This window comes from Cryptomeria japonica, chromosome 9 (genome assembly GCF_030272615.1).
Source record: "Cryptomeria japonica chromosome 9, Sugi_1.0, whole genome shotgun sequence".
NCBI lineage: Eukaryota > Viridiplantae > Streptophyta > Pinopsida > Cupressales > Cupressaceae > Cryptomeria > Cryptomeria japonica.
The window spans coordinates 54631481-54889957 of NC_081413.1; the positions used below are offsets into that span (position 1 = coordinate 54631481).

At 38.1% G+C, this 258477-nt stretch overlaps 1 protein-coding gene across 1 annotated transcript; it reads left to right on the top strand.

Annotated features, from left to right (window-relative positions):
• The first annotated feature begins 100484 nt into the window (after positions 1-100484).
• LOC131046860 (replication factor C subunit 3) lies at positions 100485-226120 on the top strand. Its single transcript, XM_057980658.2, has 9 exons — positions 100485-100934; positions 101704-101920; positions 105219-105298; positions 105450-105609; positions 113815-113896; positions 151313-151442; positions 151537-151600; positions 151711-151779; positions 225364-226120. Exons 1-9 carry the CDS (start codon positions 100760-100762, stop codon positions 225461-225463), a joined length of 1077 nt encoding a protein of 358 aa, XP_057836641.1. The 5' UTR covers positions 100485-100759; the 3' UTR covers positions 225464-226120.
• Positions 226121-258477: the final 32357 nt, after the last annotated feature.

Below are 258477 nucleotides of genomic sequence, written 5' to 3' on the forward strand. Positions count from 1 at the left end.
GGGAATTAATGGTACATATAACCAATTCCTTCTCCAAAAAAAATTTCAGCGTATCAACTATTTTATCTTGAAGTAATTCCTTGTTTTCATCCATTAAGGCGGCGAACTCATCTAGATATACTTTTGTCTTGCCCCATTCTTATACAGTTTTCATGCCTTTGCCATCTTGGTTTTCTTCCCTTCAACGTTCAGAAAAAAAAAAAAAAAAAATCCAGCTGTGTGGGGGAAAAAAGCGAGACTAGGTTAACATGCCTTAATCCTACCTCTTGACACACATTACAGAATACGAAAGAGCCTAGAGATATCGCACAATTGGCTACTTCTTTTGGTGAAAGAGAGAGCCACGGGATATCTATTAGGATTTCTATTCCCTTGTTGAAATTGTAAGATTAAGTAATGCAAGTTCAAACCCTGATCCCAAAATGCAAGTATGAACCAATAACAAGATTGCAAAATTGAGATTAAACAATGAACAGCTGTAAATGTAAGGATAAAATAAGAATGCAGATGTGTACCCGGAGTCAAAATCGGACTGAAAATGTTCGGGACGGGGGCGCGGGCGCCATTGTCCTGAAAACTGCACCGGAAACCACTGTTCTGCACTCTGAAACACTGTCTGGAAACTATCTGCAAACTGTCTGTCCGGAGGACCAGGGCACCCAGCGCCTCTGTCCCAGGGACCAGGGCGCCCAGCGCCCCTGTCCCAGTCTTCTGCTCTGCAACTTCACACAGAGTGCTGTCTCGACCTTCTCTCTCCGGATCTGTATCCCGCGGCGTCGTCTGAATCCCAAAACCTGCAATAATATCTGAAAAGGGGGAGGGGCGGCTATATAGGGTTTTGCCTTAGTCAAACCCCCGCTTCGGTGATTTCCACCTCCACGAATAGCCAAGTTGTTTTGTAAAATGTATTGTGTGTGCAGACCTAGTGTGTGTGCAAGGTCCAAAATGCAAGAAAGCAAACTAGAGCAACCTAGAAAGTAAACCCTAATTGCTTGCAAATGATAATGTAAATGCTCTAAATCAAGATGCAATGTGATTTAAAGCATGAATAGATGATGTATCAAAGCTTATGCAAAGACATGAAAACAATACGAAATCATACCCAACCCTCAAGGGAGGAGTACAAGCCAATCTTCAGTCGGTAATCTCCTATTGTTCTTCAATGTCTTCCAAGCCCTAAGTGGATGAATGAATTTGATAGATGCTTAATAGAAAGATGTTGTAAGATGTTGAAGTCCTCAAAGATCTTCTCTTTCGCTGCATATAAAGTTCCTAGAAACCAAAATCCGATCCCTTCAAATGAGGAAAGAGAGCTTTTATGTATGAAACCCTAGGTCGTAAATTCGTATTTTGGCCGACCTAGAGATTGAATATCCCACCAATTTCTTGGGGTTAAGCTTTATTTTATGATTGGATCGCGCTCCTAAAATTTCGGGAAAAATGTCCGGGACCATGTGCACCGGGCGCCACGGTCCCGACAACTTTTCACCAAATTTTCAGGGTCGTCGGATATGATGATTTTAGAGAGAATCCCGAAGTTACAGGTGATTTCGAGATGTTTTGACCCCGAAACCAAGCCCCCAAGTTCGGAATAGGACTTAATTAGGGTTTCTGATTGAGTGATGTATTGAAGGAATAAAATGCGAAGGGCGCGCTTTAGTGAAAGGGCCCAACTTTGTGATGTAGAGAATGATGAAATAGGACCTTAGACCTAATTAATTTGATTAATTAAGTGCTTAAGGAGAAATGCAATGCAAAATGCAAAATGCACTAAGGCGGGTGCTAAACTAGGTGTGAAATTGTACCACCCTAGCGAGTGCATACAATTTACGACGCTACATTTAGCCCCCACTTTAGCGGTCATATGAGTACTACGTGCATATGCAAGCTAAAGTACAGAAAAGTAAACATTATTTGAAAAAGGATATATCCATAAGATGTCGGACGAAGCCCCCAGCGGTATCTGCAGTACACAGTTAGGAACCGCACCCTACAAAACAAACGTTAGATCACAAAATCACCTAATGCTTACTAGGGAAAGTGATGAAATCTGTGAGTAGCTATATGCCCCCCCTGTTTCGACTTGCTTATTAGGGAGGTGAAACAGGGTAGCATGTTTACTTGCGACAAATTGTGTAATATAGTATTGATGAGGGGTGTTCACTAAATAGGCTTCAGCATAGCACTTTTTGGAACATCCTGAAAGTAGGAGAAGGAAAATACGATTCTAACGCAACAAACGGTTCGAAAATCGCATCTCCCAAACTCAAGTTATGATAAAATGAATGATAGAGGAGAATTAAGGTTTCAAAAAGTAAGAATAAACAAACAAGAGTATATACTTCGAAAGTGACACTTGTATTCGTCACTTTGTCGATTTCAGAATACTATTCAGTGCAGCGGAGCCCACCTAGCCATCACCATGCCTTCACGACGACCGGAGCGTCCCACGAGGATCGAGATCCTGCGTCAGGCCGTGATCGACGACGAGCCACTGGACGAGGTGAGTTGACTGAACGTTTGACTTTTGATTTTTCACATGTTTGACTTTTCCGTGATCGTATGCGGGCCTCGAAGGCTGACCGGGGCCCACCCAGGGCGCCATGGTCCCTGAGGGGCGCCCTGGTCCCCCCAGGGCGCCATGGTCCCTGACAGGGGTGCCATGGTCCCTGCAGGGCGCCATGGTCCCCTCAGGGCGCCATGGTCCCTGACAAGGCGCCATGGTCCCCATCAGGGCGCCATGGTCCCCAATCAGGGCCTGGCGAGAGGTTACAAGGCTAGCATACAATGTACAACAGTTTGCATTTGCGATTTCGATGATCGAGTACTAATTATCATCATGTTTTCGTTTGCAGGGTCTCCCATACATGAGAGAGCACACAGCGGGACATATTCTTCGCACTTTGCGAGATCAGATTTCGCGGCTGACTCAGTCAGAGAGAGACACATTGTCGATTGTGGGATTGTGGTACGCGATTCTCATGCCGGCCATTCAATTTCATCCTGCGATGCTGATGGCCTTGATGGAGCGATGGGATCCTGACACATGCACCTTTCACCTTCCAGTAGGAGAGCTGACGGTCACACTCGAGGATGTGTACCGTATACTTCGTCTTCCTATCAGAGGAGCGACAGTTACATACGCGACCGATCGGTCAGCGGAGGATCATCAGAGAGAGCAGGTGTATTGCATAGGGAGAGTCATGCCGAGCGAGACGAGAGGTCGCATCATGGTCAGCTGGCTCTTACATCCTACAAGGGAGGTACCACTTCTGAGACGCCTTATGATAGCCATCATAGCACTAGCCGTCTGCCCTAATGGGCGAGGCACGCACATGCATGGGGGTCTCACATGGTGTATCAGAGCGATGGAGAGACACAGGAGAGTTTATGCATGGGGTCAGAGTATGCTTGCACATCTCTATCACGACCTTGAGGAGTATGTATTCAGACAGGGGTTCAGTTTGATGACATGCACACTTCTGCAGGTGTGGATTTTAGAGCACTTCACATGCACCAGGCCCGTCGGCTTTCCACTGAGTATAGCGAGCGAGCGACCTAGGGTGTTTGCTTATCCACTTACCAGCGAGTGGAGATTTGGAGATTTATTATATTGGAGAGTGGTTGTTGACAGACTGACATCCGAGGTGATAGTGTGGAGACCTTACCTACTGATGCACAGATGGGATGGGATGGAGAGACAGTTAGCATGTCTACAGAGGAACCACCTATTGCGAGGACGATATGCACACATCATAGTCCCTTTCTACTTTGACCGAGTACGGAGGTAGTTTGGACTAGAGCAGTGTGTTCCAGCCGATGTGCCCATCTATACTCGACACTCACGGGTCCTTCCCAGACCTGGAGCAGTAGCGAGACCGATGGTAGATGATATTGAGATGACAGACTTAGAGGGATCTGATCAGGATGTAGTCACCGACTATTCTGCAGAGCCTGGAGCACAGCGTAGATATGTTTCATGGTTTATGAGATCATATCCAGGTCCTATCTTTCCACCAGATCATCCGACGGGCTATCCAGGCCCATGGAGACATGGAGACCGAGACGAGGACGAGGGATCCAGGTCAGAGGAGCCAGAGGAGGGAGAGGGTCATGAGGAGGCGGGAGATCCTAATCCACCTACAGGCGATCAACCCAGTGACGAGGAGGAGGAGGATGGAGATGCAGATAGAGAGGAGGACGAGGAGGATGCAGGTGATGATGCGAATGAGGACGAGGAGGATGACGAGGAGGAGGATAGAGATGATGAGGAGGAGTCGGATGCATCTCCCCACCATTCAGGAGACGATACCATAGCTCTGGATCCACCTCTTATTCCCCAACAGGGGGAACAGGAGGCGATACGGAGACCTGTCACCAGTACCGTCCAGCCTACACCCATCGTGGATAGAGTATACGAGCGAGGGGAGCCTAGCGGTTCTCAGTCACAGATACTACCATATCATGATCCCTACTGGCGCAAGGGAGATCCAGGTATAGTAGGTTTATATTGATTGATTAATGTTTTGATGATATAGAATGGTACTAACAAAAATCTATTCTACTGCCACAGCTAATGTGCAGGAATGGCGTTCCTTGATTCAGCAGGCAATGACAGACATTTCCATGATAGCACAGATCCCCAGTTCCTCACAGATTGCCTATAGGCCTCAGGGGAACGCGGGTCGGCATGAGGATTTGTTTTTCCCATTCCGAGTACAGGTAGATATATGGAGGGAGAGAGAGAGAGTCCTATCAAAGGACCTCCAGCAGGCGCGGCAAAGAGAGAGAGTCCTATCAGAGGACCTCCAGCAGGCGCGGCGAGATCTAGCAGCGGCTCAGACCGAGGCTACCACCTATCGTGCGATCCTTATGGATAGGGATCGTAGGAGTTCCTCTCGGAGTCACTCACGATCTGTATCGCGCTACACACCCATGGGTCCACCTTCACGGCCAGACCAGGAGGGAGCATCCAGTCGACACTCTCCAGCCACTAGCCCTAGGGATAGGAGATGATTTTATGATGTAAAAGAGAGGTCACATTTTGGATATACAGTGACCTAGATTTGTATACGATCCACACATATATATGTATATATACATGCTTCTCTTTTGTCTCAAATGTGTTATCTTTAATGCTTAAAACAATGTATATTTTGTTTTGATTAAATCTAATACATTTGGTAAATGTACATGTATGTTCATAATTTTAATTTCCATGTGATTGATTTCTCAATGCTCCATGATTAAATTGATACATGTGTGACTTAATTAAAATATTTAATCAAGTGCTACATTGATGATAAGGAAGAAATATGCATTAAGTCTAAGAATCATATAACTAATGTGATTTAATTTTGAACTTAAACACAACATGATACGATCCTACTTAATACATAAAGACAATGTATAATATGCTAGCATAATAGGAATGTAAATCTTTTACAATTTACATAAATGAATTCAAGACAAACTATAAAGTAAGAAGACACGCTTGTCAAGAACGAAGCAATATAGATTAAACAACATAACATTTAATTCTATTTTGCTTTAATTAAGAAATACTAACATATTATCCAATGTTGAAGAATTGAAAAAGAAGATATAAATGAAAAATGAAGAATTAAACATAATATCTACGCAAGTGCATAGCATTAATAGGTTCTTTAAGAGGTGTACCGTCTACATCCGCTATTTTGTAAGCACCTGATCCATAATCCTCAATAACGATATATGGTCCAAGCCAATTAGGACTAAATTTTCCCTTTTCGGCAGGCAAGGCATTCACATTGCGTTGGTTCTCATAAAGGACTAAGTCACCTACTGAGAAGGAACGTTGAATAACCTTGTCATTATAGCTTCGTTGTAGAGTTTTGTGATACGCTTGAATATGCTCAAGAGCATTTATGCGCTGTTCATCAAGCATCTCAAGCTGTTGAAGTCGTTGTTCCCTATAAGAGTCATCATCTACTATACCTTTGAGAGAAACCCTAAGTGATGGAATCTCTAATTCTAAGGGCATAATAGCATCAGCACCATAAACAAGATTATAAGGAGTAGTTCCCGTAGCAATTCGTACACTCGTTCGGTAAGCCCAAAGAGCATAGATTAGCTGGTTACTCCAATCCTTACCATGCTTATTTACGGTTTTAAGAAGAATTTGTTCAATTATCTTATTGGATGATTCAGCTTGGCCATTTGATTGAGGATAATATGGTGTAGAAAATCGATGTTTGATATGATACTTCTCGAGGAATTTCTTCACATCCTTGTTTTTAAACGATGTCCCATTATCTGAGATAATAGTGGAAGGTATCCCAAATCGAGAAATGATGTTTTCTAAGAGAAATTGACAAATCACTTCAGCAGTAGTAGAGCGAAGAGGAATAGCTTCTACCCACTTCGTAAAGTAATCTATTGCAGTTATAATGAAGGTGTGTCCTTGAGATGAAGGAGGAGAAATTTTTCCAATAAGATCCAAACCCCATGCGGAGAAAGGCCAAGAAGCTACTTGAGAACGAAGTTCTTGAGCAGGAGCATGAATCAGATTATTGTGTTGTTGACATTGATGAAATTTCTTAACAAATGAAAAGGAATCCTTCTGCATAGTTTGCCAATAGTATCCCATACGAAGCAACCTATGAACTAGGGATTTGCCCCCAAAATGCCCCCCACAGGCACCTGAATGTGCCTCTTCAAGAGCAACGGGGATTTCCGACTTGTTAAGACAACGAAGGAGAAGACCATCATAACCCCTTCGATAAAAGACATTAGAAAGGATGATATATCTAACAGACAGCTTGCGGATTCTAGCCCTAGTGTTCCTATTAGCGGAATCAGGAAAGGTACCATCGGTCAAATATCTTACGATATGCGAGAACCATTCATCTGAGTCTACAAAGTCACAACATGTTATCAAGCTAGAATCATCTTCAATAGCCGGAGAAATAAGATTGTGAATAACGAAATTAAGATCGACCATAGGGTCCTCTAAAGATACTAGAGAAGCCACACATGCCATTGCATCCGCATGTCAATTATCTTTTCGAGGAACGGGTTCCATGGTATAAGAATCGAAATTTTGTAATAAAGAGATAGCAAGGTCTTTATATTGTGATAATTTGTCTTGTTTTGCTTGATATATTCCTGTTACTTGTCTTATAATCAATTGCGAATCTCCATAGATATGTATGTGTTTTATGTTCAGAGCTAAGGCTGCTTTTATTCCCGCTATAAGAGCCTCATACTCAGCAATGTTATTGGTACATAGGAAATTTAGACGATATGATAAGGGAATAGGTTTCTTTGTAGGAGAAACTAGAACGACACCTGCCCCCGATCCCGTACGACACTTAGAGCCATCAAAGTATAACTCCCAAGTTTCCTCTTTCTCTATAGAAAGAATGAAGTCGTCAGGAAAGGACTCAGGGTTAGGGAAGGAGAAAGGCGAAGGGGCCTCAACTAAGTGATCGGTCAACGCTTGTCCTTTAATTGCTCTTTGGGAAACAAACTTAAGGTCAAATTCAGTTAACATCATAACCCACTTAGCTAGACGTCCTGATAAATCAGTTTTAGAGAAAAGATGCTTCAAAGGATCAAACTTTACCGTGACATGGACTTCTGAATTCAAAAGATAATGTCTCAATTTCTGAGTCGCAAACACCACGGCCAAGCATTGTCTTTCTATCGCAGAATATCGGGTCTCATAATCGAGTAAGGTACGACTTATGTAATAAACCGGACATTCCTTACCATCTTTATCATGTTGTGCTAACAATGCTGCGAGAGCATGAGAAGAAGCAGCTGTATACAGAAGGAAGGGTTTAGAAGATTCGGCAGGTTGAAGAATAGGAGGACTAGCCAAATACACTTTTAAATCTTCAAATGCTTGCTGACAGTCTTCATTCCATTGAAAAGTGATATCCTTTTTAAGAAGTTGAGTAAAAGGAAAGGTACGATCCGCAAGTTGAGACACGAACCTACGAATAGCTTGAATCTTTCCTTGTAAGCTTTTAAGTTGAGACACATTTCGAGGAGATGGCATGTTAACGATAGCATCTATTTTCTTAGTGTCCACCTCAATCCCACGATGCGAAACTATGAATCCTAATAGTTTTCCACTATCCACACCAAAAACACATTTTCGGGGATTCAAGCGCATGTGATATTTATGAATTCTTTCAAAGATTTGACGAAGGATTTTAACATGATCCATGCGAAGAAAGGATTTAGCTAAGATATCATCAACATAATCCTCTAAAATCTTATGCATATAATCATGAAAGATAAGGGTCATCGCTCGTTGATAAGTTGCACCGGCATTTTTAAGTCCAAAAGGCATCATTATCCAACAAAACGTACCCCAAGGAGTGGTGAAAGCGGTTTTGAATTGATCTTGAGGGTTAATAAAAATTTGATTGTAACCTGAAAAACCATCCATGAAGGATAACAAGGCATGTCCTGCCGTAGAATCAACTATCATGTCAATGTTTGGAAGAGGGAAATCATCTTTTAAAGAAGCCTTATTTAGATCCCGAAAGTCAATACACATTCTTATTTTGTTATCTGGTTTAGCCACAGCGACAATATTTGAAATCCATGGGGAATAGTCAATAGGGCGGATAAATCTAGCCTCTAATAATTTTTCAATCTCAGCCTTAACAAGCAGAGCCACCTTAGGATTCATTTTTCGAATCTTTTGTTTCACGGGCTTAGCGTCAGGAACTAGACAATATTATGAGTAACGATCTTAGGATCTATACCAGGCATGTCAGAATATGCCCAAGCAAAGATCTCAGGGAATTCATGCAATAGTTCTTCATATTGTTTATGTTCCTCTTCATCCAAACATTTCCCAATTTTAATAACTTTCTCTTTGTTGCAAGGATCCATCTTAACATCAAGGGTATCACTTATGAGAAGATTACTTTGTTGAGGAGTGTCCTTTAACTGAGGGAATTCTTTCACAATCTTATCGTTATCAATCTCTTTTCCAAAATAGGCTTCAGTGTTCAAACAATAAGGGAGTCCCCTATTGTGATGATAACGAGGAAGAGTGTCATAGGCTTCCAAGAACTCAGCTAAAGCATCGTCGATAGGGAAGATATCCAAAGCACAGGCACATGAAGGATCCCCATCAATATACTCAGGATGTTGTATTGATAGAGATGTAGAGATAGCATTAACACTAATGCATGGTCTTCTAGAAGCTTTAGTACGTCTGCAGGGATTAAAGCCAAGTCCAAAGGCATAATTGTGAAAATTAGTCTCTAGAGGAACTCTTATCCCTTGTTCATTAGCACCACAACCTTTTCCATGATACCCATGCTTAGCGAAAATGCGAAAACCACGACCATAACGATCAGCCATTTCAGGAAGAGAGGGTGGTTTTTCATAAGACAAAGAATCAAACTCTTCATAATTAGAGATGTGAGAAGAAGAAGTTTAAGAAGCGGCCACAAAATTATTACTCATAGATTCAAGTAAGGTTGATTGATTTTTAGCTTTTTCAACTTTATGATTTTCAGCTTCTTCCTTCTTTTCAATTTTAATTTCTCTAGAAGGAACCTTATATTCACCTACAAAGGTAGGGTTAAAATCAAGAGATCCCCAATCATCCTCTGCAAGAACCTTCTCAGGATCCAAATCCTTTTTATGTGTAGTTTCAAGTCGAGAAGGATCTTCTTCAGGAGTTCCAGACTCATCCAAAGGATTTTGATCATCGGAGAGCGAAGACTCAGCGATAGGTTTCTTGTTTAAAGAGTCATTACTAGACGAGGATGGCTTAGAAGACTCTCCTTTGGAATTAGATGTTTGTAGACAAGCTTGAAAATTAGTATCACCCATCAAAGTGTATGTCTTATTGTTATAAACGAATTTAACTTGTATATGCAATGTAGAGGGGACAGCTTGCATGCTGTGAATCCAAGGCCTCCCTAATAACAAGTTGTATGTTAAATTTCCCGGCATAACATGGATAGGAGTAGGCAAAGTAACAGGTCCCACAGTGAGAGGTAAGGTGATGATACCTAATGAAGTCTTAGCCACATTGTCAAAACCACGAATGGGACGAGAGTCAGGCTCAATAAGAGATGTATCCACATTCATCTTATGCAATAGATTAATGCTACACACATTAAGACCAGAGCCATTATCTACTAGTGTTCGTCTTATAGCAGTGTCTTTCATGACAACCACAATCATCAAGGGATCATATTGTTGTTGAATTTCATTTGTAGGCAACTCATCTTGGGTAAACACAATTTGAGCTTTAGGATTCATCACAGAGTTAACAAAAGATGCTATATTACTAGACGTATTCGGTGGAGGAACATTCAAATCTTTCAAAGCATCTTGTAACATTCCATGGTGAGCGGAAGAAGTTTGAATCAAATCCCAAAGGGATATCTTAGCAGGGGTAGCTTTAAGTTGTTCTATGAGATCATATTCCTTACCCATAACTTGCGAAATACGGGGAGCTTGAGGAAGAATTGGTTGAGGATTAGGAAGGGAAACTGGAATAACAGGAGGAGGATTAGGTTGCCTATTATTTCTGGTATGATAAGTATGGGCAACCGCATGATAACTCTCTCTAGTTATTTGTTTAGCATAATTGTAAGGACTTATAGGTTGTCTTCCTTGTACAGTGATGATTGGTTTATTCGGGGCGCGAAAAGAATCATGATCATACCTTCCTTGAACAGTAAGGAGAGGTGATTTAAGAACTTGAAAGGTGGGAGAAGGATAAGCACCTTGGACTTCAAAAAGAGGCTTGTTATGTTCATTCAAGTTTATCATGTTAACTAATTTAGAGGTCTTGTTTTTGTTTATAGGTTTCGACAAAGCCACAAAGTCATCAAGAGCATCATCCAACAAGGCATGATCATATCAGTTAAAAGGTTTGTCTTTTGATTCAAAAGGAGACATCTCCTCATAGAGGGGATTATTGAAAACAACCATGTTACTAGATTCAGGGGAACAGTTGATAGGAATGTATCCTTGAGATGAATCATTCAACTTATCTTTCTCATCACACCTAAATGGCATAGTAACAAGGTTTATGAGTTTTTGGTAGAATGAAGGTTTAGCATCCTTAGGGTTTAAAAACTCATCTAAAGCTTCATCTAATTCATCTTGGCTATACTCATAATAATCATCAAAAGCATGAACATTTTGCAAATAAAAATCTGACATTTTGAAAAGATTGCATAAAATTTAAACACACAATGCAAAGAAACACACTCCCTTTTTTTTTTCTCTTTTAATGAAAATGAAAACACACTAAATCTAGATCTAGATCTAATAAATGCAATGCAAGAGGAAGCAATGATAGATTCACGTCGAGTTCACCAAAATGTGTGGGGGAAAAAAGCGACACTAGGTTAACATGCCCTAATCCTACCTCTTGACACACATTACGGAATACGAAAGAGCCTAGAGATATCACACAATTGGCTACTTCTTTTGGTGAAAGAGAGAGCCACGGGATATCTATTAGGATTTGTATTCCCTTGTTGAAATTGTAAGATTAAGTAATGCAAGTTCAAACCCTAATCCCAAAATGCAAGTATGAACCAATAACAAGATTGCAGAATTGAGATTAAACAATGAACAGCTGTAAATGTAAGGATAAAATAAGAATGCAGATGTGTACCCGGAGTCAAAATCGGACTGAAAATGTTCGGGACGGGGGCGCGGGCGCCACTGTCCTGAAAACTGCACCGGAAACCACTGTTCTGCACTCTGAAACACTGTCTGGAAACTATCTGCAAACTGTCTGTCCGGAGGACCAGGGCGCCCAGCGCCTCTGTCCCAGGGACCAGGGCGCCCAGCGCCCCTGTCCCAATCTTCTGCTCTGCAACTTCACACAGAGTGCTGTTTTGACCTTCTCTCTCCGGATCTGTATCCCGCGGCGTCGTCCGAATCCCAAAACCTGCAATAATATCTGAAAAGGGGGAGGGGCGGTTATATAGGGTTTTGCCTTAGTCAAACCCCCGCTTCGGTGATTTCCACCTCCACGAATAGCCAAGTTGTTTTGTAAAATGTATTGTGTGTGCAGACCTAGTGTGTGTGCAAGGTCCAAAATGCAAGAAAGCAAACTAGAGCAACCTAGAAAGTAAACCCTAATTGCTTGCAAATGATAATGTAAATGCTCTAAATCAAGATGCAATGTGATTTAAAGCATGAATAGATGATGTATCAAAGCTTATGCAAAGACATGAAAACAATACGAAATCATACCCAACCCTCAAGGGAGGAGTACAAGCCAATCTTCAGTCGGTAATCTCCTATTGTTCTTCAATGTCTTCCAAGCCCTAAGTGGATGAATGAATTTGATAGATGCTTAATAGAAAGATGTTGTAAGATGTTGAAGTCCTCAAAGATCTGCTCTTTCGCTGCATATAAAGTTCCTGGAAACCAAAATCCGATCCCTTCAAATGAGGAAAGAGAGCTTTTATGTATGAAACCCTAGGTCGTAAATTCGTATTTTGGCCAACCTAGAGATTGAATATCCCGCCAATTTCTTGGGGTTAAGCTTTATTTTATGATTGGATCGCACTCCTAAAATTTCGGGAAAAATGTCCGGGACCATGTGCACCGGGCGCCACGGTCCCGACAACTTTTCACCAAATTTTCAGGGCCGTCGGATATGATGATTTTAGAGAGAATCCCAAAGTTACAGGTGATTTCGAGATGTTTTGACCCCGAAACCAAGCCCCCAAGTTCGGAATAGGACTTAATTAGGGTTTTTGATTGAGTGATGTATTGAAGGAATAAAATGCGAAGGGCGCGCTTTAGTGAAAGGGCCCAACTTTGTGATGTAGAGAATGATGAAATAGGACCTTAGACCTAATTAATTTGATTAATTAAGTGCTTAAGGAGAAATGCAATGCAGAATGCAAAATGCACTAAGGCGGGTGCTAAACTAGGTGTGAAATTGTACCACCCTAGCGAGTGCGTACAATTTACGACGCTACACCAGCATAACATTTGAAGCAAGAACAATCTCTAGCTAGTCCAGAGCACTTATGTTTGTCGTTGTATTCTCCTCTCTGACCGTGCGGCTAACAATCCCATAGGCCTTGATGGCATATCCCAAAATTTGCATGAATGGAGCAAACAAATTCTCATAAATGTCACCATCGTGGGCGTGCCCTCCAGCCTAAAAGTCTAGTCCTAGAACTTTGATAACAATCATCTTTTTTTCCTCGTTCCCTTTTTGGAATAGGTGGACAACATGTTCCTCAAGGATTCAGCAACCACATTAGATTGAGTGCATTTTCACTTAATACCAAATATCTTTGCCATCGTTCCTTACTCTGAGAAGCCTTAGCCTTCAATTTATAACCCTCCAACCATTCTAGTCAGAGGTACATCTTCTTGAAACTCCCAATCCTACTTTGTTTTGATCTTCACATACATCCTTTGGGATTTATTCCTTGTTTATTGCCTTCCATTTTGAATTTTGAATCGTCAATCTCTCCTAAATCTCTAGTCAAGGAAGGCATTGTATGATTTACAAGCATATCTTTTAATCCTTATAGATCCCTTCTTGTGCCAAGTAAGTTCCTTCCCAACAGAGTCAACGTTGTTTCAAATACATTCAATGTCACTTATGCTTTCGAGGTGAGTCCAACCTAATAGACAACTTGCAGATATCTTTTCAATTCTCATCCTTTTTGTGACATTCTGCCCAAAAGATATTTTATTATTTTTAGGATGATCCAATGTGTAGATAGTGAATATTCTTGTCCTATCTCTTTTCTACTCAATCATATCATCCTTCTTACCCGACCACGAACCGAGGATGGGAGGCCACTCTCCTAGAGTCCTCATCTAGAAACATCCTTAGCCTCAGCCATCTCTCTACATCCCCTAATCACATAATCTTTGTGTGTCATCTCACTTCCCCTATTAACTAAAAAATCAAATGGTTTATTCGATTCCCAATAAATATGGGTCATTTGAATGTTCCCCAAATTTCCAATACATTCCTTAATCTGTGACACTCAAGATTTAAAATTTTAATTATGGATGTTACCATTATAAACAACATTAATACTTAGTTGGGAGTCCCTTCCACATCAAGCTCTTTGATTCCAAGCTTCGAACAGAGCCTCAAACCTCAAAGAAAGTCCTCCAACTTAGTTTTGTTATTTGTTTCAAGATCGATGTCCATTGTCAATGCTTTAATATATTACCCATTGCTATCTCTTACAATGCAACCAATCCCAATTCTCCTCGAATTCCACTTGGTAGCGACATCAAAATTAAGTTTGTACCTTCCACATTCTAGCACGAAACACCTGACATTCTCCCTAACCTTTACCTTACTAAGCGATATATTATTCCATGGTGCCTTTAGTCTATCCCAAATTTTCAGAATGTTATTTTACCATGCAAAGTAGAACATTATCTTTTTACTTTTAACCAAAGTGTTAACTATTTCGCATATGCCTTCCTCAATTTTCTTAATTACATCTTCAACCTCCATCACCTTATCACTAAAAATTCTCTTATTCCTCTTGAAGCAATCATTGGTGAGGAGGGACCTCAAAGAGATCAATCTGGACCGGTCAGCAAGAGTAAACACAACGGAAACACAAAGATATGATGGAGGCAATGCAAGATAGATTGTTTTATTTCATGAAAATTGATTACATCCAACCGATAACAACCAGGTTACAGCATACCGGCTCACAAGCCAATTAAAACATACATAATAGGTCACAATCGGGACCTTGAATCTTGAGATCTATCTTCTTCACACAGTCTAGCTACTTGATTCTCTCCTTGATTACATTCTAATGCGCAATTATAACTATATATATCGATCCAAAGGATCTAGTCGGCCCAAAAGGGATCAAAAACCCGAAGAATAAGACCTAACGTGCAAAATAACAAGGTCGACCTCCACCAAGGGATTCCTCCGAAAAATCCAAAGAATGAAACGTAGATCACAAGAAAAGGTCGGCCACACGCCAAGGAACATCAGAATCAACGCCCAAGGCTCTGCAAGCTTCGGAAGGGGTTTTGGTAGATCACCAAAATAGGTCCAGACAACCGGTAACAAGAACCTGTCAAGGAAACCGATAGCAATATCTTGCCAAAAAATGATCCAAATGCGATACGGTCTGGAAGCAAGAAAGATGATCGAGTCTTCGAGTAGAATCCAACTCCATGGGATCTAGTAAGCCAAAATGGGGACACATGAAAAGGAAAACTGAAACTGCAAACAAAAAGCAAAACAAAAGGAAAATATTTTTGGTTGATGCAAGATTGCTATGAACCGAGGATTCTCCTGCATCAGACATCCGGAGTTATTGAAAAAGTGAACCTCTCACTTTGTCGGGGTCAAAGGGAAACCAAGACGATCTACCTCTGCCTGAGAAATCCAAGATAAGTCTTCAACTGGTCTGTACTTCCACTTCAGAAGATATTCCTTATATTGATTGCTCTGGGTACTATGCCCAATCCTATTGTCCAAAATCCCTTCGATCTAATCTAGTTCCTTTCGAGGCCACTATTTCTCCAAGTTTGCAACATTGTTCTCACTGAATTATGGTTCATGATACTCATGAAGATATGCAATGTTAAACACGGGTGAAATACTTAGACTATCTGGTAACTCCACTTCATATGCATTTCCAGAACTGAACTTCCTTGAAATCCTGCAAGGGCCAAACTTCTTCATCTGCAGCTTGTTATAAGTTCCAACCGAGAATCTCTTTTTTCTCAGATATACCATCAGTTCATCTTCAAATTCAAATTCCTTATGTCTCCTCTTCTCATCTTGCTTCTCTTTATATTTGTTGTTCATGTCTTCCAAATGTTACTTAACCTAAATATGCAATGATGTCATGTGATCTGCAAAGTCTTTTGCTTCTGAACTCCTCTAGTCTTCACTACCAATGTCTCTTAATTCTGATATAACTCTAGGATGCACTCTGGTAACAATCTCAAAAGGTTTTCTTTCGGTACTTCTATTCACTGAATTGTTGTAGGCAAACTCTACTTGTGAAAGGATCAAATCCCAACTTCCGGTTTTATCTCCCACTAAACATCTCAACAAATTTCCCAAACTCCGGTTAACAACTTTTGTCTATCCATCAGTATGTGGATGAAAAGTAGAACTAAACTTAAAATTTGTCTTCATCTTCTTCGAAAGTGTTCTCAAAAAATAGCCAACAAACTTAATGTCTATGTCTGAAACTATGCTCTTAGGTAATTCATTCAATCTCACTTCCTTGAAAAATAGGTCTGCTACGTGAAATGCATTTGATGTCTTCTTACAAGGTATGAAATGAGCCATCTTTGAGAATCTATCCACTACCACAAATATAGAATCATTTCCTCTCGGTGTCTTAGGTAATCCAAGTACAAAATCCATGCTTATATCCTCCCAAGGTCTTACTGGTACTGTCAAAGGTTTATACAATCCCACATTCTGACTACTACCCTTTGCAACTTGAAAAACTCTACAACTCTGCACATATCTCTTAACATCCTTATGAATCTGGGGCCAAAAGTACTACTCACTCACCAATGCTACTATTTTGTCGATGCCAAAATGGCCAACTAATCCTCTACTTGCTACTATTTTGTCGATGCCAAAATGGCCAACTAATCCTCTACTATGTTTCTCCTTTATCAGATTCTCCCTCGTAGAACTCTTACGTATGCACAACTAAACTCCTCTAATTAACATCCCATCCTGAATGAAGTAATCCAATCACTTGCTTCTATCTATCATAACCGGGTCTTTACATGCTTTCCAAGGTTCTAAAAAATTTGGGTCATCGTCATATAAGGTCTTCAAATCTTCAAATCCTAATACTATCACTCTCATCTCTATTAGCAAATTCCTTCTCCTACTCAATGCATCAGCAACTTTGTTAGATTTCCCACTTCTATGCTTCAACACAAAGGTGTAACTCTGCAAAAATTCTACCCATCTCATATGTCTTTGATTCAACTTACTCTGAGTGTTCAAATATTGAAAAGCTTGATGATTTGTAGACAACACAGACTCCTTAGGGAACAAGTAATGTATCCACTTCTTCAAGACTTGAATTATGACATAAAACTCCTGATCATACACTGAATATCTCCTCTAGGCATCATTCAATTTCTCACTAAAATAAGTTGTTGATCTCCCTTCCTGACTCAAGCCTGCTCCTATTGTTGTTCCACTTGCATCACAATCCACTTGAAATACTTTATTGAAATCCGGTAAAGCTAACATAGGTTGCTCAGTCACTTTCTGCTTCAAAAGTTCAAAACTTTTGTTTTCTCCAGTGGTCCACTTGAATTCCTTCCGATCTCTTCTCATGGTCTTAGTCATAGGGTTACAAACTGAACTGAAATTTTTGATAAACTTCCGGTAAAAACTAGACAATCCATGAAATGATCTTACCTCTCCAATGTTTTTCGGTGTAGGCCATTCAACAATTGCTTTCACTTTCACAAGGTCCATCTTCAAACCATCCTCAGATATCACAAATCCCAAATAGACTAACTCATCCCTCGTGAAAGTACACTTCTTGATATTGATCAACAACTTCTCTTCTCTCAAACTCTACAAAACTTGTCTTAATTGCAACAAATGCTCCTCTTTTGTCCTACTGAAAATCAGAATGTCATCCAAATACACAATAACAAACTTACCCAAGAATTTCTTCAATACCTCATTCATCAACCTCATGAAAGTACTTGGTGCATTAGTCAATACAAAAGGCATCACCAACCATTCATATAGTCCTTCATTTGTCTTAAATGTTGTCTTCCACTCATCACCTTCTCTGATCCTGATCTGATGATATCCACTCTTCAAATCTATCTTTGTAAAGTATTTTGCTCCACTCATACAATCTGTTATATCATCCATCATAGGCAAAGGAAACCAATATTTCACTGTGATCTTGTTTATTGCTCTAGAATCCGTACACATTCTCCACTCTCCATTCTTCTTAGGTGCTAATATTGTTGGTATTGCACAAGGGCTCGGACTCTCCCTGATCAAACCTTTCTTCAACAGCTCATGCACTTGTCTATTCAGTTCTTCATCCTCTGTCGGTGTCAACCGGTGTTCATCTTTGTTTTTCCAGCTTCGGGAACCAAGTCCATGCAATGACTAATACTTCTCACAGGTGGCAATCCATCTGGTACATTATCTAAAATGATGTCCTCATATTCTATCTACAAATCTTTTATCTCTTCTAGGTGTTCTCCTTTCAGTTCTGATTTCTGAGTCTCCTCAGGAATTAACACAAAACACACATTCTCATGACTCAATCCATCCATGAATTTCCTTCCATCTACCAAACTGATTCTAGCATTCATACATACTTCATTCTTCAAAGGTTCCTCCAAGGGTAACAAGGTTCGTTTCATCCGATTGGCCACAATAGTGTATGTATTCTTTCTCCCATCATGTACTGCATGTCTATCAAACTGCCAAGGTCTACCCAACAAAAGGTGACAAATATCCATAGGCATAATATCACACAAGACTTCATCATGTCAATTCCCAATTTTTAATTTCACCAAACGTTGTTCACTTACTAACAACTTATGTTCATCTTGAATCCATGCTATCTGATAAGGCTTAGGATGTTTCAATCTCTCCAAATTCAACTTATTCACCATTTCTCTTGAAACAAGGTTATTTGAACTACCACTATCAATAACAACTTTACAACACATACTAGATACCTTACATCCAGTCTTGAACAGATTCTTCCTATGCAAGGGCTCTTCATCTCCTCCGGTATGACACAAAGCTCTCCTCATCACCAATAGTTCTCCATCTTTTGGTTTATTGTCTGATCCGATGGGGTTTTCTTCCACCATTGTTGCTCTTTCGATAGTTTTTGTCTTCTTACACTCAAATGCACGATGTCTTTCTCCTCCACACTTAAAGCATGTTCCTTTGAATGTCCTCTTGTCTTGTCTTCCAAAATTCTCATTCTGGTAACCATCTGGTTCTCTCCTTCGATAAAATTTTCTATCATCCTTCTGGTATGAATTACCTTCCTTGTTCACTTTCTTGTCCTTGTTTTGATCTGTACTAGTTACTCTTCCTCCAATATATCCTCTTCCTTGAAATCTTCCTCCGATAAACCTTCCACCTCTGCCTTTCTATCTCTGCTCATGTCTTTTGTTTAACTTCTCTTCTGCCTTTAGGGCATACTAGTAAGCCTCTTCAACACTCTCCAATTTGATTAAACTTAGTTCATCTTGTATAGATATCCGCAATCCATTCAAATATATTGCAACTTGTTCAACTTCATCATCAACATGTCTAGATCTGATATTCAATTTGTAAAATGCTTCAGTGTACTCCTTCACACTAGATTCCTTATGTCTCAAATTATGCTACTTCTGGAACATATCCACTTCATAATTTGTCGACACAAACTTCGATTTCAACTTAGCAATCATCTGATCCCATGTCTTAATCTTCTCTCTACCTCTTCTCTGTCTATCAACTTGTAAATGCTCCCACCAAAGAGATGCATGACCTTTCAACTGGGGGGGTACCTGCAATAAGTTGTGTCCACTTTTTGGCCAAAAAGTGGAAGTTTTTTCCCTTTTTTTTCAATTTCATCTTGTTTGACCTAAAGATTTGAGGCACTTAAAGAATGAATCTTGGAAAATTTCATTAATAGAAAATGTAGTGCTCAAAGTCTACTTTCCAAATATGTAATTTATTTTAATACCTAGATCTTAAAAATGAAGTTTGAATAGGCATTACTAAAACCTATAGTTTAAAAGTCACTTTTCAAGACCATACCATGCCCGTGTACGACAAGCATAATTTGACCTAAATTAAATTATTTTTATAAAGCCTTTTGGGAAAAGATCTGTAACTCACTCACCTTTGATGAGAATATTTTTTTGTAATTTTTTTCTGCATATTTTTTGTTGTTAATTTTTTATTGGGCATAATCATTGTTTTGAACAATTCTTGTGTACGGCAAGCATAATTTGACCTAAACTTAACATTTTGGGGGGTTTTTTTTTTTAAATTGTATAGAATTGTCTCTAGTTTGATGCCATATAATTTTTTCTCCAAAAAACTTAGAGACAAAAAAGTTATTTAAAAACCATGTTATTTCAAGTTTATGGACCTCTTTCATTAGTAATTATTTTAAAAATAAAAACATTAATGAATTTTCTAAAAAAAATACATATTTTGAATCTAGACAGTCTCTACTATAATGGGTTTTCATTGTTTAAAAAAAATCTAAAAATTTGGTGTTTAGATATATTTTTGAAGTCATTATTTTATATGAAGATCGATTTGGCCTTCAAGTTGCAGGTCAAACCAGGTCCAAGCCCAAGGGTCAACTCTCCAAGCCATTTCCCAAGACAAAACCGAAGCTACAACTGAACCAAAGTTTGATTTTTTTAGAAACAGGGTCTCGTTTACGAAATAGGGTCTCGTTTACGAAATGGGATCTCGTTTCGTTTTTTAAAATAATTAAAAACACATTTAACAAATGGGATCCCGCTTTCAAAAACAAAACCGGATCCCATTTCCCTTTTTTATTTTATTTATTTTATTTTATTTACAAACAAACTATATATACATGAAATATAACATTTAAGTTTAAGTCACATTTCCCTTTGTCTTTTTCCTTTCTTAAACTTAAAGTTATATTTCATGTATATATTGGTAGGATGTTTGAGAGTGGTTTCAGATCTCTAGGAGTTTTAAAAATTCTAGATTTTAGAAGATCTTATAAATTGTGACGTAATAGGACCTATAATGTCATAATAGGTCCCATTGTAACATAATAGGTCATAATATTTCATAACAGGTTCTATTGTAACATAACAGGTTCTATTGTGTCATAATAGGTCCTATTATGACATAATATGACTTATTAAGTCGTATAGGTCCTATTATGACATAATATGACCTATTAAGTCATAATAGATCCCATTATGTCATAAGACCCCTTAAAAGAACCTATTATGACATTATACCTCTTACTAGGACCTATTATGACTTAAGACCCCTTAGCAGGACCTATTATGACATATTAGGACCTATTATGTTACAATGGGACTTATTATGACATTATAGGTCCTATAATGTCATAAGACCCCTTAAGAGGACCTGTCATGTCATAATAGGTTCTATTATGTCATAAGACCCCTTAAAAGGACCTATTATGACATTATACCCCTTAGTAGGACATGTTAAAGGGTATTATGTCATAATAGGACTAATAATGACATAATAGGATCTATGATGATGTAATAGGTCCTATTATGACATCATAGGTCATATTATGTCATAAAACCCCTTAAGAGGACCTATCATGACTTTATACCCCTTACTAGGACTTGTTAAGGGGTATTAAGTCATAATAGGACCTATAATGTCATAATGTGACCTATTGTGTCATAATAGGTCCCATTGTGACATAATAAGTCCTATTATGACATAATACGACCTATCATGTCATAATACATCATATTATGTCATGAGACCCCTTAAGAGGACCCATTATGACATTATACCTCTTACTAGGATCTATTATGACATAAGACCCCTTAATAGGACCTATTATAACATATGTAGAGAAAGATAAGTCAGTTGGGAGAGAGAGAGATGGTACGTTAAGAGAGAGGTAGAGATGTATATATAGAGAAATATAGGTGGGTAGGGGGTAAGGGGAGGTGTATAGAGAGAGCGGAGATAAAGAGTAAAGAGTTAAGGATGTGAGAGAGAGGTAGAGACATAGTTTTAGATTTTGGGAGAGACGAGACAAAGTGAGATAGAGAGGTAGAGAGGGGATAGAAGGGACATACAATTAGAGAGGGAATGAGGGAAGGGTGGAGAGAGAGAGAGAGAGAGAGAGAGAGAGAGAGAGAGAGAGAGAGAGAGAGAGAGGTATGTAGAGATAGATAGATAGTATACGTAGAGAAATAAAGGTAGTAGGGAGTATGGGGAAGTGTAGAGAGAGATGAGATAGATAGTAGAGAGATAAGTATGTGTGTGTGTGTGTGTGTGTGTGTGTGAGAGAGAGAGAGAGAGAGAGAGAGAGAGAGAGATAAGTCTATATTTTGGGAGAGAAAGGAGAGAGTGAAATAGAGAGGTAGAGAAGAGATAGAGGGGAGATAAAAGTAGAGAGGGAAGGAGGGAGGGTTAGAGAGAGAGAGAGAGAGAGAGATCTCAAGTAGAAGAGAGATGTATGTATAAAAAGATAAGTTGGTAGGGAGAGTAGCAAAGGTACGTAGAGAGAGAGAGAGAGAGAGAGAGAGAGAGAGAGAGAGAGAGAGAGAGAGAGAGAGAGAGAGAGAGAGAGAGAGAGAGAGAGAGAGAGAGAGAGAGAAGGGTATATATGTAGAAAAATAGAGATAGGTAGGGAGTGAGGGGAGTTGTAGAGAGAGAGGAGATAGATAGTAGAGAGTCAGGGATGTGAGAGAGAAAAAAGAAAGATATATATAGGTAGAGGGGATAGAAGAAGAGTGATATGGAGAGAGATGAGTCTAGAGCTCAAGAAAGATAAAGAGAGCTAGAAAATGTTGATAGAAGCCTGTTGATTACTGAATTTTGACTAAGTATAAAAATTTATAAGATCTTCTAAAATCTACAATTTACAAAAAACACTCCTGGAGATTTGAAATCACTTTCAAACATCTTGCTAATATAGATATCGAGGGAGATGAGTCTAGAGCTCAAGGAAGATTAAGAGATTGAGATAAAAAGAGCAAATATTGAATAGTTGATTACTGAAATTTGACTAAGTCTACAAAATTTTAAGATCTTCTAAAATCTAGAATTTGCACAACAACTCCTAGAGATCTGAAACCACTCTCAAACATTCTGCCAATATATACTTGAAATATAACTTAAAGTATAAGAAAGGAAAAAAAAGACAAAGAGAAATGTAACTTATAATTAAATTTTATATTTCATGTATATATGGCTTGTATTTTTAATTAAAAATAAATAAAAATTAAAAAGGAAACATGATCCTGTTCTATTTTTGAAACGGGATCCCATTTCTTAATCTAGTCTCGGGATCCGGATGCTAAACGGGATCCCGTTTCAAATTTTGGCTAGGGATCCCGATGTGAAACGAGACCCTGTTTCGTTTCTCATGCACTCTGTGTGATTTGCCATTTTATTCTAAGTGTAAAACTTGCACACTGAGTGGACTTACCCTGGGTACATGCATATTTCACCTTCCTCTCTTCTGTAATGTTTTCAAAATCAAAATATTTCTCCATTTTCGAGATCCAATCCATCAATTCATCTGAATATAACTTCCCATCATATTCTGGTGGGGTAAAATGAGGTTTAGTATTCGCCCTACTCAAAACCCTTTCCTCATCCGGATCAACCGCTGGTAGGTTTGCTTGTTCTGTCAGGGCTTCTTCTCCTTCATCTTCACTTACATCTTCAATATGCTGGCCTCTTCTCTAGGTTGTCTTCATGGCTTCCAATCGGGTTGCTACACCTCACAACATCTCCATCACAACAGGTTCTGCATTCCCAATCTCTCCACCATTCCTAGCTCCTCTTCATGCCATCATTCACGCTAGTCCTCTGCAGCTACAGGTCGGATCCGCAATCTGCCACCCTACAACAAAATTTTAGGACACGCAACCTCCAGAATGAAACTTCGCTCTGATACCACTTGAAGCAGTCATCGGTGAAGAGGGACCTCAAAGAGATCAATTTGGACCTATTAGCAAGAGTAAACACAACAGAAACACAAAGATATGATGGAGGCAATGCATAACATATTGTTTTATTATTGTAGTGTCATAAAATTATAACCCTAACAATTTTAGCCATATTTGAGGCCCTCACCTTGGCGACAACATCTTCTTTCCCAAACTGAAATCTCTCTCTGCATCTTTCCCCATGAACCCTTCCTGTTTGAGCCCTAAGATAGTCTCAGGACCTTGTTTGAGCCCCAAGATAGGGAAGGATAGGGGCGCTATGCCCCTGTCCCCACCTCTTAGAGCGGCCCTAAGATGGGTTTGCCCGGTCCCTTTTGCATAATTTGTTCTTCGGGGTTTGCATTCTTCTTTGTCGGCCTTCAGTGAATGAAAATTAATCCTCTAGGCATGTATAAAAGGAGATTCAATTCCCTCATTCGACAACAACAGGGGGATATTGGAACATAATACATGAATTCAAGTAGAAGGTCTTCATTATTATCATCAAGCATTCAAGCATTCGAGTCTCCTTCATTGATCCCTTGGGGCAACATTACAACATTCATTTGCAAGCATGTGTTTGTGTTAGGGTTTTGTCATGTTGCATGTCATTTCATGTAGCACTTGTGATTTCATTCAAGAAGCAAAGCAATCATCATCAACAAATTGTAGATCTACAAGGTATACATTTTCATTTTTTACATTCAAGCATTTGCAATTACTTTCTTTCAAGGTTGATTCCTCAACTGGGGTTTGACTAAGACAAACCCCTATCCACAACCCTTCTTCCCTTCTTTTCTATGTGTAGGTTGTAGGTGTGCAGCTGTATTTTTAGATGTGGACTCCATTTACAGAGGTGGAAAAACCCTTTTCGTTTCACGGATTTTTTGGAGAACCGTGTGCACTTTCAACACGGTCACGATAACTTTTCTCCAAATTTGCAGGGCAAATCCATATCAGTCTAAATATCTCAGATCCAAAGTTACAACGCAATCCAAAACCAGTAGCTCCTCATTTCACTCATTTTATCTCTCTTTCCTACATAATCAACAAGTCAACTTTCCCATTTACAAAAGAGGGCAAATCACACTTCAACCCTTGCAATCCACTTAGAATTCACATCCTTGTTTCCCTTGGATTTGGATCTAGTGGATTCAAGCCGCTCTTTTGAATGTAAAGTTCCTCCAAGTGAAAATCATCCTAGTGACTTCCTTTCTCTCTCCTAGGTGGGGAGTCACTAGGGTTCCATTTTCCACTATACATTTTGGTGAACTCAACGTCTTACACATTAATCTTGAATTCTCGTTATTAGATTTGATTAAGTGCAATTTGAATTTCAAATTTTCATTTCCAAGGTTGATCTATTTGCAAACTTTGGAGGTTAATTGCATCGAACCCCTGATTTTTTATTTTGAGGAAATTACGCTTGTGAAGTGCAAAATTTTTAATTGCTTGTTTCAGATCTGGATTTTATTTCAAAATTGCAATTCAAATCTTCCTTTTTATTTTGAAAATTTAGTGGTTAAACAACAAAACCCTAATTTTTAAGATCCTTTTATTTTTGACCTTTGACTGCCAATTTGCCCGATCTAGACATCTCCAAATCAGCTGTTTTTTTGGATTTTGCAATAAAATCATAATCTATCATCCCTAAAAAATTTGAAAAAAGTTGGTCGGACCGTGTGCACTTTCAACATGGTCCCTAGCTTTTTTCTCAAAATTTTGTGAGACTGAATTGACTTTATTTTTCTACTTAAATCCATAAAATTGGCATACTTTATTAATTTTAACACCTCCTAAGGTCGAAAACAAATTCAAATTTCACCACTTTCAAATTTTAAATTAGTTTTCATAAAAGGTCCTAATTTTAGATCTTCTTTTCCAGCAAACTAAAGATTTTAATTAAGAGACTTTCAATGGCAATTGATAAGTTGGATTTACTTGCTCTTTCACATACAATTACATTGTTTTTCACATATATTTTCTATAATCACGTGTCGGATAAGGGTTTCTTTCATTTCATGTTACTTCTCTTCATTCATAACACTTGGTCATATTGTGTTGTTAGGATTTTAAAATTATTTCCTTTTCAATTAAATCTCAAAGCTTTCATGTATCATTTATGTTGCATTATGGTGATGTTGTTAACAAAATGTCTTTCCTATGTTAATCACCACAAAGCTTTTGTAGACCCTAAACCTAGAGATATTAACCCTTGTACCTCTCCTAGGCTATCTTGTGTGGATGAGATGAGACCTAATGATTTTACTAATGATATCTTTAAAAAAGAGCAAGCATTGGAAAGTAACATGGATCCATCTTCTTTTCATACACATACCCTTGAGCAGGGGGGGAATCAAAACATTAACATTCTTACATCTTTAGATTCTCCTTGTTCTCCTGAGACCTATCTTCAACGTCAAAGTATATGTAGGGAGGATGATGTCATGCATTTTATTCATGATCTTTCTCCTTGCATAGAAATAACTAAAAATGAGCTTCTAGATGATGAAGATGTTCATCCCTATTCCCCCACAAAGGATAAGTTTGATAAAGGAAAGGAGATTGCCATTTCACATGATACTCCTTCTTCATCTACAAATCCTTTTCTTCCCCCTTACACATCAGATTTCAAATAAATTCATGATCCTATTCCTCCAGCTAGTCAATTGCAACATTCTTATAGTCGTGGCTTTCATATAATAACAAAACAAGGTTTTAAAGGACAAAGAATTGGGAAATTTGAGCAAGGAATTTGTGTCCCTATAAATCCTCCTACACAGATTACTACAAAAGGCCTAGGAAATGATTCTCCTCTTTCTATGGATGAATTCCTTAAGCTCTAAAATTTTAAAAATTATCTTCAAAGACTACAAATCAAAAGAGCCTGCAAGAATGCTTCTTCTTCAAAACGTCCTTTTTGTTCATTTCATCAAACCCATGACCATAATGTTGATGCTTGCCTTGATTTTCAAAAATCTATTCAAGATGGCATATATAGTGGAAAAATTAGAGTTGTGGATAATAATCCTTCTTCTTCTAACAATCCTTTTCCTTCATGTCAAGAAGATATCTATCATCCTGAAAGACTGGTTGTAAGAATTTATTTGAAATTGAAATATGATAGGAACATTTCCTTTCCTCCTCAAAAGAAGAACAAGAATCTTAAGCAAGTGAAGGGTATTGAATATTGCATTTTTCATGATGTATATTCACATTCTATAGGGAAATGTTCTGCATTTAAGAAATTTGTTCAAAAGCAATATAATATTGCACGAATTTCTCTTACAATAGATCTAGTTGTCTTCCTTGACATAAAAATAGTGCCTTAGCACTTCTTTTCTCTTCATGTTGCTCCTCACCCTTATCACATAAATAGTCAACTTAGTTGGGGGCTTTTTATCATTTGTGGTGGTGTTGTTTCAACTTTACATACTTTGGGGAAACAACATGAAATTCATTTTTTCTCATTCTTTATATATATTCATCTCTATCTTCGTGCATTATACATTATTAGATCTCTTTTCTTGCATAAGAATCATTCCTATGTGAGCATATAATTGTTCTTGGGTTTTCCACTTTGCTTGAGAGCAGTTTCTTTAATGAGTAGTGCACTTCTTCTCTTCCTTTCATTATCTTGAAAAACTTACCTCTTCTATGGTCTCGACTATTCGCAAGTATGATATGCCCCTCAACATAGAATTATCTCTTGAGAAGTATGTACCCCTTCCTTGGGAGGATTTGTTCCAGTAGGAAGGCATATCACTTGCCAATAATCACCATCAGAATATGTGTAATGTTTCTCCTTGTCCTCCTCACTAGGGGGGAAAGGATTTTCACTCCTTCTTTTCTTCTTTTTATCTCATGTATCACCATTTCCTTTAGGGGCTGCATTTTTCATATGTGATTATCATTTCTTACAATGGTATGCTTTTATGATTAATCCCCCTTGGGGAATATGTGATGCTCTTTCTCTCTTCTCTTCGAAGATTACCACTTCTTGAGACATGCCTTTTATATATACTAATGTCTTTTCTTCCATGCATTCATGAAAGTGCATTGTGCATTTGATTATGTTTAATCTATCTCTAGAAGATTGTGTAAGTTCTTCTCATTGTCCCTTCGCTTTGGGGAAATGATCCCTCTCTCTCTCTCTCTTTCTCTAGGGATCCACTTTGCTCTATTTTGTGAATGGTGTGAGTTATATTACTTGATGTCATTCCTTGTACAAAATTGTTGGTGGTTTGCTCAAGGGTTCTCTCTCATATAAGAGGTGTAAGTACTTGACTACAGCCTCTTTCACACTTGGTAATGTACATTTGTGATAAATTCACCCATCATTCTTGGGGCTAAAATTGAGTCATCCTTCATCAAGAATCCCTTTTACCTAGGAATAGGAGGAAGGATTGTATTCTTGTTCTCTCCTTTGCTTTGTTCTAGAAGATGTTATATTTGTCTATGACAACTCCCCTTGGAGGGAGATGTCTTTTGAATAAAGAACTCTTCTCCTCCAAGGATCCCCTTTACACTTACAACAAGATATCTATTTTCAACTATCTTATCCTCGCTTGAAGAGTATTCCCTCTCTTGCTTCGATTTATGACATTGTTGCATAATGGATATCTTCTTTGTGATGAAGGTAGGTATCCTTGTTCTACTTTCCTTAAGATATAAACATCAACCTATGTTGACATCTTAAGGGGGGAACCCACACCACTCCTTTGTGCTATACTTATCTCCTGCATTGTACAGTGGGACATTCTTGGAACCAAAGGGCAGCCTCTTAGAGCAAGATTTCATTACTTTTCTCATGTATAGTGGGACATTCTTAGAGCCAGAGGGTAGCCTGTTAGAGCAAGATGTCATCATTCTTCTCTTGTTTAGTGGGTCATTCTCAGAACCAGAGCATAGAATCTTAGAGCGATTTTACGTTGCATTTTCCTTGTATAGTGGGCAGATCATAGACTCTTAGAGCGAGATGATGTCACTTTTCTCTTATGCAGGGTGATTATTATTGGAACTAGAGCACAAACTCTTAGAGCGAGATGTCACACCTTTCTTAACACTTGTACTATACATTCCATACAGGTTGTAACACACTCAGGCATAGACTCCTATGAGGTGCTTCAAACCTCACTTGTATACACACGCATGAGATTGGGTGGAACTAATGATGTTCTAACTCTCCTTCCTTACATGGATCACCTAGATAGACTCTAGGAGCTAGATTTCCATGTCCTTCTCTCCATGGATCACCTATTTTTAGGGGCAAGATGTCCATGGTTTCTCTCTTGTTCTCCTTTCTTCACATAGATCACCAAGGTGTGTATTCACGTCCTCTCTCTTCTTCCTCTCATGAACCCATAGTTTTACTATTGATAGTTCATGGATGCTGCCAACTTTGCTCTTTTATGTGATCACTTGTGTTTATGTAGTGGCTTTGGTCCTTGTGTTTCAATTAGTTGTTGAGACATTTGGGTGTCGAGGTCTCTTTGGCTAGTTGGTTTGTCGTATTGTGTCTTGTTTTTGTCGTGTGTCTTTTGCACTTTGTTTTGTTTGTGTGTCTTGTTCCTTTTTGTTTTGTGTGCTCTTGCATATGTCTGAGTCAGTTAAGATCCTAAGATTGGGGCCTTTTGTTCCTCAAGATTAGTGATGTCTTATACTCCTTGTGGTATTGCTTTGTATCTCTCGTCTTCATCTCTCTCTTCTACTTTACTGACAGTATTGGCGTGAGCCATACTCCTATTGAAGTGGGGGCTAAATGTAGTGTCATAAAATTGCAACTCTAGCAATTTTAAACATATTCGAGGCCCTCACCTTGGCGACAACATCTTCTTTCTTAAACTGAGATCTCTCTTTGCATCTTTCCCCATGAACCCTTCCTGTTTGAGCCCTGAGATAGTCTCAAGACCCTGTCCGGGCCCCAAGATCGACATGGAATGTTTTTTATTTCAAGTTTGATGATTTTAAATGCAAATGATGATTATGAAGTGCAATTTATGGATTTTTATATGTAATGCTTATGATTATAATGAATCTAAGTGCAAAGATGCAACTAAATGGCCTTAACGGATAAAAAGAACGACAATGATAATGATCCTAATGCAAATAATAATGATGATATACTACATGATTAATGAAATGCACTTAAGGGAATGCACACTAATGCAATGATTGAAATGCAACTAAATGAAATGAATGATGATAATTTAAATGATTCTAAAGATGAATGCACCTATAATTATCAAATGCACATTGTTTTTATTTGTCCAAGTATACTCAATCTTTATTTATAACCATTGATCTGTGAATGAAATGAAATTCTTATGATGCAACTGATAGTGAATGCTTATAATGCAGATGAATAATGAGCTAATCTAAGAATGATCTAACTAAAATGATACTTTCATTCTTCATATGTTGTCTTGTAACAGTGCTTGATTTCATCATTGATCTTTAAAATATTGTAAGAAAATACAAGCAACTCAACATAATGATTCAAGTTGACCTGAGTATTTCTTACATGGATTTTGATATAGCAAGTTAATACGGGCAACTTGATATAATGAACCAAGTTGACCTGAGTATTTCTTCCAGAACAAACAAGGAATATCCCCTTTCATGCATGACTCGGAATGTCCTCCTTAATCTTTTGTCGATCATATCCTTAGACAAGTACATACCTTAATAAGAGATAAACCACAGACAACAATCAAAAGGAAATAATCATGCCCCATCATAGCTTCTCTAGTCATGGACATCCTTGAGTCACATAGAGTACATGATTAGCAATAAAACAAAGATATAAACATTGAATCTTGTATGGCATTCACATGTTCTCATGGTCATTAACTGATATAATCATCTTGATGAATGATCATTGATAATATTTCATTACTTGTTGGTTCAAGCCCCATGGTGGGCACCAAAATGTGTAGACTTGAATTTCATCATCAGAATACTACCTACAACATGTTAGTTTCACAAAATACAAAGGAAATGCTACAGGAAATCCAAACTCAACCAATGAAACTACATGAAGTGAGTATTAAAATAAAAACATTATTTTTACCTTCATGATTTAAATCTCATTGCGTCCTAACTCCACTATTCTTGGTTGCAGATGATTTGCTCTCAGACAAGCACTGGTAGCTTCCAAGATGGCATATAGAGAATGGACTGATAACTGATAGTTAATTGATACTATGGTATGCAATACAAATGATTTAAAGCTAAATGATAAATGAGAAAATGCTAAATTACTAATTGCTTTGAGATAAAAACTCATAGATGCATAAGTTTATTCAAATTTTTAACTTGAAGACTAACTCTTTCTCAACTCAAACTCCTACTTTTATAGACTTTGAGAGGGTAAGATGATGTGTCCTAGACCAGCGGTCATAATCAGATTTGCAAATTTGGATGGTTGTGAGCAAAGGTGAAGGTTGAGAGAAAGGGGGAAGCAGAAGACAAGTGTCACTCATCTCACCTTGATTGAGTTGTTGACTGAGGGAATCTAGGGATGGTTGGACAAGATTTAGGCATGAGAGGACAAGTGGACTCAAGTCCTTCCTAAGATGTAGGGATGTTGGAGAGAATATAGAAGAAGGTTAAGAAATACGTGTACGTACACAATATTTCTTTTATTTTGGAAGTTGGAGATAAGTGGCTAATAAATGTTTTATTTATTTTAATTTTGTTGAATTAATTTAGCCACACGATGGATGAGTTGGCAAAGGAAAGATGAAGTGGAGATGGAAGGTGAGTTGGAAATGAAATTAAATAATTTAGAAATCATTTAATATTTGAGACTATAGGATAGAAGATTAACCATTAAATATTAGATATTTAATTAATTGAAGGAATAATTAAATATTAGATATTTAATTAATTGATTAGAGGAATATAATTAATTAATTAATTAATTAAATATATCAATTAAATTAATTAATAGAAAGACATGAAATGAATTAAATAAATTAATCTTTTCAAATTAAATATTTAATAGAAGAATAATTATTAAATAAATATAAAATATTTATTTAATTGATCATAGCCATTTTTATGTGTACATAGCAGAGATCAATGATCATGATTAGATCTTGCAATTTTGGATGGCTATGAGTAAGAGGTTGAGTTGTGAGAGAGAAAGGTGGAAGATGTTCCTCCCACTCCTACAGGATGGAGGAAAAGGTGGAAGGAGAAAGCAAGTGACATTCATCTCACCTTGACTGAGGATGAAGACTGGGAGAATATAGAATAGTTGGAGAAAATTTAAAGATAAGAGGACAAGTGGACTCAACTTCCTCCAAAGATGTAGGAAAGATGGAGAGAATATAGGGAGGTTGAGGAATGTGTGTATGTACACGTTATTTGGAGAATGAAATGAATTTGAAGATAATGATATATTAATATCTTTAGCCACATGATGGATGAGTTGGCAAAGAAGAAGTTATGTGGAGATGAGGGAGAGTCGGAAAAGGGAGATTAAATTAAGAAATTGTTTAATTAAGAAGACTATAGGATAGAGGATAGAAGAATAATCATTAAATATTAGATATTTATTGTCAGGGATCCCACAGATACTGAGAGGGGGGGAGTGAATCAGTATCTAATCGGTTAATGGAATTTCTTAACTTAAAACATGCAGAACATAATATAATAGTGTACCGGTATGCAAGAAATAATGTAATAAACAGAATCAAGAACATCCACATGAAAAGCACACCATAACACAAGATTTTTATGAGGAAACCCGGTGTGGGAAAAACCTCGGTGGGATTTGTGACCCACAATATTCACTCACTGGCCAATAAGAGAATATTACTTACAATAGGGGCCTGCACATGCAGGAAGGCCAACTGCCTAGAGCTCACTGCTCAATGGGAAGTCTCACTGACTTACAATAAGGATTATACAAATCCAATATCTTGTACTGCTTTATAATAGCATCTTCAATGCCAGATTCAGTACCGGTTCCTGCTCTATTCTTTACATATACCTCTTGACCTATATTTCGCACAATAGGTCTGCCTAATATTTTCTTCTTTTTTTTGCTTCTACACATCATTCCAAATGTCTACAATGATCTCTTTTATATATAAGAGTCATTTTACATTTTGCCAAGTCGGCTTACACATTTTTACAATAATAAACAAAATATAGTATAACAAAATCCTGTCGGCCTCTATGCCGGTATACTTCCTTTCTTCTGTGTCGGTGCCGCTGTCCTGAGTGCCGGTATAATGCTTTTGCCGGTGCCATAGGATTGCAAGGTTTCCATCAATGACAAAAACTTCAATCACATACAATGTCTCATTGGAGTGTGCATATGCCAACAATCTCCCCCTTTGGCATTGATGGCAACACTCATGAGAAATTTCAAAAATGATCCAAAAATGTGAAGTCCAAAAATGTTACCAAAAATGTGTGTGCTCCCCCTGAGCGTATGGTTCTTGTCCTGTGATTTGAATTTTCTCATTCCACTACTCCCCCTTTGGCATCAATGACAAAGGTTGTCAAGATGTCAGTAGAGTTTGTAGTTTCAACCTTGTAACTGGGTGGTTACAATTTGAAAAAGATCTCCCAAAATCATGTTTATATTGTCCATAAACTTTTTGCTATCCTTTATTGCTGTCCATGTTCTCTTCACTATACTGGTGAGATGCTGCAAATGCTCTGTCGGTGTTTTTCTTCCCTATATTAGTGCCTCGTATACTTCCTTCTGCATAGATGCTAGATAGTCCAATCTTGGACTTAGTTTTGATCTCAAATGTTTTGCCTTATTTATTACCCTTTCTTTCTCTCTTTCCAATTTAAGTAGTTCTTCCTCAAAATTTGTTATCTTCTCCTAAAAAACTGATAGTGTATCAGGTGAGTTGACAAAACTATCTACAAGTTTATTGATCTCATCCTGTACCTTGCTCATTTTCTTGTCTATATCTACAGTCAAAAAGTTTGTTTTACAGGTATCTTTGTACAAATGTTTGTACTCTTTCAACAAATTACATAATTCCGATAGAAGTGTGTCAAAATCTCTATTACACTTCTTTATTTGCTCATCAAAGAATTTCTATTTTTCAACTTCTACTTTATCCTTCACTGACTCTTCTTTTATTTTCTCAATATTTTCTGAGATATATTTACCCAGTGTATCTAGTTGTCCCAAAGAATATTTATTGTCTATATTACAGTTGGGAGCAATTACCTTCAAAATTGGTATGGAATCATCAATTGCTTTGTAAGCTTGTGAGCTGCAGTCAATTATTTTCTTGATTGAATCTAATAGTACCTCAGTCACATTGGTTGATTTGAAGCTTAATGATGAATCAACAATTTGAGTACCGGTGGAAGTAACCAAGCTTGTATTGACCTCTGGTAGGTCTGTTTGTGTCTGCATTTCTTTAAGCAATGGTTTTTCACTAGTTTCCAGTGGTACTATTTCCTTATGTACCTGTTCCTGTTCTGGAGCCTTTTGCTCTGTTTGTTCCTCTGTTTGGTGTGTTGTCTTAGTCTGTTTCTGAGTCTCTATCTTTTGCTCTTTATTTTTTGTTGGTTTCTCCTGTGAGTTATCAGTTTCCTCAGTCACCAGAAGCTTACTAGCCATATCAGTCTTATTTGTTGTATCTTTGTCTACCACTATGTCGGTCTTCTGAGTATCAATACCCACAGTATATAGGACTTCAGGATTAGGATTATTATCCTCTACATCCATACTCTCAGCTGTCAGTTAATCATCTGTAGTTGTTGTTTTTACTGGTGGAGTATTTAAAGGAGGTGGGGGTAAGTTGTCTCTAACCTTGATACTAGGTGGTCCACCAACTTTTCCTTTCCCCTTGTCTCTCTCTTTTTAATAAACTTTTATGGGTTTGGGGTTCCTGTACTCTTCTTGTTTTTCTTTCTCAACCAAGAATATATCCCATCCATCTTTAGTTTCTTCAGTCACCTCATTTACTCTTCCAACCATTAAAGCAATGTGCCTGTGTGTAGTAGAAAATACTGTCCTGTTGGCTTGAATAATTAGGTCATCAATTTCTTGGGGAGAGTTTACCAGATATACAGCAAGTAGCTTTTCAATCTTTATTTTCTTATCCAGTTCTATCACTGCTTGTCTTCTTACTTCTAGTCTTTTGAATAGTTCATCTGGAACTTCATTGACTACTTCCATTAAAAACTTCTTATACATATCCATGTGTAATATAACACTATTTTCAACTTGCTCTTTTTCATCAGCTGTTAGACTGTCATATATTTTCTCTATGTTCTTCAATTTACCTTCCTCTGTGATTTCATTCAGTAGTATATCAAGAGGGGCCAAGTCTTTGTTTGTCCTCTTCTTCTTCTTGGGTGTCAGTTTCTTCTTTGGTGTGGCCTTTCTTACCGGAGATCTCACTGCTTATTGCTTTTGCCTTGTCCTCCTGGGTGAGGGTGTGGTTTTCGGTGAGGGATCTCTTTTTCTTATAACTCTTTTGAAAGTTGCAGGCATGTCACTTCCTCAAGAAGTACCTACCGGTGATAGGTGAGTTTCAGGTTGTGGCGCTGCTAACTCATCCTCTGTTATACTGGTTTTCTTTAATACATCTTCTTTGATGGCTTTTGCTTGTCTGGAACCTTTCCTTACAACTACCTCAACCTTTTTCACTCTCTTCTTAGATTGTATTTGACTTTCTATGGTTTCAGCACTACCAAATACTTCTTCTTTAGGTTCTCCGGGGGCTTCCATAAGTGCTTTAGCATATGTTTCAACTATGTGATCATCTGTTTCATAGCCCATCTCGGTTACCCAAATTATCCTTGGGATGACCGCTTCCATCCAGATTTCATCTTTCTTGATTACAAAGCATATTTCATCTTTGTATTTGTCTACAATCTTCTGTGATAACCTTATACTTTTCTTCATTTTGGTCTTTAATGCTTGAAAAAAGTCATGAATATTGTTTTCCTTGTTCTCACCCATATTATTGAATAGTTATGTTAATTGTTTGCCTACCGGTATATCATATCCAAGTTCTTTGTAACCTATACCAAGAACCTGTTTTGTTATGTGTAGCATCAGACATACTAACAGATTTCCAAACCCAAAAGTTCCTTTCTTGTCCTTCTTGATCTTTCCAAGGTTGTCAATTAATTCATCTTTTAACCATTCACATATATCAATTTTTACATTGTTTGTGACCATGTCATAAGCACTCTTAATGCATAAGCTTGAAACTGAATTAAGTCTATTTGCATGAGTAGCTTTATATCCTAATATCATGCTGATGAATCTCACATTGATATCTGTTACATCATTAACTCTTAGGGACCTCTTGTCGAATGTTGCACCAATTAGGTTTATAACTAGGTCATTGGAAACCTTCTTGGTTTTATCTGGTCTTCTACCAGTGGCCGACAACCCTATGACAGCTTTCACAGCTTCCTTGGTGATCTTGTAGACTGTATCTAACCAGAAAAATTCACCATGTACCCTGCTTAAGACTATCCTAATCACATCCTTGGGGAATTCAGGAATGCTAAGGATCTCTGTAAATCCTAGGGTCTCAATGATCTTGTGTTCATTTTTTACATTGCCGGTATTATCACATATCATAGTTTTAAACATGGTTTTAATTTCTTCATCTCCTAACTCTTCAATGTTGAAGTGGATGTACATTTTGGGGTCTTCAGTAGAAACAACTCCCTTAGGAATTTGAGAAAAAGCACCTAAGGTATCATCTTTCTTTGCTATCTCGGGAACTAACTGAAATACGGGCCTAGGTCTTTTTATCACTTCAACAACAGTAGGGTTTGCTATATATTCAATTGCAGAGGTGGATGCCATGATTAAATACCTTTTACTGCCTTTAGGATGGATGATTGCTTGGAGTGTTCTTGCTTCTTGCTCGAAATGCCTTAGCTCGGAATCTTCGCGCTCTTCGTAAATTTGAAATCTCGGTGAAATGAAATGGAGCCAAAACCTTAATTTTATAGTGTCTATTTGCCATCTACCACATTAATTGCATGCCAGTTAAGTATTCACTTAACATTGTTTGCCAGTAATAAGTAATTTTCAACTTCTTATCTCTAACCAAGGGAATAATAATACGTGTGTCATTAGATTGCCAAACCCTCAAAGAAACTTTCTTCAATTGGATGAAGAACTTCCTGCCGGTGGAGCACTGCTTTGTCCTTCCGGTGAAGTATCACTCTATCCTATCGGTGAAGCATCACTCTGTCCTTCCGGTGAAGCATTGGTTGGTTCTACCGATGGAGGAGTATTCCCAATATTTAGATCAACTTTTCTAATCCATTGTTTTGAGAATTCTTTCTTAACCTCTTCAACTTTTTCTTTACCTTTCAAGCTAGAACTTTTGTTGTCTACCAGTGTTCCTTTACTTCTACAGAATTGAGCAATATGCCCAATCTTGTTACATGCATAACAAGTTACATTATTTTTCTGAATAGCTTTTCCATAACCTATGTCGGTTTGTGTTCTGCACTGATTAGATAAATGTCCAAATCTTCCACAAACATAACATCTCACATTCATTCTGCAATTTTCAGAATTGTGACCTACTTTGTTGCATTTAGAACATTGATCGCTGGGTGTGTTGATATTCTAATAATTTCTAGATCTACATTCATTTGCTCTATGACCATACTTATTACAGTTAAAGCACTTTCCATTGAATTTATAAGCATTAGATTGTCTTACCAGTTTGCTGTGATCCTGAGTATTTGCAGTATCGGAGCTTTCACCAATTTCAAAGCCAATTCCAGAAGTATCACCTTTAGGTTTTTGATTCTTCAACAAGGTGCCAAGTTCTTTTGAGCTTTTCTTGAGTTTTTCTTTATGTTGATTTGCAGTTTCTAGTTCTCTTTCTAAGACTTCCTTTTGTCTCATCAGTTCATTTGAGTCATTCTGAGTATGCATAAGATATGTCTTCAACATGTCATTTTCATAGCTAAGTCTTGTGTTCTCATTTGCTGCATCACTTAGTCTTCTGGTCAATTCTTCTTCATTCTTCTTCCTATCCTCAATCTCTTTGCAAAATCTCATAGTCATATCCTGCATTTCATTTTTTGTTGTCATGATCTCTTGTTTCAACTTGCTTATCATATCATTAAGTGATTCCTTTTCATCATTCTCATTTTGCAATTTTTCACAAAGTTCTCTTCTCTTATTTCTCGCAACAGTAAAATTTTCTTGAAGTGCGTGAATGATGTCTTGAGCTGCCCTTAAATCATCTTCTAGTTTGATATTTTTCAATTTTTCTGCATCATAGTCTGTAAGAGCTCCTTCAAGTTGCTTCATTAGATTTTCCATCTTTACTGGTGTCAAGATCTTCCTCAAGTTGTTAGGCTTCTGAAAATAGAGGACCAGGCTCTGATACCAATTGTTAGGGATCCCACAAATACTTGGGGGGGGGGGTGAATCAGTATCTAACCGGTTAATGGAATTTCTTAACTTAAAACATGCAGAACATAATATAACAATGTACCGGTATGCAAGAAATAATGCAATAAACAGAATCAAGAACATCCACATGAAAAGCACACCATAACACAAGATTTTAATGAGGAAACCCGGTGTGGGAAAAACCTTGGTGGGATTTGTGACCCACGATATTCACTCACTGGCCAATAAGAGAATATTACTTACAATAGGGGCCTGCACATGCAGGAAGGCCAACTGCCTAGAGCTCACTGCTCAATGGGAAGTCTCACTGACTTACAATAAGGATTATATAAATCCAATATCTTGTATTGCTTTATAATAGCATCTTCAATGCCAGATTCAGTACTGGTTCCTACTTTGTTCTTTACATATACTCCTTGACCTATATTTCGCACAATAGGTCTGCCTAATATTTTCTTCTTCTTTTTGCTTCTACACATCATTCCAAATGTCTACAATGATCTCTTTTATATATAAGAGTCATTTTACAATTTGCCAAGTCGGCTTACACATTTTTACAATAATAAACAAAATATAGTATAACAAAATCTTGTCGGCCTCTGTGCCGGTATACTTCCTTTCTTCTGTGCCAGTGTCGGTGTCCTGAGTACCGGTGTAGAGTGTGATCTGCTGATGCCGGTATAATGCTTTTGCCGGTGCCATAGGATTGCAAGGTTGCCATCAATGACAAAACCTTCAATCACATACAATGTCTCATTGGAGTGTGCATATGCCAACATTTATTTGATTAGAAGAAAGGCTAAATGAACTAATTAATAAAATGTTTTAATTAATTAATAGAAGAATGAATTAAATTAATTAATCTTTTCAAATTAACTATTTAATAAAAGAATAATTATTAAATAAGTATAAAATATTTATTTAATTGCCCATAGCCAATTTTAGGTGTATACAGTTGGCACTCTTAACCAACCGTCTGACACTATTTATATTTGGAGTATTGTATTGAGAAGGAGTTCATGTGGATAGTTGTACACACATTACAACTAATAATGCAAGAATATATTTTGTCATATATTGTGTTGAATATTGATTGCTATCATTTTTTTTTAATCGGTAATTTTGTAGTATATTGATTTAGAAAAAGATATACAATCATTTAAGGCCATAAAAGATTTAAACATCAACCCAAAATCTAATAGTACTGACCTGCTATGGAGGACATCCAAAGCTAAAAACAAGGAAATAAGAAACCAATTTTGTACATCTTTGCACCAAAATATTACATCCATCCGTAAAAGTATAGTTTTTTTTTTAAACCAGTAGTGGAAGTAAAAGCAAAACAAATACTAAAGACTTGTGGCCGCTTAGTCGCTATCGCTCGGGTTCACTTGCTCCTCATCCGCAATATCTGCCAATGCTTTTCCCTTTGCTGCTTCACTCTTCATTTTCAGGATGCAATCCAAACTCCTGAAATTAGGGTCACCTTCTAGACTGGCTAACAGTTGGATGGCTCGCCCTTCCTCAAATTGGTCTCGCAACTCTCTCCCAACCTTCATATGCACCACCACCTTGAGAGCATTCAAAACTTCATCTATTCTAATTAGCTTGACGCAGAGCTTCATGGCTTCCCAACCTATGTGAGCTCGCTCATGACATTGCTCCTTAATACGGTTTTCCAGCCCTCGGACAAAGGGCAATATCTCCTCCTCAACATCTCCCTCCTTAATGTGGATTCCTATCTAAGGGACAACCCACTCCAAAATGGAGTCGAGATGGATCAGATATTCCCCGTCTATCAACTTTGTTAGTGTGAGCTTTATTTTTGTACCTCTGGTTTAAATTTGCATGCCCAGACCATTATCAGGGAGTACACCTCCATATTTGTCCTATAACGAAAGTGAATATGCGACAACTCTTCTCCCAACATTAGGCGTGCCGCACCCCATAATTTCTCTTCTTTGTAATTGAAGAGTCCTTGCATTCTTTTATCCGACACCGTCCCCAGAAATGGAACCAATTTCTTCTCGGTTCTCAGAGTAAAATTTGCCTCCATTGAACCTGCACAAACTGTTAACTCCAAACTCTACAATGCAAATGAGATAAAAAAACATTTATCAATCAATTTGTTGCCCACTCAATATTTCGCTCACAAACCGAAGTGGTTACTTCCTTTGTCGTCATTTGCGACAGATCATAAATGCAGAATCAATGTTATAAAAGGAATGAGATTTCGCAGCAGATTTGCTGCCCTCCGCCATCATTGCTAATCGGTACTCTGCACTCGACAACTTCCTCATTAATTGCAGTGTCTTTGAGAGGTCGTACTTGTCATTATTGGTTGCCTTGCATGCATGTTAATTATTCCATGCTTCTAGGATTGCGTTAAATCCACTTCCACACTCTGTCGTCTCCCTTCCACCACTTGGCCATTTGGCTTGTCATGTCACATCTGATGTTGGAGAGTAGGTCTGCCACTGCATTGGCACCTCGCCTGATGTGGGAGACCCGAAACTCCTCAAAGAGGTTGAGTTTCTCTCAGATGATCTCCACCCAACGGGATAATTTTCATGATGGGGTATTGCCCTTAGCAATTGCGTTGATGACCACCTGGGAATCTCCTTCCAAGTGCAACCTTGGGATTTTCATGTTTAAAGCCAATTCAGTTGCCATAAGTGCCGCTTGTATCTCTGCTTCATTGTTTGTTCCATCCTGCAGTCAACGTGCTCCCTTGAAAAGGATGACCCCTTTATCATTTCTCGCAACTACTCCCACTCCTGAGGTTCTCGGGCTTCCCTTAGATGCCCCATCAAAGTTTATTTTTACCCATTCCTTGCTCGATAGTTTCCATGTCACCTCCTCTTTTTCTAAAGGGGGATTAACACTCAGGGACCCATTAACGGGTTGATTGCTATCATTTTTATTATGTTTGTGTATTTCAGTTACTCTGTGTAAATTGAAACTATTCCATTCGAGAGTAAACATTTTGGCATTGTTGCTGATTCAAACTTGGAGATCTGAGAGTACCCATGAGTGGAAATAGGCATGGCAAAGTAATGGGGCAATCGTTTGAACAACAAGTTTTAGTAACAAAAAGTGACAACGAGGAAAAACACCAGAAGATCAATTAATGCAAGACCCGATAAACCTATGGGAAGTTTTGGTCGATCAGTACATGTAGAGGGAATCTTAAGAGAGAGTGATCCCTTAAAGCACAATATACGATGAACTCATAGTAAACCATGTGGTCTTTGATCTTCTTGGGATAAATTGAAGTTTGTTGGAATGGATTTTGATTGAATTGCGACACCAGTGGGAGGAAAGTAATAAAAGCAACATCGTTAATAAATATTGCAACGATACGAAGAAAGGACCCCTAGGGAAGAAGAAGAGCGGGATACTGGCATATGTCATACCCCGACAATTAATTCCCCTATGACGAAATAAGGATCGACATACCAGAGACACTTGAGAGGAGGGAGAGAGATTAGTAAGAAGATCTCTTCGCTTGAGAGAGCAAACTGAGAGGAGACGACAACCACAAAGAATCATTGAAGGTTCAAGGAATCCAGTGAGAAGTAGGAGTTGGGGTGTCAACTGAAGTTGTAGTCGAGAGAGAGAAAGACCGTGTACGTGGAGTTGGAAGAGGTTGCCAAAAACCTGCCACTCCTAAAAAACAAAGTAAGAAAAGATCTCGTCGACCGAGCAAGTAACCAAGCTGCACACTCTGCTTCAAGCGAAAACTCCAAGTCTACAAATAGTACTAGCAGCTCGTCCATACAATCAATATGCGACGAAGGGGAAGAAAGGAACCTCAAGACTGAATTTGCCAAAAAAAATTAAACCAATTTGCACCGTATTAGGAACCTGTCCCTTGCTCAGGAACCAATAATAGGGGGTCTAAGTCAAAAACTCCTAGGGGGAGAGAGTATAGAAACAAAGAAGGTGGATGTGTAGAGAGCTCATGCATGGCTAAGAGTGCAAGAGAGGTAGAGGAACGCGGACAAGAGTGAGACAATCCAATTTGATCAAATACACACGAACCTTCTGTGTAAGGGAAAAAGCGAGACTAGGACAATGTACCCTAATCCTAACTTTTGACACACATTGCGGAATACGAAAGAGCCTAGAGATATCGCACGGTTGGCTACTTCTTTTGGTGAAAGAGAGAGCCACGGGATATCTATTAGGATTTCTATTCCCTTGTTGAAATTGAAAGCTAAAATGATACAAGTTCAAACCCTAACCTCGAAATGTAAGTATGAACTAGTAACAAGTTTGCAGAATTGAGATTAAACAATAGACAGTTGTAAATGTAAGGATAAAATAAGAATGCAGATATGTACCCGGAGTCGAAATTGGACTGAAAATGTTCGGGACGGGGGCGCGGGCGCCACTGTCCTGAAAACTGCACCGAAAACCACTGTTTTGCACCCTGAAACACTGTCTGGAAACTGTCGGAGAGCTGTCTGTCCGGAGGACCAGGGCGCCCAGCGCCTCTGTCCCAGGGACCAGGGCGCCCAACGCCCCTGTCCTGGCAGGACCAGGGTGCCCAGCGCCCCTGTCCTGGTCTTCTAAGCTACAATTTTACACAGGGTTCTGTCTCAGTCTCCTCTTTCCGGATCTGTGTCCTGCGGCGTCGTTCGAATCCCGAAACCTGCAATAATATCTGAAAAGGGGGAAGGGCGGCTATATAGGGTTTTGCCTTAGTCAAACCCCCGCTTTGGTGATTTCCACCTCCACGAATAGCCAAGTTGTTTTGTAAAATGTATTGTGTGTGCAGACCTAGTGTGTGTGCAAGGTCCAAAATGCAAGAAAGCAAACTAGAGCAACCTAGAAAGTAAACCCTAATTGCTTGTAAATGATAATGCAAATGCTCTAAATCAAGATGCAATGTGATCTAAAGCATGAATAAATGATATATCAAAGCTTATGTAAGGACATGAAAACAATATGAAATCATACCCAACCCTTAGGGGAGGAGTACAAGCCAATCTTCAGTCGGTAATCTCCTATTGTTCTTCAATGTCTTCCAAGCCCTAATTGGATGAATGAATGGATTTGATAGATGCTTGATAGAATGAAGTTGAGTGTTGTTGAAGTCTTCAAAGATCTGCTCTTTCGCTGCATATCCAGTTCCTGGAAACAAAAATCCGATCCCTTCCAATGAGGAAAGAGAGCTTTTATGTATGAAACCCTAGGTCGTAAATTCGTATTTTGGCCGACCTAGAGATTGAATATCCCGCCAATTTCTTGGGGTTAAGCTTTATTTTATGATTAGATCATGCTCCCAAAATTTCGGGAAAAATGTTCGGGACCATGTTGCACGGGCGCCATGGTCCCGACAACTTTTCACCAAATTTTCAAGGCCGTCGGATATGATGATTTTAGAGAGAATCCCGAAGTTACAGGTGATTTCGAGATGTTTAGACCCCGAAACCAAGCCCCCAAGTTCGAAATAGGACTTAATTAGGGTTTTTGATTAAGTGATGTATTGGAGGAATAAAATGCGAAGGGCACGCTTTAGTGAAAGGGCCCAACTTTATGATGTAGAGAATGATGAAATAGGGACCTTAGACCTAATTAATTTGATTAATTAAGTGCTTAAGGAGAAATACAATGCAGAATGCAAAATGCACTAAGGCGGGTGCTAAACTAGGTGTGAAATTGTACCACCCTAGCGAGTGCGTACAATTTACGACGCTACACCTTCCAAGCAAAAATAATGATGAACACCCAGGAGAAGCAGAAACTCCCTAAATTCACAGGGGATGAATTGGAGGATCCCATACACCATTGCAATACTTGCATAACAATATGAGAGGCAAATGGTTAGGACAACCATGATTACTTGTTGAAAGCATTTTTTTGCCACCCTATGGGGAATTGCTATCAACTGGTATACAAACCTAGTAATTCAATACAAAGCATCATGGAATGAACTGAAGAAGGCATTTTAGGAAGAGTTTAAATTGTTGAGAGATAACAATGAAATTGCTGCAGAGATCTACAACACCAGGCAAAGAAAAATGAGAATGTACGAGCATATAATCGTAGACTTAAATAATTGTTAAACAAGATGGAGAACCAATTGGTTGATGGGCCGAAGAAATAGTGGTTTGTCAACTGATTGATTCACTCCTTGAGGAAAAAAATGAAAGTAGAACCCCGTCTTCGTACACTAACACTTACAATTAGGCCATGGACATAGAAAGCAAGAATGAGACATCACAGGGAAAGAAGGTCACTGATGATGATAGTACAAGAGAAAGAAATGATGAAGAATATAAAATTGTACAGGCCCTATGAAAAGATATGTTGCAAATGATGGAGTTAAAGGCAAAAAAAGATGGAGGTAAAGATAGTAAAGTATTGTGGTGCACTGACTACAAAGTAGAAGGTCACATGAGGGCTACTTGTCCGAAGAAGTCATTCTATGATATTTGTCAGGTACTGGGACATTCCATCAGGGAATGACCATACAAACTAAAGACAAGAAGCATCGGGAACAAGTAACCCCTCCAGCCACACCTTTGAAACCATCAGCTAACTCTAATGCATCTCCTTGAGGGTACCAAAATAATAGGTGGGGGAATAATAACAACGATAGTAACAACACCACACGAAGGAGAATATAGTATGATGCAAAGGGTAGAATCATGATGCAATGCTAGAATTGCAATGAATGGGGCCACTTCGTATGGGATTGCCATAGTGGCCAAATTAACAATGCAGGTTTACTATGCAAATGGTGTTAACCCCAAAACCATGAAGACACCGATTGCCCAAAATAGAAAGGGGTAAACATGCTAGTCGTAGAAGAGCCAGTTGAGGGACTACTGGTGATCACTAAACTTCAAACAAGAAGATTGTATACATTGAACCTCATGCGAAAAAGGGAGAGACTTTGGGAAGTGAAGGTTGATGTAGAATGGGCGATAGCAAAGGAGAGACAAGCCTCAAATGAAGTCACCAGCACTCCACTTCAATCAAAGTTAGAAAAGAACATCACAAGATAGGTGTTGCAAACCACAATACCCACACAAGTATTAGACCTTCTACATACCATGCCATAGTTGAAAGTGGTCATCACCAATACAGTTAGTGATGACATAGTCAGTCAAGCATAGTGCAAGCCACCAAAGGAACCAATGATGAAGCCACCCGACAACCATGCCAATGACCTTATGTTGTTGATAGTAGGTATTGGGAGGAATTTGGTCATCGTCAAAATGGAGATAATGGGAATGAAGCTCACAAACACCATCATGGACGAAGGCTCAGGTGTAAACGTGTTGTCAAAGGAGACATGAAAGGGAATGGGTAAGCCTACACTCTGGCCACTGGCCTTCCATCTGGTAGGGGTCGACCAACATGGCATCAAACTGCTTGGGACACTAATGGAACAAAAGTTCACGATTGACACACAACATTTTTCTTAGACTTTGTCATCATTTTGCTAGAAAAGAAGGCAAACGATGCCCTCCTTGGAAGGGGTTGGTTGATCACTGCCAAGGCAAACCACAATTGGAAGAAAAATTCACTCTCCATTGAGAGTGATGGAAGGAAATACATCATCAACCTTAGGAACCAAGAGATGAGCCAAGAGTTAGCTTCAAACTAATAATCTGAAGGTGAAGATTTCAGGATGGAGGAACTACAATGAAGCCCAATGACAAAGGGGTGCTAGAACTCAAAAGTTTCTTGGAGGATGAGACGAGTTCTCTCAACATGTTATTTCATTGATAGATGGAGGACCATGAAATTTTTCACCGTGAGGGCAACATGCTACAAATTAGAGAGATTGAAGAAGTTGGTATGGAGAATGCCACCTTCCCCCAAAATAAGAAGAGTACGAGGAGGGAGTGGTGAGAGTAGATGATAAACTTTCTCAATGGTTTGAGAGGGATAAAATGATAAAGTATGAGGAACTAAACATAAAGAAGGTCAACCCAGGGAAATCAAACAACCCAAAGGTGATACTGGTAGGAAATGATTGGAACCCCATACTTAAGATAGCATCAACATTTAGAATCTCCATGGAGTACATAGATATCTTTGCCTAGACGTACAAGGATCTTAAAGGGATACCTATGAAGATGTGCATATATAGGATCCATCTCATACCAAATACACAACTTGTAAGGAAGAGATTGTACAAAATGAACAAAAACTACATGACGAAAGTGCAGGAGGAGATTGAGAAGATGTTAGAAGTCGATATCATTTTTAAAGTAGAGACAAGTGAGTGAGTCTCACCGATTGTGATGTCCCTAAAAAAGAAAGAAAACCAAATTCAGATCTATACCGACAATGTATCCTTGGGGGCATTAGTGTAATTGGAAATTACAATGAGGATGACAATGTTGAAGCAATCTAGACAAATAGTGACGAGGTGGCCATAGTTGGAGTAATAGTGGTCAGGTCAAGTATGCCCACACCATTGGCTCTGATTATGCCCATACCATTGGTGGTGAGTGTGCCCACACCATCAACTTGTAGAGGTGGGTTTGAGTGTGCCAACACCCTCGGTAGTGGCACCCTCGACAATGACACCCTGGCATGTGACACCCTCGATAGTAGCACCCTCAATGGTTGTGATACCCTCAACAGTGACACCCTCGGTAGTGGCACCATCACTAGTGACACCATCAATAGGAGAGCCAAATCTACCACCCTTGATAATGGCAGTGACACCCTTGATAGTGGCATCATCATGAGTGACACCATCAATAGGAAAGCCAACTCCGCTACCACTTGTACCTTTCAAGGAAGGCACTAGTTAAATTGATTCATGTTTGCACCTATTAGGGATTACACCCAAGATTCCACATGTGTATTTTCTCTCGAATACTACTCAAGGGACGCACTTCAATACCCTCATAGTTGGGGTAGAGTAGGCCCAACTGTCAAGAAAGAAAAGAAAGTAGGATAACGTTAGGCTGAGTGTAAATGACGAGGGCAGCTTGGAGGAAGAGGACATAATAGAGGAATCATCCTCCTTGAGTGAGAGTGGAGACAACACATTTAGAATGGTGCTTCATGGTAGCAAGAAAGATGACACGAAGGAGGAAGAACATTAGCCATGGAAGAGACATTGACAGAGGGTATGTAGAAAGAACCATTAGCCATAGAGGTAACAATGGTCGAGGAAACCGTACCTTTCTCGAAGGTGATAATTGTCAAAGGGGTTACCAAGAGGACAATGGCCAAGAAAAATGTACCTTCGTCAAAGCTGACAAGTGTAGAAGGGGTTACCGAGAGCACAATGGTCAAGAGAACCATACCTTTGTCGAAGGTGACAACTATCAAAGGGGTTACCGAGAGGACATTGGTTGAGATAACCATACCTTCGTCAAAGGTGACAACTATCGAAGGGGTTATCGAGAGGACAATGGTCAAGAGAACCGTACCAATTTTTTAGAGGATAGTGGCCAAGAGTACCACACCATCTATTAAGAAAATCATACTAGATGTTGAGAGAATCATACCAATTGCTGAGAGAATCGCACCAGCCGCCGAGAGGACAGTGAACGAGAGTACCACACCAATTGTCAAGAGAATCATACCACCCGCCGAGATAACCATACCAACCATTGAGAGAATCATACTAGTCATCTAGAGGACAATGACCAAGAGTACCACACTAGCTGTCAAGAGGGTGGCGACATCAAAGGTAGATGTTAGGCTTGATAGCTTCTTGATCATATTTGAATGGCAGGATCAACTTGAGGGTGCATTGGAGGACATACCGACCGTGAGGGATGATGTTGTTGTGAGGGATGATTCAAACGAAGGATTTGTACAACCAAGGGTTACTGTAGTATAGCTGAGGTTTATTACAACGTTGATAACTTCCATGGGTCGTAGCATTACCTTCACACCAACCAAGCTATCCTTGACAACACATTTACTCTCGTCTAGTATGATTCTACAAATTGTAATGCCAAAGGGGCTATAAGAGGTTACCTTTGTAGCTATCACGTGGTAAACAAAGCTTCTTCATACCATAGTGGTTGAGAGCACCGTACTAGTTTCCAACATTGTAATAGTTGGGAGTACCGTACCAAAAAATAGTACCTTTGCACCTACTAAGGATACCGAGGTAGATGCTTATTGGACATTTGGCTGGGTAAGTTTGATGTGGCATCGAGTCCGCCTCCACTACCATCACCATGCATATTAGAAGGCACTCACTTGGCAGATGAGTTAAATAAGGTGGGAGGAAGGGTAGAGAATATAGAGATGGAACCACATTAAGAAATCGATGGAGCACAACAGGAAGGAAGAATCACTAGTTGAGAAGAAAAAAGTGTTTATAAAAATTAAGGAGAGTAAATATCTTAGGGAGATTGGGATGATGACTAAGGAATCTAGGAGGGAGTATAGCTACATTTTGGTTTCAAAACTTGACCCACGGGGCGCTTTTGAGTCCATACAAATATTTCTCACAGAGTTGGATGGCATTACTTCAATCACCCTAGGGGTCGTAGTCGTAACAGAGGCCGAGAGGCTTCTTTCCTTCAAGAGGGGTGGTTGTGAGGAGGAGTTTGCATGAAACTTCATGCACCATGGGTAGCCAACCATAGAGACATCGGACATGATTGAGACTTGGCATCAATCTCACATGGAGGAGGATTAGTGTGACATATTATCCACCCCGTATAGTACGGAGAACTAATTCAAGGAGATATTTAATCAGTTGTAGAGGGAAAGACACTTAGCGAGTGAGGTTGAGGTAGGGAGAGTAGTTATACTAGAGGAGGTAGTAGTTGTATGGGAGGAGTTGGTACTACAAGAGAAACTTACCATTATAGAGAAAAAGTCGAGAGTGACTCTCGAGGAAGAAGTGGAGGATCAGAAAGCAATCGTGGTAGGCGAGGAAACCAAGATAACTGAGTTGGATGAACATCTTGTAGTAGTAACTGCATAGTTGGAGCAAAATAAGTGGCATGTCATGGAGGTTGTGTATATGGTGAAGACAACACAAGAGCGTTAGCTTGTGGTGGAGCAAGATCTGCGACTATGAACAAAGCAAGTGCAACACCTGCACAACAACTCTTGACATCCTCGACCACTCTAGGGACATCTTCTCACCCTTCTAGTTCTCAATGATTCTGTAGAGTTGAGCCCCATTTTGTTTTCATTGTCTAGAAGATGACTTCTTTTTGGGAGGGGTTGATGTAGATGGAAAACTTGTCTCTAATAAATAAATAATGTTTTGTTAGTATTGGTAGTGTTATTAGTTGTTCCTGAGGGGTTGTGTCGGTTGTCGACTGTTGGCAGTTTTAACCAACCGTCTAACACTATTTATATTTGGAGTATTGAGTCGGGAAAGAGTTCATATGGATAATTGTACACACATTACACTTGATAATAAAAATAACAACATTTTGTCATATACTATGTTGAATATTGATTGCTATCATTTATGTTATGTTTGTGTATTTTGTTTACTCTATGTAAATTGAAGCTATTCCATTCAGGAGTGAACACATTATTGGCTCAAAATATTTGATCGTTGAAATCCCTTTCCAAATTCTACCATCCTGTAGTTTCCCAATCAACCTTCTTGTTACCTTAGCCATAATTAAAAACATGAAAGTGAAAATTGGATCCCTTGTCTTAATCTGTTTGAAGGGGGAAAGAAAACACACATGGAGCCATTCACCAAGATAAATTAATGAGGAGTAGATATACATGGCCTTATTAACTCAACCCATTTTGAAAAAAAAAGCCATACTGTTCTAAAACTTTCAATAGAAATTACTATTGAACCCTATCACAAGCTTTGCTGACATCTAATTTAATCAACATACCTCTCCTTTTCTTGTATGGATTGTCTCAGTCACCAGTAGGATGTTGTCTATAATCTCCATGCCTAAAGTGAAGTTGTTTTATTCTTTAGCAATCAATTTACCCAACACAGTCTTCAATCAGTTAGCCACAACTTTAGAAATAATGTTATAGATGGCATTATAGAGAGAAATCGGGCAATAATATGACATTGAAGTACATTCTTTTTTCCTTGGAATGAGGGAAATTGTTGTGTTATTAATATCCCGAATAAATTTTTCACTTTTCCTAAAGTCCTCAGCAACTTCCCACACATCCTGACAAATGAATTCCCAATGGGTGTGGTAGAATTTAACAAGCATGCCATTGAGCCTAGGTGTTTTCTCTAGGTGTAATTGAAACGCTTCTATTTTGATTTCCTTTATTGTGAACTTTTCAGCTAACATCTTATTATTTGCCTCACTTACCCACTTTGGTATTACTAAAAGGATATCATCATTCTGATCGAGGCTCCTATTATATCTATTATCTAAAAGTTCTTGGAAAAATCAACTTCTTCCCCTTCAATTTTTGATGGATCAAAGTTGCACTCACCACTAGACAGTTTGATCTCTTCAATTCTATTCCTTTCCCTCTTGGCTCTCACTAAAGCATGAAAAAAAAATTGTATTTTAATCACCAACAAAACGCCAATTTTCTTAGGCATTATCTTACCAATATAATTCTTCTCTAGCAATCAACTTTGAAAGCCTCTCCTTAAGCTCAGGTTCTATTTAAAAAAATCGTCAATAAATATACCGTTCATAATTACTTTCTAATTTAGCTCCTCTGGTTGCTTTCCTACCAATTCTCTATTGGAATATATTTTTGAAGCATTCACGATTCCATTGTTTTATTTATTTTTTATAACCCCTGTAGTCACATAAATCTGTCCATTTAATTAAATGAATATTTCCTATTTATTCGATTAAAAATCCACTAGCCATCAATTAATTAAATTAACATTTAATTAATTCATCTTCAAACATTCTCCTATTAATTAAATAAATTATTCAATTTATTTTAATTAATTAATTCAACCAAATTCACAATCAATTAAATGAATAAATCATATTTATTTCATTTAATCCCATATTCCTCTTTTAAATAAATTAAATAAAACATTTATTTAAATCATTTACCCCCCCCCCCCCCGCCACTTGCATTTTCCTACAAATGCAACTTGCACACATTTATTGAAATAAATTAATTTTATTTTAATTAAATCCTATTTTCCCTCACCCACCAAATCCACTTGCACTCCTAAACTCCCTTTTAGATTCTTCTAATCCTAATCAATTAGTCTAATCCATTCCCTAATTATTGTCACATTCCTAAGCAACTTGGAGTCACTTCTCAAAGACTTCAAAGTCTTTGAAAACCATTAAATGCTTTGTGTGTTCAACAATTTAACCTCTAAAGTTTTCCAAAACCACTAATGGCTCTAACATGACCATCAATGGCTCTTACATAACCATTTATGGTTATTTCAACTTGTACTCATGTGTCTCTTCAAGCATTTATTGTTTTGACCATGGTTATCCCTTTTTCCTTTGCACAAGAGTTTATCCATTGGATAAAAGCTTTATTTTTTGAATAAATAGTTTATTCATTCAACTAACCTTGACCTTAACTTCCAAGTTAACTCTCAGGTCATGTCAAGCATTTAATGCTTATTCTCTCTCCTCTCAACCTATCTCACATTGACACTTGTCATCCTGGGATTGGGTTGAAAGCCCTCACATGGATCTCAAATCATTCAATCCTAACCCTTGTTGAGATTACTCAATCTCGACCATCCATTGCTCCATTTTATCTATAAATAGAGCTCACATTCCTCATTTTCAAATCTTCAAACATTTAGCATTCATAGTCATAATCTTGAAAACTTGTATGCATTTAAGCTATAGTGAATTCTAGAGAGCATTTAGCATAAATCATTAATCATCTTGTCATTTTGGTTTAAAATAAATCATCTTAGTATCTATAGCATCTAGTATTAGTTTTTCATTCACATTTAGAGCAAATACTTTAATCTCAAACCTCCATAAGCATCCATAGTGCAAAAAGCTACTGAGAGCTACACTAGTTTGGAACTTGGAGAGGAGAGGAACAAGGAAGGAGAAGCTACCAGCATGGTAGAGAGCATTTGGAGGAGCTTAGTTGCTTTTTGTAGATTCCTTAAGCTTTCTTTTTGCTTAGTAGTGTCTTCCTTGATATGCTTGTTTAGGATAATTTTTAATTTATGATTTTCTAACATCTAACAATCGACTTCTTTTGTTTCTTGTTCGATGTTTGTTTATCCTAACCTTGTCCTTTTTGCAAAGCATCATTTGGTGAACCCAACGTGAATCCAAGCACATAAAACTTAAAAAAAAAAAACCAACACGTTTGAATGTTGAAATTGACACACAGATCGTGCTTTAACGCTTTTGATCGCGTTGTAGCGCTATTGCAACTTGTTATTCTAGCGCTATTGTCTCAAGTTTGGCGCTATTGTGCTTGTTTTAGCGCTTTTGTGCTTGTTTTAGCGCTTTTGTGCTTGTTTTAGCGCTTTTGTGCTTGTTCTAGCGCTTTTGTATTTACTGTCAAATTCTCCTTTTAGCGCTTTTGTTTCTGTAAAAACGTGTTTTTGGTTAACTAGCGCTTTTGTTTTCACACAGACTAGCGCTATTGTAACAGAACATTGTAAGGAAGGCCTCGTAACTGAAAAATTGATTTATTTTAGGCTTGTGGAAGCCCCCCTTAGATGTGGATTTTACTAACTGTTTGCTTTTTGTGCAGGTCTAGAACTCACTTCCTTAAAATCAAAATTTTGTTTTTGGTGTTTTAAAAATAGAACAAAAAAAACTTTTCTTTTCTTTCCAGTTAGGATCATTTGTTTTTGGTGCCTTAAAACTGAACAAAACAAACTTTGTTTATTGAAAGTTTACGCTTAATTTTTCATTTGGTGCTTAAAATCAACAAAACAAATTTATTTATTGCATCTAACTTAAGCAAAAATTTACAATCCACACTTCAATTTTTGGTGCAAATAAAATTCACAATCAACATTTCTCAATTTTGCAAAAGCAATTTACTTCAAGCAAACGTGCCTTTTATTAAGTTGACCAGGATTTCATTTTCCTAGTTACTTAAACATATTGCCTTTGAAGTTAAAAAGAACATCGTGGTTGTTGGAGCAACATCTCCAAATTAGATAGAAAATCATTGCAATACAAGTTAAAAAGAACCAGTGCTTTTCGTGATTGGCACACTTGTGCAAAAAGTTGGACGAGTTGTCCTAGTTCTAACACACACTATCTTCTCCCTTGGCTTTCGTGGTCCCAAGTGCAAGAGAAAAGTGTTAGTAACACTCAATCTTTTTCTTTTTAAGAGAGGCCTGCTAAGAGACACATCACTCTTGCGAACGACCTCGCGCTGTAAATCCTTTCGAGCCGCTATAGAAATCAGGTGAGAGCAAAAGTTGTAGCCTTGGGTATAGTTGTTCCTACAGTGTAACTTGCCGAAAGGACAAATGGGCCCCACCACAAGTTACAAGGCTCTTAAGTGAGTCACTATAGAATGAACTTATGTCCAGAGATATCAAAAATGACTAAACACCTTTAAGTAGTAGCCCACCCATTCTATTGATTGAGGATATTTGTGATATAATTCAGTGCAAGAGCATAGATGGTTTTGCTCCCAAGATACTCACCATACATATTTCCTTGAGTAGAAACATAGCTTTTTGAAAAGTCACTTGTGGCTTGATGAAAGTGGTGACTCCCCCATCATAGGGATCATCTATTTGTTATGCTCATGCAAGACTTAGTATATCACATCCTTACCTGCCACGACGGGATTCATAAGGTATGTAGTACCAAAGTTGAAGAAATATCAAGATATGGGCTGAATTTATCGCAACTGGCCATTTGACCTTAGGGATACAAAGTGTTTGAAGTGTTTTCATTTTAGTCAAAGACCAAAGTACAAATTGAGCCGACTTCAAGCTTTGGAAATAAAAAACACCTAAAATACACTTGAAGGAAAGGGTCATAAAAAGTCCAAGGATTGGGTTGATCTAGACCCATACTCATTTGTGCCTTTAAGGCAACATTCTTGTGTTTGTGTGCTTGCTTTATTTTCTTGTCAAAGAAACATCATAGAATCCAAAAATCAGAACAAGTATTCATCCAACCAAACATTTTTCAAAACAACCAAAAAGATCAAAAACAAAGAAGAAGAGTATCAAATTTTATGACCATTCTTCACATCTTGAGAAAGAAGAATCTTCATCAAAACATCAACTTGAAAACAAGACCATTGAGCTCAAAGGCTTTGATCTACAGGAGGAAATTCTTCTATCTAAATAGACAAATCTTTGTCTCTCATAGAGCTTTTCTACGTCACATGCGTCTCTACCTTCAAGACAAATCAAACGAATTTGATCCAGAGTCATTAAACCACAGAGCTTTTATGCAATATAGAGCTTCGAGTTATCACAAAAACCAAGGAGGCAAGATCAATCCCAACTTCTTCCCAGACATTTGTATCACATACAACGTAGCTCGAGAAATGCCACCAATGCCCGAAAGGGAAGAGATAGAATTTGTTCCATTTGTGACACAAAGCTTTTATTGAAGTTAAAACATTTCATCCATTATCTCATTTACACACCATCTCATTCATTTTCAACTCTCAAAACATTAAAGAGGTTCTTGTCCTAAGTTCTCTTTTAGATATTGCTTGAATCAAACACAAAATATCACTTTTAGATTGTTTCTACATCTAGGATAAGCTCATCCTAAGAGACATATCTACGCAGGTTAAAACTAGTTTATGAGTGAATCCTCTCATTACTCGGTAGTTAAGTCTGTAACACATCTCAGATTTCTCTAAAGCTTATCACATCAAAACCTTATCAAACACAACAAGCAATTCAAAGAGAAAACTTTGGTAACATCCACCTTTAAGTGCTAGAGATCCACATGCAAAACAACACACCAACCATCGATCTTTCATTTCATCAAAAACTCATCATCATTTTCACCTAACTTCAACAAAAACTCATAAACAAAATGGCTCATACCCAATCACAGTCAAGGCAACGAGAAATAGAAATTGAAGAAGAAGAGGAGGAAAATATCAATGAATTTCAAGAAGCACTTGGAGGAAATGCTAATGACGAAAACCCAAGTACTCCTACTTCCGCAATAATAGAAAGGGCTCAACACAACCCTCTCTTTAACAAACTTTTTGACAAAATACTCTGGAGCAATGCAGATGCTCACTTTTTAAAGATTGCTCAATAAGGAGCCAAACTCCCCTCTGACTTTGATCTTGCACAACTAAGACAAGCATCAAAATGACAAAGTCGCCATGAGGAAGAAAGAGGTAGAGATCCCATCAGATATAACATTCCTCGAGGTAACCCACCTCCTCCTCCTTCAAATGACATAGAGATGTTATGACAACAAGTTGAAAATCTCGCCCAACAACTTCGTAGTGGCGTAAAGATTAATCAATTTTCACTCAATGACATTTGTCCCTATCCCTTTGATAGGAATCTTTATATGCCACCTTTTCCATGAGGGTTCGAAACACCCAAGTTTGAAAAGTATCGAGGAAAAGGAGATCCTCGCGATCATGTTAGAGAATTCCACTCAGCTTGCCTCGAAGTGGCATACGAAGATACGTACCTCATGCGCCTTTTTCCCCAAAACTTGGGAGGAACAACCACATCATGGTTTTCTCGACTACCAAGTGGCATTAGGACCTTTGAAGAGCTAGTTCAGAAGTTCTTGGCACATTACTCTCATAACATTGAACATGATATCACCATGGCTTATCTATGTAACACTAAACAAAAACCAGGTGAACTATTCTCAGTATTCTTGCAACGATGGCGTCAAATGTCTAACAGACATTCTCTTCAGTTACCTGAATAAGAACTAGTGGAAATATTTATTTCCAACTTAAATGAAGAAATGGAATTTCACCTGGATGTCAAAGACATAGACTCTTTCAATGACATGATCACCAAAGGTTTAAAATGCGAGCAGGCTCTCATCAAGAGAGGACTTATCAAAATCTATAATGAACTAAAGGATCATCCTCATCCACGCTTCAATAGTGACAAACCAAGCTTCTGGAACAAAAAAAAAATGTTGTCAACAATGGGGTTGTGGATGCCAGAACTATCAAAAGTGCGCAACCTGTAGTTCAATTTGCAGGACAAAATCCCCCACCTCAGACTAACACAATTGCTCCTCCAAATCAAGGCCACATTACATCTCACGATAAACCCAAACGTCATCAACAAAAACAAAAGTGAACATACACTCCCTCAAGGGAACCCATCGAAACAATGTTACGACAATTGGTTTCTCAAAATCTGGTAACCCTACCCAAAACATCAAACTATGAACCTCAAGTCAAACCTGCATGGTGGAGGGATACCGAACATTGTGATTTCCATCAAGGGAGAGGACACAAGACAAGAAATTGTCACAGATTGAAAGATCTTATTCAGGATCTTATTGACTGAGGTGAAATCGAAATTGAAGGACATGACCCAAAGACAACAAACAATGATCATCTTATGTTTAAAAATCCACTTCCATCACCAGATCAAAGGGGTCCTTCTACTTCCAGGAGAGGCACTGATACCACTGACTATATGCAAGCCGCGTATAATTACACTGTAAATCACCTATACGATGCCAGCGAACAAATTGCAACTATAACCATCAAAAATCCTAGCTCCACTTGCAATTTTGTTACACATCGCAGCAAGATTACTATAAAAGCAGCTCCACAAGGCACCCCATCTATCCCAAAGAAATACAATCTTGTGGAACAATTAGACAAAATGCCTGTGCTTATATCCATTTTAGAGCTACTGCGTCTATCTCCGTCTCAGAAAATAATCTTGGATCAAGCTCTCCAAGAGGTGTCAACCCCTGCTAACTTAAATACAGATCAATTCCAAGCCATGGTTGGAAGTCTAAAGTCATCTCCTTGTCTCACTTTTTCCGAAAGTGACAATACATCTTTCCAGCAACCACATAACGCCTCACTACACATTGAAGGATTTATCAACCAGCATAGGATCAAGCGAGTCTTGATCGATAATGGAGCAGGCTTGAATATTTGTACACTGCAATTGGTCACAACTTTGGGATATGCCATTGAATCTGTGGATCCTCACAAGAAGATTACAATCAAAGCTTATGATGATGCAGAGCGCTCATCCAAAGGAGTTGTTGTACTACCAATCCGAGTGGGCCCTGTGGTAAAGCACATCATATGTCAAGTTCTGGACCTTCCTCTACCATACAATTTGTTGTTGGGAAGACCTTGGATACATGCCATGCAAGTCGTTCCATCCACCTACCATCAGTGTATCAAATTCCCACATAAAGGTGTAGAGATCACAATCCTGGGCGATGCAAACCCCTATGCATATTGTCATAATATCAGTCATCAACCAGAGATTACCGTTCCTAACAATAGAGAAGCCATCTCCTCCACATCATACATAAGTCCAACCTCTCTTACCAGTTCAGACACCACTATACTTAAGCAAGAAAAGCTCAAGATGAAAGTAGCAGAGGAAGGCTCGGGAGAATACAATTTGAGTCAACTCTTTTGTGTGGGACAAATGCCCACTTCTCCTAGAACACATGGTAAACCTCAACAGTTACTTCAAAAACCACTAATCACGCCAGCATGTACTTTGACACCTTTTATCCTTGGGAAGAGTCAAGAAGAAGAAACCAGAGATGAGGACTTAGCGGAATGGATCTATAAAGATCCCATCACCACCGATATGCTGCAAGCTAAGCTTCTCACAGATTAGTATGGCAATGGCCTCCTTATTATGCAAAGAATGGGTTATGATGGTCAGAGTACTTTGGGACCTTGCAAACAAGGAAGACATGAACCACTGCTACCGAAATTAAAGCCCGAGGATAATACAGGCCTAGGCTTTCAAAAGGAGATCTTTCCTAAGCTTGGATTCAAAGGAAAACCCAACAAACCACTATATCAGCCTATAGCAAAGAGGACACCTTTTATTATCAAAGAAGCATCAAACACCATCGCAACTCCCCCACCGAGGCTCAAAATCCCAACACAACCATCTACAATGCCAATCATCCCACCAATCAAACCAATGATCCCATCGGTAGTAGCAATAACATCAATAGCACCATTAGCAACAACAACTATATTAGAACCCATAGCAATATCTACGACACCAGCGGTTCCAGCAAAAGCAGTAGAGTCAACACTACCAATACTTCCCATGTCGGATTCATTGATCCCTATCATCCTTCCTACAACTCCGATCATTTCATCTACAAAGGTACATCAACCGATCACACCTGCAGTGTTTAACTCAAAGGACATCCCAGTATGGTATAGTAATCGGATACTGGAAAGTGACTCAGAGACCGACTCACATGAATGGGAATTTAATTCCATCTAGCTTAATACTTCAGATGAGGAAGACACATCACTACCTCCACCTCACAAAGACATCCTTGTTTACGGAGAAGCACAAATAAAGACCTCTGGGGTTCCTGAGCTGGAAATTTCTTCCACAGACCCTACGTCACATCCTACGCCTGATTCTGATAGGGAGAGTACCATCAACGACCTTCACCACAACATCTTAACCCTCACTAACACATCTAACTAACTTAACCTAATCGATGAAGTAATGCCCATTATCCATCCTGAACTCATCGAATGGAACCAACCTAATCCCCCATGTCTTGACCATTTCCAAAATGATGAGGCGATCATTGACTTTTTGGAACTACGGGATAACATACCAAGCAGGGATCACAAAGTTGGATTCGCCATAGAACTTAATAGCATAGCGTACTTTAGGGTGGATGCCAAGCCTTTCAGCTGCAAAAATATAACAATAAAACATGGATCTTCCAATGAAAACCATAGTGTGGCACTGTTTGATTCAACAAAAGTAAAAAGAAAGAGCGCATCCAACGGTGAAAACCTCTTTGAGGCACCTGAGGATGAAAGGTTTGACATTCTCCTTGCTAGTACACAATAGGAACAATCAATGATTCTCATCGAGGAAACAAAAGAATACAACGTGGGGACTCCTGAAATTCCTCACCGCATACATCTGGCATCTCTTCTAACTCCAAAGGAACAACCTAAGTTTGTAGAGTTCTTTCAAAATCGACATATCAACTTTGCATGGTCATATGCAGACATGCCTGGACTTGATCCTTATTTAGTCATGCATCACCTCACTGTAGCAGAAGGAGCCAAGCCTGTCAAACAGAAGCTTCGTAAGATGCATCCTCAAATTGCAATACTAGTTGTAGACACCTAAAATTGTCATGTCTAATTAAATAAATATTTTATTTATTTAATTACTTTAGCCTAATTCTTCTATTAATTAAATAAATCTTTATTGATTTAATTAATTCATTTATCCTCTTCTAGCCTTATTTCTCATTTAAATAAATACATTTATTTATTTAAATTATCCTTTTCTTAAATTAAATAAATATCTTATTTATTTAATTATTCCACTTCTTCTATTAATTAAATAAATCTTTATTTATTTAATTAATTCAAATGTATTTAATTATTTCATTGACCTTTTCCACCTATGACACATGTCATTCATCTCTTAATTCATACACTACCCACCCCTATCATTATTTTATTATTTCTTTTACCTACCCTCTAATCATAGCCAACCTCCTTTTACACCTCTCAATCTTATCCCTCCATCTCATATAGTGTCTTCTATATAAGGAGATGCTTCCTTCATTATCAAACCCTAATAATCTTTTATGCACTTGACTACATTACGATCCCACTTGCAACCACATTCTACTCTTTGTTGAGCTCTTGTGCACATGAAATCTGAGAGCAAATATATCAAGCAAGATCAATGAAGATAGGAAGAATGGAGATCAAAACCTTATTGGACATATGATGGTATAATCTTTGTGATTTCGTTTGATTTGCATTGTCTTAGGTAATCTTCATATGTTATGGTGGATCTTTGTTGTTGTTAGGCTAGGGTTTTTGTGGTTGAATTCATTTAGTCTTTCAATATCATTATTATTGTTATCCATTTTCACCATATACATTTTGGCATGCCCGGTGGGACTCTTGTCCCTTTTGCATTTAACATCCTTGTTGCAGATTTTGTGTTTTGAAGTTGCAGATCTGACATTTTTGGCAGCATTTTGATATTTTCGCGTCTGCGTACTTTCGGATCGTGTTTTTGATTTTCTAGCGCGTCTGCGACATCTAGAATCGCGTCCGTGTTATCAGCAATATTTTATTTTTGCAGATTCCGAAAATTGCGTTTGCGTTCCTCAGTCGCGTCTGCGGTGTTTTTAGCCGCGTCTGTGTCCAGAAGTCGCGTCTGCATTCTGGAGCCACGTCTGTGTCTCACAGAACCACGACTGCGTCACAAAGTCACGTCTGTGTCGAGGGTAATCGTGTCTGTGTTCACCGGTTTCAAATTTTGGGTTTATTGATTTCGTTTTGGATTTTGCATTCAGGGTTTCAGATCTGGTTTATTTTGCGCTAACATTTTCAGATCTAGCTAACGAAATTGGTGCAGCTTGTCTTGAAAGCAAAATCATTTGATTAAAGGCCCCTATTTTCACAAAGTCTTTTGGATTTAAAATTTACCTAACTTGTGTGCTTGCAGGAAGGGGTGATTATTTGAAACAATCCAAACTACTAACAACTCTTTGTTGCAGGTCCTTGGCAAGGGTTTTTGGATTTTTATTGTGTGCCTTGTTTTCATAGACTAGCAAACACTTCAATTGGTGCACTAAAATTGAATCATTGTCTTTTGTGTCTTGAGCAATAGGCTCTTTTTGTTTAATCTTTAGAGGGTCTGTCTTCTTGTGTGGTCATTAGGACTACTAGTGAGAAGAGAACGACCCAAGTGGTAGCGAGGAAAACCCACCTCTTCCGAACCACTATAAACAACTATATTCATGGTGAAAACTATGGATAACGTGTGTTGATTAGTTCATACCGACACTATGTCTCCCCATAAACCCGTTTGATCAAATTTATTTGATCAGTTGTAGGGCATAACCCCTACCGGCTGGGAGCCTTCTGTATTTACAAAGTTGAAAGTGTCGCATGTATGGCCACACGAGCGGATGCCCTTACTAGCACCTTTTTGTTTTAGATGCCCAAATCCTTCTAGTTGTTGGGGCAGGAGGTTGGACCTTTGGTAGCAGCCCACACACATACGGTTCTTAGTAGAGATACAAAGTTCGCCACGGGGAGTTTTTATGGGGACTAATGCTTGGCTGACCCGAAAAGTGAGTGCCGAGGGTGGAGTCAGTGAGGTCAAGCATCTAAGTATCCGCTCTGAATAGCGTAGCCTCGGGGGTAAAACCCCATGTGGGATCAACAACTATCATCTTGGCCAGCCATAAGAATTGTGCTTGACTTATTTTAAACATTCAAAACATTCAAGACCAAACAACAAAACATCGTGTCTTTTGTGTCTTCAAGTGTATGCAAAACATTTTTTTACATCAAACAACACACTTTTTATTGGAGTCATTTTGGAGTCTAAACACTTGCAAACATTGAGTCCTCATCAACACTGTGTCCTCTTGTCACGAAAAACAGTCAAACAGTCAGATTTGGTCACAACAAAACGACTTCACAGATTGGAAAAAATTGCACAAATTTTGCAGAAACGCGTATGTGTTGGACATAATAGCGTTTGTGTTGTATAACCACATCTGTGAAGGGCAGAAACGCGTCTGTGTTTACAGAATCAACATTACACTTTACAAAAAATCTCAGAAACACGTCTATGTTGAACAGAGCCACGTCTGTGTCAGGAAACTGCGTCTGTGAAGTATACAGGCGCGCCTGTGTTCAGAATTGAAAAACTTTATAGTCTAGCAAACAAACACAGTCAATTTCAGAATTCTTGAGCTTCCTAGGTCATTTCTCCAGGGTTTCATTTAGCATTCAACCTGTCTTTGAGTTTCTCAAAGTCCATCATTGCTTCACATCTCACTTTACATCCACAATTGTCTAAACTTGAGTCAAAAGGTCACTTGCTTGTCCTCATCATACTTTGTCAACACACTACATACAACAACACTTTGCTAAGTGGTCCCTCATCAAGGTTTCTTACCTTTGGGTCTCATTTGGTCTTACTTAGAGTCAAGGTCAACTTACCTCATCAAGAGAAACTATCCTCTCTTTGGAAGTCACACCTACTCTACTACATACATACTTGGTCTTACACTCTGGACATTGCAAGTACACTTTAGATTCATTTACATTCCATCCAACCCTTGGTCTTCCATACTTTTTCCATTTTCATCTAGTCTCACACATCTCGATCAATATCTAGTTCATGGTTGAAACCCGTCTTCAAAAATCTAGGAGAGAAACTAAAGAGGCTCAAGAGTCCGCAAACACGAGTTCTTATGAGTATGACAATGATGTCTTTTTCAATACTGATCATAACACATTACCTGACATGGATGCCTATAGAAACATTCCAAATGTTGAGAACATGGACACTACAAACAACAATGCTGCACATAATGACAATATGGACAACTTTTCTGTACATTCAGCAGATGTGGAAGAATCCATTATGAATCCCCATTTCAATCGATTGGTTGAGGAAATAATGAAGAGGGATAGACAATACTTCTTACAAATGATGGCACAAAGTGGAGCCAAGATACCTCATGATTTTGACATGTCTCAAATAATGGAACATAGGCCTTTGCAACAACCTCATTCTAACATGGATCAAAGAAGGCCTAATGGTGGAGGCAATAGAGGACCACATATGGTACCTGAATCACCATCATCTTTGTTTCAAAAACCAGAGGTCCCACATACACATGGTCAAGCATATGATACTCACCTTCACAGACCATTATGGAAATCTTATGCATAAAGATATGCTCAATCACATACCAATGCTAAGGATCAACCACCAAAGCAATTAGATATTCAAAGGCATGCTCAAAATTTGGACACAAGAAAACCCCATGTCAAATTTGGGGGCAACACATTAGAACATGACATGCCTATAGAGTATGGTATACATGGACAAAATAGATATGACATTCCTCAACATGAATCTATACCAAGTGGTCCATATATGCAACATCAGTATAGACCTCCTCCATATGAACATGTGTATGATCAATATCATCCATATATGCAACATGCTCCTCCTCCAATTGGTGCCTCAAGCATGGGGTATGGTCCAAGAAGTCGATCTCCACCTAAGAGCAATTTGGAGCAACAAATCAGGGACTTACAAAAGAAAATGGAGGACATAAATACACCGAAGCCAACATACACAATGAGAGACGTATATCCCTATCCATTTGACAAAAGCATTCCAATGCCTCTATTTCCTACACACTTTGTGACGCCTAAGTTTGATAAGTATAGAGGAAAAGGGGATCCTAAGGCACACATAAGACAATTTTTCACAACTTGCATTGAGGTAGCAGCAGAAGAGACATATTTGATGAGATTATTCCCACAAAGCCTAGGTGATCAAGCTATGGAATGGTTCTCCCAACTTCCACCTGGTATTAAGTCATGGGGTGACTTAGCAGAGGCATTTATTCAACATTTCTCCTACAACATAGAGACAGACATATCAGTCACTACTTTGTGCAACACCAAGCAAAAAGATGGAGAGTCTTTTGCATCATTTTTACAGAGATGGAGAAATCTAGCCAACAGATGCTCTTGTGAAATTCCACAAAAACAAATGGTAGAAATGTTCACCCAAAATGTTAACAAAGAGATTGGTTATGATCTAAGGAAAGCTTGTTTGTCCACCTTCAAGGGCGTCATTGAAAAAGGCTTAGCGACAGAAAAGGTCCTAATTAAACAAGGAGTCATTAAGATATTCAAGGAAAACAAAGATGACTATAAAGGAAAAGACAAGTCGAGATTTTGGAACAAAAACAAGAACATAGTCAACGATGGTGTTGTTGACGCCAACACAGTGTGACCCAAATTCATCTTTTCGGGATCAAGTTCTACAAACAATCAAGTGAATACTCAAACAACTTCCAGATCGCGAAGGAAATACACACCCTTGGGAGAACCACTTGAATCAGTTTTTAAGAAGCTAGTGGCAAACAAGGTAATCACAGTTCTAGATTTTCCTCCATATGAACCAAAGGTCAAACCAAATTGGTGGAATGATGATGAGTATTGCGAATTTCATAAGAGCAAGGGTCATAAGACAGGAAATTGTCATCGACTGAAGAACATCATACAAGATCTCATTGATAGGGGTGACATTGAGATTGAGGGACATTCGTCTAATCAAGAACATGAGATGTTTAAGGAACCATTCCCAAAACATGACAAGGGAAAAGCTAAAGCCACAAATGACCAAACCAACTATACCAGAGCAACCTATAACTATGATTCAACTATCAATCACATCTTAATGGACAACTATGTCTCTACCATTATCATCAAGGACAAAACGTCTGAGAATTCTACCCGGAGACCCAGGATTGTCCTAAAAGGTGTTGGATCTTCTTCCGAACCTACCTCTGAATGTCATGTTACAACCCGCCGAGGTAAATTCACTTTGCAAGGTGCTCCAGCCAAAAACACTACTTCCTCATCAACCAAACCTGAGTATGACCTTGTAGAACAGTTAGGGAAGACACCTGCACTCATCTCCATCCTTGAGCTCTTACGCATATCCCCCGCTCATAAAGCCATTCTTGACAAAATCTTAAGAGATACTACCATTCCTACTGATCTGAACGTGGACCAGTTTCAAGCCATGGTGGGATACCTTTATGTTCCACATTCACTTACATTCACAGAAGCCAATGACGCCTCCGTAAGTCAGCCATATAATGCACTGCTACACATTGAAGCCTTCATACACAAACATTGAATAAAACGAGTCCTGATAGATGGAGGAGCTAGTCTAAACATCTGTACATTGAGCACTATTAAACAATTGGGATATTCTGATAAAGCTGTGAATTTTACAAATCAAATCACCATCAAGGCATATGATGATGAAGAACGTTCATCCAAGGGCACAGTCACCTTACCTCTTAGAGTTGGGCCAGTTACAAAGGATGTGGTTTGTCAAGTCTTGGATCTAGATCTCACTTATAACATATTGCAAGGACGTCCTTGGATTCATGAAATGAGAGCAGTCCCATCTACATCTCACCAATGCATTAAGTTTCCTCACAATGGAGTGGAGGTAACCGTTAACGGTGATCCTAATCCATTCATATACTGCAATAACCTGAGATCAAAGATTGAGACCATCATTCCCAATAATCGCGAAGTTGTTCCTTCTTCGACATACATTGATCCTGAGTCATTAAAACCTTCGACATCAAAACAAGGTGAGCTTAAAGGCAAGTTTCAAGACAAGGGCATGGGGGAATACACTTTAAATCAGACCATGTACTTACAGCAAGTCATGAGTTCCCCAAAAGAACATGGAAGACCACGTCCTGACAAGCAAGTATCCATCATGATACTCAAATGGGACCCTACTACCTTTCAAAGATGGGGCGAACTAGAAGAGGAAGATCTATACAAAATGCTTTACAAAGACATTGAAGATTACACACAAGATCACGTCAGTCTACCATGTGAGAAATATGGCAAAGGCTTCAAAATTCTACAAAAATTTGGGTACGATGGAAAAAGCCCTCTTGGGTTACGAAAGGAAGGCATCATTGAACCTTTACAACCTGAATTGACTTTCAAAAAGGAACGCTCAAAAGGACTTGGTTTCTTAACTTCCAAGGTCCACACCCAAAGGACAGAAGAAGCCTTACAAATAAAAGCTGCCAAAATTCAACAAGAGGATCGCTATTCCACAGACTCTAACTAATGGGAATGGGGTTCAGACAAGTCCTCCAGTGACTACGAGCTCACCGAGATATTTAGAGAGCCAGATGAACCCACAGAAGAAGAGGAATTTTATAAAAGATTCAAGTTGGTTAAGAAATAATTCATGAGGATTCCACACAGTCCTTGTCTCAAGGTTCTAGGTTGAAATCACATAAGATGAGAACACCTATCCCAGAATGCACTACTAGTGATGACAATTTGGATTTGCTCGCGATCAAGACTAATGAGGAGAGTGCCATCGATGACCTCGATAATTACCTTGACATACCCGAATATAACTGCATCTTCACTCTTAGCCCCGCTAACTTCGAAGACATTAAAGGCCTTCCCCTTGTTCACCACCAACTCATTGACTGGGATCATGAAGGACATGCACAGTTTGACACATTCCAAAATGATGAAGCTTTTATTGACTATATGGACATACGAGATGATCTTCCTCCTGGGGGCCATAAAGCGGGATACACTATAGAACTCAATAGCGTGGCATATTTTGGTGAGGGCGTCAGACCTTCCAGTTGCAAAAATGTGAAAATAAGAACAAATCAAGGGTCTTATGGCGAAAACCACACTGTGGCGCTGTCTGACCCCAAAAAAGTAAAAAGAAAGGACGTATCTAAGGGCGAAAACCTCTCTGAGGCACCTGAAGATGGAAGGCTCGACATTCTCCTAGCATCATATGAGGAAAAGTCATCCATGTTGGTAGAGGAGACTATCAAAACAAACATTGGTACAGAAGAGGTTCCACACAACATATTCCCGGCTCAATCGTTGACAAAGTCAGAAAGGTCAAAATTCATAAGTTTCTTCAAAGAACGACAAATCAACTTTGCCTGGTCATACGCTGATATGCCTGGATTAGATTCGGATTTGGTAATGCATCATTTGATAGTTAAACCGGGGGCAAAGCCAGTGAAACAGAAATTAAGAAAAATGCATCCACAAGTGGCATTACTAGTCAAAGCAGAACTTGAGAAATTATTGGATGTCGGATTCATACACCCAATTGATTATCCTGAATGGATTTCCAATTTGGTGCCTGTCAGTAAACCAGATCGCAGCATCAGAATATGTACAGATTTCAGAGACATCAACAAAGCTTGTCCAAAGGATGACTTCCCATTACCAAATATTGACTTGATTGTTGATCTTACAGCAGGCATGAAATGTTATCATTAATGGATGGATTCTCTGGTTATAATCAAATAAGGATCGTGTCCGAGGATCAACACAAAACATCATTCACTTGTCCTTGGGGAACTTTCTGCTGGAATGTCATGCCCTTCGGGCTAAAGAATGCAGGTACTACCTATCAAAGACCCATGACTACTATCTTTCATGATCTCATGCACGTAACCGTGGAAGATTATGTCAACGACCTCTTAGGAAAATCAATTGACAGAAATATACATTTGGACATACTTTCAGTCATCTTTGATCAATTGGAAAAATACAAAGTAAGATTAAACCCCAAGAAATGTGTCTTTGGAGTAACCTTCAGGAAGCTCCTAGGATTCATTGTATCCAAAAGAGGAATCGAAGCTGATCCAGCAAAAGTTAAGGCCATCTTGGAGATGCAACCACCAAGAAATATCATTCAACTTCGATCCTTACAAGGCAGACTCCAGTCCATACTAAGATTCATAGCACAACTTGCAGATAAGTGTAATCCTTTTCAGCACCTGCTACATAAAAACATCAAATTCAAATGGGATGATAACTTTCAATAGGCTTTCTAGACGCTCAAAGACTATCTTCTAAATCCGCCAGTTCTAATGCCACCAATTCCAAATCAACCTCTGTTACTATACATATCAGCTACTCCAACAGCACTGGGGGCACTCTTAGCACAACAAATTGCTGAGGGAAAAGAAAAAGCAATATACTATATCAGTCGCACATTGGTGGGATATGAGCTAAACTACACACCAATTGAGCGTGCATGTCTCACCGTGGTCTTTGCTTCGCAGAAATTACGACATTACATGCTCGCTCATAAGACCAAGTTGGTTGGAAGGATAGACCCATTGAAATACCTTCTCAATAAAGCAACACTTACTGGGCGACTGGCCAAATGGGTAATGATCTTGAGTGAATTCGACAACGAGTATGTGGACAGAAAAGCAATAAAAGGACAAGCCATCGCAGATCAATTAGCATATGCCACCATGATAAATGATGTTCCTCTAAGTTCAGAATTTCCAGATGAATCCATTTTAACAATGTCACATGCAAAGCCATGGCAACTGTACTTCAACGGCTCATACACACAGCATGGGGTAGGAGCCAGCATCCTCTTTATAACTCCTCAAGGGGATTCTATGCCAAAATCATACCGCTTATCATTTCCTTGCATTAACAATATAGCGGAATATGAGGCATTAACAACTGGATTACGGATTGCAGTTCAGTGGAAGATCTAGGAACTTCGTGTTTTTGGGGACTCTCAACTTGTAATCCGTCAAGTAACTGATGATTACCAAACAAAAGATGAAAAATTAATGCCTTACAAACAAATGGTGGATGACCTGAAACAACACTTCACAAAGATAGACTTTGAGCAGATACCAAGATAACAGAATTGTGCCGCAGATGCCATGGCTACAATTGCTTCACTGATTGATCTACCTCCAAATGAGACCCGCTATGAGTTCTTGGTGGATAACCTATTGGTTCCTTCATATGAAATCATTCCTACTGAGATGATATGTGTCGTCAGTCCTGAGTCCCAGTTATATGGTTCCATTTTCACATACCTTCGTGACAATACCCTACCTCCTGATTTATCAAATAACCAACGTCACACTTTCATTCGCCAATCCTCTCGATATGTCATTTTAGCTAATATCCTATACCGACGAGGTCTAGATGGCACTCTTCTTCGATGTTTAGAAAGCGACGAAGCTCAGATTGCGTTACGTGAAGTGCATGAAGGGATATGTGGTCCACATGCTAGTGGTCCTACCTTGGCCAAGAAACTCATCAAGACTAGATATTACTGGCCCAATATGGAAAAGGACTCATACCAGTTTGTCAAGAAATGTAAGCAATGTCAAATTCACAGAGATCTCTTACATGCGCCAGCACAAGAACTTCAACCACTTGCGTCTCCTTGGCCCTTTTGTCAGTGGGGACTCGATCTCATAGGCAAGATTCACCCTCCTTCTTCCAATAGTCATAAATTCATTAACACTGCCACAGAGTATTTCACAAAATGGATTGAAGCCGTGCCTCTCACACAAGTCACAGGAAAACAAGTTGCCACATTCATCCTCAATTATATCATTTGCCGATACGACATTCTTGTTTCCATTATCACTGATAACGGGTGTCCCTTCAAAAATCAGGATGTTCATGAACTCTGTGACCGCTTCCATATTTCCCATCGCTTCTCCACGCCATATTACCCCCAAGGTAACGGTCAATATGAGGTGTCTAATAAAACAATCCTTAAAATCCTAAAGAAGACAATCGATGAGGCTGGCCGTAATTGACATATCCAACTTAATCCTGCACTTTGGGCTTACCGCACAAGTGTCCGCACACCTACAGGAGCTACACCCTATTCACTTGTCTATGGCGCTGAAGCCATCTTGCCTATTGAGGTTGAGCTAACCTCTTTACGGGTCTCTTTGCAAAACATCATCAGTGATGAAGACTATAGGGTCTCTCGCTTACAAGAACTGGAACTACTGGATGAACGAAGACAAACTACTTTTAATCATTTCAAGGCTTACCAACAACGAATGAGTCGCATCTACAATCACAAGGTCAAGCCTCGCACATTTGAGGTAGGTGATTTGGTTCTCAGAGAAAATCCCAAAAATCGGCAAGATAGAGAGAAGAAGGGCAAGTTCGAACCAAATTGGCTTGGTCCTTACATCATTACAGCAGCATATGGATCTGGGGCATATCAGCTCTCAACTACAGAAGGTGAACCTCTGGAGGATCCTATCAACAACATGCACCTTCGCAGGTTCTACACATAGCTCTTCAGAATATCCTAATTCAAAAATACAAAAAAAAATCAAAATATTAAAAAATACAAAAAAATTATAAAACAAAAAAATCATTACTTGGTGAAAACTTGGCCAACAGGAGCCTTGTGACACAAAAAACATTGAAAAATCGAAAAAAGTAAAAAGAAATAATTTCGTCCAATGGTGAAAACCACTTCGGTGGTGCCTTGGGCAAGTACCATGGTGAAAACTGGGTCACCAGCGCCATGCGTAGAGACATTGCTCCTCCCTCGTTCAAGATTCACTTTCATCCCTTCACTTTGCACACACTCACAACCTATTCGTTCATAATAAACTTACCCATTCCCATCATGGCTTGTTATTGATCTACCCAAGATTGGTTAGCCATTTTCACCTCCTTTTCCATCCATAATAAATCAGATCCTATCTTTGGCTAAGGCAAATCCTATGTCTAGTGCTGGGTGTGGAACTAAGAATATCACATGTTTTGAGGAGTACAGTTTCTTACAGCTTTCTTCAGTCTATCCGCACATAATCCGCAATAAAGCAACATTTGCATCATAGATCCACAATAATGTTTCATCTTCTCTACAGTAAAGTATCAATTTCATGGATTCAGTCAGTTTCAGATGAGACAGCAGCAACAATGGGCTTCAACAAAATCAAATCTTTCAACAGACTCAGACAACATATGGTTCAGTGCTATCTATCCTTTCTGTGAAAGTGAACATTGTGACCACAATCAAATAAGACTTATACAAGTGACAAGAGACACTAAACTTGAGGACTACAGTGGATGTTGGTGTCGAGTCTTGGTTTTCTTTTGATTTCATCTTTTTTGGTGACATGTCTTTTAGCTTTTCTGGGATGTCTCTGACTAGAGATTCTATCTCTAGGATGTCTTTGACTAGAAAGGCAAGGATGGGGTATCGTCACCTATTTGTATTTGCTGTCTGTGGATTGTCTCTTAGTAATGCTCTGACTTGTCCAAGGATATGAGGACACTGTGAGTCTGGTATGAATTGGGGCATTCTTTGTTTGTGACTGTCTTATCTCCATGCAAACAGGTACAATGACTTTTTGGGTCGAACATATGTCTCGATTGTCATAACCTATTTTGCCTTAATAAAGCTCAATGATGATAACGCACAAGAAGCTCTTTCACTTTCATATCTTTTGTCTTTCATCCCCCTTTCTTGATTGACTTCCATCGTCCTTCTTGAGTCCGCGTAGCCTACTATCACATGATTGAGTATAATGACACACCAAAAACATTTGCATTTCATGAAGTTGCACCTGCATTACCACATATAAGCATTTCATACATACATATAGATATCACAACTACATCACATCCTACACACAATACCTGCTAGCATAATTTACATTTTCATTATCATATTCATCTGCATTACATACATTCACATTTACATTTGCATACACATATAAAACATAAAAGAACAAAAATATTGCATTGCATCATGTACATATTTGCATCCATATCATAAGCATCACATAAGAACATCTCATCACATAGGTACACATGCATATAGCTGCCGCAAAGATGAATCATCTCATATATATATATATATATATATATATATATATATATATATATATATATATATATATATATATATATATATATATATATATATATAAAGTGTCATGATACAATGATGTCAAAAAAAAATCATATTGCTACAATCACCCGAAGGTGTCTACATCATCATATAAAAATGGTACAATACTGATACATAGGGAGCCCTCTATGGCAATGATGAACTCCCTCCCTCGGAGCCACCTGGCCTCGATGGAATCTGAGCCCCTGAAGGACCTGCCCTAGGATCATCCCTTCTGTCCCCTCTATCTGGTGGTGGTGGAGGACCCATAACCCCACCACTAGATGTTTGTCTCTTCCGGCTCCCTCCCATAGCTGTTGCTATCCGCGATGGTCTATGGAAGTTCCTTGCTCGCTGATCCGCTAGCACTACACCATAATAGAGATCCCACTAGTAGGCAATCTCCTCCCCTGCCCACAGGACGTAGGCATATCCGGCCCCTGTGTCCTCTACTGCCTATCTCCCAGCCCTCAGTGTTGTCTCGACCTCTGTGTAGCGCTGAATGGCCTGGTCTCGCTCCCGCTCAGTATCTCGGAGTTGCCTCCTAAGCCTATCCCTCTTCCTCTCCAACTTCTAAATCTCATCTGCCTGTCCCTGGCAGATCTCCCTCAACTCCATCAGCTCATCCTCCTCTGCATTAGCCCCCTGTGCCTCTGCTTGTGGCTCCCCTTGTACGGGTGCCTACCCCTGTGCCTGTGCCTGTACTGGTACCTGTCCCTGTATTTGTCCTTGTCCCTGTACCTGTACCTGTACCTGCACCTGTCTGGGACCCTGTGCTATTGGCACCTGTAGCGGCAATCCACTGCGACCCCTCACCACTCGAGCCTGCCTCTCCTCTCCACCCTCCCTTCGCGGTGCAACCCTCCTCTCTCCAACTGCTCCCCTCCTCCTCCATCGGCCTCTGCCCCCATCAGCTCCATCATCATCATCCCCACCACCATCTCCATCTAATGGCTCTCTCGGATTCGTCAGGCATGGGAATGGATGCTCGACCCAGTATGATGTGTACTCGGCATCCATGCTGGCATCCTCAATCTCTGGCCACATGTCCCAGGGTAGCGGCACCATCTCTACCAGCTGCATAACAGCCTGATCATATGATAATAGGGGTCCAAACTGTGCCTGATCTCTCACAGTCCGTGCATACATGCCTAAACCCCGTGGCATCCACTGAATCCTGCCAAACTGCCTGCCAACCCTGTCCACTAGCTGCCTCTCTAGCACATAGGGCGTCCGCCCAATCAGGCACCTGCTCCGGAAGGTGTTGGGAAGCTCAACCGCATCGTCCTCCCACTGCTCACATCCCAGGTATGGCCTCCATATGACCATGTCAATGTCATCTATCACCCACCGCTAATGCTCCAACTTGTCAATCTGTGGCTGCGATGTGATCATGTCATACAAGTGAACAAAACTGCGTCCGTGACCTCTGCCTCTAAAGTGTATCAGTCTCATCACTGACAGATGCTCATAAGCCCACACCTGCAACAATGTCACCTCGCAGCCCAATCCCACTGATCTGTGGTATACAAACTGATGCAGCTCATAGTAAAGGTGTGCTAGCACACATGGTCCCTAGACATATCTGGTGTGCTGTGTCACCAGTGTCTCCAATGCTCCTCCCCAGCCTACAGCCAACCCTCATGTCGCCCTATCCAGACACAAGAACCCACTGATCGCTCCTCCTATCACTACTGGTAGCGCTAGCCCTGTAGCTGTCATAGTATCCCAAGCCACATGTCCAGCCCTCATCTCCAGTCCTGGGTCCTGGAACACTTGTCTCAGGGCCTCCCCGTCTCCATCTCGATCACATGGGATCAGCTCCCCATCGATCGATATCCTCAAGATCCTATATACATCCTTGAGGGTGACTGTCATCTCCCCCATCGGCAAATGGAAAGTACAAGTCTCGGAGTGCCATCTCTCTGCCAGCGCAGTCAACAGTCCCATGTTCAGCTGAAACTCAGGCACATACAGCACATGTTTCAGACCCATAGCCTCGATAATAGCTCGCTCCTCGACTGTCAGCTCAGGTCGCAATCTCTGAGTTGATAAGAATCTCTCCCGTGACTCTAGCATAGGCAAATACTCTTACAGTCAAACAAATCAATCATGTCAGTCATCATGGCATTCTCTGTTTATCGCAAAATGCTACTTTTTATCTAAATGCATATGACATTCTATTCTAGTGACACTCACTATTCATCACAAAGTGTTGCTTCTAACCTAGTGGCACTCCCTATTCATCACAAAGTGTTACTCACATTTGCACTCACTATTCATCACAAAGTGCTGCTCATGTTTTAGTACTCCATGTTCATCACAAAGTACTATATCTTGGTACTAACTGTTCATCACAAAGTGCCTTTATCTATCCTAGTCTTCCCTAGAGGACCTGCTTGAGTGTATCCTCTCAACAGTTTATCCAATCGACAGCGTATGTTCATCACAGAACTGCCGATTTGACTTAGAAGACACAGATTCACATTTTTTGGACACAAACGCACTTACCTGACATAAACACACTTGAAGACTGCACAGACGTGCCTGAAAAACACAGACGCGCTTGAAAAACATAGACGTGCCTATGCTCTACACAGATGCGCCTGAAAAACACAGACGTGTCTTCTTGGTACAGACGCGCCTACACATCACAAATGCAGCCACATTTGGCACAGACGCGGTTTCCATCACAGACGCGCCTGGCACAAACACAGACGCGCCTCACGAGCATAGATGCGCCTGGACGTTTTTGGACTTTTTTTTTGACCCTATTCTAAGCGCATTTATTGCACTATCTACCATGCATTAATGACAATAATAAATGCATCGAAGTACGAGGAGGTTTGGTGGTACTTACCGACTCTCCTGCCTCTGTTGGCCTCTGGAATCGGCGAACGCGATCGAATCTGTGAACGAAGGCCATCGCTGCTGACTGCTGCTGCTCTGTTTTCACTCTGCACTCTGCTCTCGTGGATGTGTAGATGACAATGAGGATGTATTTTTCCTCGTGGTCTATCTTATAGACTACCCTAGCCCTAGCCCTCGCCTCCCGGGTCAGTCTTCGTTATCCCATGACTTTGTCACTTTATCCGGTCAGTCCATTCTAGCCTTTCTTTCTTATCGAGAGATTGTCTGTGATCTTTTCACACATTTTCATACAATCTCTCGAGGAGGCATATCATTCCCATCTTGGGGCAACTCTGTATCAGTTCATATTATCTTCTTTGAAACAACGCGACAAGCCACGTTGTCTCAAAGAGGGGCAAAATGTAGACACTTAAAATTGTCATGTCTAATTAAATAAATAATTTATTTATTTAATTACTTTAGCCCGATTCTTCTATTAATTAAATAAATCTTTATTGATTTAATTAATTCATTTATCCTCTTCTAGCCTTATTTCTCATTTAAATAAATACATTTATTTATTTAAATTATCCTTTTCTTAAATTAAATAAATATCTTATTTATTTATTTATTCCACTTCTTCTATTAATTAAATAAATATTTATTTATTTAATTAATTCATTAACCTTTTCCACTTATGACACATGTCATTCATCTCTTAATTCATACACTACCTACCCCTTTCATTATTTTATTATTTCTTTTACCTACCCTCTAATCATAGTCGACCTCCTTTTACACCTCTCAATCTTATCCCTCCATCTCATATAGTGTCTTCTATATAAGGAGATGCTTCCTTCATTATCAAACCCTAATCATCTTTTATGCACTTGACTACATTACGATCCTACTTGCAACCACATTCCGTTCTTTGTTGAGCTCTTGTGCACATGAAATCTGAGAGCAAATATATCAAGCAAGATCAATGAAGATAGGAAGAATGGAGATTAAAGCCCTATTGGACATGTGATGGTATAATCTTTGTGATTTCATTTGATTTGCATTGTCTTAAGTAATCTTCATATGTTATGGTGGATCTTTATTGTTGTTAGGCTAGGGTTTTTGTGGTTGAATTCATTTAGCCTTTCAATATCATTATTAGTGTTATCCATTTTCACCATATACACTAGTCAAAGCAGAACTTAAGAAACTCCTAGATGTTGGTTTCATTAGACCCATTGATTATGCAGATTGGATCTCCAATATTGTTCCTGTCGGCAAACCAAAAGGGGGCATCCACATTTGTATTGACTTCAGAGATCTAAACAAGGCATGTCCTAAGGATGACTTCCCCCTCCCAAATATTGACATCATAGTAGATCTAATAGCAGGACATGTCATGCTTTCACTCATGGATGGTTTTTCAGGATACAATCAGATAAAGAACGCACCAGAGGATCAACATAAGATAGCCTTCACATGTCCATGGGGCACATACTGCTAGAATGTAATGCCTTTTGGTCTAAAGAATGCAGGAGCGACCTATCAATGAACAATGACTACTATCTTTCATGATATGATGCATACTATAATGGAAGATTATGTTGATGACTTACTAGCAAAATCCCTCACTGGAGAAGGTCATCTCAACATATTAGATAAAATCTTTGATAGACTGGAACAATATCATGTTCGACTCAACCCAAAGAAATGTGTCTTTGGAGTAACCTCAAGGAAGCTTCTAGGATACATTGTCTCAAGCAAAGGTATTGAGGTTGATCCAGCAAAGGTCAAAGCAATGATGGACATGCCACCACCAAAGAACGTCGGTTAATTAAGGATATTACAAGGATGGCTACAATCCATCCGAAGATTCATTACACAACTGGCAGATAAGTGTCACCCCTTTACACATCTACTACACAAAAACATCCGCTTTCAATGGGATTCCAGATGCCAACAAGCATTCCAGATGCTTAAAGACTATCTAATGAATACACCGTTGCTGATTCCACCAGATCCAAGCAGACCTCTGTTACTCTATATCTCAGCAACAAGTACAACATTGGGTGTACTACTAGCACAACATAATGCAGAAGGGAAAGAGTGTGTTGTTTACTACATCTCTCACACACTGGTTGGCTATGAACTCAATTATACCCCTATTAAGCGAGCTTGCCTAGCAGTAATCTTGGTAGCCACTAAACTGAGGCACTATCTCTTGACACGCAAGGTACAACTTATTGCGAAGATTGATCCACTCAAATACTTACTCAGCAAAGCAGCATTGACAGGCCGCTTGGCCAAATGGGTGATGATTCTTAATGAATTTGACATTGAGTATGTGGACTGTAAGGCTATCAAATGACAAGTTATTGCATATCAGTTGGCCGATGCACCACTCATAGGCGAGCATCCTCTCATTTCCAACTTTCCAGATGAAGAGATATTCATGATCACTACAACACAACCATGGAAACTATACTTTGATGGTTCGTAAACTAGGCATGGCTCGGGGGCAGGCATTCTGTTTATCACACCTCAAGGTGACAGCATCCCGAAGTCTTACAGGCTCACATTTCCATGCACAAATAACATAGCAGAGTATGAGGCCTTGATCACAGGACTCGGGCTAGCCATACAATGGAAGTTACAAGAACTACAAGTCTATGGCGACTCCCAATTGGTCATTCGACGAGCAACAAATGAATATCAAACCAAGGATGACAAACTCATGTCGTACAAACAAATGGTGGACAAATTAAAGGCATCATTTACTACTATCACCTTTGAGCAAATACCAAGAGATCAGAATCGCATTGCTGACACTATGGCTACCATTGCTTCTCTCCTAGATCTTCCACAAAATTCAACACGCTACGAGTTCTTGGTAGAACAACTTTAGATCCCTGCTTATGATATCCTCGAATTTGAGATGATATGTCGCCTAATCGGTTCTGACTCCCCATGGTATGGTGAGTTCTACACTTATCTCTGCGATCACACCCTTCCTCCTAACCAATCGAATAACCAACGTAAAACCTTCATTCGCTAAACTACTCGATACACCATCATTGCCGAAACCCTATACCGACGCAGTCTTGACGGTACTCTCCTTTGATGTCTAGAACAGGATGAGATAACAAAGGCCTTGGAAGAGGTACATGAAGGAATTTGTGGCACTCATGTAAGCGGTCTATCACTAGCCAAGAAACTCCTGCGCACTAGATACTATTGGCCATCCATAGAAAAAGACTCCTACTACTTTGTCAGAAAGTGCAAGAAATGCAAAGTTCATGGAGACCTGATACATGCACCAGCATAGGAACTACAACCAATCACAACACCATGGCCCTTTTGTCAACGGAGTCTTGACCTTGTGGGTAAAATCCATCCATCTTCATCCAATGGCCATAAATTCATTATTACTCCCACCGAATATTTCACAAAGTGAATCGAAGTTGTTCCACTTACCCAAGTTACCGGCAAGCAGATCGTCTCATTCATCCTCAATTACATCATTTGTTGGTATGGTGTACCCATGTCCATCATCACAGATAATGGTCTTCCTTTAAAAAATCAGGATGTTCGTGAACTCTGTGAGAAATTTCACATCCAACACCACTTTTGCACTCCCTATTACCCACAAGGCAATGGTCAGGCCGAAGCGTCAAACAAGAACATATTAAGAATCCTAAAGAAGATAGTTAATGATGCCGGTCGTGATTGGCACATTCAATTGAATCCAGCACCATGGGCATATCGAACTAGCATTCAAACCCCTATAGGCGCAACTCCCTACTCATTGGTCTATGGTGTGAAAACTATTTTACCTATTGAGGTCGAGATACCATCACTACGGGTTTCCTTGCACAATCTCATCGATGATGAAGCATACAGAGTATCCCGTCTCCAAGACTTAGCGCTACTTGATGAGAAACGACAAGCTGCATACAATCACCTCAAAGCCTATCAGCAGCGCATGAGCAGAAGCTATAATCATCGAGTTAGACCTCGTACATTCGAGATAGGTGATCTTATTCTTCGAGAAAATCCTCATAACCAACCCAACCGAGAACATCAAGGAAAGTTTGAATCAAATTGGCTGGGTCCATATGTTGGCACTGTTGTATTTGGGTCCGGGGCATATTAGTTGGCTACTTCAAAAGGAGAACCGCTAGCAGATCCGATCAACAACATGCACCTCAAACGGTTTTATACATAAGCTGCACAGAGCATCAGGGTCCCATATATACTGGCAAAAATACCAAAAAACATCCAGATAAATGACTTGAGGAAACATATAAAAACATCAAAATAGTAAAGAAAAATCATGCATCCAAATGGTGAACAACCACTTCGGTGGCACCTTGGGTAAGTGCGATGGTGAAAACCTGGCAAATAGGCACCACTCGTAAAGGTTATGGCTCCATTGTCTTTCAGACTTGTTGCGATCACATCTGTTAGAGTATTTAGGTATTTACTTGATTAATTAAACATTATTTGTTTAATTATTTAAGTTCCCTTTATCTCTTTTACACTTAACCTAACTTTAGGTGCATATAATTAATTATTATGTGCAAACCTAGGTTTTCCCTCTTAGGGTTTCTTGGCCTATTAAAGATTGAGTTCTTTCTTTTCATTGTATGAAGAAGGATTATTATTGACAATACATTTTGGAGATTATTGAGCTCTCATCTTTTAGAGCATATTTTTCCTGTGTATTCTTTCCTTCTGTGATTTGCTTCTCCTTGTAATAGGTTTTTCAGCTTGCAGAGATTATTTGGGCTCCTGTGGTGTTGTATTTTCTCAACTCCTATATGGTATCAGAGCTTTAGATCTGCAGCTACTTGTTCTTGTTTTGAGAATTTTTGCTTTGGAAGCAGATCTGGGGTTTGAGGAATTTTTTTATGTACCTAAGGTTTGACCTTTTTTCTGAGCACTTTGGGCCTAAACGGATCTCACCATCATGCTCAGAAGGCCCGAAAACCCCCATGGTCATATAAAATTTGATTTTTTGAAAAAAAATTTAAAAAATATATCAAAAAGGCGATTGTTGAGTTTTGGGGTTTCTGCATTACACAGGGTACCGGGCTAACAGTCCGGCCCCCTGTCAGCCTTGGCCCCCGGCCCCTGCCGCCCTTGACTTTCGCTCCCACCGGCCACCAACAGCTCTCTACCGTCGGCCGCCGCCTGCAGCATAGCCCCCGCCAGTTGCTTCGCCCGGGACCGCCTGCCTGCACCGCCTGCCAGCCGCCTCCTCCGCAGCTACCGGCCCCCCCTAGGTTGCCAGCCTGGCCTCTTTTTCCAGCCGACCACCTCCGACAGCCAACTGTGCCCGACCCCTTTTTCCGGCCAACCACCGCCCTGCCACCGGGGTGCCATTCGGCCACCACCCACTAGCCACCAGACAACCAAAGAGCCACCAGATCTCCTTTTTTGGCCTTTTTCAAGGGGGGTTTGGTTTTTTGGCTCTATCTTAGGCATACGGAGTCATTTTTTAAAAAACGAATAGGCGTCGGAAAGATTGTTCCGAGTTGGACCTCGTCATATTGGTAATTTTTTCAAATTTTGTTGTTTGACTATGTTTTTTTCCAGTCAAAGTGAGGTCTTCTTTTTGCACTCCAGGAGACGTAGAATGAGCATCCGACCTCCGTTTTTCGAAAAGTTTATATTTTTGGAAAGCGTGTTTTATGTACTTTCTAGATATATAGGTTTTATTTCCATATTTTTCTCCATGCATATTTTATTTAGTTGTTTTCTTTTCAGCACTCTAGTGGATATCTTGGTTGTTTCAGGTCCTGAGATCTCTTCTCTGGGTCGGATGTCTCTATTTTTTGTTCTCGTTTCTATTTCTAGTCTTCTTATCATTGTATCTTGTATTTATGCAAACGCACTGAGATAAAGTCCCATCATGTATTGTTTACTTGGAATCTTGCACATCTTGTGCCTTATTATACATGCACTATTGATAAAGTGCCATGAGGGGGTTGATGTTTGCTTGTTGTTTGCCATCTTCCTTTGTCCAGTGAGTGTTCCTTCCATGACATTTGTCTCATGATGTGTGTCAAGTGAGTGTTCCTTCCATGACACCATGTACTTTTCTTAGCACCTTTGATGTTCCTGGTTCTTCGTCATGCAGTTTTTCTTGGTCGTTCTTTTCAGTGTTCCTGTCCCTCTCCCTCTTCCGCATTATGGGGAGGTTTGTCTTGTTGGTTTTAATGCTTCCATGGTTCGATTGATCAGCTCTTCAGGCTTTGGTTTTTTCATGCCATCTGTATCTTCGATTTTAGTTATTTGCCTTGTTTGCCTTTTGATTCGAGTAGTGTCATTTGAGGGCACTCATACAGATTACAATCTTCTCTACTTGGTCATGTTCTATTTCAGTGGAGGCTCTTCAAATCAGCATATTCTTCGACATAGTTTGCAGGTTCTTCATGCTTCAGTGGTGTTCTTTTCCATCTCTTTTTGGAGTAGAGTTTTTTCCCATGTGGTTTTCTCTATTTCTTCGTTTCATAGAGATTTGGTTGTATTTGGGTACCTGATCAGGCCTTGTTGCCAGGACCCATCTTTTCTGCTTTCAGTAGTTGTTCTAGGTTTTAGCTTCTCCCTAAGTATAGCATAAGGGAGGGTGTTATATTATTCGGGTATTTACTTGATTAATTAAACATTGTTTGTTTAATTATTTAAGTTCTCTTTATCTCTTTTACACTTAAGCTAACTTTAGGTGCATATAATTAATTATTTTAATTGATTATTATGTGCAAACCTAGGTTTTCCCTTTTAGGGTTTCTTGACCTATTAAAGGTTGAGTTCTTTCTTTTCATTGTATGAAGAAGGATTATTATTGACAATACATTTTGGAGATTATTGTGCTCTCATCTTTTGGAGCATATTTTTCTTGTGTATTCTTTCTTTCTATGATTTGCTTCATTGCTTCTCCTTGTAACAGGTTTTTCAGCTTGCAGAGATTATTTGGGCTCCCGTGGTGTTGTATTTTCTCAACTCCTATAACATCCACTACATACACACATCCATCTGTCCAAAACATGGCTTGTTATTAATTTGCAATCAAGAAAGTACTTCATGCGTCTTGCATCCCGCTTTTTCATAGTCATGTCTAAACAAGGGGCAATGCCCTTAACCTATTGATGGAAGTGGATTCTACATTGTTTTGTGATTCATTAATTTCTTCTTTCAAAACTATCTCGCAAAATCTAAAAACATTCAAAACAATCATCAAAATACCCAAAACATTCAAAAATATCTCACAAAATCCCAAAACATCAGAAAATGTCGAAAACCACACAAAAGCATGGCAACACATTGTACATACTCATCCGAGCAGATACCAAACAAAGCATTGAAAAATACTCGCACAATGATCACTTCTCCAAATTGACCAAACAATCAACATCAACAATCAAACTGTCTTCAACAAGGATGCATCCTTCCTTACCAAAACAAAGACAAAATGATGTTTTCTTTGACAAGAAAATTCTGTGTTAAGTTATCAAATACTTGGTTGATTTGTGAGTAATTCATTCGTTTATATATAATCAGGTTCCTACAACATTGTTTGTGTATCTTCTGCGAATTATTCCGATAAAGTTTTGGGGCATGTACTAATGGTGTCTACGTGGGAAGTTCACTAAGCTACATGATCTTATGCAAAATGCAATCATAGGTCACCACGGCTTGCTGACTACAACGTATACCTCGACCATATGAGCATGAACCATTACCAAGGATCCATATTCTTTATTCTTTATGTATATACTGCCTGCTTGCAAGCACAATGCTCCTTCTTTGGTTCCTCCTCATCCAATTTGGATAAAGGTTTTTGTCTCTTATTAAGGTGTGAACTTGTCTCAAGATATGATCAGCCCAAGATCAAGGAGGATGATCCAAGTCATGCATGAACGGAGATGATCCTTGTCTGTTCCGTAAGCAATACTCTGGTCAACTTGACCCATTATATCAAGTTGTTTGAATTAACTTGCTAAATCAAATCCATGTAAGAAATACTCTGGTCATCTTGAATCATTATGTTAAGATGCTTGTATTTTCTTACAACATTTTAAAGCTCGATGATGAAAAATAAAGCACTATGGATCGTCATTTCATCTCATCTATTTATATGTTGCATTTTGTTGCATATCACCCATCCATTCACTCATTCATATGTATGATTTTTGTATGCCAAAATGAACAAAGTTAAAATGAGCAAGTTCTACGACAATTGAGCTGGTCTTGGATGCAATCGCGACCGAGTACTCTGATACATTATCATTGCATCATGCAAAGCCTAAAATACCTTGCATTCATCATGATCATATCATCATCATTACATTTAGTTGCATTTTGCATCAAGAACATTTCATATCATTTTAGTTGTTTAAAATGCATATAGTTCATTATCATTTATTAAACATTAGTCTTCTTATATCATTTTATCATTACATAATGTTTAGATTCATTCATATAAACCAATTGTCCCTGATTGTATTTGCCATTTACTATGCATTCATTTAGTGTCAGTTATCAATTATCATTTTATCATCCTTTATTATCTTTTATCATTTAATCCTTGCATACATTCATTTATCTATTCATTAGTTAACAAGTGCATTTGTTCATCCATTATTAAGCATCTTATTATGCTCATTTTAGGATTCATTTACATTGCATTCATTATCCCTTTTTAATTGCATTACGGTGTAGTTATTAAACCATAGGTTGCATTATCATCACATTATCATTTTACTTAAATCATATTTTAGCCATTTAGAATCATAAAAACCATTTGTCTCAAACATTGGTTCATACCATTTTATATATACATTATACGTATGCATTCATTTAGAAATCATCATATAAACATTTGTACTTTACATTTGTTTATCCATATTACATTCATCTAAAACCATCTAGATGCATTTACATACATAGAATCATTCATTCAAAACTTTGCATTAACATCATTGCATATCATTATCTCGTCATTATATCAAACATGAAGCACAAGATCCTGTCTATATCATCCTAAGCATACATCATCATCATAGCATTACATCAAACAAAATATGCACACATGTATAAACCTGCATTCATATGTCAATATCCAACATCAAAATCCATCATAAAAAATGCATATAGGAATCATCTCATAAATGCATACATATAAACGTATCCATCTAAACATAAACTCATAAAATCACCATTTTGCATATCATCCATACATATCAAATGCATGTCATCAAAATATGAGATCTCCTCATATATATCATCTCATGTATCAAAGTACAATGAAGTCTACAAAATCGGCTACCAAGAGCCATCCAAGACATAGTCCAAAATAACAATATAAATACATACATGCCAAATGCTCTCTCAGATGCCACTTTGACCAGATGCTGCACCACCATCACCACCTGCTCCCCCGCTAGTCCTTGCACCATCTGATCTATCTCCCCGTGGAGGCCCCATCAAACCCCCACTAGCTCCTGCACCACCTGACACCTCTCTCCGTCATGGACCCACCACACCCCCGCTGCTCTGCATCCTTTGCGACCGCTTTGACCTGGTCTGTTGCATTTGTGTATAGCTCAGTGCTCGCTGACTAGATAGCACCACCTGCTCATATAATCCTCGCCAATACTCTATCTCAGCCTGTGCCCATCCAAATTGTCTCATCACCTCCCCAGTAGGACCCTGTGCTCCTACTCCAACCCGAGCTCTCTCCACTGCACCATCCCTCTTCCACAACACTATAGTCAGCTCCGCCTCTCGTGCAAATAGTTGCACATCTCTCGCTGCAACCTCTGCCTCCAGATCCTCCACGTATGTCTTAGCTGCTGTCAATCGAGTATGCAAATGTGCTAGCATATGATCCCGAAGATCAACACCCCCTGTCGCTCCCTCCCCTATCTCCATAAGTGCCTCTCCAGTGGCTCCCTCCCCTCTATCCATCGGTATCTCCCTCTCCATACCTCGGCCACCTAATCTGACTCCTCCCGGCACCAACGGTCCCTGTGATATCCGCAGTGGTCCACCTCTCCCTCTCCACTGGACCCGACCACCTAAGCCACCTCCTCCACCACCTCCACCATCTCCTCCCCCACCACCTCCACCATCTCCTCCTCCTCCATCACCACCATCCCCCCTCCCTCGTCCCCCTATCATCGGTCCTCAACCTCCTCCCCCCCTCCGTCTTCGTCCCCTCTCCTCCTCAAATCAGGAATTGACTCAACTAGATCTAATATCCAAGGAATCGGATGAGCCGCCATATACTGTGTATACTCCTTCGATACCCTTGCATCTACCACCCTCAATCGTATATCTCATGGCCTCGCCTGAAGCATCCGAAACTCCGCCAATGCTTGATCATAAGGAAGTACTGGCCCCCATGCATATCTCACACCTGTCTCTCTACATCATAACATGTCCACCCAATGAGGAATCGGGTCATGAATACATATGGCAATGCCTCTAGATCATCCTCCTAGGGATCACACTCAATGTAGGGTCTCCAAATCACTGCATCCATATCATCTAACGCCCGCCGCCACCACTCTAACTTCCCTAGGTGGGGCTGACTCATCATATCGTTGTACATGAACATATAGGGCTGATCAACTGCCCCGAAATCTCAGACTCACTAGTCGAGTCACCGATAAGTGCTCCTACGCCCAAATGTGTAGCAACGTCACTCCCACTGCCAAGGAGCCTCTCCCACGGTACACAACCTCATGCAACTCATGATACATGTGCGCTAACACACACGGTCCCCAGGCAAATCAGCTCCCCTCTGTCATCATCTGCTCTATAACCTATCCCCATGCAACAGCCAGACCATGCGATCGCCTATCAGGACTCAGTAGCCCTCTCACGATCCCAGACAAAACTGTTGGTAATGGCTCGTACAACGTCGCAATATCCTCCCAAACTATGGAGTCGTCATCAATGAACATGTCCTCATCGAAGAATCTCTGCACCGCTAGAGTCCCCCATGATCTATCATATGTAACTAGCTCACCTCGAATGGGAATATGTAGGATACACCACACATCCTCTAATGTCACCGTCATCTCCCCCTGCGCTAAGTGAAACGTGTAGGTCTCACTGTGCCAGTGCTCTGCCAAGGTTGTAATCAAACCGTGATTCATCTGAATCACGGGCATATGCATCACATCATACAGCCCAATCGCTGCAATACAATCAATCTCGGCCTCTGTCAGTCGATCGCGTAACCCCTGTGTAGCCAGATGTCTCTCGCGCAACTGTAACACGCGTAGATCCTCCTGCACATGGGCATCAATCAATCATCATCAGTTGTTTCATTTTCAAACTTTCTTAAGTTTAAACCTAGACTTTCAACAAATACTTTGATCAAGTATCTTCGAGTCTCAACAGGTAAGCAATCATGGCACACCTAGACTTCAACATGCATTTATCCTAATGACCTAAGTCTCATCATGGCTGCTATGGTTCAAAAAAACTCTCACTTCACATCCCTATCCATCCATCATTGGCATCGAGAGATTTTTGTTCACACAAACTGGGGCATCTATTTTCCTAAACAAAAGCGCTATCTTGCAAACAACAATGCTACTTTCTACACAATAGCGCTAAACCCCTAACAAAAGCGCTTAATAAACCCTACAAAAGTGCTCAAATTGCAAAAGCGCTACAAAAGCTACACAAAAGCACTCAATTGACCCAACAACAACGCTAAACACACAATAGTGCTAATCTTTTCAATAGTGCTCAAACAACAGCACAATAGTGCCATTGCAGCACAAAAGTGCTAATTAATTAGACAACAACGCCAAAACACAGTTTTAGTGCTATTGTCCTGACTCAACTTGGACTCAGCAAAAAACATGTCAAAAATGCGTAAAATTCAAAATTTCAAATTTGTGTACTGTTGGGCCGTAGTCCTCTGGTCGCTGGAATCGACGAACTCGCTCAAAACGGTTCTCTACAATGGGTACCGGCATCCTAATTGCTGCTCGCTCCTCCAAAATGTCAATCTCAAAGCTCTGAATTCACTATGGTCGCGGTAACAAATGACCCTATTTTCACCCCTTTCTCCCCATATAAACCCTTTGCCGTCACCGTAACTTTCCCCCTCTCACCACCGTGGTCCTCGTGAACTTCCCGAGCCTCTCATTTCTCCATTTTACCTCCAATTTCTTCTGTTTTTCACTCGTATTGCTAAAATCTTTTCTTCTATCACCTTGCTAATTTTCATTCTTTTTCGAGAGATCGCCCGATTTTTCAAAAAAATTTGGCCCATCTCTCGAGGGGGCATACCACCCATTAAATTAACATTTATGGAGCATATTTCTTCACACCTTTTTTTCTTTCTTTGAAACAATGTGATAAACCGCATTGTCTCAAAGAGAGGCAAATGTAGTCATATAAATCTGTCCATTTAATTAAATGAATATTTCCTATTTATTTGATTAAAAATCCACTAGCCATCAATTAATTAAATTAACATTTAATTAATTCATCTTCAAACATTCTCCTATTAATTAAATAAATTATTCAATTTATTTTAATTGATTCATTCAACCAAATTCACAATCAATTAAATGAATAAATCATATTTATTTCATTTAATCCCCTATTCCTTTTTTAAATAAATTAAATAAAACATTTATTTAAATCATTTATCCCCCCCACTTGCATTTTCCTATAAATGCAACTTGCACACATTTATTGAAATAAATTAATTTAATTTTAATTAAATCCTATTTTCCCTCACCCACCAAATCCACTTGCACTTCTAAACCCCCTTCTAGATTCTTCTAATCCTAATCAATTAGCCTAATCCATTCCCTGATTATTGTCACATTCCTAAGCAACTCAGAGTCACTTTTCAAAGACTTCAAAGTCTATGAAAAGCATTAAATGTTTTGTGTGTTCAACAATTTAACCTCTAAAGTCTTCTAAAACCACTAATGACTCTTACATGACCATAAATAGCTCCTACATAACCATTTATGGTTATTTCAACTTGCACTCATGTGTCTCTTCAAGCATTTATTGCTTTGACCATGGTTATCCCTTTTTCCTTTGCACAAGAGTTTATCCATTGGATAAAAGCTTTATTCTTTGAATAAATAATTTATTCATTCAACTAACCTTGACCTCAACTTCCAAGTTAACTCTCAGGTCATGTCAAACATTTAATGTTTATTCTCTCTCCTCTCAACCTATCTCACATTGACACTTGTCATCCTGGGATTGGGTTGAAAGCCCTCACATGGATCTCAAATCATTCAATCCTGACCCTTGTTGAGATTACTCAATCTCGACCATCCATTGCTCCATTTTACTTATAAATAGAGCTCACATTCCTCATTTTCAAATCCTCAAGCATTTAGCATTCATAGTCATAATCCTGAAAACTTGTATGCATTTAAGCTATAGTGAATTATAGAGAGCATTTAGCATAAATCATTAATCATCTTGTCATTTTGGTTTAAAATAAACCATCTTAGTATCTATAACATCTAGTATTAGTTTTTCATTCACATTTAGAGCAAATACTTTAATCTCAAACCTCCATAAGCATCCATAGTGCAAAAAGCTACTGAGAGCTACACTAGTTTGGAACTTGGAGAGGAGAGGAACAAGGAAGGAGAAGCTACCAGCATGGTAGAGAGCATTTGGAGGAGCTTAGTTGCTTTTTGTAGATTTCTTAAGCTTTCTTTTTGCTTAGTAGTGTCTTCCTTGATATGCTTGCTTAGGATAGTTTTTAATTTATGATTTTCTAACATCTAACAATCGACTTCTTTTGTTTCTTGTTCGATGTTTGTTTATCCTAACCTTGTCCTTTTTGCAGAGCATCAACCCCTAACCAATTTAGGAAGCAAAAACTAACAATGCCTTGAAAGATGTCACTTTCCTTCTACCAGTTCTCCAGTCTACCCTTTAGTGTAGAATCTTACCACCAGGTATTTTTGAATTTGAAGTACCATTTCTTTGGTATTCTACTTTCTTTTAGTTCTAATTGCACCGAAAAATGATTAGATATTGATAATGGAAGGATATATGAAGCCCGAGCTATATCATTTTTTACCCAATAACCTCCAATAAAAAACTTGTTTGGCCTTTTGGATATGCTAGTGAACCCTGCTCTTCTATTTATCCATGTATAACTATCATTTTTAGGGATGCATTCAACAATATCCACTTTCTCAATAAATGTTCTAAAATCCACCATCATTAAATTTATCTTTTTTAGTCTTCCACTTTTCTCACTTAAATCAAAGATGGAGTTGAAGTCCCCATCATGTATCATTTTATCTTTATTTTGATCCTTAATGTCGCGTAGGATAGATTCCCACAACAATACTTTTTCCTCTATTTTAGTGGGACCATAGACATTAATCAAAGGAAATTCCTCATTTGAATTTCAACTCCTGACTTTACACATCATCCATAACTTATCTTTCACTACCTCCACATTAACCATCGTTTTATCTGGATTCCACAAAATCCCCATACCTTTGGAATTGCCTCGTGCATTCACAAATGAAACTTCCCATCTATGAAAATATTTAACAAATTTAATTCATTCCTCTGAGTAAATCTTAGTTCCTTAGAGAATCACTATATTTACCACAACCTTATCCAAGTGGAGCTTGAGTAAGTTCCATTTGTCAGGGGCCAATAGGGCCTTGATATTCCATGTGAGGAGCCTCATTTCTTGCCAAGGGAGGCCTTCACACCCTTGGAATTTTTCAAGAATGCTTTAATGCTTACCAACCCTTTCTCCGCTACTTCATCCTCTCTCCTTTGCTTATTTGATTTCCCACCTCTACCTTTCTTGGCTTCCCCAATAATTATGATGTCATTTGACTAATGCATCTTGGATGCACGATTACCAATTCGTCACATTTTTCACATTCATTATTTGTTTCCCATTCTTCCTCACTGTTGTTATCCTTCCTCTCTGGTAAATTTGTAATGATTTTTCCTTGATCAATGATATTCTCCTTTGATCCCTTAGGAGAATATGTCAATTCTTGTCTACTACCCCAACCATCCCTTCATTTTTCTCCATACGACCAACACCTGTTTGTAACAAGTCTGTTTTTTTCTTACATACTTCTCTTTTCTTTTTTGCATTCCTTCCAGGGGTATCCTTTTTTTTTTTAATCCATTTCTTTGTTGTCTTTGGGGAATTTTTGTAAGTATTTACTATATGATCTCTTTGCCTACATCGTAGGCAATTTCTTTTTTCCTCTTTAATTTTTTATTTTTAAATCCAATGTCTACCATTAACACAAAATCTAACATCACTTGGTATTCGCCTAATTGTCACCACCTTGATCCTTACGTAGATATATGAGTTACCATTAGCTAGGTATACGTCAATGTCAATTATTGTCCCTAATGATCTATTGATCTTTTCCAAAAAGATGAGCGATTTCACATAAAGAAGTTTATGATAGGTCTTAATGCTCAAATCGAAGCAGAGGAAGACATACATGGTCCTACCACAATGGAATTAATATATGAGAAATCTATTAAGCAAGACAAAAGGCTTAGGTCTATCTCAAATACTAAGAAAGGAGTCAAAAAAGTTTAAGTGGTCACAAGATAATCAGTTTTTCAAGAAGCTAAGCGGAGGTCAAGATTTTCCAAAAGAAAGGAAACAAAGGATATCACAACAATAAGAATGAAACAACAAAGGAGACAAGGGATATCATTTCACCTATAACAGCTAGTAAGATTTCTAGAAAAGCTGGTTTAAGGCAAAATCTTGGATTGTAGAGTATGAAAACTAGACAAGAGACTAAGGTGGACCAATGTCTATTGAAGCTAGGGTTGAACTTCCAAGTTATCATACGGAAGTGAACTTGTATGCAGTCTTAGGTTCTTATGAAGCTATTTTAGGGATGAATTGGCTATGGAACCATAGAGCCAAAGTGGATTATAATGCTAAATCTATAGAATGTCTAGATGATCTAGGAAATTGGGTATATATTAAAGGAGACCCTAGAGAAGTTAAGTTATGAGAGATCTATATCATACAAATGCATAAGAGCCAAGAAGAAAGGTTGTCAACTTTTCGCTATCAATATGAAAAAACTTGAGGAAAACAAAGAGTCTACAACTCAACATGATGTAAAGTATTATGGATCCTAAGACCATCAAGAAGCTAAGGATGGTGGGAAAAGGGAATTAGAAAAGATAGACATGAAGAAGAATACTATAGTTAAGGATTACGTGGATGTATTTCTAGAATAATTACTTAGATTGCCTCCCGAGAGAGTATTTGATTTATCCATTGACATTATCAGAACTAATATAAAAGATTCCTTATAGGATTAGACCCAGTATTTCACCTGGGGAGCGTTAGTGATCTTTGAGAAGAAGAAAGATGGCGCACTGCACTTATGCATAGATTATCTGTTTCTCAATAAAGAAATGATAAAGAACAAGTACATGTTACCATGTATTGATGATTTGAGAGCCACCATACCATAGAGAAGAGAAGAATAATGGAAGCCATGATGCAGAATAGAGAGATTTATATTGTTTAATTGATTCAATTATGCATCTATTTCAATGATTATGTTTAGGATTGCTTAAGTAGTTAATGAATTTGTGATTCTCCTTATTTCCTATTTATCTTTGATGATTTTAAAAGCGTGTGGGCACACACACACATATACATATATATGTATACATGTAATGCATCTATTTCATTGATTATGTTTAGGATTGCTTAAATAGTTAAGGAATTCATGATTTTCCTTGTTTCCTTTTTAGCTTTGATGAATTTTAAGCACACACACACACACACACACACACACACACACACACACACACACACATATGTATATGTGTGTGTGTGTGTGTGTGCGTGCGTGTATATGTATGTATGTATATATGTATATATGTACATGTATATATACATGTATGTATATACATATATATATATATGTATATACATACATATATATATATGTATATACATACATATATATATGTATATACATACATATATATATGTATGTATGTATATACATACACATATGTATGTATATACATACATGTATGTATGTATGTATGTATATACATACATACATATATATATACATATATACATACATACATACATACATATACATATATATATGTGTATGTATATATATATATATACATATATACATATATATATACATATATATGTATATGTATGTATGTATATATATATATACATACACATATATATATGTATATGTATGTATGTATGTATGTATATATGTATGTATATATATATATATATGCATATATGTATGCATATATATAAAAGTATCAGACTGCCTTTTATTTAATGCATGTCAACCTGCATTTTTTCCACAAATGCCATGTTGGAATTGGTCAATACCATGCAGAAGTAATAAGCATGGTTGCCACAATGTTATGTGGAAGATGGGAGGGGGCACCCACCATAATAGGTGGCACACCCTGCTCCAAAGGAGGGGCGGGGATTATTAAACCCGCCACCCTCTATAACCAAGCATGGGGGAGCCAATTCCAAAAGGCATTTGGTCTTTGACTTTGTCGACCCCATGTTATAGTGGGAGTAAAGTGTTAGTGTTGTCAATAGGGAAGCACATAATAATTGTTGTATTCCAACTATAGTTATCGACCCCCCTATTTAAAGGGATGAATAATATTAAGAGAAAATCGCTAGACCCATTCAAATGGGAAGCGAACCAAGTAATACTAGTACCCTATATTAAGGGAATATGAATGTGAGATAGTTAACTAGGTAACAACCTAGTTATTAATACTTATTATATTAATAGGTATTTTGAGATATAGTTCTATTTGTATAGGTAAGTGTTGAGATTGATTAATCATCATATTTGACTTAGTAAAGGATGACTCGTAGTATTATTTTAATGGACTATTATGTGTCGACCATGGAGTTAAAGAGTGGCCACATAGTCTTAGTGGTGTTAATGAGTAAGAGAGATGCGACAAATTAGAGAGCTTAATTATAGCATTAAGTCTCTCAAAATTTTATGTATAAATAAAGGAGCATATCTCAACTTTTGGAGATCATATCATCTCATCTTGCATCTCTCACATTTCGCTCTCTTCTCATCATTTATCTCCATAATCTCTTTTTGCTTATTGTTCATTGTTCCATAGTTCTTCATCGGGAGAGAAGGAAATAATGCAATTGTTGTGAAGGAATAGGCTAGATGCTTTTGTTGCAGGCTTGGGAATTTCTGTGTTAGAGGATATGTTGTGAAGCTGGCGTCATTGGAGGAAGGAATCCATATTGCATGGTAGCTATAGTCCAAGCATGATGATTCTACTCTCTCTTTTATATTGATATGTTATATATAGATTATGATGTTGCATAGGCTCAGTTGAATCTATGATAGGAATTGGGTTACTTGGAGTACATGTATTCTTGAATGATGGAAATTTGTAATCCTATGAATAGATTCATGTACGTGATTGATAATTTAGAATTATGCTTTATTGAAGTAATGATTGGAATTGAGTTATTCATAGGATATGTATTCTTGAGTTGATAGAAACTCGATAATCCTTATGATTAGATTTACATTTATGTATGTAATAGCTAAGACAAAGCTATGCTATGATATGTATCTATAGTACATAGGAATGATTGATTTGGTTAAATCCTGGGGTTAGGATAATTCGTGGATGGGAATAACCTAGATATTCATTCTACTATTAAACCTTATGGGAAATGTATGGGAACATAATTAGTGGTCAGTTTAAAAAATAGAGCAATGAAGTGGGTGGACACATGACTCTCACTCAAAGCATGGGGTGATGAATTCTTTGGCCAAAGTAGTGTAGGTTGCCACTGTCTACATTATCGGTTCACTGTGACCTAGGTTTACATAATAGACGGGGAACACCATACATGTAGGTTGTAGCCTATGTATGGTAGCTCTAGTTATGTAGGACACAATACTGTACTCAGAAGGCTATATTATATTGTGAGGTTACCAAACCAAACTCTTCGTCAAAGGGTCAGGCCGCTTCATTTGTAAGAGGCATGGGGGACTGCTAAGTCTTGGTTGGGTGGAAAAGCACTTGAGTGATGCTCTTCCTCATGCAGTTGGGGATCGATATTTGAGGACGTATGCTAAGAAGGACATCTAGATTACTATGTTTTACCTTTGTACTCTATAAGCTCAGTAGAAGGCTTATTTGTATTCAAATATTCCTAAAGAAAATGGAAGTTTGAAAAGGATAATGTAAATGCATTCATATGTTTACGAATATGATATTGTATATGTTTCATGATGAATGAAAATGAAAAGAGATTTATTTCAATTACACATGTATCTCGAATTGAAAAGGAAACTTAGAAAAAAATTATTACTTGTATTTTGTCAATGTATTTCTTTCACTTGTGGGTTACAACTTGGTGTATTGAAAGGGTAGAACAATGGGGATGTTACAAGACAAAACAAAAGGACCAACTATGGGTCACCCAAAAGATTGAGGCCTATAATAACCTACCACTATTTGTTTAAAAACTCCACCTTGTCTTCAAAGGAAACCTCTTTGGGAACCTTATTAGCTATAACCACTAGGGTGGAAATGTTGTCGATATAGGTGTTAGCTTTATCCTTTCCTTTCTTGTTGGTGCTAGAGGGGAAAATGACAACAACCTCCTCTAGCTTTCATTTGGCTTTTCTTTTCTCCAAGTCATGTTGAAACACCTATAAGTTTATAGTCATATTCTTCACAGTCTCCTTGTAGTAGGCTATGGTTTCCTACATATTGTTGTAGATTTTATCCTGGTTTTCTTCGATTCTACCAACAACGAGTTTCGACTTATAATGATTCTCTTCCAAGCTAATTTCCTTCTTGATAATATCCTCCAAGCTAATTTATATTTATAATGAATATAAATAAAAATATGATGATGATGATGATGATGATGATGATGATGATGATGATGATGATGATGATGGTGATGATGAGGATGATGATGAGGATGATGATGAGGATGAGGATGATGATGATGATGATGATGATGATGATGATGATGATGATGATGATGATGATGATGATGATGATGATGATGATGATGATGAGGATGATGATGAGGATGATGATGATGACGACGACGACGATGATGATGATGATGATGACGACGACGACGACGACGAAGATGATGATGATGATGATGATGATGATGATGATGATGATGATGATGATGATGAAAATATAATAACAAGAATATACTAAAACATAATAATACAATCATATATTAATAATAGTTTAATATTAATTACAATATTATAATATAATATTAATTTAATATTAATTATAATATAATAGTATAATGATTTTTAATGTAGAACAATAAATAAATAGTATATTCTATATTTTTTTAAATATAGATATGTTAGTGACTCGTTCATGGGTTTCCAAGGGTACATCCTTCAGGCGAGGAGTAGAGGATGGAAGGGGAATCTTGGAGTAAGCCAGATTAGGGGTGGATTAAAATAAATTTTGATGGGGCATCTAAGGGCAACCTTGGAGTCTCAGGGGCGGGATGTGTTGCTCAAGATGAGAGTGGGATGATCCTCTTTAAGGGTGTGTAGAGACTACAAGACGACATCAATAATGAGTAGAGGTGTAGGCTGCGTTATTAGTTGTCAACATGAAGATTTCAAAGATGCACCTTGAAGGAGACTCTAAGGTTGTTCTGAGCACAATTATGAACAGAGTAACCCCGAGTTGGAGACTAAATAAGCTCATTGCCTTGATTATTTCAAAATTAAGTTTTTTTCAGGATTTCCATATTTACCACATCAGAGGAGGAGGTAATGATTTAGCTGATGCTTTATCGAACGCGACATGTGAGCTGGACATAGGAGTGACGAAGTGGTGGGATATGAATGATGACATATTCCATTGGCATGCTATGAATGTTGATTTTCATTTAGTACAACCGCCCGTTTGATGTGTGTGAAATAATTTTCTCCCCTTGTGCGTGAGCCTAGATGATTTTCACTGATAGTGGCAATTAATGTTGTTCAATTATGCAAAGGTAGTGGAGGTTGTATTTATGATTTATAAAAATTCAAGCGAAGCCCTCGCATAACCTAGCATTGCCATCTCTTGCTTCAATCTTCCGCTTTCTTGGTCGTAGCTTATGTCCCACCTCCTGCCTGGCCTCCTTCATTGCTCCTCTCAGGTCCGCTTCCATGTACATCAACTTCACAAAGGTTTTCAAAGCTTGCCAACCACGCTAGGCCAATGCCCGAAACCTCTCTTTCAAGTCTCTTTCCTGCCATCTTACAAACGACACTTTCCCATAAAAAACATCATCATTGACTCCATCACACACATCAAACGCATCACCCAACACCACCCATTCAAAAGTGGTGTCCATCTTTCCCAGGTACTCCTCCAATACCAAAGTCTGCATAACCCCTTTTACAACATTCACAAAGCTTACAAATTCCAGACCCCATGCTGCCATTAACGAATAAATATCCATGTTTGTTCGGTATTGGTGGTTGATATGGTTAATTTCCTCCCCCAATAGCAGCTTCACTGCATCAATTAACCTCTTATCCTTAAATGAAAGAGTCCTTTTAGTCTTCTAGTTTGAAACTCGCCCGATAAAATAAACCAACCGCCTCTCAATTTTAAAACTAAAAATAGCCTCCATATCCTTCACAACTATAGTACCACCACCTTTATACTCGCACTCACTCCGCTTCTCTATTAGTCTCTGTATCAATACAATTGAAATGCTCAAAGAGAACACTTTGCAAAACACAACGAAGCCATATAAACGAAGCAAAGGCACTCAACACTTCGTCGCTGTTTCAAAGGCTGCCCGCCAATCCAAAGCTTAGCTCATAAATGCATATACAGTAAAGCATTGTCCTTTTCAGTCAAAAACATTCTATTCCTATTGAACCGACATTCAATCCACCCCACACCATGTCAGTAGGCACGTCTGTCACCTTCTTACTTTGTACCTGCCATTTTCTAGGGTGTACAACTGCATTAAAAACTTGCCTCCGCATCATCCTCATTTACAAGATTTCAAAAATCTTTGAGATGAATAGCCTTTTCCACCTCAAAAGATATGACCCATTTCGACAACACATCCGCCACGTTATTCCCTATTCTTCGAACATGATAAACTTTGAAATCATTAAGAAAATTTAAATCATTTTTAATCTTTTTGACATACTTATCTAACTTCCAAGCTTGAGTCTCCCCTTTGATTACTGCATTGATTATAATGAGGGAGTCACCTTCTAGGTGGAAATTTGAGAAACCAAACTTTAGACCCCATTCAATCGCCAATAGGGCTGCATGTACTTCCGCTCGATTGTTTGTACCCTTGTCCAACCTTTGGGTAACCATAGCTAAAATATTTCCTTTCCAATCTCTACAAACCACCCCTGCCCCTAAGTCACCTGGATTACCTTTTGATGTTCCATCAAAATTTGCCTTAATCCATCCTTTTCCTGGGGGTTCCCACTTTACCACCTTTTGTACCTCAGAAGGGATTGAAGACAGATCATCCCATCTAGGCCCATGAATAGGCCCTAAGCTTAAGTAATTTAGTAAGATAAATATTTAGACTCTTTAAAATCACTTTAGAAAAGACAAATTTCATTCAACTAGAAATAGAAGGCCAAACACGAAATATACTTCTATTTCGTATGATAATAAAATTTAATTATGCCGAAGGCGTACCCTGTATGAGAAAGATGAGTTAACTTTGCAGATCGACAACTCACAATGTGTAACAAGCATGCAAGACAATTGGAAAGTAGCTAGTCATTAGATTTCTCGTCCGTTTTTTTCGCTCCGTTGTCGTTTTTCCTTTCTCGACATTCTCCATTCACCGTCAACGGAGCATGCATGAAGTTACATTACTTTGGGGAAGCCAAACTTTTCCGCTAATCGAGGAACGTGCTTGAGCATGTACATAAAGAAGAAAAGTACACATGTAAAGAAGCTTTTTCACTTGCACAAACAATAATCATTTTTCCGATTAAATTATTAGCCAAATTAAGTTCCTCACACCGGTAAATATTTTTGTCGCTCACATCTGAAAATTGTTTTGACACGAAAATTAATATACTCCCAAACGAGTAGGTTAAGTGTGAAGTGTGTGTTGTACAATGGTTTGGATCGCTTATCAGAACAAGTCATTCTTGAGATCCATGATTTTATCCTCGGTATTTGGAAGCTACCTACTTAGAACGTGAAATGCTATATAAGCCGACTGAAAATAATTTAAGGCTGAAGTGGGATGCTCCCGTATTCTAATACATGCCTTATTAGCAAGGATTGAAATAGTTTTGTTTTATTTTGGGTGAGTCGGTGGAGTTTAATAAGACCCAGGCATGTCTATGTATGTATCTTTAGGAATCTCTTAATCCTATGGGAAATACCTATTAAATTAAACAAAAGGAAGCCTCCACGTGAGTAAGTTCTAAAAGGCTCATCATTTTTAACTTATCATCTTAACATTTTCGAAGGTAATCTACTTCTTTGGCCAAAGAAATAAATTAAAGTATGGTTTATATTTCTATAGTAAAACGAGGAATACAAAACAAGCTTATAACGAGATAGATTCAATTAGAGTTTATAATTATAATTTAAATGGATATAAGCAATGATAATAGGGGATTTCTTTTAAATGGTTGAAATATTATAATGTGTATGAATTAAAGGAGATTTATATGATTATATATATATATATATATATATATATATATATATATATATATGGTTTATTTATCAATTGATTGAATTAATGTGGTTTTATATTTAATTTATTTGTATTTGTTGATCACTATAATTTAATTAACAATTTTTCAACAACTATATATATAAATAAATAATTTTAGAAGAGATGATTTACATTCAAAAATTAAAAAGAAAAAGAAAAGGCTGATTGTATATATTCAACTTTATTCTTTAATTTATTCTAAAACTATAATTGATAACTGTTGAATAATTTGGATAATTCACTCTCCAATTGTGTACACTTTATTTTAATAATAATTTGGATAATTCACTCTCCAATTGTTGGACTTACTTAGGCTCTTTCTTGCATTTCATTTTTTGTTTATATTTTCAATTTTTAATGCACCCCCTTTATCTCTCATTCTTGTCCCCTCCATCCTTGTCTTCCCATCTCTTCTCTCCCTCCTTATTTATGAATCCCTCAAGCACCGCATGTCTATAAATCAAGCTAAGTTCTAAACTATAAATCTTGTGAGTACAAACCTAAATTTATAGGCATTTTATGGATCATTTCTACCTCTATCTATTTAGCTATCTCTCACTCTCTCCCCCTCCCCATCTTCCTCTCTCAATCACTCTATTTTTCCTCCACCTCTCATACTCTATATCTCTATATCTCTAATTCTATCTATCTTCCTCTCACTCCTCTCTATATCTTTCTATCTATATCCTTATGTATGATCTCTATCTCCCTATCTCTCTGTCTCTTTTTCTATCCCTGCCTATCTCTGTATATTTCCATATATCTACATCTTTGCATCTATTCCTTTCCAACTTCCTCTCCCCCTCCCTCTCTATATATTGAGTTATCTCTCCCCTCCCCTCTTCTCTCTCAGTCTCTCTTTCTCTACCTCTCTCTCCTCTCTCCCTCATCTTCTCTCTCTCTCTCTCTCCCTCTTTTACATGTCTCTCTCTGTGCATCTCTCTATCTATCCCCATATCTCCCTTATTCACTCCCTCCCTAACCTCTTATCTATTTCTTTATCTCTACATCCCTCTCCCTCCCTCTCTTCCTCAATCATCACTCCATTTCTCTGTCCATCTCTAATATCTATATATCTCAATTTCTCTCTATCTCCTTCTCACTACACTATATATGTTTCTATCCATATGATTTGCTCTCTCTCTCTCTCTCTCTCTCTCTCTCTCTCTCTCTCTCTCTCTCTCCCCTACATATCACTCTCCTTTTATCTCTTTATCTCTCCTCACATCTCTTCTCTTCCTCTCTATCCCCTACCTATCTCTTTGTCTCTCTCATTTTCTCTTCCCATATATCTATCTCTTTATCCTCCCATTTATCTCTCCCTCTCCCTTTTTCTCACTCCTTTCTATTTCCCACAATTTCTCTTGTTCTCTCTCTTCTTGCTAGACCTGTACATCTATATCTCTTTTCTCTCCAACTCTATATCTCCATATTTCTTCGTCCATGTCTCCTTCTATCTCTATCACATTATCTCTCCATCTATCTCTACTTACATATCTCTCCCTCTCTCCACCTTTCCTAATTTATAAGTTTTGTTTCAATCAGCTTTGGATCCCTATCTCCATTTATCTCTCACACACTCTTGCACACACACTCCCTACTTATTCCTCCCTACCTCTATCTCTATATGTATCTCACTCACACATATGCATGAGCACTCCCTATTTCCCCTTCCTTATCTCTATCTCCTGCTCCATCTACCCCTCCACACTCTATTTGTTTGTCTCTCTATTTGTCTCTTTTCCTCCATCTCCCCCCTCTACATCTCCCTATATCTTGATCTCTAAATCAATCTATCTCATCATAGATATATCTATCAACATATCTACCTCTCCCTCTTACTCTAATTCTCTTTAGCTCACCCTCTCTATTTCCCTATAATGTCTATCTTTATCTCTCCCTCCAACCCTCTCTATCTCTCTATTTATTTCTCTCCCTCTTCATCTCTACCTCTATCTTCCTCTCCCCCCTCTATCTCTAGACATGTCTCCCTCTATCTATAAATCCATCTCCCTATATATATTTGCCCTTCTATCTCCATCTCTCCATATTTTCTCTCTCTCTCTCTCTCCACACACACACACACACATCTTATCTGTATCTTTATCTTTTTATATCCCCCTCACTAAACCCCTGTATAGCCATGTCTCCCCTTTCTCTTTATCCCCTATCTTTATCTCTATCTCCCCCATTATCTTTATCCCCAATCTATATCACCTCACCTCCCCTCCCCCCTCTCTCCAAATGCTTCCCCTCTTAGTATCTAAAAAATAGACCAAAATTTTAATGATTAGCTTTCCACACCCTTTTGGCATACCCATTGCACACTAAGGTGCAATTGCTAGTTATTGTGAAAGCATTTTTTGTTTTTTCATTCAACAACAATCCAAAGCATTTTTTTTCTTTTCATTCAACATAAATCCAAAAAGAATAGAAAATAGTTTAGTCTGCGGGCTAACGTGCATAAAATTTGGATTACCTGACATTAATGAGAAGATTTAGCAGCATTCGTATTTGGACGTTATTGTTTAATAGCTGCACTATTTATATTTTGGCGCCATTTTTCATCGTTTGCTCTTGTGCTGGAGCATTCTGTTATTGTTTTACTCACAGCAGCACCTTTTCATACAGGGTTTGATAATCGGGAGTTATGGAGGATACGGCATTTATGGAAATCGATGAGCAATTTTCTCTCCCCAATTTGAACAGAGGCAAAGAAAAAATCGTGAACGATGCTCCCGATAAAAAGAATGCTCCCTGGGTTGAAAAATACCGCCCCCAATCCCTCGCAGACGTTGCCGCTCACAAAGATATCATCGAAACAAGTAAGAAGGATATCCACGCGGTGGATGTTTACGGTTTTAAAAAATAAAATAAAAATGGTTTTGGGTTTGAAAGGGTTTTTGTGTTAAGTAAGGGTTTTTATTGTTCAGGGCCTAATGACGCTGAAAACCATTTGATTGCTGTCTTGAATTTGTGTTTTTCTTTTTATTTTAGTGTTTCAGAATGCTCACAGCGATTACTTTTGTGATTTAGAGGTTGACCTTTTGTTTAAGAGGTTTTGACATTCATTTATTTACTGTGGTGGTTTAGTTTTTTTTTTCCTCGTATTTTAGGGTTTTTAACTGTTTAAGAACGTTGATATTAATAGAGTACTGTGGTGATTTAGGATTTTGGTTGTGCCTTTTACAATTTTTGCTGTTTAACAATTGCTGACATTAATTTGATTATTGTGGTGGTTTAGGGGCTGGTTTTGTATTTTAGGATTTAGAGAGTTTAATGATGCTTGCTTTATTTATATTATTGCATTGTTAATGAAGATGATTGGTAGTATGAGTTTTTAGCGAGTGAGAAAAACTTTCAGGAAAAAACTGATTGTGTTTTGTTTGCAGAATCTTTTCTCACTCAGTGGATGGAATGTGAAAGCACTATGTTCTTAATATTTATTATTGTGGTGATATAGGCTTTGGTCTTATTAATAAAGTACTGTGACATTAATTTTACTTACTGTGGTGATAAGGTAGTCAGTATTCTACCTTAGAGTTTTAGAATGCTGGCATTGTTTTAATTTCTGCATGGGCAATGATGATGAAGTTGATAGGTTGACGAGTGAGAATAGGCTGCCTCATCTTCTACTTTATGGTCCGCCTGGAACTGGGAAGACGTCTACTGTGCTGGCCATGGCACGGAAGCTTTATGGGAGTCAGTACCAGAACATGATACTTGAATTGAATGCCTCTGATGACAGAGGAATTGATGTTGTTCGAATGCAAATTCAAGATTTTGCAAGCACCCAGAGCTTCAGTTTTAGGTAGATAATTTCTCCCTCTTGTGCAGCCTCTTTAATTAGTAGATCACAAAGACAATTGGTACACCAGGGTTCTGACTTTACATTTGAGAAATTAATTAGCAGGTAAGCTTGCTGTAAAAACTAACACACCAAAAGTTCAGCTAGATCAAAATCAAAGAAGGACTATGAATTGATTAAACAAGAAGTTGAAAGGGAAAACTTCCTTCTTAAACTATCAGGGCCTAAGGCCGAATTTTACATCAAAATAACAATTATATAATTCATAATTTCATCCAATTAGCATAGCAGTTTTTTTCTGTAAAGTTAATTTTTTTTCCAAAATAGGCAGTAAAGCACAATAATGAACAACAAACTAGATTAACAAAGGACAAAGCAGGGTTTGAAACATCCTAAATTTTTCAAAAACAAACCTCCATCATTATAAACTTAGAGAATTGAACAAAAAATCTAGTCAGCTCGGCTCTGGAGTAGACACCCAGAGAATTAAATTTACTTTTGTAGGGTAATAAATCATTGTGATTTTATTTTAAATTTATTGGTGCTTCGAAGTGAACTCTGGTAAAGCTGAAGGCTGTAGCTTTTCAACAGTATCATTTACTCTTTAATTGCATTTAATTTTGGAGTGTGAACAGGCATCGGATTCATCCATGTTTTTACCTATTACCTATTTGCTGGAAAAAATATCTTTCTCTTTTTTTTTGATAGGTAATAGTGTATTTTATTAATTTAAAGAAAGTTTACATAATTACTGTCAAAGTGTTCTGAAATCATCTGCAAAAACTCAAACCACCCTGCATTTCCAAACCACTAACCCCACCTAACCATGCAAACCCACCTCCAAAATTTCTTCGAGCACTCAAAATTGGCTCGCTACAGTAGCTGAAAAGTACAGAAAGTAATCATTTTAATAACAGTTTTTGAAAGGAAACGACAAGACAAAACAGGGATTAACCCCATGACCAACAAAAACAGAGAAAACACCATAAACACAGAGACTGGACGCTACCCGGAGGAACTAGGGCACTCTCGCCTTCTCTTCCTCGCCCTCGTTCGCGGACCTGCCTCTTCCTTTGCTCCAGCTTCTTCCAATGCTCTGGCCTCCTCAATGGCTCGCTGCAACTCCTCCTCAACCCCCATTAAGTCTAGGAAAATCTTTAAAGCCTCCCACCCAATATGAGCCTCCGCACTGATGCTTGCCCTTGATCGATTATCTTGCCCCCTCAAGAAAGGGATGTACTTCTCCTGTGCATAATGATGGTAATTCAAAATCCTTTTGCACAAATCAAACCCTTTGCCAGGAACTGCCCACTCAAAAATTGAATCCATTCCCAACCGATACTCCTCCGGGACAATGGCATGCATCACCTTCTTCACCGGCTCTGTAGAATGCTCCAATTGCAATCCCCATGCCAGAGTAAGCGAGTACACACCCATGTTCGTCTTGTAACGATGCTCCACCGCCCCAATGGATTTGCCCAACAATCTCTGAACGCACAAAACCAACCTTTCATCTCGATACATAAACATACCATTTAATCTCCTCTCTGAGATTGGCCCGAGGAAAGGACAAAGTTGTTTCTTTGTCTTCAGTGTAAAATTCGCTTCCATTTCTGGCTAAACTGGCTGTCTTCACCTCCACCAAACTCACGCAAAGTTTTAATTATCCAACTCGACAGAAACAGAATAAAAATGGAAACCTCACAAAAGCAGTAAGTTTAAACTCATTTAATTGCCATTAATGACTTGTCCTCAGACCGCCACCTTTCAACCACGATGAGAGGGCTCGCATGCTTCCCAAGGTGGTGAAATAAGTCTGCATTTAAGACTCATACTTACGTAGAGAATTTAAACATTCCAGCGGTTAACATCTCGTTCCCACCATTAATGCATCTTCCCTGACAAGTCATTGTTCACACTTCCCTACACAAAACTCAGTATCCTGTACTCTCGATGTCACCTCAGCACATTAAACCAACTCCATTGGATGCCAACTAGGCAGTCCAATGTACCTCCTCACCTGCATTACCCCACCACCTGGTTGCAAAGGGGTCCAACTCACACGCCACATTAGACAGATAATCCGCCACCCCATTACTTGCCCTTCTAATGTGTGAAATTCTTAAATCTTGAAAGGATTGTAATTTTGAGCAGATGATTGAAATAAACTTTCTGATACACCAACTTGGAGAAAAACCTTGAGAAATTGCATCCACAACCACTTTTGAATCTCCTTCTAAGTGGACCTAAATTACTAGCCAGTTTGACTGCAAGCAAAGCTGCTTGAGCTTCCGCTTCATTATTCATTCCATCCTGCAAACATTGCGCCCCTTTGAATAAGACTTTGCCATCCTCATCATGAGCAACACATCCTGCACCTGATATTCCCGTATTGCCTCTCGAAGCTCCATCAAAGTTAACTTTGATCCACCCTTGCTCTGGTCTAGTCCAAACACAATCCAAGCCCCCACCAACACTAAGATTAACCTTAGACTGCCCATGAACGGGCCGGAAAAAATATCTTTCTCCCTTGCAGCATTTGGCATGTAATGGTACCTCAAATATGCCATGCTCACTGCACTGCCATTTGGTTTGTTATGATATTTGATGCTTTTATCTTCTTTGGGTTCATCTCCTGTCAAATAATAGTTGTATGTTCCTGTTACTATGCCAGTAGTGATCTTGCTTTGTACTTAGATGTGTTCATACTTCATATTCATTTTTGCAACTATAAGACTAACAAGGTCATTTAGACAGATATATCAACTTGAGGAGCTTTTTAGCTCCTTCAATTCCCTTGCAAAGAACTAAGATGCTGAAGCTTTTTTAATATTTTGAGTTCTTCGTTGCTGCTTAACATTACCAGTTTCTTAGGCCATGGTTCATCTCAAAGCTACAATATATTGTCTGGATGTGGACCATAATGGTTAAATTTTTATTGAATAACTATAGGATGTTTCACGAGATCTGCACTGGAGCTAGCCATTATATTTCTTCAGTTCAACATATCTGTAATCTGCACTTCTACTACCAGCTGCAATACTATTGCTACAACTTTGTTGGTTATTCAGTCTTCAGATGATTATTCAATAGATTGAATACTTGGTATTGTATTAGCCCAAATATGTATGATATTGTCTGCTTAATTGATTTGTGTTAATTGTCCACAAGCACAAATAGTCTTATTACTTCAAAGTGGGAATGTCAATTGATTGGCACATCTATGATTGTTAAGGGCTCTGTGTGTGATCAAAACATTGCAATTAATTGTGGTCTCATTATTGTGACTTCTTGTTTGTAGTGGAAAGTCAAATGTGAAGCTAGTATTATTGGATGAGGCAGATGCCATGACAAAAGATGCTCAGTTTTCCTTGCGTAGGAGTAAGTGTTTGCTTGTGTAATAAGACCTTTGTTTATTTCTTTGTCTGAGCAAAGTGGCAGATAGACTCAGTGGAGTGTGCCATGGATTAGTTTTTCTGGATAGAATATGATTTGATATTAATCTTATTGAATTTGTTGTGTCCTAGTACAGTTATAGAGAAATACACCAAGAGCACAAGATTTGCTCTCATATGTAATTATGTGCATAAGATCATTCCAGCATTACAATCGAGGTGTACAAGATTTCGTTTTGCTCCCCTTGATGCTGCAAATGTTACACAACGGCTCCGACATATCATAAATGCAGAACAGTGAGTTCTCTTTTCATTGTTTTATTCCAAATGGTAGTTCTTATTACGTTCGAGGACAATCTTGTTCTATCTTAAGCAGATCAAATTATCTTTAAGCAAATGTTTTAGAAAGTTATTCTATATGTGTAATCACTTACAAGATTTATTTTATTTATAATTTATTTCAGAAAAAAAACTTCTAAAAATCTCAGAAACTGTGCATGTATAAAGCCTTGATAAATGTATCTGGATACAAGTACGCTGTAATTTTTCTTCCCAATGTTTCAAGTCTCTTTTGAGACCCAGCTTCTGATTTAATGAGCTTCTCATGGGGTTGCTGTTTTGTCTCAGAGAAGATATACTCTAGAATTCACTTTGTAAAGGTAGGAGATAAAGTGTTCCACGGGCGTTGGGGACGGGGGGATGCGTTTCCGGGACGGGGGGACCAAGGGAAGTTTGGGGACAGCGGGGGGGACGGCGGCGGCGGGGGGGGGGGGGGGCGGTGGTGGGGTGGTGGTGCTCATATAGCTATACATATACATATGGTACTTGAAAAACTGAAAGGATCTATGACAGTATAACAGTATAAGAATTAGATTTCAAATGAAACTATAGGAAATACCAAGATTACTTAGATTAGTAATACTAATTGCTAAATGCTAAATAAAATTTGACAAATGAAATTGTCAAATTGGAGATTTCTCATTTCTATTATATCGAAAAAGGAAAACGAAAATATGAATATCTGATGCCATTGCAAAGTCTATAATAATAAAGATGATTGCATGATTCATCATTACAATGAGTAACCAAATACAAATACGTGTAGCAATAGCATTACAAAAGAGACTAGAGTCAAAGACAAAATGACAAAACTCAAAATGTAGCTAATGGAGGCCTCTAATTATCTGCGAACTCCTCCTCACTGGAACTGTTGGACTCCTGAAGATCAAGGTCCCTCAAGCTCACACCAACTATCCCTGCATCTGAAGTGGTAGGATCATCCTCATCAATCTGTGAAGGCTCCTTTGGCTCTACATCCCATCGTGTCGTTGGACTCTCCTTGTACACAAGTGTCTTGCTGTCCATGAGACGCAAAGCACTGTGTACAGCCACAAGCTTCTCTGCTCTCTTAGAGGTAAGTCTGTTCCTCTTAAGAGAGTGGATGAAGCAATATGTAGAACAGTTCCTCTCAGTAGCTGAAGAACTGGAAACCTGGGATAGCAGACGGATGGCTAGAGTGGTGGTCAAAGATTTCGGGCCAGGACAATTCCACCACAAAAGTGGGTTCTCTTGTGCCGTAGTGTCTATATCCATCTTTGCCGCATTTGAATAACCTCTAAGAGTGGCAAATCTTCCCCACTCAGTGCGCATTGTGCTGGCATCTTTGGAATCAAACATCTTCTCTATGCACCTAAAGAAACCCGCCTTCACCTCATCATCCTAAATCGGTGTCAGTCTACTCGGTCTAGCCTTGTACCACTTAGGATTCAAGGCAAAGGCAGCCATATGCAAAGGAGTGTTCAACTTGTCCCATCTACGTTGAATGATAGGCCGGATTTGCTCATTGTAGAATGCTAGAGAGGGGTCCTTCACTTGCACAGCAGCCCTCATCTGGTCAAGCATAGAGTCAATGCACTCATACACCTCTCCAAGGTTAGGTGCATCCCCATCCCCATATCTGATCACCTGGAATACTGGAGAAATGATGGAGACAATGTATTTCGCATCAGTCCAAAACACATCACTCTTCATTATCTCCTTCACCCTTCTCCTATGCTCTGTCTTGGACTCAACCCACCTATTCCACTCATTAGTCATAACCATGAGTTGCAATGACTCTTGCAACTCAATCATTCTCTCCAAGAGAATGAAATAGGATGCATATCTAGTCTCAACTGGTTTCAAGAACTCCTTCTTCGTGAAGGCCCTGAAGAGTGCATGTGAAGTGTGGTGGTTGCAGATAAACATCTGCACATCTCTCGCATCGGTGACCACTCCTCTAATCCAGTCTATCTTCCCCATGTCGTTGAGTGCATTGTTCATGGCATGCACACAACATGGGGTCCACCAAATGTGTCTATAGGCTGCCTCAATGAGTCTCCCTGCTGCTCTACACACATGAGCTGCATCTGTCACTTCTTGGACCACATTTTGTGGCCCAACCTCCTCAATAGCCTCCCCGAGGACCTGAAACTAGAAATCAACATCTTTACGATGCCCTGTACAATCAACTGCTCTAGCCTCTAAGGAAGTATGGGCCCTCTGCACATGTGACCATGACATTGATGAGTGGACGATGGCTAATGTCCGTCCACCCATCCATAACTATGCTGCACCCCGATGCCACCCAACATGCCTTCATCTTCTCCATCAAAATATTGATCTTGGAATAGCATTTATCCAAGATCGAGGTCCTCATTTTCGTCTCCCTTGGTGGCATATAAGATGGTCCTCCCTTGGCCACCATAGCCATCATCTCCCTATAATAAGGAGACCGTGTAGCATGAAATGGAATGCCACCGTGTAGCATGAAATGGAATGCCATTGGCAAAGAAGAACTTGCCAATGGATTCATCTATCTCATCTCTTAGCTGCACATTAAACATATCAGCAATGGGGTTGCTCTGTGGTGTCTGCAACCTACGTTTCCCAGCCCTGGCGGTAGTAGAAGTGGAAGTGGATGGAGATTCAAACATCATTCCTCCCCTCAGCGAAGCATGAGAAGTATGTGGCACATTCTGGTTGCCCTGAAGTGCTGCCCTAGAAGACAAAGTAGTAGGCATTGAAATATTTGTGTCATCTGGAACCCCCCAAAGCATGTTAAACTCAATTCTGTACTGTATATTTTTAGCTTCCTCTAAAAACTTACATTGTTTCATGCCTTTTCCTCTCTAAAATAGAAAGTGTGCATTTACCGTACTAATGCCACCGAACCATTCAGTGTCACAAATGTTGCACTTCCACTTCCTTGTTCCCCCACTTGAATGTGATGCGCCTTGTATTGATATTCGTGAAGCAAACTGTTTTAGAGGAGACTTGGGATCAAAATGACCCCTAGCATATGGTGCCAACAACTCTGAAGGGCAACCTGTACTAGCTGGTGCACTCGCCATAGAACTAGATTGGGCTCCAGGATCAGCCCCATGGTCACCCCCCTCATTTTCAGGTTCATATTCTGAATCATTCTCACTATGAGAATGGATTTCCATGTCATCTTTACTCATGCCTTGGAAGCTCATTGTGAAATTGACACTGCATTTCACAAAATAAAAATAAAAATAAAATCAGCCTAGTTTAACAATATATTTTTTTCCTATTCATCTCAAAATGAGATTTGATGTTGAATCTTGAGGGCAAAATGATGAATGATTCAACATCAAATTTCATTTTGAGATGAATAGGGGAAAAAAATCCAAAAATGACATAGAACAATGAAAATCAGAAAATAAAACAAAAAAAAAAACAAGAAAAAGTTGAAAAACCCTACCTTGTGCTTGAAAAATCTCTCCATAATGTAGAAGAATCTTCTTCTTCCTCTTCTTCTTGCTTCTTCTAGCTCCTATCACGCTTGCAATCACTTTTCTCACCCCTTCAATCAGTCTTCTTCAAGTTTTTCCTCCTCTTCAGCTTGCTGGAAAAAAAAATCAGTTTTCCAAAATGAGAGTGAAATCTGAAAAAAACATGCTTTTGTGTTGTTTTGGGGGATAGGGTGGGGCCCACGTCCAATTAGGGTTACCCCTTACCCCCCCCCAAAGTCACATGTTTATTAAAAAACGCTTTTTTTGTTTGCTTTTGATGCGGGTGATTCGGGAGATGTCTAGGCGTCTCCCCGTCCCTTGAGAGACGTCTGCAAGTCTCTCGAGAGACGGGGAGACGCCCAGACGTCTCCATGTCTCCACGTCTCCTTGGGAGACACAGAGACGTCTCGACGTCCCAACGGCGCTTGGGTGGGGGTGGCGGGACGGCGGGGGACGTCATGTCCCTGTCCCTGAGACGTTTCTTATGGGGGGACGCGGCCAAAAAGGGGGGGGGGGACGCGTCCTCGTGGAACACTAAGATAAACCCAAATTCGGACTCTGTTTGGAAGGTCATTTGTTAGGTTTAAATTATCCAAGGTTTCATCAAAAGTTTGGATTTGTTCATGAACCAATGGTCTCCTTGGAAGATGGCTTTCTTTTCAATGTTGATGGCAAAAATTGCTGTTAACTACCCTTTAGGTACCATGAGGATATTAACAGATCCATAGGAATTCCAGTATTATGGCTCCATGCCTCTGGTGTTTTAAAACTCTGATATACTCTCCTGAACCACATGTAAAGGCATTCTTAGTGAAGTTTTTATCTTTTAATGTTTATCTTTGTGTTTTCAGTTTCTTAGTTTGTATTTAGAGTTAGAGGTTCCAGTTTCATTGGTTAGGGTTGTAGTCCAAATGAGTTGGCTGTGGCATTCTCATTGCCACAAGTAGACAATGGTTTTGGAACAAAATTTTCTCCTGCCAAACAATATGAATCTTGTAGCACTGGCCTGATTTTTTTTGCCACCAAAAAGTTGCCTCCTATCTCATCACAATTGGAAGTTGGAACTTCACGACTGTTCATTCGGAGGCAGGATAAAATTACGATCCCTTGCTTATCATCTACATTCATCCACGAGGAACACTCCTGTGCAAGGACTTGTTTGATCGGATGATTCCTTTATTTCAAATTTCAGCGAGAATGATTGAATGCGCAAACACGTGTCTTCAGCTTATTTTTTGACGGGCCTTTCTTTAAAGGCACGCTATGTTGACACGGGTCATGAGGTCAACAGTCAAGTAGATTCCTTAGATCTCAGATGTTAACGTATGCCTTCCCATGGTTGGTGGATCCAGTATCTATGCCATGCATGCATGGTCCAATCAGAACGTGGATGAGATAACCATCACTTACTTCAAAAATGTGGGAAAATGTATCATGAAGACAGTGTCTGGAGTAATCTTCTGCATTGGTCAGATAAGCTGGCATTTAATGTGAAGCACTGCATTTGGAAAATTGCATCAATTCCTTGCGATCTATAACAGATTATGCCTGTAGTCTGTTGTGTATAAATATGTATCATTTTCTGTATTTTGGCAGCACATCTCAGTTAGAAATAACTTGGTGCAGATTTGTTTAGCTCAGTTTTAGTTGAGATTAGTTGAATAGAGCTCATTCCCTTGGTGTTGTGCCCATTCTTAATTTTGTAAATACTGTAATTCAGATCTTCCATCCAATATTTGTGCATTTTCACCATTGCAAGTGTTTGTTTGAATTGCTGCTCAGTTTGACAGCCTTTCTTTAGGCTCTCAGATCCTGACCCAGCACCAACACACATGTTGATTTCCCCCTCGTAAAAAGTTAAGTTTATTTTAAGAGGAGTATCCATTTTCAGGTATCATTCATTTTCCTATTTGGGAGGGAAGGTGGGGTTGACAATTGTTGTGTGGGGGCGAACATGTGGGGGCTTGAACAAGCTCTCCCTTGTTGGCATATGCTAATCTTGTGTGATTGCAGCCTTGAAAGACATAGGTGAAGGTGGAGTTTGTTTTCTAATTGATCGTAGTAATTTGTATGGTGATAAAACATAAGATGAACTCTAAATTTAACCAACATTATGGTTTATTCCTTTTGGGAGGAATGTCAACAGCCATGGGAAGTTTATCTCAGATGAAATCTTATACACCTATACTGTTGCTTCCATCAAAATTTCTAACCCTCGGAAGGATGATAATATGAGGGAACAAACATTTTCTAATTTTGAAGAAGAGGAAATAAAAAATTCCAAAATGTCATTGTCTAAGGCTCATTTAAAGGCTTTCTCTATCTTCACATCCTATCAGTTAGACCCTACTCATGAATATATGCAAATCAACTCACATAGGCGATTTATTGTGACGTGGGAGTTACAATTAATAGAGAATTCCTTATTGAGAGTACAATGCTTTTTACGCAGAAAGTTTAAAGGGTTTGGAGGACCCTTGGAGCTTGGTTAAAAGCAATAAAATTACTTAAAATGACACGTGCCTTGAAGGTCTATGTGGTCTTGAGGGCTTTAATTTGGCCCTCGGCCTTTGTGAGGAGTGTTGCCTCTTGTCTTTGTTGGGGATTATTTCCCCTAAAACCCCACTCTAGTCTTAAAAAGCAAAAAAATTAATCATTTAGGCCATGTTAGATGAAAAACTAATGTTTTTTTATACATACACATACAACCACATCCTTTGGGCATTTTGTTGTAATTTTCATATAATATGCATGTACATTGACATTGAAAGCAATGGAATTTTGATGGTAGATAATTTGTGTGTTGACTCTCATGTGAAATCTCAATTCAACCCTAATGTCATGTTTGATCAATGTTATCATTATGAATATTTGAAATTTCCTGTATATTTAAATTTTCCTTATTTTTAAATAGCCATCCCTTGTTGTCCCCCCAAAAATGCTCCTTCGAAAAAATCTATCTCAGAAATGTGTCCCCTCATCCCTTGCTGTCCACATCCTAGAAACTTGGTGTAACATAGGTTTATTCCTATTTCATTGATCATTGTTGTGATCAAATAGCTTAAACGTTCGTCGATGATAAATATATATCTTGAATTAAGTTACTTGAAACACGATATTTATGTCAATGTAAAAATAAGAAATGGGACTATTCAAAAACTAAAATAATATAAATAAAATTTAATCATAGATAAAACAAAAATAGTAAATTTCCAAGAAAAGCTACACTAGATGGCAAATTAACGAAATTAATGTTGAACTTGTGTTCCTAGGAGGCATGCCCTTGGGATTTTTTTAGGTGTTTTAGGAAAGGAGATGTCATAAAGATGGTGGGATGGGGTTGAAACATCCCTTTTCTATCACTACAAGTGCTGCTTGCAAGGATGGTCATCCCAAGAACAATATTGTATTGTAGGGATCCTCTTAGAGAGACATCCATTTTCCATCCTTGAGAGTCTGAGACAACCAACTATCCTTGGAGGGCCAAAAAAATTGACACATTTTTTAAAATTACAGTTCAGCTCTATAAATTTAATTTTCATGTATGCTTGTAAGCTTCTAAATTGCCTTTAGTATTTGCTTGGAAGTAGGCGAAATGAAAACAAAGAAGAAAATAAATATAAAGACTGGTGATTGTTGATATTCCACTTCTTTAATTAGGTGACCTTCATCTTTGAGTCTCATGTTGCATTTAAATTGCTACTCTTAAACTTTACACAATTTTTTCATTCAGTTTTAATTAAAAAAAGCAAGTCTTTAACTAAAAGAAATGATTTATTATAATTTATATCAATATAACATGTAATATTAATTATATAAGTATACAATTAATTGAATATATACATAAATATACTAAGTTATCAAGTTCTCCTATACACCTTGTTGCATATAGGTGTTGCTGTGCAGTACCTACAATGATATAAGAAACATGAATAATATGTTATAATGCAAAAAAGGCAGCAAATAAATAGAGAATAGTAATAGCTGGATAACCAGGCAAGAGACAAGAAACTGTAGCAAGAAACATTTATAGGAGATCAGGATGATGAGACACTAGAAATACATGATAAATAACATGGAGTAAAGAAACATAAATTATGGTTGCGGAGTGAACTGGGTAGAAGTTGAAATGCAGAGAACTTTCAGAGCAGAAGGATTTTGGTTACAAGAAAAATGTATAGACAGAGATGGAAGAAACAATGAATGTTGTTTATGCTCTGATGGGAGAATGCATCAGTGAATAGACAGGTAAGTGGAAGATATAAATTGGGGGAGGTCAAGAATGATCAGTAAATATCGTTTTTCCAAACAAGTGGGGTTCTTTTTCATGACATTATTTTGTAATTATATGATTGGTATACATTAGTAGTTATTTACTTTTCATATTTAATATTATCTATTCAGGTTTTAATACTAATAATATGTTTGGCATACACTCACACACATATACACTTTTTGTAAGTTAAATCGAAGCAGCATTTAATGCCAAACTATGCATATGGAAAAGTGTTCTATAGCAATTCCAATGTGTTTGCAAATTTATGGTTAAATTAAAGTTTTATGGATGCATTGCTTTTAATTACTAGACTTAAAAGAGTTGAACACTTCTCACAAATTTCAAGTGTAAAGAGATGTCAATTCTTCTTTCTTTTCATTTTACTCATCTATAATTATTGTTTTGCTTTTTTGTTTGATGTTTCTCTAGGCTTGACGTCACAGAGGGTGGATTGTCAGCAATAGTTAGACTCAGTAGTGGTGACATGAGAAAAGCTCTGAACATTTTACAGGTTCTAGTTGCTAACTTTTTCTGGTTTCTTAGAAGTTTTTTAATTTACTAAAACATTCGGTTTGAATTTGGTTGCAATTCTAAAGAAACATTTAGTTTCAATTATTAGCATTTCAGATTTTTCTTATCTGCTTTAAAAATTCTCTTCCAATTAAATTTCATGTACATGTACTTAAAGACAACCATGGTTCCCATTGACTATGCCTGGGAAAGTTATTGTATCTCATACTTGCATATTCAAACGGTTATTGTCCCCAACATGACTCGTATATGTTTGGAAATAGTATGGTTTATTCAGGTATGACACTACCATGAGCAGGTTGTATGCATTGGATATGTCATGTAGTGTTTGGATTTCTCATGGTTTGGTCAGACTGTTTCTGGATAGATGTAATCATATATATATATGTACAGTATTTTTATACATACCTGCACCACCTGGTGTTCTGTAGTCTCCCAAATTTGTAGTTCTGCATATACATATCGATATCCTATCAATCTAGACATGTTCTTACTGTTCTGTCTTCCAATTCTAATTTTTTACCTGGAATATTAGTCCATATTGCCTATCCATTGGTGTATTGATTTGAGGTTTCTTTTGTGATGTCCCCATCAACTGCAGACAAAACTTGTAAAAGAATAGATAGTCCAAATATGGTATTGGCCGAAGGGGGTGAATGAGATATCACAAATCTTACCCTTGTTACAGTTAAGCATCATCGATAATAATCAGTGATCCCGATTAAGGACATATCGGATCTTATATGTAATCGTTGTGTAAGGAAGGTGCTATCTCATGGGTCGGGCACTTTAAGGATCACAGAGTCGCTTCCTATTGAAACATCGTTTAGAAGGATTGTCATGAACGGGTCAAAGAAGAATATTGCAGAATTTCACGGAGATGAGAATGATCATTTAAAAGCATCATTTGATCATGTAATGGATATTAAGGTTAAGGCATCAAGTTGCTTAACAAATCGTAATGACCATATGGCAAAAAAATTAGCAATCGGACCCTAATTAAAGAAGACTAAGATATTACTTACCATGTCGGGAATTATATGTTGACCAATCAGACTTACGTATATATGTTAGAAACAAATCGTATACAAGGCTACAACAATTAGGTATATAATAAGCAGTGCTTAATAAATGAAAGACAGTGTAATATTAATAGACATGTCCACTGAGAAGTGTTGATGTGTTTTTTATGCACATGTGAACACATAATAAAATACCCAAAAGTATTTTATCCTCTTGAACAAAATCTCTCAAATGCTGAAGATTAGCTTAAGGATCACTTGAGAAGACTCCAAGGTTCACGAATGTCGGGTCACGATGTGTGGATAAGCTCCGTTGGTTGATGTGATTATGCTGGAATCACAAGAGGATTTACATTTGAATGCCTGAATGCTTGATTTGCTGGAATTTGATCATCTGATATTTCAATATGGTGATGCTTTGTTTCCTAAACTAACCTGAGTTTGAAAAAAAGACAAAAGGTAAAGGGTTGAGAGAGTTTATACTAAGGCCTAGAATGTAAGAAGATGGATGAATGATTAGATGGAATCCTACTAAGCGACGTCTCACCATCAAACTAAACAATTTGACACAAGCTCAATACAATCTTCTAAGGATATTTCAAAGATATTCGAATCAATACCATCAAACATCGATCACCATTCAAGTTAATGTATAAGCAATGAATGTAGAATGATTCGAAGTTAAGCTCATATTATTCCAGTTGACCACACAAGGCACACTTACAATCAGCAAGAGGCTAGTGGCCTGGACAAAACGGATTCCACACAAATACATTCAACAAATTCCTTCACTCAATCTAATAAACATGAAAGCAAATTGAGAAGCAAAGACCATGCGAGTTGTTGAAGTAACGAATCAAATTCACCATAACTTCAATGAAATCAATTGTTCTTTACAACAAGGTTTGGCAACAATCTTCGCCTTCTCCTACTCTAACTTATATTCTAATTGCTATTCTATTCTTCTTCTACTAACTATTTTCTACCCACTATTAACCTTTACAAATGAGAGATTTGAGCCTTTTATAGTGCTCTCAATACAATTCAATGGCTCAGATCAATGGCCAAGATTTTACAATGAAACCCTAATTAGGGTTTGTTACAACCAACTCTTCTTAGCCAATGAGATAATTACATTCAGAGAATGTGGACCAATAGATATTGAGGGTAGTAACATTGGAGTTTGTGACTTCATATATGAGCTTGATTCATTGAATCAGGACGCGCTGATGTGGACCTCTCTGATTGGTGGAAGGGATGACTGGGCTGCCACCTCAATCTTGCACTTTGTAGACTTGATTTGATTCATCATCATGAAGGGATGTTGAGATATATCTCTTGATACTCAACATTATTCAGTTGCTCAATGTGATGATGATGATGAGAGCCAAACTTGGTTAACTCTTTTGAACTATCTGCTTCTTCAATCATGTTCGATGTAGGTCTAGAGATGACTTTGGTTGATCCTCCTTCGTTTTTTTGACATACTTGATGAATGATGCAGTAGGTTAAATGTAACTCCTCATTGTACTGACTTCGATTCTTGGATTCCCGAAGGGAATTCAAGATTGTAAAACATCTTTCCATCATGTAGGTTGTCCTTCCTTGATGGTCTAGTGCCTTGAGGTAGCTAGATAATTTCTCCTTTGCACTCGTGTGATATTTCCATGTCAATGTGATAGAACGAGAACCTTGAAGATATCTCGCTTTATTGCTTGCAGCTCCTTGTTCCTTGCTTCATCTCCTGCAAAACAAACAAGCGAGTATCAAATATACTTGATATATAGATTTACTAAGAACATATAAAGAGAATTCGCCCTCATGAAGCAACACTTGAAGTTGTTTTTGCGCTCGTAGGGAGGAGCTCTTGAAGTTTATTCCACCCTTGATGTTCATTAAGTTGCCCTCGTGTTGCCTTTGAATTTACTTTCATTCTTGAAATTCAGTTTTGCAGCTCAGAACATGAAGTTCACTCTCCTCTGTCCATTCATGAAGTTCACACTTGCATGTTGAGTTTGTGAAATTCAATATGAAATTCGCTCATGCATGCTAATTCATGAGGTTGAGATTTGCTCATGTAGGTTTGAACATGAAGTTGAGATTCACTTATGTATATTTGAAGATGAAGATTACTCTAGATAGTGTGCACGTGAATCTTGTTTCAATCACCTTGCTTATTCATGAAATTCGCTCCAATCTTCTAAGTCATGAAGTTTACCTTTGTAGAAATTCGCTCCAAATCCTCAACTCCTAAAGTTCGCTCTTAACCTCTAATTCATGAAGTGCATTTTGTATAAAGTTTGCTTCATTTCATTGATTCATGAAGTTCATTTTGTAAAGTTCGCTCCAAACCTTGTACCTATGAAGTTCGCTCCAAACTTGCACCTCACGAAGTTCGCTCTAAATGTTGAATTCATGCAGTTCATGTTCTCAAATTTGCTTCATTCCTTTATCTTCCATTTCGCTTGTGAAGCCTTGGATGTGAAATTCGCTCCAATACCCCCCCAACTCATGAAGTTCACTCCAAAAATGCAACTCATGAAGTTGGAAATTTCGCTCCAAGAAGGTAACTCATGAAGTTGGAGAATTTACTCCAAGAAGGCAACTCATGAAGTTGTAAATTTCGCTCCAAGAAGGCAACTCATGAAGTTGGAAATTTCGCTCCAAGAAGGCAACTCATGAAGTGCATTTGAAATCTGCTCTAAGGGGTGTACACATGATGTCTTATTTCAATCACATTGCTTGCTAAGCTTGCTTGTCTCTTCCAAACATAAAGTTCGCTCCAAAAGGTGAAGTCATGAATTTCGCTCCTAAACATGAAGTCGTGAAGTTCGCTCCAAAACATGAAGTCATGAAGTTCGCTCCAGATTTGCAACTCATGAAGTTCAATCTAAATGTTGAATTCATGAAGTTCGATCTAAATGTTGAATTCATGAAGTTCATGTTCTCAAACTTGCTTCATTCCTTTATTCCTAACTTCGCTCATGAAGGCTTGAAGATGTAATTCGCTCCAATCTCTTTATTCATAAATTTCGCTCCAAAAGTCCAACTCATGAAGTTCAAGTTCGCTCCAAGGGGTGAAGTCATGAAGTTCGCTCCAAAAGTCTAACTCATGAAGTTCAAGTTTGCTCCAAGGGGTGAAATCACAAAGTTCGCTCCAAAAGTCTAACTCATGAAGTTGGAAATTCGCTCCAATTGCTCAACTCATGAAGTAGAAAATTTCGCTCCAAGATGTGAACTCATGAAGTATAAATTTCGCTCCAAGATGTGAACTCATGAAGTATAAATTTCACTCCAAAAGCTCAACTCATGAAGTTCACTTGGAATTGAATCTATTCAAGGCGATTACTATCAAACATCCTTCTTCTCTCTTTCAAGTTTTCAACTTTACTCATGTAGGCTTGCTCATGTATGCTCATTGATGAAATTCGCTCCAAGGTGGCAAGTCATGAAGTTCGCTTCAATTCTTGAACTCGTGAATTTCGCTCCAAAACATGAAGTCATGAAGTTGAAATTCACCCCTGAGGCTTTGAAGATGAAGTTTGCTCCAAACTTGCTCAAATCATGATTAAATTCTCCTTTGCTCACTTTCACTTACATCCTTGACTTCGATATATAATGACATGGACATCATGAAGTTTTAGAGCAAATTTTAGTTCTTTACACGAGGAGTGTTCATGAAGTGAAATTTGTTCCCCAAAAGTAGCACTTGAAGTGACCTTCTAATCCTTCTTCATTCATGTAATCTAGACTTTGCGAACCGACTTCACACTCATGCAAGACTATCCACCTGACTCCTAGCCATTTGAGAACCTATATCTCTCTAATGCAAAGGCTAATAGCGAGGACACAACTAACAACTAATCTAAGATGACTAACCCAGAAAGCGAAAAAGTGGGGGTCCCCATTTGCAATGGGGCGATGTGTGAATACCTCACTACAAGAAGGAATGCCTCCTTTCACTGAATCGCCACCCCTCTTGAGTGACTTAAAGATATAAAAGATGAATAAGAAATGTAGAAGGGATTATTACGCAGAAAAAGATAATTCTGGCACGATAATCAGTGAACAAATCGGATACCTTACTCATTATTTCATCCTTAAGCGTTTAGCCCCTGGTTTTGCTTGTATAGTTTCCAGCAATACGTATCAGTGATAGCGCCTTGAGTACCCTAATAAACAAGATAATCCCGGCAAGCATTCATTTTAGAAGATCATAAACAATTGCTACTGCTACATAATCATACATCATCAGCAAGCATTTATATATAGATTGAAAGTCTTGATTGACCAACACAAGTTTGTTACATACTGATATTGCCTCATTTGATATAGTAATCACAGCATTACTATACGTAATACTGAGGAGATGATTGCATACATTTAAGTATTAGTAGTGATATTGATTCTCATTCCATTTCAGTATAAGTAATACCAATTGCGTATCGTGATCTGTCATTTTTAAGCAGCATCAATTATTATTATTCTAAGGGTTATTAGAGCCTGCTTTCGAAGAAATCTTTTGTAATTGAACTTGAACAGAAAGAAAGTCTTTTGCAATTACTGTGATAGATAATTGTTCCCTAACTTCATAAAGAATTCTATAAGGGGACATTACATCTTTATATGTTTCTTTAATTGTTTATTATTATTTTTAAGCAAGTTATTTCTTTCACCATATTTGAGATGTAAGGTTCTTTTTCCTTTCCATTAAACTTCTTGCCTATCAATGGTGAACATGAAGATGGTTCTTTTGTCGTGAGTTTTGGTTGTGACATGGTTGTACCCATTTTTTATATCTTACAGAACAATTGTCATTACTAGTTTACTGCTATTATTCTATTATTATTCTCTTTTATTGTGGTGGCATTTTTATTTTCTCCTATTCATGAAAAAGGTAAGGTGCACACATCGTGAAATTCAACTGTTTTCTTTCATTGTTTTAAAATCTATATGCTTCCCCAAAGCTGTCGGATGGATCTCATAATTTGAGATTGGTATTTCATGGGTATTCTGATAGGGATAATTTAGTTGTTTTTGGATTTAGATGAGCTTGAATCTAGGTTTATGACCGGATTGAATTAATTGCATTTATTTTCTAGAGCAGTTTCTTGTATTAGATAACTATTGCTATTAAAAGGCAAGAATTAATGCCAGAAGGAGTAGATTTTTTTCTACAACCTTGTGTATATATGAAACTAGAGAACAGTCTCTTGTTTTTTATTGATTAGATCGTTCATTTCATATAAATTAATAGGTTTGTTCAAAGTATCATAAAGTCTTTATCAACCGTTTTGTGAAGGTTAATAATTTCATTCAAAATGTTGATAGACTTGATTGACGAGCTTATGTTGGTTAATAACTTCTCTCCTAACGTCAATCTAAACAAAATTAAATGATGAACAATGCAACCTTACCTACCAGAAAGGAAAGAAGTAACTTGGTGCATTGTTTCATTTTCTTGCATTTAGTGTATTTCTTTGTAAATACTATGCTAGGATAAACTTGCTAAGGTATGTTGTTCTTGCACTTGTGATTTGTACTTTCTTAATTTTTGGGTGTGCCACTTGGTGTATCATTTATTTGCTTTTGTTCTTAGTCATAATTTGCTATGAGATTTGTGTTGCTCTACATGAGTTTTCAGCCATTGTTTATTTGTCATCCTGATTCCTATAAAAATAGGCGTTTCTAAAATTTTCTTTAAAGTTTAAACTAAACCATCTCGTATTGTAAACATTCCATCTCTTCATATTGTTTACTAATGTCCTAGAGCATGTTGATACACTTCATGGTTTAACAAATCCTTCTTCTAATTATCTTATGCAAATTTGATCAAATATAATTGAGATGTTTCTCAAGCTAGAACTTTTGTATCCTAGGCGATGCTCATCATCCTAGAACACAATTCCATCCTTGCTTAACACAGTACAGCCTCTTCTATTAAGATATAATTGAATACTGCCAAATAATAGTGTAATTGATATTACACTTGTCTTTTTCTTTATGCTCTCTTGTAGCTATTGTCTATTATTAGATGTTCCTTGATAACGTAAGGCTGCCATCTGCTCCTAAGATGGTCAAACTTCTTCTCTCATCTCATTCTTCTATTTTTGCCAACATTGCTACCAGGGGCAAGTTTGGTTTCAAAGAAAGAAATCGGGAAGAGGAGGTTGAGGGCTTGAAAAGTTGCATGAAACATCAAGAGGGTTGCAGTCAATATTAGATTGGGGGCACAAATCCTTGTTGTGGGTTTGTGAAACAAATCATGAGCTGGAGGTTGCATTTTGCATCAATCTTGCTGCACTACCAGAAGTCACCAAGGGAAACATCCTGGGTATTTATTGGTCCTAATCTATAGGAGAGGGAGGAAGAACATGGCTGGAAAAACCTAGACACAATTGTCTTAGGTAGAAAGTTGCATCAAACATTACAGTTGTGTGGGTGTTAGTTGTGATTCCAGGCACAAAAGTTTTTAGTTGCAGATTGGTTTGAAAATTGCATGATGTGCAAAGTTACAGCCATTTTTTAATTTTTCAGCTGTGGGAGGATTTGCAAAGACATTGCAGAGGGTCAAGGTTGTAGTTGCGTAGTTGCGGACACAAAGAGCACTGTAAATGGAGACAAATTTCAAGATGACTAATGGCCTAATATTAGATAAACAAAATTATACTCTTAATATTCCATTAATCGCACAACAATCAAAACTTCAAAATATGGAAGCATGCACAGACAATTACATCTTCAAGTTAGTCTTTCATTCCTTAAAAAAAAATTACAAGGAAACCTCTGCAACTGATACAACTCACAACTGCACGGAAATTCACTGTACTTAGTATATTACAATCAATCATCTTACTCCCATTTTAGACTAATTTAGCTAAAATTCTAATCTTCCAAAAATCAGAAAGGATCTTTATCGCTTATAAGGACAAGATGGAAGATAATTCTAAATGTTTATATGCACTTTAGACTTATTTAGCTAAACAAAAGACATTCACTTTTACACCAAAAATGAAATGCAAAATAGCATAGAATAACTCTATCCACTGTGAACTCTTTCCACTTGTTCACATTGAACCTGTGTGGAAGTTCCTATTTGATTTAAAAATAGGATGTTGCTCATCAACGGTATGTAGTTAAGAAGCTTCCTTTGGAGACCTGCTCTTCCTCAACATGTTTCTAGGAGCTTCAACATTCTCTTTGTTGAGAAATATACAGGGTCAATACCAAAGGTTGAAAATTCAGTCTCTATCCAAATAATGAATCAAAGGATGAGATACAAGGCTTGGATTACTACCACCTTAAATCTGAAAATTAAGTTGCTTTGATGTGGAAATACCACACTTAGATCTTTCTTTTTTATGATGCCAAAAATCAGCCTACATATCATGCTTATTAATAGTACCTTATGTGAACTTATAACAACAATAAATCATGTATAAGATCAGCATAAGATAGCAACAAAGAGGCACCAATCAGTAACAAAAGAGTATCACATAACATAGTATTTGCATGGAGAAACCCTTGCAGGAAAAAAATTCCACCAAGAAGAGATGTCAAGTATGCATTATCAACAAATAAATGTGATTACAAAACATTCACATCCATTCTCCTCTTTGTCTCCAACATGACAGCACTTGTTTACTTGTGAACAACCTTCTTATGCCTCCATTTGTCTTTATTCTTGCAGAGTAACTACATACAACTGTTCCTCTCACTATGCACATCCAAAGGCTGTTTATGTAGACATGGCAAGAGCTCTAAAACACCAAACAAGGCATCCAAAGAAGACTTTTCATTCCAAACATCTCAACCCCTTGGATTACCTCCATGGAATGTGAAAGGACACAAATTTTGGCTCCAATACTTTCCCTCCAAGTTGGGTGCCCAAACATTGCATTCAATGCAATAAATGACAAAATACCAAGAGACACTTCTTGCCTCTTTCAAGTGCCCACTTGGAGAAGCCCAAAGGTTATCAGTTCATTTTTCATGTCATTAATTATCCCATTCTAGGCATCCATATGTGGGGAAAATAATATTAAATAATTGTGTTCACAACCCCCCTTTACTGCTGCTAGTGGAACCCATCGTCCCTTACGAATGTATTACAAACAATAGTGAGTATATATTACAAATTATTTTTCCAATGCACCTCAAGTGCCTTAGGACATTTTCCAAGGATGTTGGAGCCATCATAGATGGAAGACTCATAGAGTACTCGTCAAGCCTTGAAAAGCTTGCGAGTTTTTCTGCTTAGTGAGTATTTACACCAAAAACTTGCGCAAAGAGTTTTTTGGAAAAATTTGCCAAGATTTTGGCGAGTTTCTCACAAAAACACGTCGTGTCTTCGGAAAAAATCGGCTGCATTGCATCAAAAAATTATCTAATTTTTTTTTTGAAGTCAGCCTCATTCCCTTCATTAGAATTTATACATGGAATATAACATTTAAGTATATATACATTAAATATAACATCTAAGTATAAGTCTTTTTCCTTTCTTATACTTAGAGTTATATTTTATGTATATATTGGCAAGATATTTGAGAGTGGTTTCAAATCTCTAGGAGTTATAATGCAAATTTTAGGTTTTAGAAGATCCTATAAATTTTCAGACAGTCAAATTTTAGTAATCAGCAAGCTCCTATCGGCATTCTCTCACTCTCTCTATCTCACTCACTTTATCTACCCTGAAGTCCAGACCTATCTATCTCCATATCAGTCTTCTTCTATTCCCTCTCTCTACCACTCTCCTCTCCCCCCCAAGATCTAGACCTATCTCTCTACCTCTCTCTCTCTCACCCTTAGATCCTCGCAAGGGGTGCTACCCTCAACTTCATTTTGGTGAGGTGGAGGAGCCACATCAAACTCGTAGGACTAGACCCTCGAGTTCTACCTCTCCTCTAGTTTTTACTAGAACCCGAAAGAGGAAGATGTAAAATGTTTTGATGTTTATTTACTTATAGTTTAACAAAAACAATTTGCTATTTTCATTTTGTTTCAGACTATCAGCCATCAACATTCCACATGAGGATGCCATTTTGTACCCAATTTGCATTTAAATCAGTCAAATATAACTAGATTTATCTTGTTTCTTCTATTTACTCATTTATTGACCCATTGGATGCATCTCCTCATTGAATTTTGCAAAAAAAAAACATGTTTCTAATGAAATTTAAGTAATTTTTAAGTTGTCAAGTTTTTTGTTGAGTCACATTTTTGGGCCCTTGCTGAGTCCTATTTTTTGAACTATGGGAGCCATGCCATAAAATTTACAAGATAAATGACACCTTAACCCTAACAATTTCCCACTTCACATCATATATTGTAAATACACCCATAGGAATCACAAACAAGGGAAAAACATTTCTTAGCCAATCATGTATCACTGGAATTCTTGCTATGCTCTCATGCTCTAACAAGATACTTGCAAAAGCAACCATGATAACCACCACGAAGCAAAAAATTCCTATTCCTCCAAAATGCCACATATGAAAGAAAAAGGAACATGCCAAGGTGAACCAGATCGACTATCATTGAATATTGTATCAATCTTTACATGAACACAAGCATGAAATTCAAATAATGACAAAATCCCTGAGTGGTTGCCTTACTCATACCACCTAGAATAGCAACCACAACAAATCGTAACTCATTCAAGCTAACCATACCTCAAACTAGAGTATACCAAAATAGATAGAACTTCATGCCATCAACATATCAACTCTAAACTGCACTCATGTCTTTGTATATCTATCTTTCTATCTCACTGCAATATACCAATGCACAAATGACCACAAACAAGGCCAAATAATGAAATTTGCATTAACATTTAAACAATCTCATGGACATAGACAGTTCACATCTGAATCATCCTACTGCAAGAAAATGAGTAGGCAATCCATAATTTGTATAGCTTGTGGATCCAAATCCAATGAAAAGTGCAAACTGATCATTGCAACAATAATCAACAAACCAAGATATCAAAGAGGATAATCAAACATATATCTAGAAACGCCCATTGCATGAGACTTGAGTAATGCCAAATCTGAAAATAGATCAAAACATACAAAGTTTATCTATAGTACTTAACATAGAGGATGTGGCTAACTCCTCTACTACATAGTGTCAAAGAAATAATGATCTACAAATCTTTTAAATAAATATATGCCGCAATATCTCTCTTATCACTAGTCTCCATAGCTCCCCCAAGTTCTTCATACACAACAATGTGAATAGAAACATCTAGTAAGAGCAAGATCAAAGAGAGAATTAGCAAATCAAACCATATTTGTGTTTCTCACTAACATGTACCAAGTTATGTAATGTAAGATCTTCAACATACTCAAACTGAAAGGATGTCAACTTCTAACATTCATATCAAATGAAACATGACAAAAATAGATGTAAACCTCTCATATCGAAGGTGGATCAAACAAAGCAATCATTCTCACAACAAAGGTAGTATGCCCAAAGCCACAAAGCATTTCTTGTACCTCTCCATATAAGTCTTTAGAACTAGATCCATAGCTTACGACCAACAACAAGAAGAACATAAATCCATATAACCATGCGTCTTTTTTTCAACAAGTCCTCAAAATTGCTATATTCAATACTAATTCATATGAGAAGACAAGATACAAAATAAAGAATGCATTTGATAATCATGTGAGTAATACCTCTTAGATCATTCATCCACCTAGTTGGCCTAGAGTGGGATACAAGATTGTCATATGCACACAACACCAAGCAATAAAAACTTACAATAAATGACAATCTTCTCTTCAAGTGCACAATGGATTGACATCCATAACTAGGTGTAGGCTCCTTGGTTTTTCTATTAAAATCCTCATCAAAGAGTAACTATCTCAAGTTTCAACACACGATCCCCAAAAGTAAGAGATCTCTTAGTGTCATCCGAGTCTCTTTAGTTTCGATAAGCATCCACCAATCATTCCATGCTAACTTTCGATGTAGCCCTACAAAATCATGAAGCTCTAAACAAATGATAAATACTCAAAACCAAAGAGAACAAACAAGACAACTATCAAAGTTCCAAATGTAGAAATAGGAACATTATCATGACATCATGATCATATGCTCCAAATGAACATACCATAAACGGACACCTCATTAAAGACTCAAAAGTCCTCAATAGCAAACCAAGATGTCAACATGTCCAAATCACATGAAGATAACCATTCATCATCAAATGATGAATCAACATCAATGCTGAGGCTCCCTTTGAACTTTGTAACCAAACTCTCTAGGCATCATGATAAACATCTCCTAATTGACATCCTTTGTGGCCCCAACATTATCAAAGAACTCAACACCAAGAGCTCGCAAAAGGAAGAGTCAACCACAATCTCCAAACCAAGAAGATACAATACCACACATCCTTTGTCGATAAAACCAAAGATTTTAAACTCTTTGGTGCAGAGCACCTAGCTCAAAGTTGTCTTTTCTTGCATTTTACAGTTTTTGTGTGATTTCAAGTTATTTTATGTTGTAATAAGGTTGAAGAAATCCTATGATGCTTTTTGAAGCCATAGTTTGGTTGTCCACACTTTTGTTGTGCTCAGGATCCAAAATTGTCATTATCCTGAAATGTTGTCAAAATGTCAATTTTTGGTTTGTACCAGGTGGATGCCTGGAAACTTGCTAGAATGTTTGGAAATGGTTTAAATCCATTGGGGGATGCCATTTGAGTGATGTTTTAGGCCTTGAGAGCCTTGGAGTGTGTTTTTGCACTCATAGGTAAAAGTTGTCAAAAATTGGTCATGACAACTTTTGCATTTTTAGGCAAAAGCTGTCCATGAAGGAAATGGCGTTGAAAGTTGGTTGGAACCAACTTAAAATGGTGTATAAAAGCTTCTAAGCATCTCCAATAACAAGTTAATCAACTTTTGGTTTGCATTCAATTCATTTGCCAAGGGTTTCCTATGCTTTTCCTCACGTTTGGACTGTTTTTGCTTTGATTTTCTGCTTTTGTACGACCTATACGGTCTAGTACAGTGCTCATAATAGTAGAGGAAGTTAGGAATTTGTTTTATCTTTCCAACAAGTATAATATGAAGGTCTAAAGTGCCTTGGATCAAAAGTTATCACTATTTTGGTAAAATTTGCTCACAAACCCTTGAAACTTGGGGTTTTGATTGTAAAAATGCATTTTACCTGAGCATCCATGAATGACACAAGTTGCAATCCAGTGGATGGCTTGTGTAGGCTCTGTAAGTAGTTTTAGAGTAGGTGTTTTGTGTTTTTGCAAGCCACAAGGAGGAGAATGGGTGAGATGAATAACACACAAGCTTGTAGCTAGTGTGTGGGGGCAGTAGAGATTGATCATTTTTAGTGCCATGGAGAAGTGACACCCCAACAACCCATAGTGTTTTGGAAAGGTCTATGAGTGTACTAAAAGAATCCAAGTTTGTTTGGGTTGGTGATTGTGACCAGTGAGGAGTTTGGAGCACATCTTCCAAAACTGTCTGGAAGCCCTAATCCCCTTAAAAATAGCTCTTTTTCAGTAACCCTAGTTGTATGACAAACCCAGATGGGAAATTGAGTGATCTTGTTTAACTTCCAAATCGGTATCTGAATATGTAAAAATATTTGGGGGTTGTTAGGAAAGTTTGGGGAAAAAGACCAAAAAACAGTCAAAGGAGGGCTAGTCAATTAGGCCTAATAGCAGCCGGTAGAAGCAAGTTGAAAGCTTAGGGCTTGGGAGGAAGGTGCAGACCTTGTCAATGCATAAAATGACCTTGAACATACCTGCACAACATAACCACAATCTTTAAACATGCTGTTAGAGTGAAGATCCTTGGTGGAGGTCTTTGGAGCCTAGTTGGAGCTTTGGGAACCTAGTAGGAGACCATCTCAAAATCAGAGATTTGGGTTAGAACCAACAAGAAACCTCAAGAGGCTATACCTAGGAGGCAAGCCAATAGAGTTTAGGCCTTGGAGGTCTAAGGAGTGTACCCTAACAAGTTACCTTGGAGGAGCTTGAGTAGAAGGGTGAGTTGAGGAGTTGGGGTGATTAAGGGTGAATTGGAGAGCTAGGCACAAGACCTCTGCATCACTCTCACTACTATCTAAAGGCACAATCCGAGAGCTCCACATGACACCAACAACCATTCCAAAAGACCATCCATCTTCTAGCCAAAGATTATCCATGGCTTACTACACACTGCAACACCTTAGAATCGAAATCTTGAAGCAAAGAAGGTAGAACACATTATATGTAATTGCATAAAGTTCCCATTGAAAATGATACTGAGCTATCCATGCCATCATGAACAATGTCATTACCAAAACTCTATTGAAAGTTAACAGAGTCATTCATGCGCCATAATCTACTGCTAAAGATACTCCCAAAAAATCATTTACTCACTACAATCAACATACCAATGTAATAATGGTTACAAAGAATAAGGCCTATTTAACATAATCTTCATTAGACAATTTTTACAAAATCTGCATATATGCAACATCTTAAAAGAGAAAAACATTGTGCTCCAATCTCAACTAATTGAAAAAAGATTCAACCCCACATTAGTATCATGTAGAACAGAGATAATCAAACATAACATGTGGATTTCCAAGACTCAAACATCAAGATCAAAGGTAGACAACCTGTTACCAAACCTTGTTGCTTTTGGTGTAAGTTTTGCAAGGCTTTGCAAGGACTGTGATTTAGGATATAAATTGTTGTGTTCACAACTTTACCCTAGTGCTAGTAGGGCACACTCTTGTTTTGTGTCTTGTTATGCTTTAAAACCACTCCATTCTACCGTGGAGAGTATGGTCTAGTTAATTGGCATTTTAATCCCTTCTTTGTCACATAATTCTTTGAATTGAGTAGCGTAGGTAGCAAAGTCAGCATATACAGTGAGTTGAAATCGCTCCTTTAGTGGACCAAACAGTTTTGATTTGATGCCATGCGAATGTTTTGACCAATGCCTTGGATTTTAGGAAGGCATCGTGTAATGTCCCCTTTATTGGACTTTAGAAATTAATTAAATAACTAAAATTCAAGTTGTCGAAAAAAATAAATTTAATGACAACTTAATTTAATTATTTAATAAAGTAATTAAAGTGACTTTAATGGTGGAGTAAGTGAAAAATTAATAAATCACTTTATTATTATTAATTTATTTCACTCAAATTTAAAATAAGTTATAAAGGACAGAAAGGGAAGACCAAGGGCTGTCTCCAGTAAGTTATAAAGGAGCATTGAGTAGCTATTTTCTATCATGCATGGTTTTGTTATTTTCTAGAGAGCTTGAGAGCGTTTGGCTTTCAATTCAGAAACCTGAGGATGAAAACCCTTAGGATATGAGGTTTCATCCATTAATCTCACAGAGGTTTTAATAGTTATGTTTTACAAATTCTTGAAGTCTCTTTCAAAGACGAATTTGTAGAGTTGTTGATTTATTGATATTTAGCAATTCACTGCACTCAAGGAGTGGTGGAGACAGAATGGCATTACATCATGGAGTGTCCAGCCTACAAGGATATTCGGATCAACTATGTTGAGACACTAAATGTAAGCACCTTGAGTAACCTATTTGAAGAAGAAAATATAACAAGAGTTGCAGACTTCCTAATCAAGATACACGGTAGAAGATCCAAGATGCAGAAGGAAAAAGAGGTTTAGCAGTTACAGTGTTTTTGGGCTTTGCATGCTTTCTTTGTTGGCTATTCGTGTGTCCCATAGGCTGTCTGGCCTTGTGGACGTTTTTCAAAACACTCATTCATTCATTGAATGAATATTTATTGGGTTCTATGAAGATTTATTATTTAATCCGTTGAAGCAATTAATGAAGTTTTGTTGCTGTGAGATCAGCTTCAGTTAATAAACTATGAATGAAAGGATAAATAATGGATGACATTTACTTGTAAGGAAATTATAAGGAGTCGATTTATGTTGTCGTGGCTTCTAAAGTAATGTTGGGCATTTGAAATAAAATGTCTCTTAAAAGTCATGGGTTTTCTTCTCCAAGCCGGGAAGATTATTTTTGATGAATAAAACAAAGTTTGTGTATTAAATTGAAGGCACTTCATTAGCTAAGATTGAAAGTTTTCAAAACAAAATCATTTCTTTATGATTTATAGCGTTATCACAGGATTATGGTAAATTAAGAATTACAAGCATTCATGACAACTCCTGACATGAGTTCTTTTCAGATACATCATGGGAGTTTGGAGAATCAGTTTGTGTGAATATTTGAGTCAAATCCATGGCTTGCTTAAGGCGCGATGATTTGGTATGATGTGAGATTACTTAATACCTACATGAGTTTCATATGTGTGCACAAGAGTTGTTTCTTTGAGCTGTTTCTTTCATTCTGGTGCTAGTAATCAAGATGCAACTTATGTCTTAAAATCTTCCTTTGAAATTGTGGATCATCCCTGGACCTGTGGTTGTTGTTAATTGTTGAGTGACTGTGAATACTCTGGAGTTCGTGAGTTTGTCCTAGCTGATCGAAGACATCTTATTTTTGCGTTAAAACAAGTAACCTGGCTGTGGACGCTTGGAGATTGAATGTTTATCAGTAAGTTAGAGAAATAGGAGGTAGTGGCATATACTGAGAGAAATAGGAGGTAGTGGCATATACTGAGCGAGTTTGGTAGAAGTTTCTCTAGTGCTAGATGCCTGGACTGATGTATTTTTTTATAAGAATACAACAATAATAATATTCCAGTCTGATTTGGAGCATGGTAGTTCTTCCTTTGTCTCTCTTTCAATAGATAGAAACTGCAGTTCTGTGCATCAATATTGAAAAACAATTAGAAGATTTGGCTGATTGTGGCAATACTGGAATGAATGGAAGTGGTTTGAACATCATTCTATCCTGTTCATAAAGGAAATGTTAAAGATTAAAGTACCTCATGGTAGCTGCTGTGTGTCTCTCAAGAAATTGCTTTCTATTGCTGTTGTCAAGAACATTGGGATCATTGAAAGAGACTGAGCACCTGAATATGAGATTGTAGCTGTTATCTTCTGTTATGAATATTTTGGTTACTGTTATTGTGATGTCCCCATCAATTTCAGATAAACAAGAATATCTGATTACTTTTTGCGATACATGAACAAGGACAGGAAGCCCCTGATACATGATGTCTAATAATGACTACAAGTGAAACCAGATCTTTGAACCACTGATTCTAATACTTATTTGCTAAATCACGTGAGAAGGGCATATGATTAAACAATTGCGCTATTCATGAGTCTTGACACTATAAACGTTAGAGTATATTGTCAAACTAGTTCATATAGGCAAAGACGTGAATTAATTATTGATCGGGGCTTTAATTTAATAGCTAAGGCAATTACTATCTGTTGAAAATAATATAACTCTATAGCTGAGAACATCGGATACATTGTTATATAATTATTGGGCATGATTCATGATTCGGACTATCAACTAATATAATTGAAGGAATTATATACTGGAAGACTGCCATTGTGTCTTTGAAGACCATCACAAGCATGTATAATTGTTGATCAATATCTTCCTACACGAGTTGTGATTATCAATAGCAAGTTAAGAAGCGGTAACGTTAATACCACCGATCACTATTAAGAATTATTAGCGACTAGACATGAATAATTAGATAGTGATCGGGCGGCTAAGAAGATATGCATCTATAATGAAGAGAGGACTTATTGAAGAGGTGTGACTTTTGATAGGGGTATAAAGGAAGTCTCCGAACTTCAGCAATGGGGGATTAGGGAATTTAGGAAACACAACAATCATTGGATCATCCACACCTAACAGGATACTCATTGATAAGGTATCAGATTGATCAACAATAGATAATTCACATATCTACATAAAGAAGAGATATCAGGAACAGTGATCATCCTCCTACCTTCAGATCAATATAAAGTTTATATTTAAACAATAGCATATAGCGATAATACTTGCTACTCATTCATTGTTATCACTACTTGAAGATAAAATTACAGGAATTAAATACCAAGTCAATATCATAACAACTTGTTTACGTCAGCACTTTATCTCATTAGTATATCCACATATCTATAAGTTCGATATCTATCTATATTTGCAAACTGATATCGACTACATCGTGGTGTAGATGCATTATTCCACATAGACGTTATTGTGGATCTAAAATAATATCCATTTTATATCAGAATTATTGTTGGGTAATATACTCCTTATAAAATTGTCATCACTGATCACTAAAATAGAAAGACGTCTCATTGCAATTTAGGAATTTAGGCAAAAATCTTAGGAACTCGTACAAGGGGGCATTACAGTTATTTTCTGTTATTTTTCTTTTGTTATTTTGTGTTATGAATATTGAGGATAAAGAACTGGATAGGATATTTTTCAGCTCCAAAACATAATTGAAATTTTGTCAATTTCAACACCTAATATAATTACGAATAGCCACATTATGGTGTGAAGGTTCCACTCAGCCACTTGTTGAAACTACCTTTATATTTAAAATGTCTGTTGATCCAAATGAAAGCATATGATTGCAAAATAACTCCCTTGGTAGGCATGTACATGGAAGAATATAACTCATTTATGCTTATAATGGAGTTTAGATTGCATGTTAAAACTTCAAAGTGGAGGGTTACAAAGAGTTCTAATTTTTTTATTGTCATCCTCTTTTTCAATATTTAATGATAATAGTTGATAAAAAAATATTGTAATTGGGAGCATACTATATTGAAATCACATTATATTGCAAACTACAATATTAAACTCACATTGTATTACAAACTTTTCTTATTATTATTTGTAATGGTTTGTAATGTCCCCTTTTTTAATTACCCTAGTTTTTGCCTTAGATTACTATTCTTAGTCAATAAGGGAGGGTTAGAGAGAGGGTACCTTTATCTTCTAAAAGGAAAATCCTGCAATAAGTTAGAAAACAGCATACAGTCATAATATAAAAGTAAATAACATTTACAAATTAAACTATACATGCAGAAATCATGAGCACAAATCACAACTTGCTATTTGATTGTAAGATTCTCTATGCTAACCTCTAATCATAGTAAGCTAGGATGGGTAAAATGATAGGGTGTCCTTGTGACTCTCTACCCTAGGCCGAAAGGCAGTGCAGCTATGCCCCCCTTTGGCCTTGTGGCCCATGCCATACATATGAGGTGGCATACCTAGTGAGGCATCCTTATAACCGTTCCCACTCAATCATGTCACCTTATCTCACTCACATGATTCCATCCATCACCATGGTAGAGAGGGTAAGGATTTACCCCAATAGGGTGCCCTAAGTCTAACCCTCCTAAGCCCAAAGGCAGAGCACCTTCGCCCCCCTTTGGCCTCATGTGGACCTGGCCATACATATGAGGTGGCATGCTTAGGGGTGACCCCAATAACTTTCCCCCTATTTAGGATTCCGCTCTTCTCTTACCATGATTGAATACATATATAAATTATAGAAGGTCTTCTATCTTTATTCATTACAATTACTGGCAGCCATGTTCTAATAATTACAGAAATGTATTATTGATCTTTAATATTAATGCACTGCTTAACCATTATTCAGTCATTAATTATCTAACTATAGTTGATTTCTCTAAAGATCAGATGCTCTGCATAACAAGGAATTGTACCTGATTGGCCTATGTCTGTTAAAGCAGATAATGGAAAGTTCTTACAGTTTTTGCCGGTCCCTGATCTGCTGAAGTATTCCGCCTTTGATTCTATTCTTTTATTCAAACCTGAGTGTAAATTCTCCTAGCCTATTTCCTCTTCAAAATCTGGAGGCTATTTATATCCCCTCCACCTGTGGTGGAAGGCCACAAACAACAGTCGCAACCTTTAGTGGCAGCAACCTTTAGTGGCAGCGACCCCTTTGAAAGGTCGCTACCCTTCCTCTATCTTTTTTCTTACTATCGGCAGCAATCATTATTGGTTGCTTACAATTAAACATGAATATCATACAAATTGCATTCTATAATAATATCTGCAAAAGAACATTATCAGGCTTCATATATTAAGCATACATATTAAGTACATCCCCATGCATACCACCAAGAACAAGGATATCACTGCCTGTAAATAACAGTTCTGATCTGATCTGATCGATGATGATCTCACTAGAGGCGTTTGATTCCTTTCCTTTATATCTCTCAATGTGAGGGAGAGATCACACCTCTTCATCATGTATGCCCTTTGGCAAGAGACACACCGTTTCACCATTAGCACCCTTTGAAAGAGTGCAGCTCTTCATTATTTCTGTTGTTTGAAAGGGACACAACCTTTCACAATCAGATCTGCACTTCTTATTTAAGTCAGATCTGCACTTCTGATTCCCCATATTATCTTCTCTCAAATGAGGTTCTCTTCTCCCTTTTATATCTCATGTTTGAGGGAGTTACAACTTTTCATTCCATGTCTTTTGACAATTCATTAACTAAATTAAATTTTAATTATATTTAATTATATCCTTTTATATTTGAATTTGAATTTGAATTTTATTCTTTCGAACTTTAATTTTATTATTATTATTTACCATTAAATTCTACTTCAAAGTGGGGACATTACAGAGAATTGTAAAAGGCATAGTGTTCCTCCAATTTTCTTTTTTTTAATGTGGAGATAACATTTTTTTTTCCAAAATTTTGGTGACAATAGGGAGACACACATGCACATGCACACACACACAAAGCTATCAATATAAAGTTGTACTTTATTTAAATTAATCTAAGTTGTCGGTTTCGATATAGATCTTGTTTTGAGTTCATGTATCCGGCAAGTTTTTTCTTGGGTCGGGTTTGTTTAAACTTTGTACAAAAAACCTGTAACAATCACACACATGCACACACATGCACACACAATTATAAGCTATCAATACAAAGTTGTACTTTATAAAAATTAACTATAGGTCTTGTTTTGGGTTCATGGATCTGGCAAGTTTTTTCTTGGGTCGGGTTTGTTTAAACTTCGTACAAAAAACCTATAACAATCACACACACACACATGTATATATTTGTAGCCTAAAAGCATGAATTAAGTATAAAATACCACATCGCCTGATATATTGATCAAAACCACCATAAACTCTAATGTCTCTTAAAACATAAATGATAAATATTATAAATTATTCAATGTTCAAACTCCAAGTTCAATATTAAAATAATATTATCAAGTTCAACAATCAATTTTCTATGTGATATGGATCTTTTAAATCATCAACATCAACATCGTCATTTTCAGTGGATGATGTAGGAACATTTGAAGAACTAGAAGCAGTGCCATTGCCACTCACACTAAAAGTGTGCTTGCTTTCAACTCCTCAAGTGCAAGTTTCTGGAAAGTGGAAGCATCAAAGTTAGTTTGCTCTAGCTCCATATCCCACAACTTCATAGGGTTTTGGGGTAAGTGTCCCTAGAAGGGCTGAGCGGTAGTGCCCCATGTGGGGGTTTGGGGGCACTATAACCAAGCCCAAATGAAGACCTTAAAAAACATAGGTCTTCGTGGCGTACACCATTTTCACAAATTTTTAAAGGCAAAGTCAAAGGTGCAAAAATTAGGAAAAAAATCTAGAAAAGTGGACAGGTTCGTGTTGGGTTTGCTTGGATCCTACTTGGGTTCGCTAGGATGAACCCACCTTCATAGACTTGCATTCTGTGTGCATCTTAAGGTGGACCAAACTAGATTGTGGATCTGGTAACATAGAAATGAATTTTTACATGTTAAATAATAAATATTAATTATAATTGAATCCATAAAAAAAAAAACCTTTTATCTTAGTTTCAAGATAGAAGAATTGTGAAAAATACAATGTTTTTCCAAGTTTCTGTTTTTTGGATGTTTTGCAATTTGTTTTTAGAAAATTCTAGTGATGTTAGGGGGATATGTACACACATCTATATACATACATACTAAAATATACCTTAAATTCATATTTAAACTTTAATCATAAACTAAACTTTAAATTTCATTATAGAGTTGTACTATATTCAATTTAATTTTTATGTTAAATATTAATATTAAATATCAAATAATTAAACCTATAAAACTAAAACTTTAATTTTAGTTTGGAGAGACTATTGTTCTTTAAACAAACAAATGATACAATGAAAAATTACTAAGTTACCAGTTCGGGTTAGGGCACCGGTTTGGGTTCGAAGAACCCGGTACGGCAAAATTTTGAAAAGTGGTTTGGGTTCGTTAGTACAAAAACATGTAATTTTTTTTATATTTATTTATATTTTGATATTTGTGAAGCCTATAAGCATGAATTAAAATTTGCATTTCACATACAAAACAAACATAAGCTTGTAATCATAACATCATGATGATACCATAATAGCATCATATACATCAAGTTTAATATCAAAATGACAAAATATTCAAGTATCATTGTTTCAACTTTCAACAATATAAAGTTTAATCATCAAATGGATCATCTAATTCATCCTCCTCCTCCTCCTCCTCATTGACATTGACATTAGATGAGCCAATGCCACTTGCACTTGCACTATAAGTTGGCTCGATTTCTGAGTCATCAAGTGTCAATGCAAGAAGTTGAGAAGTAGGAGCATCCAAATCAGTATGCTCTTGCTGTGGCTCTATATCCCACATCTTCGTTTCCCCTTGTGTGTAGTCACGTTGTTTGTGTGAAAGAAGACGTAGGTTGGAATGCACATATACTAAATTCTCCACTCTTTTTGATAGGAGCCTATTGCGCTTTATTGAGTGGATGAAAGAGTATGTGCTCCAATTTCTTTCTGAAGTAGATGAACTAGCAAACTATGAAGACAAAGTAAACAATTAAAGTTATACATTAATAAAAATAAAATTACTAGCAACCTATGAAAACAAGGTAAACTATAAATAAACTAAAACTTGTAAATTTAAAATTTTTGTTGAGACATGGACCAGCTAGGACTCGAACCTAGGACCTTCCATACGCTGCTGGAGTGCTCTACCACTGAGTTACTGGCCCCTCTTGGACCAGTCCATCGTCGGTCCAGGTGTGGCTTATTTCCAACACCAACACCCCCCCTTAAGCCACACCTCTCGTGTGCTTGGGGCTCCTAGCTTGAACCTGCTCTAATACCATGCTGAGACATGGACCAGCTAGGACTCGAACCTAGGACCTTCCATCGCTGTTGGAGTGCTCTACCACCAACAATTTTAATTAATTAAACTTACTTGTGATGAAACTTTTATAGCGAGGGGTTGTAGGTGTTGGAAGCATGTGCCATGGAAGTACCACCAGCTATGAGCATGCTTCTTGGATCTATGGCGAAGTGCATCAACACTTAGACCATTCCCATCTGCGAATTCTATGAACTCATTTGTAACAACATTTCGCAAATCATCATCAGGATATAGTCTAAGAAGTGCTGCCTTGTACCCATTAGATACTTCTAGATCTCTCCATGGTGGAATCCTTCCTGGTTTATCAAGAAACTGATTGCTATAGTACTTAGGTGTCAAAGGCATAGGTAAGAAGATGGAAAGGAGTGGTCATCTTACTCCACCTTTCTACAATAATTTCTTCCAGTTCTTTGAAGAATTTCTCCTGGGGGTCATTCTCTTTTTCATTTATAGTAACCTTTATTTTTTCAAGCATTGAATCAATGCCATCATAAATCTCACCTATGCAAGGCCTATCCATGTCTGTATAACGAATTATGCTCATGATGGGCTCAGTGATACTTAGGAGATATGTAACAAGATCCCACCATTTCTCATTCAATATTCTCTCCCTATTTTTTTCTGCCCTCTTAGTGCTACTCTGCTTCCATACAATCCAATTGGTGCCGATCACCATATTGCATAGTGCCACTATAACTTTCACAAGTCATTTTAAGACGATTGTGTTTGATGAAAAACGGGTCTCAACAACCTATAACACTAATTAATGCCAAATGATTAAAAAATAAAGCCAAACTTTAAAGAAGAATACACAATATAGCTTACACAATGATATTATGAAGATTGAAAATTAAAAAAATCAGAAAATGTAAAATTAAACTACTATTTCACTTACCTTCAATAGCTCCAAATTCGAATAGGTTCTAAAAATCCCTTGAGACATGTGGTGGTTTGTGATTAATGTCTGGATGTCCTTCACCTCTGCATACACATCTCTGATCCATTTTATTTTTTGCCCAATCCTTTGTAGCATAAGATTAAGTGAATGTACCGCACAAGGTGTCGAAAAGATGTGATCATAGCATTGTTCAACCAACAAACCAGCAGCTCTACAATTTTTTGCATTGTCCGTTATGACTTGGACAACATTGTGGGGTCCCACTAATTTAATGGCGGAGATGAGAATTTCTGCAATAAATTGGCTATCTTTTATTTGGCCCTCACAATCCACAACTTTAAAAAACAATGCCCCTTTAGGGGACACCGCTATGACATTGATCAAGGGATTGTTTTTAGCATCTTTCCACCCATCTAAAACAATTGTTACACCTGTCTCAACCCATGAATCCCTTATGGGTTTCAATGCATCTTCAACCCTCTTCACCTCTTTCTCCAATAATGTTCCATGTACCTTCTCATAATTGGGGCCCTTATACGCTCTTGGAGCTTCATTAACACTTTTTATCATTTGCTTCCAATATGGGGAGCGAACAACACTTAAAGACAACCCATTTGCATAAATGCACCTTACTATATCTTCATCAGCATTGTCTCTACTCTCATTTTGGAATGCGGTTTCTAAAGGCCCCTTTGTTCGTTTACATGTCAAGGGTGGTTCACTTTGAGGTTCATTTGTGGCAAAGAAGGGGTAGTCTTCTACTACAATATTGGGATTAGAAGGGGCTTGCATTCCCCTTGTTTTCTTTGATGTGGTTTGGTTCAGTCTACGAGCTTTTCTCTCTTCTGCCGCCTCATGCTCCTTAATATATTTCATCACCGTCTCATCTGGTATAGGTTTACCATCTTTTCCAGGGCATTTTTTGATGCCTCTTCCTTTTATTCCACACAAATGGCCTAACACCCAATAATATGAACTATTACGTTCAATACCACATCCTTGGCATCTCCAACGAAATCCCCCACCTCCTGGATGTTGTTTTATAATGTCAACATACTTCCATAAGGGAGAATTTGGATCATTTCTTTGTTTTGCAATTATTTGTTCATTGCCAATGGAGGAAGATGTAGATGCCATTCTTGTTCCTATGACAAGAAATAATATAAACATATTCAAAAACAAAAACTAAATAATGAAAAAAAATTCAAGTTTCATGTTTGACAATTTGTGAAACAAAAATAGTTGGAAAAAAATGTTAAAAAACCAACCTCTTGCACCCAATGGAAACTTGAAAATGATGCTGCAACACTTGTTGAAGCTTCAAAAATCAGTCTTCAACTCCTCTTTGATCTTGGAAGCCAAATTTTGTTCACCTTTTCTTCAACCTGCTCTCATAAAACTTTTGTTTGCAACACAAATGAGGTGAAATGAGTGAATATAATGCTTTAGAAGTCACTTTTAGGGTATGAGTTTCACTTTTTAGAAGGCAGAATTCATAAAAAAAGTAAAACTTTGCATATATGTTGCTTTTTTGGGCCGCCCAGCCGCCCGGGTTCGACCAGGTTCAAACCACCTCTGGGTTTTTCGAACCCTGGTTGAACCTAGTTCGATTCGGACCCGAACCAGGAACCTGTTTGAACCAGGACCAGTACTAGGGGGGTTCAAGGGCGAACCCGGTAACTTAGAAAATTAAAACCACTGCAAAGTTGGTGTATCAATATGAATATCAACATTGAAAAGGGTTCTAAATGACAAATATGAAAGTTAAAAAGGTTAATCTATGAAATTTGTAACACAACCGACTTGAAACAGAACATTGTTTGATGCAGAATCATTGAGAACGAGATTAATATGCAATGGAACAACAATACAACAAAACGATTGAACGACATAATAGTAGAATGAGATCTTTTTTCCAAAAGAAAAATTATATGCATTTGTGCATCTCAATTTATAGATGAATTAGAATGATTTTTAGGGTAGTGTTGTGACCTATTTCACACATCATCCCATTGCAGATGGGGACCCCCTTTTTCTTTTTATTTTTTAGGGTTTTGTCCTTGCTCTACAGTTTCATAAATCCATTTTCTCTAAGAGTTTTGAATTAGAGTTTTGAAGTCATTCTGAGCCAAATAGAGAAATCATGCTCAGAATCATGTTTGAACGTTGTCAAAGTGCTTAGAAGGTCTGAAGGACGAGGATCGCAATTGCTTTGGGTCATTTCTGACAACTTTCTATTTTTAGGAATTTTTTCTTTTTTTCTTTTTTCTAAATTTAGAAAGTTTTGGTTTTGGGACTTTGGGCACAATCTGGGAAGCAACTTTTTTGGCTTGCTTTTTGCTTTTTTTTGCTTTTTCAAAAGTAGAACTTTGGTTTTGTTCCTCAGGTCATTTGGTCAATGCCCATGTCTTTAGATTCAAAATTTTTTGCTTCTAAGTATAAAAAGCAGGGTTATGTTTTTTCTGCTTTTTGTGTGGAATTAGGGTTTTGATTCTCAAGCCATATCATTAGTACACATGTCCTCAGAATTGAAAAAATATGTCTTTAAGTGCAAAAAGTGAGGTAAAACCCTAATTAGGGTTTTGCACCAGATAGTCTAGGTATAAACATGACAAGTCATAAATGGACATGGTAGTTTGGATGAGTGTGAAGAAGTGGCATAAAGGTTAAAATTCGCTCATGACAAGAAAAGAAGGTTTGATCAACTTGGAATCATGTCCAAGCATAAGCACATTCAAGAATGGCGTGAAGTAAGCCAAGTCCGCCTTGGCATGAGGCTCTCAAACTCCGCCTTGGACATGTCCAACAAACTTCAAAGTCCTCCTTGGTATAAGGTCTTCCAAGTTGGCATGGCAAAGAAAAGATGAACTCTGCTCAAGCATTCATGTCCAAGCATCTTCCAACTCCACCTAGCCAAGGAAAGAAGTTGGCAAGCAATCATCAAACTCCTACCTTCGGTTAGCTAACTCATGGCAGAGGTCAAGCTAACTCCTGTAAATGTTATTCAATTTTCAATTCAAGATGCAAGTTATATTCAAGGTTATCTTTTCTTTCAAGTATGTGTTATTTCTTAATATAATAAATCTGATTATTATCTGGTATGTTGCAGATGGAGAAAGAGCATTTATGAATTTCGATATTCTTCCTACATTTCACCGATCGATATATATATATATATATATAAACATAGGAGATCAAGCAATGCCTTAACTGGTCATGTCTATTAGACATGACCGATCAAGATATTACTTGATCGTGCCTCTTCAAACTGATAATCGATGTGTATGCATTTAATCATTAAACCCGATACTAATCGGTATGTAAGCATTTAACATCAAACCCGATACCAATTAGTGTGTTAGCATTAACAATACAGCCGATACCAATCGGTGTGTTAGCATTAACAATAAACTCGATACCAATCGATGTCCTGTGCATTATGATTAGTAACCGATGTTAATCGGTATTAGTTAAGAACCTGATTGGTAATGCAAGGTTATATATATGAATCGAAGGATATGATCACAGTTAGATCGTGTATCATGCACATAGTATATAATAACTGAATCATGATCATAATCTCATGTGTATATATAAGATAACTGGAGTCTTATCATAGTCTATCGATGAGATAGATGATTGAACGAGAGACTTCATTTATCTCTCATTCAATCATTTATCTTACCGAGGCTATCATGTATCAACAACTCCTACATGCAGTTAAAGAGGAAACCAAAGAATGTCCAATGATCTTCCAAGTCTATCTCATGTCCAAATGAACTTGGCAGGCACATGTCAAACTCCTACTTTCAGTTAACTAACTCATGGAAAAGGTTAAGCTGACCTATACTAACATGTTGAAAGGATGATAAGATCAACTTCAAGTAAAGCAAGCACACAAGGGAGCATGGCAAGGTGTCTTCAAAATCTGCCTAAGACATGACATACAAAATGTCCAAGCAACCTCAAACTCCGCCTTGTCTAGAGGAAAGCAAAGTCCGCCTATGCTAGATGTAAGCTGGCATTAGACAGTTAAACTCCGCCCTACCTTGGCTAACACAATCTCAACTCCGCCCAAGGCACAATAAAGCTTAGTCTTGAAAAAGCAAGGATGGTGTGAGATAAAAGATAAAAGCAAAGCATTGTCCTAAAGCAATGTCAAGACATGAAGATCACTAGGTCTAGCAAAAGCCTTGTCCAAAGGGAAAACAAACAGCGAATAAAGCAAAGTGAACATTGGCATGAGACTACCTAAGTCCGCCCATGATGGAAGAAAGCATAAAACATGTCTAAAGCATATCAAAGTTCGCCATCTCTTGTCCGCCAAGGCACAAAGAAAGCATGTCCAAAGATTGACCAAGTTCGCCCCAGAGACATGCCAAACTATATGCCAAGTCCGCCTTGGCAAGGTGGACTCAAAGTCCTCCCAACTTGGAAAATATGGGAAGAATAAAAGCAAAACAAAAAGGACATAATTTCTTGGCCAGGGATTATCCAAGTCCGCCCTTAAGAAGACGATTAAAGCAAGCATGAAAGTTTAACTTTAGTCCAAACACCTTGGAGGTCTGCCTAAGACATTAAAACGTGGCCAAACAATAAGTAAAGTCCGCTTAGCATGTTGTAAAGCATGGCACATGATAGATGAAGTCCGCTCAAGGAGAAAGTAAGGTATGGAAAGTAAAATCCAAACCAACCTCTAAGTCCGCCTTCTCTAGCAAGACATTAACGATGAAAACATGAAAAGTTCTCCTAAGGAAATAAAAAATAGATTGTCCAAGCACCTTGAAAGTTTGATCAAATACAAGTTGGTGAAATGAATTACACGAAGATGAGTAGACACTGACCAAGTTTGCCTAGGCATAAAATGGAATATGTGAAGATGCCTAAGCCAGACATGGAAATTCGCCCAAGATTTGAAGATCAAACATGAAGATCGACTTGTCATGGCCAAAAGAGAAAAGTGGCCAAAGGAAAAATAATCTTGACAAAAAATAAGCACATGGAATCAAGGGTCAATCAACGAACGGGTTGAAAAATAAAACTTGACACATGAATATTTACAATTATTTTCCAACACTAAGAATTATTTTTGAAGGAAAAAAATTTCAACACTTAGGAAGATTTTCGAAAATTCAAGAATTTTGGAATTTGGAAGAAAGTTCTAGAAGATTCTTTGCTATGGATGAATTTTGGAGAGAAAATAAAACTTTCCATTTTGGAAAGATTTAAAACATAAAAACACAAAAAAATAAAAAAAAATTAGAAAAAACAAAAAAAACAAAACACAAAGATGAAGCTTCTAAGTTTAAAATCTTTAGACTCTATATATTATCAACCGGTCACTTTCAAAATTTTGAACTTTGGAGAGCAATTGAGAAAAAGTTCTCTCTTAGATTTTTGTGAAAGTTGATTTTTGAAGAGGAATTTTGAAGGAGTAAAATTTCCTAAGTGTTGAAACATGAACAAAGTGCTTTTTTTTATTTTAAGACAAAATTATCAGAATTAAAGGTGAATTTCAGTCACAACGAGCAATTTCAATGATCCAAAATCTGAATTTAACTGAATTCTTCTACCTTTCTGTCTTATTTTTCATCAAATTTATCAATTTCTTGGACAAATTCCTCACTTTCAGTCTGCTTTTTTGCAGAAATTTAGCTTTTGACAAGTTGAAAGTGAAAATTTTCAAGTAAAAGGGTCTGAAAATCAAAATTAAAATCAGCAAGTTGTCTTGAAAATAATATTGAATTTTCAGGTGTTATGCAGGTTAATGACCACCAAAGGAGCACCTTCCAAAAAAGCACCAATGAAGTTTGCTAGTAAAGGAGTACAGCCGGAATCCAAGATGAAGAATGTCACAGACACTGACCTTGGGCATGTGGACTTGGAAGAATTCAAAAAGAGAATGTACGGGCATGATGGATACCTACTGACACCCATTGCTTGTCGAATGATGAGAAATGGCACCGTCCAAGCAACTTGATTTCCACCAGCTAAAGGATGTGCTGAGCTGATAGTTGAGTGTGCTATACACTACAACGCACAATCAAGAGAGATCATTGCACCTGATGGAAGGGTTTTAGCTAATCTTTCAGAGTTAGCCATTCAAGAGACATTTGGAATACCAAACTACAATAAAACCTCCTACAAGACCAAAGAGGATATCAAGAGAATCTATGATAACCAGTTTGAACTCTGTGCGGCAAATATTAACAAGTCGTGGTTGGAAAAGAAAAGACCCCAAGGGAAAGTGGCAAAGAATCTATTGTGCCCATACTTCAAAGAGGAATATGGTGATATCATCCTACTGTTGAATAGAGTAATGGGCAGCCCTCAAGGAGCGCCATTTGAGACATGGATGTACTATTTCATAGATGAAATTACCTCAGGAGTCAAGATGTTCAATTGGTCCTACATGATCAGCAACAATCTTCATGAACAATTGGTAAATTTGGAGAAGACAGTCATTCTACATGAGCTCCTACATAATCTACTGATTGGCCAGAAATTTTAGATATTCCAGACTGATCTGCAAAGACGTAGTTGGCAATGGAGAAAATGAATTCAAGTCTTATGACTGTTATCCTAATCTGAGACAAGAACAAAAAACAAAAAATCTGAGACAAAAGAACAAAAAACAAAAAAATCTGAGACAAATTGTTTCTCGGTGAATGCATGGTTTGATGAGGAATGCAAAATGGCTAGAAGGAGTTTAAGAGAGTCAAATAAAAAAGAGACAAACATCAAAGTTTACAAGCAGATTTTAAAGAAAAAGAAAGCTGATTTTATGATCACAAGGAGAGAGGAGCTAATTTTTCTCGGCAAAAATGATCCCAAACTTTTTTGGAAAGAGCTTCAACCAAGAAAGAAGCAGATTGAAAATAATATCACGTCTACACAATGGTTTGATTATGCAAGACTGCTTTATGAGCATGGTATGGAGGTGTCATCTTCACCCTTGGTCAACATTTCCATAAATCTTTTCACTGTGCAAGAGATTGAATTGGGTATTAAGAAGTCGAGTGTTGGTAAAGCTAAAGATTTAGATGAGCTTCAAGCAGATATCTCAAGTGGGCCATGTATGTCCTTGCTCCTCATATTACAAAAATATTCAATAACATCATCCTCCATGGGTTTCCTAAAGATAGGACAACAAGTCTTGCTGTCCCTCTTTTCAAAAGCGGCAATGTTAATAACCCTTCCAACTATAGGACCATAATGAACAATCCTTTGTTTGCTAAACTCTTTGGTAGCATGATAGAAAATAGAATCAGCAGATGGGCGGAAGAAAATCATAAACGTGCAAACGGTCAAGCTGGTTTCAGACCTAAGCATTCCACAGTTGACCATGGTATTACTCTGAGACACATCATTGAAAAAGCCTGGGAGAAGAAGGAAGAAGTCTTTTGTTGCTTTGTTGATTTCAAGAAGGCTTTTGACACGGTCCCTAGAGATAAGCTTTGGAATAGTATGGAAGAACTTGGTATTCCGGTTCATCTTAGAGCTGCTGTTCATAGGTTTTATGAAGATGTTAAAGTGAAAATCAGAATTTCAGATGGCATTTCAAATAGTTTTAGAAGTGATATTGGGGTCAAACAAGGGTGTCTTCTTTCTCCTACTTTGTTTGGCTTATTCATTGACAAGCTTGAAGAATGGCTAAACATGCAAAGTGGCGAAGGTATTCAATTGGGTGAATTTGTTATAAGGCTGCTTCTTTATGTGGATGACCTCATTTTGGTTGCCAAGTCTGCCCTTGGTTTGCTAGAGCATTTATTTGCCCTTGAGCGCTTTTGTAATACAGTGGGAATGCAAGTAGACATTGGCAAGACGAAAGTCGTGGTTTTTTCAAATAAAAGGAAACAAAAGCAGCATAAATTTTACTTTGAACCCAACACTCTTGAAGAAGTTACAGATTACAAATACCTTGGGATTGATTTTTATAAAAATCTTAGTTGGGAAGGTTGCAGGCGGAAAAGAACTTTAGGAGGTTGGAAAGCATTGTATGCTCTTCAAAATAAGTGTAGGGAGGCAGAGCTATGGGATTGGAGCACCATCCAAACTCTTTTTGGGCTTTTGGTGTTGCCGGTCGTTCTTTATGGATGTGAAATTTGGGCCAGTAGTACCTCGGTCTCTCAATGGAAGCAAATAGAGAGAATTCAAAAACGTTTAATCACAAGCAAGTTCAAAATGAAAAGTACAGTTCCATATGATATCATGTTAGGTGAAGTGGGAGCTGCCCCTATTGAAGCAATTGCTATGGTGTGTCTCATTAGCTATTTAAAAAGAACCGAGCAATTAGGAGGAGATAGATGGCCTAAGGTTGTTGTCAATGATGTATTGTGCAAAAGGAAGAAGTCATGGATGCAGTAAAACATTAAATGGTTGAAAAAGTGGAACATCTATTTGAGTGCGTGACCCACGAACAACTAGGAGTTAAAGGTATTCGTTATGGATAAGTTCTACAAAAAAATCCGGGGTATTGGGTTAGGTAGAAAGAAACAGTACGATATCAACAAGTTCAACCCCACTTATGATCATCTCCAAAAAGTCTATATAGGGGCTAATATATCCTGGAGAGCTAAAATTCTCATTGCTCAGCTTAGAACCAACTCTCACCAACTTCGATGTGAGATCAGGCGGTGGAAAAGACCAAAAGAAACTTGGGAAGAAAGAGTTTGCTTGTTTTGCAACATCGGGAGGGTGGAAACTGAAAAACATTTTATGTTGGAGTGTGAAGCACTTAAAGACAACAGGGATAAGCTTGTCAATATCTTAGCTGATAACACATGGTATAATTTATTCAGCAAGGAACATATAGAGAAGTTGGGAGCACTCATCATCGACTTGCATAGGCAAAGATCTGCTCTTCAGAAGTTGTTTCAGATTGGAGAGGCTGCCTCGTAGGCTATTCTTGGCCTTGTGGACGTTAAAATTCATTCATTCTTTCTTCTTTCTTCCTCAGCTACAACTTAAGGAGAAGAGCCATTTCAAGCGAGTGAATGATGCATTCCTAATGTATATCACAAGGACATTACAAGGAGGAACTCACCAAAGGTTTTCTCTTGAAGCCAAAAGTTTTTTACATATATAAGAGTTCAAGGTTTTGACAGTTGTCCTTATCGACTTCCGATCTATCCAACCAACAAAATGGTCCTACTTGAAGTTCTCAGACAACTGGAAACATATCAAGGCTTCAAAAGAATAAGACAGAAGGACAGAAGGCAACAATTACCTTTCCATTCTTTATTGGAAATATGGAGGAATCTTGTCCGACAACACATGCAACTGAAAGTGCCAGGCTAGAGATGCAATGGTATCCCTTCACATTCTACTGATCTAGAGCTAATTATGATCGTCACAACAATATTGGATCAATGAATGGAGAAAGATTCAGGGATAGAGTGGACATAGAGGATTTTTGGGCAAATGCTGTTGATGAGTTTGACATCAGAAAGAGATTGGTCCAGACTGCCAATAAGCTTGATCAGAATGACTGAACCTTTCCTTGTGTCGGATTAGCTGGAAGATAATGCAGAATATACTCAGCCTAGCTTTGATGAGCATGCACCTCTTTCTCCTATCAAATGGTCAGAACCAGAGCATGCAGACTTGACCACCTTGATGCGGTCAGTTGTGAAATATTCTAGGTGGTGGGTTGATCAACAAAGTCATAGATTAAGACGGAGAAATATAACCTTGACTTATGACCTGATGGGTGAAGCAGAAGAATGTTCTTCAAATGCAGAGGCATCTCAAAGTGCCAAGCTGATCGAAAGTGCTAAAAAGAAAGGGAAGGTAGTTGTGAATGAAGGACCTGCTCAAAAGAGACAAAAGCTAGAACCATCTCGTTTTGCTGCATCAGCAAACATAAATGACATATTGGCCATGTCATTGGCAGAGGTGGAAATTCCTTCCCCAGTTCATGGAGAAAACTTAGAGTCAATCCATCAAGAAGATGAGCAACCTCCGTCTCCTACCGACACAAAAGTATTGGAGTCAGACAATGAAATGGATGTTGAGGAAGGTGAATTTCAAGAAGGAACGATTTCCGCCCTTTGGGGTATCACATGTGAAGAAGGCAATCAGGAAGTGGAAGGCATTGAGCAGCCTACTGTTCCTGATTGGTTGAAGGAAAGATTGAAAGTAAAAACACAAGAAACAGAAGTTCAAGAAGAGGATGATATGGCAGATTTCTTGGCCAGATTAGAACAGGTTGCCACAAAGAAGCCAACCAAAAGGTTTTCCATCATCCAGAGAGATGAAGCCGGTTGTAGGATAGTGCAAATTGTTGTGCCAAAAGTAGACAAGGCAAAGGGAGATATTGGTCTCCATGAATATGAAATCACTACAATCAGTTTAGGACCAACTACCAAGAAGCAGAAAGCTAAAGATTTGGATAATTCAGTTGCTTCCATGAAGGCAAGACTGGGCAAGGAAGTAGAAAAGAAGAAGGAATATAAGAAAGAAGTTGAGTGCCTAAGGGATTATATTCAGCATTTGACTAAGCCGCTTGATCAAGCAAATCCAAAAGCTCCTCCACTCTTGAATTCACAGGAAAGAGTTAGAAATTCTGAGGAAGTAGTGACGGTCAGGGAAACTAGAGAATGGATGGAAAGTGTTGAAATTATAGCTAGCTCGGATTATGTTTCAAATTTAAATATTGCATAAATGCAATTCAAATTTTATGTGTAACTTGTACAATAAAATTACGATTGGGCTGGGCCCAAAACACACCATGTAACTTGTAATTTACCTAGGCCCCAAGTTGGGCGGTAAACACATTGATATCAATATATTGTTTTTGGCACCAAGTAAATATATCTCACAAGTCGGCTGACTTGTGGTCTCTCTTGCATATATAACAAGGCTCAATCTCTCACCTATCATCAACACATCATGCAAATTACTTTATGTGATCTCTCTTCATGCGAATTCTGAGTGAAGACATTTGATGCGGAGTACTCTTACAGCTATCATTCAAATTGTATCATGCAAACTACTGCTGCCTTGCTAATTACACCTTCTGTCATGCGAATTCTGCCAGCAGATCCTGATCATTGGTTGTGAAGTAAAGGTAGAAAGGCAGAGGGCAAACTCAAGCAAATCTGACATTCTGATCAGCAAACCAGTCTGTGTGTGAAGCCTGTCTAGCAGAAGGTTAATCTCAATCTGCACTTCAATCATGACTGTTGACAGTCATTAATCAGATAAGTATATCTGGTAAACTCACATGTAATCTGCACCTAACATTAAAAGCTTTGATCTGATCATTAATGCTAGGTTTTTCCTCCAAGAGGGAGGTTTTCCCAAGGTAAACTGTGTGTTATCTGTGTTATGTGTTCTTGCATCTCTTTATTTCTGAGTTTTTCTATTTCTGATCACTAAAATTAACAGAAAGCATTAGTAAAGAAGCAGCCACATTTGTGGAAAGGTTAGCATTGACATATGGGCAAACCTCCTCTTTACTCTCAAGGATTGCAAGCATGGCAGAAGCATGGGCTGATCTCCAGGATATTCAAGATAGAATTGTCCCATGCCTTAGAGAATTGAAAGGAGTTTCGAAGCAAGAACTAATTGATGGAAATATAATTGAAGCAGGAGCTGTATATGACTTCAACAGTTGGCACTGGACACTGGTTGTATGCGGTGAAGTCTTGGAGAAAGTGATAAAAGAAATTCAAGACAAGGTTTACCTTGTAGCTGCAGAGGTACTTGAAAAGGAAACTATCTATGAGAAGGATATGAAGTTGGAAAATCTAAAGAACAAGACACAAGAGATCTTCACCACTGGACCAGTTCTGAAGCAGAATTTGGCTAAGGCATTGAACCTCCTGTCCATCAGAGATGCTTTCCAAAAACAAGAACTAGATTGGGAAATTACATTTGCTGTATGTGCAGATGATTTGGAAGGATTAGAATTTAGAGTCAGTGTGCTGCCACATGTCACTATGGAAGAGGTTGATCTGATTGTGTCCAAGCTCATTGAACATTCTGCCTCTCAACAGGAGAAGGGAGCGCAATCCTAAAAATTAGCACTTTGTGCCATTTGTCACTAGATATTAATTTTATTTTTGGAAACCCTAATTAGGGCTGGGTTGTCTTAATCTCGACTGTTGATCTTAGATTGATCTTGGCCTTTCATTTGTTTTCAAAAACTCTATATAAACTCATTCTCTCATTTTGTTCAGTGTGGAGAGATTTATGAAATTGTTGCGTAGAGCTACTTGAGTAATAAAAAGTTCATTATCAGTATTGTTTTGAAACCTTATTGTTATCAAGTGGTTGCATGGTTGCATATTTTCTTCAATACTTAGAATAGATTTACTTTGAGTAATTTGCTTTGAAGTTGTTAGATGAATGAAAGATTGATAGTTTAGATTGCTGAAATTCTACTCATACTTTTTTTGGATGGATGATTTTCATTCAATGTGTAAAGTTTGCCCGAGCTTTTGATGTGGATGCTTAACTTCTACTTTGAGTAATATTGTTCAATTGTTGGTATTATTCATAAGTGTGAAAATCTTGAGCACAACCTTAGAAGATTGGACATGCTTTGCGTAGCTGTCCTAAGTGTGGCGAAACAAAGTGTCGTTTATTGGTTTCACCCAGTTTACACCGTCTCTTGAGTTCTTAGCAATAGTTAGAATTCCTAAACCCTTATCCTTCTTATCTTTTTTTTTTTGAAATCCTAAATCAGAAAATCCAAAAACAAAGAGCATTTATTGATAAATTCGCTTAAGTCCATCTTGTGAATGATACTAGTTGTCAAGCGTAAGTCCCCCTTGTATTTCAGCACACACTACCCAAGAAGCTATCCACATAAAGTCACTCGTTTGCACATATAGACCTTGGAGTCGCCTTGTGGTCTTTCACGCAATCTTGGCACAAGTAGTGATTTTGTTCAGGAGAGGATAGAGTATCCTTGGATATTTTATTCTAATGTTCGGTATATAATAAAACGTAAACCAACAGGTAGCTCCATCAAAATTTAAGTTCAAGAAGTCACTAGGGTTCTTTACTCCAATGAGCTTTCACTATAGCTGATATTTTATCTATTTTGCCTTTAATGGGGTGTATGAAAGCATTTGTTAATGTCTATGAAAATAATAAAAGCAGGTATTGTTACATTTATATGCTAGAAAAAATTAATTTCACTGTTTATTCTTCGAGTAAATCTTGTCTGGAATAAATTTTAGAAATAAGCATATTTTTCTATCTTTGGGATTCTGTAGTACTGGGGTTTCCATACGCACTTGCTTTCTTGTAGGTGTCTAAATATTCAGTCTCATTGAACTTATCTGAAATTATGTATTACCATTTTTTGTCAAAGTATTTAAAGCTGACAACCTTTTTTTTGTATATAGTCTACACAGATGGCTTCTCCTCAAATAACTGAAGAAGCAGTCTACCTTTGCACAGGAAATCCGATGCCTAAAGATATTGAACGAATATCGTTCTGGTTACTAAATGAGTCATTTTCAAATGCTTATCTTTGTATCCACCTTTACACCCCTTGAATGGAATTTTTTTGTTACGTTTTAAAAATCTTCTAAACACTTTTTCAATGTTTATGCTTAACAAGTATAAGACATCTCTGAGATGAAGACTGCCAAGGGTCTGGCTCTTGTTGATATTATAAGGGAGATTCCCATGTGAGTAAAATTTCTAGTATTCTTTGATCTGTAAAATAATTTTTGATGTCGTGGTCATTCAGTGAAGTCTTTTCGCCTACCTATACTCACTCTAATTTTTGGGGTATCAGGTTTATCTTCAATATCAAAATGCCAGAAACTATTCGTGTTCAGCTTATTAATGCTTTGGCTGATATTGAGTATGCTTCTCTACTCATGACACTTTATCCTGTTTAGGATCTTATTAGCTCTATTTACGTTGTAATACACTGTTACAGTTCATTGGACAAGCTCTTTAGCATTCCTTTTGGTCTTGTAATCGTTAGATACTGTGCAAGAGATTAAATGTAATTGCTATCTTAGTTGGCAGCTAGGTTAATTTCTTGATGAGTAGATATTATGTGTATATTAAGTAAAATGTAGGAGGCAGCTTCATGTGGATCAAGTAATTGATGTTTTGGTAGATATTATGCTTTTTATTACAATAGTTTATCCAGTCTAGAAGCTTTTTCTGTAATAAACACATGTAAAGGAAATGGACAAGTGAAGTTTTAATAATTAGTTAAAAAAATGGGAAGGTAAGTTTTTGAAGGTCAGCTTTCTTCGAAGTTTTTAACAAATTTCTGCACTGCAAAAGCATATCGTAAGTCTCTTAAGTGTAGCATTTTGATGTTTTTGGGTGGCCATGTAGGATACAAAATTAGCACCTTTGGCAACCATACCAGACATTAAAGATCATAAGGAAATAAAACAGTTGTCACAGCAATGGAAATGTGTATGTAACAGAAAGGTTTTCTTGACATATTAGATAAATATTCTATGTTGGCTCATGTATTGTAGACAAATCATGTGAATGGAGATGCTTCTGGTATACAGCAATTATAATTGTAGGGTTTAAATGCTAATGAATATAATATGATACTGTAACAGAGTGCACATCAGTGGAGAGCAGATTATCGAACTGTAAAATGCATAATATGAAACATAAACTCTGTATGTGAATAGATCATGTAAGAATACCAATGTTACATTAAGTATTAAGAATGTGGGGATGAGTGGATGTGCCTTTGGAATGTACAGAATATTTCTGGGAACTTTGGTGAGGAATGTTGGGGCAGTGAGATTTAGATATCAGGAAAAAATCATAAACAATTGAACAGAAATTCTTAATTTCATCATGTAGAATTAATTGGTAGTTGTGTCAGTGACACTATATGAGATTCTTTGACAGTGTTTTGCATAAATGAAAATGATTATATGTGTATATTTTTGCTTCAGATACATGCACTGGATTGTTAACCGCTAGGCCTTGGAAACAAGATTTTCTGATATTAAGTATGAAACAACTAATTTAAACACGCAAATGACACTTTCCAGTTGGCTAAATCAGAGACCATCTATTCAGTGCAAACAAGCATTGAAGGGATACAATATACAATTTCAAAAAATAAATAGCTAAGTTGTATTCAGAGGCACAACTCATGTAAATGGATGTTGTCAATACAAAGCTTGATTCAACACTATAAATAACCATTGTTGGAATTAGCCATTGCTAAAAGTATCAATTTGCACATGAGAACCTTTTGAGATTTTTTGAACATTTTTTGCAATGAAACATGATGAACTCCTTGATGATGATTTCACTGAACCCTTACCATCACAAATTTTTAGACAAATTGAGAAATACTTCCTATGGTTTTGCCAACATTTAAAATTGTTGATGAAAACCGTAGAATGATTGTTCTAATCAACAAAATACCAAACCTGCCTAGGGTTTGAAAAGGCAGAAAACATGAAGTTGAAACCCTAGCAATATGAAAGCATGTCAAAACTTCAGCACAAGGACTTGGTGAAATTTGGCAACAAGGAAATGAAATGTATCATGAAAGCCTGCGATGAACAATGCATGAAGAACTGCTGAAGTTGTTCTGAAAATCCTAGATGACCTTCATTCCTGACTGTTCAATCATCTGATATATGTATGAAAATTAGGATATGGCAAATATTTTGAATAGTTTGTCATCATAATTCCATAAAGATCTGTTGGTATAGGTGATTGCAACACTACGTTTGCTGTTGTCAAAAGCTGTTAAAACAGACCCAAACACCTAGTACTTGTACTGGCTGCTAATGAGATAGTTATTCATCCTTCAGGAGCTTGATTTGGAGTTCAACACTAAAACACACCCATTTCAACCCAGGTGCACCTATATGAAGACCTTGCCTTTTAAAACACTTCATGCATGTCTTTGAAAGATCCCTGATGGATCTCTTTTGCTGATCTGCTGTAATTTTTATTATTTTAAATTGATTTTTCCTGTTTATTAATATTTTCTTTCAGAAATAGACAGAAGTTGCAGAAGGGTTGGATTCTTTTTGTGTTTTGATGATTTTTCAACAAGTAATAAATGAAGTACAAGTACATGAACAAGGTACTGAAAATGAAGTTCATATACAGCCAAAACAAATTCGATTCAAGGCAGATTTCTAAATATAAAATCAAATATTTGACCAGATGAAGATTTCCAATAATTTCAGGAAGATTACAATCAGGAATGAACCCAACCTGGATGCTGAAAGAGTAATATAACCAGGAATGAAGCTGCGGCAAGATTCCAGCCCTCCAAGTGCTGCACGTGGGAAGGAAAGTGGCTGCTAGGTACAGCCGTACGGCTGCCAAGTACACCCAACTGGATAGAAACCCCCAAACCCCACGCTGAACTCTGTTAGAATCATTGAAACCTCTAGAAAGTGTGCCGTACAATCTCCAAGATGCTAAAAATTGCAAGCAAATCCAAACCACTGTATTGGGGGCTACGTCCCAAATAGGCAAGGCATTGGGGTTGGCGTCCCAGATATTGAAAAGCTCTTCCAGAGCCAAAATCTCAAATCCAAGATGTAAAATGTGTAGAAGATACCCAAGAATTAGGTCTCAACTTCCTTATAACACCTTCCCACTTAGCTCGAACCCTAAAAGTGACTCAATGTGGCGTTTAGGGTTAAAATGTTATATTTCTCATTTTAAGTTGCCAAGTGCATAGAAAACGACCTTTTTCCAAATATAAAGAAATCCGTTCACCAAAAGGATCTGAGTCGAGAGAGAAATATTTAGAAAAGTCCAAGACCTTTCCAACAAGCTATTACACCAAGGGATACGCATCCAGATGAGGCCAAAAACCCCTTATTACTCCAAAATGGCTATAAACATAGCCTTATTTAAATAATAAACGCTAACTCAGGAAATATTAAAAATATAACCCAAATAGTTGCAAAATGCTCAAATGACACCACAAACTGGAAATTCAACCTGCCACCTGTCTATGACTGAAGTCGGAAATCAAGGATCCACTGGCAATCTCATCCCTAAAATCTAGGGATGCTCCTAGAAACTAGGAAACAAACCCAAATCCTCTGAAACTGAACCCAAGGAATAATCTCAAGGAGACCCAACCCTGGGTATGGTCATAACCTCCTAAATAGTAGGGATATCCTCCATAAACATAGGAACTGCCTCCTAAAAATAAGGAACTGCTCCAAACTGATCAACTACTGCCAGAACACCAAGTCCCAAACACTATATAACCACACCGAGTCTCTATCCATCATTGTCAGCCTACAAGACCCCATAATAATCTGACTCACATGTCTCTGCTAGACAGAGCTAAAGAGGGGACATGACAGTCTTCCAAGTGGTAGGGGAAGAATCAAGGTGCTCTCACCAATTTTCAAATGAAGCCGAGTTTTATAACTGTTGAGCTGTCATTGGTAGGTGCCCTAAGCAATTGAACCATGTTTTAGATGCTGTTAAGAAGAGCCATGAAGAAAATGTGCCTAGAGGAAATATTTACTAACCTTGCCACTATCTCATAGTTTTGTGTGGACCTTTTTGGTAGCCTAACCCTTGTAGATATGTACCCATGACTTCTTAACCATATTGTTTGATATTGAGGTTGAACTTCTACTCTCTTTTGCCACATTAATTAGTTGCGTAGTGGAATTGTTCGATACTTAAGCCACTCTTTTTCTTAAGCCAGGTGCAGGTTCTTGTTGACCTGATTATGTTTTATGTTAGGTGGAGTTTAACCATGGCAGAGCTAGGTTAGGTGTGTGCCAATCTCACTTAAATCCACATTGTAACATGCCGAGCAGAGATTTTCAGTGGCTGAACTACTCATAAAGTGTCACTTACATGATTTTTTTCAATACCGTAACAGAGATGGAGGTTTTGTTTACATATGCCACTTTTCCCTTGTCTAAAAACATTCAAAAAGGGCTGAAACTTGTAGGGCACACACTTCTTATGACTTTTAGCTTTTTTCCAAGTTGAAAGTGAAAATTTACTTGGATCAGCCATGCTTGGCAAGTGCCCTTGGTGTTGTTGCCACCTTTACGCTTGTGCGAAATTATCAAGTGGCTTTGTAACCTTGCATATGCACCCAAGTTGGTTAATTGAAGGGGCGGAAGTTTAAGTGGAGTTTGTCTTCAATGTTGCCACTTCTTATCACTTAAAACCCAAGGAGAGTTTTTATATGGTTGAGCCACTATTAAAGTGAACTTAGGTTGTGTTGACGTGTATTTTGTACACTATCAAACACAGAATAAAATACCCAAGGGTACCTTATCCTCTCTTGAATAAAGCCTCCGAATGCTGAAGATGTCGCGAAAAGGATCAATTGGGATGACTTCAAGGTTCTTCGTTGTAGGATCTCTACGTGTGGATAAGCTCTCTGTGGTATGATGTGATTTGCTGGAATCACAAGGGGACTTACACTTGATGACTGAACTTCTGATTTGCTTTGAATATTGCTGGAACACAGGATTTTATTGCCTTAGATTTGAAAAAAAGGAAAAAAGATGAGGGCGAGAAAAGAATCTAATCCTAACACTAAGAATGTAAGAGCAATGAATGATCTTTGATGAAATTCTAACTAAGTCTTGTTTTGACATCCCAGGACCAACTCCACAAGGTTAGTGCGATCTTCGAAGGAAAGCTTTATGATGTTCAAATCATCACTGCAGACATAGACACCATCAGGTTGATGCATATCAATGAAGAAGCGACAATTGAAGTTAAGCTTAAGCTGAATGATTCCAGTTGACTACACAAGGCAAGTCTGCAATCAACAAACTGATATACGAATTCCACCATCAATCAAGCACATTTCTTCCACTCATCTAATAACATGAAATCAAATATGAGAAGTATAGAGACCATGCAAATTGTCGAATCGACCCATAAATTTCACCATTTCTTCAATGAAGTTACGAGTCTTTTACAACAACATCTTGGCAACAATCTTTGCCTTCTCTCTCTACTCTACTCGAATTGCTATTCTATCAACTAGCTAATCACCTTCTAACTACTCTCTATCTGTCTTCCTTTCTAACTCTCTAACTTACTGCCTCCAACTGCCTTTACAAAATGAAGAGTCGGGGCTTATATAGTGCCCACAATACAATTCGATGACTAAGATCAATTTGAGATCAATGGCCAAGATTCGATAATAAAAACCCTAATTAGGGTTTGTTACAACCATTACATAACATTTAATGCTTGACCAATGATAAAATTGTATTAATTGGACACATGTCTTCTCTGGAAAATTCGACTAATAGATAGCTGGGGTAGGTACATCGGAGTTTGTGCCATCTCCCATGAGTTAGGTACATTGAATCTGGACATGCTGAGGTGGACCACACTGACTGTAGGAGTGATGATTGGGATGCCACCTCATTTGACACTTGGTTGATACTCAATTTGGTAACGTTGAGAAGTTAGCCTTAATTAATTCTTCTGGAACTATCTGCTTCTTCAATGAACCCTTTGCTCTGACTTCTTGTGTCCTTGATTTGCAGGATGATGATGTACCTCGCCTTGGAATACTGGACTAGAAGAGGTTGCCCTTATCCTGATGATGCTGGATCGAAGAAGGTCGTCCCTGTCGATGCTAGACTGGAGGAGGTCGCCCTTATCCTTGCTTGATCGCCCTTGATGAGAACCTGTCGACTTGTATATCCTTCGAGCTTGGGAGTCGCCATCTTGATACCTACACAACATTTCACAATTAATAATATATCTTGAAGTGTAGAAATTAGGATTCAAAAGGAAGATTTAAGATTTTAATTAGGAAACTTCATGATAAATCTTGAGTTATCATTTCCTAATTAACTATGCCAAACTTAGAATTTTCAAAATAAAAGTTCAAAATTCAAATCTTCAATAATGGTGTCAAGATGATTTCGCCATACCTTTCCTTGAGTATTAAACTCTAAGAAATGATGCAAAAATAGATGAAATTCGCTAGGCAAAATGTAGATCAAAGCCTTCTCTTGAACAAATTGCGCCTCCTCTTGCTTGGAAAAGAATAAACTCCACTAGCCTCTTCAAAAATCTGGAAATTCGCCTTCAAATACCTTCAAAACATCTGGAAATTATCCTCCAATCTAGCAAGAAATTCGCCTCTCCAATAGCCTTCAAGATGAATTTCGCCCTTAAAAGGATGATTGAATGATTTGAATTGTGAAAAAACACCTCCAATATATAGAGCGCTCACCTTCCACTTACCCATGATGCCAACCTTGCAAATAAAAGGTGAAATAATAAATAAAACCTCAAAAGGAGTAGGCCGACTTGTCAAATAAAGGCAAAATATTGCCTTGTGCGCTCCACATTTAATTTTAATTTAATAAAAATTAATTTTAAATGCCTCCAAGGGAATTTTTATTAATTTCAAGGCTTAAAAATTAATTTATTAAATTAAAAATGCCTTAATTTAATGCGAATTTGATTCAATATCTCCAAAGGCCTCAAAGTTAAAATATCAACGGTCAAATGATGTGAAAATGAAGGACATCACCAATTTCGCCCTGGACCCTTGGTGAGGGACAGGAGCGACTTTTCACTTTTGCTCTCAATCCTTCGTCCTTTTAATTGCCAACTCTCAATGTGGGGAAAGTGATGATCTCTTTCATCCATTCCATACATGTTTAACTTGTTTTTGCAAGGCAAAATAGGTGTTCCAAAGCTTTTCGCCCTGGTCCTTCAGTGAGGGATAGGAGCGCTTTTCCCCATTGTCATCAAAATTTGTAATCTTTGCATCTCAATTCCACCTCAAGGCATTTTAAACCTCATTTCAAACTTATGTCAAGGCTTAGATTTGTCCAAACTTGAAGAGAAAGGGTGGATATTAGGTTTTTCGCCTTGGTCCCTTGGAGAGGGATAGGAGCGATTTTGCAAATCCAAGCTTATCCGTCCTTTGTTAGCCTTCCAAATTATCTTCAACGGGCAAAACATGCCTTCTTCCATTCATTTCAATCACAAAACTTGCTTTGTCCTTGCAAGAAAATTGCACTTTTTAGAAAATCGCTCTGGACCTTCAGCAAGGGACAGGAACGCCTTTTGTCCTCTAGGCCAAAATGCTTCACCTTTCATCATGAAATGTCCTTGCTAGGGAAGATTTCACCTTGTTACACGCCATGAATAAGAGTTCAAGTCCAAGAAAGGTCTAAAAATGTGTATATAAAGAAAATCGCTCTAGTCCCTTGGTGAGGGACAGGAGTGAAATTACCCTTCTAGGCGAAATTCCATCATTTCATTGTCTTTAATCAAGTCTGGATGCTCTATCACGTTCATTTCGTCCTCCACCACGCCTTTGATATCTTAATTTGACCAAACAAGGTCAGGAATGACCCAAATAGGCCTTTTCGCCCTGGACCCTTGGTGAGGGACAGGAGCGATTCGCCTTGGTCCTCCTGAGAGGGTCAGGAGCGAAATTCGCTCTGGATCCTCAGTGAAGGATAGGAGCGAAATTTGACTTTTGAACTCTCCGACAGGATAATTTTATGGAATATAACATTTAAGTATAAGTCTTTCTTATACTTTAAGTTATATTCCATATATACTTTTAGGATGTTTGAGAGTGGTTTTAGACCTCCAGGAGTTATATTGCAAAATCTAGTTTTTGGAGGTTTTTCAGTTTCCAAACTTAGTCAAATTTCAGGATCAGGACATTCCAGACTTAGCCAATTTCAGGATCAAGACTCTCAGACTTAGCCAAATTTCAGGATCAAGACTTTCAGACTTAGCCAAATTTCAGGATCAGGACTTTCCAGACTTAGCCAAATTTCAGGATCAGGACATCACTCAAGCCGGACCTGCTATCCATGTGATCCCCTTGGCGACACTCAAAATGCAAAGGCTAACGGACAAAACCCTAAAAGACCTTAAAAAAAAAAAAAAACCCCAAAAAGCAAAAAGCAGGGGTCCCCATTTGCAATGGGGCGATGTGTGAAAACGTCACAATAGGTTGTAAAGCATGTTAATTTTGCCACCTCGAATGCATGCCTCTTATGCCTTAAGCCATTTTTATACTCTTCCTTCTTCACGAGAGTCATCAACAATCTTGAACATAATCACTAATTTAATTTTAGAACAGCTGCAATGTTGATCAACACGTGAAAGCTGTTAGTCAAAAAATAGGACCATGACACAACTTTGTAACTTCGCAATTTAAATTTCTTAATTTTTAATATATTTACAATATTTAAATAAAAATTTAAAACTTATTATAATGTTTATTTTGTATAAAACTTACAAATTTATATTAGTTGAACTTAATCATAAACTTGATCGTCCAATTTTATCTTTGCTGAACTTATCTGAATTTTATCTTTGCTAAACTTGAAACAAACATGAACCTTGTGACATAGTCTGTATGAGAATAGGGATATGGTGAATTTTTTCAATAGACTGCAATCATATTTCCATTAATATCTCCTAGTATAGGTGATTGAAAATTTGTAATATTGTCTTTGCTGCTGTCAAAAGCTAGATACCTTGTCAAAATAGACCCAAGCACCTAGTACATGTGTTGGCCCTGCACAAGACAGATATGCATCCTTTAGGCATCTGCTTTTGCCACTAGAAGTCTAGCAACACACTCATTTCAGCCTAGGTGCACCTATAAGTAGAACTTGCGACTTAAAACACTTCATCCATGCCTTCTTAAGTGCTTGGCAGAGAACTGATGTGCTCTGACCAACTTTTAAATGGATTTTTATAATCGTTGAGTCATCACTCATGAACGTCCTAAGCACTTGAACCATGTTTTAGATGCTGGGGAGAACTATTTTGGTGGCCTAACCATTGCAGATGTAGCCCCATGTCTTGTTAACCAACCTGTTTGACACTTAGGTTGAACTTCTAATTACCTTTGCCATGTTTTTTCAGTTGCCAAGCAAAATTCTTTGACATTTAAGCCACTCCTTGTCTTATGCTAAGTGAAGTTTTCCATTGGCTTAACCATGTTTCATGCTGGGCAGAGTTCTAGTTCTACCATGGCATAGTGAGATCAGGTGTGCACTGGTCTCATCTAAACCCACTTTGTTAAATGCTGGGCAGAGATTTGCAGGTGCTGAACCACATTCTTTCTATATCTTAACAAGTTCACATAGGTGGGATTTTTTGTTTTCTTATGCTACTTTTTCCTTGTCCAAAAACATCTAAAAAAGAATTAACTTCTAGGGTTTTTCAAATTGAAAGTGGAACTTTCAGCTGGTTAAACTGTTCCTAGCAGGTGCCTGTTGTGACCATTTCACACATCATCCCATCACAAATGGGGATCCCCTCTTTTGCTTTCCGTTTTTGGTCTTAGATTAGTTTGGTAGCAGTCGGATCCCTTAGAGTGGAGTTGAGTTAGTTAGCTCTCAGGGTTTGGAAGATGAGCAATTTGAGATGATCATTTCATTTGATCATCAGTGTCATATGCCTTCAAAATCAGGGATGAGAAATTGAGTCTAAGTATGGAGGGCTGTTAGAGAGAATCCAAGGATGCTTGAGAAGAGCATAGTCAAAGCTTAGGCAATCAAGATGAGATTGTGTTGATGACAATGGACCCTCAGATTGATGAAGCGAGGTCACCGTGAGTGACCCCCAAAAACGCGAACTTACCTCATCACCACTGCCAGTTGGTGACAAGATTTTCAACCTGCCTTGAAATCATTTCCTGTGGCCGATCAAGGTGTGCAAGTCTTTGCACTTGGTGAAGTGAAGATTTCTTGAAGTAGATGCTTGATGTTTTAAGAGATAGTGATGATTGACATGAATGAAATCTTCTAGCAATAACTTGAAATGCTTTAAACAAGGTGACTGAGCAAGCAAGGTTGACATCTTTAAGTTATTGCCAGAACACCCTAAGATCCATGACCACTGTCAGTGCAACCACAAATCCATGACCTTATAGCATGATTTCCAGTTCAGGGTGAAATCCGCGACCAGTCAGTGAAGGCTTGAATCCATGACCTATCATTTCCACTGTCAGTTGAGGTCAAAAAGTCTGACCATACTAAATATACTTCTAGTTAGGCTTGAGAATCCTGATCTAACATGAAAGAGAGGGCGATTTGTTAAGGTTGATCAAGTGAACGACCAAAAGGCGATAATTAAAGCATGTAGAAGGCAAGAAGAAGGTGAATTCTGTGTGTCAAACAAGATAGAAAGAGGGATTAAATGAATAACCAACCAAGTTTGAAGGTATACATATGATGGAAATTGGAAGTCTTTGCTCTCACTTAAATGCTTAAACCTCAATCAAGGCATTGTCAATGCCTACCTAAAAGCCTGGCCATCGTAAGTGCCACTGCCGATGCAAGGTGAAAAGATCGACCATTTTTTATGATAGCAAGTGCCCCCCTAAAAATGTGAACTTCCTGTGAATCTCTAAAAGCCCAACCACTGCCAGTGAGGCTCCAAAAACTGGACCACTTCCTATACCTCCCAAAATGAGCGAACTTCCACTCGAGGGTGAAAATCGTGACCTATGAAATGCATTTCCAGTTCACCTTATACTCCACGACCAAGGGATAGGTATATGTTTGAGCACTAATGTTAAAGGAGGGGCCCACTTAGGATAGACGTTTTATTTAAATTTCAAAGGCAAAACAAGTCGGCCTTTTGAAAACCAAAAATTTATAGCATTTAAATTCAAGTCGGCCTTGGGATGAAAAGATGCACCCCCTCTCTATAAAGAGATAGATTGATCATTTCATTTGATCAATCAACGATATTGTCTTCCAAGTGCAGCGATTCCATTCAATTCACTATAGTTGAGTTAAAGTGAAGTTATCAAACCAGAAGTGAGTCTGCCCTCCCAAGATCAGCGAATTCACCCTCAAGACAGTGATCTTCACCATTGCAAACAGCGAAATCGCCAATGCCAGCGATCATCAAAGATTACAAGATTGAAAAGGCGGCCAATTCTGTGCTTTCAGTCATCAGCAGACCTCTGCGTCAGCAAGTTTAACAGTGCCACAGCGATATATATATATATATATATATACACTATTGAAGTGAATTTTACAAAATTGAAGGGCTGATTTTAATACTAGCATCATTTAGGCATTTATCAACTGTAATGTTCCCTCTTTCTAGTTAGGATCAGTGATCAAAAGTTAGTCTATCAACGAGTCCTCGTGGACTAACGAGATGGCTAGAGGACATTTATGATGGTGTTTTCCTCGGGATTCAATTGCTATTTCAGAGTATTTTAGGATTGAGCCAGTTCTTGATTGTGTGACCTTCAGGATGCCAGCTTGAAACAACAATAAACATCACCAGAAAGTGAAAAATCTTAGAGAGAGAGTGAGGTGCTTCCTTGCCAGGTATCCATGAGGAGAGAGAAAAGAGCAAATTAAAAGAGCAAATTAAAAGAGATATCAAAGTTGATACATAGAACTTCATAATTTCCTCTTTGGGTCAAAATCAGTTAAAAGTTTAAAACACATTTATATTATAAACTTTTCACCTTTCTTAAGTACCTATTCCTAGTGAGAGAGTGAAAGGGGAAGTGAGAGATAAAAGGTTGGTTTAAGTGAAAAAAGCATATAACATAAGGTGAGCGCTCCTTAGTGGAAGAATTGCTATGAAGAAAAAGCAACCATTAATTAATTCATTAAATCTGATTGAGGTGTTAGGGTTCAGCCCTAGTTAGGGAGTAGCTTTGGAGACGGAAACCTCTATTATTGTTGCACATCTGCAGCTGTGAGAAACTAGCTACGGGTGTGAGGAGGAACTCTAATATCAGGGGTTTCCATTGAGCTTCAAAGAAAATAAGTTTTGGTTTGGAAATCCAAAGCCACCTACTTGCTAGTGTGTGTGGCTGTACTTTCTTGTTTTGGAAGGTTTGGTACTATGTTTTGAATCATCCTTGCACAAGGATATATTGGCAGCATATGAGAATGAGCTGTGTGAAGACTTGGCAGCAGTTTGAAGAACCTTTGGATCAGCTGAAGAAGTTTGCATTAGTGGCTGAGTGAGGTGGCTGCCTGGCAGGCCAACCCCCTCTACAGCACTTTGGGAGATCATCTTTATCATAAACTTCATTCAAATCAGTCCATTTCTGTCAAACAATCATCTCCGACAACAGCAAACATGTTTAGGAAGGTTGCAGCAGTTGAAAAGGGCATCAAAATCCTTAAAATCATCCTTATCATGCCGTATTGACTAAGTATTTTGGAGTGTACAACAAACTCCTACTCACGGGGAAACTTCAGCCTACGTACCCCATCATTATCGCCTTTAGCAAGCCTTCTTGTGACAGCCATTTAGAGAGAAAGGAAGCAGATTTCAGATCTCTGTGAAACATTTTCTGAGTGTGCACCTTGGTTGTGTGCTACCTTCAAAGTCCAACTTTGTAGCTATTCAAGCTACCGGGTATGTTGGTAGTGGTCTTAAGGATTTCATTTGCTTTGTAGTAGCACTCTTATCTAAAGATTTGTATACTCAACTTCAATAGAAATCTGATAAAAATATTTAGTTGAATGTAATTTTCCAATCAGTTTCAGTTTACTCCTTGTTATTAGTAGGAAGCATTTATCTGTTCAAAACTTCAAATACAAAAAAACACAGCTTTTGCAACTTCTGTATAGCTCTGAAAGATCACATTCAAAATACATATAGTATTATTAATTTAATTAAAGAACAAGCAGGTGTTCTACTTCTACCGTTCAAATATTCAGTGTCCCAGAGAGGGTGGGAGTCGTGGGACATTACATCAACAACCACACCAGGTCTGAGTTTGAAATTTTTAAAGCATCTTCTATCAGAATCCGACTTGATTTTGTGCTAATGCAGTTACAAATCAGGGTTTGAAGGGTTTCATTCATAAAATGTCTTTCAATATTTCGTTTTCAAATCCTTGATTTGCTAAGTTCTCTTATGAAATTCTAATGATTTTCAAGTTTTTAAGGATGAATTGCTACCCTAGTTGACAAATTTTCAATCTCATGTGCTTTAAGGTCATATTGAAACCCAAACTTAAACAACTCTTTTAGGTAGAGCATGGCAGCCCCAAAGGCAACAACAGTCACAAGACAAACTCTCATCAAGGAGGATTTGAAGGGAGTGATGTTCGAATCGAAGATCACATCGTTATGGAGCAATTTAGGAGATACCAACCTAGGTCAAATCGATATGAAGAAGTTCCAAGGTACCCTATACACAAGCAAGCCCTTCGAATTTTGAAAGAAGATGATCAAAAGTGGGATAATATAAGCAGCAGGCTTCCTTCCGACCATCTAATGCAATGAGTTAATAGTTGAGTGTGCCAAACACTATGATGCCGAAACTAGAACAATAGTAGCACCTGATGGCAAAATACTTGCCTACCTATCCGAGACAGTCATCGACGAAGCCTTCCACATATCAGATCACAAAGGCATGGTCTACAAGAGCAAAGAAGCAGTGCAAGAATTTTATGAAGATGATCTCGACAAATGCCTTGGCATAATCACCAAGTATTGGTTGTTGAAGAGCAGACCCGACATATCCAAGATACCCAACAAGCTTCACAAGATTTATTTTAAGGAAAAATTTGGTAATTTGATCACTTTTATCAACCGAGTTATGGGAATCTCTCAAGCATCTCAGTTTGAGAATTGGATGTTCTATTTCATGGAAGTAGTATCTACTGGTAAAGAAAAGATCAATTGGGCGAGAATCATAAGCAACAACATTGATTTACAGTTGAAGAGGCTTGGGTGCACTAAGACATTCTACATGGGTTCATACCTCGTATATTCACTTGCAAGAGCTCATGAATATACGGGATTGATGTATAGAGGCCCAGTTGGAATTGGAGCCAGAGAGATATGTGAATCCTATACACAACTGCATTACTCGAGCAAGACACATTTGAGGAGGATGACCGATGCTTTCACCATGCATTTGACAAGAACATTGCAAGGCGGCATTCATCAAAGGTTATGCTCGCAGGCGAAAGAATTAGTGATGAAATATGGTGCTTGGTATATCCCATTTCCAAAGTTCACCTATATAAGGGTTCAAGGATGTTCTTGTCTGCCATACATGCTTCCATGCTATCTTTCTAACAAGATGGTGTTGCTAGAGTTAGTAAGGTAGTCGATCACCTATGACAAAGTCCAAAAGAACAAACACAAGATAGGAATTGTTTTTCCCATCTCAATTGGGCAATCAATAGAAGTGTGCCCATCGCTACAGGCAACTGAGAAGTCGGAAGAAGAATTGAGATTCTATTCCCTTATTCCATATTCTTCCAAAGAAAACTTTGATCCTTATGGCAACATGAGAAGAGCTAATGGAAGAAGGCACAAGCATAAGTTGCAATTGGAAGATTATTGAAAAAATGCCCAAGATGATTTAGAGATAAGAAGGAAAATGTGTTCAAGGCTGCCAATTGACATCGTTAGGATGTGTAAAGTTTTCAATGTTCCAGATCAAGCACAAGATAGTGGAGAACGCTTCCAGCCTATATATGAACGAGAGAAAGACAATAAGGTAGAGGTTAATTGGATTGATGTTGAGATCACTTATTTGAAAGAACTGATGAAACTAAACTTGGCATACAGACGACGATGGGTAGACATTCAAACTTAGAAGTTGAAAGGCCAGAATGCACAATTGACATTTGATTTGATAGGAGATTCAAACTCATCCAGTGAAGATATAGAAAGTACGAACGTGAGTGAAAGTGCCACCCAATCAACTCACTCTAGAGGTGCAAAGAGGAGAGAAAGTCATTAGGAAGGATCATCACACAAGAGTCACAAATCAAATTTATGTCGTCCTCGTACTAGTACTTAATCCATACATGAAGTAGAGATGAATCAGGCAACCGACAAGGAGAGTCAACCACCCAGAGGAAGCATAGATCACGCTATGAACGAATCCATCGAGTCTACAATTCAAGACAACATATTTGAAAAAGATAGATAGAGGGAAGCAATCCCAAATATGAGACAATTCAACACCACAGGAGCAAGCTAGCAGTAAGGCAACCGAAGATGAGTATGTTGAAATAGAGAAAGACAATGATGAAGTAACCTCTCCATCCTGAGAAGATCAACAACTCAAGGAGGTGCAAGTGAGAGAAGAAAGATCCATTATCCCAACATGGCTTAAGGAGAGATTAGCAAAGGAAGTCATAGTGGTAGAAGAAGAGCCTATAGATGATTTGGATAGCTTCCTAAATAAAGCTCAAGAGACAATTGGAAAGAAGGCCACTAAGATATCAAAGATTACAAAGGATAGCATAGGATCTTGAGTGATACAAATTGCCACTCCAAAGAGTAGACAAGTTTGAAGATAAGATCACGACAAGGGAATATGATTTGGAGACTATTGACTTAGGTCCTCCCACCACTGAGCAGATAATGGAAGACTTGAATGACAAAGTAAAAACAGTTCATGATATGTTGAAGCTTAAGGTAGAAAAAACAAGAATTTCGAGAAAGAAGTGTGTGAATTGAGGAACTACCTACAACAGTTCAAAGAATCGATAAGGCAACATGATCCTTCAAACACACCTCCGTGTTGGAAGCTTGGTGAGATTGTTGGAAGAATGCTGCAAATATGTGCTTAAGAGATATTTGAGAGATGTGTTGTCATAGATGTCAACATATTTCTTTGTCTGTGATAGTGATGCAGTAAAGTTCAGTGAGTTAGTTTGTTCAGTATGTTGGAGCTCGTAATTGATGATTTTCTTTCTATATTGGTGTTCTTCATGTTCTTGGCCTGACTAGATGCTTGTAGCGTGTTGCGGATGTTCGAGGCGTAATTCTTGGAGGTGTTTCGTGTTCGAGGTGGTGATTTAGGTCCATGCTATGTCTTAGCTAACATTGTTTTGGTCCGCATGTGATAATTTGTATCCGATCAACAACTATATCATTGTAATTGCTTTATGTGTGTTGAGCCGATCTTGTTGATCTTTCCAAGGTTGATATTATGTATAAATAAATGTATTAATCTTGTGTGAGGTATGTAGAGTGAGCGAATAATGTATTGATCTTCCGGAAGTAGAGACATGTGAAAAAGAAGATGAAAGTTGTTATGTCTTTAACCGGAACTGTAACTGGGCATTGGGGGGTGCGATTTCTTAGTTCATGATTTTCAGAAGTAATCTGTGATTGTTTGTAAGGTAGTGAGCCTTCCTTGGGTTGTAGCCCTTGTTGTTTTTGAGCAGTGAGCTCTAGGCAGTGTGCCTGAATGCATGTGCATTCCCCATTGTAAAGCTTCTAACATAGTATATCTTTTGTGGGTTCATCTCCCATCGTGGTTTTTCCCCTAACAGGATTTCCACATTAAAAATTTTGGTGTTATGTGTGTTTATGATTTATGCTTTCATGCTTAATTATTTGATCTGAAAACAAATTCAAGTTGTGTAGGTTTGTGGTAATAAGTAATTCACCCCCCCTCTTAGTTGTGTGCCCCATTTCATCAATTGGTATCAAAGCAGGTTCCTTCGAAGAAGCTTGACCGCTTGAGGTGATCCGGGATGGCAACCTACAAGAATAATAGTCCGAGATTTGATGACACTAACTACTCTCTTTGGAAGAATTACATGGAGTGTCACTTGAGATGCATTGGTGAATCTTATTGGACAATTACCAAAGACAAGTATACTATTCCTGCAAATGGTCCTTCAACTCCATATGAGATAAAGGAAGCTGAATACAATATTAGGGCTAAGGAAGCATTGTTGAGTGATCTAATTGATTCGGAGATGACATATGTAATATTGATTCAGATTGCATTGTAATATTGAATTATGCATAGTAATATATATGAAACAAAATTTCCTTTAAAGCTGATTACACTATATATATCGAACTATTCACAGTTCGAATTATATTATTTATGTAACTGTAGATCACACAATATTCTGCACAATATCACAAACTTAGTGTATTGTAGATCGCTCACTTTTGCCACAATGATGTCGACTGTACTCTTAATAATAACGATTGCATACTTTATAATATCAACCTCGTATATTACAATTGAATGGAATAGAGTCGCTGATATATGCACTCTATGGTCAACATAGAGTCGCGGCTCTATGTGGAACCGACATGGCTCCACATAGAGTCGTGACTGCTATGTGGAGCAATGACCATTGAATACCATCGATAATAATAAGCAACGTTTAATCAAATAATTTGTAATAGGTATAATTAGTGTGACCGATCCGATTGTCATATAGATGATTATGGAGCAAATTGATCATCATATAATATTGTGATTTGTGATCAAAATACGGATATTCATATTTGATGTTGAAGATGAGTGAAGATGAGAATATCACTTTGTTCATGCAAAAAGTGAATGAACTTGTGTGTAATATCAGATGTGTTGGTGGAACATTGGAAGAATCAGAGATTGTTGCTAAAGTGCTCAGATCCTTACCTACATCATACAAACACAAAGTTGTTGCTATTGAGGAGATCAAGGTGGATATCCAGATATGAGAAGGATACGAAGGAAATTGAAGAAGAAGACCGAGAGCTTGAGGAGCTTGAAGTTCGTATTGCCAAGAGATTACCCAAAGGAGCAGGTAAGTATGAAGGAAAATTGTCTCTTAAATGTTTTTCTTGCAATAAGATAGGTCATTTTGCCTCAAGGTGTTCGGAAGGAGTTCCTAGAAAACCTTACAAGCCTAAATTTCAAAATAGATGTTATTATTGTTGTTGATGAAGGTGTGATAGATGATGAATTTGATAAAGGAGGTTCAAGTGATAATGAATGGGTGTTTATTGCTATCAAGGAAGATGATCCTAAGCCTACTGATTCTGCTAGCTGGATGAATGTGGAAAGTGCATTGGCTGCACAAGTTGAAGAGAAAGATGAATGGGTGATTGACAACGGATGCTCTCACCATATGATAGGTGATAAGAATAAGTTTGTGAGTTTGGAAATGATAAAGCTGGCATAATCCGTGAGTTTGGAAATGATAAAGTCGGCATAATCCGTGGTAGAGGATCCATTTCTCTTGATGGTAAGCACAATACTGAAGATGTTTTGTATCTAGAAGGTCTAAAGCATAATCTTTTGAGTGTTGGACAGATGGTTGACAAGGGGCATGATCTTCAATTCAAGAATGGCAAGTGTAGAATCTTGGTTAGTTCCGGAATTGAGATTGCATCAGGTGCAAAGACAAAAGGTAATATCTTTCACTTAAATGCCGTTGGTAAAAGTTGTTTGATTGCTCAGATTGATGAAAGTTGGTTGTGGCATAGAAGGATGTGTCATGTGAATTTTGATAGCATTATCAAGATAAGTTCTACTCAGGTAGTGAGAGATCTTCCGAAGTTGATGAAACCTACTAACCTATATGCAAGGAATGTCAGTTAGGGAAACAAACCAAAATTACTTTCAAGAGTAAGAAGCATTGTTCAAATGGATTATTGGATCTCATGCATAATGATTTATGTGGTCCTTCTAGAGTCAGAAGCTTGTAGGGAGATAGATATTTCATGTTGCTTATTGATGATTATTCTAGAATGATGTGGGTTACTTTCTTAAGGGAGAAGTCTGAAGCTCTAGATAAGTTCAAGATTTTAAAAGCTATGGCTGAGACAAAAACAAGTTTGAAGCTGAAGTGTCTGAGATCTGACACAGGTGATGAACTCATTTCCAGTGAGTTTAATGCATTTTGTGAAGAGCATGGGGTAAAGAGATAGTTGTCTGCTCCTAGAACTCCTCAACAGAATGGAGTTGTGGAGAGGAAGAATATAACCATTCAAGAAGCTACTAGAACCATGATGTTGGAGGAAAATGTTTTGCATGCCTACTGGAGAGAAGCCGTCATTACTAATGTTTACGCTCTTAACCGGGTGCATATCAAAGGTGATATTGGTAAGTCTCCTTATGAACTATGGTTTGGTCATGCTCGTACTATTAAATATTTCAGAATTTTTGGAAGTAAATGTTATATCAAGAGGGATGAAGATCTAGGGAAGTTTGATGCTAGATATGATGAAGGAATGATTCTTGGTTATTGTTGACGTGTATTTTGTACACGATCATACACAGAATAAAATACCCAAGGGTACCTTATCCTCTCTTGAATAAAGTTTCCGAATGCTGAAGATATCGCGAAAAGGATCAATCGGAGAAACTTCAAGGTTCTTTGATGTAGGGTCTCTACGTGTGGATAAGCTCGCCGTGGTATGATGTGATTTGCTGGAATCACAAGGGGACTTACATTTGATGATTGAACTTCCAATCTGCTTTGCTGGAACACAGGCTCTGACTAACTTAGATTTGAAAAAATGGAAAAAGGATAAGGGCGAAGAGAAGATCTAATCCTAATACTAAGAATGTAGGAGCAATGATTTGATTTTTGATGAAACTCTAACTAGGTCTTGTTTTGACATCAATGGAACAGCTACACAAGACTAGTGCGATCTTCTAAGGGAAGCTTTATGATGTTCAAATCATCACCGCAGGCATAGATACCATCCAAGTTGATGCATATCAATGAAGAGGCAACAAATTGAAATTGAGCTTAAGCTGAACGATTCCAGTTGACTACACAAGGCAAGTCTGCAATCAACAAACTGCTAGTAGTATGGATATACGAATTCCACCATCAATCAATCACATTTCCTCCATTCATCTAATCATCTACCATCTAAGATTGAAGACTCAACAAGAAACCATGCAAATTGCAAGAAAACGACATATTTTACCATTACTTCAATGAAAATGGAGTTTGTTTACAATCAATGGCAACAATTTCTTGCCTTGTCCTCCTATTCTACTCTAATTGCTATTCTATCAACTTCTAACTACTCTCTATCTTCTAACTCTCTAGCTATATGCTCATTAGCCTTTACAAATGAAATGCCTGGGCTTATATAGTGCCCACAATACAATTTGATGGCTTAGACCAATTCAAGATCAATGGCCAAGATTTTATAATGAAAACCCTAATTAGGGTTTGTTACAACCATTACATAACATTTAATGCTTGACCAATGATAAAATTGTATTGCTTGGACACATGTCCTCTCTAGAAAAATCGACCAATGGATAGCCAGGGTAGGTACATCGGAGTTTGTGCCACCTTCCATGAGTTAAGTACATTGAATCTGGACATGCTGAGATGGACCTCACTGATTGGAGACGTGATGACTAGGATGCCACCTCATCTGACACTTGTAACTTTGGTAAATATTCAACTTGATGTTGTTGAGAAGCTTGCTTTAATTAATTCATCTGGAATTATTTGCTTCTTCAACGAGCCCTTGTTCTAACTCCTTGTGTCCTTGATGTGCAGGATGATGATGTACCTCGCCTTGGAACGTTGGATTGAAAGAGGTTGCCCATGTCCTTACTTGATCGTCCTGGCGAAGACCGTCCTGGATCCGGCTTGATTTTCCTTGAAGAGATCTCCATTTGATGCCTACACAACATTTCAAAATTAGTACCATGATTTTGCAATACATAACATAAATTAGAGAGCAAATTTTAGGAAACTTAATGATAAGTCCTTTATTAATCATTTCCTAAAAACGACTATTGAGCTATGAATTCAAAATTTCAAAATTTGAATGCTATGACGATCAAAATTCGAAATTAAAACAAGAGATCTTGCCATACCTTACTTGAGAGCTAGCTCTAAAATGCAAAACAAAGGAATTCGCCTAGGCACAAATCAAAATTTGATGGCTTCAACGTGATCTCTCTCCAAATGAACGTCCACTTTAGCAATTCGCCACCTTGGGGGATATCTTTGACGTGGTCTTTGGCAAGTTTGCCCAACTTGAGACTAAGCTCGCACTCCTTTTTGATGATAATTTCGCACCTTGTCTTCTCCAAAATCGCATATGAAAGAGGATAAAATGATGATTTAAAAATGAAATAAACACCTCCCTTTATAGGCGCTCACCTCTCACAATTACCTCTAGGCCGACTTTGCCAAAATGAAGCAATTAAAATGATTTTTAAATAAATAACAAGGGCCGACCTTCATAAAATAAACTCAAGCGCTCAACTTATTTTTATAATTAATTAACTTTATGCCTTTAAAAGGCAAAATTAATTAATAAATGCTATGCGTTATTTTTAAATGCCACTTAATTAAATTTTCAAAACCTATCGGATTTAGCATTTAAAATAAATTCAAAAACTTGTTTGAACGCCAAAATTGGAGAATTGGGAAGAGTACAAACCTCATCGCCCTGGTCCCTGACTGAGGGACAGGAGCGATCCATCATCTTGGTCTTGATTCTTGCAATTTTAACGTTCAAAGTCCTCATCTCCACGTTGAATTTGCCACTTTCGTTGGGTCCTTCGAGCTTGATTGACTTGTTCTTGCAAATGAATGTCCTTTAGATATGATATCGCCCTGGTCCCTTGGGGAGGGACAGGAGCGATCTTCATGCTTTCTCCTTGATCTTGCATTCTTTGACCTCCAATCTCTATCATAGGCGAAAAATAACATTGTTTCTTTACTCCACGCTTGCTCCACTTGATTTTTACAAGGCATATTTGATGTTAAGAGGAATATCGCCCTGGTCCCTTGGAGAGGGACAGGAGCGATCCTTGTCTTCTAGCTTGAAATTCATCGTTTTTGATTCTAACTCCTCGTTCATTGCCTTCCAAATGGCGTTTTAGACCCTTTGCAACTTTGTTTTGTCATAATCTTTGAAGAATAACAAGTGACTTAGCAAATATCGCCCTGGTCCCTTGGAGAGGGACAGGAGCGATCCTGGTGTCCTGGCTCAAATTTGCTAACTTTTGATCTTTGTTCTTCGTTCATTGTCTTCCAAAGGACATCCTTGACCATGCCTATCTTTGCCTTGTCTTGGTTTTGACGGAACATAAGTGTTTTAATGAAAATTGCTTTGGTCCTTGTCCAAAGGACAGGAGCGATATAATCTCTTTAGCTCAAATAATAACCTTTTGACGTTCAAAACCCTTGTATATCATCTTCAAAAGACACCTTAGACCTTGTATGACCTTGCAAAACATTGGCTTAACGTGATTTTTGCATGAATTGGCCAATATATTTAATATCGCTCTGGTCCCTGCCTGAGGGACAGGAGCGAACTTGGGCATTTGGGTCCCTTGTTGACGTTTGATAATCCTCAATTTGTCTTCAATGGGTTCAATTCATCTCCTTTCTTGCCTTCAAACATAAAACTTGCTTGATCTTTGCCCAGATCGTACCTTATGAAGAATTTCGCTCTGGTCCTTCAGTGAGGGACAGGAGCGAATTTGACCCTGTAGGGAAAAACTTCATCATTTCATTGTTTTTGATCAAGTCTGGATGCTCTATCATGCTCATTTCGTCCTTCACCATGCCTTTGATGTCTCAATTCGTCCAAACACGGTCAGGAATAGCTCAAATAAGTATTTTCGCTCTGGATCCTCAGTGAAGGACATGAGCGAAATTTGACTTTTCGCACTCTCTATCAGGATAATTTTTATGGAATATAACATTTAAGTATAAGTCTTATACTTTAAGTTATATTCCATATATACTTTCAGGATGTTTGAGAGTGGTTTCAGACCTCCAGGAGTTATATTGCAAAATCTAGTTTTTGGAGGTTTTTTTTTTTTAGTTTCCAGACTTAGTCAAATTTCAGGATCAGGACATTCCAGACTTAGCCAAATTTCAGGATCAGGACCTCACTCAAGCCGGACTTGCTTATCCATGTGATCCCCTAGGCGACGTTCAAAATGCAAAGGCTAGCAAACAAAACCCTAAAAAACCTAAAGAACAAACCCTAAAAAGCAAAAAACATGGGTCCCCATTTGCAATGGGGCGATGTGTGAAAACGTCACAACAGTTATTCTACCAAAAAAAAGGCCTACCGGTGCTATAATAAGAGATTGAAAAAGATAGTTGAGAGTGCAAATGTCAAAGTTGATGAAGGCAAGGCAAGGAAAGACAATCCAGATCCTCTGGATATGATCCAAATGATCAAAATGACAGCTCAGATAAAGGGAAGCAACCTCAAACTCAGAACCAAGTGCAGATTATTCTGGTGAATCTAGTGAATGAAGAAGGAGCGAGTGTAGTTGTTGAAGAAAGAACACAAGAAGTTGAAGTTCAAGAAAATCCTAAATTTCCCAGGTATGTAAGGTTGTATCATTCAGAAAATCAGATCATAGGAGATAGAAATAAAGGTGTTCAAACAAGAAGAAGAGTTGCTGAAGATCAAGTTGAGTATTGTTTGATTTCAAAGATTGAACCTAAGGATGTGAATGAAGCATGTAAAGATGAACATTGGGTAAAAACAATGGAAGAAGAATTGATGCAGATTGAAAAGAACAATACATGGGATCTTGTTTCCAGATTTGAGGACAAAAATGTAATTGGAACCAAATGGGTCTTTCGGAACAAATTGAATGAGCAAGGTGAAGTTGTTAGAAACAAAGCAAGACTTATTTGTAAAGGATATTCAGAAATAGAAAGAATTGATTTTGAAGAGACTTTTGCTCCTGTGGCAAGAATTGAAGTTGTAAGATTGTTTCTTGCTTATGCTGCTTACAAAAATTTCAAAGTCTATTAGACGGATGTCAAGTCAGCATTCCTAAATGGTGAATTGGAAGAAGAGGTGTACATTGAGCAATTCGATGGATTTTAGTTGACTGATCAAGGTGATATGGTTTGCCGGTTGAAGAAAGCATTGTATGGACTTGTTGTGACCTTTTTCACACATCGTCCCATTGCAAATGGGGACCCTCCTTGCTTTTGCTTTTTAGGGTTTTGTTAGAGTCTCGCAACCTTCTCGACGCCCAATTTTGTCAGTTTTGAATGGTTCGCGTTTTGGAAGTCATAAGTCAATTTGTGCAAGCCATGGTCAGAATCGGTGTGCCTAGAAAGTCCAAGGGACGAAGATTGCAATTGATTTGGGTCAATTTGGACAACTTTCTATTTTTGGAAAGTTTTGCTTTTATGCTTTTTCCTATTTTTTAGGAAGTTTTGTTTTTTGGCATTTTAAGCATGATCCCCGAAATGGCTATTTTAGAAAGTTTTTCTTATTTTTTAGGGATGCTTGCTTTTTCCATTTTTGGAAAGTGATCTAGGGTTTGCACTGTTGGCTTTGAGTTACATTGAAAATGATCAAGAATTCCACTCAAATTTCTAAGTTTTGTCCTTAAAAGCTAATTTCCTAGATTTTAGGGACCCATAGGAATTCGATGGATAAATGGAGTATGAATTCCAAATTTCAAGAAGATCCGAGTTATGCATAAGTTATGGAGATTTCAAATCTGGTTATCATAGGGATCAACTCTCTCCAAGTCCGCTTAGCAAGGATGTTCACATGGTCAGGGTCTATTGAAGTCCGCCCTCATGATGTAAGAAAGTGGAAGACATCTCATGAAGTCTGCCCTCAATGGTGCATATCTTCTTCCAAGTCCGCCTACCCATGGTGCACAACTTTGATGAACTCCGCCATGTATGAGGTGCATAAGTGTGGTGAAGTCCGCCCTTCTATAGGGAAGACAACAAGTGAAGTCCGCCCCATGATGGAGAAAGAGAACAAATGAAGTCTGCCTTAGAAGGGGAACAAGTCTAATCAAGTCCGCTTAGCAACAAAGGTGCACAATTCCCCTCAAGTCTGCCCTCATGGTGTATAAGATCGATCAAGTCTGCTCACACTTGGTGCATAAATGTCGTGATGTCCGCTTTGGAAGGGACTTAGCTTGGTCATGGAAGCAAGGAGGTCCGTCCATGCTGTGGTGCGCAAGTCCTATGAACTCCGCCCTTGATTGGATGTGGTGCACAAGTCTCTTGAAGTCCGCCATGTGGCAAGGGCGAAGACACAACTAAGTCCGCCTTGAAGAAAATTGAATATGGTGCAAAGGATTGATCAAGTCTGCCTAGGACTAGTTTGATAAGATGGAAGACATTTCATGAAGTCCGCCATGTAGATGGAGAAGAAGTTCTTCCAAGTCGGCTTGCCTATGGTGCACAAGTTCCATGAAGTTTGCCCACATGTGAAATACATTTCAAGTAAGAGGTGCAAAGGTTTCATAAAGTTTGCCTAGCAATAGTAGAAGGACTCTTGCCAAGTTCGCCATGTAGATGGAGAAGAGGTTCTTCCAGGTCCGCCCTCATTTCTTGATAAGATGAAAGACATTTCATAAGTCCGCCCCTAGAAGAAGAAAAACATTTGCCAAAGGGGAATGAAGGAGACGAAGTCCACCATGTAGATGGAGAAGTTCTTCCAAGTCCGCCTTGCCTTGAAAATCTGATCAACAAGCAAGGAAAATATTTTACCAACTCCACCATGGTGAAGGAAAGAAAGTTTCAAAATTCGATCTATGTAATGTCCCCTTTTGGGAGCACACTAAATTTTGCCCAATATACTTGTAGAATTATTGCAGGTTGTCTATTTTCAATCTATTGTGCTAATTTGGACAGATTTAGTTTGATGTTGTTTCCCTCTTTAAATGCACAGGCCTGTTGTTTATATCAATCTGATCTGCTGCCTATACTCAGATGTATATGTGTGTGTGTGTGTGAAAATCCTTTCTATTCCATCAAGTCTCATTCTTTGGTTATTGATTTAATATTTCCTCTTCTTTTCCTTCAATGCCTGCTTTATTACTATTCGCAGATTTGTATTTGTGTTCTGATCTCTTTGATAAATGTTCATATCATTCTTCCAGATTTCCTTATAATTCTGATTTAGGTCTTCTTCTAAATCTGCTTCTGATGCTTGATATATTTTTTTCTATTCCATGGATCCCTACTTCTCAAATGAAAACTTCTCCACTTTATATCCTCCAATGTGAGGGAGAGTCACACCTCTTCATCATGCATGCCCTTTGGCAAGAGACACACCCTTCACCCTTAGCACCCTTTAAAAGAGTGTGACTCTTTATTATTTCTGTCCTTTGAAAGGGACACAACCTTTCACAATCAGTTCTGCACTTCTTATTTAAACCGTATCTGCACTTTCGATTCCCAAATTATCCCCCTCAAATGAGGTTATCTTCTCCCTTTTATATCTCATGTTTGAGGGAGTCACAACTTTTCATTTCATGTCTTTTGACCATTCATTAACTTAATTAAATTTTAATTATATTTAACTATATTATTTTATATTTTAATTTAAATTATATTTTTATTCTTTTGTATTTTAATATTATTATCATTATTTATTGTTAAATTATATTTCGAAGTGGGGGCATTACAATCTAGGGGAAAGAAGAAAGTTTTAGAAAGTTTCAAAATTTGGAAGAAGAAAGAAAGATGGAGTTCGATTTATGAACTCAACCTGAAAATAGAAACTTTCTTAAGAGATTTTACTCAACAAAGAAACAAGACATGTCTAGGTTCGATGAACGGAAGAAAAATACAGACAAATCTAGTTTGAATTTGGAAGGACTGACTGGGTTTCTAATTGCAAGGATCGAACTCTTTAAGAATGAGTCGTTCATTCATTTCTCTCATTCAGACACTTGAAGAAAGATTATTTCAGGTTTTCTAAAGCATTTTCAGAGCCTCAAGAATAGTTCGAAAATTTAAAGGCATTGAGGAAAAGAAAAACAAGGGTTTTCATGTATTTCTCAAGGTGACATGGGTATTCTAGTTTGTTTCCTTACCTTTTGATGAAGATTCAAGACATCTTCAGTGATTTTCATCTACTTTTCAAAATTTTGGAGGAGATTTTCAGGGACTTAGTCCGATTTTCACATATTTTCCAGAATTTGAATCTGATTTCAACGTTTATTTCGCAGTTTTGGGACTAAGTTATTCATTTTCAGATTAATCAAAGACAAATTTCACTTTCAAACCTTCAAATCAGATTGAGTTTTCAAGGGTTTCTAAAATTTTTAAGTGTTTGCAGCTTGTTAAAGGCTAAAATAGTTGAGGAATTGGAGTAGAAGGGACCAAAATCAGAGCACTATGCCATCAAACCTTCAAAGTTTGCACTCAAATTTAGAATCTTTAACTTAATTTCTTTTTGGTTTTGCAGATCATAGATGACAGCTGAGTCGGGATCATCACGGAAAACACAAATGGAGTTTCAAGCTAAATTCAGAATTGAAGACAAGTCCACGAGCAAGGTTCGTCCAAGCATAGAGATGGCCAAATTTTGGCTAAGTATGAGAAATATTTCACAAAGGGATTCTTCTCCAAATTCGAGGCACTTGAAAGAATCTCAAGGTATCAAGAAAGAAAAGTCCTCGGACTTGATGAAAAGAATTTCAGACTTGTTGAGGAATTTCATCCATAATACCAGACTTATGGAAGCAATCATGACATCTTCTTGAAGGATTTCATCTCCTGAAGTATTAAAGACAAGCTCCCAATCAGAATCAGATGGTGACAAGAAGAATCAAATTTCCATACTTAGACAATTTCTTCACACAAATTGGAGAATTCAGGGAAGACATCCAACACGTTGAGGTGGGGCCTTGTCATCTTCCAATCATTTAGATTGTTCCAGGTCAACATGTCCAGGGTAATGAACCTGACTTATCCACAAAAGCTTCTAGAGGGCACACTTCACAATGCAACAACCTTCTATTTTTATTGTTGGTTCATATTTAGCAACAAGGACAAGTGTCACCAAATGTAATTTTCTCGTTGGTCGATGGGTAGTTAGTTGTAACAAACCCTAATTAGAGTTTTGATCTTTCAATCTGGTTCCTTGATCAATGTTCAATCTTGGCCATTCAAAACTTTTGTGTGCCTATATAAGGTTTCCTCCTCTCATTTGGAGAGTGAAGTTTTTGAAATACTGTTGCGAGAGGTCATTTTGGATAGTACATTGCTTGTGTGCTTCTAGGCCTTGTAATCTCTTTTATTAGAATGATTAGCAAGGTTTTCAATTTCTTCAACATAGTAGTTTAGATTTTATTTCATGTATGTTAGATGAATGCAAGATTTGATAAGTATTGATTTATAGTGTATCTTCACTCATACTTTTGATGAACAGATAATTTTTGTTCATTGTGTAAAGTTAGTCTAAGCTTTCCTTTGTGTATGCTTAACTTCCGATCATAAGCACATCCCTTGAAGGTTGCATTCGCTTTATGTAGTTGTCCTAAGCGAGGCGAAGCAAAGTGTGGTTATTGAGTTCACCTAGTCAACACCGTCTCTTGAATTTGTAGGAATAGATTAGAACTTCTAAACCCTTGTCTCCTTTTTAGGTTTTCATGATCCAAGTCCCAAACGATAGAGCTTCATTGTCTAAACCTTCATTGTGAATTGAACGAGCCAAGCGTAAGTCCCTTTGTGTATTACCAGCATATCACAACGCCCGTTGAGCTTATCCACACGTCAAGACTTGACAAAAGAAGCCTTGGAATCGCCATATGATCTTCTCGCAATCTTAGCATAAGCGGTGAGTTTTCAAGAGAGGATAGATTGTCTTTGGGCATTTTATTCTGAGTTTGGTGAATGATAAAACAAACATCAACAGGACTCAAGCAATCCCCAAGAGCATGGTATGCCAGATTGGATAAGTATTTGCTGAAGCTAGGATTTAGCAAAGGTACTGCTGATAGTAATTTGTACTTTAAGATTGATAATAATAACATTCTGATTGTTGAAGTTTTTGTGGATGATATTTTTTTTGGTGGAATTGAGAACCTATGTAAAAAGTTTGCTGATGAGATGCAGAATGAATTGGAGATGTCTATGATTGGTGAGATGATTTTTTTGGGGGGTTTGCAAATTACTCAGTTAAATAAAGACATTTTTGTATCTCAGTCCAGGTATGTGAAAGAGTTGTTGAAGAAGTTTGGTTTGGATGATTCAAAGCCAGTTGGTGCTCATATGGTGACCGGATGTAAGTTGACTAAAGATGATGATTCTCCTAAGGCAAATCAGACTAGATACAGATCTATGATTGGTGGATTGCTCTATTTGACTCGGAGCAGACCTAGTATCATGAATGTCATTTGTCTTGTTGCTAGATTTCAAGCTAATCCTAAGGAACCTCATGTTGTAGCTATCAAAAGAATTTTTAGATATTTGGAAGGAACAATTGATTTTGGTCTATGGTATCCTAAAGATGATGATTTCACTTTGAGTGCTTTTACTAATGCTGATTGGGCAGGAGATGTTGATGACCAGAAGAATGCTAGTGGTGTTGCATTTGGGAAAGAGATTGGTTTCATGGTTGAGCAAAAAGTAGAATTCTATTTCTCTTTCTATTGCAGAGGTAGAATATATTGCTGCTACAAACAATTGTACTCAGGTAATATGGATGAAACAAATGTTGAAGGATATCATAGTTCAGTATGATGAGCCTATTGCTATCTATTGTGATAATTCAAGTGCAATTATTTCTAAGAATCCGGTGTTGCATTCAAAGACTAAACATATATCCATCAAGTTTCACTTTTTGAGAGACAAGGTGAATGAAAAGGAAGTCAGATTGTGTTGTCGGATAATTATGTCATATTGTAATTAGAACGTTACGAGTGTTAAGGGTCGGTGGTTACGTGATGGTTGTCGGTAGTTGGCACTAGACAACCTACACCGACACCTATATATATATGTACTTGGTTTCCTATTTCAGAGTGAAGTTATTGTGAACAATGTGATGTTTTGAATGTACTGGCATTTGACATTAATGAATACATACATCTGAGTTCATCTGTTTACTTGCATTGTTGTATACAGTCATATTTCCTACATTTTTGTACTGTTATGCACTGTATAAACACACACCCCTCGGGGGAAAACATCTGGCATCGTTGCCAAATTGAACTTGGAATGATGGGAACATACTACATGGCACGAGAGGAGGAACGTGACAAATGATGGGAACATACTACTTGCCAAGCTTGCTGGCACAAGCGTTCCTTGCTCTCCAAACTTGTCGAGAAGAAACCTACCGCGAGACGCGTCGACAACAAATTTTGTAGCAATTTGAAGAAAGGAGTCGACGAGAGGAGGAGCGTGACGAAAGCTGTCGACAAACTTTCAACCCTACGGAAAGAAGGAATTGATGCCAGTGACGCTAAATAAGGATAGAAATCGTGTGCCGAGGGAGGAAGAAGACGCGCACGAGGCAGCAACGAGGACGCTAAGGTTAGATCAACAAGCAGAACGTCGGCAACGATTGAAGAAACCTGTGGAAGAAAGCACAACTGGCAATGATGGCTCGGGTGCTGAGGGCCAAGTTTCCGTACTAATAGAAACCACCAAGAAGCGGTTGGGGGACCTTTCCCTGACATTGAAAGAGATTGGTGATTGGAGTACGGTAGAGTCGTACACGCCACACAGAGGTGTCGAGACCAGGAGGGAGGAGGAGATAGAGACCGCGAACAAAGAGGCGGAGGATACCAATGCGATCGAAAGTGTCGGGAGGACACAAGGTCACGGTAGTAGAAGCAATCTATTCGGTGCAGGCTCATCACACGCTGGTAGCTAGAGCAACATGGTGGGACCCAACAGACCAAATCTCGGCAGAGTATCTTCAGGAGGACCAGTGTCTAGAGGAGGAGTTGTTGGAGGGTCAAGTTCGAGTTTCAAAAGACAGATTGGGCTGCCGCCAAGGAATGTGATGGCGAATCGGCAAAAATTGCCCAAGTTCAACAGGATGGGAAAGAAGACCTGGTACAACATTGTCGTACATGTGAAACAATCTGGTCGGCCAATGGCGTGCCCGACAGGGTGGAATGGGTGGTGCAATTCCCCGCCACCCTACGAGGAGTAGCCATCGATTGATACTCAGATGCTGATAAACCCAAGCTGACAACTTGGGATGAATTGCACAAAGCCTTCAAAACAGAGTTTCGACTCCTTAGAGACAATAATGAAATCGTGAAAGAAATCCTGAGCACCAAGCAAGGGAAAAGTGAGACCATCCGAGCATATAGTTGACGATTGAAGTAATTGCTGGGAAAAATGGACAACCAGCCCGACAATGGATTGAAGAAAAGGTGGTTTGTGGAGGGTTTAAAGTCATCACTCAAATGGAAAATGAAAATTGTACCCATCACATCCTACAAAGATGCCTATAACTGGGCAATGGACTTGGAAATTGAAGGGAAGATAGATCCTCTGGAGACGAGGACTCCTCCGACAGAAGTAGTAGCGACAAGGGGTTTTGTAAAAAGGTGCAAGCCCTCAGAAGGATATGCATCGCATGATGAAGGAATTCAAAAGCATGAAGGGAAGCACAAGCAAAAATGAGGAAGTGTGGTGCGCGAATTGTAAGGAGGAAGGTCACACAAAAGGCTCCTGTCCTAAAAAGGCCTTTTGCGATATTTGCCAAGTGTTGGGACACTCCACCAAAGAATGTCCCTACAACATGAAGACATGGGGAAATCAAGGGCTCTTCACCCAGGAGCAATCGTCACCCTCCGCGACAGTGGGCACATCGCAGCCTCAAGCCAACACCACGACATCATTTGGCGGTTACAGAGGTAACCGAAGGGGAGGAAGAGGAAACAATAATAATAGCAATAACCGAAGTCGAATGCAATATGATGCCAAAGGACGGCCAATGATTTAGTGTCGAGCATGCAACCAGTGGTGACACTTTGCGCGGGATTGCCAGAAAGAGGAGACACCACAGAACTTGTGCAGATTGTGTGGTCCTGGAGACCATGATGAGACAAATTGTCCCAAGCCAGGGGTTAATCTTCTCAATATTGAGAAAACTGGTGATAAAGAAGTACTGGCAATCGCTTGTGCTCAGACCAAAAAGGCCACTTATCCCGACCCCCATACGGAGAAGGAGAGATTACGAGAGGCAAAAGCCAACATTGAGCGCGAGAAGACGGCAGAACGACGAAACAATGCAGAGGTGGTGAGTACATCATCTCATATTGAAGCCGAAAGGAACATAATTGGGCAAGTCTTGCAGATGGAGTTGTCGATAGGGGTGAAGGACCTTCTAGACACAATGCCACAGCTGAGAACCGCCATTTTCAGTTTCGTACAAACCACTGCACACGCTTATTCGGGTGTGACCCAAGCGGAAGTGCCGATCAGCCCCTCGATTGACCCAATTTTGTTGGGCCTTAAATAGTGGTCTGCATCCTGCGGTAGTGGAAATGAGAATCCTCAGGGCTATCCTCAAGGACACCATTGTGGACGGAGGTTCGAGGGTGAATGTGCTGCCGGAGGATACATGGAAGAAGCTCGAGAAGCCAACACTATGGCCACCCACATTCAACTTGTTGGGAGCAGACCAACACGGAATCAAGCCACTCGACACCCTGATGGCCCAGCCCGTGACCATTGGCACACAACCCTTCCTACTAGATATTGTGGTAATCCCACTTAAGAAGAAGGGGCATGACGCCATCTTAGGGAGAGGGTGGTTGGTTACAACAAAGGTGAACCACAACTTGAAGAAGAACACCCTTTCCATGGAGAAAGGGGGGCGAAAGTACATCATTGACCTGAGGACCCAGATTGTCAGCGAGGAGCTTGCATCATCCGACTCTGATTCAGAGGACTCAAATAGATGGGAGTGGGATTCCTATGAAGGCAAAGACGAGATGGAACCAAACAATTGATGGCTGCTTGAAAGATGACATCTGCTCATTGAATGGACTCTTCCACTGGCAAATGGAAGATTATGAAGTGTTTCACGCTGCTTGTCACATGCTGCAAATTGAAGAAGAGCTTGGCGAAAAGGAGGAGTTCTCGCCATAATACAGGGAATATAAGGAGGGAGTCGCCAAAGTAAATGATATTTCGGCATACAAATTTTCAAAGGACAGACCAATGAGGTACGAAGACCCCACCGTGAAGGAGACGAACTTAGGAGACACTGCCACCCCTCGAAATATCTGGGTAGGAGACGATTGGAGCTCGGTGTTGTTGGTCGTAGCATTCAAAATCCTTCATGGAATATAAGGACGTGTTCGCTTGGTCCTACAAGGATCTAAAAGGCGTCCCGCCAGAATTGTGCGTCCATCGAATACCATTGGTCTCGTGAGCCCAGCCAGTACGGAAGAGGCCGTACCGAATGAATAAGAACTATGCGGCCAAGGTGAACGAAGAGATTGAACGGATGCTCAAGGCCGACATCATATTTCGGGTGGAGACAAGTGAGTGGGTCTCTCCGATTGTGATCTCACTGAAGAAGGAGGCCAACCAGATCCATATTTGTGTGGATTTTCGATGCCTCAACGTAGTCACCATCAAGGACTCGTTCCCTATACCCTTTCACAGACAACATCTTGGAGGAGGTGGTTGGCCATGAAATGTACTCATTTCTAGACGACTTTTCTAGATACAATCAAATTTCGATAGCTAAGGAGGACAAGTTGAAGACCACCTTTGTGGTGGAGGATGGAGTTTGTGCGTACAATCGGATGTCATTCGGGTTGTGCAATGCTCTGGTAACCTTCCAGAGGATAGTCCTTCACATCTTTGATAAGATGTTTGTGGAAATTTTAAAGCCTTTTTGGATGACTGGTCGATTTTTAGTAGCGAAGATGCTCACTTGGTGGCATTGAGGGAGTGCATGGAGAGATGCCAAAGGGCTAGTCTGGCCTTGAATCTGCGGAAATGCAGATTTATAGTACCACAAGGAAAGTTGTTGGGCCATAACGTTTGTAAAGTTGGACTGAAAACTGACCCGGATAAGGTACGGGTAATTGTAGAGGTGGGGTCGCCCATTCATGTGACGAGAGTCAAGACCTCCTTGGGACATATAGGATACTATCGGAAGCTCATCAAGAACTTTGCCCAACTTTCATTCCCACTGGACAAACTGACAAGAAAGGGCGAACCGTACATATGGGGACCGGCACAAGGGGAGGCATTCGAGGAACTCGAGAGGAGATTTGTGGCAGCACCCATTCTAGCCTATCCAAACCGGGACCGAGAATTCCACGCACATGTGGATGCCTCGAACTATGCCATTGGGGCTACACTAGCACAAGAAAAGGGACATGGGTTGGATCATCCCATCTATTTGGCCAGTCGGTTGATGTCGAAAGCCGAGAAGAATTGTAGTACCACCGAGAGGGAAGCCATCGGAATGGTCTTTGTTGTACAAAAATTTCGGCGCTACTTGCTCATGACACCCTTCACTTTCTATGTGGATCACTAGGCGTTGATGTACCTGGTAAATAAACCCATTATCCAAGGTAGGATAAGCAGGTGGCTACTGCTCTTTCAGGAGTTCACTTTCACAATAATTGTACGGCCAGGCAAGAGCCATGTGATCGTTGATCAATTGTCTTGGATTAGGTCGAGAGAGCCGCCGAAGGGAGTCAATGACGATTTTCCTAACGCACATCTGTTCCAAATCGTGGCACTACCATGGTGGTATTCGAACATTGGGGAATAATCGTCTACCTCTCGGTTCCCATCCAAAATGCTACCGAGTGAAAGAAGGAAGTTGGTCTTGAGAAGCAGGGCCTTTCAGCTAATTAATGGGCTACTGTATAAAATGGGACTTGACGAAGTCCTCAGAAGTTGTGTGATGGAAGAAGAGATTTCAGGATTGCTCCGAGAAGCACACGAAGGGCCCGCAGGAGGTCACATGGGTCCATACACCACCGCACGCAAGGTATTGCTGGCAAGACTATGGTGGCCCACTCTGTATAATGATGCACGGGAATGGGTGGTGGGTTGTGATACGTGCCAGAGGGCAGGGAAATCATCAAAGCGAGACTTTATGTCCCTCAATCCATCCCATGCCCAAGAGTTGTTTGGACGCTAGGGTTTGGATTTCATTGGACCTCTGAAGGTCAGCCAAACACGGAGATGTCGTTACATTGTGGTGGCGACAGAATACCTTACGAAGTGGGTTGAGGCGCGAGCACTATTGGACAACTCAACTTTGAGTACAACCAAGTTCATTTATGAGCAAATTATTACAAGGTACGACATCTCAATCCAACTGACGAGTGATCGCGGTGGGCACTTTGTGAATCATGTCGTCAAGCTACTCACGACAGAATTCAAGATTTTTCATTCCTTGTCAAGCTCGTACTACTCGAGGGCCAACGGGCCGACGGAGGCGACTAACAAAATACTAGTGTCAGTGATCTATAAGTCCTGCGGAGTTGAACAGGAAGGCTCGGAGAAGTTGTCGTCGATACTATGGGCATATAGGACCACTTTCAAAGTCACCACAAGCTAGACACCCTTTCAGCTAATGTACGGCCAGGAGGCTATTGTGCCGGCAGAATTCATGGTTCCAAGTTTAAGGATCGCGATCGAGAATCGCCTTGGAGATATGGAAAGCTTGCGGGAACAACTGTAAGTGTTAGGCAAGTTGGGTGAACGTAGAATGATGGCTTAATGGGCCACTAAAGCCGCCCAACAAGGACAAAATTCTTGGCATGACAAGCAAATCCGACACATGGAATTTCGGCCAGGACAGTGGGTGTTGAAGTATAATGGGCGGAACGAGATTAAGCCTGGGAAATTTGAAGTCCGATGGTTGGGGCCATTTAAAATCTGTGAAGTAGCTGCAAATGGAGCAATTAAGTTGTCAACATTGGTCGACCAACCGATAAAGGAGACGGTAAACGGGTCGAAGTTGAAGATTTACCACCATAGGCTGCAGCGGAATGATCCAGTTCGTCTGGAGGTGGGGCCTAGTCGGACAAATTGAAGAGGTCATTATTTAACCTTATGTTTAAAAAAATAAAAAACGATCGTAGGACGTACGGAAAAAAGTGCATGTACATCCGTACAGAAAAGAGTCGTACAGACCTTTTTTTAATTATAAAAAAACCGTACTGTCATATGGAAAAGGGAAAAGAACTATTCAAATTAAAATCCGCACGGTTAAGAGCATACGAATCCGTACGATCATAGAGGGAGATTTCCATACAACAGTTGCAGAGTGAAATAACATTTTTGTATGACACAACAAAACACAAAAGGATTCCATATATTTGGCAGGACGAGTACGATAAGGAATCCGTACGATTGTAGAGCACAAGGGGTTGTACGGTCAAACAAAGAAATCTGTACACCATAATCAGTGGAAGACAAATAGATAACATCTGTACGACAGCACAAGAGAAGAGACCACTCCTAATCCGTACAGCCAGGTAACAAGCAAAAGCATTCATCCAAAGAAATAATCCGTACAATCAACAGGAAGGGTCTGTACAGCCAAGAAGGTGACGAAGGACTGAAACCGTACAAAGGTATTAAACTGGGCCGTACATTATTATTAGTGCCAAAGAGGAATTCTGTACAGTCAAACAAACATCCATACATGTGGTCAGTGAAGGGTATCGAATATGAAGGCAAGGGTTCCGTACAGTCCATGAGGAAGTAGTGCCAGAGAGGAATTTTGTACAGTCAAACAAACATCCATACATGTGGTCAGTGAAGGGTATCGAATATGAAGGCAAGGGTTCCGTACAGTCCATGAGGAAGTACAACGTCGTACGCTACAGTCGGATAGAAAAAAAAAGGGGGGGGGGGAAGTAACGGTATTTGAAAATATTAAAGTATTGGCGTCAGCACTTAAATCATTCAAATGGAATTAGGAAAACAAAAATTAGGAAAGCTGGATTGGAGAAAATAGTTGCAGTAGTTAGACCAACCGTCGCAATCAAGGAAAATGGCAGAGGGAAGCATGGCAGCCAAGGACAGGGGGAAGCGAGTGTTGCAGTCGGTAGTGAAAATTGTAGGGTCAGCAGATGCAGGAAAGGCCAAGAAGAAGACAATGTTGAAGAAAATCACACCTGACACTATTACATTCGAAGGATTGAGTGGAAATGTGTGCAGGACGTGGTGACTGGAAACCCCAGATAATTATGCAATTAAAGAATCTCTCAGCAAGGCACGGGTGCATTTGGCAATTCAAATGCCCATCTTCGCCATTAGAGATTTCGAATCGTGTCTGCAGATGATGGTGGCTACATATGACAGTGTGACCAGGGCATTACTTTCTCGTACCAGCAGAGCACTGTGACCATCTCCTTTGCACCAACGATTTTTCTAGGGTATTTGGCATCCCAGACGAGGGCAAGAAAATAGACAAGAATGCCACGAAGATGTCGCCAGAAAGGAAAGAACAATTGTTGCGGTTAATTTGCCGAAGTGATCTCTCAGGAAGGCATATGTACATTGGGCAATTCAAATGCCCATCTTCGCCATTAGAGATTTCGAATCGTGTTTGCAGATGATGGTGGCTACATATGACAGTGCGACCAAGGCATCTACTTTCTCATACTAGCAGAGCACTGTGACCGTCTCCTTTGTACTCGATGATTTTGCTAGGGTATTTGGCATCCCAAACGAGGGCAAGAAAATAGACAAGAATGCCACGAAGATGTCACCAGAAAGGAAAAAACAATTGTTGCGGTTAATTTGCCGAAGTGATCTCTCAGATCGTGAATGGGCTGCGATCAAGGCACCCAAGGGCAGAGGGTTGAAGAAGTCCTACACTGTTCCAAGAGATTGGCAGTATCTGTTGGATATTATGAAGAGCAGACTTATGGGAGCCAGCAGGGCGTCCGACACGACGGTACCCATGATTGCACTAATGAACGGTTTGAGGAACGGGACGGTGTATAACTGGACAACAGTTTTGTCTAACAGAATCCACAAATTCTTGATCCTCCGACACAAGGTTTTTTACATGCCATTTCACGCCATAGGGTTGTTCCTCGACGTCATATGCACACAGGTGGCACCGGAGAAGCACATGTGGAAACCGAGGGAAACGAGGGGCCCTTCACAACCCTTCATTTTTTCTTGGACCCACCTGGATACCATGGCAGGTGGCGGGGAAACCCATTCTAGCAGGAAGTGACGGAGACCCACACAGGTGGACACGGAACAGGAGACGGACAGTTGATGAGGACGTAGATGAAGAGGCTACAGAAGAGGCAGATAGTAGTGTAGAGGAATGGGACGATTTTGAGGACACTTCTTCTCGGAGCAGCCAGAGTCATGACACATTCTGCCTTGCCAATAGGAAGGAAGCAGAGAAAGCTCCAAGTACGGAGGAGAGTAGTGACCATGTAGTGTCTTTTGGGCACATGACAAGAGGAATCGGTGGATTACTGGCAGGTGGAGTGCGACCTGCGGGAGTAGGCGAGTTGATGTATGCACCAGTCGTATTGACTCAAGGTGGAGGATTGACACCTCCCTAGACTTCAGGGGTGACGGTAGGAGCCATACCAGCCGTACCCATCCCAGGATTTGGGCAATTGAGACCCCGACCTTCAATGCCTAAACCTTCTAGGGTTGCCACAATGGTTCCAGCAGTTCTCGCGGAGGACGTTCCAGCAGTGTTGTTGGTTCCCAGCGAACCTCCTTGCATTGGATCTACCGTACAAAAGGAACCCGTACATACTAAGGTCTCGACAGTAGAGGGTACGGTGATCGGAGATGATGGTGCCACCATGGATGCGTGGCTGGGTCGCTATGAGATGCCTCCCATGACACCACTGGGACCCTCGAGTACGTCATCCCAGCCACGTCTTTTTCTGGAGATTGTGGACCTCGATGAGGGTAGTTCTCATCAAGAGGCTGGACAACAAGAATTGGTGATGGATTTCCTGCAGGACACCATTGGGTTTGAGGAAGAGATGGCGGAGATGCAGCAGCAACAGCAGTAGGCCACTAGGGAGAGCCAACCGGAGGGCATAGAGGTATTTTTGGCAGAGATGGGAGCCAGTGCGCGGAGGACGGCAGCAAAGGTTGAGGCTAGCGCACGAAGATTGGCAGTCTCTCTCCAGGAGCGGACCGTCAGATAGTCTGTCGTCGAGGGACTCCTTGCCTTTGCCACCGGTGGGTGTGCTGAGGAGTTTGGGCGATGTTTTGAGGCCAGGGGTTGGCTTGCTGTGGAAACTTCTGAGATGTTGGCAGATTGGAGGGGTGAGGAGACGGCTGAGGTTGGTGGAGTACACTTGCTGCTACAGCAGGTAAGGCAAGCTTTCAGGGACGAGTACTACCAGCTCAGACGTACCCAACATGGTGCCTCGACAGTAGAGATAGAGCGGGTGGCGGCCATCACAGCTCGGGAGGAGCTAGCCACTCGTTTGCATACAATGAAGATGGAGTTGGCACAACAGAGAGCCCAAGCGACCAGCCTAGAGGAGGAGTTGGCTCGTGCCAGGATAGACTTGGCCCAGGAGATGGCAGGGCATGCACATGAGGTAGCAGAACGGGCAGCCCTTGAGACCCGTCTCACATCTACTTTGGAGGTGTTGGATGGGAAACAAAAGGAGCTGGTGGAAGCAGTTTTTATGGTGAAACGATCCAGGGAGAGGCAGTTGGTAGCTGAACGCGATCTCCAGCATAGGACACAACAGGTTCACCAGCTAAGGTAGCAGTTGGCAGCACCACCACCACCGGCCCCTTCTTTATCAAGGACACCCTCTGTACCCCCTCAACTTTGATTTTCATGGTTGGTCTTAGTGTCATTTCCCATTTTGTTGTATGTCGTCAGGAGACGACCTTCTTTTTTGGGGGGGATGATGTTGTCGGGTAATTATATCACATTGTAATTATAACGTTACGAGTGTTAAGGGTCGGTGGCTACGTGACGGTTGTCGGCAATTGGCACCAAACAACCTACACCAACACCTATATATGTACTTGGTTTCCTATTAGGGTGAAGTTATTGTGGAACAAAGTGATGTTTTGAATGTACTGGCATATAACATTAATTAATACATACATCTGAGTTCTTTTGTTTACTTGCGTTGTTGTATACTATCATATTTCCTACATTTTTGTATTGTTATGCATTGTTGAACACACACACCCCTCAAGGGAAAACAGATTGGAGTATGTGTCTACTAAGTTACAAATTACAAACATCTTCACGAAGCCTTTGCCTAAAGATACTTTTGAGTATCTCAGAAGAAAGTTAGGGGTGATTGCCCCTCCTGATCAGAACTAAGATGCATTGATTTGCATCAATCTGGTGTATTTCACAGTCAAATCTTGTGATTCGGATTGATGATTGGTGGCTGCTACTCAGGGAGAGTAGTCAGTTTTGTGAGTCAGATGTTCAAATTTTAGGTGAGAGAGTCAATTTTGTGGTTTGATTGCAAATATGTGCCATTAGCATTGATGTCAAAGGGGGAGAGGGTTATGTGAAAAACCTTAAGAGGGAGAGAGAGTGATAAGAGATTTGGGAGAGAGTTTTCCTTTTCTTTGTCATGGATTGTTTGTTTTTCACATCATATGTTGCCATCAATGCTAAAGGGGGAGATTGTTGGAAGAATGTACAAATATGTGTTTAAGAGATATTTGAGAGATGTGTTTTCATTGATGTCAACATATTTCTCGGTCTGTGACAGTGATGTAGTAAAGTTCAGTGAGTTAGTTTGTTCAGTATGTTGGAGATCAGAGTTTGCGGATTAAAGGTTTTGTAGATGGTTGTCTATAGTTGATTTAGTTCAATTTTCAGAGGTCCGCATGAAGATTTGATTAAGTTATGGGTATCTGTGTTGTGGCTGATTTTTTCAATTGTTCAGTGTTTTGATCCGTATTGTAATATCTTGTTCTATGGATTTGGTGGTATGTTTGGGACAGTATGTATCCTCAATTCAAGTGGTTCGTGGTTTGGAGGTCCACAATTGATTTTTCAAGGTTAGCACTCATTGCAGTTAGTGTTCTTGAAGTTCGGTACGAAGATGCTGATGATTTAGTAATTTGTGTTGGTGCAGATGTTTCTATGGTAATTCATGATGCTTGTGGATGTTTCTAGATCGTGTGCTTTTTGTGTTGGTGGTCCGCATTGATCGTTGAGCTCGTAATTGATGATTTTCTTCGATATATTGGTGTTCTTCATGTTCTTGGCCGACTGGATGTTTGTAGCGTGTTGCGGATGTTTGGGGCGTAATTCTTGGAGGTGTTATGTGTTCAGGGTGGTGATTTAGGTCCATGCTATGTCTTAGCCGACATTGTTTTGGTCCGCATGTGATAATTTGTATCTGATCAACAACTGTATCATTGTAATTGTTTTATGTGTGTTGAGCCGACCTTGTTGATTTTTCCAAGATTGATGTTATGTATAAATAAATGTAATAATCTTGTGTGAGGTATGTAGAGTGAGCGAATAATGTATTGATCTTCTGGAAGCAAAGAAGTGTGAAAAAGAAGATGAAAGTTGTTATGTGCTTAACCGGAACTGTAACCGAGCATTGGGGATACTATTTCTCAGTTCATGATTTTTCGGAAGTAATCTATGATTGTCTGTAAGGCAGCGAGCCTTCCCTGGGTTGTAGCCCTTGTTGTTTTGAGTAGTGAGCCTTCCTTGGGTTGTAGCCCTTGTCGTTTTTGAGCAGTGAGCTCTAGGCAATGTGCTTGAATGCATGTGCATTCTCCATTGTAATACTTCTAACAAATTATATCTTTTGTGGGTTCATCCCCACTGTGGTTTTTCCCCTAATAGAGATTCCACGTTTATGTTGTGTTGATGATTTATGCTTTCATGCTTAATTATGAGATCTGAAAATAAGTTTAAGTTGTGTAGGTTTTTTATGACAATCGATTCACCCCCCTCCCCGCGCTCAGTTGTCTGCCCTATTTAATCAATTGGAATCAGAGCTATTTCATCACTTTGTTGTTGCTTCCTCCATACTTAGTTGATAATTTAGAAAAAAAGAAGGACTTTAGCTTATATGATGGAGAATTCGATAAATAAGTCTTTCAAAAAGGCAAATGTATTTGTGAAGGAGCTAGTGAAGATATTTGACAAAGTTTCAAGTGTTCTTGACAAGACCCAAGCCCTCATGGCAGCTTATGATGTTTTTACTTTCACTAAAGATTACACCATGCCAAGATTGCAAACAATAAAGAATTTACCTAAACAGGCTTTGATGAATGGAGGAGTGTTGAAAGAAGGACAATCACATGATTTCCAACATTTGTATAATTTGTTCTGAATGAGGAAGGTCATCTTTGAAGATATCAGCAGTGGTTGTACTCAAGTAGTTAATGCAATAAATGTGATACATGATAAAATCGTGGAAGTAGCTGAAACCATTCTTGAGAAAGAGATGAATTAAGGAATCCATATAGATGTTAATCAGCTGATTGAGAAAGTAAAAGTGGGGACAATTGGATCACCTTCAGAGAAGCAACTGAAAGACATACACTCATTCATGGTACTCACCAGCAAGACTAAAGATTTCGGGCTAGGATGGGAGAAAACCTTTGCTTCTTCCTTAGATGAGGTGAGCTACATGGAAGATTAGTTAAAAAGCATACCTGCTGCTCCAATAAACGAGATTGACATTACAGTGTCTAGATTCATTGAATTTGCAACAAAGGAATAGGATAAGAGTAACAAACTTCTAGAAGAAAGTTTGGTATGATCCCATGTGGTGTCTTTTTCTTCATTGGAGGATTTTTCCTCGAATTTTGTGCCAAATGGATGTCACATTCCCATTGGTTGGTATTAAATAATTTGCAATAGTTAGGTATTTTGTTGCAACAAACCCTAATTAGGGTTTTGGTGGCAAGATCTTGGTCCTTGATCTAGATTCAATCTTGGCCATTCATTGTATTTGAGAGCACTATATAAGCTCCACTCATTTCATTTGTAAAGGATCAATTAGAAGAGTTTTGAAGAATTGTTGCTTTGATGTTGTCAAAAATAATAAAGTCATTGAAGTGTTGGTGAATTGTGTTTTGGCGCATTTGCTTGTTTCTTCATCCTTTTATGAGAGAACTTAAAAACTTTAAAAGAAATAAAAATGATAAGAGTAAAATTTGCTTAAGTATTGAGATGAATGAAAAACTATGTGCATGATTGATGGTGAAGCTCCTATTGTTGATACTACTAGTATTTCATCGATGGTGAAGTATCTTGCGTTGTCAACTGAACTCATTTTAGCCAAGCTTAACTTCAATTACTGCTTCCTCATTGATATGCTTCATCTTGATGGTATCTATGTTTGTAGTGGTGATTTGAATATCATTAGCTATCCCTAGAAGATCGCACTAGCTTTGTGGAGACGTTCTTAGCATGTTAAAGCAAAGTTTAGTTGAGTCTCACTTTAAGTCATCCATTATTCTTGCATTCCTAGTGTTAGTTTAGCATTTCTAAACCTTCACCCCCTTGAACACTTTTTTATTAAGAGATCATTAGTAGTAGTAGTAGTAGTAGAAATAACTTCATTGCAATATCATTCATAAGAATAGCATTCTTTGTGATTAAGAGTTTTCATCTCTTTGAAGAACAATTACGCAAGTCCCCTTGAAGGAGCAATAAACACATCACCCATTGAAGCTATCCAACACATCAAGACATGACATTGTAAACCTTGGAGTCATCTCAAGTGATCCTTGCGGTCAGCATTTGAGAAGTCTTTGTTCAAGAGAGGATAGAGTATTCAATACTTTATTATGTGTTCGATGGTGCATAAACCTATTAGTGGAAAAACAAGACTGTGACACAATGTAGTTGGCCTAAAATGCTTATTCTTATGTTTGATAATATTTGTTATCTGCCAATGTATAAATTGTTTGCATTAGGTGGGTTGTCACTCTCAGGTACTTATGTGTCCCTTGGTTAACGGTTGTGTTCCTCTCAGCAACCGTTGGGTACTTTAAATATGTTGTGTATTGCCAAGGGAGGTAGTATAGTATAGTCGGATCTATTGTAGTCCTTGGTCAACCATCTCTGGTCTTCTCCTCTGTAATAATTTCATGTGTGAATAAAGATATATTTTACTGATGTGTATGGTATGCGTTGTCATGTATTTGATTTATCAAATATAGCAATAAACATTTTGGTGCTTTTGCCTTAAAAGAAATCGAGTCAGCCTTGAGTGATTCATGCCCTTAGACTGCAATAAAGGTGAGAAGAGGCCACAAGGTGGTCAAGACCAAGCGATTAGGTGATCCGCCAATCCTCGGCCGGAGGGAGCACAGGAACGAATCAAAGCCTGCAAGTACACAAAATGTTGGGGACGTTAGAGGTGGATGTGTAGAGGACACATGTGTGGCCGATAGTGCAAGGAAAGTGTAATGTCCCCTACTTGTTATAGCCCTGCTAGCAATGATTTTCTTATTTTAATACATTTATCTTTGAGTTAAAATGATTAATGAGGAGACAAATACTATCCAATGTCTTTGATTAAAGTTCTATTAATGAATATATGAAACAATTTATGATCTTAACTATATCACACGAATTATAACTGTTATTTTTTAATACAATCAATAGTGTATAAATTAAAAGTAAAGATTTTGACTTACCTTGTATTGGAAAATTGTAGCATTGGGAGAACAACTTGCACCCAAGAAAGCTAACACCTACATACATATTCCATTATTATTATTAGATCTAATCTATGCAAGCAGATAGAATTGGGTAGTTGGAATATGAGAGTGGTTGCGCGGGTCCGTTATCTACCAAGCCCAAGGAATGGTTACTTCTAACCTCCTTGCTAGACTTGGCAGCCCATGTGGTTTGCCCTTCAAATCCATTATCCATACAAGACTTACCTTGTGGGTTTGGCATAGAGGGTACAATCTGGCTCCTTGACTCCAAGGGTCCTTATGATCGCTTGTGAGCTCCTCATTGCCACTGGATTACACCTCTAACGATCCCTCACATTGTGCGCAAACAAAACTTATTCAGTACACATATGAAATGAAAGTGCATTAATAAACCAGACAATATATCAACAGCTACAATCTGATTTTATTCATATCATAGACTTGCTTCCTTATAGCTAATTCATATTCTAGTGGACTAACAGAGACACCATTCAATAGAATTTACATATAAATTATTATGTCTTCATTCAAATATGCATGGTAAAGTAATAGCCTATTGCTCAATAAGTATCTAAGTTCTGAACATACCTTAGTTTTTATGCAGTAATGGCAGCGTGGGAAGATGTTATACTGTTTGCTGAATATTGTTGGTGTTGGAAATAAGCCACACCCGGACCGACGATCGACTGGTCCAAGAGGGGCCAGTGGCTCAGTGGTGGAGCACTCCAGCAGCATATGGAAGGTCCTAGGTTCAAGTCCTAGCTGGTCCATGTCTCAACATGGTATCAGAGCCAGGTCCAGGCTAGGAGCCCCAAGCACACGAGAGGTGTGGCTTAAGGGGGGTTGTTGGTGTTGGAAATAAGCCACACCCGGACCAACGATGGATTGGTCCAAGAGGGGCCAATAGCTCAGTGGTAGAACATTCCAATAGCGTATGGAAGGTCCTAGGTTCGAGTCCTAGCTGGTCCATGTCTCAATAAATATCACCCACCAATTGGGTCTTTTCTACAGTAATAATCTTTCCCTCTTCAGAAAGTTACATGCTGACATGTCTGATGCCAGTGTCTCTTCCATTTTCCACAATTACCTTCTTTCTACCTTTAGTAATTCCCCCTGTCCCGTGAGAAGTATTGGGCATCATATTTAACCTAGTAAGAGGGTCCATTGCTTTTGGGGAGAGACGTGACTTTATCGTGACTCTTTGTGAGTCGGTTAGTTGCTTAGGAACTTTGATTAACATTCTTTATAACTAACACTTGATTAATATTCATTTATTAATTATCATAGGAATCTCATATAAATACTTATTATTTTAAATTAGTGTATAATATAATCAACTATTGATTATTAATCAATAAATATAATCAAGATAATACTTCATAAATAAATTGTGAGGAGATATAACAACGAATAGGGATCATTGGTCATTATGACCAAACATTTCATACATAAATATGAATGTACACAAAATGAATTATGGCTGGAACGTGACAGAAAGCACTGGAATGTAGCGGTTGGAATAGTCCACCCAAGTTCGGCACACCTGAAAGTACTCGGAGTGTTGGGGACGCTAGAGGTGGACGTGTAGAGGACGCATGTGTGGCCAAGAGTGCAGGGAAAGAACCGGAATATAGCTGTTGGAACAGTCCACCCAGGTCCAGCACACAATGGAGTAAGTAGGCAAGAAACCAATTAGCACTGTATTGGGAACTTGGCCTTTGCCAAGGAACCAAGAATAGGGGGCCTAAGCCAAAGACCTAGGGAGGAGAGAGTATAGAAACGAGGAAAGTGACCAAGATGTAGAAGACACAGAAGTTGGACGCGTAAAGAGCTCATGTGTGGCTGAGAGTGCAAGAGGCACAGGAACGCAAGCGAGAGCGAGACGGTCCAATCTAGTCCAATACACACGATACCTTCTAAGTGAAAACAATGATGAACACTTAGGAGAAGCAAGTACTCCCTAAATTTACAAGGGAAGTGATGCAGAGGAAGGACTAAGACATAACACATTCACAATGGATCCAATCCAAACAACACTAGGTGCATCCTAGTTTCACAATCTAGGCACATTGCTCCTTGGGCCTAATGGGTACACATCATTCAATCCCAATCAAATACATACAATCTTGGGCTGATCAAGTGCTCTCACAATGCATTTTGGTGGCTTACAACCAATCGCTCCATCAAACAACTCAACACAATGCATTACTTTACCAAACCCTCAATCACCTAGGGTTATTGATTATTTCCCTGCAATAAGGAACCAACAGGCTTGCATATCTCATTCAAGCGATCAGATCTTGAGCCCCCTTTTTGCAGAGGTGTGGGCAGAATAGGGATAGAGGTTTTTCACCAAGTTTCATGGTTTTTCCACAGTGGAAATTCTGAGAATCAAATTTTCTTGATTGCTGGAAACCCTAGTTCTGGGTTGGGACAGTCAAGAGTAAAAACACCATAACTTATTCAAAACCTAACAAAAATGCATGAAACCAAAAGCATTTGAAAGATAGGACAGCACCAACTTTTCCAAGTGTGTGTAAGTCCATATCAGTCCATACAAGCCGTACAAAATGCGAGTTTCAGACTGTAACAAGAAGAAAAACATAGAAAAACAGTCTATTTGTTGTCTCAAACAAGTTTAATTTTTATTCCCACTTCTTCTTCTGTCCTTTTTCATGTATACATGCTTCTTTTTTCCAATTACATCAATCATAACTACTCAAGGACCGATCCCCAACTCAAAACCAAAAGATGTGAAGTTGCATGCACTTTTTTTTTTTGTTGACAACTTTTGCCAAAAAATTCAACCTATCAAACATGAAGGTACCCACATGACCTATATGGTCTATAAGGACCTTTTTTGCACAATTAAGCCCAAAACCAAGGTTGGAGAACAAATTCAAACCCTTTACAACCCAAAATTGCACTAGGAAATTCAAATCAGTTTTGGCGGGAAACACCAATTTTGAATTCCTAGGCTTATCTACCTATCCTTGCCCAAAGAAATTGATCCCATTAACTCATTATTAACTACATCAACCCAAAACAAGACCTTGGACATCAAAATGAATACAAAATGCATCAACAAGGGATGATTGGGATGGATCGGAGGATCTTGCACGCCATTGCAAGACTTGCATAACAATATGGGAGGCAAATGGTCAGGATGACCACAATTACTGGTTGAAGGCATTTCCCGCTACCCTACGGGTAATTGCCATCAATTGGTATACAGACCTAGAGGCTAAGCACAAGGCGAGATGGACTAAACTAAAGAAGGCAATTCAAGAAGAATTCAAACTATTGAGAGATGGCAATGAGATTGCTGCCTAAATTTACAACACTTGGCAAGGGAAGAACGAGAATGTGCAAACATACAATCGTAGGCTCAATGAACTGTTGAACAAGATGGAGAACTAACCAGCCGACGAGTTGAAGAAGAGGTGGTTCATTGAGGGGTTTATTCCCTTGCTGCGCAAGAAGATGAAAGTAATGCCTCCATCCTCGTACGTTGATGCTTACAATCGGGCGATGGACATCAAGAGTGAAAACAAAACATCCTCCCGAGGTAAGAGGAAGACTAATGATGACGAGAGCACCAACAGTAGCAGTGATGAGGAATTCAAAACCATATAGGCCCTTCAACGCGATATGTTGAGAATGAGGAAAGAATTGAAGGCTGAGAAAGGGACTAATAAAGAAAGTAATGAACTATGGTGTACTGAGTGCAAAATTGAGGGGCACACAAAAGGTAATTGCCCTAAAAAGATGTTTTGTGAGATTTGCCAGGTGATGGGTCATGCAACAAAGGAGTGTCCATATAATTTGAAGACTAGAAGTACGTACGTACTCTTCACACAGGGAGAGTCTAGCCCATCAAAACCACAAAATGTATCATCAGGTGGTTATAGAAATCAACGAAGGCGAAATCAAATACAGTATGACTACAAAGGACGTCCTATCGTACAGTGCTGACAATGTAGTGAATGGGGACACTTTGTGAGAGACTGCCAAAATAAGAAAGACAACATACAAGTATTGTGCAAATGGTGTGGACCAAGTGACCATGAAGACAACAACTGTCTGAAGCAAAAAGATATTAAAATTTTGGATGTGGAGGAACAAGATGAGGCAATTCTGGCAATCACAAGAGCACAAACAAAGAAGGCAGTGTACTCAAACCCATGTACGGAGAAGGAACGACTTTGAGAAGTCAGAGTAGAAGTAGAACAAGTGTTGGCAAAAGAACAAATAACCTCCAACGAAACTATAGGTATGTCATTGCGATTGGAGTCAAAGAAGAACATAGTTCGACAAGTGTTATAGTTAATCTACCCATCAAGGTGATAGACCTTCTTCAAACTATGTCGCAACTAGGATTGGCAATTACCAACACGATCAGTGATGACAACTCCAATTCATTAGAAATAGAACAAGCCACAAGAGAAATCGACAGAGAAACTATCATGTGAAGGGGATGGGGTAAGTTACCAGATGTTGCTAACGATGAGCATTGGCAAGAAGCCTACCGTCATGGAGATGGAAATAATGGGAATGAAATTAACAAACACCATCATCAACAAAGGTTCTCGAGTCAATGTAGTATCTTCATGTTCACCATTGATAGGTAGGAAGTTTAATGGAAAGGAAAAAGAACCTTACATCTCAAATATGGCATAGATGGACTACTCATCAAAAACTCGACAAGTATTTACGTCGTTAACTCGCAGAAGAAAGTTGCCGAGTTCTTGGGAAAAACTCGTCGAGTTTCCAAAAAAAACTCTGCTACATCAAAAAATAAAGACCAAACATGTCAAACATTATCTTTTTTTTTTTTTTCAAGTCAGTCTCATTCTCTTCATCAGAATATATACATGAAATATAACATTTAAGTATAAGAAAGGAAAAAGACACATTTCAATGTCTTTTTCCTTTCTTATACTTTAAGTTATATTTCATGTATATATTGACAGGATGTTTGAGAGTGGTTTCAAATCTTTAGGAGTTATAATGCAAATTCTAGGTTTTAGAAGAGCTTGTAAATTCTTAGACTTAGTCAAATTGCAGTAATCAATATGCTCCTATTAGTATTCTCTTGCTCTCTCTATCTCACTCACTTTATTTGCCTCAAATTTTAGACCTATCTATCTCCCTATGAATCTTCCTCTACCACCCTCCATCTCACTCTCTCCTCTCTCACCCAAGGTCTAGACCTATCTCTCTACCCCTCTTTCTCACCCTTAGACCCCCGCGAGGGGTGCTACCCTCAACGTAATTTTATTTAGTAGATTCTTGGTGGCAAAGTTGGGTTGGAAATACCCCAAATCTCAAAAAATTTGCTTTCAGAATCTTTTGTTAGCCTTCTAGTTCATCTAGTTGTGAGTGCAATTGGAGCTTGTTTGAGGCCATCTACATGAAGAAGAGGAGCAAGTTAGCCCAAAAACGCCTCAATGACCTTGTCTTTGTGCAATATAATCTTTGGTTGTGCATAAGGAAGGTAGAGGAAGCACCAGCTGGTCCAATTGATTTGGATGATATAGATCCTTACAGCGATTGGACATCGCGGGAGCAACCTCCATTGTTTACAGAAGATGATATCAATGATTTGGAGAGGCGAGCTACGGAGGAGAGGGTGGATTTGGTTTCACACTAGATGACATTGAGGAGGATGAGGAGGTTGCCAGTGCCAGGTGCAGCTAGAGGCAAAGCTACATCTAGGATGGAGGACGAGCAATAGCCTGAGCGCGGAGGCAAAGTCACGCCCACAATAGACTTCTAAGACTAGACCCTCTAGTTTTACCTCTCCCCTAGTTTTTACTAGAGATGGGAAGAGGAAGATGTAATTGTATTTGATGTATTTACTTTTAGCTCTACAAAAACTATTTATTATTTTGCTTCCAGCCATTAGCATTCCTCATTAGGATGTGATTTTGTACCCACTTTGTGTTTAAATATATCTAGACTCGGCTTGTTTCTTTTGTGTTCTCATTTATTGACTCATTGGATGCATCTTCTAATTGAATTTTGCAAAAAAATGCATTTCTAATTAAATTTAAGCATTTTTTAAGCTCTTGAGTTTTTTTCCGAGTATTGGCTGAGTTTTTCCCGAGTTTTTTTTTTGAGCCTTGGCAAGTTTTTGGTTTTGGCGAGTAGTTCAACTATGCAATGTACTACTAGAGGAAACTTGGAAGAGCCTTGGAAAACCTACGCACTGGTCGCTAATGTTCAACTTGGTGAGTGCAAACCAACATGGCATTAAGCCATTAGGGACTTTGATGGCACAAAAGCTAACAATTGGCACACAACCCTTCTTCTTGGATTTCGTCGTCCTCCCATTAGAGAAGAAGGCGTACGAGGCTCTCCTCGGGAGGGGATGGTTGATTATAGCCAAGGCGAATCATAATTGGAAGCGAAACACACTCTCGATCGAGAGTGATGGGAGGAAGTACGTCATCGACTTGAGGAACCAGGTAGTGAATAAAGAATTGGCACCCTTCGACTCAGAGTTTGAGGGTGGAGAGTTAGGTATGGACGAGGAGAGGAAAGGCATGGAACCTAATGATGAAGTGGTGCTTGAGTTGGAAGACTGCTCTGAAGATGAGACAAGTTCGCTGAATGGACTACTCCATTGGTAAATAGAGGACTATGAGGTATTTTCGCCAACATGTAATTTTCTTGAAGCTATAACGCTTGGTGAAGAGGAATCGATGAAAGTGTGTAAAGTTATAGATGATACATGTGATAGTACAGAGATGGAAAATGGAATGAAAAAGAAAAGGGAATCAAAGAAAATTAAAAAATTAAGAAGGCAAATATGGAGTTAGCTAATGACAATTTTTTTTAAAATGGAGATATTAAAGTTTTAAACTAGTATGACACCCAACACTGGTATGACACCTAACATTGGTGCAACACTCAATACTCAGTGCATGGCCTTCAAGGAGTTTTATAGTGTGGCAACCAAGTCTTCATTTTGTACCACAACATTTGGCAAAGCCCACTCAACAATCTTGGTACAACACTTTAAGATTTTGGCAACTGCATTCAAAGGTACGACATATTAAACAACATTCCCAAACTTGCACTTCGTACAACAAGGATCCAAGATTGTACGCCACAAACTCAAGCAACCTTGCCACTTTGTACGGAGGAAGGGACATCAATACACAACAAAACATTACACAGTACAAGGAGCAGACTGGAAGGCCGCACGACAAGAAGAGAAGGAAACTGTACAAAGAGGAAGCCGTATGGGCAAGGACAAGAACATTGTGCAGGATTTCATACACCATATGAAGAGCACAAAGATTTGCCACAAGGCTATTTCCATACACCATACGAAACACAAGAAGGGTCATTCACCGTACGGGCAACAGTTGTACAAAATCACAGGCAATTGGAGAGTGATTCATATGTACGAAATTGTAGATAGATGTAGAAGTCTTCATTCGTACATCGTACGAGAAGAGAGTTTGCATGAGTTGAATCGTACGATGAGTTTTCACGACATCTGAAGAAACCCGTACGGTGGCAGGAAGAAACAAATCTATATGAGGGGACCGTACAACAATTCAAGAGGCCCATACAATGTTCGGAGGAGACAAATCCATACAAGTAGGAGTTCATACGACAATTAGAGAAGTATGTACGGTTTCAGAAGGGAGCAAATCCGTACAAGGAACATCTATTGAAGAAGTTTGTACGACAGGAAGCAAAAACCATATGTGGGGGTAGTTCGCAAAAGGCTGTACAGAAAGGACATGGAGAATAGGGAAAGCAAGTTACCGTACGGGGTCAATCTCAGACACAACACCTTGGCAAGTCGTACGAGGAGGGAGGAATTATGCCATACAGTCGAGGAAGACTTGTGTCAAACAAGGGGAAGTCAGGAAAAATAAAGCAACTTCTAGTATGGCTATCAATTTTGAAGTGGAGAGTACGACTTGAACATAATTTTGATATGAAATTGCTATTTTCTGGCTTCATCAGCATTGTTTTTGATGTCTTAAAAAATCAGAAAAATGATGTGCGCCATGGAGTTTCATGTGGCTCTACCCCTCGACCTCGCTGGGGGCGTGTTGACGTGTATTTTGTACACTATCAAACACAGAATAAAATACCCAAGGGTACCTTATCCTCTCTTGAGTAAAGCCTCTGAATGCTGAAGATATCTCAAAAAGGATCAATCAGGGTGACTTCAAGGTTCTTTGCTGTAGGATCTCTACGTGTGGATAAGCTCTTTGTGGTATGATGTGATTTTGCTGGAATCACAAGGGGACTTACACTTGATGACTGAACTTCTGATTTGCTTTGAATATTGCTGGAACATAGGATTTCACTGACTTAGATTTGAAAAAAAAAGGAAAAAAGATGAGGGCAAGGAAAGGATCTAATACTAACACTAAGAGTGTAAGAGCAATGAATGATCTCTGATGAAATTCTAACTAAGTCTTGTTTTGACATCCCAGGACCATCTCCACAAGGTTAGTGCGATCTTCAAAGGAAAGCTTTATGATGTTCAAATCATCACTACAGGCATAGACACCATCAGGCTGACGCATATCAATGAAGAAGCGACAATTGAAGTTAAGCTTAAGTTGAGTGATTCCAGTTGACTACACAAGGCAAGTCTGCAATCAACAAACTGCTAGTAGTATGGATATACGAATTTCACCATCAATCAAGCACATTTCTTCCACTCATCTAATAACATGAAATCAAATATGAGAAGTATAGAGACCATGCAAATTGTCGAATCGACCCATAAATTTCACCATTTCTTCAATGAAGTTTTGCAAGTCTTTTACAACAACATCTTGGCAACAATTTTTGCCTTCTCTCTCTACTCTACTCTAATTGCTATTCTATCAACTAGCTAATCATCTTCTAACTACTCTCTAATCGCTAACTTCTTTCTATTCTTCTATATTCGCCTTTACAAATGAAGAGTCGGGGCCTATATAGTGCCCTTAATACAATTCGATGGCTAAGATCAATTTGAGAACAATGGCCAAGATTCAATAATAAAAACCCTAATTAGGGTTTGTTACAACCATTACATAACATTTAATGCTTGACCAATGATAAAATTACATCCTTAGGACACATGTCTTCTCTGGAAAAATCGACCAATAGATAGCTGGGGTAGTGTTGTGACCATTTCACACATCGCCCCATTTAAATGGGGACCCCCTCTTTTTTTTTTGCTCGTTTTTGCCTGTTTCTCTCTCTGCTTTTGGGGTTTTTGAGTGAGTAAGTGAGTCGTCTGGATTAGGGCTAAGCCTTAGGGTTTCCTTTTTTGATATTTCAAGCCGAAGTCCAGTCAATTTTGAAAGTTTGTTGAGCATTCTCGCATGGATTGCAATTTTGAAATAGGACGAGTCTGTCAGGATGTCAGGTGTGTCTGTCTGAGTCCAGTCAGAATTTTGAAAGAAAGTCCAAATTTTGCCTAGGTGTTAGTGGTGGAATTGTGCGATTTTGTCCGGGTGAATTTTAACCAAATTTTGGAAATTTTGATAATTGACCCCTGGCCTTGGAGATGACCTAATAATGCCTTGTGAAGTAACTGAAAGCCTAAATTCTTGATATTTTGGCCTATAGGGGTAAAATCGCTCCTGTCCTTCAGTCAAGGACCAGGGCGAAATTTGTATTTTATGCATCGTGGTTATTGACTTGTTTCATTTGTCTTGTGCAGGGTCACCAGGAGATGCAGTTGAACATAAATTGGAAGTTTTGAAGATTTTGAGACTCAAAGAATGGCAAGTTTCAAGGTATAAGGCCAAATCGCTCCTGTCCCTCTCCCAGGGACCAGGGCGAAATGGCTTACTTAGACCATTTTTGGTCTTAGTTGATCAAATTAAGGCATCAAGGATGCAATAAAGGAGGAAATTAACCTAATGGAGCATCCAGACTTAGTCATTTGCAATGAAAATTGAACATTTGGCCTTAAGGACAAAAATCGCTCCTGTCCCTCTCTGAAGGATCGAAGCTTGTTTCTCAGAATTGCACTGTCTTTGCAGGACCAAGACGATTTTTGGATTGGAAGAGATCAAGGAGGGCATCTTTTGGCCATTGAATATAATTTGAAGTAATTTGCAAACAAGGAATGTGCCAAAATGACAAAATCGCTCTTGTCCCTCACTGAAGGACCAGAGCTTGAAATCCAAGATCGCCTTATCCTTGCAAGATTTGAATAATTTCTTGATTTGAGAGGAACAAGGAAGGTACAGTTCACTCATTGAATATAACTTGAATGGGCCACCACGGAGAAATCTATCCAAATTGGTCAAGTTCGCTCCTGTCCCTCTGTCAGGGACCAAGGCGAATTTTAAAGATAGCTCCTGTCCCTCTCCAAGGGACCAGAGCGATTTTCTCAAAGGACAAGTTTTGGACCAAGGGAAAGCGAATTTCAAGCCAGAGATGAAGGAAAGGCGACTCAACCAATCCGCCAAAGATGATTTCGAAAGTTGGTGAAACACAAGTGAGCTAATGAATGCAAAATCGCTCTTGTCCCTCTGTCAGGGACCAGGGCGAAATATACCTTATCTGGCATTTCCTTCCGAATTTGGTTAAGTCCAGGCCAAAGGGCATGATGGTAAAGATGTTTGAAATGCCTCAAAGAAGAACGAAGTGGTAAATCGCCCAAAAACTTGATGAATTTGTCCAAGGCACTCCTGTCCCTCTCCAAGGGACCAGAGCGATTTTCTTAAAAGCAAGTTTTTGGCGAAGGTGAAGTGAATTTTAAGTTCAAGGCAAATGAAAGAGGGCATAACCACCCTATTGAAGATAATTTTGAAAAATGCAAAGCACAAGTGAAACCTATTTTGTCCTAGGCGCTCCTGTCCCTCTCCAAGGGACCAGAGCGATTTCCTCATGAAGCAAATTTCCCACAAAGTTTGAACAAGTTTCATGTTGGAGATAGGTGAAGGGAAGCATAATGAATCAATTGAAGATAGTTTTAAACGTTGGCAAAGAAAGATTGAGCCTATAGTTGCCAGATCGCTCCTGTCCTTCAGTCAAGGACCAGGGCGAAATTTAGATTATCAAGTCTTCCCTTCCAAGTTTGGTCGGATCCAAGCCAAGGCACAAGGTGGCGAAGATGTTGGAGGTGCTTCGAAGGAAAGCAAGGTTACAAAGACCATGAAGAGTGATGAGAAATGACTAAGGCGCTCCTGTCCCTCTCCAACGGACTAGAGCGAAATATGCAAGTGTGTCCAATTTTGAGGTGTCACTTCCATTTCAAACGTTCAAAAGGGAATAAAAGACACTATTTTACATTTTGAAAGCAATTGAAAATTGATATGATCAAGGATTAGCCCAAGGAACAAAAGTTCACTCCTGTCCTTCACTGGAGGACCAGGGCGATATTCATTGAAGCAATCATTTCCTTCCTAGACCACGTCAAGGCAAGAACATGCAAGATCGAAAATGTCTTTAGGAAGACGATGAACAAGGGGTTAACATCGAAAGTCAACAATTTTGAGCTCAAACACAAAGTTCGCTCTTGTTCCTCTCCCAGGGACCAGAGCGATATTGTTAATATTCCAAAATCCTCCCATGATTAGGCGCCAATATTTTCGAAATGCATTAAATGCTAAAAATCGATAAAACTTGAAATATTTAATTGAATTAGCATTTAAAAATAGCGCAGGAGGCATTTAATGATTAATTTAGCCTTTTTTTTTAAAAAAAAAATCGAAATTATTAAATACAAAGGCATTAAAATTAATTAATTAATTATTATTAAATAGAAGGAGAGTGCTTGGGTTTTATTTTAAATGTTTTGCAAAAGTCGGCCTCCTCTTTTTATTTAAATTTTGTTATTATTTGCCTTATTTCCAAGTCGGCCTATGTGCAATTAAGGGGGTGAGCGCCTATATAATGAAGGTACTTTCAAGCATTTTAAACCATCATTCAATCATTGTTGCATACGAATTTGGAAGAGCAATAAAGGAGCGAAATTTCTATCCAAGGTGGAGTGTGAACTTTGTTTGTGGTTAGAGTTGGAGCGAATTTTCCCTTAAGGCGTTGAAGACCCCAAGGTGGCGAAGTTGATAAAGAAGGCGCATACACTAGGAGAAGCTCACGTTGAAGATTCCAATCTTCATTTTGCCTAGGCGAATTTCCTAATTTTGCATCTTTTTAGAGTTAGCTCTCAAAGTGAGGTATGGCGAAGTTCCCTTGTTCGAACTTTGAATTTTAATCGTCCTAGTCTCAGTCTTGAATTTTGAATTTTGAAATTTTGGATTTCCAGTAGCTCGATCGTATTTAGGAAATGATAACTCAAAGACTTATCATGAAGTTTCCTAAATTCTATCTTTAATCTAGTCTATATTTCTATATTGCAAAATCTATTACTCATTATGAAATGTTGTGAAGGTGTCACGATGACGACCCCAAAGGCAGGAGCATCTACCAGTCGTCCAGCCCTCATGAAGGAAGATCAGAAGAACGAAGAATTGGAGACCAAGATCGTGTCTAAATGGAGCAATATTGGAGATACCAACTTGGGGAACTTCAGTGTGAAGAAGTTTCGAGAGGTCCCTTACATTGGCAAGCCATCACTTGTCGCAAGAAGAATAATTGAAAGTGGCATTATCAAGGCGGTCGGCTTCCCTCCAGCAATCCAGTGCCATGAGTTGATGATTGAGTGTGCTCGCCATTATGATCCACAGTCCAGATCGATCGTGTCCAAGGAAGGAAACACTTTGGCTTATCTTTCAGAGGAGGCTATCAGTGAAGCTCTTCACCTGCCAGAACATAAAGATATGATCTATAAAAGCTTAGAAGGAGCCAGGTCCATGTACGAAGATGATCCAGACACTTGCTTGAGCATTATCAACAAGAATTGGCTACTCAAGAGTCGTCCTCGCCTGAGCAAGATTCCAAACACACCACATAGGATTGGCTTCCAGGAGGAGTACAGAGATTTGATAACATTACTCAACCGAGTCACAGGAGCTCCTCAAGCTTTCTATTTTGAGAAGTGGATGTTCTACTTCATCCAAGTGATAGTTCAAGGAAAAGGAACAATTCATTGGGCTAGAATGATTAGCCATTGCTTGGACGTGCAGTTAAGAAGGCCGAAGGCTACCAAGTCCTTCCACATGAGTTCATACATCATATATGCCTTGATCAGGAGTTTTGAATATGCAGGACTACCTCACAGAGGAGTGATCGGAAGAGGGCCCGGGGAAGTCAGAGTTTGTGATTCCTATGTTCATTTGCATCATCCTCCAGGAAGTAACTACAAGTTAGTCAATGATACCTTCACGATGAACATCACCAGGACATTGCAAGGCGGGATTCACAACCGGCTATCTCAAGATGCACAAGAGCTTGTAAAGAGGTACGATGCTTGGTTCATCCAATTTCAAAAGTTTACATATATTAGAGTTCATGGATGTCCTTCACCTCCCTATATGTTGCTAAGATATCCGACAGACAGAATTGTGTTACTTGAGGTAACTAGACAGTTGGCAGCTTATGCGAAGGCATTCAGACACAGACATGGAAATGGAGTTCTTATTCCTATCATACTATGAAATTCAGTTGAGGTATGTCCTAATGTTCCAGCCATGGATGATGCAGAAAGGGAGTTAGCTTTATATTCATTTTCATTCTTTGCCATGAGAGAGAGTTTCGATCCTTATGGGTATATAGAAGAGACAGTCGGAAGGAAATACAGACATGAACCTCAGATAGAGGATTTTGTGATGAATCTCTCAGATGATCTTGAAGTAAAAAGAAAGATGCATTCCAGATTGCCTTTAGACTTCATCAGGAAATGCAAAATTTATAGAGTGGTCGACCAAGCTCAGGACAGTGGCAGACATCTCCTATCATCTTATGACCGAGAAAGCAAAGCAGTGAGGCTAGATTGGAATGAACCTGAAATTTTGGATCTAGATACCTTGATGGCTCCAGTTTTGTCTTGTACTCGCAGATGGGTTGATATACAACATCAAAAGTTGAGAGAGCAGGGCATATCTATGACTTTTACTTTAGAGGAAAGGCCAAGTGAAGGAGGAGCAAGTGTGAGTGAAGGTAACCCTAATCCCAGAAACACAAGCGAAGGCAACCTTCGAAGCATAAGTGAAGGCAATCCTCATCCTAGAGGATTGAAAAGGAAAGAGAGACTTGAAAAAAGAGAATCCTCCAAGAAGAAGCAAGAGGCCAATAGAGATCGTTCATTCGGCACATCTTCTCGACAAGAGAAGAGGACACTTGAAATGGAGGAATCTATGGAATCAATGGTATAGAACGATAAACAGGAAGAAGGACAGGCACCTCAACGTTCGTCAAGTCAAGTCAATGAGTTACATGAAGACAAGAATGATGACGAAGCGACATCCCCTCTCAGAGAAGAAGAAACATTGCCTAAGGAGATACAAGTTAAAGAAACAAGATCTGCCATTCCAGATTGGTTAAAAGAAAGATTAACAAGGGTGATTGTGATTGAGGACGAGGATAATGTGATTGATTTAGAGAACCTTGTTGGAAATTCTCAGGAAGTGACAGAAAAGAGGAAAGCTACTAAGATGTCCAAGATGATCAGAGATGAGACAGGATCCAGGAAATTTCAGATAGCTACACCAGTAGTGGACAAGTATGAAGATGAAATCCTTGCAGAGGAATATGATGTAGAGACATTTGAGCTTGGTCCACTCACAGCCGAGTAGACATTGGATGATGCCACTAATTCATTTGAGGCACTTAAGGACAAGCTTAGAGAAGAAATGGAGAAGAATAGACAACTTGAGCGAGAGGTCAGTGCTTGGAGAGGCTACTTTAGCCATCTCAATCAGCCTTTGAGGCGTCAGGATCCAGCAGTATCTCCTGCGCAGGCACTTCCCTTTGAATCAATTGGTGAGGCAGAGAGAGTCAGGAGTTTGGTCCAGCTTATGAGCTCTTGGATTGACAAATCCCATACAGTTGCTATTGAATTTGCAACAAGAATGATGCAGACTATTCATTGGGCTATTCAGGTTCTTGAGAAAATCCACAACCTAGTGGTAACTGTAGTTGCTTTTGCTCATACTAAGGATGTTATCATTCCTGTCCTGCAAGTAATCAGACAAACATCAAGGAAGGTCCTAGCACAAGAAAAGATAATGGATGGAGGACCTCATAGTTTACTTCAATGGTCAACTTTACTCTAGATGAAGGAAGTCCTTTTTGAGGACATCAGTAACAAATGCAATCAAGTTGAAGAGATTATCCATCCGATCCAGGACAAAGTGTTTGAAGTATTATGTACTATTCTTGGCAGGAGGATTGCAGTTGAGACAGATGTGGATTTGCAAGAATTAGAAGATAGAGTCAAGGTCATCTTTTGCAAAGATGAAAATGTTATTACAGATGAGCAACGGGATCAGATGTTTGCTACCATGCTCTTGATTGAGAAAATCAAGGAACTTGAACCTGGATGGGACGCTGCTCTTCTCAAGGCTTTTGATCAAGTCATCCACTTAGAAGAACGAGTGAGGAATCTTCCCGAGATTCCAATTGCTGAGATCGAAGGAATCGTGTCTAGATTCATTGCATATGCTAAGAAAGAGCATTGGAAAGGGAATAAGATTCTAGAAAAAAGATTGTTATAGATGATGTGGCGCCTTAATTTTCATTGGTCTATGTCTCCTAGGTTTTTGTGCCAAATTTAATATTTGGCTATGCATTTAATATTGTTCAATAAAAAGGGGGCTATTTGTAATAAACCCTAATTAGGGTTTAGGTGTCCTAATCTTGGCCATTGATCTTCTTCTGATCTGGACCGTTCATTGTAATTGAGGATGCTATTTATACCCTCATTCATTTTCATTTTGATATAGAAATAGATAGAGAGAGAAAGCAATAAGAAATAGTTAGAGTTTTTTGAGAAGCAAGTTATTTTTGTAGCAAGATTGAGCTTTGAAGAAGGAATTTCAAACAATTGTTGTTCATGATGGCTTTGAGATCAATAAAATATTGAAATTATGGTGTTTTATTGCAATTCTTGTGGTTATCTTCATGGTTGTTTACTTTCTTGAATCATTCTCAGTCAAAGTAGTATTTAAGTTTGAAGGACTAAGTGTTGGGCTTGATCTTTGGTGAGATTCGTACTCCAAACCACTAGCTTCTTACTGATTGTAAGGACGCCTTGTGTGGTCGACTAGAAATATTTGGATTGCATAAACCTTCATTCATTATTGAGTCATTGATATGTACCTTCATGGTAGTACTTATGATTCTTGATGATTTGAAAAATCATTACTCACCTTAGAAGATCGCATCAGTTTCAGTAAAGTTGTAATTCCTTGGCGATACTGAAGTTGGTAGAATCTTGCCAAGATTAGTTCACGTTGGGTCATTCTTAGGATTAGATTAGAGTTTACCTCTTGCAAACCTTGCTCTTTTGATTTTTTTTGGGAATTCATTAGTATTAGGAAAATCTTGTTCCTGCAATTCGGATACGTAAGTCCCCTTGATGAAACAGCAATCACAACGACCACTGGTGCTTATCCACACGTAGAGACCCTACATAAAAGAACATTGGAGTCACCCTGATTGATCCTTTTTTGCGACATCTTCAGCAATCAGAGACTTTATTCAAGAGAGGATAAGGTGCCTTTGGGTATTTTATTCTGTGTATGATTGTGTACAAAATACACGTCAACAGGTAGGTACATAGAAGTTTGTGCCACCTCCCATGAGTTAGGTACATTGAATCTGGACATGCTGAGGTGGACCACACTGACTGGAGAAATGATGACTAGGATGCCAACTCGTCAGACACTTGGTTGATACTCAATTTGGTAATGTTGAGAAGTTAGCTTTAATTAACTCTTTTGAAACTATCTGCTTCTTCAACGAACCCTTGCTCTGACTTATTTTGTCTTTGATGTGCAAGATGATGATGTACCTCGCCTTGGAATGCTGGATTGGAAGAAGTTATTCTTGATGATGCTTGACCGAAGAAGACCGTTCTTGTCGATGCTAGACTGGAGGAGGTCGCCCTTATCCTTGCTTGATCTTCTTGGAGGAGACCGCCTTTGATCTGGCTTGATTTTCCAACTCCGAGATCTCCATTTGATGCCTACACAAAATATTAAAGTTAGTCTTTTGAGCATCAAACCTCAAAGCATGAAATTTAAGACCTTTCAAAGGTAAAACTTAAGATATTAATTTGAAAAAAGTCATGATAAATCAAGAACTATACATTTTCAAATTAATTATGAATGGAATTTGGATCTTCAAGACTTAGATTTTACAAAATTGCAATGGGATCACAATAAGTCTTGAATAAGAACTTCAAAAATGATTCTTCATACCTCCTCTTTGATTGCTTAACTACAAAACCTTGGCAAAAGATGAAAGAAAGCCGGATTTTGATGGACAAGCTTAGATTATAGTCCTCCCTTGGATGAATTACGCCTCCTCTAGCTTGGAAAAGAATAAACTCCACTAGCCTCTTCAAAAATCTGGAAATTCGCCTTCAAATACCTTCAAAACATCTGGAAATTATCCTCCAATCTAGCAAGAAATTTGCCTCTCCAATAGCCTTCAAGATGAATTTCGCCCTCCTTAGTCTCCACACTTAGTAGAAATTCGCTCCACTCCAGCTAGATTTCGCACCTTCAATTAGCTCTCCAAATTCGCACTTGAAAGGATGATTGAATGATTTGAATTGTGAAAAAACACCTCCAATATATAGAGCGCTCACCCCTTTGCTCCCTCTGGGCCGACTTGGCAAAAAGAGGTTAAAAATAAATAAATTTCCAAAAAAAAGGGGGGCCGACTTGGCAAAATAAGTGAAAATAAGGCCTTGTGCACTCCACATTTAATTTTAATTTAATAAAAATTAATTTTAAATGCCTTCACAATAAAAGTTCGATTTTTAAGGCCTAAAATCAATTTATTAAATGCCAAAATGTCTTTATTTAATGCCAATTTAATTTTAATTTTTTCAAATGCCCCAAAGTTAGCAAATTTTGGTGAATTTCAAGGAATGTCAACGTTCAATTAATGCAAAAAATGAAGGATATCATCAATTTCGCCTTGGACCCTTGGTGAAGGCCAAGAGCGATTTTTCAATCTAGACCTTGCATACCTCCTTTTTTCGGCCCAAAACTTCATCGAGACATTTAAATGGCATTTTTAACTCGAATTTTGAGTTTGATTTCATTTGATATTTAGGAGGAAAGTGTATTTATTCCTTTTTCGCCCTGGACCCTTAGAGAGGGTGAGGAGCGATTTTGCAAATTCAAGCTTATCCATCTTTTGTTAGTCCTCCAAATTTTCTTCAATGGGTAAAACATACCTCTACGCATCCATTCCAACCAAAAAATTGCTTTGACCTTGCAAGAAAAATGAACTTTTGAGAATTTCGCTCTGGGCCTTCAGAGAGGGTCAAGAGCACTTTTGCAAATTTAAGCTATTTTCTCTCACCTTTCCCTTTGAAATCACCTTGATAAAGAAGAACTTTCCTTTTTCATGCTATGAATAAATCTTTAAGCCCAACAAGTGATAAAATAATGTGTCTTTTAGAAAAATCGCTCTGGACCTTCAGTGAGGGTCAGGAGCGCCTTTTGTTTTTTGGGTTGATTTCCTCCTTTGTTGACCACTCAAATTATATTCAACGGATAGAACATGCTTTCCTTCATCTCTTCCAATCATAAAATCACTTTGATCTTGCAAGAACAGTGCAAATTTGAAAATCAAGCTTCGGACCTTCAGTGAGGGTCAGGAGCGCTTTGTGCCATCATGATCAAATTGTTTCACTTTTCATCTCGAAATTCCTTGGCTAAGGAGAATGTTATCTTGTTTCACGCCATGAATAAGAGTTCCAGTCCAAAGGTCTAAAAATGTGTATATAAAGAATTTCGCCCTAGACCCTTGGTGAGGGACAGGAGCGAAATTACCCTTCTAGGCGAAACTCCATCACTTCATTGTCTTTAATCAAGTCTGGATGCTCTATCACGTTCATTTCGTCCTCCACCATGCCTTTGATGTTTCAATTTGACCAAACAAGATCAGGAATGACTCAAATAAGCCTTTTCGCCCTGGACCCTTGGAGAGGGACAGGAGCAATTTTGATGATTCCAACAAAATCCTTCATCATCTCGAGCTAAAACTCTTTTAGGCGGGTGGAGAAAGTCACTTGTTTTCCAATCATATCCAACACTTGGTCCTTTTTCACTGCCAGATGAGAGAATTCAAAATTTCGCCCTGGGCCCTCAGCAAGGGACAGGAGCGATTTTTCCCTTAACCTCAAAATTCACCATTTTCATGCCTTCAAAATCTTCAGAAGCATCAAGTCACGTCCAATCATCTCTCCTGGAGACCCTGCACAAAACAAAATAGAAAAGTCAGTGACAAATATGCATTAAATAACATTTTCGCCCTGGACCCTGAGCAAGGGACAGGAGCGATTTCATCCTTAATGGCTAATCCATCCAAAATTTAAGTCTCCAATTACTTCACAAGGCAGAGTTAGGTCCTCTTCAAGGCCAGGAACCAATTAGCAAGCCTTCTCAAAACAAGAAATTGCACTTAGAATGAATTTCACCCTGGGCCCTTAGCAAGGGACAGGAGCGATTTCTCTGTTTCAGGCATCATCTTACCTCCAAAATTTGATCAAAATTTACCTAGGCAAGGACACACAATTTCACCTCCAAAATGCTAACACTTAGACAAAATTTGGATTTTACCCCAAAAACCTTGAATCTAGACCTAACCTAAGACCTATTTGACTTTCCTGACAAGCTTACCCTGTAGTCTCAATTTCAATCCTCGGGAGGACGCTTAACAACCTTCAAAATTTGCTTGGACTCAGCTTGAAAAACATTCAAAAGAAACCCCTATGGCTTAGCCTTAGCCCAAACAGACAACTCACTCACTCAAAACCCTAAAAGCAGAGAGAAGAACAGGCAAAACAAAAGCGAAAAAGAGGGGGTCCCCATTCTAATGGGGCGATGTGTGAAATGGTCACAACAGGGCGCTGCCCCTAGACCCCCACAAGGGGTGCTGCCCCTTGATCCTACTGGTGGTGTTGCCCCCAGACCCTCGGGCCCCATCTGATTTGCCAAGTACACCACACGTCAAGGTTATCCAACCCAAGTCATTGTGTCAAGTCTTGTTATTAGTCTTTCCAAATATTACTTGATGTTTACTTGTCATCTAGAAGACGTCTTTTTCTTTTGGGGGGGATGATTTAGTCGGCATAAAATGCCTATTGTTATGTTTGATCATATTTGTTATCTACCAATGTATTAATTGTTTGTGTTAAGTGGGTTGTCACTCTCAAGTAGTTATGTGGCCATTGGTTGACGATTGTGTTCCTCTCGGCAACCATTGGGTACTTTTTCACATATTGTGTACTGCCAAGGGAGGTAGTACGGTATAGTCAGATCTATTATAGTCCTTGGCCAACCGTCTCTGGTCTTCTCTGTAATAATTTCATGTTCAAATAAAGATATATTTTATTTTACTGATGTGTCTGGTATGCGTTGTCATGTATATTATTATTTCCTGTTTTTGATTTATCAGATATAGCGGTAGACACACAACTAACTAGCATCCTAACGGAGAAGACCATAACTTGCATTGGATTTACACGGTGACATTCAATCGTGATGACAAATGGGGAAAATGTATAAACATTGAGTTTTATATAGGTTGAAAATGGTGAAAAATTTAACATACAACCCATTGCATAACATTTGAAATAGCTAATAGGTTGAAGTTTGAGGGTTGATATAATAAATCATCTAATATCTGATTATAAATGATAAAAAATACATCAAAACAGTGGCAATTTCTTTGACATCTAAAATGCTAAAATATCTCGCAAATGTTAGAATGTTAGGTTTTAGGTGTATTGTATACCTTGCAAGCCTTGTAAGTATTTTAATAGGTTGTAATTTTTGGCTCTCATTGAATGGGCTTCACAGTTGGAGGAATTCATGAGATTTCCTAAATGACACAACTCTCCACTAAGCCACTTCAAAAGTTTGGTATAGCATGTAAGTTACTTTGTAAGAGCATGATGTAGCGAATTACAAGTAGAGATGTAATAGAATCCAGGATGAAAAAGGATTTACATGTAAGTTGGAATGACTCTTGGGAGTTCAAGAGCCATAACTTGAACCTTCTCCTTGCTTTCTGACAAGTGGATATTCCATCTTAAAGCTCTTTACTCTATATATTAAGTGTTGGCATTGGAAAAATGTAGGGAAGACTTTGTGTAGGAAGATGCTGACAGAATGCTTGTGGAACTCCTTCAGAATCTGGGCTTAGAACATATGAGGTGTATGTAAACATCTCATTATATTTGTGATCTCTTAGCTGATTTGATATAGTGAGCGGTACAGATTTGAGGCTGGGTATTATTAACTCGAAAGTGTTTTCTCGGTATAATTTTTAAGTTATGTTTGTATGCTAGTTTTGGTTTTTTCTTTTTTTTTTATTATCTTCATTTAGTTTCCTGTCATTTGGATTGAACATATTTACGTTTCCATTGAATATGAAATTTATTCCAGTTGCAGGTTTCTGCATTTGATTTCTGGTTTTACTTTTGAATATTGAATGCCTGAAATTTCTTACAGCAAATAACAAAGGAGGTGTAAAGCAATTTTGGCAAATGCTTATATTTGTTGTATTGACAATTCTCTATCCGTAATTTCTGTGTTAAAAGGCTGCCTAAATGCTCAAAATAGTACATGACAATATTGCCATTTATGGGATCCTTTGGCTAATGCCTGAAATTCCTTACAGCAAATAACAAAGGAGGTGTAAAAAAAGTTTGGCTAATTGCTTATATTTGTGGTGTTGACAATGCTCTATCCATAAGTTCTACGTGTTGAAAGGCTGCCTAAATGCTCAAAATTGTACATGACAATTGTTTGACACATACGGGTAAATGATTAAACGTAGAAAGTAAATGCACAGAACATAATTGAAATATATTACAGAACCAGTTTATGTATTAATTCAACAGTCCATGTATATCAAGTGCTTATAACATTAAACCCAGATACAACTATCATGATGATACTAAGAAGGAAAGGTATGCAATATATAATACCCGAAGGGGTGCGACTGCCCTTCAGGACGACGAACTAACTGACTGTCGTAACTCATTATTACCGACGACAACATAAACATAATATGACAACATAACATAATGATTATTCTCGGCAACATCATTGCCCCCCAAAAAAGAAGTCATCTCCGGACAACTTAATACAAAATAGAGATGACATTAAACAGAACCAAGGTAGAGAACTGCAAAAACAGCTGATGCCAGTCGAGCCCGAAACTTATACACCTGCTGTGTCCTCACTTGAAAACCCTTTTCTACTACCATCCGATGCTCAAATGCGGATGTCACCATTATTGCTTCCGCAAGGAGTTCTTTTTTTCCCTCGACATCATAGTCCTCTTGTGCCTAAACCAAACTTGTTTGCAAAACACATTTTTTAGTCTCAGCCTCCACCAACTGCTACTCAAATGATACTATCTCCCTAGCCAATTTGTCCTCGATAGCCACCCGTGCTGCCCTCTCGAAATCCAAGACCTATGTACGCTGAGCTGAGTCTCCCGCTACTACTGCCTCCAACCTGGTGGTCAGCTCCTCTCGAGCCCTTGTGCATCCACCAAGGCAACCTCACATCCAGCCGAGACATACTCCGAGTTCCTCAAAGCGTACCATTCATGCTTGGAAATGGTCACAACCTTCTGGCACAAAGGCTAGGAGGCGCCTCAAATCCTCCATCACACTCCCCAAAGGCTGATAACTGAATTGACTAACTCTCTGGTGTTGTATGACTTCGCATTCTTGCAATGCCTTCCCTCAAACTTTGTTCGTTCGCAACCTCCAAATCCGTCTCCCTCTACGGCTTATGGCTTCCTTGCCAATGCTTAGCTTAAGGCTTCTTTCTCATAGTACAGAACAACTCCAACACTTACCGTGACTTCTCGGATGCCAAAAACCTACTTCTCCACTCTAATTTTTCAGTGTCCTTGCTCCATCGAATGATTTTAAATTTGGTCGTCGTTTTTTTTTGTTCTTTTTTTTTCTTCATGTGCTAGCACCACTATTTATCCCTGTCGTGCCATGGTATTTTCCCTTTCACCCTCTTTTAAACCGCTGCCACCATGCTCCTTCAGGCCTATGGACTGTAATGTCCCGAGCCCGTACAAAGGTTATCTGTCGAACGATGGAGTGAACCCGTACGGTGGCTGAGCCGTACGGCGATTGGGGTCACCCGAAGCTTGGTGTTGTTCGGTGATTGGTCTCTCGTACGGTGGCTGGGAAGGTCATACGATGGATGAATACCTGTCGAGTTCCACCCTAGGCCAGTGACTTCGGCGATGGTGGTGCACCATACGGGGTCCCACCACACGATGGTGCACCGTACAATGTCCCACCACACGATGGTCGACCGTGGTGGTTCCATTGTACGGTGTCCCACCGTATGGTGGTCTCTCATGGTGGTTCCACTGTGGCCATCGATTTTTTTTTAATTACTTTTTAATTTATTTATTTTTTCATTTTTTTCAATTTCCTAATCTAATTGTCGAGAGTCTTCGGCTCGGGTCCCATGCCTCTGGGATCGCCCTTCATCCTTCTCGGTTTGCCTCGCTCGAGAGTCTCCCGCTTTTGTCCTGTGCCTCTCAAGTCGCCTACCCGGCCTCTTGAGTCCCCTTCCATCCTCTCAGGTCCCCCTCCGAACTCTCGGGTGTCCTTGCGGCCTCTCGAGTCCCCTACGTGCTTCTCGTGGTAGGGTTTCAATTTGGACCCATTGATGGCAAGTCTATTTTCAATGGCCATCTAAAGACCTGGAACCATAAATTCTATAGGAACTACGGTCTCCTTCCCGTACATAAGAAGAAGAAGAAGAAGAATAAGGATATTGAAGGCTGCGGCCTTCCTCACAGGGTTCCAATTGTTGTCGATACGAATGATCTTGGGATTATCTTCGTCACCGAGGTTTGGGGCATCTCCCTTCCAATATTCTCTATATTCCGGCAGGTACACCTCCTCTGTTACTTGCTTTGGTTCCTCTACTTCGAGCCTGTAGCTCTGGAACATTTCGTAATCCTCCATCTGCCAGTGGAAGAGCCCGTTCAATGACCCCGTCTCATCCTCGGAGCACTCTCCTAGTTTGAGAATCCCTTCGTCGTTGAGCTCCCTGTAGCCTCGTCCTTCGTCCCCCAGGTCGCCTTCTCCTTCACCCTCTAATTCCAAAGATGATGTCAGTTCCTCACTAACCAACTGCGTCCCAAGGTCTATGATAAACTTCCTTCCTCCATTCTCCATAGACAAAGTGTTCTTCTTCCAGTTGTGGGTGGCCTTGGCTGCCACCAGCCACCCTCTCCCTAAGATCGCATCATATCCTTTTTTCTTTAGTGGGATTACCACGAAGTCCAATATGAAGGGTTGCATCCCGATGGTAACTTGCTGGCCCATCAGTGTCCCGTTGGGTTTGATTCCATGCTGATTTGCTCCCAGCAGATTGAATGTAGATCACCACAGCGTCAGCTTCCGCCAAGTTTCTTCTGGAAGAACATTCACTCTTGATCCACCATCGACGATGGTATCGGTTAGAATGGTGCCAAGGATACCCATCTCCACAATGGTCGGGTTCCTTCCAGTGTTAACTGCCAGTAGCATGGGGTCTATTGCAGACCCCCCCAAAAACATCCGTGCGGTGGTTGGTATTGGTGCGTGGTTGGGAGAGATTATTCAGCAACGCCGTTCATAATTGAGGCATCGTCTGGAGGAGATTGTGTACCTTCACAGGCATCTCCAATTTTAAAATTTGATTTAGTATAGCATCCTCCACCTTCGGTCGATTGGAAGTACCCGCCGTACCCTTCACCTTTGCCCTCTCTCGTATCTCTTTCTCAATTTCTTCCCGTGCTTCTTGTACCCTTCTCTTCTCCATCTCTGGGTCTGGGCACGTTGCTTGTCTGACTTGGGCACGGGTTACGGCCAGCACTTCCTCTTCTTTGGTTTCCTCGATATTGAGCAAGTTGACGCCAGACTTCGGGCAGGTGGTGTCTTCATGGTCTCCCGGTCCGCACCACTTGCACAAATATTGTGTGGCCTCTCCCTTCGGGCAGTCTCGGGCGAAGTGCCCTCACTGGCTGCACGCTCTGCATTGTATCATCGGTCGGCCTTTGGAGTCGTATTGGATCTGGCTCCTTGTATTGTTATTATTGTTGTTTCGTCCTCCCCACCAGTTATCTCGATAGCCTCCCGATGTTGCGTTGTTTTTCGCCTAGGAGCTGCCGGTACCGCCCGACGTAGTTGGTTGTTCCTGCGTAAGCAATACTTGTTGGTTTCGTGTTTTCATGTTGTACGAGCATTCCCTGGTGGGATGCCCCATCAACTGGCATATATCACAATAGGCTTTCTTTGGGCAGTAACCTTTCGTGTGGCCGTTCGTCTTACAATCCGTGCACCAAAGCTCCCCTTCGTCAGTCTTGCTCGGACCTCCCTTCATAACCTTCAGCTCTTTCATCATCCTCAGCATGTCCTTCTGCAAGGCTTGCACCTTTTTGCCGGACTCGCCATCGTTGCTACTTCCCTTAGAAGAGTCATCATCCTTGGACGAGCTATCCTTCTTCTTTTTCTTCTTGGATGTCTTGGTCTCTCTCTCGAGATCCATCGCTCTATTATATGCATCTTCGTACGAGGTTGGTGGAACAATTTTCATCTTCCTCCGGAGGGAGTGTTTCAGTCCCTCCACGAACCATCTCTTTTTCAAACCATCTGCTGGTTGACTCTCCATTTTCCCCAATAGTTCCTTGAGCTGCCGACTATAGGCTCGGACCGTCTCGTTCTTGTTTTGCTTTGTGCCATAGATTTCGGCTACCATTTCATTGTCATCTCTAAGGAGGCGAAACTCTATCTCGAACTCCTTCAAGTTGGGCCATGTGCCGACTTTGGTCTTATCCGTATCGGAGTACCAATCGATGGCCACTCCCCTTAAGGTTGCTAGAAATTGTGTTACCCATTCGTCCAGGTCGATAACACAGTTCGCTAACCATATGGTTTCGCAAGTGCGGCAATGGCGGACGGGATCTTCCTTCCCGTCGCCGTTGAACTTCGATAGCTTCTGCTTACTTGCCATCCCACCGCTGGGTCTAGCTCCTCTGGTGCCTTGTGTGCTTGTACCTGGTGATCCTCCGCCTCCGCCTCCTGCACCTAACCCTCCACTCGTGGGTCCTCCAGAGAAGGTTGTTGACCCCGAACCGAACAAATTGCCTCCCGTACAGTACCCTTGTGCTCCCCCGGCACTGTCGGCTGTACCGTCACCTTTGGTCATCTCCCTCCGGTTGTCCTCCAAAATGGACAAGTTCTTTAGTAGGTCTCTGGTAGCATCGATCAGGTTTAGACTTCGCCTTGTTTGTTCCACCAACTCTTCGCGACTTCTTACCCTACGGTGGTATTCTGGCGAACTGTAGAGTTCTCCTTCGACACCCTCTGTGACTCCTAGGTTCCCTTCGGGCAACCCTACGACAGTGTAGAGAGTGTAATTCTCTCTGTCTATCTCTGCCTCCGCAACCTTCGTGACACCTCCTAGGTTCCCTTCGAGCAACCCCTCAATCGGTCGTCCCTCGGCAAGTTGCCTTAGCCTACGCCTTTGTTCTATTTGTTGTCTGAGATTCAACGCTCTTTGTGCCACTTCCCATTCGTCACTTTGTATCTTTTTATTTTTGTCCTTATTTAGTATATTGGGCATAAATCACTTCCGTACATAGCAAGCACACACCATGTACACAAAAAAAAACTTTTATTATTTTCCCTTTTGGCCACAATTTATGTCAACATTGTGCCAGGATTACTACAAGGTTCAATTTCCCCTTCACCTCTTGCCATCACACTCTGCGTCCCAACGACAATTGTTTTCTTCGTACTGTCGGAGGACTTGTTGGCGTCACTCCTCACGGGCAATCTCCTCCAGGCGGGTTCGCTGTGCCAGTGATGCCTGTGCAAGCAACTAGGGGAGGTGGTTCATCAATCGATTCATTGTGGGGCTAACTTCCAATGCAGTCCACACGACACTTGTTGGGACTTCAGCCTCCGTGGCCTCTCTTCGGACGTAGGTCTTGATGGCTGCCTGAAGCAGGATTGAGAATTCCCTCGTTGCAGTGTCCTCTCTGTCGTAGAGTTCCGTTTGTGCGTCGTCGGCCTCTCGGTTAATCTCACCGACAGTTAGGCCCATTGTGTCCGTATGCCATCCACTCCTTCCTTTCCCAAGTATGTTTAGGCAACGGCGCCAAATGTTTGCCACATACGAGTAAACGATTAAATGCAGAAAGTAAATGCACAGAACATAATTGAAATATATTAAAGAACCAATTTCTGTATTAATTCAATAGTCCATGTACATCAAGTGCTTATAACATTAAACCTAGATACGACTATCATGATGATACTAAGAAGGAAAGGTATGCAATATATAATACCCGAAGGGGTGCGACCAACCGTCTTGTCCAATTGCCCTTCGGGACGACTAACTAACTGACTACCAAACTCATTATTACCGACGACAACATAAACATAATATGACAACATAACATAATGATTATTCCCAGCAACAACAATATTGTACTTTTTTGGGATCCTTTGGCTGATATAACATGCTCGATTATACATGTAGTTAATTGTTGTTCATAAGTAGAATGTAATGTCCCCTCTTCATTAGACAATCCCTAGGAGTTAGAGATTAGCCTATTCCTACATTCCCGTAGGCTAATCTGGTGAAAAGGGATGTGTTCTTGGCATAAGGTGTTTTTATGAGGATTATATTGAATTATTATAATATTATTTTATATAGTTACTTTTTATTAATATAACAAATAATTATAAGGTGACTTTATGAGATAAAATTAAATCTTAAAAGGAAGGGGAAGGAAAATCATAAAAGTTAAAGTTATTAAAATAACTTGCTAGGCATATGTGGACGGTCCCTTATGGACTTCAAATTTCATTTTATTTCCCCTTATTTGGGCGTTGGTTTCCACAAGTGGTTTGCAAGTTAAGACTCTCGTAATAGTTCATTTTGGGGTATTATGTGATTTTTCTGAAGAACTGAGTTTCATTGCAGCTCGCACAGCTTAAGCCAGATATTCTCTTAGGATGAAACCCCTTGGAGAATTGTGAATTGGACGAAAACCCAGTTCACTAATGAGGGGAATCTAATTTAGTAATTTAGAATTCCTGATTGTGCTTAATTGGGTCGAGTTTAGACATTTTGTAGCCACAAATTTCCAGGTTTATCATCTCATTTAGGGTTGAAGGTTCCAGGTTGCCAGAATCGATCAAAGAGGAGTCGAGGATTTCTAGAACTTTTGGTCCAGACTTCATGTATTAATCCATTGGGGCTGTCAGCTTTCACTCCAAAATCCATCACCTGCCTTGAGCAAGGAATTATAAATTATTAGGGTAGAAAAGAGCAAGGTTATTTAATTTTTATTTTGATCAAATATAGAAGTAATACTTAAAGACACAAATAGCTTGGTTGTTTGATAGCTTTTGTAGACCTTAATGGTTTTGAGGAACAGTAAAAAATTGTTGCATCATCTTCTACATTTGGGGTAATGTTGGAATTCCAGTACATAAAGTGACTTTCATTGGAAACATGCTTGGAAATCTACGTTTCAATGCTCAAGGTCGGTCCTTAACATTTGCTTATTCACATTATCTGGAAAATGCATTATTCATAATGCCGGACAGCCCTTTATTTGGAAAACAATAATATATCCTGGATATCATAATCTTTGTGATTGTGTGAGTGGGTTAACTTTGCTGTAGAAAGTGTCATAATTTGGATTGCATTTTTTAATAAACTGAGGGGCATGTTATTCTATGTTGATGTCTGAAAGCTTGAGGATGGTTCCATTTTGAGCACCCTGGGGGTCTACTTGAGAGCTGAACTTGGTAATTACTTTATGCAAGTGAACACGTGCTAAGTAGGTGCGATCTGTAGTCCTGTGTAATTTGTTGCCTCTATTAATTTGAAGATATTTTTTAATTTTCATTTTCTGCATCATGTTGTTCACTTTTATGCAATTTTATAGAGTACTCTTTTGTAACTTTAGAAATGAAATCTTCTTTCTTTTCTTCTATGTAATATCAAAATGCCCCGAAACAATTCATTCCACTGTATTGAAGAATGCAGTTATCTGATGAATAGCTTTCTAACTTGCATTTTCCTTTTTTCTCTATATGCTGACATTTCCAAAATCACCCTGTTGTACTCTGCATATATTCCAGATGCCAGTTGAATGATTTTGTCCATTTCTTCAATATTTGGACAAACTTAATTATTTATTTCTGCCTCTGGTCATTGATTGCAGGTATAGGTTGGCTTTTGGAACAAATGAAAAACTACAACTTGGATCTCTTATAAGTGCATTTACGCATACTCGTGCTGCATTGGTTGCAGCTGCTAAGTAAGTCATCAAATAGTTTCTTTCCAGCTGCCAAAACTGGAAAAAAAGACAAAGCAGCACAAGATATCCCATTGGCAGGTGTATGTTGTAAAATTCTCTTTCTAGAATTTGAATATAAAATGTATTATAGATGAAGCGACAAGTGACAAGCACAGCAATAACCCTTTCACTAGCTCATTTTGTGACACAAAAGATAAAGCAATACCTTGGAATTGCTATAGATAATGGATACAATTTAAGGTTTTGCTGTATGGAGTATCTATGATTGAGTTCAATGCTGCCAAGCTTGTAGCATTAGTTCCAGACTATTGAGTATTAGGTGTCATTCCTCATGCTGAGGTGAGATGCTTTCTGCTCATGAGCAGAATCAGTTCAGAACATTTGAAAGCTGGTTAGCATTCTACACGTTGAGGATATAAGCACTTTGTTCAGGAGCAGAATTGGCATGAAATCTGATTGGTTGGAAGTTAATGGGGCATCTCTATATTCTTTTGCGCAGAAAGGCTTCCTGATATTTATCCACATTTTTGATAGACCCGTTCAGGTTTTGAATTTAAGATATAAAACATTTTGGATATTTATGGCCGAAATCTTGAAGTTGCTTACTTTCGTATGAATCTTAATATATTGCAGTGATAGATGGCACTAGATTTTGATCTTACGGGTGTTTATCATATACTGATAATATCTAAATGTGTTATATTGTTGTATTGGTTAGATGAAATTTATGCCCTTGGACTATTTTTAACGTGTCTTTCATTTTACGAAGTCACTTACAAGTAAAATCTATAAAATTACTGTATCTTCTTCAAATCTATAAGCTGTAATATTGGCAGCATGCAAAACTTGAATTAAAACCAAGCAAATAGTGATTATTGTTAAAATTCGAGCTGAATATGATGTGGAATAACCATTGATGAAATCAGAGTCTTGGATTTCTCAATAATAGTAAGGAAATATAATCACTAATTTTCTTGGATTTCTCAATAATAGTAAGGAAATATAATCACTAATTTTCAATCATATTAATATAAGATTGTCAAATTTAAGTATTTTGACCTTTTTTTGGTCCCTATCCAGTGTAGGGTGAGGGCTCTCCCCTATCCACTTGCCCTCTTTACTCCCCTCCTATTATTTTTTGGTTAAGCCTCATTACTACTTTAGATTGTTACATAGTAGCAAATGTAAAAAAAAAAGGATTATTTATCGTCTTGATTATGTAGATTTTTATGGTCATTTCTATCAATGGTATTGATCGGTTGGGTCATCATAAGTGTAATGAATTGATGAATACACCTTTTTAAGTAAAGTATGGATCTATGGATACGTGCACGATACTTCTAGCAGGTAGTAGCATTTGAACTCAACCTATCCTACGCACTGTATGTTTTCCATACAATTCTTAGTCAGGAGATTTTGGCATGCTAATAAAATACTTTAGCATGTGTATTGAAATGAAATGAAGTAGGCATGCTAATAAAATGCCTAACCATGTGTATTGAAATGAAATGCAAGAAGTATATATTGAAAATATGCTTATTGATATGGGTGATATTAATTAGTAGTGATAAAATAGCAAGCAATTATTGTTTCCCATTTTAAACCATATAAATTGTTAACACATTCAAAGAAAGTTCAATGTTGGGGAGGAAGTAATGTTGGATGTTTTGAGGAGAGTTTAGTTTTGACAACCAGAGCATTGCATTAACAACTCAAGGCAATTTTAATGAGAAATTTTTGCCACATGGTTGCATTATTATCCTAAATGAAGGCACATGGGTGATATTTCTATCACTTACAAATGAAATGGCATTTGCACACAAGAATTGGGCAATCTATAATTAAAAACACATCAATGATGATATGCAAATTTTGGGTTATAAGAGACGCACTTATCTTGAAAAAAAACGGTTGTACACAATTCGTTATTTTGAAATAAAGTCAAAGGAAACATTTCTCCTAGTCTATAATGCAATGTAATCCATTGGCCTTTTCTCCATCTACAAATTAATATCACGAGTGCAACAAGAGTTCATTGTTACATATCAACTCTCACAATGCACTTTCATTTCATTGTCATCTACTAGCAAACTTTATAGGTGCCTTTTTTATGGTATGCAACTACAGTTATGATCATGACAAACAAAATCCCTTGGCTGTAAGAATAATTGTCCAAGGAAAATTCAACTTCAATGCAAAATGTTATGTCATGCGATGCAATTTTGTTACAATCAATATCGATTTGAAAGAGGCACTTGCGATTATCTGGACCTGCTCAATGTACAGGTACGATTTAGAAGAAATTATCATAGGGATGAATTTGTAAACTAGATAGTAACTTACCAAATTACATTTTCGATAGTTAACCTTATAGTAGGCAATGAACTGTGTTGAATGAGCATAGAGGACCCCTTGTCATTTTTAAACTTAGGCTACGTTGTATGTTTGACAATAAAGAGGGGTAAAAATTTGTTCAAAACAGAAAGAGATACAACGAAAGAAGGCAAACCTCCCAACAAAGAGAAAATGACAAAGACTTATCTTGATCCACTAGTTGATCCAAGATATGAGACAACTTCGGAGAAAGTTGTCCCTTGACCTCAATAGACCAACACTCCATAAAGACGGAAGCCCATTTAGCAAGACAATTGGTCCCCCATTCCATTAGGGGATATGACTAAAAGTGACTGACTCAAAAGAGTTACAAAACAAAAAGAATTCGTTGAATAATCAATTGTAACTGCGAACTAACACCATCCAAGCTTTGCTGATTCAACAAAGTCACCACCACCTGGGAGTCAGATTCCACAACAATCTGTTGCCAGCGAAGAGAACAACGACGCATCACCTCAACCAAAATAGCAAGAGCCTTCATATAGTTATTCGTATGAAAACCTTTGTAGATAGAAAACATAAGCTGGACTTGCCCGGAACTATCACACCCCACTCCACCAATACCAGCATGCCCATGATTACCCCTAGAAAACCCATCTGCATTAATTTTTAAAACACCAAGAGTAGGAGGGCTCCAATGACCCCCCCCTAGAAATCCTCCGCAAAGGATGATGAACTGGCTACACTCCTGGATCAAGAAGAGAAAAATTAAAGCGATTGCATATATCAATCTCCCCAGGAGCCACTCCCCCAACAAGGTCACACTTTGCTTTTGTAATTAAAGATTTTGAAGTATTTTGTAGTCTTATGCTTTGAGCAAGTGGCTTTTGTTATCTAGTATCGTTATTGCACTCCAAACAAAGGCTCAATGGTGCCAAATTTTTAAGTTGTCACACTATTGTAAAACTTTATTTTTTTATACTCTCACAAATCTAAAATAGATATCTTGAAGTTGATATACCTTGGCATCTTAAATATATTTAATCTTGGGATGCCTCTTTAAAATATGGCAGATCAAACAATTCGTACACCAAATAATAGCAAGGTAACAGTGAGAATGTGATGTACATTAAACTTCAAGATCCCTGCATCAAATAATAGCAAGGTAATAGTGAGAAAGTGATGTACGTTAAACTTCAAGAAGATGAATTGCTAACAAAAATTTAAAAGGTAATATGAAGGACACTGTGAAAGCTTGAAACTATGTCTAATGTCAAGAATATGAATAGGGGTTTGGGACTTTCCATGGAAGAAATGGAGTGACTAATCTTTTTCAACTAGAGAAAACCTTTAATACACCACTAAGTCAACATATACTAACCCCATGTCCCCATGCCACTCTTTCAGCGAATCTTTGCTTAAAATTGAGCAGCTAGAGTGTTACCATACAAATTTTTAATAAAGAGGAAAGGATAAATTGGAATTCTTTCTTATTTTAGAAGTCGCAACTTCTTATTGGGAAGAATGACGTGGCTCCACAATGCTTTCCCCTTTTTATAACAAAAAAATATTTTTTTCTAAATAATTATTATTAAAAAAAAAAAATCAATTTAAGATAACTATTTTTTTTGTAAACAGCAAAATTTAACATCCATGGGACCACCAACATCACAAAAAAATTGAATAGCAGCAGCCGCTAGCCAAAATAAGCTAAACAGCCTCATAAAGACCTGCCTAAAATTCTAAATTACAATCTTACAACCTGGACAAATCTTTTAATCAATAGTTATTACCTTATCCATACTAAAATTCAAAGTTACAATTTTAATTATTAGTGAGATGACCTTATCCATGATGTTGACTCCATTTCCTTAAAATATAACATATTGTGTCTTTTTTTCTCTCTTTTTAGGTTTACACGTTTCTCCCAAATTCTTAACTTGTGGGACCCAACTGGCCCAAAATTCTAGAAAAGATTTATTATGTCGATGGAACTTCCCTTGTATGAAAAGGAAAGCTCATCTAAATATCTTAAATAGTTTTAAGAAAATCTCCAGCAAGAGTAGAAGGATCCTCATATAGCTTTATCATTATCACTAAAATATGCTTACATATCTCATTCACTTTAGCTACTAACTTTTTCCTGGTTACGAATTTTAAAAAGCTATTCTATGCAAATATATTATCGTGGTAGGGAAATATGACAAAGTTTTGGATATTGACTATACTGATAGAGATTTATATACACTAAAATATCGTTCCTTCTCGATTTAATGTATCACTGATTAATATGAAATTATACATAAGGCATAATAAAATAATAATAATTAATGATTCTTTTTGCCATTTTTACTTATTAATTAGTTTAAAATGAGGGTGAGTAATTGAGTTAGACGATGAGGTTTTTGTTTGATTTGTTTTGGTATTGATCTTGTAAGTCAAATCTTATTTATGAGGTTTGGGTGTGATTTTAAATTTTTTTTTAAAAATAGATAAATTATTTTTATTTTTTATTAAGTTGAAGGGGTTTTGGGTGTGATTTTATATTATTTTTTAAAAATAGATTTTAAAAATATATATTTTTTATTAAGTTGAAGGTGTCAATTCTCATTTTCAATATATGATTTAGAAAATCTCTTTAAAAAAGGTTATATGATTTAGTCACAAAATAAAAATTTGATTTGTTTTTCATTTCTACCAATCAAAATATCAGTTGGGAAGAAAAGAGGTTGGGATGAAATGTGATAAACTTCTTAAACCATCAAAACCATTTTAGCGAGAGTTGCAAAAAGGAAAGAGAAGGATAAACTCTCTTGATATGGAGAAGAAGAGTAAGAAAAACCTTTTGTTACCTCAAAAAAGAAGTCGTCTTTTCTTGTATCATAGAAGCAAAGGAAATTTTGTCTGTGACAAAAAAGAAGAAAATAGTAGATTCTCCTCCTACTGTAGGGAAGAAAAGAAAACTAGAATTCCCTCTTGATTCTAAAAGGAAAAAGAATTTTGTTTCTTCACCTATTGTAGAAAAGCAAAAAACATTCTCATGTGTGTGAAAAAGAAAAAGTGTCTATCTCCTATCCTGTCTTAGAAAAAAACTTACTCTCTCTTTTTCTACAAATTCAGAAGCATAAACATGATCTTATTGTAGCAAGAGGAGATAAGAAGGTTAATAGGCCAAAAAGTACTTATTATAGAATTACATACCAACTCTGAAATGAAGGACATGTTTAGGAGACGACCATCTTAGATTTGTTGACATGGATGTTACTCACACCTCACACATGGATAGAATTCTAACAATAGAACCTACCTATTTTGAAAGATTGATGAATTTCTAACTCAAGGCTTGGGAATGTTAGATCTTGACTCATTGTTGTCACTCGGGGTTTGTTGTTTGTTTATTGTTTTCTCAAGGGGCATGTTATAATTCATGATTGTTGAATTCCCACAAGCCCAAATAATCATCTGCAAGAATACTTGTTACATACAAAGGAGAAATTGCACAACAAACGAGAATATTGAAAATAACAAGAACTGGATGCTTGGTTGAATATTGCTTGATTTACAATGAAGGATGTGTCATCCTTATAAAGAAATCTAATTCTAAAGATATAAACCCTAAAAAGCAATTAATAATTAATAATTAATTAATTAATAATATACTTAAGGGATGCATGCATATTAAATGATTATTAAATGCCTAAAAAAGCTTCCTAAATTTATCTTAAGTGAAAAAAGAAAATGTGACTTAATTAATTAATCAATATGATTAAATTAATTAAGTAAATAAAACCTTTTATTCTAACACCTCCCTTAAGATGAATTTAGGGAGTAGCCAAAAAGCTAAGTGCATGAATGCAGCTACATGCAACAAGGGCAACTACATGCAAATTTGGGTCCCGACAACAAGGCCTGATTAGGTACCCAATCACAACATGCAAATCTTTGTAAAGTGGAGAAAAGGAGAAATCCCAGTGGGAACAAAACTCCTCTCCAAAAAGAGACGAAGGAAGACCATGAAGCCCTCCAAAAATGTAGAATCTCCTATAAATGTTCCTCCATAGGAAGAATGAGAACTAATGTTGCACCCAAAAATGTCAAAGTGTGACAAAATCAGGTACCAATGTCGATGACGATGAATCACTCACTGCAGATGATAAAGATCAGGCATGCAGACTAGGTATGGGAACCATCGGTAACACAAACATACAGACATGCTCAATAGAGGAGACGGGTCAAAGGTCTGATATTAAACTCCTAATCTACAATACGGAAGGATTGCATCATATGTGTCATCAAAAGTCAAAGGACAAAGAGGTGTGGCACTTTATGATAGTGCATGTACAACATAGCTCAAAGAAGAAGATCCAACATGAAATGCAAGTGTGCAGAACTGGAAAATATGTAGATGAGGCTGCCACCAAATGTGCCCTGTAGAAACCTGCGCAGATGATATGCCCTCTGGTAGGAATATAGCCAAGGGTGAAATTAAGGAAGCCAAAACTGCCTCCCCAAGGTTGTCGATTGGAGAACACTGCATACAAGTTAGGTGAAATAAAACATGTTCCCAATTTTGCTTATTAGGGCAAAATTAGGTTTTTTATTTAAAAAAAAAACCCTTAAAAAAACTCTTTGAAATAAACAAAAAAAAAAACAATTTGTTTTTTATTTTAAAATGCATGCAAAAAATTTGATTAAAAAACCAAAAAAGCACATGCAAAAAAAAACTTTTTGAAAAAAAAAAAGAAAAAAATAATTTTTTTTATTAAAAAAATGTATGCATAAAAAATGATTTAAAAAATCAAAAAATACATGCAATCAAAGAAGGTTTTTTTTTTTTTTTAAAGGCATGAAATTTTTTCATTTAAAAACTAATAAAAAAAAAAGTTTTTTAATTAATAAAACATGCAAACATTTTATTTAAAAAAATAAAAAGGAAAAAAGAAAATACTTTTTAAAAAAAATCTAATAAAAAAATTAAAAAAACTTACGCCCCCCAATTTTTTTTTTAAAAAAAAAAGCCTTGTACGCGTCGGTACGACTATAGCCAAGGAGGGGAAATTTTCTCTCCGAAGCAAACGGTGACTGATCTAAGCAAATGAACAGGTGATCTTGGTGTTTTTGGACATTCTAAGTCCAATGGCGATGTCGGTTGCCTACTCTTTCCATGATATCTTGACTGGAAATCATAAGGTATCATGGAAACAAAGAATTTTCTTTAAAAAGTAACCGTAAGTTTTTTTAATTTTTTTATTAGATTTTTTTTTAAAAGTATTTTCTTTTTTATTAGTTTTTTTGTCAAGATATCATGGAAACAAAGAAAATGAACTTATAAGTTGATAAGCAATTCTAGTTCACACAAGTCTACAATTTCTAATTCCTTAAAAAATGACAAGTCTTGGCCTTTATAGATTTTAGGCTTCTTAAAAATTGTTATAAGAGCATGTTACAAACAAACAAAATATAGTTTGGCAAGAACATTCTGGATTTACTGATGAAAAAAAAAAAATTGCATCCTTTTGTATGCTATCCTATATCCAGCAACAGTTGATCTGAGGTGAACATACTCAAAACCAGTAGCAATGAAAATCTTTATTGTAGACACCCTCATGCGCTACAAAGTATTAGTGGTCTGGTCCATAATAGTGGAATCTACCACCACAAACTACTTAATTGGTTCTAGAAGTTCCAACATCATCCTTGGTTCTTAGCTCTTGGCCAATTCTACGATTGTATTCATCAAATCTCTTCAATGCTACATTCATGTCTTCTTTTTTGAATTTTTTGGATAGTGTCTGGTTGAGCATGCGTCTTTTGTACTGATAATTCAAATCTACATTCTCTACATCTCTTTGGGTTGTTTCAAACCAATAATTAATAGCTATATTTTTTATTTTTGTACTATCATCCATTAGTCCCTTATTTACATTAACCATTGGATTTGACACTTTGTCAACCAAGGAATTCCTAAATTTCTCTATTTTTCGTCTGTCCTTACCCAATGTTGATTCTTCGACTAGCTCACATAGCAACATTTCCATAACCGTCTTGTCACATACTTTCATCTTTTATATAGCCATAAGGATATCTTCTAGTCCCTTAAGGCACTCTTTTAGTCAAGATCTCTCCTAAACCAGTTGCATCTCCCACCTTATTATATTAGCATAGTCTTCTTACGATACCATCTCTTCCTCTACTACTACCTATGGTCTAGATTTTGAATTTGTGTTATCTTTTTTTCTTTTGTTTCGTTCTATATCCATCTTGCTTTGCAAGACTTTTTTAGCTTTTTTACTTATATATATATATATATATATATATATATATATATATATATATATATATATATATATATATATGTATGGGCAAGTACACTTCGCATGTGAATGTTTTAGTGACAACAGGTACAAGGCATTGACTCCACCTAGCTCCATAGGTCTAAATGTGTATGTGTCCTCGATGGTGGTTAATAGGAGATAACACATTGGCCAAAATACCTTGAGCATAAACCTGTGTCCCTAATAACAACGATTCTCTTAATTCGAAGAGAGCCCTGACTACAGCAGTTGGTAGATTTTGGATACCCATTTGTCATTTTGTGTTAGCCCGTAATGATTGTATATGCATAATCAATCAGTTTTGATATGTCATCATCATATTTCTTGCGTTAATAGTAATTCTATATTTAAATGTGGAATATGTTTTATATTCATTTGAATTAATGAGATTTGAATGATTATTTTTTAGGGATCTTTTAGGAGTTCATTTATTAATTGAGTTTTAAATTGGTTTTTAATATTATTTTACTCTAACTCCTCGTTTTATGGGGACTTAGTGTATTACTCTAGCTCATTTTATGGGGACTTAGTGTATTTTCATGATTTCCTCTCTCAAACCCTCCTTGTGGCCATATTGTGAATATTGAGTTTGGATGAATTAGGAGGAGAGATTTGTGGGTATAGGATGTGTATTGATGAAGTGAAATCAGGGTTTCACCAATTAAAATAATAAAAAACTAATCTTACCTAGTTAACTAATACATCAAAAAGAGGGGTAAATCCAATAGATCTAGCAACAATTCAATTAGGAATAGGGATAATATACTAATCAGATTTGCTTGTTTGTTTGCCTCCCTCTTTTTGAGTTGAAATTGGATGTAAATTGTGAAGTTTAAGGCTAAGCAAAGGATAATTGAAACAAGACAGTAATAACAGAGTGCTACAGATGTCAAACAGAGCCACATACAAAGATCAAAGCAGAAGAAGAGGATCATAACCTATTGCTGGAAATTCGGGTAGAATTGTTGGGACCGTGGTGGTAGGTTTCCCTAGTCCTCTAACTCTCTGACAAGGAAGTGGGATTTTTTTTGGATTAGGGAGATGCACTTGATCCATTATCGAAAGATCAGGAAAATTTCTCAGAACCATGGTGGTAGGTTGCCATGGTCCTCCACTTTTCGGCCTTTCAAAATCTGAACTTGTTCGTCGTCTTCAATTTTGTTGGAATCTTCAATCACAACTTCTAAATCAATTTTTCTGCACATAGAAAGAGAGGAAAAGGGGGTTGCGGATAGGAGTTTGTCTTAGGTCAAACCTCGATTTAGGAATTGACCTTGAAATTGAAATGAAAATTATAAAGGAAATGAAATGAAATTGCAACAAGATGTTTTCCTTTTGAGGGAATTGCTTATTTTGAAATTGAATGCTTGTAATTGAAGTGTATACCTTGATGAAGCTTGCTTGAATCCTCACACAAGGTTTTAGGATGTCACGTAGAATGTCTTCATAGAAATTTGATCATGGATGCCATCTTGAATGCTTGAACTTGACTAAACTTCTCCTTCAATGCTTGATGAGTGTTTGATTGCTTTCTCATTTGAATAAAAATCACTAGAGTGTAGTTGAGAGAGATCCAACTTAGAATTAGACTTCAAATGAGAGGGGTATGCTTCCTTTTATACTTAACCATTCGAAAATTATTTGCATTTTCAAAGTAGCCCGACACGAGACCTAAATTCTTGCTCACTTGATGTAACTGTTATGAGAACCAAATTTGGGTCTTTATTGAGAGGACCAAGGCACCCTAGCATCCTAGTCTTGAGAATTAGGACCCATATTTGGGGAAGAGACAAAAGAGGAAGTGAAAATGCAAGTTTGTGGGAGGTGTGAGCAGAATCAAAGCAGCCATCATGCATCGAAAAATAAAACGCCAAGGTGAGGTCCATGTGAGGATGAAATTGTATGTAGATACAATTTATGATAATGCTATAGGATGGATTGATTTGAAATGGTGAAGTCTTGATGTTGTCTAATTTGTGTGATCATTATTGGAGTGTGGGATTTGTAGTTTGGGATTCGGTGTTTCTTCAATTTTGAGGTAGGCTCTTCCTCATTCCTCTTTCTTTCTTCCATCGAATCCTCTTTGGGTGTTTAGTGCTTTAGGAATTGGGTTGTGATCATGTTGTGATGGTAATTTGTTCCCCTAAGTACTTGATTGATGCATTTTGAGTGTGTTTTTAAGTTTGATGAGGAAATGATTTATTTTTGGGAAATTGATGCCCAAGTTCCCTTAAAATCTTTGTTTAGATAAAGTAATTGTGGTTTGGGATGTCTTGAGGGTGTTCAAATGGATGTGTCCCAGATTTAGTCCTTTCATGTCTTATGTTTGTCAATTTTGATGTTGTAGTGTGTCTTAGACCAAATTATCATTCCCCAGTGCAAAATTACACATTTGAAGCCCATATTCACACAATTGAAGATTTAATTTTTCTAATAGGATTTCACAATTTTTAATAGAATTTCGCATTTGTTGATTGCATTTCACGTTTGTCATTTAATCACATTTGCTCTCAGAATTTTGCAATTGGTTTCTCTAATCTATCTTTTGGGTTTTTGGCCTTTTCAGGTGTTTGATGAGTTTCTTTGCCTTGTTACTTTGGTGTGTAGACCCAATTGAGTTGTGGTATGATGTATTTGGATGTCTAGGCATCCTTCTATGGGATGCCAGAGAGTATTTGCATTTATACTTTTGAATTAAGTTCATTCCGGGATTGAATTCCTAACTTGGAGACCTAGAGGTTTCTCCTTGAGTTGTGGTTTGATATGCATTGTGTTAAGACTGATGCAGAGGTATCTGGTCCTCTCAAACAAATAATTAGAAACTAAAAGGATTCAATCAACTATGGGTTTCAACCTACAAGGTTTTGTAACCTCCTTGCTTCACTATGCTTCACCAAGGTACTCAAACTTGGTTCCCAACTTCAAAGGTTCAATCCTACACATGACATTGGGACTTTTGACTCTTATATTGAAATTATCAACATTGCATGCCATTATTGGCTTCAATATGTCATAATTGACTCCTTGAACTCCATCTTTGGTCCTGCTAGTCTTCATATCTTCAGTTTGTCTTTGAGGTGCTCCCACCAATGACCTCCTAAGTTGTCATTATGTTGATGAGTATGTGTATCTATGCTTGAGATGATGCACTTTATTATTGGCATGTTGATTTGCATTGGAGTTGCTAGTGTTGATATTGTTGCTTGACCTGTGCATCCCTGGGTGTAATGAATTTGGATAGCTCTTGATACGAGCATTTTTTATTGATGCTTGAGTGCTTATGGATATTGAAATGGATGCCTTGTATCATTTTGTACTTCATCGTGGGATCAAGAGGATCCATTCTCTTGGTAGTATGACCAAGTGAGTATGCCTTGTTTATGGTTGATATGGCATTGTGGAAAACAAATTATTGATGTACCTGGGATTATATAAAGTGAATCATTGCATTATGTTGATTCCTCATTCTATTCAATGAGATGAGCCTAGCACTATGACACAGTCAAGGCAAGGAGATCCAATGAAGGACAACCCAACCTTGTAGCTAAACACATAAACCATGCAAAGCATACCGATAACTGGTAACAAGGTGCCAAAAACAGCTGAAAGAACAACCAGTAACAACACAAAACAAATAACCGGTAAACAATATGAATGAATCTTATTACAATCTGAATAATGATACATTCCACATGTTGGATCGGTGAGATCCAAGATACAATTAATGCTTACAATGCAATTAAAAGATCTGCAGATCATCCTCATATCAAATCAACTTCCAGTAACAGTCTACCAATTCTATCCCAATCTAGACCTCAACCTTCTGACCTTAGTCCTACTAGATCAGAATCTTGTCGGTTCTACATCTTCGCTCTATCTCAATGCTTTGTCTTCAATCTTCTCACTTCTCTTTGATCTGATTTCCATCCCCAAATGATTCGCAAGCTTCCATGTATATACCATCAACAAATAATTACAACTTAATCAAGTTGGCCCAAAGACCAACCGGTTCAGGAAATGTGCAATGGTAACATGTCGGCTCAATCACTTAACAACAATCTCCAAAATATAAAATGATGCACAGACCTCTGAGAATACCGACCAAGGCCCAAAGCAACATTTCAATCAATCGGCAAGTCACAGAGATCAACCGCAACCCGAAATCATCTCCGCTCAACATACAGCTAGGGTAACCTGTAAGAACACACCAACCGAGACAATACCAAAATCCACATCTTATCGAAAACAAAGCCAAAAGCTAAGAAACTCAAACATGATAACGACCATGAACACAAGGGAATAGACCCAAAACCACCATGCTAAACACTCAAACATGAAGAAATGCCAAGCTCTTAACCAATTCCACTGAAAACTGCTCAACTAGTAAGAACTAGACGGGTGCTCCTGCATCAGACTCCCGGGGTTAATTGAAAAGTGAGTCCCATCACTTGCTATGGTTTGGTGATCGGTCAGTAGGTACTTGCAACTGCCTCAAGGATTCGACGATCTAACCACAACTTTCAGTTGCCTCTCCACAACGATCTACCGATACAAACTGCAACCTGCCTTAATCAACAATATGTTCAAGTCTCCACCCACTAACTTGTTGGAGCTGAGAAACACAACACCACATGAGCCCAAATGATCTCTGTAAGCTAAAAATTTGTTACAATGAGAAGCAAGAAAGCAAATCATAGAAGAAAGAAATACACAGAAAATACGCTAAAAAAGAGAGAGCTCAATATTCACAAAATGTAATGTAATAATCCTCCTTCTTGTTACAAAGAAAAGAAAAACTTAACCTTTAATAGGTCAAGAAGCCCTAAAAGGGAAAACCTAGGTTTGCACATAATAATTAATAAAAGAATTAATTATTATGCACCTAAAGTTAGCTTAAGTGTAAAAGAGATAAAGGGAGATTAAATAATTAAATAAATATTGTTTAATTAATCAAGTAAATACCCGAATACTCTAACACCCCCCCTTAAGCTAGACTTAGGGAGAAGCTAAAACCTAGAACAACTACTGAAAGCAGGAAAGATGGGTCCCGACAACCAGGTCTGATCAGGTACCCAAATACAATGAAATCTCTATAAATTGGAGAAATAGAGAAAACCACGTGGGAAAAAACTCTACTCCAAAAAGAGATGGAAAAGAACACCACTTAAGCATGAAGAACTTGCAAACTTTGTCGAAGAACAACTGCTGATCTGAAGAACCTCCACTGAAATAAAACATGACTAGGTAGAGAAAACTGTAATATGTATGAGTGCTCTCAAATGACACTATTCAAATCAGAAGGCATACAAGGCAAACAATTGAAATCAAAGATACAAATGGCATGAAAACACCAAAGCCCGAAGAGTTGATCAATCGAACCACGGAAGCATTAGAACCAACAGGACAAACCTCCTCATAATGTTGAAGAGGGAGAGGGATAGGAATACTGAAAAGAACAGCCAAGAAGAACTGCATGACGAAGAACCAGGAACATCAAAGGTGCTGAGAAAAGTACATGGTGTCATGGAAGGAACACTCACTTGACACACATCATGAGGTGAATGTCGTGGAAGGAACACTCACTGGACAAAGGCAAATGGCAAACAACAGGCAAACATCAACCCCCTCATAGCACTTTATAAGTAGTGCATGTACAACAAGGCACAAGATGTGCAAGATCCCAAGTAAACAATGCATGATGGCACTTTATCTCAGTGTGTTTGCATAAATACAATGCTACAATGATAATAAGACTAGAAATAGAAAGGAGAACCAAAATAGAGACATCCTACCCAGAGAAGAGATCCCAAGACCTAAAACAACCAAGATATCCACCAGAGTGCTGAAAAGAAAAACTGAATAAAATATGCATGGAGCAAAATCTAGAAATAAAACTCATATGGCTGGAAAGTACACATCACACGCTTTCCAAAAATACAAACTTTTCAAAAAACGGAGTTCAGATGCTCATTCTACGTCCCCTGGAGTGCAAAAAAGAGACCCCACTTTGACTGAAAAAAAACACAGTCAAACAGCAAAATTGGAAAAAATTACCAACATCACGAGGTCCGGCTCGGAACCAAATTTCTGACGCCTATTCGTTTTCAAAAAAATGATTCCGTATGCCCAAGATATGACCAAAAAACCAAACCCCCCTTCAAAACAAGAGGAAGGGGTAGTTTGGTGGCTGTTCAGGTAGAGGTAACCAGTGAGCGGCGCACTGGTGGCGCCTCTGGTCGAGTACTGGGTTGCTTCATGCATTTAGTCTTTTAGCTACTCCCTAAGTTCATCTTAAGGGGGGGTGTTAGAGTTATCTTGTATTAGCTAATAATTATTTATTTAATTATTAGTTTATTAAACTCTACGCTTAAGCTAAACTTAGGCATTTAATAAATATTGTAAGTATTTAATAATTATTCTAATTATTAAATACACATTATCCCTTTAGGGTTGCATATCTTTAGGGTTTCTATTATCCTTTTATAAGGATTGTATTGTACTTGTTAATTAAATTGATTCCCTTTCTGAATGATAATCTTCTTCTTTAGAGCATTTATGTTTTTTTGCTTTGTGTCCCTCCATTCTTCTCTTGTGACAGGTATTTGCATGCAGGTGTTCTTGGGATCTCTGAAGTTGTATTTCCTCAACTTTTTCATGGTATCAGAGCTCTGATACCATGTTGGAGTTGAGAAACACAACACCACAGGAGCCCAAATGATCTCTGCAAGCTAAAAAACTTGTTACAAGGAGAAGCAAGGAAGCAAATCACAAAAGAAAGAAATACACAAAAAAAAGCTAAAAAAGAGAGAGCTCAATATTCACAAAATGTAGTGTAATAATCCTCCTTCTTGTTACAAAGAAAAGAAAGAACTTAACCTTTAATAGGTCAAGAAGCCCTAAAAGGGAAAACCTAGGTTTGCAAATAATTATTAATAAAAGAATTAATTATTATGCACCTAAAGTTAGCTTAAGTGTAAAAGAAATAAAGAGAGCTTAAATAATTAGACAAATATTATTCAATTAATCAAGTAAATACCTGAATACTCTAACATAACTGCCTCAAGCTCAAGCTCTAGGATCGGCGATCTACCTACAAACCTTGCTCTGCCTCACATTTGGCGATCTGAACAAGTCCATAAGTTGCCTCAATCTTCTCTCCAACCAACCGGTGCACAAACAACACTTTGTCCAACAACAGGTTCACGAACCAATTCTGATACCATTTGACGCAGTTAAGGCAGGGAGATCCAATGAAGGATAGCCCAACCTTGCAGCTAAACACATAAACCATACAAACCATACCTGTAACTGATAACAAGGTGCCAAAAATAACAAAAAGAACAACTGGTAACAACACAAAACATATAATCGGTAAACAATATGAATGAATCTTATTATAATATGAAGAATGATACATGCCACATGCTGGATCGGGTAGATCCAAGATACAATTAATGCTTACAATGCAATTACAAGATCCGCAGATCATCCTCATATCAAATCGGCTTCTGGTAACAGTCTATCGGTTTTATCCTAATCCAAACCTTAGTCTTCACCTTAGTCCTGTAGGTTCTACATCTTCGCTCTATCTCAATGCTCTATCTTCAATCTTCTAACTTCTCTCTGATTTGACTTCCATCCTCAAATGATTCACAAAATTCCATATATATACCATCAACAAATAATTACAACTTAATAAAGTCGGCCCAAAGACCAATCGGTTCAGGAAACGTGCAATGGTAACATGTCGGCTCAATCACTTAAGAACAATCTCCAAAACATAAAACAAAGCACAGACCTCCGAGAATACTGGCCAAGGCCCAAAGCAACACTTCAAATGATCCACAAGTCACGAAGATCAACCGCAACCCGAAATCATCTCTACTCAACATACAGCCAGGCTAACCGATAAGAACACACCAGTCGGGACAATACTGGAATCCACATCTTACTGGAAACAAAGCCAAAAGATAAGAAACTCAAACATGATAATGACCATGAACACAAGGGAATAAACCCAAAACCACCATTCTAAACACTTAAACATGAAGAAATGCCAAGCACTCAAGCAATTCCACTAAAAACTGCTCAACCGGTAAGAACTAGACTGTTGCTCCTACATCAGACTAGGTACTCAAGTGGTTCACAAGAGTGTCTCTCATTGGGCATAGGGACCAAAGTGGCTACCAGGATAACCCAATGGAGAGTGAGAGTAAGATAAGTGATAACATAATAAAAACTTGAGTTGGGATACAACGTCATTGAAAGATAATTGGATGCCCCTTGCATGCCTTGAGCACTAGTACAAGGTTAAGGATATATTGGGAAGGCCCCGCTATTCATGGGGTGTTGATCTTGCATGCCTGAGTCTCCTTATATGTATGAGAGGACTACTTGGTTTCATTTGGTGTCGTCCCTTCAAGCACACATGATGACACTCTCTCTTAACACTCTAGTATTTAGGTCTTGATAGTTGAGTATCTCCCTATGGATTTATTGTTGCTTGATCTTGTGGTTATCTTGTTGTGATATATATCGTATGGCAGATTTGGTGTTGCTCTTATGGGTTCCTCGTTTCCCTTATTGTTGTCGACTAAGGATTCTTCCTCATTCTTGGTGTTTTACTTATTGTTGCTCAAGAACCTTCTCTTACTTGATTGTTACTCTTTGATGTGAGTGATGCATTGTTGGCATAATCACATTGATATGGCTTCATGACTCTTGTTGGGTTGATATGTTATGTTGATCTCTTGTTGCATGTTGGCTCTTGTGTAAACCTATGTCCTTCGTTATATCTTTGTATGATTGTTTGGGCCATGTGACTATCTCCATGAGCACAGTAGGGTGGACCTGAGGGAACCACATGGTCAAGTGTCATTGCCAACTATTGTTGGGGATCAAAGGACTTGGTTCATGACTGGATCGATGGAAATTACCTCCTTCCTCAATACTAGATCTTTCTCATTTTCTCTCTCTCCTGTACGATGTAATCATTTGTGTAGACACCTATTTTTGTCCACCTATTTAAATGAAATTTATATTTGTTTAATTACCATTCATCCAACTATTAATTAAATTCACATTTAATTAATCTTTCATCATTTTTCAACTATTAATTAAATTAATATTTAATTAATTCATCCCAACCCTCTTCTCTTTTTAATTAAATAAATTATTCAATTTATTTGATTTAATTCACTTAACCAAATTCAAACCATTAATTAAATAAATAAATCATATTTGTTTAATTAAATCTTCTCTCACATTTAAATAAATTAATATTTATTTAAATCCCCCAAGATCCTATCTCTCACATTTAAATAAGTTAACATTTATTTAAATCACCTTTATCCTCCACCCACTTGCATTTTTCTACAAATACAAGTTGCACCACTATTTATTTAAAATCCTTTTTATCCTCACCCACTTGAAACCTTTAATGGCTTCCCTTAAAGTCTTCAATCCTTTAATGGCTTCCTTATAAGAGTCTTCTCAAATCTTTAATGATTTCCCTTAAACTCTTCAAACATAATGGCTTCCCTTAAAGTCTTCAAACCTTTAATGGTTTCTTTCTACAGTCTTCTTAAGCCTTTAAATTAAGATTTATTTAAATAAAATCCAAAATTCACATTCACATTTAAATAAATTAATATTTATTTAAATATCTATCCAAATGCAAATTGCACCATTTAATTGAAATAAATGATTTTATTTTAATTGAAAATCCCAAAATTCCTCCCACTTGCATTCTCCTACAAAATCCACTTGCATGCCTAAACCCCTTCTAGATTCTTCTAATCACTTTCAATTTGGCCTAATTCTATCCTAATCATTGTCACATTCCTAAATAAAAGGAAATCACTTTCTCAAAAACCTCCAAAGTCTTCAATAACCATTAAAGGCTTTATGTATTCAAATGGTTAACCTCTAAAGTCTTCCAAACCATTAAAGGCTCTTACATGACCATTTGTGGTTAACTCACCTTTGACCTTTGGTTAGAGACTTTCCTCTAACTTAACTATCTTTTTAACTCATGGGTCTCTTCAAAGAATTTATTTCTTTGACTAAGGTAACCATTTAACCCTTGCACATTCATTTATCCCTTGAATAAAATGAATATCCATTAACCTAACCCTAACCCAACCCCCTATGGTAACTATCATGTCCCCTCAAGCATTTAATGCTCGTTATCTCTCCTCTCAAGCCTCCTCATGGTGACACTTGTCAATATGGTATTGGGTTGAAAGTATCACATGGATTGAAGATCATTCGATCCCAACCCTTGTTAATATTACTCAATCTTAACCATCCAACTCCCCATTTCTTCTATAAATAGATCTCATTTCCTTCATTATCATCATCCCAAGTTTTTGCATCCAGGTTATGCTATTTTCTTGTGTGTAGGTTATCAATGAGTCTCGTTTAGCTCTCTTTTCAAGCTTAAGCATTTAGGAGCATTCTAGTATTAGAATTATCATGTTAGCATGGCATTTCATGTTAGCATAGCATGTCACATTAGCATAGCATGTCATGTTAGCATAGTAAAATAGCATTATCATAGCATGTTAGTTTCTTTATCATAATTTAGTATTATCATAGCATTATCATGTTAGGATAACATATCATACTAGCATAATCTTCATTTTAATCTCATCATCTTCCAACATATCATAGCTTTTCATATCCATATCATGCTAAGATCTTAGTTGCACTTGCATTTAGATCTTTTATCATATATCCCTCATTCTTTAGGTAGTCATCCTAGAGATCAAGTGCTCTTCCAAGTTGAGAGCCACCTTGATTTGAAGGATCCTTGGAGATAGAGAACAATGCGACGTGCTTAGAGATTTTGTTTCATTTACTTATGTTTTATGTTTCATTTATCTCTAACATAATGTTTCATTAGTGTGCTTGAGTCGTTTGTGTCTTGTTTTGCATATTCCACACTTTTCAGCATACAATTTGTATATAGTATCACATGATGTATCATTGATTATGTATGCATTGAACACTCCAATTGGAGATTGATGTGATTATTGATAATGGATATGCATTGGTATTGCTTTACATACGTCGGTGTTGGAATTGGGCATGAAGTATGATCTCTTATGCTTCACTATTCTTGATGTATCATGATGTTATCTCATGAACCTTTCCATTGGTGTTTTAAAATGAACATAGATATGTTTGGTTAAGTATTGGAGGTTGATTTAGTCATATCCTAGTGGGTCATGTGTTATTGATCCAATATTCGATGCATTACTAAGGTAGCGACGTTGGGGATCTCTTAGAGGTGACATGAGTTGTCTCGATTGGTGTTCCAAGTGTTTATACTTTTGCATGTGAATAGTTGGTTAACATCTAATTGACCATATCTTGAGATTAAGGTTTGTACTTGTGTATTCAATGCATGATGATACTTAATTACTTATAAGAAAAGTATTTACATGCATTTATTGTATATTTTGATTGTATCCTCTAGGGTTTCTTGGCGGGGTGTTACACTCCTCATCAGCCAAAGGAAAATTTTCTTCACTCAAAATCTCGATTCTCTCATTTGTGCTCCGTCAAAATCAAGAAAATATAAAGTGAAACTTGGATATGTTTCTCTAATTTAGCAAGGCAACTTAAATTCACTAAACAATTGACCTCATAAATTATGCTAGAATGATGTACTTCTGTCAAAAGAAGGAACATTTGCTTGGTTAGCTTTGAACAATCAAATCGTTAGTTGTTAATGATTATTAAAATTTGGAATCACTAATTTGTTCAACTGCCCCCTACATGTGGGCAACAAGAGGATACAATAGATCACTTGTTGCTAATGTGTAACTTTGCACAACAATGTTGGGCTTGATTGGAAAGTAAGTTAAATTGGCGTACAACCCTCCTAAATACCCTGAAAGGATTATTCACCTCCTGGTTGTACTTTTTCCATAAGTCAATGTTCTCCTTCGTATGGATCATTAGTCCATCCATCCTAATATGGAATCTATGGTGGGATAGAAATAGACGCATCTTTAGGAAAAATTACCTCCCTTATCAGAAGTTATTAACAACATCTAGTGATCAATTTCAGAAGTGCTTATGTCATAAGTTTTTAAGCAAGGATCATCCAAATTTTTTATAAATTGGGACTCAAAATGCTCATTGCAATATAAATGAAGTCATCTGCCAAAGTCAAGTTCTCGGAAACCAAAAGTTAAAGTCATCTGAATGAATACTATTTGGTCCCCTCTTTCGGCTCATATACAAATTAAATTTTGATGGTGCCTCTCAAGAAAATCCAAGGACATCTAGAGTAGGAAGTGTAATCTGAGATCAATTAGGCCAAATAATTAAAGCACTGACTCTAAAACAATAAACAACCAAGCTAAAGTTCAAGCTCTACATGCTAGTTTGAACTTGGTTAAGCATTCAGGATTTAAAAGAATTCTTATCGAAGGTGAATCTATGAATACCATTGAGGCTTGTAAAATATTGAAGTCCCCAAGATGGTCCTTTCATTATATCTTAAGGAAGACATTTGAAATTCAAAAGGAATTAGAATATTTTTCAACTAAACCATTGCTATCAAGAAGGTAACACTGTTGCAGATGAGTTGCCAAAACTAGGTTGCCAACTATCTGACAGGGCAATCCACTTTACAGATTAGATTCCATATATCTACTCTGAACTCCAATGGAGGATCAAAAGGGACCAAATTAAATAAAATATTTAATTGTACTTATGATGTGGATTATTTTGCAGGGCTCGTAATTTCTCCCCAAGTTTCATTTATGATGGTCTGAAAGTTGTGCTTCGGAAGTTTATGCAATGATGATGATGATGTTTTCTGCAAAGTTTGTAGAGCTCCGCATTTTTCCGCATTTCCAATTCTGTTGACGATATTTTGGATTTATGTTATTCATGTATTTATATTTGTTATTCTAATTCGACACGTGATGGTGTGCTTCAGAGTTGTGGTTGTTTAGATATGTCCATTCTAGGTCTGGTTGATCCTGAATGCTCCATATTTTGCTCTGGTGATTGTGGCATTTTGATAATGTGTTGATTTGATTGATAATGTGTTGTGGTGTGGTCCAATTCTCATTCCTCTCCACCAGGAGAATGCTCAGTGGAGACCTGTTTTGAATTATGTTGTTTTATCTCTTTGATCGACTTGTAAAATTCTATTTCAGAGATCAATATAAATATAGATTGCTTATAATGAAGAACATACAGAAGGAAGATCTATCGTTGTTGATGTGAAGTGGTTGATCAATATGGTAGTGAGTTGATGCTATTTTGTACCGATGTCAATGAGCCTAAGGTTTCTTCCAGTGTTACAACTATTTGGTAGTTGTGCCTTAATGGTGGATTCTTTCTTCTTTTAGGTAGTGAGCCCTCCTTTTTCTGGCGGTTTTGGTTGGGAAGTGAACCTACTTGCAGTGAGCATTCTGGCAGTGAGCCACCTTTGTAAAAATGACCTAAACCAATGTCATCATAACAAGTGTTTTCATATTGAGAACTAGCATTCTTCATGGTTTTCCCCTTCTTGGGTTTTCCACATCATATATGGTGTTTCATGTGTATGCTCTCTCATGTTTATATAGATACTTATGGTTAAGTAATCTCAGTTTAATTTACGAGATCTATTTTTGTGGGAAAAGTAAAATATCTTTTAATTAACAGCTGATTCACCCCCTCCCCTCTCAGTTGTCTAGGATATTCAACACAAAGTGCATTGGGAAAAAGGTTGAGAAGACAATGTGTGTGGTAATTGGAGAGTACATCCTTGATACTGGATTGCCAAGGCTTGTGTTTATGTCTCATCTAGTCTCTTGCTTTCTATCTGAATTCTGATGTAATGGACCTCATGCAAATTTATGGTGAAGCCATGCAATTGATGGTTGATTTTTTTAAGGACAACATAATTTGGTATCACCCTACATGAAGCCTCCAAGCAACATGATCTCCACAAAGGTAAGGCTCTTGTGGGTGGTCTCTTTTCTCCTTCCAATCTTGAAAGGAAGTATGGATTCTACGGAGTTTACATTGCATTAAAATTAGCAATCTATGAAGAAAAGGAATAAATTGTAGGCTCATCTATCAAAGCCCACAAGGAGGAGCTTGGTGTTTTAGTTTGTGACACAATTGTGGAAGTTTTTTTTTTTAAATCACTTGGCGAAACATTCCCACAAGCACTGCCGCACTTCCTTGGCTCTAAATGAAGAATTTCCAGTAGTTTAATGAGACGAGTATTACAAAATCTTGCCATGTATTGGTCTGATAGCATTTAGTTGATATATTATGGTATCAATTACTAGTTTTTGTGTTGATCATCTTATGGGTTGTAGCTATTATTGATGACATATCTAGTGCGGCTATTAATTGGATCTCCTGTGTATGGGTTGTTACAACCACTCTTCTCCCTTCTAATTCTTGAGATGGCCTTATATCTTGGGTATACTATATTTTGTTCATGTAAATGTTTATTTGGGAAGTCGAAGGTTGAATGTAGGTTGTCTTTACTTTTTGGTATTCGTAGTGTTGAAAAGATTTGGCAAGTATAGTTATTACCATTTTTGTAATCTAAAAAGCTCAATGGTTTTTGTAAACTTATTAATATATAAAGTTCAAGATTTTGCCTTTTATTAAAAAAAAAAATACTTTAAATAGGTTTATCATTTATAGATCTGTAGTAAGGGATATTGTTTATTTTACTAAAATGAAAATAAAATGGTAACATAAAATATTTCTTTAAGTATTTCATCAAGGATAGGATTGCTCAAATTAAAACTCTCATATTTGTATTTTCCTAGAATCCATTATCAATACTTTTGATGTTAAGCATTAATTTTGTACTTTTATAAATGGAAGATTTGGATAACCTTAATCATCAAGAAAGAATATTGTAGAAGTATAGTCTCTCGTTAGAAAAGTTGTATGCATTAGGTATCCAACATACTTACATATCTCATTGAATAAGAAATTAGCTATGTATGATGAGCTATTTAGAAAAGGTTTAGTATAATGTAGTTACCAAGGGTAGTGAAATGATAACCCTACTAAGATACAAAATTGGAATATGTCCTTGGATTGTAAATGGGATGGTATAGATTTCTAATATAATGATTCTTGTAGATGTATTAAAATTGTGATTTTTTCTTAAATGAGTCATAAAATACTAATTATTTCACTATATGGTAGTGACACGACTCATCTTTATCACACTTACGACAAATATCATAATATAGTTGAAATGAATAACTTAGCTATTTATTATCGTTAAATGATGAGTAGGACTTATTAATATCAAGGGATAAGGAACGATTTGTAGTTAAACTCTTTTTAAGACTAAGTGGTGTGAATAATTAAGTTGATATATCTAGAATTATACTCAAAAGAACCCTCAATGTTTTTTATGTGGCTCTTTGCTAATAATGAACTTGGAGATCAAGACTCAAAATATTTTTATCATTTTGTGTGATGGATAAAGGTTATCTTGTAAATTTTGTCGTAGAATTTATGATACAATATTGGGTTGTGTAGGAGGATAAAGTATTAGGATTATTACACTTGTTAATTTAGAGATTGATGAAATGATTGGTAAAGTGTGAACTCAATTGATTCACTTTAAATGAATAAGAGTAGCGTTCATTATTGGATTGTATATATTGAAATTTAGAATCATAGTCCAACATATCAAAACATAGCATTGTTCATATGTGACTCTTGATGTGATTACTTTACCCTCTATGCATTTGTATTGGATTGGGGATATATTTATCTTGTCTCAATATGATTGGTTTTTCTAAAACTCGACACTACATGGGATGTTGCTTATATGCTTTTATGTTCTCTCTTGTGCTTTTGTATGTTCTATATGCTTGTGTATGCATATTCTTGTTAAGTAAACTTGTGGATTTGCATAAATTGATGCACTTCTTCGCATTTATGTATGTCTTGTATATTGATGTATAATTTTGCTAGATTTATATGCATTGTTCTAATTTAAATGAGTATTATATGTATCTATCAAATGGGTCCCGAATATGTAGCAAAGAGAAGGGTAAGTTTCTTCTTAAACTTATATGTCAATGGTAAGTTCAAAAAGATGTTTTGGCTAAAGAAAATCTTGATCCCTTGTTATATTCTTTCTAATTGAATCATTATGTTCCACACTCTCTTCCATATCACGATATCAATAAATTAGCATCATAGAATGTAGATATATCATGCTACATATATTATCTTACTCCTTCCAATTTCAGATTATTAAGTATCCTCGTGCAAGGTCAAGTATTCTTCATGTTAAAAATAATTTTGGGGAAGCATAGTTCTTTGCAGTTGGGTGGAAAAGTGCCATAACAATGTTCTTTCCCATGGTGTGCTTGAGGGGGATAAATATTTGGGAGTTCCTATAAGGATTAGCATCAGTCATGTACTTTATGTATTCATTCTATTCAAACCTATGGTCACTTGTAAAGGAAATGATTTCCTTATGTTTTGCCTAATCTTTGGGCTTATGTACTAAGACATTATGTCAAAATCTATTGTCATGTCTCTATTCTTATATGTTTGAACAAATTTATTTTAATGCATGCTTAATTATGTGTATGGTTAAGTATATTTATGTAATTTAATATTTAATAACATGGAGGTCCTTACATTATCTCTCCCATTTGATGATAGCTGCATCATTGTTGTTGTCACATCATCTTTGTTCTTAGACCATGTTCAATATCAGTTACCTCTTGATCTTGGTTTTCACCTTTAGTATTGATTGGGCATGTACTCAATTTTATTGTGACATTATCATCTATCATGGACTTGGCAACACCTAAGAAAATTTGAAAGAAATGATCATCATATATACAAATTGGTCTTCTTACCAGTTCTTTTGGGGAATGGGAAGCATTCTTGTATTTGTACTCAATCTATCTTCTTCCCAAAGAGAAAAATGTTGTTTGTCAATATTGGATCATGTTTTGTCTTCAAGCACTTACAATTTTCTCAAGAGATTACGCATTATGGGTGGGGCTACGCAATCTGTCTCTTTCACTTTCATGGGAGGGTAATTGATTCTATACTTGTAATGGATCTCATCCATGGGAAGTCTTGTGTTCTCCATCCATCACATGTTCATGCAGAACCCATAATCATCATCTTTGCATCAATTTCATATGTCTCCTTACCTTTAAGATGAACTTAAGTTGAGTGTTAGTGTGGATAAGGTATTTTACCTAAGTAGTTCACCTAGTAGGTTCTATTCACATGCTAAGTTTACTTAGGTCTTAATAATCTCCTTAGAAATCTTAGTTGTCAATGAGATATTATCTTATCTCATTCACTTCTCGTGTCCTAGTTCATTTAACATTTATTAGTTACAAGGTTAAGACACGTGTCATAATCTTTTGTAGTCCTATCTCTCAACCTCATCTATATAAGCAAGGCTTCATATGTACACTTCAAGTCAAATTATTCAATCTAATCCACTTTGCCCATAATCAAACATTATTGAGCTCTTTTGAAAGACATATTTTAGTTTTGTAGGTGATCCTAAAGGCTTGAGTCCATTGTTGATTCCAAGGACATCTCTTTTGGACCTCCAAATTTATGAGCTTAGTTTGTTTAGTTTAGATTAGTTAAAATTGCATTTTCATTTAATGTTAAGTTGAAGACCTAAAAACACGTGAGGAGGAACTACCAATAGATAATTTTGAGATAAAAAGTGTGAGATTTTCCCAAGATCAAGAGCTCAATGAAATGTACAAAATATAGGACAAGAATAAACTGTATTCTCATCAATAGATAGAAAAAAGATTGTTACATACAATGTAGATGAGCCTGCTTATATGGGCAATACTATATGGATATGTGAGCACACAAATATGACATGTGGCTCAGTAAGAAGCAAGGGTAGGTAGGAAATAGGTGTGATAGGTAGGAGAAAAAATAAAGTATTCTACATGAGGTGGATCACCCATCGAAGGTGGAATTATCACTCCACAATAAGTGGATATGATAGAGTAGTAACAAGATCACACCATAAAAGGTGGAAAATATCCTACACACACTATCCCAAATGTGGCATAGACACCCAAGTGTCTCATACCCAAACTACTATGAAATGCATTTCCTAAGTAAACTTAAGTAAGGTGTAATAATATCCACGATGAATAATTATTTAGACCAACAAAAAGTGTAAAAGGCTACATTTGTTGGGTCATTTCCAATCTTTAACAATGTTACCATGGTAGGGTGTGGGTAATATACAAGATAATTTAGAAGTAAAAGTTGCTATATTTTTCAAAATAGGATTCTATTTAGCTAGGGATAGATTGGATTATGATTTGAGATGTTTCCAAGACTTCCAATTAAAATTGTCGGGGTCTCATAAATCACAAAAAATGTCTTTTTTATAAAGATGTATTCCTTTAAGTTTTTTAATCATAGCAATATGAGTGCTATCTTGTTAAATTAAGTGATTCCACCAAATGAAAGATAAAGAAATTTTGAGGGATGCCTTAAAGTTTGACCATAACATGATAGCCTTTTTGAGGTAATATTCCAATCATTCCAAATATAGTTAAATGCAATCGATCCACATGTCTTGAAAAAATATGCCAATAAAAGCTTGTTTTCCCAATTGGCAAAGTCTTAGGAGCATCCATCTGTAGTAGCTTGGATACAAAAATAAACCAAATATTTCCAAGGAGCATCACCATCTAGGCCGTTACAATGTATTTAGTTGTTAGGCAAATGCCTTAAGTATAAGGATCAATAATTCCTAACCCCCTCTATCTTTTGGCTAAATATAATGGACCCATGAAATAGTAGGAAGCCCTTTTTTATTTTCCCAATTATCCTAAATGAAACTGTTAATCAATTGGGTAAGATAGTTATAACACTTATTGGAAAGAAATCCATCAAGAAAGAGATGTAAACATGGTTAGCCAAGAGGATTTTGTTGGCAACTTGTATTCATCCAACTAGAGAAAATTGGCTGGTCTAATTTAAGAGCTTGTGTTTATTTTGGCCAAGAAGCATTTCCATATTTCTTTGAGAGAGACCTCAACACCAAGGGGAATCCCATGGTATTTAGCGATGATGCAATGCTTCCCTTCATACCATTTGACAAGGATCCAATGAATCCGAGGGTTAGGGCAAGTCATTATAAATTTTGGTTTATAAATGACCATATCAGATATAGAAATAGTATAATAAATATCCAATATGTTAAGCATATGTCACTTCATAAGCTCTATTTCAAATGAACATGCTATTATCAACAAAATGTGAGTTGAGACCATTAGCATTGCTTAAAAGCAAGATACATTGGATAACCTTAATGAAGAGCACATGTTGAACAAGATATCTAAGAGCATGTTAGTTGCAAGGATACATACGGACGACACAAGGGAGAAGCCTTCACGAATGGATTTTTGTAAGGGAAATTGGGGAGAGAGGATTCCACTAACATTAAATATGACATTAGCATCCACAAACAACATGTTGATTTGATTGTAGATTTTGGGACCAAATGCGAGCCACTATAACATTTTAAAAAATGAATGGGCAAGGATTGTGATCATAGGCTTTATCAAAATCAAGTTTTATAATTAGAGTATCTTGAACAGATTGTTGTGTCTACTCAACTATTTCCCAAGCAAGGATCATGTTGTCTAGGATAAATATACCTCTTAAGGAAACAATCTCCTCCAACGAGTGATGCATTTGATTCTTTGAGATAACACTTTAGCAACATTTTTCATTGCTCATTGAAGCTCAAATTAATTAACTTAAAAATATTAGATAGATAAATTTTATATATGATATCTTTTTGGTGAATTATTATAATTATCGACTATAAAATATTTATTCTTAATCTTTTAAATATAACTATGTTAAAATATCAATTTAAAAATTGCATAGCAAACAACACTATTATCACTTGAGTAATATTTAAATAGAGTGAACAAACAACAACAACTTATTAAACAAGAGACACAAAGCGTCAAGTTCCTGCCGAAATGTTTAGATTATTGTAAAGATTTAGTAAAAGAAACAATTGGTTTTAGTTAGACAATACATATAATAGGTCATGATATAATTGATTTGATCATTGATAAAATTATAATTTCTATTGTTATGAATAATTTATAGATCAGTTATATGACATAAGTAAGGCATAAACACTTTCAAATTGTATGAAAACATATACTTATTGAATATATGTTGCGTACTGTGCATTTTTTTTGATATAGAGGACTTCTAGTTTTGTTTCCAAATTTTGCATACTTGCTAAATATGCATCCTGTGACATTTGTCCAACAATTTCGTAAAATTTATTTCACTATTTTGATTTCACTCCCTTCTCTGCTATTGTGGGATTAAATCTCAAGGCTCCTGGTTTCAAAAAGACACAAAGTTCATAACTCAAAAAATTTCAAAAAGATCATTGATGGTGATCAATAAAATTAACTACGACTTTGATTTTCAATTTTTTTTAAAAAAGTCAATAACACAAATTTTGGAGCCACTTTAGCTGCTTCCAATTCCCAAGGCCTTAGCACCATACGCAACGCCGACCCACAACACCAAATGTTGTCATGCAAACTGGAAACCCTTAGTCAGCATAACTAAAAAATTTCACACATACTTTAGAATGTATGAAGTATAGAAATGCAAAGAGACACGCTACCTGATCAATTGGGATCAGCTGAAAACCCTGCAACAAGGCACTCAAACGAATGCGAGATCAAACACAATAAAGCATTTCAAGAGCAATATGTGAAGTGTGGATCGACACTGCAAACTTCACTCCAATAATAAGCATCAAACATCAGAGAAGGTAGCTAGGCCAAAAATTCAAGCCTGCAAAAAACAATCCCGATTTTGAGCAAACAATCACCCTAAGACGCCAACACCCCAAAAAAGAGAATGCGACCACCTTGCAAAATAATCACATAGAGTGGAGCTTTTTACCAATATCTGGAGATAACTTGAATGCGAAGAACTGAAAAATGAAGAAAATGGAGTCCAATCCGTAGTAGCATTCAATATGTGCATTAAATGGGCAAAGATTTTTCCAATCTTTTTTTTAAACAAATGCCCAAGTCTGTAGTAGCATTCAATGCGCATTGAAAGGGCAAAGATTTTTCCAGATTTTTGTTGAACAAATGCCCCATAAAATAAAGAAACCATACCATTTGAAGATTAACAATGCCTATGTCCACTTTTTTCAATGCCATAAAATCCATATAGATTTCTTAAAACTTTCTTGTGAAAATTGGTAAGATACATGGCTGCATCCAATTGGACCAAATTTAGAAAGATAAGATTTTTATAGTAGTTTTAGATTTTTTATATATTTTTTTATATTGATGTCTTTTTGGGTCTGACAAGTAGCTACCAATTGTGTTAATGCATATTTAATTCTTGTACAAATATCTTAGATTTTGCCCATTGCTTCAATATTATTGTACTTCCTTGCAGCTGAAAAGATAAGTTTTCTACAACATTCTTAGATTTTTTCAATATTTTTTTACATCCTTGTCTTTTCAAATGGGACAAATGCCTTTCACACATTTAATTCACAATGTAATAGACACAATTATGTGGCAGGCACAATTATTACATTATAATAAATGTAACATAAAGATTCAAATTTTAGTATTTTGATTTAAAGAAAAAGAAGAAAAAAATATTTTTTGCAATGACTATTACCATTATGAACCAATAGAAAAGCAGATAACTAATTTATTTTAAATGATAAGAATATGTATGAAAATTGAAACATTAGCAATGTCAATAGGTTTTTAAAAATTCTACAAGATGATTGGCTAGTGGAAAAAAACAAATGCATCAAACCGATGCATAAGTATCCTACCTATCGGGAGGAACTAATAAATTCTTTAATAAATGGAAAATGCATGCACCATTTACTTTAGAGCAATAAATGTATTATAAACCTTGTGATTCAAAATCTATGCATTCCAATGCATTTTTTTTAACACACAACCCACACATGTAAATAAGTAAATGCAACATGCACAATCTACAATTGTAAACAAGTAAATGTTAAGTCAATGATTTCTAGCTATGCTTCTTGTTCTAAAGTGATTACTATTCAAATCAATATTTGTTGATCCTCTGATAATTACTGTCAACTACAATTTTAGTAGCTACATGATAGTTATTATGTTAAGAGATATAAAGTGTCTATTGAACTTAATAGTTCAAATTATACGTAAGCGCTAATTGATATTTAGATACATACATTTTAATTAAAATAATTCATTGTTGACAAGAAGGATAAAAATTGCATAGCAAACATAGCTATTCTAAGGAGTGTAATATTTAAGTAGAGTCAACAAACAACAATAGTTTATTAATTATTCAAAAAAAAAATAGTTTGTTAAAATAAAATCTTTTAATAAATGGATAATGCATGCCTTATTTACTTTATAGTAGTAAATACATTATAAACTCTGTGATTTTAAGTCTATGTATTCCAATGCATTTTCTTTTAACACAAAACCCACATATGTAAATAAGTAAATGCAATACACACAATCTACAATTGTAAACAAGTAAATATTAATTCAATGATCTCCAGCTACAATTCCTTTCTCAAAGTGATTACTATACAAATCAATAGTTGTTGATCTTCTAATCAACTGATAGGCTTCCCTTGTGAGGAAGCTCAAGTACGGATATTCGAGAAACCTATCTCATGCTCTTTGAAGCTTCTTCACAACTGCTAGAAACTAGAAAATATATTTTCCTGGATGGTTTAGAGTATGAATTGTTGTTCAACACTCAAATACATCCCCACTTCCATTCCATCAACATGCTTTGGAGCAGGATAAAACTTTTCGAGCAAGACTAGCAGGTAACATTAATAATGCATGCTAATATGGAAGCAAAATCATTCATTTCTATGGTTTCTTGGATCTTTCTCTGATACAACCCTTATGGTTTTTATGTAAAAGTTAATTTAATTATTATTATTATTTTAAATGACAACAAGAGATTGCCCTCTTGATTGATTTGAGAAAGATTTAAAGTGACATTATGGTTTTAATAAAGGAAATGCCCAATGACAATACCTAGGAAGTTTTTTTTTATGTTGAAACAACATATAGATTCAATTGCAATAATTAGAATACATGCTTGAATTCCTTGTTTTGTAAAGAAAACACATATATAACGGTATCTGAAAACAACTCATTTGAAGACAACACTAAAAATTTAGCATCCCTTTAGAAATACATATGCGAGATTAAACAAAAAGGTACATATGCAAAATGCGAAGAGATGACTTGCATTTATATTCACGAGGCTTTGCCTTGAAATTTTTCTTTAATATTGTCAAAAGTCTTTTGGTGTCACATAAGAAGATTTTTTATGCTGATAATGTTATGCCATTCAACATTTTTTTTAAAGTTTGTCCATCTTTGATTTTTTATTGTATCTGTCATGCTCTTTCTTCCTATGTGTTCCTTTATTTAGAATCTTTGAAATAAGCATAAATTCATGCTTGGCCTATGTACTGTTTGATTAGTACCTTGTATGTGGATATTGGTTGTTGCCTAGTTTTGTTTTAGTATTATCATTTTCAAGCAGCTTTGATGCCTACTAAAAATCAGAGGGTGTTACAGACAACAAACATTACATAGTAACAAGTAAAACATTGATAGAAATAGAAAACAAAGAGTAGATAAAAATAATTAAGGCAAATAGAGGAAAAGTTATGTAGGTAATATTATTTTATCAAATACTAAGGTATCATTAGAAACCTTTGAAAATACTTTTACTATTTCTTGAGTGCCATCACCATGATTATATCCCCATCTTGCCCTTTCACTACCACATTAACCAAATCCTAGCAACCTAAGCAATATCTCTATCAATAAAATTCAAGAGGTAAAACAAATACAAATGACAATCTTGAGGTCAACTATTGCTCACATCTATGTAATTGGTTTTGTTCTAACATAACTTCCTGAATTTTTTGACCCAGTCATAAGCTGGGAATAACACAGGAGAAACCATACCCAATCTCTATGCGACCACACCTTATAAAGGATTCGAGTCTTTGTACTGTGTAGATGCTAGTCAAACTCCAGATTACAAATTGTTGTCTAGAGCATGGGTAGGATGACTGTGGGCTATGTTTAGGTATTTTAATCTTAGTTTGTGAATCTATAGATGACAGTTAAGATCCTTGCATATGAATGATAGAGTTACGAGTTCGATTAAGATCACAATTTATGGCCATCCTTGTATGGTTTGTCCCAAATCATCTGTTTTCAATAAAAAATTTACAAATTATCTGGTATTTCAAATCCAATCCTTT

What these genes read in the sequence shown, in the direction of transcription:
- LOC131046860 (XM_057980658.2), top strand. Translation starts at nt 100,760, where the DNA reads ATGGAGGATACGGCATTTATGGAAATCGATGAGCAATTTTCTCTCCCC. An exon ending in AAGCTCTGAACATTTTACAG is followed by an intron (nt 113,897 to 151,312) that starts GTTCTAGTTGCT and finishes TTTTGTATATAG; the next exon opens with TCTACACAGATGGCTTCTCC. An exon ending in ATTTTCAAATGCTTATCTTT is followed by an intron (nt 151,443 to 151,536) that starts GTATCCACCTTT and finishes AACAAGTATAAG; the next exon opens with ACATCTCTGAGATGAAGACT.